General features: G+C 41.5%; 1 protein-coding gene across 1 annotated transcript; it reads left to right on the top strand.

Moving 5' to 3' along the window:
* Positions 1 to 64,119: 64,119 nt before the first annotated feature.
* LOC115207539 (contactin-4-like) lies at positions 64,120 to 188,651 on the top strand. Its single transcript, XM_029774695.1, has 23 exons — positions 64,120 to 64,198; positions 138,624 to 138,768; positions 145,085 to 145,211; positions 145,385 to 145,554; positions 146,709 to 146,804; positions 151,235 to 151,438; positions 151,967 to 152,069; positions 153,637 to 153,821; positions 155,361 to 155,503; positions 158,233 to 158,362; positions 158,693 to 158,843; positions 177,034 to 177,161; positions 177,723 to 177,895; positions 180,567 to 180,684; positions 181,074 to 181,232; positions 181,572 to 181,721; positions 182,685 to 182,755; positions 183,741 to 183,975; positions 184,078 to 184,193; positions 184,730 to 184,910; positions 185,474 to 185,586; positions 187,415 to 187,583; positions 187,717 to 188,651. The coding sequence occupies exons 2-23, from the start codon at positions 138,714 to 138,716 to the stop codon at positions 187,800 to 187,802; spliced, it is 3,063 nt and encodes a 1,020-aa protein (XP_029630555.1). The 5' UTR covers positions 64,120 to 64,198; positions 138,624 to 138,713; the 3' UTR covers positions 187,803 to 188,651.
* The last annotated feature ends 85,088 nt before the right edge of the window (positions 188,652 to 273,739 follow it).

Below are 273,739 nucleotides of genomic sequence, written 5' to 3'. Positions count from 1 at the left end.
AACAATTTGGAAACAGTAGAAACTATCAATGTCTGCCAGGGAAGGAGTAATCCTTTTCATCCATTTTGCACGGTCATGGTTTAAATTGTCTTTGGGACTTGAAAGGACTGAAAGTCATTGTTAAATGAAATTACACATATTTTGTTGCTTCATTATTTCCATTTACTTAAATGTAATGTGTTGTTAGAATTGAAGACAGAAACATAATATGTGCCTAACAGGTTGATTTCCAAAGTGAGGCCCTAATTTTATTTAACCTTTATTTAACTAGGCAAGTCAGTTAAGAACAAATTCTTATTTACAATGACGGTCTACCTGGACGACGCTGGGCCAATTGTGCTCCGCCCTATGGGACTCCCAATCACGGCCAGATGTGATGCAGCCTATCATTTCATTTTTTCTGCAAGTAAAATGACCTCTCTCTCACTCTGTCTTAGCAAGAGTTAGTTACAGCCCATATTCATATAAAGTAAGGAAATCCAGTGCTGTGAGCTCTAAAGAGGTGATTCATTACCAAAAATGGTAATGCCTAGGCAGGCCTGTGACTCACTCAAAGCTCTGATGCAGCTGAGGCATCGAAGGGAATGATCTCAACATATCGCACTTATGCTGCAAAGGAATTGGTCCCCAGGTCTCATGGAGCTGTTAGCAACTCACTTTGTATGAGTCCTTCATTCATCAACAAAATGTTCCCTGTGAGCAGCAACAACAACACAAAATATAGAGCAAAACTTTTATTCCCTGGCCTATTTTTTGCATACATTCTGCTGCAGGCACTGCTGGACATTTCAGGAAACACATTATGAACTGGAGGCGGTTAGAGCTTGCCCCAGTCGATCTAAAATGCATTTGGCCTGGTCTTCTCTTACTCTGCTCTTCTGAATGATATGTAGAAATATACGATTATATATGACCCAATGTGGCTTAGTTGTTAAAGAAAGGTGCTTGCAATGTCAGGGTTGTGGGTTTGGTTCCCGCCATATGAAAATGTATGGACATCCTCCTATAAGTTGCATTGGATAAAACCGCCTGCTAAATAGTATATTATTGATGTATCATTTACATTACATTTAAGTCATTTAGCAGACGCTCTTATCCAGAGCGACTTACAAATTGGTGTATTCACCTTATGATATCCAGTGGAACAACCACTTTACAATAGTGCATCTAAATCTTTTAAAGGGGGGGGGGGGGTTAGAAGGATTACTTTATCCTATCCCAGGTATTCCTTAAAGATAGTATACTGTCATCACACTTAAAGTATGTACTGCAATATCATAAATCAACCTTTTTGGCCTATGGCTGGATTTACAGAGTCTATAGAAAGTCGACACCCCCTTGGATTTCTTCACATTTTACCCCCCCGGGTAAGACTCATGAAGAACTTTGCACACCTGTGTTGTGCAATATTTGGCCATTATTCTTTTCAAAGGTTAAGGTGTTGCAGATCATGACTAGACTGCAGTATTGAAATCTTGCCATGCATTTTCAAGCAGATTTTAGTATATATACATATATATAAACTCAGCAAAAAAAATAAACATCCTCTCACTGTCAACTGTTGATTTTCAGCAAACTTAACATGTGTAAATATTTGTATGAACATAACAAAATTCAACAACTGAGACATAAACTGAACAAGTTCCACAGACATGTGACTAACAGAAATAGAATAATGTGTCCCTGAACAAAGGGGGGTATTGGAGTGGCCATCGCAAAGGTATTGGAGTGGCCATCACAAAGCCCTGACCTCAATCCCATATAAACATTTGTGGGCAGAACTGAAAAAGCGTGTGCGAGCAAGGAGTCCTACAAACCTGATTCAGTTACACCAGCTCTCTCAGGAGGAATGGGCCAAAGTTCACCCAACGTATTGTGGGAAGCTTGTGGAAGGCTACCCGACATGTTTGACCCAAGTTAAACAATTTCAAGGCAATGCTACCAAATACTAATTGAGTGTATGTAAACTTCTGACTCACTGGGAATGTGATGAAAGAAATAAAAGCTGAAATAAATCATTATCTCTACTATTATTCTGACATTTCAAATTCTTAAAATAAAGTGGTGATCCTAACTGACCTAAGTCAGGGAATTTTTACTAGGATTAAATGTCAGGAATTGTGAAAAACTGAGTTGAAATGTATTTGGCTAAGGTGTATGTAAACTTCAGAATTGTAATTTTTTGTCATTGATCTACACAAAATATTCCATAATGTCAAAGTGAAAAGAACATTTAAATATATATAGACCACACTATCTACCAAAAGAGTTCACATCTATATTATTCGTAGCCGTCTATTTACCACCATAAACCGATGCTGGCACTAAGACCACACTCAACGAGCTGTATAAAGCCATAAGCAAACAAGAAAATGCTCATCCAGAAGCGGCGCTCCTAGTGGCCGGGGACTTTAATGCAAGCAAACTTAAATCCTTTTTACCAAATTTTTACCAGCATGTCATATGTGCAACTCTCCACACACAGCAACGCATACAAAGTTCTCCCTCGCCCCCCGTTTGTCAAATCTGATCATAATTATATCCTCCTGATTCCTGCTTACAAGCAAAAACTAAAGCAGGAAGTACCAGTGGCTCAATAAATACGGAAGTTGTCAGATGACGCGGATGCTACGATACAGGACTGTTTTGCTAGCACAGACTGGAATATGTTCCAAGATTCATCCAATGGAATTAAGGAGTATACCACCTCAGTCACCGGCTTCATCAATAAGTGCATTGACGACGTCATCCCCACAGTGACAGTACATACATTTCCAAACCAGAAGCCATGGATTACAGGCAACATCCATGGATTACAGGCAACATCCAGCTCTAGCTAAAGGCTAGAGCTGCCACTTCCAAGGAGCGGGACACTAATCCGGACACTTATAAGAAATCCTGCTATGCCCAGAGACAAACCCTCAAACAGGCAAAGCATCAATACAGGACTAAGATTGAATCCTACTACACCGGCTCTGACGCTCGTCAGATATAGCAGGGCTTGAAAGCTATTACGGACTACAAAGGGAAACCCAGCCACGAGCTGCCCAGTGACGCGAGCCTACCAGACGAGCTAAATGCCTTTCATGCTCGCTTTGAAGCATGCATGATACCAACATGTTTCAAGCAGACCACCATAGTCCCTGTGCCCAAGAACACTAAGGTAACCTGCCTAAATTACCTCCGACCCATAGAACTCACGCCTGTAGCCATAAAGTGCTTTGAAAGGCTGGTCATGGCTCAAATCAACACCACTATCCCAGGAACCTTAGACCCACTCCAATTTGCATACCATCCCAACAGATGATGCAATATCTATTGTACTCCACACTGCCTATTCCCACCTGGACTGCCTATTCCACACTGCCTATTCCCACCATACCCTACATTACTCATCTCATATGTATATACTGTACTCTATACCATCTACTGCATCTTGTCTATGCCGTTCGGCCATCGCTCATCCATATATTTATATGTACATATTCTTATTCATTCCTTTACACTTGTGTGTAAAAGGTAGTTGTTGTGAAATTGTTAGATTACTTGTTTGATATTACTGCCTGGTCGGAACTAGAAGCACAAGCATTTCGTTACACTCGCACTAACATCTGCTAACCATGTGTATGTGACTATACAATTTGATTTCATTTGATTTGGACAAAAGGAACACCTATGTGAGAATGCTATTAATTGACTGCAGCTCAGCGTTCAACAGTGCCCTCAAAGCTCATCACCCTGGGACTAAACACCTCCCTCTGCAACTGGATCCTGGACTTGCTGATGGGCCGCCCCCAGGTGGTAAGGGTAGGTAACAACACATCCGCCACGCTGATCCTCAAAAAAGGGGCCCCTCGGGGGTGCATGCTCAGTCCCCTCCTGTACACAACTCCAACACCATCATTAAGGTTGCTGATGACACAACAGTGGTAGGCCTGATCACTGACAATGATGAGACAGCCTATGGGGAGGAGGTCAGAGACCTGACACTGCTGCTACTCACTGTTTATTATCTATGCATAGTCACTTTCCAAATTACCTCGACTAACCTGCACCCCCGCACATTGACTCGGTACTGGTACCCCCTGTATATAGCCTCGTCATTGTTATGTACATTTCTTGTTACTTTTTCATTGATTACATTTTTTTTAACTTTAGTTTATTTAGTAAATATTTGATTTTATCTATTTCTTGAACTGCACTGTTGGTTAAGTGCTTGTAAGTAAGCATTTCAATGTTAGGTCTACACCTGTTGTATTCAGCGCATTTGACAAATACAATTTGATTTGATTTGATTTGAGGTATCTGCGTTTCTGACCAATTATCTTCAGACCAGATGCATGTACTCTTACCGACAGACTTTGCAGAAGCATTTGTGATGCAGTGATGCTGAGGTTAATGATGATTACAGAGACATCTCGCATGTCTGGTACTGGCTGTTGATGGTGTGAAATTCAGGGGCGGATTGGCCATCTGGCATTTCAGGCAGCTGGTCCATTTTTACCACAGTGGGCCTGTCTAACTTGGGGGTTTTGTGCAAAATTATAATTATCTGTCTAATACTGGGGGTTTCAAGGAAACAAAATGGGTCAGTGTGGAGGGGTCAAGTAAAACAATTGTCCGGTGTGGGGGCCTCAAGGAATTAAATGGTCCGGTGTGTTAGAAATGCCAGGGCCGATTTCTGATCACAGTCCACCCCTGGAGCAATCCAAACTGTTGTAGAACTAGTGGCTTTTTCAGTGAAACAGTTATTTGAAGTTGTAACGTCAAGAGTATTTTCCTCATAGCTTTAAGTGCTAGGACTAGGACATCTTCCCAGTATTTCCGGAGAAGGCGTGAAAAGGCCAACCCCAGACTGACGTATCTGGCACAGACAGATGCTGTACTGTGACTCTGGTAGCACGGACTTGGGAATTTAAGCTACGGAGGAACACATGGCAGGGCAAAGGTAAGCAGGTCCCCTTGGGGGGCAGACAGATGGGGGTATATGACACATCTGAGATGACTCTGGGCCTGCTCTGGAAACGGCCCAACACTGTCAGGTCAGAGCACTGTAGCAGAGGTTTCTGCAGTTCAGACTGGGGCGACTCAATGTTTGACCCGGAATCTCCGTTCTTCTCGGGCCAAGTCTCCACATATCCTCTACTGTACGTGCCTCAGTTTCTGTCTGTCTGTCTGTCAGTGTGTGTGTGTTTGTGTGTGTGGTCTCATGGGCATCACAGTGTCTGCCCTCTAGGCAGTGCTACAGTATGGCCTTCTCTACTAGAGAGCAGGTTGCCTTAGCTTGTATAATCCATGGGTTTCATGAAACATGTGAAATAAATAAACAGAAATATTAACATTCTACACAGACCTCCCCTTATCACAAATGGGCAACTGGATGCATGCTTCGAAGTGTATTTGCATATTTTACTCTCTTTGTTATTAATACACAATGCAATAGGGAAAATAAATTCCAAACCCATTTACAACTCATGCCTTTCTGTCTCTATGAAAGGCTTATGGATAATATCACCTGGAATAATTACTAATTTACAATGGTCAAAAATTCAGATACACACCCAATCAGGAATACGAATGACAGATACTACTGTCAATGAACATACTGGAAAGTATATGCAGGAAAGGGGGAATCTAAGAACTGGCCAAAGCATAAATGGAATCAAAGAAATGGAATTTAAGGTGCTACTGTATTATGTATTGATATGCTGATGAGGGCATTAAACAGCTTCTCGTTATTGCCCTAATGGTGCTCTGTAAATCCCTGCCCTGGGTCTTTAGAAATAGGATTATTACTTGTGCCAGAGTGCCTTACAGATGGGGAAATTCCCACTGGTTTTTAAATGCAGAAATATTCTCGTCATTCAAGTAAAAAACTACACCATGTCTGCCTAACTTTATGAGCAAAAACAATGTTTGTGTTTTCTGGCTGAAACATGTATTACAACTTCAAGATACAACAAAGGGAGCTGGCCAAGTAAAGTTGAAATACTATTATTGAGATAAATATAGCTAATTTAGCAAAAATGGTCCCTGGTTTATTGAACAACAAATCAATTGTGTCTGCTCTCAGAGGATCAAGTTATATTTTTTCGAGATTTTAGCGATGTTGATCAAATATTCTAAATGTTGAAAAGCATTGACTGGTCTTACAAATGCTTCCAAGTATAATGATGTTGACAAATGTCAATATAATGTATAGAGAAACAAACTAAAACACATTTTAGATTTCTGGAAAAAAACTGAACTCATTGATTGAATGAGACTTTCACTTTTACCAACAAGTCGTGTACAGTGTCTCAATTGTATTACACAGTTCATAAGAACTTTATCTGCAAGGAGCCTAAACTAAGATGTTTACTGCTATATCTTGTGTGAGGAGACGTAGCTCTGCCCTTGGCTTTTCAGAAGACCTATATAATGACTTAATGACTTGAGTGGACAGAGCCTCCACCTCACCCTGGCTTCTGGCTTCTAGCTTCTGGCTCACAGCTGGCGAGGAGACCGCAAGAGGAGTGGTTCTCTGTCATCCAATCAGGTGAGGAGGCCGTTATCTGCTGTGTGCTGGGCTGTTTAGCCAGCCACCTGCACAGGGCTCCCCACCAGGGGCTGTAGACAACGCCGGAGGAGCAGAGGCTCTCACACATTCTGAACACATTTTTCACACCAGTTACTCCAGGATAAGCTGTAAGCCAAAGTCCTACCATACCAATTTCAAAAGCCCTCACACTTAAGAGGATCAGCTTCAGAGCACTACAATCAAGGCAATTCTGCGCTCAATTGCTTTGACCTTCAGGGGTAAAAGAAGGTGAGTAAACTGTGGGAAAAAAATTGCCTGGCACAATAATTGTATTATTGTGTAATCAACAATTATGGACAATAGGCATTGGCAGTATATACCGTATACCGGGGTATTTTGAAATACCAATGTTATGATTTTCAATACCGTCCCCCTTCCCCCAGATTTTTTTTTATCATGAGGCTGTCACATGGTATGTTTGTTAACAAAGAGCACATGGAGCAAACAGAAGTTTTGTGATGTGACGATCACTGTTGAGCAGCACAAGAGAGGTGATCAAGATACACTTGAAATTCACTACAAAATGTTTGCCAGCTAAATATCTTATATCGTATATATCTTATAAGATAACTATTGTATCTAAAATGTGCCAAATACATTTTCTCCAGCTCAGGGCTCCAGCTATGCATTTGGTTTGCTAACTTTCTGGCTATAGGTGGCTGGCTTGCAATATCAAACTTCTTGGTTAATGCAGAGACAATCAATGAGTAGCCTTTTGAGATAATTTGTATAACTATGTAACCTTCTGAGCTAGGTTGTCTGTCTTTGAATAATAATTCCTGGGTTTTGAGCCTTGGGCTGCCTTGCTTTGTGGCAGTGAGCAGAGTGCGCATTCAACAATCAAATCAAATTTATTTATAAATCCCTTCTTACATCAGCTGATGTCACAAAGTGCTGTACAGAAACCCAGCCTAAAACCCCAAACAGCAAGCAATGCAGTTGTAGAAGCACAGTGGCTAGGAAAAACTCCCTAGAAAGGCCAGAACCTAGGAAGAAACCTAGAGAGGAACCAGGCTATGAGGGGTGGCCAGTCCTCTTCTGGCTGTGCCGGGTGGAGATTATAACAGAACCTGGCCAAGATGTTCAAATGTTCATAGATGACCAGAAGGGTCAAATAATAATAATCACAGTGGTTGTAGAGGGTGCAATAGGTCAGCACCTCAGGAGTAAATGTCAGCACGACCAGGTGGACTGGGGACAGCAAGGAGTCATTAGGCCAGGTAGTCCTGAGGCATGGTCCTAGGGCTCAGGTCCTCAGAGAGAAAGAAAGAAAGTGAGAGAATTAGAGAGAGCATACTTAAATTCACATAGGACACCGGATAAGACAGGATAAATACTCCAGACATAACAGACTGACCCTAGCCCCCCGCACAAACTATTGCAGTATAAATACTGGAGGCTGAGACAGGAGGGGTCGGGAGCCACTGTGGCCCCGTCTGACGATACCCCCAGACATGGCCAGGATATAACCTCACCCACTTTGCCAAAGCACAGACCCCACACCACTAGAGGGATATCTTCAACCATAAACTTACTATCCTGAGACAAGGCCGAGTATAGCCCACAAAGATCTCCCACATGGCATAAACAAAAGGAGGGGCACCAACCCGGACAGGAAGATCACGTCAGTGATGCACCTCTCATAGGGACGGCATGGAAGAGCACCAGTAAGCCAGTGACTCAGCCTCTGTAATAGGGTTAGAGGCAGAGAATCCCAGTGGAGAGGAGTTCCAGTGGAGGAACTGGCCAGGCAGAGACAGCAAGGGTGGTTCATTGCTCCAGTGCCTTCCGTTCACCTTCGCACTCCTGGGCCAGACTACACTCAATCATAGGACCTATTGAAGAGATGAGACTTCAATAAAGACTTACAGGTCAAGACCGAGTTTAGGTCTCTCACATGGATAGGCAGACCATTCCAAAAAATGGAGCTCTATAGGAGAAAGCCCTGCCTCCAGCTGTTTGCTTAGAGATTCTAGGGACAGTAAGGAGGCCTGCATCTTGTGACCATAGTGTTCGTGTAGGTATGTACGGCAGGATCAAATCGGAAAGATAGGTAGGATCAAGCCCATGTAATGCTTTGTAGGTTAGCAGTAAAACCTTAAAATATGCCCTAGCCTTAACAGGAAGCCAGTGTAGAGAGGCTAGCACTGGAGTAATATGATCAAATATTTTGGTTCTAGTCAAGATTCTAGCAGCTGTGTTTAGCACTAATTGAAGATTTTTTTGTGCTTTATCCGGCTAGCCAGAAAGTAGAGCACTGCAGTAGTCTAACCTGTTGGGGATAGGGGGCAGTATTTGCACGGCCGGATAAAAAACGTACCCGATTTAATCTGGTTACTACTCCTGCCCAGTAACTAGAATATGCATATAATTGTTTGATTTAGATAGAAAACACCCTAAAGTTTCTAAAACTGTTTGAATGGTGTCTGTGAGTATAACAGAACTCATTTGGCAGGCCAAAACCTGAGAAGATTCCAAACAGGAAGCGCTCTCTCTGACCATTTCATGGCCTTCTTGATCATCTCTAACCAAAACAGGGGATCTCTGGCATGACGTGACATTTTCTAACGCTCCCATAGGCTCTCAGAAGGCGCCAGAAAGATGAATGGTGGCTTTGCAGGCCACGGCTGAAAAACATTAGCGCATTTTGTAAGTGGTCGATCTGAGGACAATGAGACTGGAGGCGCGTGCATGAGCCGACACCATGTTTACTTTCTCTCTCTTTGAACGAAAACAACGACTCCCGGTCGGAATATTATCGCTTTTTTACGAGAAAAATAGCATAATAATGTATTTTAAACAGCGGTTGACATGCTTCGAAGTACGGTAATGGAATATTTAGAATTTTTTTGTCATGAAACGCGTCGGGCGCGTCACCCTTGTTTACCCTTCGGATAGTGTCTTGAACGCACGAACAAAACGCCACTATTTGGATATAACTATGGATTATTTTGAACCAAACCAACATTTGTTATTGAAGTAGAAGTCCTGGGAGTGCATTCTGACGAAGAACAGCAAAGGTAATCAAACTTTTCTAATAGTAAATCGGAGTTCTGTATCTATGATTCTTAAAATAATTGTTATGTTTTTTGTGAATGTTTATCGTGAGTAATTAGGTAAATTCACCGGAAGTGTTCGGTGGGAATGCTAGTCACATGCTAGTCACATGCTAATGTAAAAAGCTGGTTTTTGATATAAATATGAACTTGATTGAACAAAACATGCATGTATTGTATAACATAATGTCCTAGGATTGTCATCTGATGAAGATCATCAAAGGTTAGTGCTGCATTTAGCTGTGGTTTGGGTTTATGTGACATTATATGCTAGCTTGAAAAATGGGTGTCTGATTATTTCTGGCTGGGTACTCTGCTGACATAATCTAATGTTTTGCTTTCGTTGTAAAGCCTTTTTGAAATCGGACAGTGTGGTTAGATTAACGAGAGTCTTGTCTTTACAATGGTGTAAAATAGTCATATGTTTGAGAAATTGAAGTAATAGCATTTCTAAGGTATTTGAATATCGCGCCACGGGATTACACTGGCTGTTGAGTAGGTGGGCCCAGAGAGGCTAACCTAGATGAAACAGTCTTGATATGTTCGTCAAAAGAGAGATCAGGGTCCAGAGTAACGCCGAGGTGATTCAGTTTTATTTGAGACGACTGTGCAACCATCAAGATTAATTGTCAGATTCAACAGAAGATCTCTTTGTTTCTTGGGACCTAGAACTAGCATCTCTGTTTTGTTCGAGTTTAAAAGTAGAACATTTGCCAACATCCACTTCCTTATGTCTGAAACACAGGCATTCAGGGAAGGGGCTTTTTGGGGCTTCACCATGTTTCATCGAAATGTACAGCTGTGTGTAGCCCGCATAGAAGTGAAAGTTAACATTATGTTTCCGAATGACATCACCAAGAGGTAAAATATATAGTGAAAACAATATTGGTCCTAAAACGGAGCCTTGAGGTACACCAACATTTACAGTTGATTTGTAGTTGACCATCTACAGAGACGAACTTATATCTTTCCAACAGATAATATCTAAACCAGGCCAGAACTTGTTGACCATTTTGGGTTTCCAATCTCTCCAAAAGAATGTGGTGATCGATGGTTTCAAAAGCAGCACTAAGGTCTATGAGCATGAGGACAGATGCAGAGCCTTGGTCTGACCCCATTAAACGGTAATTTAACACCTTCACAAGTGCAGTCTCAGTGCTATGATGGGGTCTAAAACCAGACTGTAGCGTTTCGTATACATTGTTTGTCTTCAGGAAGGCAGTGAGTTGCTGTGCTTTTTCTAAAATGTTTGAGAGGAAAGGGAATTTTGATATAGGCCGATAGTTTTTTATATTTTCTGGGTCAAGGTTTGGCTTTTTCAAGAGAGGCTTTATTGCTGCAACTTTTAGTGAGTTTGGTACACATCCAGTGGATAGAGAGCCATTTATTATGTTCAACACAGGAGGGCCATGCACAGGAAGCAGCTCTTTCAGTAGCTTAGTTGGAATAGGGTCCAGTGTGCAGCTTGAAGCTTTAGAGGCCATGATTATTTTGATAAATGTGTCAAGAGATATAGTATTAAAAAACTTGAGTGTCTCCCTTGATCCTAGGTCCTGGCAGTGTTGTGCAGACTCAGGACAACTGAGCTTTGGAGAAATACGCAGATTTAAAGAGGAGTCCGTAATTTGCTTTCTAATGATCATGATCTTTTCATCAAAGAAGTTCAAGAATTTATACTGAAGTGAAAGCCATCCTTATTAGGGTTACCACAGTTCCCTGTGGGTTTAAGCCTTGATCTGCCATGGCTGCACACTATTATTCTGTTTCCAGGTTACTGCAGGTTTCCTGTGAGTTTGATGCTGGTCAATGCCATGCAGCGCACGTGTGCGCTTTACAAAGTCACAACAGGGGTTCTGTTGTTTTGGACTTGCGGTTCCTTGTATGAGTTCTGATATTTCATGCTTGCAAGGTAAGTATTGTTCTTGGAACCGTGGGGCCAGTGCACATAGTGACGTTGCAGCAAGTTCTGGTTCCCTATATGGGGCTCTGACAGTTCAGGCCTCATGAGGCTCTGACAGTTCAGGCTTCTAGTGTAAGTATTAGGAGAAAGGGTGGCTTCTGTAAGCCCTTTTGGAGCCGGTGGAACCTGTGTGTGCTTGGGCTGCGGTGGGCCTCCTAGTTTGGTACCCTCTGAGCCGGTTTGAGGCGTGATTGTATGTACCCATAGCATGTTATACCGAGTGACCAACTGAAAGGGAACGTACAGTTATGAATATAACTACTGTTCCCTGAAGGAGTGAACAAGGTACAACATATTTTGGCCACATGCCATCTGGGACCTTGGGCTCGCTGAAGAGGGGTACTGAATTGAGTAAATGGATGCAAGCCCCAGTATTATAGCCAGGAAGGCGGGTCTTCACCAGGTTGGCTCAGCATCCAGTGGTCCGTTGGGCGTGATTTCAGGTTTCTTCAGGTGAACAGGATTGTTCATTGACTCCCCCATAATATGTTATACCTCGTTCCCTCTTTCAGGGAACAGTAGTTATATTCATAACTGTAAGTTACACTGTAGCATTATACAGAGATCAGCTCTGCACTGGCAAAGTACAGGTAACTGCCAAAATAATGGAAACACCAACCTAAAGCGTCGTAATAGGGCCACCACGAGTTGCCAGAACAGCTTCAATGCGCCTTGGCATACATTCTACAAGTGTCTGTAACTCTATTGGAGGGATGTGACCCGATTCATCCATGTTGTTTTGTTGATTGTGGTGTAAAACGCTGTCTCAGGCGTCGCTCCAGAATCTCCCAAAAGTGTTCAATTGGGTTGAGATCTGGTGACTGAGAGCCATGGCATATGGTTTACATTGTTTTCATGCTCATCAAACGATTCTCAGACCACTGTGGATGGTGGCATTGTCATCCTGGAAGTGACCACTACCATCAGGACAGAAATTATTCACCCTAGGTTGAAGGTGTTCACTCAGAATGGCTGTGTATTTGTTGGCGTTTACCTTGCCCTCTAAGGTGTTGAGTGGTCCTAAACCATGCCAGGAAAATGCCAGAACATTACATACTCAAATGTTTCCTTTATTTTGGCAGTTATCTGTACATTCAACTACAAGCAGAACCAGACTGGAATACACTGACCTGTGTGAAAGTTGTTTACCACAATCACCCCCTCATTGACATTGATCTTCTCTTCATGAGAGGAGATGAAACTAGCTGGCTGCTGATGCTTATCTGATCTCAGACCGGATTATCATTTTTTATATATAATTGACTTGGATCCTGCTGCGAATGTTATTTTACCCCAGAGATGGAGTATTGCATCTCACTGCTTTACCTCAGTCCCTGATTTAATTCAATTTTTTTTCATAATTAATAACTTTTAGAGGCTTGTGGGCTATTTGTTATAACAACACTTTGCACTACCTACAACTTCATTTAGTGGCTTCAGACCATTTGGAATAGACCACAACATGATATTTAATGAGTGCATACGTTCAAGAAAAAAAGCAAAATTAAAGTAATATTTCATTATTTATAGGCCACCTCTGAACAGGTAATTCTGGGAAACATGGACACAGAACATGAATTAACTTTGTTTAAAATATGTTTTCCTACAGTTTTCACTGCATTATCCAATACCCAAAGAAAAATAAATCATTCAATAACTCTCCAGTGACTGACAGTAACCAGCTCAATATGCTTCCATCTCTGACACAATATTTACCTTCCTGATCCAACCATCGAGCAAGGGCCACAGTGATAACTGATTTAAGTAGAGGACCACTATGCAAAATTATACTGAACAAAAATATAAACGCAACATGCAACAATTTCTAAGATTTTACTTAGTTACAGTTCATATGAGGAAATCAGTCAAATGAAATAACTTAATTAGGCCCTGGTCTATGGATTTCACATGACTGGGAATACAGATATGCATCTGTTGGTCACAGGTACCTTAAAGAAATGGGCCTCAGGATCTCGTCAGGGTATTTCTGTGCATTCAAATTGCCATTGATAAAATGCAATTGTGTTCGTTGTCCGTAGCTTATGCCTGCCCATAGCATAACACCACCGTCACCATGGGGCACTCTGTTCACAACGTTGACATCAGCAAACTGCTCCCTCTGCAACTGGCTCCTGGACTTCCTGACTGGCCGCCCCGAGGTGGTAAGGGTAGGCAACAACACATCTGCCACGCTCATCCTCAACACTGGGGCCCCTCAAGGGTGTGTGCTTAGTCCCCTCCTGTACTCCCCATTCACCCAAAATAGCGTGGCCAAGCACAACTCCAACACCATCATTAAGTTTGCTGAAAACACAACAAAACACAACCGACAACGATGAGACAGCCTATAGGGAGGAGATCAGAGACCTGGCAGTGTGGTGCCAGGACAACAGCCTCTCCCTCAATGCGAGCAAGACAAAGGAGATGATCATGGACTATAGGAAAAGGAGGGCCGAACAGGCCCCCATTAAGATCGACGTGGCTGAAGTGGAGCGGGTCGAGAGTTTCAAGTTCCACATCACCAACGAACTATCATGGTCCAAACACACCAAGACAGTTGTGAAGAGGGCACGACAACACCTTTTCCCCCTCGGGAGACTGAAAAGATTTGGCATGGGTCCCCAGATCCTCAAAAAGTTCTACAGCTGCACCATCGAGAGCATCCTGACCGGTAGCATCACAGCCTGTTATGGCAACTGCTCTGCATCTGACCATAAGGCGCTACAGAGGGTAGTGCGTACCGCCCAGAATATCACTGGTGCCAAGCTTCCTGACATCCAGGACCTACATACTAGGCGGTGTCAGAGGAAAGTCCAAAAAATTGTCAAACACTCCAGTCACCCAAGTCATAGACTGTTCTCTCTGATACAGCATGTCAAGCAGTACTTCAGTCTAGGACCAAAAGGCTCCTTAACAGCTTCTACCCCCAAGCCATAAGACTGCTGAACTATTAATCAAATGGCCACCCAGACTATTTACATTGACCCCCCCCCCCTTTGTTTTTACACTGCTGCTTTTCAGTGTTTATTATCTATGCATAGTTACTTTACAAATTACCTCGACTAACCTCTACCCCCTGCACATTGACTAGGTACCAGTACCCCCTGTATGAGGGATGCCAGGGTTGTGGGTTCGATTCCCACGGGGGACCAGTACGGGGGAAAAAAATTGTATGAAATGTATGCATTCACTACTGTAAGTCGCTCTGGATAAGAGCGTCTGCTAAATGACTAAAATGTAAAATGTGTATAGCCTCGTTATTGTTCTGTCATTTTCTTGTGTTACTTTTTTAAATGTTTTCTTTTATAATAAAAAAAAATCACTTTATTTTATTTAGTAAATATTTTCTTAACTCAGCTTCTTGATATGCCACACCTGTCAGGTGGAGGGATTATCTTGGCAAAGGAGAAATGCTCATAAACATGGGTGTAAACAAATTTGGGCACAACATTTGAGATTTTATTTCAGCTCATGAAACATTTTACATGTTGCGTTTATAGTTTTGTTCAGTATAGAGTCAATGCACAAACAGCAACTACTTATGAACTAAGGGCTTCCATGTCTGTGGACACCTATGAACAGATTATCTAATCTCATTATATTATAGAATTTGTTGCAGTCACATGGTGGATAATGGTTCATGTAAGACAGCTTGCTTGGTTATATTTTGAGGGGTTGTCTAGTTAAGTGATTGATTGATTGATTTATAAATACTGGATCAGTGGTGTGTTTCACTTCCTGAATCTGTGATTAGTGTGATGTTTAAACAGAAGTGACAGGTCACTATCCTGGCAATGAACGTAAAACATAAAAAAGCCATTTGGCATTGGGTCTTTTTGGCATCCTAAAAACAGTTCTTCAATTAATAAAGCTCAATGCTATTAAGACAATAATTATGTTCTACATTTAGGCCTACTTGAATGCCTTGACGTATTCCTTTCAGCTCCGAGTGGAGGAAATGGACTCAACACTGCATCTCCAGCTAACTCTGTTATGGGTGATTTTCTGGACAATCCACTGGGCACAGACTTCGATTCATAGTCTATTCCACATGGAAGCAACATTGATTCAACCAGTGTGTGCAATGTGGGTACATTCCAGGTGTTTCCTGCCTTCTTCCTTTCTGTAAGATAATTTCTTACACCTGTAACTACATTAGTTTCACTGAACAAAAACATAAATGCAACATGTAAAGTGTTGGTCCTATGTTTCATGAGCTGAAATAAAAGATTCCGGAAAGTTTCCAAACGCACAAAAAGCTTATTTCTCTCAAATTCTAAGCACAAATTTGTTTACATCTCTGTTAGTGAGCATTTCTCATTTGCCAAGATAATCCATCCACCTGACAGGTGTGGCATATCAAGAAGCTGATTAAAGAGCATGATCATTGGGGACAATAAAAGGCCAATCTAAAATGTGCAGTTTGGTCACACAACACAATGCCACAGATGTCTCAAGTTTTGAGGGAGCATGCAATTGGCATGCTGACTGCAGGAACGTCCACAAGAGCTGTTGCCAGATCATTTAATGTTAATTTCTTTACCATAAGCCGCCTAAACGTGATTTTTAGAGAATTTGGCAGTACTTCCAACCGGCCTCACAATCGCAGACCATGTGTATGGCGTCGTGTGAGGGGGTGAGCAGTTTGCTGATGTCGACGTTGTGAACAGAGTGCCCCATGGTATTGGTGGGTTTATGGTAGAGGCAGGAATAAGCTACAGACAACGACCACAATTGCATTTTATCAATGGCAATTTGAATGCACAGATATACCGTGATGAGATCCTGAGGCCCATTGTTAAGCCATTCATCCACCGCCATCACCTAATGTTTCAGCATAATAATGCACGGCCCCATGTCGCAAGGGATCGGTACAAATTCCTTAAGCTAAAAATGTCCCACTTCTTCCATGGCCTGCATACTCACCAGAAATGCCAACCATTGAGCATGTTTGAGATTCTCTGGATCACGTTATCAGTCGGTACAGCCACCTGGTTTCATCACGCATCGCTCCGACAGAAACAAACATCTCTCTGGTAAGAAGAAGGGCGGGGGTGTATTCCTTATGATTAACGAGTCGTGGTGTGATCATAACAACATACAGGAACTCAAGTCCTTTTGTTCACCTGATCTAGAATTCCTTACAATCAAATGCCGACCGCATTATCTACCAAGAGAATTCTCTTTGATTATAATCACAGTCGTGTACATCCTCCCCAAGCAGACACCTCGGCGGCCCTGAAAGAACTTCATTGGACTCTATGTAAACTGGAAACCACATATCCTGAGGCTGCATTTATTGTAGCTGGGGATTTTAACAAGGCTAATCTGAAAACAAGACACCCTAAATTTTATGAGCATATCAAATGCGCAACCCGGGCTGGAAAATTTCAGGATCATTGTTACTCTAACTTCCGCGACGCTGAGAAAGCTCTCCCTCGCCCTCCTTTTGGCAAATATGACCACGACTCCATTTTGTTGCTCCCAGCCTATAGACAGAAAATAAAACAGGAAACGCCCATGCTTAGGTCTGTTCAACGCTGGTACAACCAATCTGATTCCATGCTTCAAGATTGCTTCGATCACGCGGACTGGGATATGTTCCGGATAGCATCGAACAACAACATTGATGAATACGCTGATTCGGTGAGCGAGTTTATTAGCAAGTGCATCGGTGATGTTGTACCCACAGCGACAATTAAAACCTTCCCCAACCAGAAACTGTGGATTGATGGCAGCATTGGCGCAAAACTGAAAGCGCAAACCTCCGCTTTTAATCAGGGCAAGGCAACCGGAAACATGACCGGATACAAACAGTGTAGCTATTCCCTCCGCAAGGCAATCAAACAAGCTAAGCGTCAGTATAGAGACAAAGTAGAGTCGCAATTCAACAGCTCAGACACGAGCGGTATGTGACAGGGTCTACAGTCAATCACGGACTACAAAAAGAAAACCAGCCCCGTCGGGGACCCCGATGTCTTGCTCCCAGACAAACTAAACAACTTCTTTGCTCGCTTTGAGGACAATACAGTGCCACTGACACGGCCCGCTACCAAAACCTGTGGACTCCCCTTCACTGCAGCCAACGTGAGTAAAACATTTAAATGTGTTAACCCTTGTGAGGCTGCCGGCTTTGACGGCATCCCTAGCAGCGTCCTCAGAGCATGCGCAGACCAGCTGGCTGGTGTGTTTACAGACATATTCAATCAATCTCTATCCCAGTCTGCTGTTCCCACATGCTTCAAGAGGGCCACCATTGTTCCTGTTCCCATGAAAGCTAAGGTAACTAAGCTAAACGACTAGCGCTCCGTAGCACTCACTTCCTTCATCATGAAGTGCTTTGAGAGACTAGTCAAGGATCATATCACCTCCACCCTACCTGAATACCTATGTAAGAATGCTGTTCATTGACTACAGCTCAGCATTTAACACCACAGTACCCTCCAAACTCGTCATTAAGCTCGAGACCCTGGGTCTCGACCCCACCCTGTGCAACTGGGTCCTGGACTTCCTGACGGGCCGCCCCCAGGTGGTGAGGGTTGGTAACAACATCTTCACCACGCTGATCCTCAACACTGGGGCCCCACAAGGGTGCATTCTCAGCCCTCTCCTGTACTCCTTGTTCACCCATGACTGCGTGGCCATGCACACCTCCAACTCAATCATCAAGTTTGCAGATGACACTACAGTGGTAGGCTTGATTACCAACAACAACGAGACGGCATACAGGGAGGAGATGAGGGCCTTCAGAGTGTGGTGTCAGGAAAATAACCTCACACTCAACGTCAACAAAACAAAGGAGATGATCGTGGACTTCAGGAAACAGCAGAGAGAGCACCCCCATATCCACATCGTTGGGACAGTAGTGGAGAAGGTGGAAAGTTTTAAGTTCTTCGGCGTACACATCACGGACAAACTGAAAAGGTCCACCCACGGACAGCGTGGTGAAGAAGGTGCAACAGCGTCACCAAGATCACTCACAAACTTTTACAGATGCACAATCAAGAGCATCCTCTCGGGCTGTATCACCGGCTGGTAAGGCAACTGCTCCGCCCACAACCACAAGGCTCTCCAAAGGGTAGTGAGGTCTGCACAATGCATCACCGGGGGCAAACTACCTGCCCTCCAGGACACCTACACCACCCGATGTCACAGGAAGGCCAAAAAGATCATCAAGGACAACAACAACCCGAGCCACTGCCTGTTCATCCCGCTATCATCCAGAAGGCGAGGTCAGTACAGGTGCATCAAAGCTGGGACCTCGAGACGGAAAAACAGCTTCTATCTCAAGGCCATCAGACTGTTAAACAGCCATCACTAACATTGAGTGGCTGCTGCCAACATACTGACTCAAATCTCTAGCCACTTTAATAATTAAACATTTATTACATCCGATTTATCACTAGTCACTTTAAACAATGCCACTTTATATAATGTTTACATACCCTACGTTACTCATCTCATATGTATATACTGTACTCTATACCATCTACTGCATCTTGCCTATGCCATTCGGCCATTGCTCATCCATATACACGTCCCGTGTGGCTCAGTTGATAGAGCCTGGTGTTTGCAACGCCAGGGTTGTGGGTTCGATTCCCACGGGGGACCACTACGGAGAAAAAAAATGTATGAAATGTATGCATTCACTACTGTAAGTTGCTCTGGATAAGAGCGTCTGCTAAATGACGTAAATGTAAATATGTACATATTCTTATTCATTCCTTTACACTTGTGTGTTTAAGGTAGTTGTTGTGAAATTGTTAGATTACTTGTTAGATATTACTGCATGGTCAGAACTAGAAGCACAAGCATTTCACTACACTCGCACTAACATCTGCTAACCATGTGTATGTGACCAATAAAATTTGATTTGATTTGATCAATGTGCATGACTGTGTGTTCCAGTACCCGTTAATATCCAGCAACTTCGCACAGCCATTGAAGAGGAGTGGGACAACATTCCACAGGCCACAATCAACAGCCTGATCAACTCTATGCGAAAGAGATGTGTCGTGCTCCATGAGGCAAATGGTGGTCACACCAGACACTGACTGGTTTTCTGATCCAAGCCCCTACCTTTTTTAAAAAGGAATCTGTGACCAACAGATGCATATCTGTATTCCCAGTCATGTGAAATCCATAGTTTAGGGCCTAATGAATGAATTTAAATTGACTGATTTCCTTGTATTAGCTGTAACTCAGTAAAATATCTGAAATTTTTGCATGTTGCGTTTATATTTTTGTTCATTATAATTAATTAGGGGATGATTGGCCCAATTCATTTCAGATTGTGTGATGTTTGTGGATGTCTGCACCCTACAGAAAGTTATACAGTCCATAGGAGGGGTGGTCTTGTTTTGCTTAGACTCATGCCGTGATGCAGCTTATTGGAGTTGTTTGGGTATGGTTTTAAGAGCCAGACACCCCAGACACCTGCTTTTTACTGAGTGGATGGAAAACAAAAATAAAACAGGGATATATACAAAAGGTATTTCTGGTCTAGCCAGCCATTGTTTCATCAACAAAATATATCTGATATCATGTTGACATGGTAACCAATCATAAGATTTGCTCCTTTGTCTTTCATTTCCCTGACCTGTCTCCATTTCCTTTTATTGGCTTCACGAGTTTACTAATGGAACGCTTCTCTTTACAAAAGTGCATCATGGCCCCACTACAATACTCTATTACTGTGCTGCTGATTGTTCACAAGTTCAGACCAACTAGACACAGGTGTCATGCATTTATTTTCTTGAAATTTGTTCAGAATTTGCAATTGTATCCTTGTTAAATTTGAGTATTCTGATTGAGGCAATAATAAACGATACATAGCCCTGCTTCATCTGAATGCAAATTATATATTTGGTCTGTGGACAGATGGAAGAATGGGAATATGGGTCATTGTTAATGCAGGATTTTAATGACTAAGAAACATGCCTACTCTTTACGTTATTGGGATATCTCAATAATTCCATTCTTGTTCTCTTCTAATTTTAGCGAACAGTTGGTTAGCAGCTTCAGGCTTGATGAATGGGAGAGCACGTTGGCTTGTAGGTGTTGCTGCATCGAAACAGTGACAAATGGCTCAGGGCCTAGTGAATACAAAACGTAGTTAACAAAGCTGGCGCTGCCCGCCACTGCATCAAACAGACATCTTCCTACTGTATATACAGTACTACTCACTTCCACATCATTCATCTTATTCATGAGCTGATGAAACTGTTGGAAGCATACAGCAAGGAAGACATGGTGGTGTACTGTAGGTAGGCATCCTACTGTAGCTCATTGCTGCCTGCTAGGTCCTCATTTGTCACAAAGGGATTATACACTTTCGACACAGCTGTTCAGTCTGCCACAAACTGACATTGTACCACTACTACATAATGTCAAGCAAAGCAAACAATATAATACTTAATTAATTAACTCAAAATTCTAGTTTACTTTAATTATCAATAATGTGGCAGAAATGATCATCCTGAATGGGGTCAGCTACAGCAAAGAGGACTATGTGGAGTGTTCATGGCACACTGGATATAATAATGAGCCAAACTACAATAATACACTAACTATCACTAAGAAGAACACATCATTGTGAAGATAATTGCATCATTGCCTCAAGATAGGACTAAAACATTGTTTTTATAAAGCCTCTATTAAGATTAATGTTAACGAAGAGGGTATTCACCAGATAATCATTGCCTGCAGGTTGTGTGCAATAAGGTTAATTAGAATCCTCCTTCAGAATGAAATATAACAATAAATTACATCTGCAATGGAAAGAACATATCCATGTGTTATTCTCAATACAAAAAAATGACTCATTTCTACCAGTAATCATGTCCACCCTTTTTTTGTAAAAATGTATAAACAATGTTTGGTTACAATTCAAATACTGTCAGAAGGGACCCAGGTTTGGTTCACATGTAAACTTTCATGGTAAGCTTTCCAAGCAAAATTGTTCTAGCGCAATTGTTCAAAAAAAATGGTTTTGGCCGTGTTACCCGAGATCGTGACATGAACACAGTCAAAACACGCAGGCTGAAACAGGAAACAAATATAGGACTGTGGTTTAGCACCCAGATAGATCCATTCCGTTTGATAGATTCAAGGAGAGAGAACAGACATGCACAGCTAGTTTAGGACTTAACCTTTCAACCTATCTTTTGCATACTGAATTCATTTATTCTGGATATCAAGACTGCAGAGGTTTTATGGATAAATGGAATACATGCAGTGGGACATGGACAGCTCGACATTAGGACACTCCCAACGTATGAAAACGTTTGACAAAGTTTGTTACAATCCCCTTAAAGTGATGCTCCAGAGATTTCTATCATTTCAGTCAGTAGTTTTGAAAGTGCTCACGAGCCAAAAACGGGTCCGTGAAAATTGCAATAGGGTCTGGCTTCAGCAGATACCTTCTCACACCACAGACGCTGTGAGACATATGTGATGGGTCAGGATGCCAGATAGGATAGTGTGTTACTGCCACCAACAGCACGGGTGGTGAAATTATATTTAGAATTAGACGTACTAGCTAGCTGGTGTGTACTAGCTAGCTAGTGTGTACTATGTTGCACATGCAACTAGCTGCACATGCAACAGTGGTTAACATAATGCCCTGGACCAGAGCTAGTTCACCGACTGGTATGTGCTTAGTACACCAACGCCCTGGAACAAAGCTACTGACTCACACGATACACTAGACAGGCAAACGTCTACAGGTTGAGCGCGCACATACCATTTGAGATGCATACCATGTGAGATGCACATGCATGCCCTTTGCGGTATGCAGACCATATGGTGTCAGCGTGCATAATCTGCAGCTGAATGCTTCTCAAAAATTGTGTACGATTGTGTACTACACCATCCATTTCATATGATACGTTAGATTCTGCAATAAAACAAAACAATTGTACAATGTGTTATGAATTTGTAAGTGCTTAAGATCCCAGACTGCATCTTTAAGTAGCAAGTATCCTATACAATGCTTTTGTATGATGAGAGAGGATTAAACTTCATGGGCTGGTGGCCTTCTGGCTATGCCTTGTTTCTCTCCTGCTGGTTACACTTACAGTATGGATCCAGTGGGGTACTGTGAAGTATATCCCCAGTATCATGCTGTAATAATTAATGGATTTGTTTTTGATAAACTAAATATGTAGGCTACATTTCATAATGTTCTATACTGTACTGTACATAGCAACTAGAGGCTTCTTTTACAGAATTGTTTCAGCAGTCTCAGAGTCACAAGATACTATTTAACTGAGAAACCTCTCATTTATGTATGCTGTTTGATATGCAGTACAATACTAAATTAAGTGGTGTGGCTCTTAAGTGTAAATTATTATCAATATGGAGCTAGGAAATTAAACAGAGCTTGGAAATGTTGTTTTATTGAAATGCATAAATTTTAGGTACATGAAACTTTATAAAACAAGATAGTTTCGATCATGCAGTTTCAGGTTTACCAAAAAACTATTACTGTATGAAGAGCTCATTATTTCTTAGTGTAGTCATGGCTACAGCCTAGTGAATCTTTACAATGAACTTCATTGGCAGTTTACAGCGAGAGTAAAAAAAAAGAGAGACTTGAATCAAGTGAACAAAGTTCGATGATAGCATCGTGACCTTGACTGAGACAACTGTTGAACAAAGCCACGTAAAAAGTGAATGAAACAAACAATGCCTTGTAAAAATCCCAGCTACTATTTAAAAAATGTTATTGTTCCCAAGGGTGGCATATTTATTTTTTCTTATCTAGGCACGTTGAAGGCTGTCACTGAGGAGAACAGTGCAGCACAGCACTCAAGGATGTATTTGGGATTCAACGGCCTCCTGAGGTGAAGTCCTTACTTGGTATTGAACAGTCCAGTAACCATGAGTTGTGTTTGAGGCTATCCTCAAATCTCAAATGCTTTCTATTGTAAGGTTTCACTTTATAAGAGCTATAGCAGCTTCCCCCTAGTATCTCTATGGATATCAATGCACCCCTCTCTCAACAGTAAGTGTCTGTTCGTTGTGATGCACAAGCATGGCTTTACCAAAGATGTCAGAAGGTCTCTGGGAACCTTTGACAGCTGTTTTTTTTACGCAGAAAAGGGAAGTCAAAGACCGGGTTATTTCATACTTTCATGCAACTGAAAGAGGAGAGAAGGGAAACTATAAACAATTTGTCTACGCAGTTATCTTCATATGTTTACTATCACATGAATTTAGGGTTGCTGCCAATTTCCCTCAGCTTTCATAAATTGCACATTTTCTGCAATGTCACATTAAGTACATGTCATGGCCTGGATCGCTGTTATTGTCATCAGCAAAGTGCAAAAGTATAATTCAGGTAACCATTTCTATAATAGTTTCTAGTGGACATGGTGAAATCTGTTGATGTGTCCTTGAACAACTTAACCCTAACTTGCTCCAGGTGTGCTGTACTACTATGGCTGACCCTGAAAAATAAAAACTAATTTCACTGCACCTATCTGGTGTGTGAGAATAACAGGGTCACACTTTGGCATCAATCTACAGGAGCTACTACTTTATGTGGAAATGTATTTGAGTTTTAAGAAGTTCTTCGCCGAGACTTTCATAATGGCAAATGGGTAGTGTTGTGGTTGGTCTTTAGTTCCAGGGGTGGGACGTAAAGAACCCTGTGACGATGATTTCCCACAGCGATGCACTTTGTCTGCATTTGATAGGTTTTGATTTGACTGTCTCAAGTACAACCTTGACAAGGAAATACATCATTTTATTTGTAAGATTATTATTTTCAATCTACAGAGATTCATGTTTTGACCACTGTCACACTGTCATTCACAATTCTGAACAGTGTATCATGAAGGACTCCAGGCATTTTTAGTTTTCAAACCATACCCTAACCCTTACCTAAACCTAAGCTAGGGGAATGGTCCAACTCAATGTTTGCTGTTTTCCTCTAAAATTGCCCAGTATGTGACACACAAGTTCTGTCTTTGAATAGAAAGGTATGACAGTTTACAGACAAGGGTTCTGGTATAATTTTGTCACATGGTAAAATCAATGTGGCTAAGGCTAACCATTACCTGACACAGCAATATCTCAGTGCAAATGGCAAAGGGAAAACATCAAAGGGACAACCTTTTGAAGAACAAACAAACAAGACCACTAACTGACAAAGGAGAATTTGAACATTGCATTTCAAATTATGTGAAAAGGCCTCAGGCAAGGACAATCTGAACATGTTTCATTTAATGCCAACCTTGAGTAAGCATCAGGAACTCCTCTTATAACAGCACAGAGAAGTACAATAGGGGAGGCTTGATTACATTTACAATCAGCACAATGACAAAATAAAAGGTGACTAATCACATTGGCACTTTTACATTAATAGCCTATTCTACCAGGTTTTAAATGTATACATGTTATGGAAGTTAACAATGAAATATGCTAGCATTGTTGAATTGTGTGAGAGAGAATTCACTTTTAATCTTTTATATTCATCACTGAAAACTGTCACGTCTGCTCCCGCTCTCCCTCTCTGGGCACTCGAGGGCACCAGGCTGCCCATCATTACGTACACCTGTCACCATCACTACGTGCATCAGCACCCATTGGATTCACCTGGACTCCTTCACCTTGTTGATTGCCCCTCTATATCTGTTTGTTCCTCAGTTTTGTTCCCTGTGTCAGCATTATTGTCACCATGTCATTTTGTTCCCCCCATCCAGATGCTGTTTGTGTTTTGTTTGAGGTCCGTTTTCCATTAAAATGTTCACTCCCTGTACTTGCTTCTCGTCTCCAGCTTTGGCCCTTACAGAATGCTGACGCCATAATGCGAAGCATCAGGGAGTTAGTGTTTTTCATTTTTGGTAGTGACGTTGGGTCTGGGTGCCGCCGCCAATGGAACCGGGGGTGCCTCAGCTGGCTCATTGGGCTTCCACGCCTTAGCTGGCTTGAGAGATTTCCTTGCCTCGGTTGGATCGGCAGGCTCCCATCCCACGTCATGCCTCGGCCGGCTCGTCAGGCTCCCACGCCTCAGCGGGAAGGTCAGGATTTCACGCCTCAGCGGGATCGTCAGGCTCCCACGCTTCAGCCGGATCGTGAGGCTCCCACGCCTCAGCCGGATCGTCAGGCTCCCACGCCTCAGCCGGATCGTCAGGCTCCCACGCCTCAGCCGGATCGTCAGGCTCCCACGCCTCAGCCGGATCGTCAGGCTCCCACGCCTCAGCCGGATCGTCAGGCTCCCACGCCTCAGCCGGATCGTCAGGCTTCTACGCCTCAGCCGGCTTGTCCAGCGCCCATGCCTCGGCCGGCCAGTCAAGCTCGCCCAGGTGGGATGCCAGGTGGCGCCCCTAAAGGAGGGGGGGGGGGGTAATGTCACGCCTGCTCCCTCGCTCCCTCTCTGGCTGCCCATCATTACGCACACCTGTCACCATCATTATGCACATCAGCGCTCATTGGACTCACCTGGACTCCTTCACTTTGTTGATTGCCCTTCTATATCTGTATGTTCCTCAGTTTGTTTCCCCATGTCAGCATTATTGTCATCATGTCGTTTTGTTCCCCCCATCCAGACGCTGTTCTTGTTTTGTTTGATGTCTGTTCTGCATTAAATGTTCACTCCCTGTACTTGCTTCTCGTCTCCAGCGTCGGCCCTTACAGAAAACAGTTTAATTCAATAACCAAGTTTTCCGAGAAAGAGTATTTTTAGCTTGAAATGGAAAGACTCCCATATATACAGAATATATTTACTTTACCTCACAAACACAGTTCCATAATTGACTTCTATGTCCAACACAGCAGAACAAATAGGGCCACTTAATGTGGATTTGGTCATTATTCCATGCAAGAAAATAACTGAACAGAAACACTAAGCAGTTAACATCGCAATAAACACATTTAAAGCATCATTAGCGTCCTCATTATTGTGGACCTGCACAACTTATATCAAAATACTGCAATCCATCGTCCCTTGGGTTTTTCAATGGACTACATGTCCACATCAGCTCTACACAAATTAGTCATAAGGTGGTGTATGAAATCTTTTCAATGTGTCATTCACTTTATTTTACACATTAATTAACAAACATTAATTTAACACAGCATCAAGACCAAATCCAAAGCGGTACTGTACAAATAAATGTAGTCATACTGCCGTGTCTTTCTCTGACTTGGTTATGTGTTTAAATCACATTTTAGCCTTATTTTTTCTCAAAAGTTGGCCCCCAAGCAAAAATGTTTTGTTTGACTAATTTGGCAACTACATTTATGTCATCTTCATGAACGCCTGCTAACCTTTAAAATTCCACTTGGACAGATGCTCATTGATGATTCAGCATAGAGGCCCCTTTAAACAGACTATCATTCCCCCTTCATCTGTTTTGGTTGCTGGTCCTTGAATTCCTAGCATCGGCAGGAGACTGGTCTCAGGCAGTGACAGCAGGACTGGTGGGCCATTCGGCAATGATGGAAATGAATGAGACATGCATTGGTAATGAGATTACAAAGCTGGTTACCAGGTACATGCTGTCACAGCCTTACCTCCACTGCGGAGAGCTGGGACACACCTGTGAACCTCAGCTAACACTCACCACAGCGCCAGCATTTATGGTGGAGACATGGCAGGTGTGTGATCTCATTTGTGTCGCTCAGGTCTGTGGTGCTCCCTGACGCATCAGGTTTATGGCTGGGAATTACATTTTTTGCAGCTGTTTTGATATCTCTACGGGCTTATCATGGGAAGCACAAGCAAAGTCGAGAAATGGATGACAATCAATCTTACTTAATGAACAAGAACTTCAAATATTAGTAATAAAATTATAAATTTTCTATTCATTTTTGTGACATTGTATGAAAATGTATTTCGACAGTACATTGTAATTGCAACATGAGATATAAATGAAGTAAGATGAGTAATTAATTTGATAGCATTTACAGAAGAGGACGTATGTAGGCTGACGTATAGCAGCTTTTCTGCAATGTAAAGGTTCTCAGGTTGTTATTGCTGAATTGGACTTGTCATCCAGGACACTCCTCCCAATATGCTTTCACTTATGTGCACTCAGAGATTGATAGACATTGTCATTTACTACTAAAGTTAAGACACCCTCATGTGTAAAATATGTGCTATAATTGCAATCACATTGGAGAAATCTATCTATCTTTTGTTTTTACTTTTTGCAACTTTAGAATATTAGGCATGTATACTGAACAAAAATATAAACGTAACATGCAACAATTTCATTGATTTTACGAAGTTACAGTTCATATGACGAAATCAGTCAATTGAAATAAATTCATTAGGCCCTAATCTATGGATTTCACAGGACTGGGAATACAGATATGCATCTGCTGGTCAAAGGTAACTTTAAAAAAAAATCACAATGGGCCTCACGAGCTTGTCAATGTATTTTTGTGCATTCAAATAGCCATCTATAAATGCAATTGTGTTCTTTGTCAATAGTTTATGCCTGCACATACCATAACACCACCATCACCATGGGGCATCAGCAAACAACTCACCCACAGGACGCCATTTAAGTGGTCTGCGGTTGTGATGGATGTACTGACGAATTCTCTAAAACGACATTGGAGGTTGCTTATGGTAGAGAACTGGAAATTCACTTCTCTGGCAACAGCTTTGGTGGACATTCCTACAGTCAACATGTCAATTGCACACTTCCTCAAAACTTAAGACATCAAATCGAATCAGATTGTATGCAGGTGCGGACCTTACAGTGAAATGCTTACTTACAAGCACTTAACCAATAATGCAGTTGGAAGGAAAATACCTAAAAAAAAGTAAGAGATAAAAGTAATAAATAATTAAAGAGCAGCAGTAAAATAACTATATACAGGGGGTACCAGTACAGAGTCAATCTTTGGGTGCACCGGTGTCGAGGTAATTGAGGCAATATGTACATGTAGGGAGAGTTATTAAAGTGACGATGCATAGATAATAACAGAGGGTAGCAGCTGCATAGAGGGTAGGGTGTGGGGGGGCAATGCAAATAGTCTGGGTAGCTATTTGATTAGATGTTGAGGAGTCTTATGGCTTGGGGGTAGAAGCTGTTTAGAAGCCTCTTGGACCTAGACTTGGCACTCTAGTACCACTTGCCGTGTGGTAGCAGTGAGAACAGTCTATGACTAGGGTGGCTGGAGTCTGACAATTTTTAGGGCCTTCCTCTAACACCGCCTGGTATAGAGATCCTGGATGGCAAGAAGCTTGGCCCCGATGATGTACTGGGCCGTATGCACTACCCTCTGTAGTGCTTTGCGGTCAGAGACCGAGCAGTTGTCATACCAGGCAGTGATGCAACCCGTCAGGATGCTCTCGATGGTGCAGCTGTAAAACCTTTTGAGGATCTGAGGACCCATGCCAAATCTTTTCAGTCTCCTGAGGGAGAATAGGTTTTGTTGAGCCCTCTTCACAACTGTCTTGGTGTGCGTGGACCATGTTAGTTTGTTGGTGATGTGGACGCCAAGGAACTTGAAGCTCTCAACCTGCTCCACTACAGCCCCATCGATGAGAATGGGGCTTGCTCAGTCCTCCTTTTACTGTTATCCACAATCAACTCCTTTGTCTTGATCAGGTTGAGGGAGAGGTTGTTGTCCTTGCACCACACGGTCAGGTCTCTGACCTCCTCCGTATAGGCTGTCTCATCGTTGTCGGTGATCAGGCCTACCACTGTTGTGTCATCGGCAAACTTAATGATGGTGTTGGAGTCGTGCATGGCTGTGCAGTCATGAGTGAACAGGGAGTACAAGAGCACACCTGAGGGCCTGCTGTGTTGAGGATCAGCGTGGCGGATGTGTTGTTCCCTACCCTTACCACCTGGGGGCGGCCCATCAGGAAGTCCAGGATCCAGTTGCAGAGGGAGGTGTTTAGTTCCACGGTCCTTACCTTAGTGATGAGCTTTGAGGTCGCTATAGTGTTGAACTCTGAGCTGTAGTCAATGAATAGCCATTCTCACATAGGTGTCCCTTTCGTCCAGATGTGAAAGGGCAGTGTGGAGTGCAATAGAGATTGCCTCATCTGTGGATTTGTTGGGGCGGTATGCAAATTGGAGTGGGTCTCAGGTTTCTGGGATAATGGTGTTGATGTGAGCCATGACATGAGTGCTACGGGTAGGTAGTCATTCAGGCAGGTTACCTGTTGGTTACATGTTGGTATTACAGACTCAGACAGGGAGCAGTTGAGAATGTCAGTGAAGACACTTGCCAGTTGGTCAGCGCATACTCGGAGTACACGTCCTGGTAGTCCGTCTGGCCCTGTGGCCTTGTGAATGTTTAAAGGTCTTACTCACATAGGCTGCGGAGAGTGGGATCACACAGCTGATGCTCTCATGCATGTTTCAGTGTTGCTTGCCTCGAAGCGAGCATAGAAGTTATTTAGCTCGTCTGGTAGGCTCGTGTCACTGGGAAGCTCTCGGCTGTGCTTCCCTTTGTAGTCTGTAATAGTTTGCAAGCTCTGCCACATCCAATGAGCGTCAGAGCCGGTGTAGTACGATTCGATCTAAGTCCTGTATTGACACTTTGCCTGTTTGATGGTTCGTCTGAGGGCATAGCGGGATATCTTATAAACTTCCGGGTTAGAGTCTCTCTCCTTGAGAGCGACAGCTCTACCCTTTAGCTCAGTGCGAATGTTGCCTGTAATCCATGGCTTTTGGTTGGGGTATGTACGTTCAGTCACTGTGGGGACGACGTCATCGATGCAATTATTGATGAAGCCAGTGACTGATGTGTTGTACTCCTCAATGCCAACGGAAGAATCCCAGAACATATTCCAGTCTGTGCTAGCAAAACAGTCCTGTAGTTTAGCATCTGCTTCATCTGACCACTTTTTTATTGACCAAGTCACTGGTGCTTCCTGCTTTAATTTTCGCTTGTAAGCAGGAATGAGGAGGATAGAATTATGGTCAGGGCGAGGGAGAACTTTGTACGCATCTCTGTGTGTGGAGTAAAGGTGGTATAGAGTTTTTTTCCCCCTCTGGTTGCATATTTAAAATGCTGATAGAAATTAGGTAAAACTGATTTATGTTTCCCTGCATTAATCTTAGGGCTAGGTGGGACACCTGTCGACAACTTCCAGTGAAATTGGAGGGCACGCAATTCAAATAAATAATCATACAAATTATGGATACTAAACATTTTAGGTACATACAAGTGTCTTATATCGGTTAAAAGCTTAAAGTTTTGTTCATCTAACTGCATTGTCCGATTTACAATAGGATTTACAGCGAAAGCATGCCATGCGATTGTTTGAGGACGGCGCCCCACATCAAAGTATTTTTCAACCAGCACAGGCTTCATAAAATCACAAATAGAGATTAAATATTCACTTACTTTTTGAAAATCTTCCTCTGATTTGCAATCCAAAGGGTCCCAGCTACAACGTGTATGGTCGTTTTGTTCTTTATATCCCAAAAAGTCAGTTTAGTTGGCGCCATCGATTTGAGTAATCTACTTGTTCAACATGCAGAGAAAGGAATCCAATAACCAACCGCTAAACTTTGTTAAAACAAGTCAAAATGTGTTTCTATGAAATCTTCAGGTACCCTAAAATGTAACTCAACTATAATATTTCATATGGAAAGAAGTATGTTCAATTAAAAAGCAAAATTATCAGGTGCGCGTCCTCCTTGTCGCACACGCACAGACTGATTTCCAACTCTGACTCCCAGTACTAAAACTCAAAATTCTTCCTCGTTTGGGAAGAAACAAGCCTGAAACCTTGAACAAAGACTGTTGACATGTAGTGTAAGCCGTAGGAATTGCAATCTGGGAGATGGATTTGGATATCACCCTATACGTTCCATTGGAAGAGCATGGGCTCTCAACAAAAAAAATTGCTGGTTGGTTTTCCTTTGAAATTTCTCCTACCATATCAATTGCGTTAGTCTCATACATTATTTTAACATTTCCACAAATGGCAAAGTGTTTTCTATCCAATGGTACTAATTATATGCAGATATGCGTATATCTCACTGGTCACCCCAAAGCCAATTCTTCTTTCGGCCGCCTCTCCTTCCAGTTCTCTGCTGCCAATGAATGGAACGAACTGCAAAAATCACTAAAGCTGGAGACTCTTACCTCCTTCACTAGCTTTAAGCACCAGCTGTCAGAGCAGCTCACAGATCACTGCACCTGCACATAGCTCATCTGTAAATAGCCCATCCAATCTACCTCATCCCCATACTGTATTTATCTTGCTCCTTTGCACCCCAGTATTTCTACTTGCACATTCATCTTCTGCACATTCTACCATTCCAGTGTTTAATTGCTATATTGTAAGTACTTCGCCACCACAGCCTATTCTTTGCCTTACATCTCTTATCCTACCTCATTTTCACATGCTGTATATAGATTTTTCTACTGTATTATTGATTGTAGGTTTGTTTATTCCATGTGTAACTGTGTTGTTGTATGTGTCTAACTGTTTTGCTTTATCTTGGCCAGGTCACAGTTGCAAATGAGAACTTGTTCTCAACTAGCCTACCTGGTTAAATAAAGGTGAAATAAAAATAAAATAAATAAAAAATATCCTGGCTTCTGGGCCTGAGTAACAGGCAGTTTACTTTGGGCACGTCAGTCAGACAGGAAGTGGAGAAAAATATACCCTAGCCTGAAGAAGATTTATTTTAAAGTCCCCGGCCACTAGGAGCACCGCCTCTGGATGAGCATTTTCCTGTTTGCTTACGGCGGTATACAGCTCATTGAGTGCGGTTTTAGTGCCAGCATCGGTCTGTGGTGGTATGTAGAGAGCTACGAAAAATACAGATGAAAACTCTAGGTAGATAGTGTGGTCTATAGCTTATCATGAGATACACTACCTCAGGCAAACAAAACCTTGAGACTTCCTTAGATATCGTGCACCAGCTGTTTACAAATATACATAGGCCGCCACCCCCTGTCTTACCAGAGGCTGCTGTTCTATCCTGCCGATAGAGTGTATAACCCGTCAGCTGTATGTTATTAATATTGTTGTTCAGCCACGACTCGGTGAAACATAAGATATTACAGTTTTTAATGTCACGTTGGTAAGATATATACGTGCTCTTAGTTCATCCCATTTATTTTCCAGTGATTGAACGTTGGCTAACATTACGGATAGCAAGCGCAGATTAGCCACTCGTCGCCTGATCCTCACAAGGCTCCCCGATCTCCTTCTGCGAAATCTCAGTTTCTTTCTCCTGCGAATGATGGGGATGAGGGCCTGTTTGGGTATTTGGAGTATATCCTTGTGAGGGCAAAAACAACAACTGTGCATTCTCCTGCTTTGCTTGTCAGCTTTGTCTGTCACTAGGACCTTAAGGGCCTGATAAAAAATGAATGAGCAGTGCTTGCACTGTAAATAACTGCTGGGAATGCACTGTGGGTTATTTGAAATGTCAAACCTATTGTCATGCTTTGATTATCTATGTATCTGCGTTGAGCCTGGATCATGAATCTCTGCAATCTGGTCGCTGACTTATTAAGCAAACTGCCATTTACAAATCTATTGGCCAGTCCCCTTGAGTCAAGGAGAAAGAGGTTATTATTATGTGCAGGATAAAGTACTCACACAATATGATGCAATTCTGATGCAGTAATTATTTGTCTGACTCTAGAATTGATTGCATCAAGGCAGCACTGTCTGGTAGTTGTCTCAGTGGGCTTGGTTCTGGCTGCCTTTTTCTACCAAATCCCACACAAGATGGACATCTAACCTCTTCTTATCCCAATCTGTTGTTCCCACTTCCTTTAAGATGTCCACCGTTGGTCCTGTACCCAAGCAAGCTAAGGTAATTTAACTAAATTACTATCGCCTCGTTGCCCTTACCTCTGTCATCATTGTGACGGAGAAGTCCGTCACTGGCCGCAGGCAGCATTTGGTACTTTAACGCACACACACATTCATCACTCCTCCCTGCTCCGTTAATAATGTGGTCAACACACAAGTTAACGTCCCTATCTTAGTACATATATTTTACACTTACCTCCCATCAGTAACCGGTTATGGTTTAAAGAGTATATAGATAAGCATTCATGTTTAATGTAAGCAATGGTTACTATACTTATCAATGTTATGGATGAGCGCGTTGTTTGTTTGGTTCTGTTCCCCTCTCTCCATCTCGGTAGCTTCCGGGTATGCTGGATAAGGACCCGAGCTAAGGGAATGGGCTGACTTTGTAGTGCCTGTCCCAAATGGCTCATTAATGTAAATGGGCATATTGAAAGACTATGTCAGTAGTGATGTAATTTTGTAAATGTTATATTGGTATATTGTTTCATAAAAAGCGTGTTGCAATGTATATACTTTAGTATGTTTACTTAAATGGAAAATGTAGGTTTTAATAGGTAATTGCTTAATTAATTAGTGTTAATTGATCTGAGGGGAGGGGCTACCCCTACAAAAGGAGCCTCTCTTTCAGTTCATGAAGAGGCATTTTGGAATGAGCTTTGGATGGGCAGCATTGTTTTTAGTTGTCCCATAAGGGAAATGTTTGATGGCTGTACTGTTGTTTTTGTTCCGGAATCACTATGTAAATAAACACCCTTGCACAGAATAACTTTTGTGGCTCCGCCATCTTTTTATTTTGATAGAGGTTAGGTTTAGCCTTCCAGTTTAGCCTTCTGGCCTACTCTACGTGACAATCATGAAGTGCTTTGAAAGGCTAATCAAGGAACATATCACCTCCACCTTGCCAGACACCCTAGACCCACTACAATTTGCATACCGCCCTAACAGATCCAAGGACGACGCAATCGCTGTTGCACTGTACACCACCCTATCCCACCTGGACAAGAGGAATACATATGAGAAGGCTGTTCATCGACTACAGCTCTGCATATTGGTATTTGGTATTTTATTAGGATCCCCATTAGCTGTTGCAAAAGTAGCAGTTACTCTTCCTGGGGTCCACACAAAACATGAAACATGACATAATACAGAACATTAACAGACAAGAACAGCTCAAGGACAGAACTACATCAATTAAAACATATATTAAAAAAGCCACAAGTAGCCTACATATCAATACCAATATACACACACAAACTATCTAGGTCAAATAGGGGAGAGGCGTTGGGCCGTCATGTGTTGCTTTATCTGTTGTTTTTAAACAAGATTTTCTGTAAATTTGAGCAATATGAGATGAAACATAGTTCCATGCAATAATGGCTCTATACAATACTGTACGCTTTCTTGAATTTGTTCTGGATTTGGGGACTGTAAAAAGACCCCTGGTAGCATGTCTGGTGGGGTGAGTGTATGTGTCAGAGCTGTGTGTAAGTTGACTACGCAAACAATTTGGGATTTATCAACACATTAACCTGTTGGGGCTAGGGGGCAGTATTTGCACGGGCGGATAAAAAACGTACCCGATTTAAACTGGTTACTACTCTTGCCCAGAAACGAGAATATGCATATTATTAGTAGATTTGGATAGACAACACTCTAAAGTTTCTAAAACTGTTTGAATGGTGTCTGTGAGTATAACAGAACTCATATGGCAGGCCAACACCTGAGAAGATTCCATACAGGAAGTGCCCTGTGTGACAATTTATTGTCCTTCTTTAGCCTCACATATGAGTTATGTTATATCCAAATCTACTAATATTATGCATATTCTCATTTCTGGGCAAGAGTAGTAACCAGTTTAAATTGGGTACGTTTTTTATCCGGCCGTGAAAATACTGCCCCCTAGCCCCAACAGGTTAATGCCAGTGGCAGGTCATTGGTAAAAATATAAAAGAGTAGAGGGCCTACAGAGCTGCCCTGCGGTACACCACACTTTAAATGTTTGACATTAGAGAAGCTTCCATTAAAGAAAACCCTTTGAGTTATATTAGATAGATAGCTCTGAATTCATGATATGGCAGAGGATGAAAAGTCATTACCCATACGTTCTTTCAACAGGTTATGGCCAATCAAAAGCTGCACTGAAATCTAACAGTACAGATCCCACAACCTTCTTTTTATCAATTTCTTTCAATCAATCATCCATCATTTGTGTCAGTGCAGTACATGTTGAGTGCCCCTCTCTAGAAGCATGCTAAAAGTCTGTTAATTTGTTTACAGAGAAATAGCATGTGCTGTTAGTTAAACGGATTTAAGTTTCCCTGCATTAAAGTCCCCGGCTATTAGGAGCACTGCCTCTGGGTGAGCGTTTTCTTGTTTGCTTATGGCGGAATACAGCTCATTCAATAATGTCTTAGTGCAAGCCTCAGTCTGTGGTGAAATGTAAACAGCTACGAAAAATACAGATGAAAACTCTAGGTAGATAGTGTGGTCTATAGCTTATCATGAGATACTCTACCTCAGGCGAGCAAAACCTCGAGACTTCCTTAGATATCGGGCACCAGCTGTTATTTACAAAAACACATAGTCCGCCACCCCTTGTCGTACCAGACGCTGCTGGTCTATCCTGCCGGTATAGCGTTTAACCTCTCTGGACTGTCCCACCTACTCAACAGCCAGTTGAATCCCGTGGCGCGATATTCAAATACCTTAGAAATGCTATTACTTCAATTTCTCAAACATATGACTATTTTACAGCATTTTAAAGACAAGACTCTCGTTAATCTAACCACACTGTCCGATTTCAAAAAGGCTTTACAACGAAAGCAAAACACTAGATTGTCAGCAGAGTACCCAGCCAGAAATAATCAGACACCCATTTTTCAAGCTAGCATATAATGTCACATAAACCCAAACCACAGCTAAATGCAGCACTAACCTTTGATGATCTTCATCAGATGACAATCTTAGGACATTATGTTATACAATACATGCATGTCTGTTCAATCAAGTTCATATTTATATCAAAAACCAGCTTTTTACATTAGCAGGTGACTAGCATGTGACTAGCATTCCCACCGAACACTTCCGGTGAATTTACTAAATTACTCACGATAAACGTTCACAAAAAACATAATTATTTTAAGAATTATAGATACAGAACTCCTCTATGCACTCGATATGTCCGATTTTAAAATAGCTTTTCGGTGAAAGCACATTTTGCAATATTCTAAGTAGATAGCCCGGCATCACAGGGCTAGCTATTTAGACACCCAGCAAGTTTAGCATTCACCAAAGTCAGATTTACTATAAGAAAAATGTTATTACCTTTGCTGTCTTCGTCAGAATGCACTCCCAGGACTTCTACTTCAATAACAAATGTCGGTTTGGTCCCAAATAATCCATAGTTATGTTCAAACAGCGGCGTTTTGTTCGTGTGTTCAAGACACTATCCGAAGGGTAAATAAGGGTTACGGGCATTGCGCATTTCGTGACAAAAAAATTCTAAATATTCCATTTCCGTACTTCGAAGCATGTCAACCGCTGTTTAAAATACATTTTTATTCAACTTTTCTCGTAAAAAAGCGATAATATTCCGACCGGCAAAGCCTGTTTACATTCAACGAGAGAGAAAGTAAAAGCATGCTATCCCCTCATGCACGAGCCTCGTCTAATGGCCCTCTGATAGAGCACTTGCCAAACGCGCTAGTGTGTTTCAGCCTGGGCCTTGAATTACGTCATTCAGCTTTTTCCCGGGTTCTGAGAGCCTATGGGAGCCGTAGGAAGTGTCACGTTACAGCAAAGATCTTCAGTCTTCAATAAAAAGAGCCAAGATGGACAACAACTTGTCAGACAGGCCACTTCCTGGTCAGAATCTTCTCAGGTTTTTGCCTGCCATATGAGTTCTGTTATACTCACAGACACCATTCAAACAGTTTTAGAAACTTTAGGGTGTTTTCTATCCAAAGCTATATAATTATATGCATATTCTAGTTACTGGGCAGGAGTAGTAACCAGATTAAATCGGGTACGTTTTTTATCCGGCCGTGTAAATACTGCCCCCTATCCCCAACAGGTTAACCAGCCAGCTGTATGTTGATAGTGTCGTCATTCAGCCACGACTCCGTGAAGCACAAGATTTTACCGTTTTGAATGTCCCGTTGGTAGTTTCATCGATTTTATTCTCCAAAGATTGCACGGTTGCTAGCAGAATGGAAGGAAGTGGGGGTTTATTCGATCGCCTATGAATTCTCAGAAGGCAGCCGGCCCTCGGGCCTTATTTTCTCCGCCTCCTCTTCACGCAAATCACAGGGATCTGGGCCTGTTCCCGAGAAAGCAGTATATCATTCGTGTTGGGCTCGTCAGACTCGTTAAAGGAAAAAATGATTTGGCCGTAAGAGACGGTAGCGGCAACATTATGTACAGAAAAAGTAAAAAAATTAATTAAACAACGCAAACAAACAAACATAAAACACAATCGGTTGGGGACACGTAGAACGTCAGCCTTCTTTTCCGGCACCATTGGGGACACGGTGAATGTCAGCCTTTTTCTCTGGCGCCATTTTACATTTCTAAGGCTACATATATTAATATGGGCTATTTTCAGCCCTTTCCTGGGTAGTTTATTAGAGATAGACATAACATGGAAAAGAGCAAACAAAGCAAGAGAAAAAAAATATACATTCAGCACTCCATTAGTCTGTGTGTGTGTGTGTGTGTGTGTGTGTGTGTGTGTGTGTGTGTGCGTGCGCACTGCGGGGTTGCAGCTACAAACCCATAGGCTTGGCTCTGTCATCCCATCCAGGCTTCTGGGAGGGTGGACAATGAACCTATCATAGCGGATGTAAGCAATATCCCCACACGCTCTGGCAGCTTTCATGGCTGGGATAATTTCTTCTCTTTTCTGGTGCACAGCTTCAGGGTAGTCCTCCTTGAGGAAGATATACGTTCCTCTCAAGTTCTTGGCTCTTTCCAGAACAGCTACCTTGTCCTTGAACCTCAGGAACTTGACCACTATTGGTCTGGGCCTGTCACCTGGGCCAGTGGTGGGTTTTCCAGTCCTGTGGGCCCGCTCCACCTCCATCTTCCGGTGATCCATCTTCAATTTCTCAGAGATCAATTCTCTCACTTTGTCATCAGACTCAGTTCAGGTCTCATGTGCGTATTCTGAAATTCCATCCACAACCATGTTGTTCCGTCTTCAACACCTTAGTGCCCTCCAAGCTTGTCCATAAGCTCAGGGCCTTGGTTCTGAACTTCTCCCTGTGCAACTAGGTCATCAAGTTCCTGAAGGGCCTACCCCAGGCGGTGATGATAGGCAACAACTCCTCTGCCACGTTGACCCTTGACACGGGGGCCCCTCAGGTGTGTGTGCTCAGCTCCCTCCTGTAATACCTGTTCACCCATGACTGTGTGGCATCGACAGGGCCGCAGTGGAGAGAGTCAGAAGCTTGAAATTCCATGGCGTGCACATAACTGAGGACCAGAAATGACCTGGTATGGCAACTGCATCGCCATCAAGCTCCAACAGTACAGTAACATATAACAATACAAACACATTTTTAAAAGAATGGAATTTAGAAATATTAGGACCAGCAATGTCGGAGTCCGGAGTATATTTATTATATATGCAGTACCAGTCAAAAGTTTGGACACACCCACTCAAGGTTTTTTTTTTTTTCACTATTTTCTACATTGTAGAATAATAGTGAAGACATAAACTATGAAATAACACACAGGGAATCATGTAGTAACCAAAAAAGTGTTAAACAAATCAAAATAGATTTTAGATTATACAAAGTATAATTTGCCTTGATGACAGCTTTGCACACTCTTGGCATTCTCTCAACCAGCCTTGAAGGTGTTCCCACATATGTTGGGCACTTGTTGGCTGCTTTCCTTCCCTCTGCGGTCCAAATCATCTCAAACCATCTCAATTGGGTTGAGGTCGGGTGAGTGGGTGGAGGCCAGGTCATCTGATGCAGCACTCCATCACGCTCCATCTTGGTCAAATAGCCCTTTCACAGGCTGGAGGTGTTGGGTCAGTGTCCTGTTGAAAAACAAATGGTCCTACAAAGCGCAAAACAGATGGGATGGCATATCGCTGCAGAATGCTGTGGTAGCCATGCTGTTTAAGTGTGCCTTGAATTCTAAGTAAATCAATGACAGTGTCACCAGCAAAGCAGCCCCACACATTCACATCTCCTCCTCCATGCTTCATGGTGGGAACCACACATGCAGAGATCATCCGTTCACCTACTCTGTGTCTCACAAAGACATGGCGGTTGGAACTCAAATTTGGACTCGTCAGACCAAAGGACAGATTTCCACCGTTCTAATGTCCATTGCTCATGTTATTTGGCCCAAGGAAGACATGCACTTGGTATTTTACCAAATAGGGCTATCTTCTGTATACCACCCTTACAGTGTCACAACACAACTGATTGGCTCAAACGCATTCCACAAATTAACTTTTAACATGGCACACCTGTTAATTGAAATGTATTCTAAGTGACTACCTCATGAAGCTGGTTGAGAGAATGCCAAGAGTGTGCAAAGCTGTCATCAAGGCAAAGGGTGGCTACTTTGAAGAATCTCAAATATAAAATATATTTTGATTTGTTTTAACACTTTTTTGGTTACTACATGATTCCATATGTGTTATTTCATAGTTTTCACATCTTCACTATTATTCTATAATGTAGAAAATAGTACAAATAAAGTCAAAACCCTTGAGTGAGTAGGTGTGTCCAAAGTTCTGACTGGTACTGTACATACAGTGCATTCGGAAAGTATTCAGACACGTTTTGTTACGTTACAGCTTTATTCTAAAATTGCTTAAATCTTTTTCCCCCTCATCAATCTACACACAATACCACATCATGACAAAGAACAAACAAGTTTTTAGACATTTTTGCAAATGTACACTGCTCCAAAAAATAAAGGGAACACTAAAATAACACATCCTAGATCTGAATGAATGAAATAATCTTATTAAATACTTTTTTCTTTACATAGTTGAATGTGCTGACAACAAAATCACACAAAAATAATCAATGGAAATCCAATTTATCAACCCATGGAGGTCTGGATTTGGAGTCACACTCAAAATTAAAGTGGACAACCACACTACAGGCTGATCCAACTTTGATGTAATGTCCTTAAAACAAGTCAAAATGAGGCTCAGTAGTGTGTGTGGCCTCCACGTGCCTGTATGACCTCCCTACAACGCCTGGGCATGCTCCTGATGAGTTGGCGGATGGTCTCCTGAGGGATCTCCTCCCAGACCTGGACTAAAGCATCCACCAACTCCTGGACAGTCTGTGGTGCAACGTGGCATTGGTGGATGGAGCGAGACATGATGTCCCAGATGTGCTCAATTGGATTCAGGTCTGGGGAACGGGCGGGCCAGTCCATAGCATCAATGCCTTCCTCTTGCAGGAACTGTTGACACACTCCAGCCACATGAGGTCTAGCATTGTCTTGCATTAGGAGGAACCCAGGGCCAACCGCACCAGCATATGGTCTCACAAGGGGTCTGAGGATCTCATCTCGGTACCTAATGGCAGTCAGGCTACCTCTGGCGAGCACATGGATGGCTGTGCGGCCCCCCCAAAGAAATGCCACCCCACACCATGACTGACCCACCGCCAAACCGGTCATGCTGGAGGATGTTGCAGGCAGCAGAATGTTCTCCACGGCGTCTCCAGACTCTGTCATGTCTGTCACATGTGCTCAGTGTGAACCTGCTTTCACCTGTGAAGAGCACAGGGCGCCAGTGGCGAATTTGCCAATCTTGGTGTTCTCTGGCAAATGCCAAACGTCCTGCACGGTGTTGGGCTGTAAGCACAACCCCCACCTGTGGACGTCGGGCCCTCATACCACCCTCATGGAGTCTGTTTCTGACCATTTGAGCAGACACATGCACATTTGTGGCGTGCTGGAGGTCATTTTGCAGGGCTCTGCCAGTGCTCCTCCTGCTCCTCCTTGCACAAAGGCGGAGGTAGTGGTCCTGCTGCTGGGTTGTTGCCCTCCTACGGCCTCCTCCACGTCTCCTGATGTACTGGCCTGTCTCCTGGTAGCGCCTCCATGCTCTGGACACTACGCTGACAGACACAGCAAACCTTCTTGCCACAGCTCGCATTGATGTGCCATCCTGGATGAGCTGCACTACCTGAGCCACTTGTGTGGGTTGTAGACTCCGTCTCATGCTACCACTAGAGTGAAAGCACCGCCAGCATTCAAACGTGACCAAAACATCAGCCAGAAAGCATAGGAACTGAGAAGTGGTCTGTGGTCACCACCTGCAGAACCACTCCTTTATTGGGGGTGTCTTGCTAATTGCCTATAATTTCCACCTGTTGTCTATTCCATTTGCACAACAGCATGTGAAATGTATTGTCAATCAGTGTTGCTTTCTAAGTGGACAGTTTGATTTCACAGACGTGTGATTGACATGGAGTTACATTGTGTTGTTTAAGTGTTCCCTTTATTTTTTTATATATAAAAAAACAGTATTCAAAGTATTCAGACCCTTTGCTATGAGACTCGAAATAGAGCTCAGGGGCATCCTGTTTCCTGTTTCCATTGATCATCATAGAAATGTTTCTACTTATTGATTGGAGTTCACCTTTGGTAAATTCAATTGATTGGACATGATTTTGAAAGGCACACCCCTATCTATATAAGGCCCCACAGTTGAGAGTGCATGTCAGAGCAAAAACCAAGCCATGAGGTGGAAGGAATTGTCCTCAGAGCTCCGAGACAAGATTGTGTCGAGGGACAGATCTGGGGAAGGGTACCAAAAAATGTCTGCAGCATTGAAGGTCCCCAAGAACACAATGGCCTACATCATTCTTAAATGGTTAGAAGTTTGTAACCACTAAGACTCTTCCTAGAGGTGGCTGCCTGGCCAAACAGAGCAATCAGGGGAGAAGGGCCTTGGTCAGGGAGGTGACCAAGAACCCGATGGTTACTGTGACAGAGCTGCAGAGTTCCTCTGCTGAGATGGGAGAACTTTCCAGAAGGACAACCATCTCTGCAGCTCTCCACCGTTCAGGCCTTTATGCTGGAGTGGACAGACGGAAGCCATTCCTTTGTAAAATCAACATGACAGCCGCTTGTAGTTTGCCTAAAGCCACCTAAAGGACTCTCAGAACTCGAGAAACAAGATGTTCTACTCTGATGGGGATGTTTATATATGTGTGTGTGATGGGATGTATAGACATTATGGACAGTATGTGGATAGAATATGTAGTATATCTGAAGAATACGTGGATAGAATAGTATATATACAGTATATACATGTGAAATGGGTAAAACAGTATGTAAACATTATCAGTGACCATTGTTACATGTGTATGTACATAGGGCAGCAGCCTCTAAGATGGAGGGATGAGTAACCGGGTGGTAGCTGGCTGGTGACAGTGACTAAGTTCAGGGCAGAGTGCTGGGTGGAGGCCGGCTAGTGATGGCTATTTAACAATCTGATGGCCTTGAGATAAACTTAGTTTTTCAGTCTCTCGGTACCAGCTTTGATGCACCTGTACTAACCTCGCCTTCTGAATGATATCGAGGTGAACAGGCACTTGCTCAGGTGGCTGAGTTCATTGATGATCTTCTTGGCCTTCCTGTGACACCGGGTTCTGTAGATGTCCTAGAAGGGCAGGCAGTGTGCTCCCAGTGATGCGTTGGGCTGACCGCACTACCCTATGGAGAGCCCTGCGGTTGCCGACGGTGCAGTTGCCGTGCCAGGCAGTGATACAGCCCAACAGGATGCTCTCAATGGTGCATCTGTAAAAGTTTGTGAGGGTCTTAGGGGCCAAGACGATTTTCTTCCACCTCCTGAGTTTGAAGAGGCGCTTTTGCATGTCAAACGCTGTTTAAAATCAATTTTTATGCTATTTTTCTCGTAAAATAGCGATAATATTCCAACCGGGCGATGTTGTATTCATTCAAAGGCTGAAAGAAAAAAATTGAGAATTCTCATGAACACGCATCTCCAGTGTCACTGTCCCCAGGCTGACCACTCACAAATTCTCCTGCTGTTCTTCGCCCAGAGACAGCAGACACCCCATTCCACTTTCTGGCGCCTTCTGAGAGCCAATGGAAGCCTTAGAAAATGTCACGTTACAGCAGAGATGCTGTATTTTTGATAGAGATGCAACAGAAGGACAACAAAATGTCAGACAGGGCACTTCCTGTATGGAATCTTCTCAGGTTTTGGCCTGCCATATGAGTTCTGTTATACTCACAGACACCATTCAAACAGTTTTAGAAACTTTAGAGTGTTTTCTATCCAAATCTACTAATTATGCATATTCTCATTTCTGGGCAAGAGTAGTAACCAGTTTAAATCGGGTACGTTTTTTATCCGGCCGTGCAAATACTGCCCCCTAGCCCCAACAGGTTATGGGAACGGTGTCCCTAATCCGGGACAGTTGGTGCTCAATATGCGATAATGTGACTAGAAAACGTTGTAAACAACAGCCAACTTTCCGGGACATAGACATGTCTTATATGGGCAGAAAACTTAAATTCTTGTTAATCGAACTACAGTGTCCAATTTACAATAGCTATTATAAAAAAAGACCATGCTATTGTTTGAGGATAGTACATAACAACAACCATGGCAACTGGTTTCATACATTCACATCTGAAGATATATAATGTACTTACATTCAGTAATCTTGCTCTCACTGTGTATGTATAGACTGTATTCTCCACATAGCTCATCCTAACATATCTACTGTACTGTACTACTGTACATACCATTGTCTTTCAAAATGACATACACACCACCTATTTATATCCTGGATTGTGACATGTTCACTTTGATATAGAGTTGAAGTCAGAAGTTTACATACACCTTAGCCAAATATATTTAAACTCAGTTTCACAATTCCTGACATTTAATCCTTGTAAAAATGCCCTGTTTTAGGTCAGTTAGGATCACCACTTTATTTTAAGAATGTGAAATGTCAGAATAATAGTAGAGAGAATGATTTATTTCAGCTTTTATTTCTTTCATCACATTCCCAGTGGGTCAGAAGTTTACATACACTCAATTAGTATTTGGTAGCATTGCCTTTAAATTGTTTAACTTGGGTCAAACGTTTCAGGTAGCCTTCCACAAGCTTCCCACAATAAGTTGGGTGAATTTTGGCCCATTCCTCCTGACAGAGCTGGTGTAACTGAGTCAGGTTTGTAGGCCTCCTTGCTTGCACTCGCTTTTTCAGTTCTACCCACAAACTTTCTATAGGATTGAGGTCAGGGCTTTGTGATGGCCACTCCAATACCTTGACTTTTGTTGTCCTTAAGGCATTTTGCCACAACTTTGGAAGTATGCTTGGGGTCGTTGCCCATTTGGAAGACCCATTTGCGACCAAGCTTTAACTTCCTGACTGATGTCTTGAGATGTTGCTTCAATATATCCACATAATTTTGTTTCCTAATGATGCAAATCTGTTTTGTGAAGTGGACCAGTCCCTCCTGCAGCAAAGCACCCCCACAACATGATGCTGCCACCCCCGTGCATCACGGTTGGGATGGTGTTCTTCGGCTTGCAAGCCCTCCCCTTTTTCCTCCGAACATAACGACAGACATTATGGCCAAACAGTTCTATTTTTGTTTCATCAGACCAGAGGACATTTCTCCAAAAAGTACAATCTTTGTCCCCATGTGCAGTTGCAAACCATAGTCTGGCTTTTTTATGACGGTTTTGGAGCAGTGGCTTCTTCCTTGCTGAGCGGCCTTTCAGGTTACGTCAATATTGGACTCGTTTTACTATGGATAAAGATACTTTTGTACCCGTTTCCTCAAGCATCTTCACATGGTCCTTTGCTGTTGTTCTCGGATTGATTTGCACTTTTCACACCAAAGTATGTTCATCTCTATGAGACAGAACGTGTCTCCTTCCTGAGCGGTATGACGGCTGCGTGGTCCATGGTGTTTAAAATTGTGTACTCTTGTTTGTAAAGATGAACGTGGTACTTTCAGGCATTTGGAACTTGCTCCCAAGAATAAACCAGACTTGTGGAGGCCTACACTTCTTTTTCTGAGGTCTTGGCTGATTTCTTTTGATTTTCCCATGATGTCAAGCAAAGACGCACTGAGTTTGAAGGTAGGCCTTGAAATACATCCACAGGTACACCTCCAATTGACTCAAATGATGTCAATTAGCCTATCAGAAGCTCCTAAAGCCATGTCATCATTTTCTGGAATTTTCCAAGCTGTTTAAAGGCACAATCAATTTAGAGTATTAAACTTATGACCCACTGGAATTATGATACAATGAATTAGAAGTGAAAAAATCTGTCTGTTAACAATTGTTGGAAAAATGACTTGTGTCATGCACAAAGTAGATGTCCTAACCGACTTGCCAAAACTGTAGTTTGTTAACAAGTAATTTGTGGAGTGGTTGAAAAACAAGTTTTAATGACTCCAACCTAAGTGTATGTAAACTTCCGACTTGAACTGTACTCTAGATTGTTAATTGGACTCGTTCTGTAATTTTTTCACTCCTTGTTTAAATTATTTGTGTATTCGTATTGTATTTGCAAGACATTCTACTGCACTGTTGGAGCTGTTAACATAAGTATTTCACTGCTGTAACACCTGCAAATCTGTGTATGTGAATAATAAACTTTGATTTGACATACATCGTGGCTTATTTAGCATTAGCAGTGAATGTTTCTTGTAGGGTTCAATACATGTAATCACTACGATGAAAAGGCAATGTATAAGGATAAATTATTGTCTGAAAACAAATACTTTTAGCATATCTAAAGAGGATATCGACATTATTTTATTGATGACGTGCTATTAAAGGCCTTAAACTATAGGGAGCAGGTTACATCAAGACAACCACTACTTCCTTTGCCAAAGTTAAGCAATAGTCCAGCCAATGTGGAGCCCTCCTAAAGGCAAACAAATGGCTTAAATATGCTGCCATCAATCAATATGCCACTCCTCATTAGGTTTATTCTGGATATATCCTGAAACAAGCTCAACCTCTGGTCTTTCTAATTATGCTTCTAGGTGCTGTTATCAGGCTGCTGCCCAGTGAATAATTGATTCAGGTAAATTGGGCCGCTGTAACTTGAAAATCCTGCTGGTCTCTCTGTCAGACCCTCTATATCTGACTGAAAGTCTATTTTTTGCTCCATATACATTTTTCATATGAAGCCATTTGTCCTTGGGGAACAAATGTCATCTCAAGACTGGATACACATTGCCTTGACCATCAGAGTTCTCACCTAGCTGTCCCCATAGCTTTCACATTATAGTTCCTGGAAACCGTACCGTTGAGACAAAAACTTTAATCTTCTCTAACTTTCTGCACAGTGACATATGCATGCTGCTGCGTAATGATCAATTATCTTTGTAATGACCTTATGAACTTTTACTACACTTAAAACCTGTTAGGGACAGACGTTCCGCTAGCGGAACGCCTCACCAATATCCAATGGTAGAGCGTGGCGCGAAATACAAATACCTTAAAAATGCTATAACTTCAATTTCTCAAACATATGACTATTTTACAACATTTTAAAGACAAGACTCTCGTTAATCTAACCACATTGTCCGATTTCAAAAAGGCTTTACAGCGAAAGCCAAACATTAGATTATGTCAGGAGAGTACCCTGCCAAAAATAATCACACAGCCATTTTCAAAGCAAGCATATATGTCACAAAAACCAAAACCACAGCTAAATGCAGCACTATCCTTTGATGATCTTCATCAGATGACACTCCTAGGACATTATGTTATACAATACATGCATGTTTTGTTAAATCAAGTTCCTATTTATATCAAAAACCAGCTTTTTACATTAGCATGTGATGTTCAGAACTAGCATACCCACCGCAAACTTCCGGTGAATTTACTAAATTACTCACGATAAACGTTTACAAAAAAACATAACAATTATTTAAAGAATTATAGATACAGAACTCCTTTATGCAATCGCAGTGTCAGATTTTAAAATAGCTTTCGGCGAAAGCACATTTTGCAATATTCTGAGTAGATAGCCCGGCCATCACGGCTAGCTAATTTGACACCCACCAAGTTTGGTGCTCACTAAACTCAGAATTACTATAAGAAAAATTGGATTAGCTTTCCTGTTCTTCGTCAGAATACACTCCCAGGACTTGTCCTTCAACAACAAATGTTGTTTTGGTTGGAAATAATCCATAGTTATATTGAAATAGCTCCGTTTTGTTCGTGCGTTGAGGTCACTATCCGAAGGGTGACGCGCGGGCGCATTTTGTGACAAAAAATGTCAAAATATTCCATTACCGTACTTCGAAGCATGTCAAACGCTGTTTAAAATCAAGTTTTATGCTATTTTTCGCGTAAAATAGCGATAATATTACCACCGGGCGACGTTATATTCATTCTTAGACTGAAAGAAAAACATGGAGTCGTCTCGTGCACGCGCACTCCAGTGTCATTGTTCCCTGCCTGACCACTCACAAAAACTCCTGCTGTTTTTTGCCCAGAGACTGCAGAGACGTCATTCCACTTTCTGGCGCCTTCTGAGAGCCAAGGGAAGCCTTAGAAAATGTCACGTTACAGCAGAGATGCTGTATTTTTGATAGAGATGCCCTAGAAGGAGAACAAATTGTCAGACAGGGCACTTCCTGTATGGAATCTTCTCAGGTTTTGGCCTGCCATATGAGTTCTGTTATACTCACAGACACCATTCAAACAGTTTTAGAAACTTTAGAATGTTTTCCATCCAAATCTACTAATTATATGCATATTCTAAATCGGGTACGTTTTTTATCCGGCCGTGAAAATACTGCCCCCTATCCCAAACAGGTTAAGCACAATTGAAGTCAGAAGTTTACATACACCTTAGCCAAATATATTTAAACTCAGTTTCACAATTCCTGACATTTAATCCTTGTAAAAATGCCCTGTTTTAGGTCAGTTAGGATCACCACTTTATTTTAAGAATGTGAAATGTCAGAATAATAGTAGAGAGAATGATTTATTTCAGCTTTTATTTCTTTCATCACATTCCCAGTGGGTCAGAAGTTTACATACACTCAATTAGTATTTGGTAGCATTGCCTTTAAATTGTTTAACTTGGGTCAAACGTTTCAGGTAGCCTTCCACAAGCTTCCCACAATAAGTTGGGTGAATGTTGGCCCATTCCTCCTGACAGAGCTGGTGTAACTGAGTCAGGTTTGTAGGCCTCCTTGCTTGCACTCGCTTTTTCAGTTCTACCCACAAACTTTTTATAGGATTGAGGTCGGGGCTTTGTGATGGCCAATCCAATACCTTGACTTTTGTTGTCCTTAAGCCATTTTGCCACAACTTTAGAAGCATGCTTGGGGTCGTTGCCTACTTGGAAGACCCATTTGCGACCAAGCTTTAACTTCCTGACTGATGTCTTGAGATGTTGCTTCAATTTATCCACATAATTTTGTTTCCTCATGATGCCATCTATTTTGTGAAGTGGACCAGTCCCTCCTGCAGCAAAGCACCCCCACAACATGATGCTGCCACCCCCGTGCTTCACGGTTGGGAGGTTGTTCTTTGACTTGCAAGCTTCCCCCTTTTTCCTCCGAACATAACAATGGTCATTATGGCCAAACAGTTCTATTTTTGTTTCATCAGACCAGAGGACATTTCTCCAAAAAGTACAATCTTTGTCCCCATGTGCAGTTGCAACTGTAGTCTGTCTGGCAGTTTTGGAGCAGTGGCTTCTTCCTTGCTGAGCGGCCTTTCAGGTTACGTCAATATAGGACTCGTTTTACTGTGGATATTGATACTTTTGTACCGGTTTCCTCCAGCATCTTCACAAGGTCCTTTGCTGTTGTTATCGGATTGATTTGCACTTTTCCATTTTTTTTTTAGGTCTTGGCTGATTTCTTTTTTTTCCTAACCGACTTGCCAAAACTATGTTTGTTAACAAGAAATTTGTGGAGTGGTCGAAAAATGAGTTTTAATGACTCCAACCTAAGTGTATGTAAACTTCCAACTTCAACTGTATATTATTCCCCACAAAATGTGTTTAGTTATGTTCCGTGAGAGGTGATAGACATCAACCAAACCACCTCCACTACACTTGACCCCACTTTGACCTCTTTCTCTCCACTACAACCCCAGCAGCTGATAGACATGAACTGTGTGATACGGTGTCTTAGCACCAATGTGATAAACCAGATATCGAACATTGGTCAAACTTTTGCCAAACCAAATGTTTTACGTGAGCAGGCACTACAGTTTAAACGGAGAGTTCTTCTCAGCCACTCAAACTGAGGATCATTCCAGATGGCCATGTCCTTTAGGAGTCTGCCTCTACTCAATAATGGAGAGAGTTAGCTCATATTCCCTTGAATCAGTGTTGGGATAATTTCAGGCTGAGCATCGGTCTTCCCCCTCTGTCATGCTGGGAGTTCTGGCTATGTAGAAAGATAATGAAAAAAGCAGCCTTGGAACCTGGCAATTTGAATGGGGACGCCCATTCTATATATTCTATTTCTTTGTGTCCTCTATGTCTCTTCTCTTTCTCCACCCACGTTTCATCACAGGATCAGACGAGGGAAGTGAGCCGCCTCGGCCTCTCAAATGCATGCCACAGATCTGTTGACACGGAAACCCAATTGTGCCTCCAGGATACAAATCAAGTGCACCATGGGGAATGATTATGGTTCATTTAAAGCATGTCTGCTTATTGCAGCCTGTGTACCATTTTTTGGTGTGTAGAGTAGAAACAATGTTTAATTCATTCAACATCCATTATTTCCAAATGCCTTTCCTTTTTTAGATGTGTCTGGTGTACTTTAACTCAACCCCCAATGTGAGTAATTCTTATGCAAATGTTGGTAGCTACTAGCTACTTGATGAAGTCAACATTACACGACAACTCATATCAGCATTTCAAAGGAATCCGGTGGGATAGTAGTTGACTATGTTACAGTTACAATGTATTGTTATGTATGAATGTGTTCATTTGTGTTGTTTTCTATGTCTAAGAGGATGTATATTCCTGCTACACAGGAGACCCTCAACCACCACTATGGTCAAACCAGAATGGCTTTAACCCATTAGCCTAACTACTCACTTTCAAGGAAACTTTACCACTGTCAATGACTTACAGACAGAACCTGTTATCCAAGCATCATTACCCACACGGGAATTATAACTTTAATGGAGCTGAAGGTGGACTTTGTTATCTTCTCATTGCAAGCTTGAGTGTGGCTCTCCGTAATAGAGTGGGGGGCAGGCACGAAGCAAACTCTGATGAAATCAACCTCGTCCAGTGATCCCTATCTGGCCAGGGACCGATGCCTCCTGGAGACTCAGGGGTGGTGAGAGCACAACACTAGACACTCTTAGCAGGATAGCGTTTCATGAAAAATGATGCATCATTTATCACTTTTAAAACTAGAGCACACATGGCAAATTCTCCGAAAGGTGAGGACCTGAGATTATGTCTCTGTTGACATTGGCTCGATCAGGTCAATATTCAGATGATGCTGAAATGGCCATGTCAATTAAAATCAGTATATGTAGAACATTTTATATAAAAACTATTCAGAAATGTGAACTTGGTTATGATCTACAGCAGGTATTCTAAAACTGGGGGTACACACAATGCCGTCGGGGGTACGCCAAATAAAAATGTAATTCACATTTAAAAAATTGTAAAAAACATATAAAAAAATAATAATAATAATCTTCACCTTTTCAAAGAGTCCATTTATATTTTCCAACAGGGCTATACATTTGGGTGAGTTTTTTGTCGCCTGAGCATCCTCATTTCACTGCCAAAAATTAAATTAAACCATCTAGTGTTCAGCGAAATAACAACACAATGTCAAATACAGGTAGCCTAGTCAAATAATTAACATCCAATCACATTAACGGTCCGTATGTAGCCAAACGTAACTGCTGCTCATTCAGTTTGCTCGAAAATGGATAAATGGTTAAAAATAAGTAAGGACCGCATCCATAGAGACACATACCAGCTCTACTAGTAGTACTGCTCCTACGAGCAGTACTGCACCTGTCGACAACACAAGTTGTTCTGCTTCCACGAGCATATCCAATGCTATCATCAGTAAATCTAAATGTGTTGTTTACCCAGCTAGCATGTACACTGACAGTTGTGAATCTGATGCAGCCAAAGAGCTACTGCCCCCTTACACGGGAAGCACCGAACAACAGTCAGGGACGTTGGACCATCGAAGAGGTGCAAATATGATGAGAACTACATTGATTTGGGGTTCACTTATATTGGGAGTAGTGCCTTTCCTCAGCCACTGTGTGCAAAAGTACTATCTCACAACTCGATGAAACCTTCACTCTTGCGCAGACATTTAGAAACCAAAATATGCCAATTCGAAAAATATGCCACGGAAGTTTTTTGAGCGAGAATTAAGATGACGTTCGAGTATTAAGACATGTACAAAAGCAACAGATACCATTTATAAGAAGGGCCTAGAAGAGTCTTGTATAGTGAGCTACCGAGTGGCTAGTACAGGCAAGCCCCATACTATTGTGGAGGACTTAATTATTCCTGCAGCCGCAGATATGGCTGGGACAATGCTGGGGGGAAAGGCCCAAAAAACTATACAGACAATGTCTTCATCAATCAAAACTGTTTCACGACGCATCAGTGACATGGCAGGAGATGTTTTGAAACAATTACTTCTCTGCATACAAGCCAGTGAATTGGCAACCAGGACAACAGGAGAGGATATTTTTAAAGTACTGGACAGCTTTGTGACATCAAATGGACTTTGGAGGTCAAGATGTGTTGGTATCTGTGCTGATGGCGCAAAAGCCTAGACAGAGAGAAGTAGGAGTGATAACACGTGTGCAAGGAGTTGCTCCTGACACCACTTGGGCACACTGCAGCATCCACCGAGAGGCTCTTGCTGCCAAAGGAATGCCTGACAGCTTGAAATACGTTTTGGACACTAAAGTGAAATTGGTTAACTTTGTTAAAGCAAAGCCGCTGAACTCTCGTGTATTTTCTGCTTTTACAACATACTGGTTAATAAGGGGAAAAGTGTTGGTTATCAAGGGGCAAAGTATTGACAGGTTTTTTTAATTGAGAGATGAGCTTAAAGTTTTCTTTACTGACCATCATTTTCACTTGTCTGACCGCTTGCATGATGATGAGTTTCTCACATGACTGGCCTATCTGGTTGATGTTTTTTCTCACCTGAATGATCTGAATCTAGGATTACAGGGACTCTCCACAACTATATTCAATGTGCGGGACAAAATTGAGGCTATGATTAAGAAGTTGGAGTTCTTCTCTGTCTGCATTAACAAGGACAACACACAAGTCTTTCCATCATTGCATGATTTTTTGTGTGCAAATGAACTCAATGTCAAATGTGATATAAGCAAAGCACCTGAGTGAGATGGGTGCGCAACTACGCAGGTACTTTCCCGAATGAGACATACAGCTGGATTCATTATCCCTTTCATGCCCTGCCTCCAGTCCTCTTCCCGATACCTGAACAAGAGAGCCTCATCGAAATTGTAACAAGCGGGTCTGTGAAAATTTAATCAGAAGAAAGAATGTTTCTGAAACATAATAACACACCACTAATGCTTAAGGCCACAAAAGAAGCCCTGGCAAACCACATTTACAGTCTTTCTTTTCTCAATCATGGGAAATCATCAACAGCCATTACAATAAGAGAAACTAAAGCAAATGTATACGAGTAGGGGTAATCAAATCTTGTTAAGCAGCTTTCAGGGTTGGTATAGCTGTTTAGGTATTGGGTATAACTAAGATTATCTCACATAGTTTGTAAAATTTGACTGATGAGGTGGCAGAGATAGGGCAGCTGTGTGTGAAAGAGAGGCAGGGCAGCTGTGTGTGAAAGAGAGGCAGATCAGTGTATCTGTGTGTGTGAGGCTCAGTCTCCATGGGTTTCATCTGCCTGAGACGTGCTTCTCTGGTCCCTTGTGAAGCAATTTGTTGAGGCAGCTCATAAATTACACAGCTAGTCCGGGGTGTCATTTATTAGAGACAGGTCAGGTCCTGATTTAAAGGTCTGAATATAAAAAGCATCTCTCTGATTTGTCTTTTTCCATTGAACAGTGACTGTCTTCGCAGAGTGTAGTTTTGCCATTAATCATTATTCACAGCCACCGAAAACAGATAAACTTTGAGTAGCGTTTGAAAACTGTTTACCTCTTAAGAATGGAGAATACGGTCCAGTAAAAGTGTATAATCTTCGAAAAAACTTGAAAATTAAGAAACTATGAGGAGCAGATTCATATTAAAAGGGACATAAAAAATGTCCCTTTTAAAATAGCTGATCAACCTTAAGATCAGTTAGAACTTATGTTGATTCTATCTGATGATACAATTTGCCATTTTTACATTGAATATTATGCTCGAAATTAAAAGGACCATTGTTGTATAATATGTTCCAATGTTCTATGAGTAGAACATTGGAATGTAAGCTTATAAATTGCATATTGGAGGTTTCATCTGACTCAAGAGGAAATACATATCAGCTTAATAGTGGTCATGGGGCTTGTGGCTTAGTTGCATTAAACTACTTCCTCTTTAGGTAGGCTTAATTATTCATATTGCAGTTGCGTTTTCAATCTACTGTTCTCTATGTCATCTGATAGGTTGATTAAGGTCATGTTGCCAATGAGCTGAACCAGTCATGTTGGGGACATGCAAGGTGACGACAATGAGCTGAACCAGTCATGATGAGGACATGCAAGGTGACAACAATGAGCTGAACCAGCCATGATGAGGACATGCAAGTTGATGACAATGAGCTGAACCAGCCATGATGAGGACATGCAAGGTGACGACAATGAGCTGAACCAGCCATGATGAGGACGTGCAAGGTGACGACAATGAGCTGAACCAGCCATGATGAGGACGTGCAAGGTGACGACAATGAGCTGAACCAGCCATGATGAGGACGTGCAAGGTGACGACAATGAGCTGAACCAGCCATGATGAGGACATGCAAGGTGACGACAGCAAATTTCTTGAGTTGTGAATCACATGCAGCTGGTGGCACCTTAATTGGGGAGGATAGGCTCATAGTAATGGCTGGAATGGAATAAATGTAATGGTATCCAACACATGGTTTCCATTTGTTTGATGCCATTCCATTTACTCCATTCCAGACATTATTATGAGCCGTCCTCCCCTCAGCAGCCTCCTGTGTTGTGAATGTGTTGAAAGCCCCACATGATCACAGGAGACATGAAGGTCATTCTCTTTGGCAGGTTTGTAAGATACTGCCCTTTCAGGTGCACAAGATTAATATCATTACTGAGAGCAATTTTTTAATCTCTCAGCAGGTTGTCAGGTCAACATCCAGTTTTGGTTGACATTTAGGTTGTCAACGAAGGTGGAATTCAACATGAAATAACCAAACTTTGGTATGTTATAAACCTCTTGCAAATTCAACCTACTGGCCATTTTGAAGTAATGGGATTACATTGATGAAGTAAATATAAAAAAAGGAGGAAACCAATTTTTGCCCGCAAGGTAGCCAGTTGCCACAGGACAACACAATACCACAATGAGGACTCTAATTGATTGAATTAAATAATTATGAATTAATAATGATGCCTTGCCCTCAATTTTTGAGAATCTTCCTGTACATTTTTAGAAATGTGTCAAAGTGAGGAGAATAAATACATATTATCTGTAATACCCTTCTAGCTTCTTGATATAATGCATTAGTCACACAAAAATCTGTGAGTTCTTCTCTTTTTATCATTGATGACTAAGACATGCTTTTAAAAATCCCCAGCATCCTCAGGGAAAATGTGTCGTGTGTGTTTGTGTGTGCCTGTATGTTTGTGTGTTGACGTTACAGGTTTTGGTTTTTCCATTTATGTTTTGAGGTTGGACTTTTAGCACGTTAGAACGCAGCGATTGGTGTCACCTCGTTAGTCAGTATGTGTTAAACCTGTGCTGGCTTGTCCAACTCGTTAGTCGGAGGGTGTTCCACCTGTGCTGGCCTAGGTGATATTTAAGAGTGGCTGGCCTAGTGCTTCAGTTGTCTTGAGAGATGTGGAGGGTCAACACCTTTAGTTGGCGCTCCCTACTTTGATTTAGAGACAACAATTATTCATCCTATTTTCCGTGTTTTTGTTTTGCTCCACTTTTTGGTTTGCTTCCTGTCTTTAAGTTTGGTGTGGGTTTTTATTTTGTTTGCTTGTTCTTGGGCAAATTTAGTGGGCGTTCATGGTGGGTGTCTTTTATGTCGTCGTTGTTTTTAGACAACTTTCAGTGGACAACCCCATGAGTGTCTTTCAGAAACCCCCCTAAAAACTACCTGTTTTGGTTGTTAGTGAATCTCAAATCAAACTTTATTTGTCACATGCGCCAAATTCACCATACTGTGAAATGCTTACTTACAAGCCCTTAACCAAATAAACTAAAGTAAAAAATAATAAAAGCGAACACAATAAAATAATAACGAGGCTATAAATGGGGCGGTAGGTAGCCTAGTGGTTAGTGTTGGACTAGTAAACGAAAGGTTACAAGTTCGAATCCCAGAGCTGACAAGGTAAAATCTGTCCTTCTGCCCCTGAACAAGGCAGTTAACCCACTGTTCCTAGGCCTTCATTGAAAATAAAAATTTGTTCTTAATGACTTGTCTAGTAAAATAAAGGTGTAAAAAAAAAAGTGTGTGTGTATATATGTATGTGTGTGTATGTATATATATATATATATATATTACGGGGTACCGGTACCGAGTCAATGTGCGCGGTTACAGGTTAGTTGAGGTAATTTGTACATGTAGGGGTAAAGTGACTATGCATAGATAATAAACAGTGAGTAGCAGCAGTGCAGTGTATAAACAAATATGGGGGGGGGTCAATGTAAATAGTCCGGATGGCCATTTGATTAATTGTTCAGCAGTCTTATGAATCTGTTAGTTCCCCTTTCTGTTTGTGACAATGTTTTGTTTTCTTGCTGGGGAATGTAACAGTTAAATTGGTCAGAGAGTGATGATTCTGTACTGGGAGTTAACTTGCATGTTTTTTTCTGGAAATTAGAGTTACAGTATAGAAAAATGTTTTTTACTCTAACACAAGGTTTGGGACAGTCTATTGTAAAGGCAAAAGCATAGCTACTACTCTAGACATTTTAAAATAGAAATCTGGCAGAGTCCTTTGAGTTGTAAATAAGAGAATGAATGTGAGTAGGATGGTCAACAGTCATATTTCAATTAGTCTGGGTTTGAACAGTGTTGAAAAAAGTATTCAATTGAGTAAAAGTAAAGATACCTTCATAGAAAATGATTCGTGAAAGTCACACAGTAAAATAATATTTGAGTAAAAGTCTTAAAATATTTTGTTTTAAATATACTTGAGTATCAAAAGTAAATGTAATTGCTAAAATATACTTAAATATTAAAAGTAAAAGTGTACATAATTTCAAAGTCCTTATATTAAGCAAACCAGACGGCACAATTGTCTTGTTTTTTTATTTACAGAGAACCAGGGGCATACTCCAACACCAGACACTTACAAACCAAGCATTTGTGTTTAGTGAGTATGCCAGATCAGAGGCAGTAGGGATTATCAGGTATGTTCTCTTGATAAATGTGTGAATTTAACAATTTTCCTGTCCTCTAAGCATTAAAAATTTAAAGAGTATTTGTGGGTGTCAGGGAAAATGTATGGAATAAAAAGTACATTATTTTATTTAGGAATGTAGTAAAGTAAAATTTGTCAAAAGTATAAATAGTAAAGTACAGATACCCCAAAATGACTTAGGTAAAAATACTTTTAAGTACTACTTAAGTACACCACTTGGGTTGAATTTTCATCTGCAGTCAACTGCAATGGCTCCGACCTAGGACAATTGTGTTCATATTTTGTTAACTCATACCTAAATAATGTTGTTGACTCATTCTACACTCACATTTGTGGCCAAAGCATAAATTGGAGAAGACACCTAAAAAACCCAACCTCAAGCTTCTATGTCAAACAGACTGTTTCAGAAATGCTTGCTATTTCCTTATAGAGAATGTCATCCTCCTGAGGAGGATGGGCAGGCCAATCAGCGGTGAATATTTTTAATGACCGGTATACGCCCATACCATTCTGTTGGGGTACGCCAACATCAATTCCAACACAGAAAAGCTGCTTTTTAGCATACTTAATTACATTTTTTTTGGAAGGAAAACTATTTCACTCAAATTGTAATTAATTATAGGTCATATTTCATAGAAATCAAACAGTTGATTTATTGGCACATATAAACAGCAAAAACATGAAAATATCTTTCGGCTCTGGTGAAGAAAACAATCAGTATTAGAGAATAACACTTTTTCTGTTGAGAGATGTGTGTGTGTGTGTGTGTGTGTGTGTGTGTGTGTGTGTGTGTATTTTTTTTTAAGAAAGCCAATACCATACATTGGCAGGGGAGTAAAACAGTAGGCGTGGCCAAAGAACCATAATGAGGCAACACTGGCTTGACTGAGTGAATTTAAGTCACTTTCTCATTCTATCTATTGGAACCATATAATATTACAGAGCTATTCAACCCTCGTCCAGGTTGTTCAATATCAGGAAGTTTATAATATAACACTTTGTGTCCCTCTGGATTTTTTGCAATAATTACATGAAATTAATACCTTAATTATGTAAAATCTTCTGATAATTGTGGGCATGTAGTTTATATTCCTGTGTCCCCAGCACATTCTCTCCCGATGATGAAACTGAGATCTACCCTTGCCACATCCTTTCTAATCTGGTCAGTGGGTTTTCACTAGGGAGCTGGGAGTATTGATATGCTAACAGGACAACATGAGATACCTTCGAGGGGACTTCTTTTTACGTGAATACCCCAGAGTTATTATCAATTATGTTAACAACTTCACTGTCTTTTCATACTACCTTGTTTGTAAAGGACCTTGGGCAGAAATCAGATGGTAACCCATTGCTTGTTATTGTAAGATTGGAGGAAAGAGAAAGAGAATGATTTCGTATGAGTCAAATGTCTTGGGATTTTTTTAAGGGATTCTATCTCTACCTCAATAAGAAAATAATTGCATTAACAAGTGAAAAACTTTAAAATGTGAACTGAGGAAGTGTCACTAATAGGCTAGTTGGCAAGATAGTATGGAACAGCTAGCTCTCATTGTATGTCTGTTAGAATAGATGTCTGGTGTCAACACCCGCCCATCTAGATGTGAGAAGGTTTGTGTATTTTCTGTAGAGAAGCTACTTATCCATCATTTATGACATTCCTGGGAGTGTGTAAACTAAAAAAAATATTACCATATCATTTTTATATGTTCTGTATAGTTATGTACTTGAAAATGTATCAATTGACCAATTCAGCACATTTGGGCAGACTTCATACAACATTTTGAACAGTAATGCAATGGTTCATTGGATCAGTCTAAAACTTTGCACATGCACTGCTGCCATCTAGTGGCCAAAATCCAAATTGTGCCTAGACTCCAAAGTGATAATGGCCTTTCTCTTGCATTTCAAAGATGATTATTTTTTTAAACGCATGTTTTTTCTTTGTATTATCTTTTACTAGATCTAATGTGTAATTCTCCTACATTGATTTCACATTTCCACAAACTTCAAAGTGTTTCCTTTCAAATGGTATCAAGAATATGCATATCCTTGCTTCAGGTCCTGAGTTACAGGCAGTTAGATTTGGGTATGTCATTTTAGGCGAAAATTGAAAAAAGGGTCCAATCCCATAACCTATATTTAATAAGGCAAATCACTTAGCAAATTTTTATTTAGAATGACGGCCTACCCAAGCCAAACCCGGACGATGCTTGGCCAATTGTGCTCCTCCCTATGGGACTCCCAATCACGGCCGGTTGTGACACAGCCTGGAATCGAACCAGGGTCTATAGTGAAGCCTCTAGCACTGAGATGCAGTGCCTTAGACCGCTGCGCCACTCAGGACCCCCCTACCCACTTGGTAGATGGGTAAAAAAATAATAATAAAGCAGACAAAGAATATCCATTTGAGCATATTGAAGTTATTAATTACACTTTTGATGATGTATTAATACACCCAGTCACTACAAAGATACGGCGTCCTTCCTACAGTAACTCAGTTGCCGGAGAGGAAGGAAACCGCTCAGAGATTTCACCATGAAGCAAATGGTGGCAGTTAAAGAGTTTAACTTTTCATGTTCAAAATTGTGCCCTCTCCTCAAACAATAGCATGATATTATTTCACTGTAATAGCTACTGTAAATTGGACAGTGCAGTTAGATTAACAAGAATTTAAGCTTTCTGACAATATCAGATATGTCTATGTCCTGGGAAATTTCCTTGTTACTTACAACCTCATGCTAATCACATTAGCCTACGTTAGCTCAACCGTCCCATGGAAGGGACACCGATCTCAAAGAAGTTTAAGGCTGTGATAGGAGAAAACTGAGGATGGATCAACAACATTGTAGTTACTCCACAATACTAACCTAAATTACAGAGTGAAAAGAAGGACACCTGTACATAATTAAAAATAATCCAAAACATGAATCTTGTTTGCAACAAGGCAGTAAAGTAATACTGCAAAAGAAAAACGTTTTGTTGAGAATACAAAGTGTTATGTTTGGTGCAAATCCAATGTAACACATTACTGAGTACCACTCTCCATATTTATAAGCACTGTGGTGGCTGCATCATGTTATGGGTATGCTTGTAATTGGTAAGGACTGGGGATGAAAATAAACTGAATGGAGTTAAACACAGCCAAAATTCTAGAGGAAAGCCTGTTTCAGTCTGCTTTTCACCAGACACTGTGAGATGAATTCACCTTTCAGCAGGACAATAACTGAAAACACAAAATCTACACTGGAGTTGCATACCAAGAAGGCAAGGAATGTTCCTGAGTGGCTGAGTTACAGTTTTGACTTAAATCTGCTTGAAAATCTATGGCAAGACCTGAAAATGGTTGTATAGCAATGATCAACAACCAATTTGACAGAGCGTGAAGAATTCTGAAAAGAATAATAGGTAAATGTGGCACAATCCAGGTGTGGAAAGCTCTTAGAGACTTACAGTACCCAGAAAGACTCACCGTTGTAATCGCTGCCAAAGATTATTCTAACATGTATTGACTCAGGGGATTGAATATTTATGTAATCAAGATATACTGTATTAGTGTTTTTATTTATATTTATATATATATATATATATATATATATATATATATTTTTTTTTTTTTACAAATGTTATAATTTTTCTTTCACTTTGACATTAGCGTATTTTGTGTAGATTGTTCCAGAGAGAACCAGAGTTCATCACCCCTTGACTCCTGGTGTGGGGATGGGTAGTGGGGTGAGCTGCTTGAGAGTTCTTTGAGATGGTGAAGTCACCAGCAAGGGACTTCCTAACATAGGCTTCCTTAAGTATTGTTACAGATAGAGAATTGTCCAATGCAGGTCCGTGGAGAACTCTACTCGGGGGGCTTCAGGGATGTGTCTGTGGGTTTCATTCCCAGGTCAAATAAATAAAACTCACAGACTAAAACAACATGTATTCTCTTTTCTAATTTACTGTAATTAGATACCATAATCTAATGTTGTCTCTGTACCCCCCCCCCCCCTTCCTATATTTAGAAGCTGGTCTCTACCAATGGACCTGCTGGGCCAGCACCTACAGCTCCGCAAGCACCTGCATCTGTGGCTGCTGTTCAGATTCCTCCATTGAGGACTGCATTGAACTTGCATTGAAATTTTGTCAAACTATTTTGTCCTCAACTACTATGGCTCTGCTGCCATGATAGAACACTGATTCAGATAATATTTTTGACAAGTGACATGTTTTCCTCCTCTGTTCATTGTGACCAATAGGGTTTTCTCTCTTTTGCAATTCCATAAGCAAAGGTTTTAGGGGCTATTGTGTCTGCAGCAAGACCAAACCTTAACTTGGCAAGGAAGCCTGCTTAGGTAAATAAAATACTAGCTAACATGTCAAAAGCTTGGTTTGTAATGATCTGTTTTTATAACGGTATAACCTTCAATAATCTTAATGCAATTACACATTTTTTACAGACTCAAGATGCTTGTATCCCAACCAAGTTGTCTACAGCCTCTGTGAGTTCCCCCACCCATGCTATGGCCCCTGTAAGTGCTCCCACCCTTGCAAGGGCGTCTGTGAGTGCCCCAATCCCTGCACCACTGTCTGTAAGAGGCACTTTACCTACAGCACTACATCATGCACTGTTGTTTCTTTTGATTTTCCCATGATGTCAAGCAAAGAGGCACTGAGTTTGAAGGTAGGCCTTGAAATACATCCACAGGTACACCTCCAATTGACTCAAATGATGTCAATTAGCCTATCAGGAGCTTCTAAAGCCATGACATAATTTTCTGGAATTTCCAAGCTGTTTAAAGGCACAGTCAACTTAGTGTATGTAAACTTCTGACTTCAACTGTGTATAGTACCACTCAAAAGTTTGGACACCTACTCATTCAAGAGTTTCACTTTATTTGTACTATTTTCTACATTGTAGAATAAGAGTGAAGACAAACGATGAAATAAGACATATGGAATCATGTAGTAACCAAAAAGTGTTAAACAAATCAAAATATATTTTAGATTCTTCAAAGTAGCCACACTTTGCATTGACAGCTTTGCACACTCTTGACATTCTCTCAACTAGCTTCATGAGGAATGCTTTTCCAACAGTCTTGATGGAGTTCCCACATATGCTGAGCACTTGTTGGCTGCTTTTCATTCACTCTGTGGTCCAACTCATCCCAAACCATCTCAATTGAGTTGAGATCGGGTGATTGTGGAGGCCAGGTCATCTGATGCAGCACTCCATCACTCTCCTCCTTAGCCCGTACACAGCCTGGAGGTGTGTTGGGTCATTGTCCTGTTAAAACAAATGATAGTCCCACTAAGCGCAAACCAGATAGGATGGCGTATCGCTGCAGAATTCTGTGGTAGGCATGCTGGTTAAGTGTGCCTTGAATTCTAAATAAATCCCTGACAGTGTCACCAGCAAAGCACCATCACACCTCCTCCTCCATGCTTCACGGTGGGAACTACACATGCGGAGATCATCCATTCACCTACTCTGCGTCTCAGAAAGACAGTGATTGGAACCAAAAATCTCAAATTTGGACTCATCAGACCAAAGGACAGATTTCTACCAGTCTAATGTCAATTGCTCGTGTTTCTTGGCCCAAGCAAGCCTTTTATTATTGGTGTCCTTAAGTAGTGGATTCTTTGCAGCAAGGCCTGATTCACGCAGTCTCCTCTGAACAGTTGATGTTGATGTGTCTGTTACTTGAACTCTGCAAAGCATTTATTTGGGCTGCAATTTCTGAGGCTGGTAACTTTAATGAACTTATCCTCTGCAGCAGAGGTATCTCTGGGTCTTCCTTTCCTGTGGCGGTCCTCATGAGATCCAGTTTCATGATAGTGCTTGATGGTTTTTTTAACTGCTCTTGAAGAAACTTTCAAAGTAATGATGGACTGTCATTTCTCTTTGCTTATTTGAGCTGTTCTTGCCATAATATGGACTTGGTCTTTTACCAAATAGGGTTATCTTCTGTATACCACCCCTACCTTGTCACAACACAACTGATTGGCTCAAATGCATTATGAAGGAAATAAATTCCACAAATGAACCTTCAAGGCACACCTGTTAATTGAAATGTATTCCAGGTGACTAACTCATGAAGCTGGTTGAGAGAATGCCAAGTGTGTGCAAAGCTGTCATCAAGGCAAAGGGTGGCTACTTTGAAGAGTCTAAAATCAAAAATATATTTGAACTTGTTTAACACTTTTGGTTACTACATGATTCCATAGCTGTGTTCGAATACCCATACTATATACCATATATTTAATGAGTATATCAAATTTTATTGGTCACATACACATGGTTAGTGGATGTTAAAGCGAGATGCTTGTGCATCTAGTTCTGACAGTGCAGTAATATTTAACAAGTAATCTAACAATTTCCCAACAACTACCTAATACACAAAAATCTAAAGGGGTGAACACAGAGACAACACAGAGACAACATCTAATTACTACATACTATTAGTTAATTTTAGTATACTATAAACAAACAGTATGCTTTCAGTTGAGCGTACTAGCTCTTCGCCTGTCTACCGGATGCTGATGCTCCCACTACAGTCCAACCTGCTTCCTCCAGTGCCAAATCTGTTACCAGTACCTGCCTGGAAATGTCTAACGCCAACACCGTCATTTTCACGCTAATGAAGACCTTTAAAGTAGCCTACCTACTTACATGTTGAAACGGCAGTCACATATTATGTTACTGTAAAGTAATGATTTACACTTTGAGCAGACAGATTTTTTGGCACTTGACCAGTCTTATTAAAGTAAAGTAGCTTTATGTTTTGACTCTTTGTGGCCTGTCCAATATTCTCCTATGTGTTGTACAATTGTTCACTTGGAAATAAGAAACAACTACTGTATGGTTACATAAAATAGGTGTAGGCCTACTATAGCCTACTGTAGTTTAGTCATTCAGTAAAAAAAATGGCAACAATTTATTTGTCCCAAATCCTGAAGGATTAAACCTCAAATAGATTGGTTTAGTCTAATTCACTTGCATATTCAATAGTCTATCCTGAGATAAATAGGCTAGACATAACCTACTATGCATGAGAACAACCATATTTGATACATATGGTGATTTATGCGGGGGAGGGGTCTATGGTGTGGCGTTTTTGTGCTGCCAAAATCTACACTGGGAGGAACAGTTTGGACATCAAGCGGTTCTGTATCAAAAGCGATTTGAGATTCCTGTGTTCCGGACGTCTTCACAGTCCTCTTGGTTTTGAAGAACCTCTCCTTTTGCCTGCAGCAACCTGCCCTGTCTTCTCTGTTGAAGGTAAGGTTCCATGAAAGTTATTGTGCCACGTAGTCTACTGTGTGTTAAATCTATGAATGGGGAATGTTTATTCGGTGGCGAATACGTCCAGTCCACTTATAATTTGACTAAACGCATAGCAGCAGGTATAACTAGTAGGCTACCTAGTTGAACCACAGCTGGTTGATTTGCGCATTTTCACGAAAAGCCTTAGATTTCCAGTGTTTTGAACACCAGTCAATGCTTTCTCTCCCGGTTACATGAATATAAAGTTCATACTTATTTAGTCTGTGGCGAAATTTCGTGCGGTTCATTTTAATCTACACTTAAGTAAATGCTTTGAAATTGCATTTCAAAGCACATTTTCGCTAGACTACATTCAAAAGGGAAGGCTATTCTTTGTAGTTTTGTCATTGCACTATATAGCAAGCAATACCGCTTTCTAATTGATCTTCTCCCTGCCTCATACCTTCACATTTTGTGCACTAATGCTTTACGAAGCTCTTGTTGGAAGACGCAGCAAACGACAGGTTTTTGTTTTAACTTACATCACACAGGTAGGTAGCCTAGTTGCCTGGCCTAGTTAAATAAAGGTAATAAAAAAAAGGTTGGTTCACGTTCTGAATTTCACCCAGCCTTTTAACATATTTCGTATTCTCTTTCTGGGCTCCCGGGAGTTGTTAGGTGTAGCCTAATTGCTGAACAAGTATGTATGTTTTACATATCCATAGAGAAGTGCACTCCTTCCCACTAAAGTCCCTGTCTCTGATGTTCTGTATTTGTGCCTAGACAAACTAGGGTAGTGTGCAGAAAAATACTGTTCTGGCTTTGCATACAGGCTGTTTGGGCAATGTATCCAGGTTACCGTGTGCATACACACCTGCAGTAGGCTAATATAATACGTGATGGGAGCCAAATGAATGCTAACCAGTGTATTGCCCTCAATATGTTTGTTTTAAATGGAATTGGAAGACATAATTTTCAGATTTTCAAAAAGGATTTAGCTGCTACACGGTCCTAAAGCAGAATATAAAAATCTGGTTGAAACAAGCACACTAGTGCTTGCGCTGTCTGTGGTGCTGATTTGAGCTCATGTCTCTCTGTGTGTGTGTGTGCGTGCGTGTGCGACAGGCAGTGCTCGTGTGTGTCTGTTATGGACATGTATTGCCTTAAACTTGGACTTTGGACAACAGGACAATTCTTATTAACTAGACCCAAGTCTGCAGTCATCATTTCTAGGAAAGCTATGGAATCCTACCTTCTGAAATGATTATCATGAAGTTCAAACTTTACAGGAAGGTAAAGCATAATGTATAATTAGCTGTTTTCTTTCAAATGTAACTCAAAAGATTTATTCCATGATAACACTCTTCTGTCACTTAGTTTGTCGAAACAATGATTAATATACCACTTTGTGGGTTAATTTCTCAAGCAGTGACTTAATAAAACTGGCACGTCTCTGCAGCTCTGTCGATTAGCCTCAGGAGGGCCATCTAGAGAATACATATGGGCCGTTGGGCTCCCTCAGTTTCTCATGCCCACCTGACAGACTGGCAGTGGCTCACTACGGCCTGACTATTCAGCCTGCTCTCACCGAATTGCAACAGATGTCAAATCACTCCGTCTCCCACCATCCATAGGAAATTAATTAGAACATTAAAATAAGTGATGCATTTGGTCATTGTTCTGGAGAAGAAAATATTGGCCTGGCTGCTTCTCGCTGACAAATGTATGCATATTATAGACAAATGATCAGCATGGCAATATGAAGTGCTGCACTGACAGACAGTGTCAATTGTTACACTGACCAATAGACAGCCTCAATTGCTGCACTGACCGACAGCCTCAATGTATTTCATATACATGCATACGTATGGGGTGTAATTGTTGGTGTATAACTATCTCACCAATGCTACTGTCACTGAGTAGTCTTATTACTTGAGTAGACATGGAAGTTATATGAGGTATCATGCATTATACACATGTTCCCCGTGTTGGGATATGAACTTGCATGGCAGTGAGCTCAGTGCAGGCCAGGGCAGGTAGCTAGCTGAGGCCTAATCTTCACTGAGGTGATAGAGGGAGATAACAGTGATAGATGGAGCGGGTGGTGTGGTTTAACATCCTGAGCTCAGTGTTGTCTCCTGGGGTCAGGCCTGTGATATTATAGTGGCAGTTCAGCCAGCTTCATTCTCCCTCTGCCTGGCATCTTGGTCATGTTAATAGCTGCCGGTGTGTATGAGCCAGGCTGGTTCTGTATTCACGGCCTCAGATGCCGTCTGTCAGTCCTTCGCACACTTCAAGTGAAATGCTTCCCTGGCCATCCGCCAGCCAGCAGCCAGATGTTATTGTGACGTGAAGGGGCTACATTTTCAGTGATGTCTTCAGGTAGTCCAATTTTTGGAAAGTTCAGCACTAGAAAATACAGAGGAAAGCGAGCAAAGGTGCATTCCAGAGTTTTTCTTTATTTTTACTATTTTCTACATTGTAGAATAATAGTGAATACATAAACTATGAAATAACACATATGGAATCATGTAGTAACCAAAAAAGTGTTAAACAAATCAGAATACATTTTTTTATATATTTGAGATTCTTCAAAGTAGCTACCCTTTGACTTGATGACAGCTTTGCACAATCTTGGCATTCTCTCAACCAGCTTCATGAGGTAGTCATTTCAATTAACAGATGTGTCTTAAGTTCATTTGTGGAATTTCTTTCCTTCTTAATGCGTTTGAACCAATCAGTTGTGTTGTGACAAGGTAGGGGTGGCATAGAGAAGGAAGCCCTATATGGTAAAAGATCAAGTCCATATTATGGCAATAACAGCTCAAATAGGCAAAGAGAAATGACAGTCCATCATTACTTTAATACATGAAGGTCAGTCAATCCGGAATATTTCAAGAACTTAGAAAGTTTCAAGTGCAGTCAAAAAACCGCTATGATGAAACTGGATCTCATGAGGACCACCACAGGAAAGGAAGACCCAGAGTTACCTCTGCTGCAGAGGATAAGTTCATTAAAGTTACCAGCCATAGAAATTGCAGCCCAAATAAATGCTTCAGAGTTCAAGTAACAGACACATCTCAACATCAACCGTTCATAAGAGACTGCGTGAATCAGGCCTTCATGGTCGAATTCCTGTAAAGAAACCACTACTAAAAGACACCAGTAATAAGAAGAGACTTGCTAGGGCAAAGAAACACGTGCAATGGACATTAGACTGGTGGAAATCTGTCCTTTGGTCTGATGAGTCCAAATTTGAGATTTTTGGTTCCAACCGCCGTGTCTTTGTGAGATGCAAAGTAGGTGAACGGATGGTCTCTGCATGTGTGGTTCCCACCGTGAAGCATGGAGGAGGTGTGATGTGTGGGGATGCTTTCCTGGTGACACTGTCAGTGATTTTATTTAGACTTCAACCCACACTTAACCTCTCTAGGGCAGGTGGCACCAAATCGTCCCACCTACGTAACAGCCAGTTGAATCCTGTGGCGCGATTTTCAAATACCTTAGAAATGCTATTACTTCAATTTCTCAAACATATGACTATTTTACAGCTATTTAAAGACAAGACTCTCGTTAATCTAACCACACTGTCCGATTTCAAAAAGGCTTTACAACGAAAGCAAAACATTAGATTATGTCAGCAGAGTACCCAGCCAGAAATAATCAGACACCCATTTTTCAAGCTAGCATATAATGTCACAAAAACCCAGAAGACAGCTAAATGCAGCACTAACCTTTGATGATCTTCATCAGATGACACACCTAGGACATTATGTTATACAATACATGCATGTTTTGTTCAATCAAGTTCATATTTATATCAAAAACCAGCTTTTTACATTAGCATGTGACGTTCAGAACTAGCATACTAGCATAATTTACTAACAAATTACTCACGATAAACGTTCACAAAAAGCATATCAATTATTTTAAGAATTATAGATACAGAACTCCTCTATGCACTCGATATGTCCGATTTTAAAATAGCTTTTTGGTGAAAGCACATTTTGCAATATTCTAAGTACATAGCCCAGCCATCACGGGCTAGCTATTTAGACACCCAGCAAGTTTAGCCTTCACCAAAATCAGATTTACTATAACAAAAATGTTATTACCTTTCCTGTTCTTCGTCAGAATGCACTCCCAGGACTTCTACTTCAATAACAAAAGTTGGTTTGGTCCCGAATAATCCATCGTTATATCCAAACAGCGGCGTTTTGTTCGTGCGTTCACGACACTATCCGAAATGGTAAATAAGGGTCACGAGCATGGCGCATTTCGTGACAAAAAAATTCTAAATATTCCATTAACGTACTTCGAAGCATGTCAACCGCTGTTTAAAATCAATTTTTATGCAATTTATCTCGTAAAAAAGCGATAATATTCCGACCGGGAATATGCGTTTAGCTAAATAGAGGGGAAAAAAGAAAGACGGGGGCGACCAGTGCACGCGCCTAATGCCCATTGTCTACTGATCGGCCACTTGACAAAGGCGATAATGTGTTTCAGCCTGGGGCTGGAATGACGACATTCAGCTTTTTCCCGGGCTCTGAGAGCCTATGGGAGCCGTGGCTCTCACGTTACCGCAGAGATCCTTTGTTTTGGAAAGAGATGTCAAAGAAAGCCAATAAATGGTCAGACAGGCCACTTCCTGTAAAGGAATCTCTCAGGTTTTTGCCTGCCATATGAGTTCTGTTATACTCACAGACACCATTCAAACAGTTTATAAACTTGAGGGTGTTTTCTATCCATATCTAATAAGTATATGCATATTCTAGTTACTGGGTAGGAGTAGTAACCAGATTATATCGGATACGTTTTTTATCCGGCCGTGTAAATACTGCCCCCTAGCCCTAACAGGTTAACCAGCATGGCTACCACATTCTGCAGTGATACGCCATCCCATCTGGTTTGTGCTTAGTGGGACGATAATTTGTTTTTCAACAGGATATTGACCCAAAACACACCTTCAAGCTGTGTAAGGGCTATTTGACCAAGAAGGAGAGTGATGGAGTGCTGCATCAGATGACCTGGCCTCCACAATCACCCAACCTTTTCTGGATTGACTGACCTTCATGTATTAAAGTAATGATGGACTGTTTGTCTTAGCTTATTTGAGCTGTTCTATTCATAATATGGACTTGGTATTTTACCAAATAAGGATGTCTTCTGTATACCACCCCTACCTTGTCACAACACAACTGATTGGCTCAAACGCATTCCAGAAATTAACTTTTTGTCACGCCCTGACCTTAGAGATTTTATTTATTCTCCATGTTTGGTTAGGTCAGGGTGTGACTCGGGTGGGAATATCTGTTTTCTATTTCTTTGTTTTTGACCCGAGTGTGGTTCCCAATCAGAGGCAGCTGTCTATCGTTGTCTCTGATTGGGAATCATACTTAGGCAGCCTGTTTTCCACCTGAGTTTTGTGGGAGGTTATTTTCTGTTTAGTATTTCTGTTACCTGACAGAACTGTTGGCTTTTCATTTTGTTACTTTGTTCGAGTGTTTTTTGATAAATACAAATCATGAACACTTTCCACGCTGCGCTTTGGTCCACTCATTCCGACGAGAGCCGTTACACTTTTAACATGGCACACCTGTTAATTGAAATGTATTCCAAGCTTGTTGACTGAATGCCAAGATTGTGCAAAGCTGTCAAGGCAAAGGGTGGCTACTTTGAAGAATCCCAATTGTAAAATATATTTTGATTTGTTTAACACCTTTTTGGTTACTACATGATTCCATATGTATTATTTCATAGTTTTAATATCTCCACTATTATTCTACAACGTAGAAAATAGTAAAAAATAAAGAAAAACCCTTGAATGAGTAGGTGTGTCCAAACCTTTGACTGGAACTGTACATTATTTTTTTTATTTTTTCTCTAAATAAACTTTGAATTTAATCTAAGTAATTTATGGCTTGTAAAGTCGTACCTAGGCTAAATATAAGCTGTCTACAATCATAAGATCCACTGAAATTATTTTATCAAAATAGTTTAATCTGAAATTTTTGCACTATGCACACATTTTTTCAAGTCTGTCTATGAAAATGCTATTTAAAAAAAAAAGAATTACCCAGCACCATGCACAATGCACATCCACTAATAATGACCAACTTCTTGCAGCAGACATTATAGAAAATTAACACGTCTCCTAAACAATCTCTGAAGCACAAGCCCATGTGCTATTGAGTAGCCAGTTAGTCTTTGTTTGAAGTCTAGCCAACTTAAATGTATTTGCTTGCTAACAAGGTAGAACAGTTTAAGCTTGCGATATCTTTTTTTTTGCAGGCTGTGTCTCAATTACTGCTTCTGCCGATAACGCCCTTCCGCATCTTCGGTGAAAGGTGGCAGAGCTAGAGCAGTGTTTGTAGACCATGAGACATCCCGGAAATCGGTCTTCTCACGAAAACGTCTGTCGTGTCACCAACATGATGGTGTTCCCTGTTTTGCTATAGGACATCCACAAGCCTCACAAGACTTCTGAAGTCGGTACAGCCTCTTCTGCCAACTTATGTCGGTAACGTCTGAGTGGTTTGGCCTGGGAAATAATGACCCATCTGTGGAAAGCTGAGACTGTCACGGACATGTTGGTGTTCTCCACAAGCCTCACAAGACTCATCTGAAGGTCTCCACTTCCAGTTTAAAAATGGAATGGAAGTGTATATATTGAGTTAGTTTAGTGTCTAAAGTAAGGGGATAAATAAGATCAGTAACAACATTTTTTTTACACTTATCTCTTTTAAGAACACTCTTCCTTTAGATTCCTTTTGACTATCTGTTCCATGTAGTGAATGTTATTCAATGTGTTTCTATTGGCTAATAGCAGTAATGCCAAATTCAATGCTGAATCCAATCAATTATTATGATTATAATTTTTTTTTTTTATTCCTTAAGGGGTCTTAAAATTCCAAATCAAATAGTTAAATAATCATTGGCATGACCATCTTAAAACAATTCCAGATGTTAGCTTAGGCCCTGTCTTAGACAGGGTTTAGACTATAGGGTTAGCTGTTATTAATACACCCTCCTGTCTATCTCCAACTGTTTGAACATCATAGCCTGAACATCATAGCCTGTTCACCTTATTTATATGTTGAAATCAAGTGGCCTACTTGGATAAGAAGAGGCTTACTTCTCAGAATGAGAACAAGTTGCAATTCCTCATGTAATTGCGTCTTTTTATGCTCATTGCACATTTTATAAAACAGACTAGACAGCTCACACATAACAGTATGTGGCTAAAATGCTGGTAGCGGTACATGGTACCGCAAGGCTGTGCACAACAAACTGAGCATTAGTTTTCCACAGTCATGTTCATTGATTCTCCTGTTTTTAGTAGGGTCTGCTCTGTTCAACATTTTGGGAATTGACCGATTCTGTTGGACCAAACCTCAAATGCAAATAGAGACTTGAACTTCTTCCTCTGACAATGAGCAGCTTATCTTTTGACTTTGTTATTGAGAATGGCAGGGGGAGGGGCTTGGTGTCTTTGTGGGTGTGAAGATGCACCGTGCACACAGCACAGATGGAGCGAAGGAGATGAGACCAAAAAGACATAAAATAAGATTTTTATTTTTATTAACTAGATTCTTTGAATATCTAATTATTTCAAAATACCGCCCAGTGCTAGTTGCATGAAGTATCCTTCTGATCAAGAACACCTACATCTAATATTGCCTTGAAATTATACTCAGATTTGTCCCCATCCCCATACTTCTACAGTACCAATGGGTTTATTATATATTTTAGATTTATCAAAAATAGACATTATCAATACACTGAACAAAAATATTAATACAACATGTAAAGTGTTGGTCCTATGATTTCATGAGCTGAAGTAAAAGATCCCAGAAATGTTCCATACACACACAAATATTTCTCTAAAATGTGCAAAAATATGTTTACATCCCTGTTGGTGAGCATTTCTCCTTTGTCAAGATAATCCATCCATCCCTGACAGGTGTGGTATATCCAGAAGCTGATTCAACAGCATGATCATTATACAGGTGCACTGTGCTGTGGACAATAAAAGGCCAATCTAAAATGTGCAGTTTGGTCACACAACACAATGCCACAGATGTCTCAAGTTTTGAGGAAGCATGCAATTGTCATTCTCACTGCAGCAATGGCCACCAGAACTGTTGCCAGAAAATGTAATGTTAATTTCTCTACCATAAGCCGCCTCAACGTCATTTTAGAGAATTTTGCAGTATGTCCAACCGTTTGCTGATGTCAATGTTGTGCCCTGTGGTGGTGGGATTATGGTATGGACAGGCATAAGCTGTGGACAATGAATGAAATTGCATTTTATCGATGGCAATTTGAATGCACAGAGATACCGTGACGAGATCCATGTTTCAGCATGATAATGCATGGCCCCATGTCGCAAGGATGTGTACATAATTCCTGCAAGCTGAAAATGTTCTTCCATGGCCTGCATACTCACCAGACATGTCACCCATTAAGCATGTTTGGGATGCTCTGGATCGACGTGTACGACAGCGTGTTCCAGTTCCCTCCAATATCCAGCAACTTCGTACCGCCATTTACGAGGAGTGTGACAACATTCCACAGGCCACAATCAACAGCCTGATCAACTCTATGCGAAGGAAATGTGTGGCCCTGCATGAGGCAAATGGTGGTCACACCAGATACTGACTGGTATTATGATCCACGCCCCTACCTTATTTTTCTAAGGTATCTGTGACGAACAGATACTGTATTCCCAGTCATGTGAAATCCATAGATCAGGGCCTAATGAAATTATTTAAATTTACTGATTTCCTTATGAACTGTAACTTAGTAAAATCTTTGAAATTGTTGGTTTATTTTTGTTCAGTGCCTTCGGAAAGTATTCAGACCCCTTGACTTTTTCAACTTTTTGTTACGTTGCAGCCTTATCCTAAAATTGATTCAATTGTTTTTTCCCTCAATCTACACACAATACCCCATAATGACCAATCCAAAACAGTTTTTTTTAAATGTTTTGCAAATTTATTAAAAAAAAGTGAAATATAACACATTTACACAAGTATTCAGACCCTTTACTTAGTACTTTGTTGAAGCACCTTTGGCAACGATTACAGCCTCGAATCTTCTTGGGTATGACGCTACAAGTTTGGCACACCTGTACTTGGGGAGTTTCTCCCATTTATTCTTTGCAGATCCTCTCAAGCTCTGTCAGGTTGGATGGAGAGCATCGCTGCACAGCGATTTTTCAGGCCTCTGCAGAGATGTTCGATCAGGTTCAAGTCAAAGCTTTGGCTGGACCACTCAAGGACATTCAGAGACTTGTCCTGAAGCCACTCTAGCGTGGTCTTGGCTGTGTTCTTAAGGTCGTTATGCTAGGGGTGTTATCCTGTTGGAGGGTGAACTTTCACCCTAGTCTGAGATCCTGAGTGCTCTGACACAGGTTTCCATCAATGATCTCTCTGTACTTTGCTCTGTTCATTTTTCCCTCGATCCTGATTAGCCCCTCTGTCCCTGCCACTGAAAAATATCCCCACAGTATGATGCTGTCACCACCATGCTTCATTGTAGGGATGGTGCCAGGTTTTCTCTGGACATTTTGCTTGGCATTCAGGCCAAGGAGTTCAATCTTGGTTTCATCAGACCAGATAATCTTGTTTCTCATGGTCTGAGAGTCTTTAGGTGCCTTCTGGAAAACTTCAAGCAGGCTGTCGTGCCTTTTACTGTAACGGCCGTCGAAGGGAGTAGACCAAGGCGCAGCGTGTTGAGTGCTCATCATAAACTTTTAATAGAACACTTTAAACAAAACAAGAACACCAACGACAGCCAAACAGTTCTGTCAGGAACATGAACTAAACAGAAAGTAACCACCCACAAAACGCAAAGGAAAACAGGCTGCCTAAGTGTGGCTCCCAATCAGAGACAACGATATACAGCTGTCCCTGATTGAGAACCATACCCGGCAAAAAACAAAGAAATACAAAACATAGAAAAAAGGACATAGAATGCCCACCCTACTTACACCCTGGCCTAACCAAAATAGAGAACAAAAACCTCTCTTTGGCCAGGGCGTGACATTTATTAAGGAGTCGCTTCCGTCTGGCTACTCTACCATAAAGGCCTGATTTGATGGAGCGCTGCGGAGATGGTTGTCCTTCTGGAAGGTTCTCCACAGAAACCTAGAGAGCTCTGTCAGTGACCATCAGGTTTTTGGTCACCTCCCTGACCAAAGCTCTTCTCCCCCGATTGCTCAGTTTGGCCGGCAGCCAGCTTTAGGAAGAGTCTTGGTGGTTCCAAACTACTACCATTTAAGAATGATGGAGGCCACTGTGTTCTTGGGGACCTTCAGAAAGCTGTAGATATTTTTTTGGTACTCTTCCCCAGATCTGTGCCTCAACAAAAATCCTGTCTCAGAGCTCTACAGACAATTCCTTCCACCTCATGGCTTGGTTTTTGCTCTGACATGCACTGTCAACTGTGGGACCTTATATAGACAGATGTTTGCCTTTCCAATCAAGTTGTAGAAACATCTCAAGGATGATCAATGGAAACAGGATGCTCCTGAGATAAATTAAGTCTCATAGCAAAGGGTCTGAATACTTATGTATATAATGTATTTCTGTGCTTTATTTCTAATACATTCATAAACATTTCTTGCAACCTTTTTTGTCTTTGTCATTTTTTGTCTTTGTCATTATGGGGAATTGTGCGTAGATTAATAATCTTTTTCTTTCATCCATTTTAGAATAAGGCTGTAATGTATCAAAATGTGGAAAAAGTCAAGCGGTCTGAATACTTTCCGAATGCGCTGTATATTTTCACTTGACGAATCCTTCTCCAATGGATTGTAGTATGCCTAATATCTTGTGTGAGGATACTTGAAGGAGCAGGGAGAGGACATGTGGTAGGTCTGCTTGAGACCAGGCACAGTAAGCAGCACAGACTGGTGACCACCTCTTGATGGAGGCTGATCTATATGACAGGACCCTCTGTAGCAGCACCAGAAATAAATGACAATCTTTAAAAACTGCCCTTAACATTTCACACCAAGTTATTAGAACTTACTGAATAACCTTTCAGAGTGATGAAAGAATGTGATGAGTGGTCTCCATTTCAGTGAATCGTCCTTTATCTGAAACTGAAGAAAGATTGACGTCGTCTCCTGACACCCGAGGTGATGCAGAGGCTGGGGCAGCGACGTTTTAATTGTTGATGTCGAGGCAAACAGCTATTTCTGTAAAGTCAATAGGTGGGTCCGAGACATGCATTGTCCACACCTAAATTAGATTTTTAATTTGCTATTCTCAGCAGAATTTTTACCTTTCAGTCTTCCTCCATTTAATACTCATTGGCAGCAGAGGGGCATAAATAAATCAGAGCCCTCACTTTCAGTGCTTTGAGGGAATGGAATTATCACATACTGTACCATTCTGAACTGGGAAGTACTTTCATATTTTTCCTTCTTCCCTTCAAACACACCCCAGACCCTATAAGCAGGGTTTCCCAATCTCGGTCCTGGGCCCCCCTCTGGGTGCATGTTTTCAAATAATCAAAGCTTGATGATAAGTTGGTTATTTGAATCAGCTGTGTAGTGTTAGGGCAAAAAACTAAATGTGCACCCAGCGGAGACCCCAGGACCAAGTTTGGAAAACCTGCTATAACGTACTGCCTAAAAATTGTATAATTGGGATTTCGTTTATGTGGAATTCATGAATAATTCATGTATGTTTTTTGTTTTCTACAGTAATACTGTCACTATCAACTATTTATCAGAACCTGACTGTGAACCCATGAGCCATTGTGTAATAGGTTTGAACAAATATTTATGTATATTGGCTGCCACCACTGTGGTCACTCCTGGTTGTAAGCTTCTTAGCAATATGCCGTCATATATTTCCAACGAGATCGATAGATTAGATTATGCTCTCATGAGATTCATTTTGATTAATGGTGTTTGTTGTGCTTGGAATGGTTACAGTTACATATGTTGTTGCAGGATACTGCCACCACACTAATATTTGTATGACATTTCCAGCTCTAGATTATCGAGTACCACTTAGGAAGTTTTACGTTATCAACCCTAATATCAGTGCAACAGCGTTAGGATACATAACAAGGTTTAACTCAAACCATCCTCAAACAGGACACAATAATACTTTGAAGTAAATTACATCCCGTTTTAAAGTGAAAGTACAGATACACTGTATAAATCCAACATCTGCTCAATTCTGTAGTATGCAGTGGAGAAGTTGGAGAATTTACAAGGAGATATTGAGCAGACTCGGGGGTTTATGGGGAAAGATGCCTGAGGATAATACCCTGGGAATAAGGTGGGAGCTGAGCTTAGCTACATCTTAACAGATCTTCTGACGCACAGGCATCAGTAACACGTTGGTGTTAGAGGAGGAGGAGGTGCACAACACTGTGTTGTCAACACAGTGAGGATAGGCTAGCTACTGTATATAGCCACCTGCACCAGCCTGATAGAGGGCCTGTCAAGTGGGCCTGTCATGCAAGACTGATACTTCACAAACCCTCGCAAATTATATTTATAACAGTAGCAATTTCCAGGTAATCATCACAATGGAAATTCAAAACATGTCGTGGAGAGAATTTGTCTTCAAAAAGTATGAAGTATAAGTTTCAGTTATGCGGGGGTAGTGACTTGGGATGAAGTACAGTCTTTTAGACTTTGCCGTTCAGAGGAACGTCTCAGAGGATTCAATACTTAGGCCTAACCTGAAAATTGAGTTTTGTTCACTCAAGACAGTCAGATCAGGACTGAATAATCAGATGGTATTTGGAGCTTGTTCATGAAGCCATTGTGTTTTGTGATAGCATCTTCCAGTAGCATAGTGTGGATGGCAAAAACCGAGAACATTTTTGTGTTCCTATTTTCTGTTCTAATGACTAATCTATTTCATAGACCTGCATTCAGACACATTATGTTATGGGTAATGTTCACAAATGCATATGTACTGTACAAACAGTACCAGTCAAAAGTTTGGACACTCAATCAAATTTATTTAAAGCCCTTTTTTACATCAGCCCATGTCAAAGTGTTGACACCTACTCATTCAAGGGTTTTTATTTATTTGACTATTTTCTACATTTTAGAATACTAGTGAAGACGTCAACTATGAAATGACACATATGGAATCATGTAGTAACCAAAAAAAGTGATAAACAAATCAAAATATATTTGAGATTCTTCAAAGTAGCCACCCTTTGCCTTGATAACAGCTTTGCACACTCTTGGCTTTCTCTCAACCAGCTTCATGAGGTAGTCACCTGGAATGCGTTTCAATTAACAGGTGTGCGTTAAGTTAATTTGTGGAATTTCTTTCCTTCTAATGCGTTTGAGCCAATCAGTTGTGTTGTGACAAGGTAGGGGTGGAGTACAGAAGATAGCCCTATTTGGTAAAAGACCAAGTCCATATTATGACAAGAACAGCTCAAATAAGCAAAGCAAATCGACAGTCCATCATTATTTTAAGACATGAAGGTCAGTCAATACGAAAAATATCAAGAACTTTGAAAGAGTCTTCAAGTGCAGTCGCAAAAACTTTCAAGCACTATGATGAAACTGGATCTCATGAGGACCGCCAAAGGAAAAGAAGACTCAGAGTTTCTTCTGCTGCAGAGGATAAGTTCATTAGAGTTTACTGCACCTCAGATTGTAGCCCAAATAAATGCTTCACAGAGTTCAAGTAACAGACACATCTCAACATCAACCGTTCAGAAGAGACTACATTTAATCAGGCTTTCATGGTCGAATTGCTGCAAAGAAACCACTACTAAAGGACACCAATAATAAGAAGAGACTTGCTTGGGCCAAGAAACACGAGCAATGGCCATTAGACATATCGAAATCTGTCCTTTGGTCTGAGTCCAAATTTGAGGTTTTTGGTTCCGACCACTGTCTTTGTGAGAAGCAGAGTAGGTGAACGGATGATCTTTGCATGTGTAGTTCCCACTGTGAAGCATGGAAGAGGTATGATGGTGTGGGGATCCTTTGCTGGTGACACTGTCTGTGATTTTATTTAGAATTCAAGGCACACTTAACCAGCATTCTGCAGCGATACACCATCCCATCTGATTTGCGCTTATTGGGACTATGACCCACAACACACCTCCAGCCTGTGTAAGGGCTATTAGACCAAGAAGGAGAGTGATGGAGTGTGCATCAGATGGCCTGGCCTTCACAATCACCCGACCTCAACCCAATTAAGATGGTTTGGGATGAATTGAAGCGCAGAGTGAAGGAAAAGCAGCCAACAAGTGCTCAGCATATGTGGGAACTCCTTCAAGACTGTTGGAAAGGCATTCCTTATGAAACTGGTTGAGAAATGCTAAGAGTGTTTAAAGCTGTCATTAAGGCAATGCGTGGCTACTTTGAAGAATCTCAACTATTAAATATATTTTGAATTGTTTAACACTTCTTTAGCTAATACATAATTCCATATGTGTTATTTGATAGTTTAGATGTCTTCACTATTATTCTAAAATGTAGAAAATAGTCAAAATAAAGAAACCCTTGAATGAGAAGGTGTGTCCTAACTTTTGACTGGTGCTGTTTGTATGTTGCGCGAATAACCATTTTTATTAGCATTTAATCAGAAATAACTTAAATTCCATAGCCCACACTACCTCCCATTCAGTTTTGCATATTCTTCTTCATCTTTGAAATCTTACCTCCTGTCAGTAACTTCAACATCCACATGCAGTAGAGGGATTTCAGAGGCTTCTTTGAGCACAGTAAGGATGCTCTTATTTCAGTGGGACGTGCAGAATTTAAAATTCACTAGAAATCGTTATTTTCTGTATCGTCTCAGGGTTTGCCACTTGCATTATCCCTAGAATATCCCAGTAGCAGTTAAATGTGTGGTTGTGTTGTGTTGCTCTCTGTATTGCTGCATTGTAATACATGTGAGTGCCACACCATTGCCTCATAAATGTTTCAATACACTATTTCTGGCCGTGTGCCTCCAGTTGCTAGAACATGAAATGTACTGTTATGTGAATTTCTAGTGTGGCTGTGCTTGTGAAGAGAGTATCTGACAAGCCCTGACCTCTGCATACATGCACTGTACTGCTAGCACACACATTACAAGAAACCTCTATTCCACTACTCTCCCCACTCACCAATACACATTCAGAACAGGCAGGTTGTTAATTTACCTGAAGCACTTCCATTATGCCACATCTCAAAATAATATATGGTGTGAGTTTGATGGTTGGCAAAAGTAGGAGTCTCTTTCAGTCTTTATTCTTTATGGAACTGTATGTTCGTATGCAGGCTTTCAGTATTCTCTCAGTAAGAGAAAATAGTGTACGTTATGTTGCTTGGTACATAGTGTCATGACAACATGTGGTGTTATAATGAACAGGTAGTAATGTACGAACTCGAGCTTTACGATGATTAATCATTTTGTCAATGATCATGTACTGTATACCTGAATATGCTTCAGGCTCATATACCTGCTTTTTTAAGAGGAACCTATTAACTATGACAGGCCACAATGCAAGTCATGGAGAGGGGCGGAAATGTATGCGTGTTCTTTCATGTCTGGGTTAATTCGCATAACCTTTTTGTAATGCAATTTTATTCTGTGGATGTATTAACATCACATTAACTGGGAATGTATTGTCAGTGCAGTTCCACGTGGATGTAATTGAGAGATCCCATAGGACCTTGTTGGGAAATTGCAAGTCTTATATTAATACAGTAATATCTCCATCTACCTCCACAAATGGTCTAGAATTACAGCCTTAAAATTTAGCACCTCTCTCTGAGTGGATGATGCATATTCTGCCAGTGCATTAGATAGTCGGGTGGAATACATATAGATTCCATACACACCACTGCCATTTGTACCTACCTGATATTAATTCAAATGTGAATAACTATGGTGTTCAACCAAAAACATAACTTTCGACCAATGCCTAAAAATAACATGTTGTGTAGATAATTCTCTAAGAAAACCAATGGTCCAAACCTAATTTCTCTAACATAATCCCTTTTAGGATGGTCAAAATTAGGGCGACTAAATCAGTGGAGGCCAGAGAAAAAAACGGGTCAAAAATCTGGAAAATAGCATTGCATCAGCTAGGCTGGATGCTGTGAAAGAATTAAGTCTACCGGACAGGCTTACCATTGAACTCATAATTATTTTCAAATCTGGAGGATATAAAGGTAAGACGGATATCATATTTTCACATTTTAGTATACGCTGTTCATATTAATACGAAGTTCCTGTTCTTTTTCGAAGACTTCTCACAAAAACAAGCATAACTCTGTGAAATGTCAACAGAGCACTGAGCGTACCCCAAGCTTTTTATTTTCAAATCCTTTTACATGTCATTCAGCTCGTGTCTTGCTCATTTTACAAAACATTACATTCTCAAAAGTTTCAATGAGAAAGCTGCACCACTCTGTCAAAAGAGCTCGGTGGTTTAAAATTATCGGATGTAGTACGTTACGAAATCCATAATGGTAATGATACTGGATGTTAGAGAAAGACCCCACTGAACGATTCAGAACATGAAGAATCATATTTGTCATGGTAAAATGTATTTTATAACATAAGGAAGTGAAATGTCATCACCAAAGTGCATTTTCCACTCTGGACACCCTGAAATAATAACCTTTACTGTAACAGACTGGATTGCCGAGCAACGTGGTTGCATCCCATATTTCATATATTTTGAAGTCTATTAATATTCGCTTTCAAACATGAGCAGTGTGTGTAACAAACTTAAATATATTAGGACAATGAATGATGTGACAAACATAATGAGAGTTTCCTTGCTGTTTGGCAGCATTTCCACCAGTCCTGTTCACGAGAAACTACAGCACAACATAAATACAGAGGCAGTGCAGGCTGCAGCATGATTCATGCACTGCACACTTAATGGATTTGCAATGAACCAATCTTCTGATGAGCTGCTTACACTTGCAATAAACAAGCACATGCCTGCCTCCAGTCTAGTGCCTCTCTCCCAGTCTTTTTTATCTTGGAATTTGAAAACCAAACAACTAGGTCCATGCATGTTAACAAGTCATCAAGAGAGATGATGGCTTTGGGTCTGTGACAGGCTCAGTCCACTGTGTAGCTACAACTATCTGGGGCAGGCTGTGCGGGTCAAAGGCCTATTTGTCTATGGCTGTGTGTCTGACCCTGTAGCTTGGCTCGGCTGATTTTGTCTGCTTGTGTCACTGTCTGTCATTCTGTCTTATGCCCTGTGCCATTTCACTCTGGCTTTGTGAGGCTGCGCCTGCTCTTCCATCAACAGAACTCACCGTTAGTCAACTCTATATTTCTAGGACAACATACTTCCTCACGCAGTGAAAATTAACTCCTGACATCTGTGATTATTCTAAACCTTTAAACTGTATTTTCCCATTACACTTACTGGCCTGTGATATATCTAACTTTAACTTGGCCCTTTTTACTTTCTCTGGATTGTTTATGTTTGTGTCTGTCTGGAAAAGTCTCTTTGCAACGATTCATCAATGTCTCCCCAAATATGGGGGCAATATAAGGAAGGCTTTAATCAATCTCTCTATGAATGCCAGGCCTAACGGATTAAGACCACTGCCATCCCACAACCACACCACTGATCTTGCATTGTGATTTCATTACTCACAGAAAGGCTCTCATACTTTCTACCAAAAACTAAATTGTTTAACTGAAATAGCCATTTTCTTTATTTGCCCTCCTAATAGAATACAGTTCCTGAAGATACAGAGGTAACACTGTTGATCTACAATCCTGCCATACCTATCTCAGCCAGCATAGATCATTACCTGACCTTACGCAGGTGGGACGCTGGAAACCACTTAGATGACATTCTCCATGAAAAGGGGGATTCAGATGTCTCACTTTGTCATTATGATTAGACTTCTGGTAACACTTCCTTTTAAGGAATCCTTATTACAGTGTAATTCTTCTCAGCTGCATCTGATTCATTACCAACTGTGAGGAAGGTTGGGATCCCTTGCAGATGAGCTGGGTGTCTGGAAGATTATAGCCTATGCACAATAGGCTCTAATTATTTAACCATGAATGTGCACTGTTCAAAAAGATATCTCCAGTCAATGTTGTTGTTGTTAGAAGTTTCCCCAAAATAAAGTGCACCATCTGCCATAGCTGTTTTCTTTCTCAGAAGAGTAGTGCACTGGGTTTTTAATAATAGTCTTGTATTAACGTACCGATATAGCCGTCTGCAACGCTACCCCCCTCGGAAAAATTTGCAGCACCCAAAACTACTTCCATTTGGTTTAACATTGTTGAGCTTACGAAAACAGATCTAATAGGAGTGTCATCCCAGATGAGGACAAGCAATTCGCTACACCCGCAGTAACATCTGCTGAATATGTGTATGTGACCAATAAAATGTGATTTGAATTAGACACTATTTTAAAGCATACTACAGTACATACAATGTTTGCCTAAGTACAATGTAATTACTAGTTATTACAAAAGATTTAGCTATGGCTAGGGGGCAGTATTTTCACGGCCGGATAAAAAACGTACCCGATTTAATCTGATTATTACTCCTGCCCAGAAACTAGGATATGCATATAATTTGGATAGAAAACACTCCAAAGTTTCTAAAACTGTTTGAATGGTGTCTGTGAGTATAACAGAACTCATTTGGCAGGCCAAAACCTGAGAAGATTCCAAACAGGAAGCGCCCTCTCTGACCATTTCTTGCCCTCCTTGATCATCTCTAACCAAAACAGGGGATCTCTGGCATGACGTGACACTTCCTACGGCTCCCATAGGCTCTCAGAACCTGTGAAAAAGCTGAATGACGTAATTCCAGGCCCTGGCTGAAAAGCATTAGCGCATTTGCTAAGTGGTCTCTCAGCGGACAATGGGACTCAGGCTCGTGCACGAGACGACCCCATGTTTTTATTCTTTCGTCTTTGAACGGATACAACGACTCCCGGTCGGAATATTATCGCTTTTTTACGAGAAAGCGGTTGACATGCTTCAAAGTACAGTAATGGAATATTTAGAATTTTTTTTGTCACGAAATGCGTCGTGCTCGTAACCCTTCTTTACCATTCGGATAGTGTCTTGAACGCACAAACAAAACGGCGCTATTTGGATATAACTATGGATTATTTTGAACCAAACCAACATTTGTTATTGAAGTAGAAGTCCTGGGAGTGCATTCTTACGAAGACAGCAAAGGTAATAACATTTTTCTTTTAGTAAATCTGACTTTGGTCAGGGCTAAACTTGGTGGGTGTCTAAATAGGCTAGCCCGTGATGGCTGGGCTATCTAGTCAGAATATTGCAAAATGTGCTTTCACCGAAAAGCTATTTTAAAATCGGACATGGTGATTGCATAAAGAAGTTCTGTATCTATAATTCTTAAAATAATTGTTATATTTTTTGTGAACGTTTATCGTGAGTAATTTAGTAAATTCACCGGAAGTTTTCGGTGGGTATGCTAGTTCTGAACGTCACATGCTAATGTAAAAAAGCTGTTTTTTTATATAAATATGAACTTGATTGAACAAAACATGCATGCATTGTATAACATAATGTCCTAGGGTTGTCATCTGATGAAGATCATCAAAGGTTAGTACTGCATTTAGCTGTGGTTTTGTTTTTTGTGACATTATATGCTAGCTTGAAAAATGGGTGTCTGATTATTTCTGGCTGGGTACTCTGCTGACATAATCTAATGTTTTGCTTTCGCTGTAAAGCCTTTTTGAAATCGGACAGTGTGGTTAGATAAAGGAGAGTCTTGTCTTTAAAATGGTGTAAAATAGTCATATGTTTGAAAAATGGAAGTTTTCGGATTTTAGAGGAGTTTGTATTTCGCGCCACGCCCATCATTGGATATTGGAGCAGGTATTCCGCTAGCGGAACGTCTCTAGATGTAAGAGGTTAAAATGAAGTATCTTGAGGGGTACTTACATGTAACTAATGTGTACTTATACATTACATTACCCATCTTGACAACCTGGCCATAATTTAAGTTACTATTTGTTACACAGAATTTAGCTAGTTAAAATGAAGTGCATCTTGAGGGGTACTTACTTGAGGGGTACTTACTTGTGATATTAGTGTACCTACAAAGTACGTTACACATCCTGACAATCTAATTGGCAGCTTCTGAAAGCGCCATCCAAGCAGCAAATAAACACACTAGTACACCACAGAGTACATGTAATATCTGCATAAGTAATTGCTAGGTGTTACACAGAATTTAGCTAGTTAAAAATGAAGTTCATATTGAGGAGTACTTACTTGTAATTAGAGTGTACCTACAAAGTATATTATCCATTCTGACAATCTAATCATCAGCTTCTGAAAGCACCCTTCCAGGTGATAAATAAACACTCGTACAACAGTGTACATTACATGTAATATCCGCATAAATACAAAGTTACTAGGTGTTACACAGGATTGAACAATTTATATATAATTACTTCGGCTTACCACTCATTACCAAGTGAAAATACCTACAAAACAATAGAGCATCTACTTTAGTCAACTTTATTGCAACATGTAAAAATAACTTACATTTTGTACAAAATAAGTATTTTATTGTTACATTAATCATTTGATTAATTAGAATAAACAAAGATATAAAAATAGCTATTCTAGTGGTGACTCAAATCTGTTGCCAATGGAATGGTGAGTAGACAATCCCGTTTTTCTAAATTAGCTGTCTTTTTCTTGTTTTTAATGTTACAAGTCAAATCAAAATCAAATAAAATGTTATTAGTAAGAATGTAAATCTGTTACCAGCAAGTAACATTGAAAATCTGTCTTTGTCTTCATATGCTACTTTCTTGTAAGCATTTTTCCATCCTGGTGTCTGAGACCTTGTTGAAATTTCTGGTAGAGAAGAAGAATGACAATTTAGCTATCATTAGACACTGCAGTATGTTACACAATTCTAGTTATCATCATCATGCTTTCTTATAACCCAAGAAAGACCAATGGGAAGCTAGTGAGTCGAGTGGCCAGAACAAGCAAGGGGGTGGGCAGAGCCAAGCATGAGCTAGCAAGATCCTACTGGCACGTTATGGCATGTATTTGCATATTTCCAAAAGGGAACGCCTAGTCTGTGAAGTGCACATGTGCAATAACTCAATTCGCCTTTGCACTCAACATCGCAACGTTTTATTATTTTTTTGGCAAAGGGAGTCTACTCTCTACAAAATATTGTAGTTTTGTATTGAGATCAAATGTTTCATTGATGAGAAAATCATCAGAATGTTAGCCCAGTTCCATCTCACTCCATACTGCTGGCCACTGAGCTTCCTCTCCCCACCATATTTGTCGATGAGAGGCATCTCCAACCGGATGCGTCACATGTTCGATCTGTGCGAACAGTAATATGTTAGCTAGCTAGTGTTTAGCTACATTGAAAAGGAATGAATGTTACTCTTAGTGTGTGTTGACACACGTAGCTAGCTAACGTTAACATGCTGGGTGTTCTCCGTTTGCATCACTTTCATTGCTGGACTTTTATTAGTAAGGCAAACTGTAAATTCCATAACGTCAGTGCCGAAAAGCAAATTGGAGAAAGGCTTTAAATTCTACGTGTTGTCCTATTTAACCAATTACATAGGTAAGTATACTGAACATTATTAGCCAACTAGCTAAACTAGTTAAAAGAAAATATCACAAGTTCTCAGTTGGCTTACACATATTATGGGATTTGTGCAAGCTGAAATATGGCGTGTTGGTATGCTTTCGGCAGTGGTGTAAACTAAAGTACCGGTCCTTAAAGATGCACACCGGGATCTTAAGCACAACAAATTTGTAACATATAGTACGAATTTGATTCGGAACATTTCATATGAATTGCACAAATAAAAAATAAAAAATAATTGCAGGACATAACATCACACGAAATGGATGATGTAGTACACAAAAAACGGGGACCACTTTTGGCTCATGAGCACCACTTTGAAAACTGCTGGCTGAAATTATACAAAAGTTTGAGAGTGCATCTTTAAGTAAAAATAATTTAAAGTACTACTTAAGTCGTTTTTTTTGTGGTATCTGTACTTTACTACTTTTACTTTTCCTCCACTACAGTTCTCAATAAATGTGTAAATAGTGTTGGAGTGTGCCCCTGGCTATCCATTATATTTTGTATATTATTTTTATTGTACCATCTAGTTTGCTTACTATAAGGAATGTGACATTTACACTTCTACTTTGGATACTTAAATATATTTAAAACAACACTTTTATACTTTTACTCAAGGAGTATTTTACTGGGTGACTTCATTCATTTTCTACTTTTACTCAAGTATGACAATTTCATAATTTTTCCACCACTGGCTATCGGTACACAATAATTACAAGTAAGTACCCCTAAAGATACACAAGATTTGGCTAGTTATAATGAAGTGTAACACCTTGTAATTGCATTGTACTTATGCAGATATTACTTGTACTCTGTGGTGTACTTGTGTATTTATTCTACCACTTGGATCTCGCTTCCACAAGCTTTAAATTAAGGGCCAGGTTGTTAGGATAGGTACTGTATAAGTACACATTAATTACAAGTAAGTACTCAACATACACTTCATTTTAATTTGCTAAACCCTGTGTAACTAGTTATTACATTGTACTTATGCAAATATTACATGTGCTTTGAAATAGTGTCTTATTCCTCATCTGGGATGACACTCGTATTAAATCTGTATTTTTAAGCTCAACCAAGTTAACCCAGGTGGCACACTTTATTTTGGGGCAAGTGTTAGCAACAACGTTTACTGGCAATTTTATATTTGAACAGTACACATTCATGGTTAAGTAACTAGAGCCTATTGAGCATAGGCTATAATGTCTCAGACACCCAACGCATCCACAAGGGATCCCAACCTTAGTCACAGTTGTGAATGAATCGGATGCAGCTTAGAAAAAGTGAAACAAGTTGGTGAATTCAGTGGAAACCTGCCCATTTTATAAGACGTATCGTTACAAGCATTCGTTGTTACACTTCTGGAATTACAGACCGCAATTACAACCAGGTACATCTAATAAGGATCCCTTAAAAGGAAGTGTTACCAAACATCTTATGGTCCTATGTTTTCTGCTCTGATTTGACTAGATTTGGGGATATTGTCAGTTAGATGCTGTGTGGGGGCTGGGTTGTTGCAGTGATGGCTCTGGTGTCTCTGGCCTGTGTTACAGGATGGATGGACTATCAGTACAAGGTCCTGGAGAAATGTAGACACCGTGCCATGGGGGATAGAGAGGAGATAATTCATTTTCAGCATCACCTCACCCAGGATGATCTCATTACTTTGTGCTAGTGGACAGTCCCAGTGATGAGAGAGCACTCTCTGGCTCCATGCCACTACCCTGAGAGACATGTCCTATGATGAGAGACATGACACACTGATGTTTGTGTCCAATGCCCAACCTATAGTACCGAGATGTCTTATAGGAAATATATTGCATATATGCTCACAATCACCTCTCAGCTGATGACATGCAGGTACGGGATATACTAACTGTGCTTCGATGTGAGCTGTAGATACCTTTCCCAGATGTTCATATTTTTCCCCCTGGTGAACAGATAGTCACGGAACACATGACATGCAGTATGTGTGGTATGCAGAAAGACTGTATAGAAAAGAGTGCTTTCCAAGAGCACCCATTCTTGTCCTACATTTTCTTAACATGGCCAGTTTACAGGTACATGGTATTGTTTTTGTTAGGATGACTAGAAAATGCCTCCTGGGTGGATGTTGAATGAGGGTCGTTTATGCCGACCGAGCCTGTAACAGCCTTTGACGCAATGTCTCCCTCATCTCCCCTGTCCACTGAAATATGTATCACTTTACAACACCATGGGTTCAGGGATCTCAGTAATAATCCATACTTTGTCACTTTTATAAGCACAAATACACCGATTTTTTTTTTTCTCCATTGACATTGTTATTTTTATTTTTTTCATGTCCCCACATTTGTGTCTAAACATTCATTATGTGTTTTATGATGCACATATAATGCTCATGAGCAAAAATGTTTGGCTCTTACTGTGCATCAACAGTTGTCTATAAAAAACCAATGCTTCTCTCCCTGCTATTATTTACATAATACTGCAACCTTTCATAATACTGGTGCTTTTAAAGCCATTAGTTAACATTTCTCCTCTAGAAAGTTACAGCACTAGTGTTTATGGTCAAAGTATGATAGTTTGTTAGCCTACCAGTTATGATACTCACCCTCTCTCCAATAATCAAAGTTGAATTAAAATAGGAATTATTAACATATTCATAACTCATACAGTATGCTATCATATGTTATTCCTTGGTGTTAATCACATACAGTTATTAATTATAAATTGGGATTTTGTAAACTAAGAGATTTGAAATGTTGCTTAAATCATTGAAGTTTATATCAATCACACTTGACCCACCTGTGCCTGCTTGTCATTCTGCATTATGTAATATATTAAACCAGGGAGGCTATTTGAGTGGGAAGCAACATATAGCAAATTAAAGATGTGGGCCTATATGGTGTTTTTATGAGGACTCCTCTGTCTTCAGACCCATTCCAATACATTTCTCATTCAAAAATAATGTGAGCTTAACCATGATTGTAGCTATTAACCTCAGTCATTGAGACATCTTTAAACTGGTTAGTCCCCAATTACTCGAATGCAACATACAATAGATAGTACTTCATTTCTGAGTAGCCTTAACACTAGAATGGCCAAGGGGATCATTTTGACCCAATGTTAATTAAAAGTCGTGCCCCCGTCCGTCCTTGACTTTACCTAAATAAGTCTATTTAACACACTTATGATGTTAGAATTTCGATATCACTAACATAAGTTGTGTTATAAACAGTTAACAGGTCATTTACAGTATTTTCACAAACCGCCAAAGTGACTTTTTCAAATCATCCTAGTGTCACATGCATCTAAGAAGTTTCAATTTCTATATAGTATCAGAAAGAGCAGATTCTGATGTTTCTAAAACACTTACCATTGCCAAACTTGAATTAAAGAAATGAGCTCTATTTCAAATATCACTTTTTCCAGCAAAAATCACTGTTCTATACGCTCCACACTTGAGCAAACGGCAACAGCCTACAGTAACAAACTTATTAAAATCTATGTGATCTGATCTAGTGTCCACACAGTCAGTCAAGTTCAGAGCACTTTGTTGGCCCCCGGCAAGCCGTATTGTAATATTACCCAAGGCCTTCTTAAACACAACCAAATTATAATTTTTATGATAGTATACATGAAATATTTTTATTAGACTGTTAAATTGAGTCAATTACTCCTCATTGTCCTGAAGGGGGGTCCAGAGAGAAGCCGGGCTTTTCTAGTGTTAAATAGCCCACTCAACATCTCCACATTTGCGTTGCTTCATAAGGGAGAGGATGCTTAAGCGCTGTATCTGAATCCTCTTTACTCATCCAGGACCTGCACCCAGAAGCTCTTGTATCCATAACATTTTTAGCCCTAAATTATTATTTTATTTATTTAACATTTGAATCATTAACCTTAGTTGCTCTGGATAAGATAATATGTTAAGTGCCTTGCTTAAGGGCACAGACAGCTTTTTTAGCTAGTTGGCTTGGGGATTCGAACCACAGAACTTTCGGTTACTAACTGAACAATCTAAACCACTAGGCTACCTGCCACCCATTCCTGCTTCAAGTTTTGACATCAGCTTGCAGGATATAAGTACAGTTACTATATTTATTTTTATATAACTTGACTTTGAGAGCTGGTTCTGGTCAGTGCGTCACCCTGGTGTTTTCTCATGAGTAGGCATCGTAAGATACATTAGGGATTGAATGACAGTAAGTCCTAGTATGTGATGGATGATGGTTATTATAAGACAAGAGGATTGTGGCTTTTATTGTACAGTACTTGTTTGAACAAACCTTAGCACTGTCTGCTCGTGAATTACTGTTGTTAGTAGTTCAGTCTTAGATACAGCCTACAGGCTTTTAATGCTTAAAATTCAGTGTCTGTAAGTGATCCTCTGTCTTTGCATTTTTCTTGTGAGAGCAAGTCATTCCACAGTTCCACCTAGATCACCAGTTCATGTTGTGCTTCACTTAAGTGCCTAAAGAATGGTGACTTTGTCAGGGCTGACCTTGATTCCTGTAGTGCTTCCTGTCCTGATGGTGATGACATGCATTCCTCTGACATGGCTTTTGATTCCAGCTCTATGAAGTGACATAGAGGGGAAGGGACTGCTGTTGTCACAACACTGTCCTGTCCTCCGTGTGGGAGAGATGGTCTCCCATGGACTGGGCTGTGGCATTGGTGCCAGTGGTCTTCAGCTCCTCTTCCAGCTGGACAGACTCCTCGCGGTCTTATTGTGGGCAGATCCCTAGTCTGGGTTTAAGACTGAGCACAGGAGTATAACCTCCTGAGTGTTGGGTAAATAGAAGCAGTGTATCTGGTGATGGCAGAGACAACGTTGGGTTATACCCTATCAGCGGCTGACTGGCTGTGTGTGCTGGATGGAACTCCAGGAGCTGGCCCTCCATTAATCATATTCAAATCAGCAGCATCCCACTGAATGGCTCCCCTTTCCCTAAGCTCCTCACTATCTTAATATGGACAGATGAAGTCACAGTTCTTTTGAATATTCCAAAACCATTCAAATGATAGTTCTATCATTCATTCATCATTATTCTCCATCACTACTACATGTGTAATCAGTATGTTGACAAACAATGCATCACATTTCAACTAAGAACAATTATTATTTTGCTACAGGCTGGAATATGTAATATCACATTGGAAGATAATGTTTTATATTAACATATGCTCAAGCAAACCACTGATCATGAATTGTTTTATTATACAGTTGAAGTCAGAAGTTTACAACCACTTAGGTTGGAGTCATTAAAACTTGTTTTTCAACCACTATAGTTAACAAACTATAGTTTTGGCAAGTCGGTTAGGACATCTACTTTGTGCATGACACAAGGAATTTTTCCAATAATTGTTTACAGACAGATTATTTCACGTATAATTCACTGTATCAGAAGTTTACATACATTAAGTTGACTGTGCCTTTAAACAGCTTGGAAAATTCCAGAAAATGATGTCATGGCTTTAGAACCTCCACCAGTCAGGTTCATCCTTTGGGAGCAATTTCCAAACGCCTGAAGGTACCACGTTCATCTGTAAAAACAATAGTACGCAAGTATAAACACCACGGGACCACGCAGCCGTCATACCGCTCAGGAAGGAGACACGTTCTGTCTCCTAGAGATTAACGTATTTTGGAGCGAAAAATTCAAATCAATCCCAGAACAACAGCAACGGACCTTGTGAAGATGCTGGAGGAAACGGGTACAAAGTATCTATATCCACATAACCTGAATGGAAGCTCGGCAAGGTAGAAGCCACTGCTCCAAAACCGCTATAAAAAAGCCAGAATACGGTTTGCAACTGCACATGGGGACAAAGATTTAGCTTTTTGGAGAAATGTCCTCTGGTCTGATGAAACAAAAATAAAACTGTTTGGCCATAATGACCATCGTTATGTTTGGAGGAAAAAGGGGGAGGCTTGCAAGCCAAAGAACACTATCCCAACCGTGAAGTACGAGGATGGCAGCATCATGTTGTTGGGGTGCTTTGCTGCAGAGGGACTAGTGCACTAAACAAAATAGATGGCATCATGGGGAAGCAAAATTATTTGGATATACTGAAGATGATATATTAAATATACTTTTGTTCTGACATTTCACATTCTTAAAAAAAAGTGGTGATCCTAACTGACCTATAACAGGGAATTTTTACTTGGACTAAATGTCAGGAATAAATGTATTTGGCTAAGGTGTATGTAAACTTCCGATTTAACTGTATGATTATCAGCTTTATTTTAATTTGAACCCTGATTTCACAAAGCTCAACTCATTCCAAATGGCAGGTGCTCTTAAATAGCTTATTTTCTGGTGGAAATATGCTACATATTTAGATATGACTATCTCAAATGTCCAGACAGTAGAACTATCACTTTTTTTCTTGCAGAAGGAATACTGAAAGTTGTGAGTATTTATATAGATATAACTTTCATCATTGCTTTCAAAGCCTGGCATGTCTCATACGAATTTGTCCCATCTACAACTCAGTCTGTTTGTTTGAATGATACTGGTTCCAAGGAACACTGAGCATAAAGTGGGGTATCTTTTACTTGGTTTTGAAAGCAAATCATTTTTATTTATTTTGAGATGCATATATGAATTTTGGCTACTTCTACAATAATTTATGGACCCCCTTTTTTTGTATTTTTTTCTTTTCTCCCCAATTCCATGGTATCCAATTGGTAGTTAGTCTTGTCCCATCGCTGCAACTCCGGGACGGACTCGGGAGAGGTGAAGGTCGAGAGCTGTGCAGCCAAGCTTCTTGACACAATGCCCGGAAGCCAGCCACACCAATGTGTCAGAGTAAACACCGTACACCTGGCTACCGTGTCAGTGTGCATGTGCCCGGCCGCCACAGGAGTCGCTAGAGCGCAATGGGACAAGGACAAACCCTCCCCTAACCAGTAATAGGGGTTATTGGTTATTGTAGTTTGGTCAGGACGTGGCAGGGGGTATTTGTTTTATGTGGTTCGGGGTGTGTGTTTATGTAGAGGGGTGTTTGATTTATGTATTCTGGGATTTTGGTCTATGTTCTATGTTAGTGTATTTCTATGTTCCGTCTAGTCATTCTATTTCTATGTTTAGGTATTGGGATTGGGGCCTTCAATTGGAGGCAGCAGCTGTTTATCGTTGCCTCTGATTGAAGGTCCAATAAGTAGGAGTGTGTTTGTTATGGGAATTGTGGGAGGTTGTTCTTTGCACTGCTGTGTTTAGCCTGCAAGACTGTTAGTTTGTTTGTTTATTGTTTTGTTTATTTAAGTGTTCAAAATAAAAGTGAAAATGAGCACTCAACCCGCTGCGCCTTGGTCCATTCACTACGACGAACGTGACATAAATATATATCTGTCCTCTAAGAGATCAGCCAGCCATTAGTACTGTGAGGAGTGAATTCATATTGCTTTAAATAAAAGGTCAAATTCAATCACAGAATGTATCCAAGGTTAGGTCTTCTTGAGGTATGATTCCAGTGGTCCAATTTGAGACATGCACACAAGCAAGTTTCTACAGTCTCCTGCCTGCGGAGAGAGGATATCATAGAGGGCTCTACATTACTTTATGAAAAGCTTTGTGGTTTGATTGAAACAAATAGAAAAGTGATCTGAGCTAGTGTCCACACAGTTGAGTTCAGAGCACTTAGGCTGCCCCCCCCCCCCCACCCGCAAGCCACCATTGAACTGACTGAAGGTGACTGCTGCTCTGTGCTGAAAGCTCAAAGTAGCAGGCAACCCAGGGCAGGGGTATTTATAGAGTCAGTGGCAGTCTGCAGGATGATTGAATAAACAGAAGTGGTAAATAATAAAGCTTTTATTGCAACCAGGCACACAAACTAGAACGGTGCTGCTGCTGCTGTAGGACCCAGACTAAAAGCTGGCGTTTTCACCCCCCGCAGGGCATTCAACCTTCTCAAAAGTCAAACCAGGGATGGGTGTTTACTCAGGAGCCTGTTAAATTCTCTGGATGTCCGGGGGTTTTGTTCAGTGACAGAGTTGTACCATTGAGCAGACATATTAATAATTAATTTTCATATAGTAATTCAAATGTTCCTTTATACATATTCAGCTAGTTTATATCCAGACATAAACATCAGAGAATGTTTCATTTCTCAAATGTCCAACTTTGTATAATGAATTAAAGATGTATTTTATTTGACAGAGTACACAGTTAAAAGGGAATACTAAAATACAATTTTAAAGAGACAGGAAATGTCTTGGGGATTAATATTTGATGTTGATTAGGGTTTAGATGAGTTATTTTATCTAGTCATGATAGCATTTTTGTTTTGTTTTGACATTGTCTTATGAAAAGTATAAACCCAAAGTGGGAAGCAAGTCCGTCAAGTGAAACCACCTTTTCCCTTGTGGTGTTTTTTGATGTGATGTTTATATACTGGTAGATTTGACAAATGCATTAATAATGGTCACATGTTTTGTAAAACATATTTAATGCCGTGCCTTCAGAAAGTATTCATACCCGTTGACTTATTCCACATTTTGTTGTTACAGCCTGAATTCAAAATGGATTAAATAGATGTATACGTTAGATTAAACACGTACACACAAGACAAAGTGAAAACATGTTTTTATTTAAATAATTATTGAAAATGAAATACAGATATCTCATTTTCATAAGTATTCACACCCCTTAGTCAATTATATGTAGAAGGACCTTTTGTGGCGATTACAGCTTTGAGTCATCGTGGGTGCTTTGCACTTCTGGATTTGGGGATTTTCTCCCATTCTTCCTTGCAGATTTTCTGTTAAATTAGATGGAGAGCGGCGATGAACAGCAATCTTCAAGTCTTTCTACAGATTTTCAATGGGATGCAAGTCTGGGCTTTAGCTGAGCCAGTCAAGGACTTTCACATTCTTGTTCTGATCCATTCCAGCATTGCTTTGGTTGTATGCTTGGGGTCATTGTCCTGTTGGAATATAAATCTTTGCCCCAGTCTGCCATTTGCGTTCTCGTCAGGGATTTGCAAATATTTGGCTCCATTCATTGTTCCCTCTATCCTTACCAGTCTCCCAGTCCTTGCTGAAAGGCATTCCCATAGCATGATGCTGCCACCACCATGCTTCATGATAGGGATAGTGTTAGATGGGTGATGAGCTGTGCCTGGTTTTCTCCAGACACTGTGCTTTGCATTCAGGCCAAAGTGTAAAATTTTTGGCTGGACAGACCACAGAATATTTTGCCTTGTGCTCTGAGTCTTTCACGTGCCTTTTTGCAAACTCCAGGCATTCTGTCATGTGCCTTTTCTCAGGAGTGGCTTCCGTCTGGCCACTCTCCCATAAAGCCCAGATTGGTGAAGTCCTGTAAAGACTGTTTTCCTTCTGGTAGGTTCTCCCATCTCAGCCAATGAACTCTGTAGCTCTGTCAGATGGGTCATTCGGTTCTTGGTCACCTCCTTGACCGAGGTACTTCTTGTCTGTTTTGTCAGACGGTCAGCTCTAGGCACAGTCTGGGTAGTTCCATATTTTTTTCCATACCACAATATGGAGACTACAGTGCTCTTGGAATCTTTCAACACTCTAGAAATTGTTTTATACCCTTCCCCAGATAGGTCTCGATGGACTGTTCCTTGGACTTTGTCCTTACAGGGCACTTCGGGAACGTGATTCCCATCACAATTACAACATGCTTTATCTGACTCTTCAACTACGACATATTTATTCCTTCGGCAAACTTTTTTATAATTGTAACACTGCAGTGGCTTCTGTACATACGGTCTCACCGCATGTCTCATCGCATATCTCACATACCCTAGTTTTAAATGAGTCGGGAGAACCACTTCATCAAAAGACAGTAAAACCAATAGGCGTTGCTCCTTCTTTCCGTCCATCATTCGATTCAAGTGGCATGCGTCTACCATTCCTGGAATGTTATCCCTAAATCACACAGACAATATATCCAATGAGAGACCAGTGATGACACCTTTAACCGGTGCCCTACTCTCAAAATCATAGCTTTCCACATCAAACGTCAACATCTTGTAGACCTACAGAACTTTCTCCTGCGCTTTTGACACACACAAAATCAACACATCATACCACTCCTGGTCACTCTGACTGATTCCACTTTACCCAATTTGTCCTTCACCATCTTCGAGACTGCAAATGGGGCACCCAAAAAAACATCCTTGCTCGTGAATTGCACTCCAACCATAAACTGCTGTTCATATCCAACTTAATCCCTTTTTACTCCCCACACCATCATCCGCTCATTCTCACCAACTGTGTATTCGTGCCAAGAAAATCGCACAATGCTTCTGCCATTGCTTCTCGCTAGCCAGCAATTTGTCTCTCCAGACCAATCCGCGAGCCTCTGACATGCACTGTCAACTGTGGGAACTTTTTTAGACAGGTATGTTTCTTATTAAATCATGTCAAAACAATTGAATTGGCCACAGCTGGACTCCAAGTTGTAGTGACATCTCAAGGATGATTAAAGGAAATTAGATGCACCTGAGCTCAATTTGGAGTGTCATAGCAACGGTGTGTGAATACTTTGTAAATTAAATATTTCTGTATTTAATTTTCTATAAATTTGCAAACATTTCTACAAATATGTTTTCCCTTTCTCATTATGGGGTATTGTGTGTAGAAAAAATAAATGTAATCAATTTTGAATTCAGGGTGTAACACAAAAAAAGTCAAGGGGTATAAATACTTTCTGAAGGCACTGTATCTATGGCAATGCAAGTATTTTTAGAGTTTGAAAACGTCTGTATCCTCATCTTCTCTTGGGTGAAATGGAAAAGGGCAGCCATCCAAATCTATCAGTAGTTTGTGGTGCGTCTTTGTTGGATGGATTTAAAATCAAGCTGTTTATCTACAGAACATTCTTTCACATTGGTCCAGCAATCTCTTCGGAGGTAAGTTGGCATTTGCCTCTTCTTTCAGGCTACACACCTGTCATCTGACAGGTTGATGCTCAAAGATGTTGAGGGGTTAAAAGATCTCCAGTTAAAACAAGCTGCTCATGCCCTCACAGCAAAGATCAGGAAACATTCAAGACCTGTCGACTCCATCAAAACCAATTACGCAGTCTGGCTGTAGCAGTTTAGGAGTTTCAAAGAATCTAGCTACCCTTGCATGTATTCAAGTGTCAGCTTGTAAACAATTCATACCGATAAACACACATTAGAATAGAGACCCCAAATTATCTCTGTGGGAGAATGAGGACTAAGATGTTAGTCTGTTGCTAGTGCTAACTAAGGTTATGCATTATCCAGTGATTAAAGCATTATATCCATCACTGTTGACTCAATCGGCATTTTAGTTTTTTATTCAGATACATTTTTTTGTAATTGTTCAATGCTTTTCTCATTGCTTAACTTAAGGAGCACTGTGGAGAGTGTCATGAATGGTTTTCCTTTCTCTGTAGTACATGGTCTTGATCTGGCTGGGGGAGGAAGAGTTTTCCGACAACTTAATACTTGTTCACGTGCTTAAAAAATACATCGCTCCATCCTTGAAATACCACACTATTCTATATGTCAAATTGAGATTCATGGAAAAGGAAAGTTGTGAGAAAAGTCAGACACAGCCCAGACAAGATTACCAAACTGTTGACAGTTTAGCAGCTGAACTCATGTCTTTTTTTTAAACACCGCAACCACATTGAAATTAACTCACAGTGTGAGATAATCTGTAGTTATTACAGCTTTTCATGGTACCACTCTGAAGTTTAGGGGCTCTGTAGAATTTCACCTGACACAGAAATACACCCATAGTGTTTCGTTTTTGCTGACTTGCAGCCTAATGTTGAAAATAATAATTTGTTAGGTGGCATCTAGGGAAGATTCAAATGTGGGGTTAGCATGGCAATTGTTATTTTATCTGAATAAGTGTTGCATCTTCCTGTGATTGTAGGCTTGGGAAATTGTCTAATTGATATTCAGGCACATTGTGAACAGGATTACTATTCAACGGTTTAGCGTTCTTGTTCCACCTCCTGTCAGACATAGTGGGACATGCTTTTGATTGGCATCCCTTTTACTATGAACATTTTAGCTCTTGTTCTGCATTTCAGCTGTTCCATTCCAATGAGCTCTGCCTCAACTAATTGGCCTTAGTGTGAAAGCTCAAATTGTTCAGCAGGTTCTAACAGGCTAGGCAAACCACTGACTGGTACAGCTGCATGCCTACTGTTTTAAAAATTAAGGTTGGGTGGTATGCAGAATTTCATACCGTCGTACTGTTTCTGTACCATACTGGGGTATACGGTATTACCGGAAGTGCACACAAGGGGCAGTATTTCCCACAAATGTGTTTTATAAGAATATTCCTTTTTTTTTCTTTTTTTTTTGTTGCACAAAACAATTAAGGCAACAGGGAACTTGATCCAGGACGGAACTGAATGTCTCTGATGTAACTAGGGCTGCAAAGGGTCTGACATTTTCTGGAAATTGAAGCACTGGAAATTTGGGAATTTTGCTTATATTCATCAAAAATGTTAGCTTATAACAGTGAACCTTTTTTTGTGAGATACACAAGGCAATTCTACGTCTTGTGGCATATTTTGGTTAAGCTATTGTCACGTTCGTCGTACTGATGGGACCAAGGCGCAGCGGGAATGTGAATACTCATCTTTTATTTAGAAGAAAACCAAAACAAACACTTGAACAAAACAACGACGAGAAAGCAGTCCTGTGAAGGACACAGCTACACTCGGAACAACTACCCACCAAAACCCATGAAAAAAACCCCTACTAAATAGGACCATCAATTAGAGGCAACGAGAAACAGCTGCCTCCAATTGAAGGTCAAACCAATAAACTAAGCATAGAAATAGATCAACTAGACACAGACATAGAAATAGACTAACATGGAACATTGCCCAACAAACCCTGAAACACATTAAACAAACACCCCCTGCCACGTCCTGACCAAACTACAATAACAAATAACCCCTTTTACTGGTCAGGACGTGACAACTATCCCCAATTCAATGGAATTGCAACCTTCTGCATGCACAGTGCATTCTTCCATCCCATGTGTAGCTGATTCTCAAGATCTTGCACACTAATGAGATGCTATTGAGCCTACCCTACTACACAGTCTGAGCCAAGGACTACATGCTTTCTGGTAAGTTTGATTACAATACTGGGTGGGGTGAATATATTGTATATGACATATGTTATTTTTTGTTAACTAGTAAAAATAGCCTACAGCAAAGTGTGCTTTAAATCATTTCTAACTTATTAACAATTTCTGATAGTGAGTTTTTGCTACCATGTGGGTTTTAGCTTGCTTGAGCCTGCTAACTGAGGAGTGTTAATTCACCTGTTTCCATACATGTTTCATTTTAAAACATTTGTCTTACAAAGGAGTTGTTTAATCTAGCTGCTTAACTATTTATCTGTACATGGAATTATATTTGTTTGTTTTTTACAAATAAAATGTTAATCTTTACAGGAAAATACCACGCAATTTCACTGCAGCTATTGTAGAAGGAAAAGCTGTGTACATTTACAAATACTGTGCTAAATCATGTGAAGAATGCAACAAATATGCAGAATCATCTGGCCAAGTGCATAAAGTTCCCTCAGTGCTCACAACAAGCAACCTCTACTTCTATTCGAGGTGAAAATGATGATTCAGACACCTTATTGATAGCAACAGCTCATGGTCCTCCTGGAATAAGATTTTTTTTTACTCAATGGAGGAACGCAGTCAGAGAAATGCTGATGAATGTCTTGCTCGAGCTGTGTATGCAACCTCTGATGCTCACAGGCAATGTGTATTGGAAGAGATTTCTGAATGTTCTTCATCCAGCATACACCCCTCCAACCAGACATGCTTTGTCTACTCATTTGCTGGATGCAGAGCTCAACAGAGTTCAAGTGAAGGTCAAGCAAATCATAGAGAAAGCAGACTGTATTGCAATCATCTCTGATGGGTGGTCAAATGTTCGTGGGCAAGGAATATTATTAACTACATCTCCACCCCTCAACCAATATTCTACAAGAGCACAGACACAAGGGACAACAGACACACCGGTCTATGCCTTCGGCTCATCTGCTATGTAGTCATCAATGACCTTGGACCACAGAAGGTATTTGCACTGGTGACAGACGATGCTGCAAACATGAAGGCTGCTTGGTCTAAAGTGGAGGAGTCCTACCCTCACATCACACCCATTGGCTGGCTGTGCTGCTCATGCACCGAATCTACTCCTCAAGGACATTATGGCACTGAAAACAATGGATACACTCTACAAGAGAGCCAAGAAAATGGTTAGGTATGTGACGGATCATCAAGTTATAGTAGCAATCTACCTCACCAAGCAAAGTGAGAGTAAGAGCACCACATTGAAGCTGCCCAGCAACACCTGTTGAGGTGATGATGTCATGTTTGACAGTCTCCTGGAGGGGAAGGCGTCTTTCCAAGAAATGGCAAGATCACAGTCTGCCGATATGGACAGCCCCATCAAGCGGATCCTCCTGGATGATGCTTTTTTGGAGAGAGTGGTAAGCAGTCTGAAACTCCTGAAACCTATAGCAGTAGCCATTGCACGGATTGAGGGAGACAATGCCACCCTGTCGGATGTTCAGAAGAAATCGGTACTGCCCTTCCCACTTCACTGTTGCTCCAAGCAGAGGAAACTGCAGTTCTGAAATACATAAAAAAGCGTGAAGACTTCTGCCTGAAGCCCATACAAGCCGCAGCGTACATGTTGGACCCCAAGTATGCTGGCAAGAGCATCTTGTCTGGTGCAGAGATCAACAAGGCCTATGGTGTCATCACTACCGTGTCTTGCCACCTTGGCCTGGATGAGGGCAAGGTTCTTGGCAGTCTGGCGAAGTACACTTCCAAGCAAGGGCTTTGGGATGGAGATGCAATATGGCAGTCGTGTCTACATATCTCATCAGCCACCTGGTGGAAGGAACTTTGTGGATCTGAGGCTCTTTCCCCTGTTGACTCCAAATCCCACCGACATCAGCCGCCTCAGAGCACAACTGGTCCTTGTTTGGGAACAACACACACCAAAGCTCGCAACAGGCTGACCAATACAAGGGTTGAAAAATTGGCAGCCATTGGGCAATTTTGAGGCATTTTGAGCGTGACAACGATCCATCCTCAACAAGGTTGGAAAGTGACAGTGAAGATGAGGCCTCAGAGTCTGTTCAAAAGGAGGACATTGAGGAGGTCCAGGGAGAAGACATGGAAGCCTGAGAGGAAGACAATCAAAGCTTTAGTTTCTAGACTATCATTTTAAAGATGTATATTGAAAACGTTTTTGGCAGATGCGATGGATCTTTGGGGATCATTCAATACTCCCTTTTGTTGTTCAGTGAAATCATCCCATGTGAAGAGTCAACTCAATTAAAGTTCAATTCGTAACTAAATAGTTATTTTTATTTCTATTGAAAGGATTTAATCATTTGCAATTGTCTACTTATGATATGGTAAAAGGTTATGTTTCTGTCTCCATATGATATGGTAAATATATCCAACGCAAAAAACATCTACATTTAAATGGTATTAATATTAATTTGCATATATTCCAGTTAATTCCCATATATTCCCGTTAATTCCCACGGAAAGTTTTCACCTCTGAATATTCCCAAAAATGTGCAACCCTAGATGTAACCAAGAAGCTTGATCTTGACATCGAGCCACTTCGTTGAAGTCGGAAGTTTACATACACCTTAACCAAATACATTTAAACTCAGTTTTTCACAATTCCTTACATTTAATCCTAGTAAAAATTCCCTGTTTTAGGTCAGTTAGGATCACCACTTTATTTTAGGAATGTGAAATGTCAGAATAATAGTAGAGTGATTTATTTATTTCAGCTTTTATTTCTTTCATCACATTCCCAGTGGGTCAGAAGTTTACATACACTCAATTAGTATTTGGTAGCATTGCCTTTAAATTGTTTAACTCGAGTCAAACGTTTCAGGTAGCCTTCCACAAGCTTCCCACAATAAGTTGGGTGAATTCTGGCCCATTCCTCCTGACAGAGCTGGTGCAACTGAGTCAGGTTTGTAGGCCTCCTTGCTTGCACACACTTTTTCAGTTCTGCACACACTTTTTCAATGGGATTGAGGTCAGGGCTTTGTGATGGCCACTCCAATACATTGACTTTGCTGTCCTTAGCCGTTTTGCCACAGCTTTGGAAGTATGCTTGGCGTCGTTGTCCATTTGGAAGACCCATTTGTGACCAAGCCTTAATTTCCTGACTGATGTCTTGAGATGTTGCTTCAGAATATCCACATTTTCCTGCCTCATGATGCCATCTGTTTTGTGAAGTGCACCCGTCCCCCCTGCAGCAAAGCACCCCCACAACATGATGCTGCCACCTTCGTGCTTCACGGTTTGGATGGTGTTCTTCTCTTTAGCAAATCAAATGCATAGATGGAGCCCTGAGCTGGATATAATTTATTTGACACATCTTAGATTTCTTATAGTTATACTTAACTTGTAGTTATAATTAGTGGTGTAGCATGCACCCCTGCAGCCCCCGCGAGGCTGTGGTGCCCCCTCCCCCCAATTTAAGAATAATATATACTCAGTGTACATGTTCCCGGGCGCCGAAGACGTCGATTAAGGCAGCCCCCCGCACCTCTCTGATTCAGAGGGGTTGGGTTAAATGAATGCCTACACATTTCAGTTGACTATGAGAGGGAAACTATACTTTACTTGGATTGAGAAAGATTATTTGGCTCTTAAAGGCATGTGTGTGTGTGTGTGTGTGTGTGTGTGTGTGTGTGTGTGTGTGTGTGTGTGTGTGTGTGTGTGTGTGTGTGTGTGTGTGTGTGTGTGTGTGTGTGTGTGTGTGTGTGTGTGTTTGTATATATGTATGTGTATGTTATATATTATGTGTATGTGTGTTACATATGTATATATGTATGTATGTGTGTGTGTGTGTATATATATATATATATATATGTGTGTGTATATATGTGTGTGTGTATATATATATATATATATATAGGCCTCTAAAACCCTGGGCCTGTTAGAATGAATAGTGTCAATCTTATTGCCACTTCAATGTGGGGGGGGGGGGGGTCTTCCTTGGGGGTCCGGGTAAGGATATAGCTAAAAGTTGTTATTTATTATTTAACCTTTATTTAACTAGGCAAGTCAGTTAAGAACAAATTCTTATTTACAATGATTGCCTACACCGGCCAAACCCGGACAATGCTGGGCCAATTGTGCGCTGCCCTACTGGACTCCCAATCATGGCCGGTTGTCATACAGCCTGGAATCAAACCAGGGTGTCTGTAGTGACACCTCTAGCACTGAGATGCAGTGCCTTAGATTGCTGCGCCGATCGGGAGCCCCGAGTAGCCTTGTAGTAAAAGTACAGTCGTGGCCAAAGGTTTTGAGAATGACACAAATATTAATTTTCACAAAGTCTACTGCCTCAGTTTGTATGATGGTAATTTGCATATACTCCAGAATGTTATGAAGAGTGCTCAGATGAATTGCATTTAATTGCAAAGTCCCTTTTTGCCATGCAAATGAACTGAATCCCAAAAAAACATTTCCACTGCATTTCAGCCCTGACACAAAAGGACCAGCTGACATCCTGTCAGTTTTCCTCACGTTAACACAGGTGTGAGTGTTGACGAGGACAAGGCTGGAGATCACTCTGTCATGCTGATTGAGTTCGAATAACAGACTGGAAGCTTCAAAAGGAGGGTGGTGCTTGGAATCATTGTTCTTCCTCTGTCAACCATGGTTACCTGCAAGGAAACACGTGCCGTCATTGTTTTGCACAAAAAGGACTTCACAGGCAAGGATATTGCTGCCAGTAAGATTGCACCTCAGTCAACCATTTATTGGATCATCAAGAACTTCAAGAAAGAGCAGTTCAATTGTTGTAAAGAAGGCTTCAGGACGCCCAAGAAAGTCCAGCAAGCGCCAGGACCTTCTCCTAAAGTTGATTCAGTGGCGGGATCGGGGCACCACCAGTACAGAGCTTGCTCAGGAATGGCAGCAGGCAGGTGTGAGTGCATCTGTATGCACAGTGAGGCGAAGCCTTTTGGAGGATGGCCTGGTGTCAAGAAGGGCAGCAAAGAAGCCACTTCTCTCCAGGAAAAACATCAGGGACAGACTGATATTGTGCAAAAGGTACAGAGATTGGACTGCTGAGGACTGGGGAAAAGTCATGTTCTCTGATGAATCCCCTTTCCGATTGTTTGGGGCATCCGATAAAAAGCTTGTCCGGAGAAGACAAGGTGAGCTCTACCATCAGTCCTGTGTCATTCCAACAGTAAAGCATCCTGAGACCATTCATGTGTGGGGTTGCTTCTCAGCCAAGGGAGTGGGCTCACTCACAATTTTGCCTAAGAACACAGCCATGAATAAAGAATGGTACCAACACATCCTCCAAGAGCAACATCTCCCAACCACCCAGGAACAGTTTGGTGACGAACAATGCCTTTTCCAGCATGATGGAGCACCTTGCCATAAGGCAAAAGGGATAACTAAGTGGCTCTGGGAACAAAACATCTATTTTGGGTCCATGGCCAGGAAACTCCCCAGACCTTAATCCCATTGAGAACTTGTGGTCAATCCTCAAGAAGCGGGTAGACAAACAAAACCCCACAAATTGTGACAAACTCCAAGCATTGATTATGCAAGAATGGGCTGCCATCAGTCAGGATGTGGCCCAGAAGTTAATTGACAGCATGCCAGGGCGGATTGCAGAGGTCTTGAAAAAGAAGGGTCAACACTGCAGGTATTGACTCTTTACATCAACTTCATGTAATTGTTAATAAAAGCCTGTGACACTTATGAAAAGCATGTAATTATACTTCAGTATTCCATAGTAACATCTGACAAAAATATCTAAAGACACTGAAGCAGCAAACAATGTGGAAATTAATATTTGTGTCAATCTCAAAACTTTTGGTCACGATTGTAGTATCCTATTATATATTACATCTACAAATAGTGGAGGTTTGGTCTAAATAACACAAAAGTTAATCCACTGTTCCAAGTTCCTGTTCTCTCACTACAATTTCACTTCAATTCACTTTGAGTCGCAGGGAACTGTTCTGGTGTGATCATTTCTGGGTTCATTACAGTTTGTCACTGGCAGCAGACATCATGTTCAATGCCTTAATGCTTTGCATACTAATCCTCAGGCCTAGTGATCGAGTCTCCAAGCAAAAGCAGCCCAGCCTGATGTGGTCAAACCCAGGAGCACTGAGCCTCATGGTTCAACAGCACCTAACCAGGGCCGTGTCCGAAATTGCACCCTATTCCCTATATAGTCCACTGCTTTTACCCAGAGAATTGGGAGCCATTTCAGACACAACCCAGGGTTTTGTGTCAGTCCCCTACTACCCCATCCAAGCAGCCTTTTCCTCGGAAATGTCAGACATGTAAGGTTATCTATCTGCTGTCATAAATGCTCCCGCTGAACTGCACAGAAGCGAGGCTCTTGATGTAATTTGTTGGCTTGATCAAACAAGACAGGCTTGAAATAAGGTGTAGTGGGGGTTGTGGTGGTCAATTTGTGATCCATCCTCAGAAATGAAAATGTGATGACACCAAGGGTGAAACATGTTAGAGCTGTGATTAGTTATGTCATATGGAAATTCTATTTTGTATATGGCATGATTTACTGAAGGAAACTAGATTAGTCCAATACAGTAGCACAGGCTCGCTGTATGATAAATTAGACGAGTCCCTTTAAAATAGACACCTGCCCGCCATGTTGCTAATTGTTGTTAATTATATTTCTGATGGCAAGTTTGCCATCTATTAAAGTGACATGAGAAGGAGAGACTTTCTCTGAAAACACATGTTCCACGGTGCTAAAGCACAGAGAGAAGTGCAAATGGGCCTTGTGGACTGCTGACTGCAGCAACACCATCTCCCCCCTGTTGATGCAAGATAGTGCCACTGAAATTAGGAATGGGCCTGTTTTATTGGGGCGATATAGTGAGGAATATGTGGAGGCCACCAGTGTGAAGGACTCAGCACTCTGAGTTGTGGAAGGCCTGTGCTGTGCACTGCCGCAGGCTTCAAATGGACTTAGTCAGACTAAACCTCGTCTTAATTGATGGTAATGAGATCAAAGTTACAGGACTTAAGTGCGGATAAAGGGCGAAGCTGTGATGATTTAGGCACAGTGGAGTTCAGGGGAGAGGCCCAGAGGAGCGGCAAACATTAGGCTTTGAGTGGCTGGCATGCTCTCTTAGCCACTGAGACAATCCATTCTGTCCCCTCAGCCACACACACACAAACTGCATGCTCTCAACAACAACATGGTAGAACCATCAACTTCACAGGTTCACTCTAGCCATCGAAACCAGCTTTAGCCCATTGCAGTTGGTCTGCCTCAAAGGGGTTTTCAGTGTTTGCTTTTGAATAACGATTTAGCATTAACTAATACTATTCAGAATACATTTTTTTGTGAACTTCTGAGCTTTGTATGGCCAGTGACATGTTTGCCACATCTTTCTGTTTGTTATACGGTTTTATAAAATGGCAAGTTTGGATCCTGGATGCTTATTGGTTGATAGCCGCTATTTATTCACAATAATTAACACAATGCCATAATGCTATAATTACATTTCAAGTATCATAAACTTAATCTCCCCCGGGAAAAAAATGTCTAGACATTATTTCCCCATGCTTCCTGCTTAGGATTTGGTTTGGTAGAGTGGGGGTTAATATAAGCCTCGCTGTGTGCCTATCCAACCTGTGCAACATGTTGCAGTATTTGTTTTGCGATCTCCACTGTGCCATTCATACTGTATGAACTCGATGAGACCGACAGCTTCTCTGATCCAGGCAAATGAATTTCTTACGATCATTGTTATGTTATTTATCCGCATTCTAAGCTAGATGACTGTTTAGCTAGCACAGACTGGAATATATTTCTGGAGTTTACCACATCGGTCACCGGCTTCATTAATAAGTGAATCGCTGATGTTGTGACCGTACGTACATATCCCAATCAGAAGCCAAGGAGTACAGTAAACATCTACACTGAGCTAAAGGCTAGAGCTGCCACTTTCAAGGAGCGGGACACAAATCCGGACACTAAAAAGAAATCCCGCTACACCCTCCGACAAACCAAACAGGCAAAGCGTCAATTCAGGACCAAGATCGAATCCTACTACACCAGCTATGACACTCTTCGGATGTGGCAGACGAGATAAATACCTTCTATGCATGCTTCAAGGCTAGCAACACTGAACCATGCATGAGAGCACCAGCTGTTTCAGACGACTGTGTGATCACGCTCTCCATAGCCGATGTGGGTAAGACCTTTTAAACAAGTTAACATTCACAGACTGATTACCAGGATGCATACTCAGAGCATGCGCTGACCAGCAGACAAGTGATACACTGACATTTTCAACCTCTCTCTGACCCAGTCTGTAATACCTACATGTTTCAAGCAGACCACCCTGTGCCCAAGAATACCAAGGTAACCTGTCTAAATGACTATCGCCGCATAGCACTCACATCTGTAGCCATGAAATGCTTTGAAAGGCTGGTCATGGCTCACATCAACACCATCATCCCAGACACCCTGGACCCACTGCAATTGGCATTCCGCCCCAACAGATAACAGGTCAAGAGCTTCAAGTTCTTCAGTTACCACATCACTAACGAATGATCATGGTCCACACACACACCAACACAGTCGTCAAGAAGGCACAACAATGCCGCTTCTCCCTCAGGAGGCTGAAAAGATTCGGCATGGGCCCTCAGATCCTCAAAAAGTTCTACAGCTGCACCATCGAGAGCATCTTGACAAACCATGTAGCGGGCTGTTTTAAACTAATCCCGGCTCGCTAATAATTTGTTTGATAACAAACCATGTTCAGTAATGTTACCTAGCTAGATAACAACCTGGTAACTTGACAGTAGGTCTAGGCAAATTTGATTGGCACAGGAAGAAAGGAAAAGGGTCTGCTACTCATGAGATGTGCTTCAAAGCAAGGATTCATGTAGGCCTAATGTAAGCCTAAACTATATAAAAACTATATTTCTTTCTGTTCCTTAAATCAAATTTGGTGTCTAACGTTTTAAGTTTAATGTCCGCCACAGCTGGAGTGGTGCAGGAAAATAACTTTGGCGACAACGTCAACAAAACGAAGGACCTGACCTGATCGGGAGACAGCAGAGGGAGCACACCCCCATCCACCTTGACGTGACCGCAGTGGAGAAGGTTAAAAACTTTAAGTTTACTCTGCGTAAATATCACTGACAATCTGAAATGGTGCACCCACACAGACAGTGTGGTGAAGAAGGCGCAACAGCACCTCTTCAACCACAGGAGCCTGAAGGAATTCAGCTTGGCCCCTAAGACCCTCATAAACTTTACAGATGCACCATTGAGAGCATCCTGTTAGGGTGTATCACCGCCAGGTACGGCAACTGCAATGTCCGCAACCACAGGGCTCTCCAGAGGGTGGTGTGGTCTACCCAACGCTTCACCGGGGGCTCACTGCCTGCCCTCCAGGACATCTACAGCACCCGGTGTCACAGGAAGGCCAATAAAATCATCAAGGACCTCAGCTACCTGAGCCACAGCCTGTTCACCCCACTACCATCCAGAAGGCGAGGTTAGTACAGCTGCATCAAAGCTGGGACCGAGAGACTGAAAAACAGCTTCTATCTCAAGGTCGTCAGACTGTTAAATAGTAACCACTAGCCGCCCTCCACCTAGTACCCTGCCCTGAACTTTAGTCAATCACTAGCCGGCTACCACCCGTTTACTCTACCATGCACCTTTGAGGCTTCTGCCCTATGTACATAGTCACGGAACACTGGTCACTTCAATAATGTTTGCATACTGTTTTACCCACTTAATGTGTATATACTGTAATCTAGCCAAGGCCTATCCAATTTAACTATTGCTGTACATACAGTATACTATTTTTCAGATATGCTACATATTCCATCCATATACTGTCCATATTGTCTATACAACCATCACACACACACACACATACTGTATATACAGTTGCAGTCGGAAGTTTACATACACTTAGGTTGGAGTCATTAAAACTCGTTTTACAACCACTCCACAAATTTCTTGTTAACAAACTGTAGTTTTGGCAAGTCGGTTAGGACATCTACTTTGAGCATGACACAAGTAATTTTTCCAACAATTGTTAACAGACAGATTATTTCACTTATAACTCACTGTATCACAATTCCAGTGGGTCAGAAGTTTACATACACCAAGTTGACTGCGCCTTTAAACAGCTTGGAAATTCCATAAAACAATGTCATGGCCTTAGAAGCGTCTGATAGGCTAATATACATAATTTGAGTCAATTGGAGGTGTACCTGTGGACGTTTTTCAAGGCTTACCTTCAAACTCAGTGCCTCTTTGCTTGACATCATGGGAAAATCACAAGAAATCAGCCAAGACCTCAGAATTTGTTTTTAGACTTCCGAAAGTCTGGTTCATCCTTGGGAGCAATTTCTAAATGCCTGAAGGTACCATGTTCATCTGTACAAACAATATTACGCAAGTATAAACAGCATGGGACCACGTAGCCATCATACTGCTCAGGAAAGAGACACTTTCTGTCTCCTAGAGATTAACTTACTTTGGTGTGAAAAGTGCAAATCAATCCCAGGACAACAGCAAAGGACCTTGTGAAGATGCTGGAGGAAACAGGTACAAAAGTATGTATATCCACAGTAAAACGAGTCCTATATCGACATAACCTGAAAGGCCGCTCAGCAAGGAAGAAGCCACGCTCCAAAACTGCTATAAAAAAGCCAACTACACATGGGGACAAAGATGGTACTTTTTGGAGAAATGTCCTCTGGTCTGATGAAACTAAAATAGAGCTGTTTGGTCAAAATGACCGTCGTCATGTTTGGAGGAAAAAGGGGAAGGCTTGCAAGCCGAAGAACACCATCCCAACCGTGAAATACGGGGGTGGCAGCATCATATTGTGGGTGTGCTTTGCTGCACAAAATAGATGGCATCATGAGGAAGGAAAATTATGTGTATATATTGAAGCAACATCTCAAGACATCAGTCAGGAAGTTAAAGCTTGGTCACAAATGGGTCTTCCAAATGGACAATGACCCCAAGCATACTTCCAAAGTTGTGGCAAAATGGCTTAAGGACAGCAAAGTCAAGGTATTGGAGTGGCCATCACAAAGCCCTGACCTGAATCCTATAAAAAATGTGTGGACAGAACTGAAAAAGCGTGTGCGAGCAAGGAGGCCTACAAAATTGACTCAGTTACAGCAGTTCTGTCAGGAGGGATGGGCCAAAATTCACCCAACTTATTGTGGGAAGCTTGTGGAAGGCTACACAAAAGGTTTGATCCAAGTTAAACAATTTAAAGGTAATGCTACCAAATACTAATTGAGTGTATGTTAACATCTGACCCACTTGGAATGTGAAGAAATAAATAAAAGCTGAAATAAATCATTCTCTCAACTATTATCCTGACATTTCACATTCTTAAAATAAAGTGGTGATCCTAACTGACCTAAGACAGGGAATTTGTACTATGATTACATGTCAGGAATTGTGAAAAACTGAGTTTAAATGTATTTGGCTAAGGTGTATGTAAACTTCCGACTTCAACTGTATACACCGGACACCAACATTGCTCATCCTAATATTTCTTAATTCCATTCTTTTACTTTTAAGATTTGTAGTTATTGTTGTGTATTATTAGATATTACTGTACTGTTGGAGCTTGGAACAGAAGCATTTCACTGTATCCGCTAAATATGTATGTGACCAATACAATTAATGATCTGATTAGATTTTTATTTGTGTGTGTGTGTGTTTATGAGAGAGAGGGAGACAGAGAGTGCGTGAGGAAGGGAGGGAGAGTGTGTGTCTGTGTTAACTGAAGAGTGAAGAAGGTTTCATGCTGTGTTTTCCCCTTACTGCCACAATGACATACATATCATTATGCATGCACAGTGCCCTTCAGAAACTATTCATACCCATTGACTTATTCCATAATTTGTTGAATTCAAAATGGATTATACATTTTCTTTCCGACCCGTCTACACACAATACCCCATGCATTTTTTTTATTTAAGGAAATGTATTGAAAATGAAACACAGAAATATCTAATTGACATAAGTATTCACACCCCTGTGTCAATACATGTTAAAATCACCTTTGGCAGCGATAACAGCTGTGAGTCTTTCTGGGTAAGTCTCTAAGAGCTTTGAACACCTTGATTGTACAGTATTTGCACAATATAATTTTTTCAATTCTTAAAATGCTGTTGCGTTGGTTGTTGACCTTTGTTAGACTTGCCATAGATTTAAACCGATAAAGTCAGAACTGTAACTAGGCCACTCAGGAACATTCAATTTTGTCTTGGTAATTAACTCAAGTGTATATGTGGTCTTGTGTTTTAGGATTTTGTCCTGCTTGAACGGTGAATATGTCTCACACTGTCTGTTGGAAAGCAGACTGGACCAGGTTTTCCTCTAGGATTTTCCCTGTGCTTAGCTCTATTCAGTTTCTTTTTATCATAAAAAAAATCCCTAGTCCTTATCGATGACAAATCAAATGTTATTTGTCACATTCGCTGAATACAACAGGTGTAGACCTTAAATTGAAGTGCTTACTTACAAGCCCTTAAGCAACAATATTTTAAGAAAAAAAAAGATAAGTAAACATTTTTTTAAATAAAAGTAAAAAATAATTAAATGGCAGCAGTAAAATAACAATAGCGAGGCTATATACAGGGCGTACCAGTACAGAGTCAATGTGCAGTGGCACCGGTTAGTAAAGGATAGAACATGATGCAGCCTATAACATAATGCAGCCATTATCATTCTTGAAGATATTAAGATAAGTTGGATTGTCACCAAACATAACGCTTTGTATTCAGGACATAACGTTAATTTCTTTGCCACAGTTTTGCACTTTTACTTTAGTGCCTTATTGCAAACAAGATGCATGTTTTGGAATATTTGTATTCTGTACAGGCGTCGTTATTTTCACTCTGTCATTTAGGTTAGTATTGTGGAGTAATTACAATGTTATTGATCCGTCCTCCGTTTTCTCCTATCACAGCCATTAAACTCTAACTGTTTTAAAGTGGAACACATCAGCGTTTTAACTACTTTGCAGATATGAAGCAAACAGACAATCATAATATCAGTAAAAAATATACAATTCCCAGTTTATACTTCAAAACCAACTTTATAAGATGTTTTAAAAATATGTTCTATTTGACCAAAAATTCCATGACGGACAGTAAGGCATTGTTGGCAGAATAGATGGATGCAGTTCAATGCATGATTAATATTTCACCAATACGTTTCTTGGTAGTCCAAAAAATATTGCTATCAGATTGTAAATCACAGCTGGCCTGGTACGTTGTTTGCTGCCTCGAGTCATTCAGGATTTTTCAGTTTCAGTGACTCAATATTTTGAACAAAAACCGATGACTGTACGACGGCTGGGAATGTCAATACAATAGAACTAGCAAGGGCAGTGATCACAAGTCAGTCATAACATGGCTAATGTATTGAAAATGAAATACACCAAGTTTGCAGACGACACAACAGTCGTAGGCCTGACCACCGACAATGATGAGACAGCCTATAGGGAGGAGGTCAGAGACCTGACCGTGTGGTGCCAGGACAACAACCTCTCCCTCAACGTGATCAAGACAAAGGAGATGATTGTGGACTACAGGAAAAGGAGAACTGAGCATTCCCCCATTTTGATCGATGGGGCTGTAGTGGAGCAGGTTGAGAGCTTCAAGTTCCTTGGTGTCCACATCACCAACAAACGATCATGGTCCAAACACACCAACACAGCCGTGAAGAGGGCACGACAAAGCCTATTCCCCCTCAGGAGACTGAAAAGATTTGGCATGGGTCCTCAGATCCACAAAAAGTTCTACAGCTGCATCATCGAGAGCATCCTGACTGGTTGCATCACTGCCTGGTATGGCATCTGCTCGGCCTTCGACCACAAGGCACTACAGAGGGTAGTGCGTATGGCCCATGACATCACTGTGGCCAAGCTTCCTGCCATCTAGGACCTCTATACCAGTCGGTGTCAAATGCCCTAAAAATTGTCAGACTCCAGCCACCCTAGTCATAGAATTGTCTCTCTGCTACCACACGGCAAGCAGTACTGGAGTGCCAAGTCTAGGTCCAAAAGACTTCATAACAGTTTCTACCCCCAAGCCATAAGACTCCTGAACAGCTAATCAAATGGCTATTTAATTAGCTGGTCATGGGTGCACCTCAGCCACGCTCAAGGTTCTAAACGATATCATGACCGCCATCAATAAGAAACATTACTGTGCAGCCGTAGTCATCGACCTGGCCAAGGCTTTCGACTCTGTCAATCACCACATTCTTATCAGATTCACAACCTTGGTTTCTCAAATGACTGCCCCACCTAGTTCACCAACTACTTCTCAGATAGAGTTCAGTGTGTCAAATCGGAGGGCCTGTTGTCGGGACCTCTGGCAGTCTCTTTGGGGGTACCACAGGGTTACATTTTCGGGCGACTCTTGTCTCTGTATATATCAACGATGTCGCTCTTGCTGCTGGTGATTCCCTGATCCACCTCTACGCAGACCACACCTATCTGTATACATCTGGGCCTTCTTTGGACACTGTGTTAACAAACCTCCAAACGAGCTTCAATGCCATACAACACTCCTTCCGTGGCCTCCAACTGCTCTTAAATGATAGTAAAACTAAATGCATGCTCTACAACCAATTGCTACCCGCCCGCCCAACTAGCATCACTACTCTGGACGGTTCTGACTTAGAGTATGTGGACAACTACAAATACCTAAGTGGCTGGCTAGACTGTAAACTCTCCTTCCAGACTAATATTAAACATCTCCAAACCAAAATTAAATCTACAATCGGCTTCCTATTTCACAACAAAGCCTCCTTCACTCACACTGTCAAACATACCCTCGTAAATCTGACTATCCTACCGATCCTCGACTTCAGCGACGTCATTTACAAAATGGCCTCCAACACTCTACTCAGCAAACCGGATACAGTCTATCACAGTGCCATCCGTTTTGTCACCAAAGCCCCATATACTACCCACCACTGCAACCTGTACGCTCTCGTTGGCTGGCCTTTGCTCCATACTCGTCGCCAAACCCACTGGCTCCAGGTCATCTACAAGTTTTTGTTAGGTAAAGCCCCACCTTATCTCAACTCACTGGTCACCATAGCAGCACCCACCCGTAGCACGCGCTCCAGCAGGTATATCTCACTGGTCACCCCCAAAGCCAACACCTCATTTGGCAGCAGAGAACTGGAAGGAAAGGTGGCCAATGACTGGAACGAACTGCAAAAATCACTGAAGCTCGAGACTCATATCTCCCTCACTAGCTTTAAGCACCGATCACTGCACCTGTACATAGCCCATCTGTAAATAGCCCATCCAACTACCTCATCCCCATACTGTATTTATTTATTTATCTTGCTCCTTTGCACCCCAGTATCTCTACTTGCACATTCGTCTTCTGCACAGCTATCACTCCAGTGTTTAATTGGTATATTGTAATTACTTCGCCACCATGGTCTATTTATTGCCTTACCTCCCTTATCTTACCTGGTTAAATAAAGGTGAAATAAAAAAATTGCCCCCCCCCCTATTTTACGCTGCTGCTACTCTCTGTTTATTATCTATGCATAGTCACTTTAACTCTACCTACCAGTATATATTACCTCAATTACCTCGGCTAACCGGTGCCCCCGCACATTGACTCTGTGCCGGTACCCCCTGTATATAGCCTCCCTATTGTTAATTAAAGAGCAACAGTAAAACGTATCTATTTTTTTACTTAACACTTATTTTTTCTTAACTGCATTGTTTAAGGGCTTGTAATGTGACGCATGTGACAAATAAAATCAGATTTTGTTTAATAGGCTAGCGCACATGTCAAACACAAGCGCACGTATCAAACACAAGGCCCACAGGCCGAATAGGGGACACAAGCGAGTATATGTCACGGCTGTCTAGGACCAGTGGAGATGTGGAATCAGGAGCAGGAGACAGAGGGCCGGAGCAACTGTGTTTTAATAATAATAATTTCAAACGCAATAGCCGTAGGGCACAAGGCGCGTGGCGAAGTCCGCCAGGGGAAAACACATTCCCAAAATAAGCGCACTGAAAAAAATTGCACAGGGCGCAGCCCGGCAATATAATGGACAATAATAGCGAAAGAACAGCTTACACTCGCAACTGTCCTGAGTGGACAATAAACAATCCCGCACGAGAACCCCAACTGAAAATACACACAAAATAACCCCCCACTAATGACAAACACAAAACAGGTGCGGGATAGACAGACAAAATCAAAAGACACAGAAACAACGATCGGTGGCAGCTAATAGGCCGGCGACGACGACCGCCGAGCGCCGCCCGACCGAGGAGGGGCGCCACCTTCGTTAGATACTGTGACAGTACCCCTCCCCTGGAGCCGCGCGCCGACGCCGGCCTCGGGGACGGCCCGGAGGGCGAGGCTCCGGCCGATCCGGACGGCGACGGTGGAATTCTTGTAGCATAGGTGGATCTAGAATGTCCGCCGCCGGAACCCAGCACCTCTCCTCCGGACCGTACCCCTCCCAGTCCACGAGGTACTGCAGGCCCCCTACCCGACGTCGGGAGTCCAGGTTGACTTGGACTGTGTATGCCGGGGCCCCCCGATGTCCAGGGGGGGCGGGGGGACCTCCAGCACCTCACCGTCCTGCAGTGGACCAGCTACCACCGGCCTGAGGAGAGACACATGAAACGAGGGGTTAATGCGGTAATATGAAGGGAGTTGTAACCTGTAACACACCTCGTGCCCGATGTCCTCGGGCACCCCATAGTGCCGGAAGACATGGGTGAACAGGGCCTCCGCGGTCTGCAGGGCCGTAGGAAGACCGGGCAAAGGGAGCAGACGGCAGGACTTAGAGAAACTGTCCACAACGACCAGGATCGCCGTATTCCCCTGGGACGGCGGGAGATCCGTGAGGAAATCCACCGAGAGGTGAGACCAAGGCCGCTGTGGAACGGGGAGGGGCTGTAATTTCCCTCGAGGCAGGTGCCTAGGAGCCTTGCACTGAGCGCATACCGAACAGGAAGAGACATAACGCCGAACATCCTCAGCCAAGGTGGACCACCAGTACCTTCCCTTCAGGCCCCGCACTGTCCGTTCCACCCCAGGATGACCCGAGGAGGGTAGAGTGTGGGACCATCGGATCAGGCGATCGCGAACACCAAGCGAAACGTATTTCAGGCCCACGGGACACTGCGGTGGAGTGGGTTCTGACCGACCCGCCCGCTCGATGTCCGCATCCACCTCCCATACCACCGGTGCCACCAGACAGGAGGCGGGAAGTATGGGAGTAGGATCGATGGTCCGCTCCTCGGTGTCGTAGAGACGTGACAGTGCGTCAGCCTTCCGGTTCCGGGAACCTGGAATGTACGAGAGGGTAAAGTGAAACCTCGTAAAAAACATGGCCCACCTTGCCTGACGGGGATTAAGCCTCCTCGCAGCCCGAATATATTCCAGGTTACGGTGGTCGGTCCAGATAAGAAAAGGGTGACGTGCCCCCTCAAGCCAATGTCTCCACACCGTCAAAGCCCTGACCACGGCTAACAACTCCCGGTCCCCCACATCATAGTTGTTCTCCGCCGGGCTCAGCTTCTTAGAAAAGAAGGCACATGGGCGGAGCTTCGGAGGAACGCCCGAGCGCTGCGATAGCACAGCTCCTACCCCAGCCTCGGACGCGTCCACCTCCACTATGAATGGCAAAGAGGGGTCCGGATGCGCCAGGACAGGTGCGTTGGTGAACAGAACCTTCAGACGATGGAAGGCTCTGTGCGCCTCTGCTGACCATCGTAGCCGCACCGGCCCCCCCTTCATCAGTGAGGTAATGGGAGCCGCCACCTGGCCAAAACCCCGGATAAACCTCCGATAATAATTAGCGAACCCCAAGAACCGTTGCACCTCCTTCACAGTGGTTGGGGTTGGCCAATTACGCACAGCCGTCACGCGGTCACACTCCACCTCCACCCCCGAGGTGGAAATGCAATATCCTAGAAATGAGACGGCTCGTTTGGAGAACTCACATTTCTCAGCCTTGACGTATAGGTTATGCTCCAGCAGCCGCCCAAGCACTTTACGCACCAGGGACACATGCTCGGCGCGTGTGGCGGAGCAAATCAAGATGTCATCGATGTACACCACCACACCCTGCCCGAGCATGTCCCGAAGGACCTCGTCCACAAAGGATTGGAAGACAGCGGGAGCGTTCTTTAACCCATACGGCATGACGAGGTACTCATAATGGCCCGATGTGGTACTAAATGCGGTTTTCCACTCGTCTCCATCTCGGATACGCACCAGGTTATACGCGCTCCTGAGATCTAGTTTCGTGAAGAAGCGCGCCCCGTGAAATGACTCCACTGCTGTAGCAATGAGAGGTAGCGGGTAGCTGAAACCCACTGTGATAGCATTTAGACCTCTATAGTCAATGCACGGGCGCAGACCTCCCTCCTTCTTCTTCATGAAAAAAAAGCTAGAGGAGACGGGGGACTTAGATGGCCGAATGTATCCCTGTCTCAAGGACTCAGTGACGTATGTATCCATAGCCACTGTCTCCTCCTGAGACAGAGGATACACGTGACTCCTAGGAAGAACCGCGTCGGCCTGGAGGTTTATCGCACAATCCCCTCGTCGATGGGGGGTAATAGAGTCGCCTTCGTCTTACTGAAGGCGATAGCCAAATCGGCATACTCTGAGGGAATGTGCACGGTGGAGACTTGGTCTGGACTCTCCACCGTAGTCGCACCGATGGAAACTCCTACGCACCTACCTGAGCACTCCCTCGACCACCCCGTAAGAGCCCTCTGCCTCCACGAAATCTGAGGGTTGTGTGTGGCTAGCCAGGGGATTCCCAGTACCACCGGAAACGCTGGGGAGTCAATGAGGAACAGGCTGATACGCTCCTCATGACCCCCCCACGTCTGCATAACCAGTGGCACTGTGACCTCCCCTACTTGGCCTGACCCTAGCGGTCGACTATCTAGGGCGTGCACGGGGAAGGGGTGGTCCAGCTGAACCAGGGGAATCCCTAACCTCTTCGCTAACCCACGGTCCATAAAACTCCCAGCTGCACCTGAATCGACTAGTGCCTTATACTGGAAGTGAGGGGAAAAATCAGGAAAACAAATGGAGGTGTACATGTGGTCGACAGAGGGCTCTGGGTGTGGCTGGTGCAGACTCACCTGGGGGGTCGAAGTAGTGCTCTGCCTGCCCTCCGAACTCCCGGGGGGACCTCTCCAGCACCGGTCCACAGTGTGTCCTCTGCGCCCACAGCGGGTGCAGGAGAGACCCCCCCCTCCGGTCCTCCTCGACGCAGCCCCCCCTATCTCCATGGGCTGTGGAGCGGGAGGACTGGGAGGCGGAACGAACAGGCCCCGACTGGAACGTCCCTGGGAAGCCAGCAGGTTGTCCAGTCTAATGGACAAATCCACCAGTTGGTCTAAGGTGGAGGCATTGTCCCTACAGGCCAGCTCCCGGCGGACGTCCTCGCGAAGGCTACACCTATAGTGGTCTATCAAGGCCCGCTCGTTCCACCCCAATCCAGCGGCGAGAGTCCGGAATTCCAGGGCGAAATCCTGAGCGCCCCTCGTCTCCTGTCTCAAATGGAATAGCCGCTCACCCGCCGCCCTGCCCTCCGGGGGATGATCGAAAACCGCCCGGAAGCGGCGGGTGAACTCAGGGTAGTCGCCCCGAGCCGAGTCTGGGCCATCCCAGACCGCATTGGCCCATTCCAGGGCTCGACCCGTGAGACACGATACGAGGACGCTCACCCTCTCTTCGTCGGAGGGGGGAGGGCAGACGGTCGCCATGTATAGTTCCAATTGGAGCAAGAACCCCTTGCACCCAGCGGCCGTCCCATAGAACTCCCGGGGAGGAGTAATCCGGATACCGCCGGCGCCCGCTTCAGGGGGTGTGTGTAGAGGCGCAGGGTGAGGGACCGGAGCTGGTCCAGCTGGGGAAGCACCTCTCTCCCAGTTCTCCAACCGGGCCAACACCTGGTCCATGGCCGAGCCTAGGCGGTGGAGGAGGCTGGCGTTTTGAGAGACCTGCTCAGCCATGGATGGCGCTTCTGCTCCTGCTGACTCCATAGTGGTGCGGGATTCTGTCACGGCTGTCTAGGACCAGTGGAGATGTGCAATCAGAAGCAGGATCAGAGGGCCGGAGCAACTGTGTTTTAATAATAATAATTTCAAAAGCAATAGCCGTAGGGCACAGGGCGCGTGGCGAAGTCCGCCAGGGGAAAACACATTCCCAAAATAAGCGCACTGAAAAAAAAAGCACAGGGCGCAGCCCGGCAATATAATGGACAATAATAGTGAAAGAACAGCTTACACTTGCAACTGTCCTGAGTGGACAATAAACAATCCCGCACGAGAACCCCAACTGAAAATACACACAAAATAACCCCCCACTAATGACAAACACAAAACAGGTGCGGGATAGACAGACAAAATCAAAAGACACAGAAACAACGATCTGTGGCAGTTAATAGGCCGGCGACGACGACCGCCGAGCGCCGCCCGACCGAGGAGGGGCGCCACCTTCGTTAGGTACTGTGACAGTATAAATGAGTCAACTGTTGCGTCACCTACTTCATGAAATTACAGCCTGATGCCATAGCATAGATGAATTCACCTTCAATTGCACTGATTTTGTGTCTCCCGCTTACTGTGTGCAGCGGAGGGAAAGTGTAGAGACGCATGCCGCAGTTGTGCTAGGCTATTAAAATGTTGCAGTCTGGCTTTGGTTTTTAAAGCTTGACAATGAATAACCAAAAAACACAACCTGCAACAAAACACTGTGCAAAGGAGAAACATTTAGCCCTATTACAGCAACATTTGAGCAGGAGCCTTGGCTGGCTACTCAACTACAAGACATGTTGAGTGCCCAATACAGCAATGCTGCATTCAACCGCACATGTGATACATGCAGTGCAAAATTTGTATTTTTATGAAAGGAGCTTTTACTGATATATGCTGCGCTACTCTGTTTATCATGTATCCTGATGCCTAGTCACCTTACCCCTATACATATCTAACCCTACCACTCCAGTATCCCTGCACATTGTAAACATGGTATTGTCAAATTGACCCTGTATATAGTTTACTTTCTTGTGTTCTTCTTATTTCTATTTCTCATGTGTTTTTGTTCTACTTTACTTTATTTTGTAGTACTACTGATATTGAATACTGCGTTGTTGGGAAAGACCTTGCAAGAAAGGCATTTCTCTGTACTTGTGTACGTGACAACTGCATTTGCATTATGCAGTATGAAAATAAAATAAGTGAAAATGTATGCACTCTGTCACGACTGTAAGTCTCTGGATAAGTGTCAACTAAACTACAATAAAAAAAGCTTTTGTATTCAGTAGTCCCTTCACATTTCTATCTCACTGTGACGTAGTAATGGCTTTGCCCCGCACATGCTGTAACAACACTTTAGTGATGGCATTTTTTATGTTCTATACTTTCTCCATGCTTTTAGGTAACATTATCCTAACAGCAAAATTAAAAATAGGTTTTAAGCCCCCTGCATGTCATGGTGAAGAACCTGCACTTCAGCCATTAAATCTGAAATCCTTTTCAAAACACTTTGTGGTTGGAATACGTTTGGTTGTTAAAAGTAACACAATGGACCTCCTTGTTCACAGAACACTTGAACACTGAATACATCTTCCACCGACAGCTGAAGCTATTTTAATGGTAACTTTGTGATAACTTAATTACTGGGGGATTAACAAATATGAATAATTTCAGACTTGAAAAAGAGCACTTCCACTTCATACCCTGCAAACATGTGTTTTGAATCTTTATGACAATGGTGTGAATAATGTCAAATTTATCAAGTTTGACATCTTACAATAGGTTAAAAAACACACTCCTAATTATCACTCGGTCTCCCTTATTTCATGTGTGTAAAATAGTGTCAGGCAGAGGGTAAAAGTCAATGGTGATAAGGGTAGATATGCCTGAAAAAATCCTCTCTTCACTGAGCTAGATTCCAAATGGAGTTGGAGAACTAGTTTTAATGGGCTTTATGTCTCTGGGGCTGTGTGGTACCAGATGTCTCTAGCTGAGGGAGACAGCCTAATTAAGACCTCTGAGATTGGGGTCCCAGAGAGTTTAGGGTGCATGGGCAGACAAGGGCGCAGCAGCCATGGTATCACTGGAACAAGTAGGCTACCCTTGAGGGGGGAAAAATATTGAAAAAAGACATGCAGTATTTAGCAGCTGTATTACATGTTCAAATGTGGTAGTGATTTCAATGACTTTTAAATAATCTGCATTATTATTTCATGCTTGAGGAGGTTGTGGAGTTTTTTTCCATTAAAACTCTTGACCTTCAATCTGTGATTTACATTTTTTTTTTAATCAAAATATACAGTAGCTTTAATCAGTCAACTCACCGTTTGACTCCATCTTGTTGTATGGCTGTGCCCTTTTGATCTTACCTTATAGATTATCTTGTAGCTTAATTCACTGGTTAACACTGAGATGCGGATATATCTTGATTTTTGAAATGCATAAAATGTTTGTATGATTACGTTCTCCCATCTAAATTTTGTATGTTTTGTATATATTTAAATATATTTTCAACCTTCCGGCAACCCGCCTCACCCAATGTAATACAGATCTGCTATTTTTATAGCCAGAACCTCCATCAGAAGTTAGCCATCAGAGGTTAACCAGCTAATTATCTACTAGCTATTTAGTCATTGTTAGCCACTGCTAGCGGCCTTTACCTTTAGCACAGACACCAGCCGCTTTTAGCCTGGATAATACTTGCCAGCCTGCACAGCGCGTTATCAACCTTGTGCATATCGGACTGTTTTTCTCCACTAAAACACCAGATTCCTACCTTAAGCCCTGGACCATTACTCCTGATCATCACAGCTAGCTAGCTGCCACCGAGTGGCCCAGCCCTGAAGCTAGCCTTGAGCCAGGCCCATCTCTCGGCCTGCTCAGTGAACCCTATGATCACTACACAGCTGATGCCTCCCGGACTCTTCACTAACACGACTAGAATCCACTACACCACCAGATTCTTGCCATAAGCTCTGGACCTTTGCATCGGTTCATCGCTGCTAGCTAGCTGCTACCGAGTGGCTATAGTGGCTAACACCCTTGTCCCAAAGCTAGCACCAGTTAGCCGCGAGCCAGGTGCATCTCCCGGCTAGCAAACTAAGTTACTCCAGCTACAATACCTCTTTTGCCAACTGGCCTGGACCCTTTGTCGACACGGAGCCCTGCCTTTCCATCACGACTGGTCTGCCGACGTAATTCCATCTGTTGTGCCCTCAACCGGCCTTTGCCGGACATTGGAGCAGACGCTTCTACTAGCCACGGCCTGCTAACTTTCTCCCGCTTGCCAGCGTAGTAACGACTACCTAGCGGCTTCCCTGTGTCATCTATTGCTGTTCACTGGACCCTATGGTCACTTGGCTACATAGCTGATGCCTGCTGGACTGTTCATTAATCACGGTACTCCATTTTGTTTATTTTGTTTATCTTTCGGCGCCAGCCTCGAACACAGGCCCTGTGTGTAGTTATTCATTCATCGCCATTTTACCTGTTGTTGTCTTAGCTGATGTTGTCTTAGCTAGCTCTCCCAATCAACACTTGTGATTGCTTTATGCCTCGCTTTATGTCTCTCTCTAATGTCAATATGCCTTGTATACTGTTGTTTAGCATAGTTATAATTGTTTTAGTTCACTGCGGAGCCCCTAGTCCCACTCAACATGCCTCAGATACCTCTTTTGTTCCACCCCCCCACACATGCGGTGACCTCACCCAGCATAACTAGTGTGGCCAGAGATGCAACCTCTCTCATCGTCACTCAATGCCGAGGTTTACCTTCACTGTACCCGCCCCATACCATACCCCTGTTTGCCCATTATTCCCTGAATCTATCCTACCACGCCCAGAAATCTGCTCCTTTTATTCTCTGTCCCCAACACAGTAGACAACCAGCTTTGATAGCCTTTAGCCTCCTCCTCTGTTCATCGGGTGATGTGGAGGTTAACCCAGGCCCTGTGTGTCCCCAGGCGCTCTCATTTGTTGACTTCTGTAACCATTAAAGCCTTGGTTTCATGCATGTTAACATCAGAAGCCTCCTCCCTAAGTTTGTTTTACTCAGTGCTTTAGCACACTTCGCCAACACTGTCCTTGCCGTGTCTGAATCCTGGCTTAGGAAGGCCACCAAAAATTCGGAGATTTCCATACCCAACTGCAACATTTTCCATCAAGATAGAACTGCCAAAGGGGGAGGAGTTAGCCTGCAAAGTTCTGTCATATTTTCCAGGTCTATGCCCAAACAGTTCGAGCTTCTAATTTAAAAAATGAATCTCTCCAGAAATAAGTCTCTCACTGTTGCCACCTGTTATAGACCCCCCTCAGCTCCCAGCTGTGCCCTGGACACGATATGTGAATTGATTGCCCCCCATCAATCTTCAGAGTCCGTTCTGTTAGGTGACCTAAACTGGGATATGCTTAACACCCCGGCAGTCCTACAATCTAAGATAGATGCCCTCAATCTCAAACAAATTATCAAGGAACCCACCAGGTACAACCCTAAATCCGTAAACATGTGCACTTGCCCTCCAAATACACCTCTGCTGTTTTCAATGAGGATCTCAGCGATCACTGCCTCATTGACTGCATCCGCTATGGGTCCGCGGTCAAACTACCACCCCTCATCACTGTCAAATGCTCCCTAAAACACTTCTGCGAGCAGGCTTTTCTGATCGACCTGGCCCGGGTATCCTGGAAGGATATTGACCTCATCCCGTCAGTAGAGGATGCCTGGTCGTTCTTTAAAAGTAATTTCCTCACCATCTTGAATAAGCATACCCCTTTCAAAAAATGTAGAACTAAGAACAGATATAGCCCTTGGTTCACTCCAGACCTGACTGCCCTTGGCCAGCACAAAAACATCCTGTGGCGGACTGCACTAGCATCGAACAGTCCCCGCGATATGCAACTTTCAGGGAAGTCAGGATTCAATACACAGTCAGTTAGGAAAGCAAAGGCTAGCTTTTTCAAACAAAAATGTACATCCTGTAGCTCCAACTCCAAAACTTTTTGGGACACTGTAAAGTCTATGGAGAGTAAGAGCACCTCCTCCCAGCTTCCCAATGCACGGAGGCTAGGAAACACTGTCACCACCGATAAATCCACGATTTATCCATCGAGAATTTTAAGAAGCATTTCTCTACGGCTGGCCATGCTTTCCTCCTGGCTACCCCAACCCCGGCCTACAGCTCTGCACCCCCCGCAGCTACTTGGCTAAGCCTCCCCAGCTTCTCCTTCACCCAAATCCAGATAGCAGATGTTCTGAAAGAGCTGCAAAACCTGGACCGTACAAATCAGCTGGGCTAGACAATCTGGACCCTCTCTAAAATTGCAACCCCTATTACCAGTCTGTTCAACCTCTCTTCGTATCGTCCGAGATCCCTAAAGATTGGAAAGCTGCCGCGGTCATCCCTCTCTTCAAAGGGGGTCGACACTCTAGACGCGAACTGTTACAGACCTATATCCATCCTGCCCTGCCTTTCTGAAGTCTTCGAAAGCCAAGTTAACAAACGGATCACTGACAATTTCGAATCCCACGTACCTTCTCCGCTGTGCAATCCGGTTTCTGAGCTGGTCACGGGTGCACCTCAGCCACGCTCAAGGTCCTAAACGATATCATAACCACCATCGATTAAAGACAGTACTGTGCAGCCGTCTTCATGGACCTGGCCAAGGCTTTCGAATTTGTCAATCACTGTATTCTTATCGGCAGATTCAACAGCCTTGGTTTCTCAAATGACTGCCTCACCTAGTTCACCAACTACTTCTCAGATAGAGTTCAGTGTGTCAAATCGGAGGGCCTGTTGTCCGGACCTCTGGCAGTCTCTTTGGGGGTACCACAGGGTTCAATTTTCGGACGACTCTTTTCTCTGTATATATCAACGATGTCGCTCTTGCTGCTGGTGATTCCCTGATCCACCTCTACGCAGACCACACCATTCTGTATACATCGGGGCCTTCTTTGGACACTGTTAACAAACCTCCAAACGAGCTTCAATGCCATACAACACTCCTTCCGTGGCTTCCAACTGCTCTTAAATGCTAGTAAAACTAAATGCATGCTTTTCAACCGATTGCTGCCCGCACCCGCCCGCCCAACTAGCATCACTACTCTGGATGGTTCTGACTTAGAGTATGTGGGCAACTACAAATACCTAAGTGGCTAGCTAGACTGTAAACTCTCCTTCCAGACTAATATTAAACATTTCCAATCCGAAATGTTATCTAGAATTGGCTTCCTATTTCACAACAAAGCCTCCTTCACTCACACTGCCAAACATACCCTCATAAATCTGACTATCCTACCGATCCTCCACTTCGGCGATGTCATTTTCAAAATGGCCTCCAACACTGTACTCAGCAAACCGGATACAGTCTATCACAGTGCCATCCGTTTTGTCACCAAAGCCCAATATACTACCCACCACTGCAACCTGCATGCTCTCGTTGGCAGGCCCTCGCTACATATTCGTCGCCAGACCCACTGGCTCCAGGTCATCTATAAGTCTTTGCTAGGTAAAGCTACGCGTTATCTCAGCTCACTGGTCACCATAACAACACCCACCCGTAGCACGCGCTCCAGCAGGTATATCTCACTGGTCATCCCCAAAGCCAAGACCTCATTTGGCCGCCTTTCCTTCCAGTTCTCTGCTGCCAATGACTGGAACGAATTGCAAAAATCGCTGAAGTTGGAGACATATATCTCCCTCACTAACTTTAAGCATCAGCTATCTGAGCAGCTTACCGATCACTGCAGCTTTGTACAGTTCATCTGTAAATAGCCCATCCAACTACCTACCTCATCCCCATATTGTTTTAATTTACTTTTTTGCTCTTTTGCACACCAGTATTTCTACTTGCACATCTATCATTCCAGTGTTAATTTGTTAAATTGTAATTACTTCGCTACTATGTCCTGTTTATTGCCTTACCTCCTCAGGCCATTTGCACACGCTGTATATAGACTTTTTCTATTGTGTTTTTGACTGAACGTTTGTTTATTCCATGTGTAACTCTGTTGTTTTGTGTCGCACTGCTTTGCTTTATCTTGGCCAGGTCGCAGTTGTAAATGAGAACTTGTGAGAGTTCCTGGCCTACCTGGTTAAATAAAGGTGAAATTAAAAAATAAATGAAAAACAGCACTTTCCTTTTAGATGTGGGGGTCCTGGACATTACAATAAAATATGCATTAAAACAAATCTCTTCACATTACCATTGATCGTTTCTATGGTGATGTGAGTAGATGGTGTAAGTCTATAGGTGTTTCAGTCAGTGGTGACCCGTGTTTTGAGCCCCACCTGTTTAGCTAAAATACAATTTTGGAGGGCTGTTTTTCATATCTTGGCATTAATACGTGTCACATAACATTTTTTTGTTTAAATTACTTAAAAATGAGTTAATACAGCCGCATACAAACATGGTCTCTTTTTTGCTTTCTTGAGTAAAATACAGGTGTTTCAACCTAGCTCAGTGCTTTCTGTGGTGAAGGGGCAGCCAGCAGAAAATACAGAGCATAGCGGTTGGTAATCTTCTCTTGTTGCGCCGTGATTGCTCAGTGTTCTGTCACCACAAAATCTACAGGGAGAGCTAGAAAGTTCAAACCCCTTGGATGCTGCCATAGATTTACATTAGAAGTGCCAATCCAAGGCTCAAGGTCATTGGCCACAGATAAAATTACATTACATCACATATCTATCGTAGCTTTGATTGGACTGAACATCATACTTTCAAAATCATCATGAATCAAGTTGACAATCTACTGGCAAATCCTTTTCAATCCTTGTCATATGAAGAGAAATTATAAAACGTATCTGTGCTCATCGGCTATTGGACAACAAGTTGGAAATCGCAAATTCAACAATTAGTGGTTTGGAAGGAATCAGTGGCTAACTGCAAGTGTTGCAAAGCAATCATTATTTAGCTTCCCCTGCCTGCTATTTGGTGGAGAGGGTGTGTCATCCAAGTCCAAGTTTAAGAGTCTCTTTTCCAAGCTTAAAAGGATAAACATTCACACGCAACATCATAGGCCATAAAAAGTTGAATACATTGGCCATGCTGTCAATCCAGCATGACTTCTGCTGCGTTTAAAATATCTGGAAATCTCAAACTTCAGTGAGTTCAAGAGGACTGGGAACTCAAAAATAAAGAGCTCTGACTGGGAAAATACATTTTGAACATTCATCCAACTCGGGACATCGGTCCTATTTTTAGAGCTCCGAACTGAAGATCACTGACGTCATGATTCGACCAGAGTTCCCAGTTGTCTTGAAAGCACCATAAATCCAGAGAATGCCAGACTTTGATGAAGTTTTATGACAAAATTTGCCCACAAGAAGGAACGTCGCGCCACAGCACAATGGTGAGTCCAAATAATGTCTTGTATCCTGCTGCACAAATGATTTATGCCAGGGAGATATGTATACTGTAGCTAAGAAAGTAATACTAAGTGTATGTTGTAAGCTGTTAGTAGCACATGTGCCTCACCCTAATAATTTGGTCCCTTTTCCCCTCATAACTTTGCCTACTGTTCTGACTTGGTGGTGCCGATGTCATCATTGAATATTTTAAGAGGTTATATTGTCTGCTTCTATGCCCCCTTTATTTATCCTATGGTTCTGACTTAGTGTACAGGGAGAATACGGTACGAATGGCCCATGTTCTGAATTCTGTTGCTGTACATTTCAAAAGTGCTGAACAAATAGTTATATTGATTACATCTGTCTTAGCTCGCTCATTAATGTCTTAATCGAAATTACGGATTGCCTCTTATCCGCTCATCGTTCCCTTATGCCATAGTTTGTACATCTCAATTCTCAGTAGAAACCATATATCAGCTATGTTTTTTAAAAAGGCAGTAAATGAGGCTGTATTAACTGTTTTGCTGCCAGACAAGGCTTCATGGTGCTGGAAAGAAAGCTCTGCTGTTGGGACAGCTTTATATAGGCCTTAACAGTTTGTGAGCATCGTTTTTCACTGTTATAGTGCAATTAATGTATGGTTTAGTGTTGTGGGGTGGCTTTGCTGGCATGCGTCAACATTTTTGGGGTTGGAGTTTGCCCCACCAAGATTTACATGCTAAAATCGGCACTGGTTTCAGATGCCTTTTTAATTCCAATGAAATCGTATCTTCAGGTTTTTACAGGGGCTGCATAGACTGTGAAATGAGGGACACTTCTCCTCAGCAAGGCTGTTCTGAGGATCTCTACCACAAAATGCCATACGTTTGCCATACGTTTTTTATATTGTAACTCTGTTGTGTGGTCTCTTCAACTCAAGCTGCTTTTCTGTTTGATGTCCTTCACTGCCAACCTCAGATTCCACCTTCTACTTTACCATCTCTTCTATTCTTATGGATATAGGGGGAATAATCAGAGCGGCATTGACCTGTTTTGTTGGGTGTGTATACTCTGTCAGAGCCCGTGTCAAGGAGAGCGGTCACAGTTCATGCCTAATCTTTAGCAGAATTAATCACTCTGTGACCTAGCAGAGATGATGGACTCCCTTTCCTTTCTCTGAAATACCACTGCTGTCTCCCACATTGTGCAGCTGAATGACAGCTGCCATTCCCCGGTGGGACCCACAACCAGGCTGTGTTGACAGAACTCTGTTGCAGCTCTGATGATATATGGTGATGATGCGTATCAGCAGTTTGTGATTTGAATAATTGTTTTTTTCTCAGCAGATATTCTCAAAGGGGTGTATTATTTGACTCAGGGCAAAGTATTATTTACAGAAACATATATTTCACCTGACAAAACGAATAAAATGGTTCCACCGACATAGATGAGCATTGCTGTTAGATTTCTCTTGATCTTGACTTCACCTTTTCATATCAGTTTGGAATTGCTCCTAATGTCCCTTCGCCCTACTGTAAGAGCTATTTCCTATCTGGTTAGCTGGTGAATGGGGCTGCAGCTCCCTTGCCGGCAAATACATCACTAGTATAAGAAGTGATCAATTGGAGAGGAAAGGGCTGATACAACACCGTTGAATATTTCGGGGCCTGTAATTTGATTCAATGAATTATTCATGGGTGGCCCTGTAATGAATGTAAAAAGAGTTTCCCTATCATTCATAATCTCCGGGGCTGCAGTAATGTGACTCCCTTGCTTTGGGCACTTAGTGTCGTTTCCAAAAGCCTGCTGCTGGATACCTGAGCATGTAAGGAAGGGGTGGAACTAGAGACATTTTTTGGAATGCTGAAAGAGAGGCTTCAAATGTTAACACCTTATATACAATGGCTGAGGATTATAGAAAATATAGGAAAAACCCTGTGCTCAGGGTGAGGATTTTTGATAAAGAATAGAATAAGATGTTGGATATGATAAGGATATGTCTGAATAGATGGATATCTGAGTTTATCTGTCTGGTTTTATACAATCTGCTACTGAGACAAGGCTGTGTTCCATTTCACATCATTAACGTACTGTAAAACCAGCACAGATCACAAAGACTAGCAACAATTCACCAGGTAATTTTTTTATTTTATATTGGCGGCAGGTAGCCTAGTGGTTAAGAGTGTCGGGCCGGTAACCGAAAGGTAGCTGCTTCAAATCCCTTAACCAACTAGGTGAAAAATCTGTTGATATGCCCTTGAGCAAAGCACATAACCCTAATTGCTTCTGTAAGTCGCTCTGGATAAGAGCGTCTGCTAAATGACTCAAATGTAAAACGTAGCTGTTGATGAGAAAGTGTCAAGAATAAAAGTTCAATCTAGGAATTCATACTCTCCTTCAAACTTTTCATTGTGCTAAAGATATGCCTATGTGTGCTCATTATCACCTAACTTGAGTCACTGAGTAAGATGTAGTAGGCTACAACATATGCAAGAAAACAAGCTGTGAAAAACGGTGTGTGTCGTAAGCAACTCACTGGAAACAATGGCATGAACCCGATTACCTGCATTTGACTTGCGCTGTCAACCCTTAAAATAGAAAAGCCATTAGTCTAGAGAAGCATGACACCACACTCCAACACTCCTCTTAGCTCAACGGGGAGCGGAATATATATATATATATATATATATGATTGGTTATGGGTGGTGTTATATTGCACACAACTGGGAACAGCGTTCCATATCCATTCACTATTGGAACAAGAGAGTGGCAGGATTATGCATAGTAATCAGTAATAAAGAATTGCCTTGTATTGTTCCCCTCATTACTCTCCTATTGGACACAGCCATTCAGGTAGAATGAGATGTTGAATATCACTTCTGCTGCTTATATTTATTGGGCTTTTTCCTGTTAGAAATATAATTCTCTCTCTGGAGATAATGATTAAGTAGTAAAAGTCGTCTTAAGTTATCTTTTCTTATTATTATTGAGTCTTGGTCCTTTTCACTGAATATGAAATTGCCTAGCAAACAAACACGGACACTAGTTTTGTATGAAATACAGCTCTTAAATAATATGTTGGATTACATTTAGCCGTTTCAACAGCAACTTGCTCAGTGATCCTTTCTAAGACTCTTGTTGTGAAATTGCTAGTAGTTTGCTTCTCTGCCTTTTCTCTGATATTGTGCTGTAGAGTATGCAGAGTGCTTTTTATTAAGGCCACTGCAAGCGGGGCTCTATCCACCTGCAGAAACAATCTGTCTTTCTGTGTTAGCTTTGCTGGTGTCTGTCATGCTGGAAACCAAATTACAATGAGTAAATGGCCTCTGTATTGCAAGCACAGGAATTCAGGTCATTGTGATTGGTGTGTGTGTATCACACCAATGCCTCTTAGAAATGGTGATACCCTATGAAGTAGCTACCACTTTTACAAAACATTTTTATAGCGTTATACCACGACACAACATTGTAGAAAAGTTAAAAGCAGTGAATTTATTGGCCAGTATTTAACTTATTAATATTTAGCACTGTATATTCTTACCAAGTTTATTATTTTACTCTGAGTCAATAATGCATATTTCCAGGCAAAATACACAAACTCTATCAAACAAACTATGATCTGGGGTCGATCAGATGGGTCAAACTTGTAGTATTTTTATTTTTTTTTACAACTTTATCACTGTTTGACATCCAGTCATCCTTTTTCTTCAGGAATTCAAGGACAATCATTGAATCCTGCCGTGGTGGACTGCTGCCATCACTGTTGCCATAATTGTGCAGAGCCTTGAAGAAGGAATGTTCCCTGTGATCAGGGCTGTACACTGTGTTACGGACTGATAGCAGCAGCAAGGCACAGTGTCTCTCACTCACTCACTCACTCACTCACTCACTCACTCACTCACTCACTCACCAAAGGAAGAGGCTGATTGTGTCTCAGCTCCTGGTGAAGTATAGAGCTCTCTCCAGTTACTCTACGAGTACTCAATCAGTGGGAAACATGGTTGTCAGTGGAGTTGGTGATTTATTGCTTAGTGTAAATGAGTACGACTTTGGGTGTTATTTCAGGTACAGGAGCTGTGGCTACTGTAATCCCATTTTCTATGTGATGTGTCTACTGTACAGTGTGTGGGTGTGCATGTTTGCGCGTTTATACCCACTTTACATTTAGCAATACTGGGCTGTAAATTTTCAACATACAGCAACTGGCGCTGTCCATGGTGCTGATCTGTGTTACATTATTGGTGAGGGCACTTATCGTCTTATCACCGTGTCTGCCTTTCAAGCTCTGTAAGGACTAGTAGGAATTGTTTACTTTCAATTGTGTGCATGACTACTGTCCAGATAATCAGAATCTTACTATGTTCTTCCTCTTATACCACACACTGTCGGGAGAAGCTCTCTTCACCTCCATGACAACAACCATTTTTCTAATAACAGGATCATTATTTACTTTACTTACCATTTTACGCCGTGACGTTTCATAACCCATAAGTCTTTATTTGATTTATTGGATAGTGGTTTAAGCATATGAGTGAATTACTGGGTTACTGTATACTGTAAAGATGAATCTGTGGGTTAATTTGAGGTCCATCTATTTATATAAACGATTTCTCTTTAGAGCTATCTTCACTCCGTCCTTCACTCTTCGTTGCCTGTTGACTCTGTGAACTCACTGTAGTGTTCCTGTGAATACTGAAAAACAAGATGGGATGTAAGTAGATTTTACTCGTCAATATTCTCCTCTCCTCTAACTAGCAACATGTTCACCCATTAGCCGGTGGATGTTGATTGACATCTAGCCACCATAGTGCTGCCTAGCTCCCCCTCCCCCATGCCTGGATATGGGTCGACAGTAACCTGAGATCAAGGAGATTACAGGAATGTTTTGGAAAGGTGAGCTATGATATGATTAGGATATAAATGGAAGTGGATGGACAAGATTTAATTCAGTCTGTACCACCGGTATAATATTTCATAGCAATAATTAAGGTCTGTCCATTGCAACACTGGAGATTCTTAGGCTCCCTTTCCCCCTTCCTCTCCCCTCCTTGACGTTGCAATTTCACAGAGAAATGGTGTAGTCCAGCCTGGTCCAGATGCTCTATGCCATGATTAACCCTAACAAAATGAGGCTTTTGAAACCCAGGGTGTGTGATTCTGTATACTGGTGTTATTAAAAGGGATACGCTCGAAAAACATGACTTAATTATCTCTGGCTAGGCTGCTGATGTACATTTTCAGTGGTCACGTGTTTATCTCAGTACTCAGGAACTAATGAAGTGGAACACTGCTCACCAGAGTTCAACTGCGTCCTCCTCTCATTTCCACCTAGTTTACATATCCCACTAGGGGATGCTGCTCATCAGTAATGAACATTAAACCAGCCAATGCATCAGACTAGAATCCAGCCGTGTCGATACCCATACCTCATTGAATCATTTCTTTCCAGCTAGCTATCTTAATCTCGGAGGCCATTGAGGGAGAAGAGGCTCATTATCTATGCCACAGTGTTATTAGGGATTATCCCTGACAGATAGTTTCCCTTGCAGGCACCATTAACTCGGATTCATCCCACTTGGTATTTCCAACACCTGCGACCACCTTCCGCTGGGCACAATAATTATTACAGTTGTATATAAATTAATCATGGGGTTCATGAGCAACATTTTTTTTTTTTTTTGGACTGTGACCAAGAAACACATCCTCCCCAAAGATTCCCAGGACCTAAGCATCATTAAAACAGAGCTGCGCTATCTGACAGAGGAACAGCGCCAGCTCTCTGTCGTACATTACGCTTACGGGACTCTAGTCTCTGCATCTTGACGCTGAGCATAATCATAGCTGCGATCCATGAGGCAAATGCATACAGTTCCATGAGTTTGACTTTGAGCGCCAGGGGGAGAGGACGTGCTACAGTGAGGAGACAAAAGAAAGTTGATCAGCTTGAAAATGAAACTGGACAGCTGACAAGAGCGAACATAAATTAGCATCGATCATCTGGCAGAGCAGGGACACTAATGACTTTAGGCTTCAGGGCCTTGTTAGACAACCTCAGAAATGGGCTGCAATGGTTTACCTTCCCTCACAATCCCATAAATAGCTATAATTCCTCAGTGAGCCTAGTCACAATAGGAATGGCTAGATTTAATGCCACTACTCCTCTACTACACAATTCATATCCATGTACAGTAACACGTTTGGCTGGATCCTAAAGTGCTTTACTGTGTGTTTGGGTTTAAATCAACTCATCCATTAACATGTGCACCACCTGTCTGGGTGATGCAGAGAAAAGAGCACCAGAATGATCACTACTGGATGCAGCAGTTCTTGGAGTTGGAAAATGTGAGGAGTCATTCCAGCCTGTTCTAAACTGAGGGATGATTGGATAGCCAAAATATTATGATCAGGGATTTAGTCATGATACAGTATTTAAGGCCCTGACTCTACATCATTACAGTAGGATATACTTGGAACAAAAGGAAGAGTGACCCCTCTTGGCCAATGTACATCACTACTGTCAGTGAATTCGTTGCACCTTATCTCACTCAGACAATTTTTGGCAAGCTTGTCTGAATTTAGATCACATTGATTGTGAATGACTCACCACAGTAACTAGCATGTATAATTTATTGATTACAAATAGGCGTTTTGGGTAGTTGGCTGGAAAATATTCCTGGCAGGTTGAGTTAAACATTTCACACAAACTTAATATAACATAAAATTGTACATATACTCCCACCAAAGACTGGAGATTGATGGTATTGCAGACTGATGGTATTGCAGACTGATGGTACTGCAATGGATAGGGGGAAAAGTCAGTACATTTAGTTCAAATGGATCAAATGTGAGTTCCTTCTATTGTTAGATGTATACTGTTTCAGAGTCAGTTTTTCCTACATGTGACAGATACATGATCCCTGTAACTCGAAGGGAAGTCATCATCAACCAAATGTCCTGTTATTGACTTAAAGTATTCCTCCATAGTTGATTGAGACCAATGGCAAGACTTTGGGCAGAATGACAAACAAAAAAGCAGGAGGTTAAACAATGGAAACCAAATCAATGGAGATGGCTGAAAAGTCCCTCTGAATAGAAGATAAAGAACCTAATAAATCTCATCTAATTTAATCTCTCCTCATCCCTTCTGAGATCTGCTCAACGTGAGCAAGACAAAGAATCTGATAGTGAATTACAGGAAAAGGAGGGCTGAGCATGCCCCCATTCACATCAACAGGGCTGTAGTTGAGCAGGTTCCTTGGTGTCCACATCACTAAGGACTTATCATGGTCCAAACACACCAACAAAGTTGTGAAGGGGGCTCGACAATGCCTATTCCCCCCTCAGGAGGCTGAAAAGATTTGGCATGGGACCTCAGATCCTCAAAAGGTTCTACACCTGCACTATCGAGAGCATCCTGACGGATTGCATCACTGCTTGGTATGGCAACTGCTCAGCATCCGATCGCAAGGCACTACAAAGGGTAGTACGTACGGCCCAGTACATCACTGGGGCCGAGCTTCCTTCCGTCCATCACCTCCATACCAGGTGGTGTCAGAGTATGGCCCTAAAAATTGTCAAAGACTCTAGCTACCCAAGTCATAGACTTTTCTCTCTGCTACCGCATGGCAAGCAGTACCATAAGATTGCTGAACAGTTAGTCAAATGGCCATCCGGATTATTTGCATCGACCACCTTATTTTATTACTATTTATATAATTTTTTGCACAGGCTCGATGTACGTGCACTGGAATCTAACCGCACACTCACACATACTACACTGACACTCCAACACACACACACACGCCAATACACACACACACACACACACACACACACACACACACACACACGCACGGACACACACACAAAACACACATGCATATTGACCCCACACACACACACACATATACACCACATGACCAAAAGTATGTAAACACCTGCTCGTCGAACATCTCATTCCAAAATCATGTGCATTAATATGGAGTTGGTCCCCCCTTTGCTGTTATAATGGCCTACACTCTTCTTGGAAGGTTTTCCAATAGATGTTGGAAAATTACTGCAGGGACCTGCTTCCATTCAGCCACAAGAGTTTCAGTGAGGTCGGCACTGATGTTGGGCGATTAGGCCTGGCTCGCAGTCGGCGTTCCAATTCATCCCAAAGGTGTTCGATGGGGTTGAGGTCAGGGCTCTGTGCAGGCCAGTCAAGTTCTTCCACACCGATCTTGACAAACCATTTCTGTATGGCCCTTGCTTTTTGCACAGGGGCATTGTCATGATGAAAAAGGAAGGGGCCTTCCCCAAACTGTTGCCACAATGTTGGAAGCACAGAATCATCTAGAATGTCATTGTCTGCTGTAGTGTTAAGATATCCCTTCACTGGAACTAAGGGGCCTAGCCCGAACCATGAAATACAGCCACAGACCATTATTCCTCCTCCAACAAACTTTACAGTTGGCACTATACATTGGAGCAGGTAGCGTTCTCCTGGCATCTGCCAAACCAATATTTGTCTGTCAGACTGCCAGATGGTAAAGCGTGATTCATCACTCCAGAGGACACGTTTCCACTGCCCCAGAGTCCAACGGCGGTGACCTTTACACCACTCCAGCCGACGCTTGGCATTGCACATGGTGATCTTAGGCTTGTGTGCGCCTTCTCCGCTATGGAAACCCATTTCTTGAAGCTCCCGATTTAACATTTATTGTGCTGACGTTGCTTCCGGAGGCAGTTTGGAACTTGGTAGTGAGTTTTGCAACCGAGGACAGACGATTGTTATGCGTAATGCGCTTCAGCACTCGGCGGTCCCGTTGCTCCTAGACGTTTCCACTTCACAATAACAGCACTTACAGTTGACCAGGGCAGCTCTAGCAGGGCAGAAATTTTACAAACTGACTTGTTGGAAAGGTGTCATCATATTACGGTGCCACGTTCAAAGTCACTGAGCTCTTCAGTAAGGCCATTCTACTGCCAATGTTTGTCTATGGAGATTGCATGGCTGTGTGCTTGATTTTATACACCTGTCAGCAATGGGTGTGGCTGAAATAGCCAAATCCAGTAATTTGAAGGGGTGCCCACATATTTTTCAATATATAGTGTATATTCACATTCCTTCACACTCTTCACATATGCTGCTGCTACTTTTTGTTTATAATCTACTGTATGCCTAGTCACTTTACCCCAACCTACATGTCCATATTACCTCAATTACCTTGACTAATCCATACCCCTGATCTTTGACTTGGTACCGCTTGTATATAGCCTTGTTATTGTTTTTTATAGTGTTTTATAGAGTTTATTTAGAAAATGTTTCCTACTTTTTTTCAACTTTGCATTGTTGTTCAAAGGAAAACTCCACCCAAAACAATAGTTTGGTATTTGTTTTATTAGTCCATTATTGACATAGTCCCAAAAGGTTTTTCTTGTCAGCAATCAAGTTTTCAAGATAATGTAACTTTCAAAATACAGAAATCATACCCGTATGATGCATTTTGCATCATATGATGCTGCATTTTGCATCATATGGTGATGATCTCTGTATGATTTCTGTACTTGTAACAATGGTCTTGTAAGTAAGCATTTAACGGTAAGGTATACCTGTTGTATTCGGCGCACGTCACAAATAAAATGCGATTTGATTATATTATATATTATTTCGGAAATATACTGCACCAAATCACATTTTATTGGTCGCATAAACATATTTAGCAAATGTTATTGCGGGTGTAGCGAAATGCTTGTGCTCCTAGCTCCAATAGTCCAGTAATATCTAACTAAAATAACCAAGTTCAACCTAGCTAATTTCCGATTCATTGGAATTTGTTTGACTACAGATAGCAAAACTGTAGTTAAATGCCATGATACTCCCCCACTTAACATATTGCTTGACTAGTTGGGCCTAAGCTTGCTGTACAAAATTAAAACCCATTCAGTCTGTCTACTAACAGGCTCTCAAAGTGCTTGATAGGAAGCCCAATAGCCATCAACACTGTTACATCTTCAGAAACCACGAGCTTCTGAGTTGGGAAAATCTTGTGCAATACACTGAAGAATGTCTTGTATTCAAGATCCTGAATGGCCTGCATCCCCCTCCACTTAGTACATTTGTTAAACAGAAAACCCAAACCCATGGTAGCAGATCCACAAGGCCTGCCATGAGAGGTGACTGTATAGTTCCCTTAAGGAAAAGCAGGCAATCTTCTTTCTCTGTGAGAGCTTCCCATGTCACACCGCCATCAGACACACACAACTGCACCACCTATCACATCTTCACAAAAAACATAAAGACATGGCCAAAGGCCAATCAGATTTGTGAACCTAGCTGTGTATTGCAGCTCTCCATGTTGTCTGTAGCTTGTGAGGTGTGGAAACTCTTTGTTTCTTTTATGTATTATTGTTTTCTTTCTGTCTGCGTGCTACGTGTTGCTTGTCCTATGTTGCTCTGCATGTGCTCACTGCTCATTGTTTGTCTGCATTGTTATTGTTATTGTAATTGTTTTTAATAACCTGCCCAGGGACTGCGATTGAAAGTTAGCCGGCTGGCTAAAACCGGCAATTTTACTGAAATGTTTGTGCACTGTTCCTATAAAAATTAACTCAATCTCAATATTACAATAACAATATTCATTCAAACGTCTCCCATTAGGCCTATTAATACTCCGGTAAATAAATACCTGATACCGGCACAATATAATGACTTTATGTTATTGATACCTGACCCTCTGTCTGGAACTGCTTAGAGCCTGTAAATGTAATGTGTATAGCAGCAAGACTTTGCTTTTAGAATTCACAGCAGTAACAGTTCCCTCATGATTCATAGAGGATATCTTCTCTGTCTGTGTCTGCTCTGTTTTGAAGTAGAATGAATGCCTTTCCACTATGTGGATTGCTTTCTCTAGTTCTCTCAATAGAGGGCAGTTTAATTTAATATGTCTCACCACGCTGTCTTATTCCCTGCCCTTTAAAAGTCTCACATCGAACGCCTCCCCGGCACATCCTTTTCACTGATATATGGGGAGAGAAATGCATGCAGATCTGTATATGCTTCACATTATTTTCAGTGTAAAGGTGTTGAACCAACAATAGTTTGAGAGAAATCTAAACATTGCCTTTGGCAGGGGAGCTGTGCTGCTCATCGGTTGCTGCTGTAAGCCTTGAATCTTTTTTCTCGCTCCCTTGACTTGTGCTCCTGGGAGATATTGTAGCAGCAGAATGTATACACCAAATATCAGCTCCCATGGATAAGCTGCTAGCTGCCCCTCAGGCACAGGGTCTTGGCTCTGCTTATTAGATGAATGAATTGTTAATGGCTCACTGATTTTCCTCAAGTTCCAGTTCCGTTTTTCAACAGGCTCAGTGTATATTGCAAAAGGATTGTTGCCGCATTGCCCATTTCCTCTTTTCTCCTTCCACAGCTAAAAGGAGCCGAGTTTACACAGGAAATATTCTACTCTCACTGGCAATTGGATGGGAGAAAAGAAAATCTTTGACCTTGGAAATTGAAGATGTTGTTGCCATGGGAACTGTTAATCCTTCTGTCATTCAAGGACTGCCTTGCTGGTAAGATGGCCCCCAAGTCGCCGTTGATACCACACCTGATCTGCACACTCATCTCTTGCATGTCTGTTTTATCCTTTCCTTCTCTTCAAAAAGTATCATGCCATTCTCACCCAGGATGCATGCTGTTAGATGTTTACCACTGGTATTATTATTGTAAGTATGTATGTATATGTATGTATGTATATTTATTTATTTTATTATTTTCCCCTAACCCTAACAAGCCTCCCCTAATTGAAGTAACTAATGGACAACAACACTTAGGCTTCTACTTCCAGCTTATACATACTATATATATTTTACAGACACAGTATATTTTACATTAGTTATCTTAGGTTTGTTTTTAGTCCAATCCCTCAACCCATCTATCTCTGAAGACCATCCAGTTTTGATTTCAATTTGCCATATATTTTTTCTACTGTGCTGTTGTGTTTCAAAAAAGTTCTGAACCTTCCTATTCTCAAAGTTTCTACAGATTGTAAATTAAAGATAAACATTTTTGCTAATAGTATTGTTATATAATTGATTGATTGACTATGACTTTTTAAATCACTCAATAGTGCTATCTGCAGAGTTAGCTCCAGGTAAATTCTTCAGCCATTCCTGAACCTGCAACCAAAAACAAGCTAGATATGCACAGTACCAAAACAAATGATCTAATGATTCTGTCTCTTCGCAGCAAAATCTGCAGAGCTGGGATGGTTGTTGCCTCCATATATATTACATTATATTGGTTGCAAGAATTTTGTATAATTTAAATAAAAAAATTTAGAATCCGGCGTTGTTTTGTGTGTCAGTTCATAAACCATGTGCCATGGAATCGGTACATCAAAAATCTCTTCCCAACTACTATGCAATCTGTATGGCACAGCTGTCCATTGTTTAGTCCTTAAATCAAACTGGTTTACTTTTTTTTTTTATCACAATTTTCTTTAACCAATTTTGGCCTTTAGTACAGGGCCGACAGACAAGTTCCTTACTTTCTCCTCCTTCCACTTGCCTTTTCCATTTTTGCGGTAATGCTGCAATTAGTTAGTTGTAATTTTGGATAGAGCAGATATTTCCATATTTGTGTTAGCTGCATGTGTGACAACTCCACCAGTCCTTTATATGATATAATTTGAAAAGATTATACCGTTTCTAAACATTGGTTAAATTTTTTATTTTTTTTAATCTTGTGTCAAACTTGAAGTGAAAGTTGTAGAGTTTGTGATTAACTCACAATGGTTTCAATGCTGCTAATCTATGTTGTATTTCTCATTCTTCATGTCATATGTCTCACTTTATACTGGTACTGTATCTCCTTGTACAATGGGATTAACACTTCCTTATCCTTCTATATCTCGCCCTCTGCCAAAACACTGAACACACAACTGTAAGATCCCAATTGCTAACCTGAATTCCTTTTCCATACACCTGAGTGACCTGGTAAAGGCAGAGCTCTGGAGTTTCAATAGAGCCGAGTATCTCCCACACAGTTATGTCATAATACTGTTATCGTATTATGATCTGTCTACAGAAATAAGAGGGGTTTGAAGTTAACAGGCCTTTCTGACAGATATAAATGGAAGTCAAGCCGAATGTTTACAAGTCATCAGACAAATGTATTTCCATTTATACAGTGTATGGAGCAGGTGGCCATCGTGGTGTTTTCTATTCTTCCATCTCCATTGATTTAGCATTTTGTCTTAAGTCAGCACTTTCTCAGGGACACCTATGGATCTAGGCAGCCTGGAGAGGGAAACAGAGAATGAGGAGGAGGTAACAGAATGAGGAGGAGTTAACAGAATGAGGAGAGGGGTGACGGAATGTGGAGGAGGGGGTGACGGAATGTGAAGAAGTCAAAGTTTATATATTTTCCCCATCATTGAGCTTGCATTTACATACATGCATTTATAATTGATATTCAGTGTGCATGTTTAGTTTGAGGAGGGTGACTGCAAGCCAGGGTGACTTCTCTCAAACTTACATGAAGCTCTTCCCAGGTCGAATAGCCCAGCTATTAAAGGTTCATTGATTTATTTCATTTAAAGCACATCGGGAAATGAAGCACCTCCCTTGGAGGCTGGTAAAAGAAAGGAGGCCCTCACCTTAGGCAATGCTTCTCCCCCAAACTCTCATTAGGGTGATGATGCGGGAGGGACTACTTCTCTTTGTCCTAGTCGTCAAGGTTAGAGACCATATGAAATAAAAATAAAAAAAACAGGTGATTTTCAAAGGGGACATAAAAAAAATGTGACTGTAGCTGTGAAAAGCCACCAGGATAGTGTAACCTACTGTATGTCTCTACACCAGAATACTGTAGCCTACTGTATGTCTCTACACCAGGATACTGTAGCCTACTGTATGTCTCAACAACAGGATACTGTAGCCTACTATATGTCTCTACACCAGGATACTGTAGCCTACTGTACGTCTCAACAACAGGATTCTGTAGCCTACTATATGTCTCTACACCAGGATAGTGTAACCTACTGTATGTCTCTACACCAGGATACTGTAGCCTACTGTATGTCTCTACACCGGGATACTGTAGCCTACTGTATGTCTCAACAACAGGATACTGTAGTCTACTGTATGTCTCTACACCAGGATACTGTAGCCTACTGTATGTCTCTACACCAGGATACTGTAGTCTACTGTATGTCTCTACACCAGGATACTGTAGCCTACTGTATGTCTCAACAACAGGATACTGTAGCCTACTGTATGTCTCTACACCAGGATACTGTAGCCTACTGTATGTCTCTACACCAGGATACTGTAGCCTACTGTATGTCTCTACACCAGGATACTGTAGCCTACTGTATGTCTCAACAACAGGATACTGTAGCCTACTATATGTCTCTACACCAGGATACTGTAGCCTACTATATGTCTCTACACCAGGATACTGTAGCCTACTATATGTCTCTACACCAGGATAGTGTAACCTACTGTATGTCTCTACACCAGGATATTGTAGCCTACTGTATGTCTCTACACCGGGATACTGTAGCCTACTGTATGTCTCAACAACAGGATACTGTAGCCTACTATATGTCTCTACACCAGGATACTGTAGCCTACTGTATGTCTCTACACCAGAATACTGTAGCCTACTGTATGTCTCTACACCAGGATACTGTAGCCTACTGTATGTCTCAACAACAGGATACTGTAGCCTACTATATGTCTCTACACCAGGATACTGTAGCCTACTGTACGTCTCAACAACAGGATTCTGTAGCCTACTATATGTCTCTACACCAGGATAGTGTAACCTACTGTATGTCTCTACACCAGGATACTGTAGCCTACTGTATGTCTCTACACCGGGATACTGTAGCCTACTGTATGTCTCAACAACAGGATACTGTAGTCTACTGTATGTCTCTACACCAGGATACTGTAGCCTACTGTATGTCTCTACACCAGGATACTGTAGTCTACTGTATGTCTCTACACCAGGATACTGTAGCCTACTGTATGTCTCAACAACAGGATACTGTAGCCTACTGTATGTCTCTACACCAGGATACTGTAGCCTACTGTATGTCTCTACACCAGGATACTGTAGCCTACTGTATGTCTCTACACCAGGATACTGTAGCCTACTGTATGTCTCAACAACAGGATACTGTAGCCTACTATATGTCTCTACACCAGGATACTGTAGCCTACTATATGTCTCTACACCAGGATACTGTAGCCTACTATATGTCTCTACACCAGGATAGTGTAACCTACTGTATGTCTCTACACCAGGATATTGTAGCCTACTGTATGTCTCTACACCGGGATACTGTAGCCTACTGTATGTCTCAACAACAGGATACTGTAGTCTACTGTATGTCTCTACACCAGGATACTGTAGCCTACTGTATGTCTCTACACCAGGATACTGTAGCCTACTGTATGTCTCTACACCGGGATACTGTAGCCTACTGTATGTCTCAACAACAGGATACTGTAGCCTACTGTATGTCTCTACACCGGGATACTGTAGCCTACTATATGTCCCTACACCAGGATACTGTAGCCTACTGTATGTCTCTACACCGGGATACTGTAGCCTACTATATGTCTCTACACCGGGATACTGTAGCCTTCTGTATGTCTCATCACCAGGATATTGTAGCCTACTATGTTTTAACACCAGAATACTTTAGCCTACTATATGTCTCATCACCAGGATACTGTAGCCTTCTGTATGTCTCTACACCAGGATACTGTAGCTTTCTGTATGTCTCTACACCGGGATACTGTAGCCTACTATATGTCTCATCACCAGGATACTGTAGCCTACTGTATGTCTCTACACCAGGATACTGTAGCCTTCTGTATGTCTCTACACCGGGATACTGTAGCCTTCTGTATGTCTCTACACCAGGATACTGTAGCCTTCTGTATGTCTCTACACCAGGATACTGTAGCCTACTGTATGTCTCTACACCAGGATAGTGTAGCCTACTGTATGTCTCATCACCAGGATACTGTAGCCTTCTGTATGTCTCTACACCGGGATACTGTAGCCTACTATATGTCTCTACACCGGGATACTGTAGCCTTCTGTATGTCTCTACACCAGGATACTGTAGCCTACTGTATGTCTCATAACCAGGATACTGTAGCCTACTATATGTCTCTACACCAGGATACTGTAGCCTACTGTATGTCTCTACACCGAGATACTGTAGCCTACTGTATGTCTCTACACCAGGATACTGTAGCCTACTGTATGTCTCTACACCGGGATACTGTAGCCTACTATATGTCCCTACACCAGGATACTGTAGCCTACTGTATGTCTCTACACCGGGATACTGTAGCCTACTATATGTCTCTACACCGGGATACTGTAGCCTTCTGTATGTCTCATCACCAGGATAGTGTAGCGTTCTGTATGTCTCTACACCAGGATACTGTAGCTTGCTGTATGTCTCTACACCAGGATACTGTAGCCTTCTGTATGTCTCTACACCAGGATACTGTAGCCTACTGTATGTCTCTACACCAGGATACTGTAGCCTACTATATGTCTCTACACCAGGATACTGTAGCCTACTGTATGTCTCTACACCGGGATACTGTAGGCTACTGTATGTCTCTACACCGAGATACTGTAGCCTTCTGTATGTTTCTACACCAGGATACTGTAGCCTTCTGTATGTCTCTACACCAGGATACTGTAGCCTTCTGTATGTCTCTACACCAGGATACTGTAGCCTACTGTATGTCTCATAACCAGGATACTGTAGCCTACTATATGTCTCTACACTGGGATACTGTAGCCTTCTGTATGTCTCATCACCAGGATAGTGTAGCCTACTATGTTTTTACACCAGAATACTGTAGCCTACTGTATGTCTCATAACCAGGATACTGTAGCCTACTGTATGTCTCTACACCGGGATACTGTAGCCTTCTGTATGTCTCTACACCGGGATACTGTAGCCTTCTGTATGTCTCTACACCAGGATACTGTAGCCTACTGTATGTCTCTACATAGGGATACTGTAGCCTTCTGTATGTCTCATCACCAGGATACTGTAGCCTACTGTATGTCTCTACACCGGGATACTGCAGCCTTCTGTATGTCTCTACACCGGGATACTGTAGCCTACTATATGTCCCTACACCAGGATACTGTAGCCTACTATATGTCCCTACACCGGGATACTCTAGCCTTCTGTGTGTCTCTACACCAGGATACTGTAGCCTTCTGTATGTCTCTACACCAGGATACTGTAGCCTTGTGTATGTCTCATCACCAGGATACTGTAGCCTACTGTATGAATAGTGAAGACCGTTAGTTCTGTTGGAAGGAACTTTACCCATTGTGGGAATGATAGCTACATTTCAGTGGAGTTAATTAGATTAACATGGGATAATTACTCTGTTGAATTGGTATGTTGGCTACAGCTTACCAAAACAACAGACCTGACTGAGCTGCCATGCGTGCCATGGGTATGCCAACAACAGACTGCACGTTGGTTAGAATTCAAATGGAAAGAAGGAAAACACTAGGATATGTCAGTGTCTTCTGTAAACTGAAGAGTCATAATATGCATGCAGAGCTACAGGGCGTAGAGAATGTAATCAGTTAATTGGCCTCTTGTGTCAGTGTAGTATTTGTCCTCGCTCATGTCAACACTGTGGGCTATACTTGTTGCCTAAGACTACTGTATGTATAATGAAACAATTTGGCACATAATTGGGTATAGGTTCATACAACTTATCATTTGGCCTCAGTAATTCTCTTCGGTATTGCTTTTACCATTCAGGCATAGTTGTCAACAGCAAGGTAAAACTAAAACAGTTGTGCTCTTTCACTCAGAGAGAAACACCCGCCATGGACCCGTCTTCAGTCAAGAACCAAGTGACAGCATTTTCCCCTTGAGCTTTGAGGACAACAAGGTGTTCATCAATTGTAAAGCAAAGGGAAACCCAGCCCCATACTATAAGTAGGTGTTTGTCCCTTTAACTTTTCATACCTTTCCTCTTTTTCCCCTCTATCTTCAACTGAGAAGACTGTTTTATCCTTTTGGTGTATATTGTCTCCATTTTCTAAACAACTCCATCAGTTCTATAGAAATATGATAGGGATGAATAATTGTGTTTGTGTGTTGCTCTACAGATGGAAGGTTGATGGGAGAGAGATTGACATGGATTTGAACTACAACCTGGTTGAAGGAAACCTGTTGATCAATAACCCCCATGCAACACATCATGGAGGGGTTTACCAGTGTATCGCTACCAATACCTTTGGAACCATTGTCAGCAAGGAGGCCAAGGTGCAGTTTGCATGTGAGTACATCTAGTCCTGTATCTAATACAAACAACAATTCAAGTGAATTTTTACACCACTACTCCTTCTTAGACACATTCTGTTTCTCATCGAATGAAGGTGCCATTTGCTGTGATTTGACATACAACTGAGTACAGCATAAGCAAATCATTCAGGTTACAAACACAAAAAGTGTTTTTCCTCTCATTCTGTGGTTTAATTTGAAAAGAGACATTATTGGGGATAATTGCCATGTTGACATGCACTAAGCCTGCAGCTCCATGAGTGATTAGTGTAAGTCTGAATCGTAGCATGGTTTTAACACTGGCTTAATGTTACACCCTGAGGATCACATCATCTGGAGCATTTCAACAACAGAAGGATACTTTTTTCTTCCTCTCACTCAAATGCACTGTTGAAATTCACTCCCTCTATAGCTTGTGAAAGATAAAGATCATTTTAGACTAAAGTTATCCTAAAAACCCATCAACATATTCACATCTCCGGAGATGATACTAAGAGTAACCCAGTTATAAAAGTCCACCGAGATGATCTTCCTTGCTGATTGATTGCTTGTTTATCCAATCTTTAATTGGTAGACCTGGTTGGCTGTTCATGTGTCAGTAGAACATTGATTTATATTGTTTCACTTTACAACGCAGGTTTACTGCCAGTCTTAGCTAATTAACCAATCTAACCCATTACATTAGGGAAATTATAACCAATCTCAGGTGGTAGGAGGTTGTTATATTCATGCAGGTAGGGGGTTCATACTTGATCTTTTCATTTAAATGGTGATAAGCCTTGGATGAGATGAGTTATGACTTTATTATTCTTGATATTTGCCTGTCCCCTCTTGGGATTTGGATGATATTTTCAAAGGTTTGTGGTCCCTAGTGCTGTTTGTTTTTCCTTATAAGGCAGCAGCATTTAATGAAAAGTGAAAGTGATCTGTAAATCCAGTTTAGAGGAAGGTATTTACGCCTCTCCCTGTTCACACGTCACTGTTGGTATTAGCAGGGAACTAAAGTGGATGAGGTATAATAAAACTGCATAGAGAGGAAAATGGTCTTCAAAATGAAAATGCCCTCCAGAATATCACTGCACTGTAGAGGCTGTTGTACTATAGAAGTCTGAAACTAATCAAAGCCCTTTTGTCTTTGCCTCCTCACAGATCTACAGAATTTCAGCAGAAAGCCCAGGAACACAGTGTCAGTGAGAGAAGGCCAGGCAGTGGTGCTACTGTGTGGCCCTCCACCCCATAATGGAGGTACTATAATGCTTTGTAACCTCAAAGCTCACAGACTCTATGCTGCTTCACTCTGTCACACCCTGCACATCTTATTGTTCCTCACTGTCATACCCACTATCTTTCCCCGACACTGTTAAACCTTTTTGTTCTCATATCCTACTATTTCTTCTCACTGCTCTTAGTCTTTCAGTCTTTTCATATCCTGTTTCCTCTCTCTTCCTCTCCTGTGGGACTGGCTATTATTATCATTTCTACTGGACTGTAGCAGCACCACTCCTCTTGGTGAACGCTCCCCAAACTCATACCTTCACATCCATAGTTCATACCCTCACACGTCATGGCCTCAAGCTGACTTTCCCCCATGTGAGCCGCGACCATCTGTAAAGCCTCTGGTGCTCCACTTCCTAGCGGCAGGTTTTTTCAGTGTAGCCTGAGTAAATGTGGGTAATAAAGGCTCCTGGTGGCTGGTGTGTCCGGGGAGGGGGGCGTTATCCTGTGGCACAGCTGTGAGTCTGCTCCGTGTCTGTGTGGTGCTGATTAGCAGACTCTCAAAGTGTCCCGCAATCCCGCAGCCATTCCGCGCCACCAGTACACTTTCACACCAGTGCACCAGCATTTCCCCACTCTGTTTCTAAATGAATCAATGGCCACAAGGGATTCGAACTATACCGTTTTGCAATTTGCCCTCCTTTTCCCAAAATGCCTTCATCTCTTTATTTGACATTTTCAAGCTTTTTTTTCCAGATAGACCATTGTCACACATTTTATTGGATTTTGTAACACAGTGCTGCTGTCTTCAGGTGGATTTGAAAGGAAGTCCTGTGTGGCTCAGTAGGTAGCGCATGGTGCTTGCAACACCAGGGTTGTGTGTTCAATTCCCACTGGGGGCCAGTATGGAAATGTATGCACTCCTTGCTGTAAGTTGCTTTCGATAAGTGCGTTTGCTAAACGAATCAACGCTTCAATTGGAAAACAATGCTGTGGATTTTAGATTGATGGATTCTAGGTACTTACTCCTAAACTTGGGATAGGTTTAATTATCAGGTATCCTATTGAAATATTGAGTGCTTAGGTTTAGAGGGTCTACACCAGAAGTGAATGGTTATCTGTAGGAGGAAGGTATATAGTCGGTGCAATTAAGCTTGGAATGTGTTGAGTGCAAAGAAAGCCATCACATGTGGCAGGCATTGATAAGAGGAGTGAGCACTTTGGGGAAGAGGTCAGGTCAGATGAAGTGAAGAAGAACAGATATCACTAAGGTTCTGTCTAGCAACAGAGATGCATCTGCTGTTCAGATGTGTAGGAGGAGACTCGGCCTAGGAGGAAGGGTGCAGCTCTATTGATCCTCTGGGAAGAATAAACTTGGTTAATCTTTCATAGTGTCCGTTAGGTTCTAATTCTCAGAGTAAAAACTTAACAACATCCAAGCAAACATGTTTTATTGTTTTCTGCCATACAGTGAGGGAAAAAAAGTATTTGATCCCCTGCTGATTTTGTACGTTTGCCCACTGACAAAGAAATGATCAGTCTATAATTTTAATGGTAGGTTTATTTGAACAGTGAGAGACAGAATAACAACAAAAAAATCCAGAAAAACGCATGTCAAAAATGTTATAAATTGATTTGCATTTTAATGAGGGAAATAAGTATTTGACCCCTCTGCAAAACATGACTTAGTACTTGGTGGCAAAACCCTTGTTGGCAATCACTGAGGTCAGACGTTTCTTGTAGTGGGCCACCAGGTTTGCACACATCTCAGGAGGGATTTTGTCCCACTCCTCTTTGCAGATCTTCTCCAAGTCATTAAGGTTTCGAGGCTGACGTTTGGCAACTCGAACCTTGAGCTCCCTCCACAGATTTTCTATGGGATTAAGGTCTGGAGACTGGCTAGGCCACTCCAGGACCTTAATGTGCTTCTTCTTGAGCCACTCCTTTATTGGCTTGGCCGTGTGTTATGGGTCATTGTCATGCTGGAATACCCATCCACGACCCATTTTCAATGCCCTGGCTGAGGGAAGGAAATTCTCACCCAAGATTTGACGGTACATGGCCCTGTCCATCGTCCCTTTGATGCGGTGAAGTTGTCCTGTCCCCTTAGCAGAAAAACACCCCCAAAGCATAATGTTTCCACCTCCATGTTTGACGGTGGGGATGGTGTTCTTGGGGTCATAGGCAGCATTCCTCCTCCTCCAAACACGGCGAGTTGCGTTGATGCCAAAGAGCTTCATTTTGGTCTCATCTGACCACAACACTTTCACCCAGTTGTCCTCTGAATCATTCAGATGTTCAATGGCAAACTTCAGACGGGCATGTATATGTGCTTTCTTGAACAGGGGGACCTTGCGGGCACTGCAGGATTTCAGTCCTTCACGGCGTAGTGTGTTACCAATTGTTTTCTTGGTGACTATGGTCCCAGCTGCCTTGAGATCATTGACAAGATCCTCCCGTGTAGTTCTGGGCTGATTCCTCACCGTTCTCATGATCATTGCAACTCCACGAGGTGAGATCTTGCATGGAGCCCCAGGCCGAGGGAGATTGACAGTTCTTTTGTGTTTCTTCCATTTGCGAATAATCGCACCAAGCTGCTTGGCGATGGTCTTGTAGCCCATTCCAGCCTTGTGTAGGTCTACAATCTTGTCCCTGATATCCTTGGAGAGCTCTTTGGTCTTGGCCATGGTGGAGAGTTTGGAATCTGATTGATTGATTGCTTCTGTGGACAGGTGTCTTTTATACAGGTAACAAGCTGAGATTAGGAGCACTCCCTTTAAGAGTGTGCTCCTAATCTAAGCTTGTTACCTGTATAAAAGACACCTGGGAGCCAGAAATCTTTCTGATTGAGAGCGGGTCTAATACTTATTTCCCTCATTAAAATGCAAATCAATTTATAACATTTTTGACATGCGTTTTTCTTGATTTTTTTGTTGTTATTCTGTCTCTCACTGTTCAAATAAACGTTCAAATAAACGTACAAAATCAGCAGGGGATCAAATACTTTTTTCCCTCACTGTAAGTTGCAGTAATGTCAAACCAAATGAATGCTAGTTAATGCTTGTACAGAAATACATTTACCTATATACATAGAAAGAATACATGTCATTTGATGCAACTTTGATCAATCAGTGTTATGTGGTCTAAAACGGTCTGTGTTCAGTATTATGTGGTCTATAATGGTCTGTGTTCAGAGTTAAATTCTGTCCGAGAACATAAGATTATGTGCCTGCAAGTCATCTGTTGTTGTGAGACCACAACCCATAAGCTGAGGATTTTAATTCACTGTTTCCCAGAAGGAAGCAATGGTATGTTTCACTGTCCAGTCAAAAGACTGACTGCAGGATGTAATGTGTTTCTGATCACAGAGGGGCTTTAATACCCCAGCCCATCCTACCCTCCCTGTCCCTCACACCTCTAATAACAAGCTCTTAATTTCACATTCATTTCTTCAGATCCCGCTGCTACATGCCGCCTCTCCTCCTCTCTCCTCCTCTATGTCTCTCTCCTCCTCTCTCCTCCTCTCTCTGTCTGTCTCTCTGTTTCTCTGTTTCTCAGTCTCTCTCTCTGTGTCTCTCTCTGTCTCTCTCGCTCTCTCCTCCTCACTCCTCCTCTCTCTGTCTCTCTCTCTCTGTCTCTGTCTCTCTGTCTCTGTCTCTCTGTCTCTCTCTGTCTCTCTCTGTCTCTGTCTCTCTGTCTCTGTCTCTCTCTCTGTCTCTGTCTCTCTCTGTGTCTCTCTCTCTCTCTCTCTCTCTCTCTGTGTGTCTCTCTCTCTCTCTCTCTCTCTCTCTGTCTCTCTCTCTCTCTGTCTCTCTCTCTCTGTCTCTCTCTCTGTCTCTGTCTGTCTGTCTGTCTGTCTGTCTGTCTGTCTGTCTGTCTGTCTGTCTGTCTGTCTGTCTGTCTGTCTGTCTGTCTCTCTGTCTCTCTGTCTGTCTCTGTCTGTCTCTCTGTCTGTCTCTCGCTGTCTCTCTCTGTCTGTCTCTCATCTCTCTCTCTCTCGCGATAATGTTTTTCAACTGACCCCTTAATTCTGACCACTAAATACTGACCCTTAATATGTGAGGCTAACTGAACATGTAATTCAATAGCGTATCCAAATCTCTGCTTACTCTCTGGGATGCTTAGAGATGTGAAAAGGGCAAGGTTCAGCCATGTTAAGCATAACAATTTGAAGGATGCATTATTGAATTATGAACTGTTTGCACATATCTGGCATGGGAATATCTGGCACCTCACACTAAGTGCAATATTTCATTGAATGTATATTGAAAACTGTACTCAGCTACTGTGTCTCCACCTTTTTTATAGCTACAGTACAGGTACAAGAATTTAACCTGATCTCTTGTCTATTCTTAGTTTCACCACACTGGCAGATTTTGGAATGTCATTGGAACATGTATCTCTTCCTTTGTCAATACCCACAATCCTATGCGGTTGCTGTCTGTGCTCTTCCTCTGCAGAGATCAAATACTCATGGGTTTTCAACAGACGCCCAAGTTTCCTGCTGCAGGATACCCGTCGCTTCGTCTCCCAGAGGACAGGCAACCTGTACATCGCCAAAGTGGAGGCCTCCGATGTGGGGAACTACACGTGTGTGGTGAGGAACATGATGACCAACGCCACCGTTTACAGCTCGCCCACCCCCGTGGAGCTGCGCAGGGACGGTAAGCATGCTCCACTGGCTCCTGCTCATCCTGCACGCTGAACTTGCCTCTGTCATTGCGGGGAGTGAAAGCTAAGGAGATAAAATCAGTCGTCTGTTTGTTTTTCTGCTGCTCAGGAGTGGGTTGGGCAGTATTCATGCTCTACAGAGCTGTGGGTCTGAAACTCTCTCTCTCTCTGCATGAAAATAAATGTTTAAACATTTACATATGCAGAGTGCAGAGACATACACACATACATACATATATACATGCATGCATGCACATGCACACAAACTTCTGCACAAGGAGATTCACCTCAACCTCATTACTGCTGATTATACAGTGTGTGCCACTTAAGATTTGAGCTGGAGCAGAGATGTTATCCAAAGTCATACAACCCCTGAACAAAGTATTGCTCTAAAGCATATCAACATGCAGGCTTGCCCTCTACCATCCTGTCCTGTGCCACAGGTCTTGCATTTAATTAGAATTATAGAACACAATGTTCACTTCGTTTGAATGAATGTGATTTTCTTTCACCTCACACAGCTGTAATGGCAGAGTATGAGCCAAAGATCGAAGTTCAGTTCCCGGAAAGTCTTCATGTCACCAAAGGATCATCAGTGAAACTGGAATGCTTCGCCTTAGGAAAGTAGGTCTCAACTGGGATCATTATCTAGAACACTGTAGCAGCATCACGTAGTCTGCATATGGAATTTAATATTCTGAGAATGTACTCTGTTAGTCATGGCCAGAGATGGCACACATCTCCCATGGCGCACACCACTGTTAGATACTGTTGTTACTGAAAGTATACACACCCCTTGCACAGTCTTCACATTTTTCTGCCTTAAAATGACATCTAAAAATGAATAAAAATGGATTGTTTTCCCTATTGATCAACACAACCTGCTCCACATTTTCAAAGTGAATGAAAATTATCGAAACCTTTAGACATTACTAAGAAATACAAAATGAGGATGTCTTGATTGCGCATGTCTTCACACCCCGGACTTAATACTTGGTGGAAATACCTTTGGCAGCCATTACAGCTGTGAATCATTTTGAATAAGATTACCAACCTGGCACAACTTATCCATTGTTTTTGTCAAAATTGCTCAAGCTCAGTAAATTTGGTTGGATCATTGATGGACAGCAATATTTGAAACTTATCGGTGATTTCTTAAGCAGATATAAGTCAGGACAGAGACTGGACCATTCAGGAACACTCAACACCTCTTAGAAAGCCATTCTGGTGTGTTTTTGGCATTACAATTTGTGTAATTGGCCCACAGAAAAATACAACTCTATCCCAGGGTTAGGTTTTCAAAAGACTGTGGCAGGTTTTCCTCAACAGTTTTACCAGGGCTTTGCTGCTTACATATTTATTTTGATCCTAACAAATTCCCCAGTGAGCATCAGGTGTTGAGTGTTTCTGAGTGGTCTAGTCTCAGGCCTGATTTAAATCTGCTTGAAAATCAGAGACACAATTTTAATATTGCTGTCTATCAATGATTCCCAACCAAATGTACTGAACATGAGCAATTTTTACAAAAACAATGGACATGCAGTATATTCCCCTAAGAGTTGTGAAATTAGAATATTATTTCAAATGATTCACAGCTGCCAAAGGTGTCTCCACCAAGTATTAACTCTGGGGTTAGGGTTAGGGTTAGGGTTAGAGTTAGGGTTAGGGTTAGAGTTAGGGTTAGGGTTAGGGGTTAGAGTTAGGGTTAGGGTTAGGGGTTAGGGTTAGGGTTAGAGTTAGGGTTAGGGTTAGGGTTAGTTGCCAAAGGGTTAGGGTTAGGGTTAGGGTTAGAGTTAGGGTTAGGGTTAGGGTTAGGGTTAGGGGTTAGGGTTAGGGTTAGAGTTAGGGTTAGGGTTAGGGTTAGTTGCCAAAGGTGTCTCCACCAAGTATTAACTCTGGGGTGTGAAGACATCAAGATATTTCATTCTTTTTAATTATTAATAATTTGGAAAATGTTCTATATCTTTCTTTCACTTTGAAAATGTGGAATAGGTTGTATAGATCTGTAGGGAAAACATCTAATATAATCCCTTTTTAAATTTGACTGTAAAGCAGCAAAATGTGAAGACTGTGCAAGTGGTGGGTAGACTTTCACTAGGCACTGTATCTATGTCTGGCAGCTAATGTCTTAATACTAAGTGTCAGTATCAAGCATGTGGCTGTGGTGACCTTTACTACCTGACCTCTCCAGCCCAGTGCCTGCCATCACATGGAGGAGAACAGATGGGAATCCCCTCCCTGGCAAGATGAAAATCAACCATTCCAACGGGGTCCTGGAAATACCATATTTCAGACCGGAGGATGCTGGTGCATATGAGTGTGTTGCAGAGAACTCCAGGGGAAAAAACATCGCCAAAGGGCAACTCATATTCCAGAGTATGATCGCTCACAATGTATATAAATTAACAGTTGTATGTTGCTTTTGTGATATGTGATAATGAATTGAACTGTACAGAAGGTAATGAACAGTCCAAATCATGTTTTTCATGAAATTGGATGATATTTGGATGAAACCAGATCAAAGTATGATGACCAAAGTATGAAAAATGACTTTTGCTTCTACATTGATAAAGTTTGATCATAAAGTTACTGGACCCCACCCCCCTGTCAAACACTTGGATTCAGGAGGGATTATTAAGGGGATACGGTAACATGACCTTAACCCTCTCATTTTAATACAGCAATGGTAAGATGATATTCTCGTACCTAATTTAAATAAGTACCGCCTTGTAACCAACATCGGAGAAGGCGTGTTTACAGTGGAGCGTGGTTATATATAGCTAGATAGCTACTCTACTGATGTCAAAATTTGACCGTAGGGTGTCAGCAAATCTAATTAAAAGTTTACCCTATTCATCTATGACAAACATGTGTCCCCTTTCGTCTGTGTCTGGTGTTAGCGAGTTACTGGCTTGCTAGGTCTTCAGCCAGCATGAAACAAATGGGGGGAGGGTAGTTCAAAACTCCGACTCAGTTTTCAAGTCAACACATCCATCAGCGCTGCCGCAAACCACATCACAAGAGACAAAAGGGAGATGTATAAAACATTTTTGACATCATTGATGCAATTTCGATGTTGTTTGACTTGCTTTGTGTATCACCAAATTAGTTTGCGATTATTTTGCTGCAACACTGCATTCAAGTTGCTTGACATAGGCGTTTCGAAGAGCTGTCGTCCTCAAGGAGAAATCATGAATATAAGCTCCCTGCCCACTCAGCCTGTCTGTCTTTTCAAACTTCCTGGTAGTTAGCCATGAGAGAGAAAAAATGAATCTCAAATATTGATCATTTCTAAACAAAACAAATACTATGGGGATATTTTAGTCACTCAAAATTCTATTTTACATGGGAATCAGAATGACATTTCTGGACCTTTCACTTTATTTCCCATCCTTGTAGCTGCTTCTTAATATAATAATACATCGATTAAAAGCAATAAGTTGTTTTCAACTTTAAATTCTTAACATGAAATATAACTAATAATAACTAACACATTGTTTGAATGCTAATGATTTTATCTGTCCACTGTTTAGCTAAGCAAGTCTAATTAAAATATCTGGTCCATAAATTATGGTCATAAGTCAGGCCTGGAAAACCTTTTGCTCACTCTATGAAACAGCATTATAAAGACAGGATAATCTGGAATTAATGTGTACCAATTAACCTTTATGTTTAGTCATTCTGAAGAGGCTAAGTCGTTGTCTTGCCAACTTGAACACTGCCACAACCCAGTTGGTCCTTAGAGAAAAATTCAAATTGCATCCCAAGCTTAGGGCAGCTTTCAGCTCTACCATACAGCTATTCTTTGTGCCATTCATTTTTGAAGGATTTAGGCCAATAAAGACCAGTTTTGCATTAGAACTGTCAATATAGATGCTGACATTTTGAAACTAAATTGTGATATTTATTCTCCAGATGTTGAACATCTGCACTGGGTCCAGACGTTAAAAGATGCTCATATGGCTATTGAGGCTAATCTTCAGTGGGAGTGTAGGGCGAGCGGTAAACCTAAACCCGTGTACAGATGGCTGAAGAATGGGGAGCCCCTGGTGTTGGAGGTGAGAATGACTACAGAATTTGAATGTGTAATTGTGTAATCCCATTAAGAACTAGTCTAAACATCTTAAGACCCCTTTTTATCTCAGATCAAAGACATGAGATCAAACATTAAGCCAATTTTTATTTCAAAAGTCTACCCATCAAAGTTTGCTGCAAAGGTCACACACAATCATCAGAGATATTACAATCATCAGAGATATTACAGGGCATAAAAAACTGATACACGCAGGAAACTTTTGAGTGTGAAAAACCGAGCAGCCTTGTAGTTCTTAACACAAACTGGTGCGCCTGGCACCTGCTACCATACTCTATTCAAAGGCACTTAAATATTGTCTTGCCCATTCACCCTCTGAAAGGCACACATACACAATCCATGTCTAAATTTTCTCAATTGTTTAAAAATCCTTCTTTAACCTGTCTCCACCCTTTCATCTACACTGATTTAAGTGGATTTAACACGTGACATCGATAGAGGATCATAGCATTCACCTGGTCATTCTATGTTAATGTTTTCTATACTCAGTGTGCAGTACCAGTCAAACTCAAACGTTTGGGCACTTATACTCATTCAAGGGTTTTTCTTTATTTTTACTAGTTTCTACATTGTAGAGTAACAGTGAAGACATGATGTAGTAACCAAAAAAGTGTTAAACAAATCAAAATAGATTTGAGTTGGGAGATTCTTCAAAGTAGCCACCCTTTGCCTTGATGACAGCTTTGCGCACTCTAGGTATTCTCTCAACCAGCATCATGAGGTAGTCACCTGGAATGCATTTCAATTAACAGGTGTTTCTTATTAATTTGTGTAATTTCTTTTCTTCTTAATGCGTTTGAGCCAATCAGTTGTGTTGTAACAAGGTAGGGGTGGTATACAGAAGAGAGCCCTATTTGGTAAAAGCTCAAATAAGCAAAGAGAAACGACAGTCCATCATTACTTTAAGGAAAATTTCAAGAACTTTCAAGCGCTGTGATGAAACTGGCTCTCATGATAACTGCCACAGGAAAGGTACACCCAGAGTTACCTCTGCTGCAGAGGATAAGTTCATTGGTCAACAGCCTCAGAAATTGCAGCCCAAATAAATGCTTAATGGAGTTCACGTAACAGACACATCTCATCATCAACTGTTCAGAGAAGGCTGCACGAATCAGGCCTTCATGGTTGAATTGCTGCAAAGAAACCACTACTAAAGGACACCAATAAGAAGAAGAGACTTGCTTGAGCCAAGAAACACGAGCAATGGACATTAGACCGGTGTAAATCTGTCCTTTGGTCTGAGTCCAAATTTGACATTTTTGTTCCAACCACTGTGTCTTTGTGAGATGTGGAGTAGGTGAACATATGATCTCTGCATGTGTGGTTCCCTGTGTTCCATGTGTACGCTTAGTGGGACTATAATTTGTTTTTCAACAGGCCATTGTCCCAAAACACACCTCCAGGCTGTGTACGGGCTATTTGACCAAGGAGAGTGATGGAGTGCTGCATCAGATACCTGGGGCCAGATTCACAAACCTTAAGGAAAAAATGGCAGTTAAGAAGAAATTTCTTCTTAACTATAAACTTAAGAAGAAAGTTAAGCTAAGTTGCTATTCCTCCAAAAGGTTATTGGAAATTCTCTTGCGTTATTTCTTATGTTTCTCCTTAAGCAAAAAGTTAAGAAGAAATTAGATTCTTGAAAATTAAGTTATTGGAAATGTTCTTTAAATTCCAAGATAGCTAAACCCTTGTCTTAAACTCAGGACAGTGAGAGAAAAAGCTCATGAAAGCAATTGAACATGTTTAATTTGTACAAACTTCATCTGAAAGTTTCAGTATTTATTGTTTTAGAATAGTAATCTCAGTTGGAAATTTGCTACCATGATTGCCATTGCTAGCTAGATAGCTAGCTAAATTGGTTGCCTAGCAACAAAGATCTTAAGAAGATACGTAGGAAGATATTTGAGGAGTTTGTAAGAAAATCATTAAATCTTAAGAAATTGTTGAGGAATTGCACTTACGAATTATCTTATGAACTTCTTATTTTTTTATTAAGCAGCTTCTTAAGTTTTTGCGTAAGAATTGTTTTGTGAGTCTGGGCCCTGGCCACCACAATCACCTGACCTCAACCCAATTTAGATTGTTTGGGATGAGTTGCACCGCAGAATGAAGGAAAAGCAGCCAACACGTGCTCAGCATATGTGTGGAACTCCTTCAAGACTATTGGAAAAGCATTCCAGGTGAAGCTGGTTGAGAGAATGCTAAGAGTGTGTCAAGGCAAAGGGGGGCTACTTTGAAGAATCTTTAACACTTTTTTGCTTACTACATGATTTCATATGTGTCATTTCATAGTTTTGATGTCTTCACTATTATTCTACAATGTAGAAAATGGTAAAAATAAAGAAAACCCTTGAGTGAGTCGGTGTCCAAACTTTTGACTGGTACTGTATATTTAAGCAACACGGCCCGAGGAGGTATGGTATATGGTGCCTGGACACAGCCCTTAGCCATGGTATATTGGCGATATATCGGCGATATATCACAAATCCCCGAAGTGCCTTATTGCTATTATAAACCGGCTACCAATGTAATTTTAGCACTAAAAATAAGTTTTGTCATACCCATGCTATACCACGGCTGTCAGCCAATCAGCATTCAGTGCTTGAACCGCTCAGTTTATAATTGGAGTTTTATCACACGTCACACATCCTATACTGAGATGTGTTATTGAGGGTGTATCTCTCTTGTTACCAGGACAGGATACTTGTAGAAGGTGGACGATTGGCCGTATCCAGGATCAACCTGTTGGACTCTGGGATGTACCAGTGCCTGGCAGAGAATGAACATGGAGCCATCTATGCCAGCGCTGAGCTCAAGGTTGTAGGTAAGTATGTCTGGATGACTCTAGTCTGAAGTATTTGTTTTGTCTTCTTTTAAAAAGCTGAAGCCAGAGACACAGCAAGGTCAAGACATGTACTAACGCTGTCAGTAGAAATTAACAGAAAGTGAATATCAGCTGAGCCATGGTTTTTAGCCACATTTACATAATTACTTGATAAAGAAAGTCAGCCAGTGGTTTTTCATGAAATTACATTTTTATAATTGACTGTGATGGGTTTGGCTGATGCATACATACGGTAGCTAGCTGCTGTGCCACTGCCTCGTCAAAGAGAACAGAATGGTTTGAACAGGGTTTGTTCTGTTCCCCATGCAGCCTCTGCACCCGACTTCTCCAAGAGTCTTGTGAAGAAGTCCATGCTGATCCAGAGAGGGGGGGAGGTGATAATGGAGTGCCGTCCCCATGCGTCCCCTAGGGCCTCCATTTCCTGGCGGAGAGGGGGAGAGTTTCTGAAGGACAGCAAGAGGTACAGTCGCAGTCGCAATAGGATCGTTCCATGAAATTAAGTGCCTTTTTGTATTTTAGGTAGAAATTTTGCACCAATATTGAATTTTAAAACCCAGTTAAAAAGTCATTTCTGAAGATAAATCACATGAAATAAATAGTGATTCATTTATGTCTGTCCCTCATTTTAAGGTCAACCCTGTTACGTGAACTGAACTCTCGTTTTAATATGTTTAAACTATTCCTTTTTTAATTTAAAATTGTTTTGTTTAAGAAACATTGAACAGTCATTGAGTAAAATGCAGGTGAGCTGGTTCTACAATTTCTTTGCCATTTTCTGGTGTTTTGTGGTGGAAAACTGAGCGTGTCGAGCATAACACAACATCAACCCTGTTGCCCATAGATAGACAGCTAGAAATGTTTTACAATTGCATTTTTGGTCAAGCTTGCATTCAATTGCATCTCCCTGTTGCACACAACAGTCTTCCATCCCCCTGTCACAGGGGAATTTATGGCTGATTTTGGAAGAAATCGTCAACCCTGTTACGATCAACCCTGTTACTTTATTTGGCACTTAATAGGCACTTACTATAGTATTTTTCTCAAAAGGCACCGAATTGGTGGAATGACCCAATAACAGTACCCATCGCTGCTCATGCCATTGATGGCTCGTGTATAAGGGCCCTTCTCCTGGGAACTTGCTAGTCTCTTGGGCTCAATGCTGTTTATGTCTCTAATCAAGGGGACGATGATGTGGTGAGGGGGCTTTTTGCTAACATTCTCTCTTTTGCTTGTAGTTCAATAGAGATGTCCAGGACCTTGCCAGCGGTCTGTATACCTCTGTATTCAGGGATGTTCTATACAACACCTTCACAGTTATGGTAGGGACTTTCATGTTCATTATGATGACCTTGGTCTTTCAAGCTTGTATTCAGCCATGGCTATAAATGATTCCTTGTAACCTCTCATGCAAGCCTCACAGCCTCACAGCTTCACAGCTGACAAGTTCAGTTGAGGTACTAGTCTTAGCACAGAAGGTCTGTGGGGACAGTGGAACTGCTGCATAACCATGCTGCAGCTACACTAAACTATAGTGAATTACTGTACTGCAGTCCTTTGAGAGAAAGACTCTGCCAAGAGCATGCTGTGGACCAAGAGCTGGAGAATAACATATCCAGTATACTACCGCCCTCTCTCTCTGTCTGTCTCTCTCTGTCTGTCTCTCTCTCTCTGTCTCTCTCTGTCTCTCTCTCTGTCTCTCTGTGTCCGTGAGAGAGAGCAAAAACAAACTATGTGAACCCTTTGGAATTACCTGGATTTCTGCATAAATTGGTCATCAAATTTGATCTGATCTTCACAACAATAGACAAACAGTGTGCTTAAAACTAATAACACACAAAGTATTGTATTTTTCTTGTCTATATTGAATAGATCATTTAAACATTCACAGTGTAGGTTGGAAAAAGTATGTGAACCCCTAGGCTAATGACTTCTCCAAAAGCTAATTGGAGTCAGGAGTCAGCTAACCTGGAGTCCAATTAATGAAACGAGATTGGAGATGTCGTTTAGCGCTGCCTTGCCCTATAAAAAACACTCACAAAATTTGAGTTTGCTATTCACAAGAAGCATTTCCTGTTGTGAACCATGCCTCGAACAAAAGATCTCAGAAGACAATTGTTGACTTGCATTATGCTGGAAAGGGTTACAAAAGTATCTCTAAAAGCCTTGATGTTCATCAGTCCACGATAAGACATTGTCTATAAATGGAGGAAGTTCAGCACTGTTGCTACTGCAGTCCACAAAAAACTTTGCTACACGTCTGAAGTTTGAAACAGTGCACCTGGATGTTCCACAGCGCTACTGGCAAAATATTCTGTGGACAGATGAAACTACAATTGAGTTGTTTGGAAGGAACACACAACACTATGTGTGGAGAATAGAAGGCACAGCACACCAACATCAAAACCTCATCCCAACTGTAAAGAATGGTGGAGGGAGCATCATGGTTTGGGGCTGCTTTGCTGCCTCGGGGCCTGGACAGCTTGCTATCATCGACGGAAAAATGAATTCCCAAGTTGATCAAGACATTTTGCAGGAGAATGTTAGGCTATATGTCTGCCACTTGAAGCTCAACAGAAGTTGGGTGATGCAACAGGACAACTACCCAAAACACAGAAGTAAATCAACAACAGAATGGCTTCAACAGAAGCAAATATGCCTTCTGGAGTGGCCCAGTCAGAGTCCAGACCTCAACCCAATTGAGATGCTGTGGCATGACCTCAAGAGAACAGACATCCCAAGAATATTGCTGAACTGAAACAGTTGTATAAAGAGGAATGGTCCAAAATTCCTCCTGGCCGTTGTGCAGGTCTGATCCGCAACTACAGAAAACATTTGGTTGAGGTTATTAAATCCAAGGGTTCATGTACTTTTTCCACCCTGCACTGTGAATGTTTACACGGTGTGTTCAATAAAGACATGAAAACGTAAAATGTGTGTGGTGTTAGTTTAAGCAGACTTTGTTCGTCTATTGTTGTGACCTAAATGAAAATCAGATCAAATTTCATGACCAAATTATGCAGAAATCTGGGTATTTCCAAAGGGTTCACATACTTTTCCTTGCCACTATACTTTACATTACTCAGCCTAAACATCAGCGCCACAGGTAACTTCCACAAAGCTGTGAACGATCTGAGAGACCAGGCAAGAAGGGCCTTCTATGCCATCAAAAGGAACATAAAATTCGACATACCAATTAGGATCTGGCTAAAAATACTTGAATCAGTTATAGAATCCATTGCCCTTTATGGTTGTGAGGTCTGGATTCTGCTCACCAACCAAGGTGGCAACCACAAAATGGGACAAACACCAAATTGAGATTCTGCATGCAGAAAATATCCTCTGTGTACAACGTAAAACATCAAATAATGCATGCAGAGCAGAATTAGGCCGATAACCGTTAATTATCAAAATCCAGAAAGGAGCCGTTAAATTCTACAACTACCAAAAAGGAAGTGATTCCCAAATCTTCCATAACAAAGCCATCACCTACAGAGAAATGAACCTGGAGAAGAGCCCCCTAAGCCCCCTGTTCACAAACACAGACCCCACAGAACCCCAGAACAGCAACACAATTAGACCCAATCAAATCTTGAGAAAACAAAAATAGAATTACTTGACACATTGGAAAGAATTTTCAAAAAAACAGAGCAAACAAGAATGCTATTTGGCCCTAAACAGAGGGTACACAGTGGCAGAATACCTGACTACTGTGACTGACCCAAAATTAAGAAAGTCTTTGACTACAGTGAGGGAAAAAAGTATTTGATCCCCTGCTGATTTTGTACGTTTGCCCACTGACAAAGAAATGATCAGTCTATAATTTTAATGGTAGGTTTATTTGAACAGTGAGAGACAGAATAACAACAAAAAAATCCAGAAAAATTCATGTCAAAAATGTTATGAAATGATTTGCATTTTAATGAGGGAAATAAGTATTTGACACCTCTGCAAAACATGACTTAGTACTTGGTGGCAAAACCCTTGTTGGCAATCACGGAGGTCAGATGTTTCTTGTAGTGGGCCACCAGGTGTGCACACATCTCAGGAGGGATTTTGTCCCACTCCTCTTTGCAGATCTTCTCCAAGTCATTAAGTTTTCGAGGCTGACGTTTGGCAACTCGAACCTTGAGCTCCCTCCATAGATTTTCTATGGGATTAAGGTCTGGAGACTGGCTAGGCCACTCTAGGACCTTAATGTGCTTCTTCTTGAGCCACTCCTTTGTTGCCTTGGCCGTGTGTTTTGGGTCATTGTCATGCTGGAATACCCATCCACGACCCATTTTCAATGCCCTGGCTGAGGGAAGGAGGTTCTCACCCAAGATTTGACGGTACATGGCCCCATCCATCGTCCCTTTGATGCGGTGAAGTTGTCCTGTCCCCTTAGCAGAAAAACACCCCCAAAGCATAATGTTTCCACCTCCATGTTTGACGGTGGGGATGGTGTTCTTGGGGTCATAGGTAGCATTCCTCCTCCTCCAAACACGGCGAGTTGAGCTGATGCCAAAGAGCTCCATTTTGGTCTCATCTGACCACAACACTTTCACCCAGTTGTCCTCTGAATCATTCAGATGTTCATTGGCAAACTGCAGACGGGCATGTATATGTGCTTTCTTGAGCAGAGGGACCTTGCGGGCGCTGCAGGATTTCAGTCCTTCATGGCGTAGTGTGTTACCAATTGTTTTCTTGGTGACTATGGTCCCAGCTGCCTTGAGATCATTGACAAGATCCTCCCGTGTAGTTCTGGGCTGATTCCTCACCGTTCTCATGATCATTGCAACTCCACGAGGTGAGATCTTGCATGGAGCCCCAGGCCGAGGGAGATTGACAGTTCTTTTGGGTTTCTTCCATTTGCGAATAATCACACCAACTATTGTCACCTTCTCACCAAGCTGCTTGGCGATGGTCTTGTAGCCCATTCCAGCCTTGCGTAGGTCTACAATCTTGTCCCTGACATCCTTGGAGAGCTCTTTGGTCTTGGCCATGGTGGAGAGTTTGGAATCTGATTGATTGATTGCTTCTGTGGAAAGGTGTCTTTTATACAGGTAACAAACTGAGATTAGGAGCACTCCCTTTAAGAGTGTGCTCCTAATCTCAGTTCGTTACCTGTATAAAAGACACCTGGGAGCCAGAAATCTTTCTGATTGAGAGGGGGTCAAATACTTATTTCCCTCATTAAAATGCAAATCATTTTATAACATTTTTGACATGCGTTTTTCTGGATTTTTTTGTTGTTATTCTGTCTCTCACTGTTCAAATAAACCTACCATTAAAATTATAGACTGATCATTTCTTTGTCAGTGGGCAAACGTACAAAATCAGCAAGGGATCAAATACTTTTTTCCCTCACTGTATGTACAGATTCAGTGAGCAGCATAGTCTTGCTATTGAGAAAGGCTGCCGAAGGCAGACCTGGCTCTCAATAGAAGAGACTATGTGCACGCTGCCCACAAAATTAGGTGGAAACTGAGCTGCACTTCCCAACCTTCTGCCAAATGTGTGACCATATTAGAGACACAGATTTCCCTCAGATTACACAGACCCACAAAGAATTTGAAAACAAATCCAATTTTGATAAACTGACATATCTATTGGGGATATACCACAGTTTGCAATCACAGCAGAAATATTTGTGACCTATTGCCACAAGAAAAGGGCAACCTGTGAAGAACAAACACCATTTGTAAATACAACCTATATTTATGTTCCATTTTGTACTTTAACTATTTGCACATCATTACATACATGAAGGGACGTCGCGTGCGCCATCCGTATGGTTAGTGAGAAAGTCCATGTTGCAAATGTACCCTCCCTTACTAGACGTCCGACCACGTCCGATAAATCCGCGGACGGCGTCGGGCCGCTCGCGGGGGCCGGATCTTCCAGGAAGTCATCGAACGGAGTCTCTCGGACCTTCGGTTTCCGTTTAATTAAATTTTCAAATTTTGGTCATTTCCTTGCAGTCCCGGATTATTCCACGAGAGGGCGTATGGAATCATATTGCAAATGTAACATATATCACCAATCGCGACACGGCTTTTTCTCCTAAACGGAAGATAATTCGAAGACGAAACTCGGTCTGCGTGGGTTTGGCATAATGGGCAGTTGGCCCCGAACAGGATGGAGTCGAGGCCTCGACGCTTTTCGAGTTAAGGCTATTTTTCTGGGATTGAAAGTCAAAGAGGAAAATAGAGTGCTGATTTGACCGCTTCACATCAAACTACATGAGCCTACGGTGTCAGGAGAAAAGGAACCATGCATTTACCAATGTTCATTTCAGAGAAATTGTACAATGACACATTGGTGATATTCAACAACAATAGGTTTTTTTTTCAAAAAAGTTACATATCCAGTTGCAGCGTGTTCAGATGAGTCCGTTAAGGCAGGTTTCGGAGCTCTGCGAGATTTCTGTGATTTTCTGTGATTTTCTGAAACAACACACACTTGTTCAACCCTCTGTAAATAAGTCAGTTCTTAAGAGAAACACTTAAAACTCAATATTCTATAAGAGCCTAACGTTCAGATTCCTGTGTCAACCAGAAATGCCTTATAATGGTGTCATAGGGGCTGTTTTGAAGGGTTAAAAAGGTCAGATCTTTCCACAACTTCATATGTGTGACTAGGCAACCCTCATGAACTGTAAATCAGTCATTTATCCCATCAGATGTCAAAGAAAAGCTCTCTCAAACACACACACAGAGAGGACGGAGTGACACAGTGCGGTTCTTAAAGACACAAAGAGCCTGCAATGGCATTACCATTATCTCTAGGCTGAGACGAGTTCAATGAGATGCCCCGCTTGACCGTAGCTTGCTCGGTATGAGCGCAGCGACCGTGAGAAAACTAGGCCCAAAATGAGGCCTGCACCAATATGTCAAGTGCTTATGGGTGACAGTGAGAGAACCATTAGGGTTAGAAGCACAATTCAACCTCAGGAGCGTTCCTGAGGTCCTCCCGATCTGTGCAAGCCTAACCTTGACCCTGTGGCATTAACCCTTCACAGTGAAAAGAAGGTGTTTAGATCAAACTGTGTGCAATGACTTCTCTCCCCATAGGAATACATTGACAATTCTCCTAAATTCAACCTGAAGTCTATGTGGGTTATGAATGCCTTATGAACCTGTATTCTATAACAATCCATCAGGCTACTGTGAGGTCTACCTGTGTCGATTCTAAGGTTCCTGGAGCAACCGGAAAATGTTAAAATCACCCTAGAGCTATTGTCATATAAGCAACCTGCAGATAGTGAAAATCACGCAACTCAACCATCTGTCATTCAGTCAATTCTTAAGGTAGAGACTTCATATTCAGGATTCTGTTTATGTCTAACCCAAAGACAACGTGTGTTGAGTAAGAGCTTCCTGTGACAACCGGAAGTGGTTAAAAACAGCCAAGAGCTATTGTCATATAACCTGCACATACTGAAAATCACGCAACTCAACCCTATGTCATCCAGCCAATTCTTTAGGTAGAGACTTCATATTGAGGATTCTGTATATGCCTACCCCAAAGACAACGTGTGTCTATTCTTTTTGCAAAAAAAACAAAAACACACACACACAATTTGGCCATAGGGACATAGTGTGGGGCTTAGAGTCTTATACCGCCTTCAATAGTTACTTTCGTTCAAACGATTCAAGAACCGTCAGACCTAGAGCTCCGAAATTTTAGAAACCTGTTCTAGAGCTCAAGTCGATAGTGCACGGTGATTTATGGGGCTCTAGAAGGTTCTCTGACCGAGAAACCGCCTCGTACATTTGCAATATTTTCAATTCATTTTGAATATCACGGACATGGCGACATGTAGAAATGTCCCAGAGTCGCAAGACTAGGTGCATTGAAACCGGCTCGGCCCATAGAGACGGACCCCAATATCTCTGTCCAATAGCTCATTCAGGGACCCCGTAGTAACGCCCTGAAAAAGTGGATTTTCAGCACCAATTAGGCCATTGCTCGGGCACCGAATGACCTATCGAGCCGAAACTTCGGATTCGGGGTCGCCTCACATAGGCCTACACATAATGTCAGAGCTGGACCCGCAGCTATAACGTAACTATGTGTTTTAGGTTTTTTTATGGTTAAAATTGAAAGCACTGTGAATTATGGGCCTTCTCTGACATATGTGATAGTTGGCTTCTATACGAGTTGGAAAAAGTGGATTTGGTGTCAGATGCTATCAGTTTGGTGTCAGATTGACATCTAATTGACTGATGGACGCTGACTGCTGGGTGACAAGCAATGGAGAGGAACCACAGTCACTGCCCGGCCATCCCGAGTTCATCGGGCCAGTCAATTATGCATTTCTGCAGGATTTTTGAGCATGCCTAAATTTGTAATGCTAAATGCCCATTAAATCATGTTGCAAACGTAACGCGCTATATTGCAAACGTAACGTGCGTTTGCAATATGATTCAACAGCAGAAAATATCACCAAAGTTGACATGATGAAATCAACACAATGAGCGACAGAGAGGAACCACAGTCACTGCCCGGCCATCCCGAGTTCATCAGGCCAGTCAATTATGCATTTCTGCAGTATTTTTGAGCATGCCTAAATTTGTGATGCTAAATGCCCATTAAATCATATTGCAAACGTAACGCGCTATATTGCAAACGTAACGTGCGTTTGCAATATGACTCAACAGCAAAAAATATCACCAATGTTGACATGATGAAATCAACACAATGAGCGATAGAGAGGAACCACAGTCACTGCCCGGCCATCCCCAGTTCATCGGGACAGTCAATTTTGCATATCTTTAGTGTTTTTGAGCATGCCAAATTCGTGATGTTGAGGCCCATTGAATCATATTGCAAATGTGCATCCGTGCACATGGTGACCCGAAATGGGTTACCAGGAGTAATTTTTTAGAAGGGTTTTAAATGCCTTTAGGGTGGTGCAAGGGGTGCACGGTTGGGTAGGGAGCACCTTCCATCAGTGCCCATCCAGTATAAGGCGCCCCTAGTCATTTTGGACATTTTTCAAAAAATCGCTAAAAAACGACAATCCCACTTCTCTCATGTCACCATCAAGTCATGGAGAGGAACCACAGTCACTGCCCGGCCATTCCCAGTTCATCGGGACAGTCAATTTTGCATATCTTTAGTGTTTTTGAGCATGCCAAATTCGTGATGTTGAGGCCCATTGAATCATATTGCAAATGCGCATCCGTGCACATGGTGACCCGAAATGGGTTACCAGGAGTAATTTTTTAGAATGGTTTTAAATGCCTTTAGGGTGGTGCAAGGGGTGCACGGTTGGGTAGGGAGCACCTTCCATCAGTGCCCATCCAGTATGGGGCGCCCTTAGTCATTTTGAACATTTTTCAAAAAAAAATCGCTAAAAAACTACAATCCCACTTGTCTCATGTCACCATCAAGCCATGGAGAGGAACCACAGTCACTGCCCAGCCATCACCAGTTCATCGGGACAGTTAATTTTGCCTTTCTGCAGTGTTTTTGAGCATGCCAAATTCGTGATGTTGAGGCCCATTGAATCATATTGCAAATGCGCATCAGTGCACATGGTGACCCGAAATGGGTTACCAGGAGTAATTTTTTAGAAGGCTTTTAAATGCCTTTAGGGTGGTGCAAGGGGTCCACGGTTGGGTAGGGAGAACCTTCCATCAGTGCCCATCCAGTATGGGGCGCACCAAGTCATTTTGGACATTTTTCAAAAAAATCGCTAAAAAACGACAATCCCACTTGTCTAATGTCACCATCAAGCCATGGAGAGGAACCACAGTCACTGCCCGGCCATCACCAGTTCATCGGGACAGTTAATTTTGCATTTCTGCAGTGTTTTTGAGCATGCCAAATTCGTGATGTTGAGGCCCATTGAATCATATTGCAAATGCGCATCAGTGCACATGGTGACCCGAAATGGGTTACCAGGAGTAATTTTTTAGAAGGGTTTTAAATGCCTTTAGGGTGGTGCAAGGGGTCTACGGTTGGGTAGGGAGCACCTTCCATCAGTGCCCATCCAGTATGGGGCGCACCTAGTCATTTTGGACATTTTTCAAAAAATCACAAAAAAAACTCACCATCAAGCCATGGAGAGGAACCACAGTCACTGCACGGCCATCCCCAGTTCATCGGGACAGTCAATTATGTATTTCTGCAGTGGTTTTGAGCATGCCAAAGTTGTGATGCTAAATGCCCAATGAATCATATTGCAAATGCGCATCCGTGTATTTGTAATATGATTCAACAGCAAAAAATATCACCAAAGTTGACATGATGAAATCAACACAACGAGCGATGGAGAAGAACCACAGTCACTGCACGGCCATCCCCAGTTCATCGGGACAGTCAATTATGCATTTCTGTAGTGGTTTTGAGCATGCCACATTTGTGATGCTAAATGCCCATTGAATCATATTGCAAACGTAACACGCAATATTGCAAATGTAACGCGCATTTGCAACATGATTCAACAGCAAAAAATATCACCAAAGTTGACATGATGAAATCAACACAACGAGCGATGGAGAGGAACCACAGTCACTGCACGGCCATCCCCAGTTCATCGGGACAGTCAATTATGCATTTCTGCAGTGGTTTTGAGCATGCCAAAGTTGTGATGCTAAATGCCAATTGAATCATATTGCAAATGCGCATCCGTGTATTTGCAATATGATTCAACAGCAAAAAATATCAGCAAAGGTGACATGATGAAATCAACACAACGAGCGATGGAGAGGAACCAGGAGCGTTCCTGAGGTCCTCCCGATCTGTGCAAGCCAACCTTGACCCTGTGGCATTAACCCTTCACAGTGAAAAGAAGGTGTTTAGATCAAACTGTGTGCAATGACTTCTCTCCCCATAGGAACACATAGACTATTCTCCAAAATTCAACCTGAAGCCTATGTGGGTTATGAATGCCTTATGAACCTGTCTTCTACAACAATCCATCAGGCTACTGTGAGGTCTACCTGTGTCGATTCTAAGGTTCCTGTGACAACTGGAAGTGGTTAAAAACACCCAAGAGCTATCGTCATATAACCTGCACATAGTGAAAATCACGCAACTCAACCATCTGTTACTCAGTCAATTCTTAAGGTAGAGACTTCTTATTCAGGATTCTGTTTATATGTACCCCAAAGACAACGTGTGTGAAGCAAGAGCTTCCTGTGACAACCGGAAGTGGTTAAAATCACCCAAGAGCTATCGTCATATAACCTGCACATAGTGAAAATCACGCAACTCAACCATCTGTTACTCAGTCAATTCTTAAGGTAGAGACTTCTTATTCAGGATTCTGTTTATATGTACCCCAAAGACAACGTGTGTGAAGCAAGAGCTTCCTGTGACAACCGGAAGTGGTTAAAATCACCCAAGAGCTATTGTCATATTACGTGCGCATAGTGAAAATCACGCAACTCAACCATCTGTTTCTCAGTCAATTCTTAAGGTAGAGACTTCTTATTCAGGATTCTGTTTATGTCTACCCCAAAGACAACGTGTGTGAAGCAACAGCTTCCTGTGACAACCGGAAGTGGTTAAAAACACCCAAGAGCTATTGTCATATTACGTGCGCATAGTGAAAATCACGCAACTCAACCATCTGTTTCTCAGTCAATTCTGAAGGTAGAGACTTCTTATTCAGGATTCCGTTTATGTCTACCCCAAAGACAACGTGTGTGAAGCAAGAGCTTCCTGTGACAACCGGAAGTGGTTTAAAATAGCCTAGAGCTATTGTCATATTGCCACCTGCAGATAGTGAAAATCACGCAACTCAACCATCTGTTATTCAGTCAATTCTTAAGGTAGAGACTTCTTATTCAGGATTCTGTTTATGTCTACCCCAAAGACAACGTGTGTGAAGCAAGAGCTTCCTGTGACAACCGGAAGTGGTTAAAATCACCCAAGAGCTATTGTCATATTACGTGCGCATAGTGAAATTCACGCAACTCAACCATCTGTTTCTCAGTCAATTCTTAAGGTAGAGACTTCTTATTCAGGATTCTGTTTATGTCTACCCCAAAGACAACGTGTGTGAAGCAAGAGCTTCCTGTGACAACCGGAAGTGGTTAAAAACACCCAAGAGCTATTGTCATATTACGTGCGCATAGTGAAAATCACGCAACTCAACCATCTGTTTCTCAGTCAATTCTGAAGGTAGAGACTTCTTATTCAGGATTCCGTTTATGTCTACCCCAAAGACAACGTGTGTGAAGCAAGAGCTTCCTGTGACAACCGGAAGTGGTTTAAAATAGCCTAGAGCTATTGTCATATTGCCACCTGCAGATAGTGAAAATCACGCAACTCAACCATCTGTTATTCAGTCAATTCTTAAGGTAGAGACTTCTTATTCAGGATTCTGTTTATGTCTACCCCAAAGACAACGTGTGTGAAGCAAGAGCTTCCTGTGACAACCGGAAGTGGTTAAAATCACCCAAGAGCTATTGTCATATTACGTGAGCATAGTGAAATTCACGCAACTCAACCATCTGTTTCTCAGTCAATTCTTAAGGTAGAGACTTCTTATTCAGGATTCTGTTTATGTCTACCCCAAAGACAACGTGTGTGAAGCAAGAGCTTCCTGTGACAACCGGAAGTGGTTAAAAACACCCAAGAGCTATTGTCATATTACGTGCGCATAGTGAAAATCACGCAACTCAACCATCTGTTTCTCAGTCAATTCTGAAGGTAGAGACTTCTTATTCAGGATTCTGTTTATGTCTACCCCAAAGACAACGTGTGTGAAGCAAGAGCTTCCTGTGACAACCGGAAGTGGTTAAAAACACCCAAGAGCTATTGTCATATTGCCACCTGCAGATAGTGAAAATCACGCAACTCAACCATCTGTTACTCAGTCAATTCTTAAGGTAGAGACTTCATATTCAGGATTCTGTATATGCCTACCCCAAAGACAACGTGTGTCTATTCTTTTTGCAAAAAAAACAAAAACACACACACACAATTTGGCCATAGGTACATAGTGTGGGGCTTAGAGGCTTATACCGCCTTCAATAGTTACTTTTGTTCAAACGATTCAAGAACCGTCAGACCTAGAGCTCCGAAATTTTAGAAACCTGTTCTAGAGCTCAAGTCGATAGTGCACGGTGATTTATGGGGCTCTAGAAGGTTCTCTGACCGAGAAACCGCCTCGTACATTTGCAATATTTTCAATTCATTTTGAATATCACGGACATGGCGACATGTAGAAATGTCCCAGAGTCGCAAGACTAGGTGCATTGAAACCGCCTTGGCCCATAGAGACGGACCCCAATGTCTCTGTCCGATAGCTCATTCAGGGACCCCGTAGTAACGCCCTGAAAAAGTGGATTTTCAGCACCAATTAGGCCATTGCTCGGGCACCGAATGACCTATCGAGCCGAAACTTCGGATTCGGGGTCGCCTCACATAGGCCTACACATAATGTCAGAGCTGGACCCGCAGCTATAACGTAACTATGTGTTTTAGGTTTTTTTATGGTTAAAATTGAAAGCACTGTGAATTATGGGCCTTCTCTGACATATGTGATAGTTGGCTTCTATACGAGTTGGAAAAAGTGGATTTGGTGTCAGATGCTATCAGTTTGGTGTCAAAATGACATCTAATTGACTGATGGACGCTGACTGCTGGGTGACGAGCAATGGAGAGGAACCACAGTCACTGCCCGGCCATCCCGAGTTCATCGAGCCAGTCAATAATGCATTTCTGCAGTATTTTTGAGCATGCCTAAATTTGTGATGCTAAATGCCCATTGAATCATATTGCAAACGTAACGCGCAATATTGCAAATGTAACGCGCATTTGCAAGATGATTCAACAGCAAAAAATATCACCAAAGTTGACATGATGAAATCAACACAACGAGCGATGGAGAGGAACCACAGTCACTGCACGGCCATCCCGAGATCATCGGGCCAGTCAATTATGCATTCTGAGCATGTCAAATTCGTTAAAAATGTTAAAAGCAACAGAGTCCCACTTCTCCCTCATCATACATGACAAGTAGACCATCTGCGTTGATTGATGGCTCAACTTAGGGATATATATCATTTGGGCAGTATAAATGCCATTTGGACCATGGTTCACTGACTTTTGGGTTTGGAAACCGACTTCCTATGATCGTACATGGCAAACGGACAAACATACTGATTTGGCACATTCAATACTTTCATACATGTATAATTGACAAAAAAAGAATTGGACATTTCATTTGCACATTTCTAATGGCATTTGGCAAAAAATATAAATTTGTCACTTTTGACTTCCTATGAAATCATATTCCAAATGCACAAATCATATGCCTTATGCACAAGCAAATATGTCACTTTTGACTTCCTATGAAATCATATTCCAAATGCACAAAACATATGCCTTATGCACAAGCAAAAACAACCCAAAAAATTATGTCAATAAAATATGTCAAAAGTATGTCCATACAGCTCTTATACATGTGTAATTGACATAAAAATCAAAAAAAATTCGAAAAACGGTCCAGAAACCACTTTTTTAGGGTTGAAAAGTTTTCAAAAAATATGTCATTTTTTCAAAATTTGACACTTGGGACTTGAATTGTGTTACATTTGCAATATGAAAATTCACTGCGGAGAGCTCTAGCTATCTTTTGGATATTTGCTGTAATTTGGCACTTGCAATACTTCCACAAGTGACCAAAAAAAGCATTGGATATGTCATTTTGCAAAAAAAATGAAAAAAAAAATGTCACTTTTTTCCAATGAAATCATATTCAAAATGCACAAATCATATGCCTTGCGCACAAGCAAAAGCAACCCAAAAAACGACATCAATAAAAAACGTCAGAAGCATGTTCATACAGCTCTTATACATGTGTAATTGACATAACAATCGAAAAAAATTCGAAAAACGGTCCAGAAACCACTTTTTTACAAGATGCTAAGTTTTCAAAAAAAATATCATTTTATCAAAATCTGAGACTTGGGTAAGAATTGGGTATCATTTGCTGTATGAAAAACCAAGGTGGAGCACGCTCGCCATCTAAAGGAAATTTGGGGTGTTACAATTGGCAATTGCCATCGGAAAATTGCCATATGATTGGCCCGGAGATGGGCCGCTTTGGGTGGTTTTTGCAATCGTGTGTATGATTCGTGCTATGCCAATATGTTGCCATGTTATTTTGTCCAAATCAGGGGGGTAATCCCTTACAACACTGTATATAGACATAATGACATTTTAAATGTATTTTCTTTTGGAACTTTTGTGTAATGTTTTCTGTTAATATTGTATTGTTTATTTCACTTTTGTTCATTTATCTATTTCACTTGCTTTGGTAATGGAAACATATGTTTCCCATGCCATTGAAGCCCCTTAAATTAGAGAGCGCTCACCAGCAGCATAATGTTTAGTGTACTCCTCCCACACGCCCTCTAATTCTGCATCTTTAATTGGTGTAGTGCAGTTGAGTCGGATGGAGTGTGAAGAGGAGCCTTTGTGATACTGCTGCTTTTGGGCTGTGGCCTGAGTCGATATGTGCTGCCACATTTCCATAGTCTTTCCGTAACTCAGTGGACGTGCCTCAACATGTGAGCAGAGCGATTGATTAGTTATCATATTCCTTTGGCGGTCATGGGGAAAAAGAGAAAGAAGTGATTATGCAGGCTGTGCGTCTGGATGAGAATAGAAAATGCACAGCGTGGAACAGCGTTTCTTTCTTAAAGCAGATAGTTCTTTACGTTTTTATTTGTTTTGCAGCTCATTGCCCCTCAGGCCATGTTTTCAGCACGCCTCCATCACTCAATGTTTGATATTTTTGTCAATAGATCTGCCCAAAGCACCCTATGTCAGACATGGTCTCAGCTCAGCCTGAGTGAATACATATTTTTAAGAGCTGCAGTGAAATTGTTTGATTTCTGAGCTTGCAGTTCACAGCTTTTGTTTTTGATTTGCTGGAACAGAGCGTCACGATAGCTAGGAGTTCATAGCATTGTTTATGCATGTTTACATTTGTTACATTTTGTTATATTTTAAAATAAAGTACAAGCATTAAAAACCCAATGTTTGTGGAATTTGGCAAACAATGAATAGAAACGACTTCATTGTTATGAGGTTACTTTTGTTATGTTGTATAAAGTAAACCACTTTTTAATCTAGATTGTGATGTGGAAGTTTTACAAACAATGGTGAAAATGTTGCAAATAAACAATTGATGTCTGAAGTTTACATAACCTTAGGCTGGACTCATTAAAATACATTTTTCAACCACTCCACAAATTTCTTGTTAACAAACTATAGTTTTGGCAAGTCGCTTAAGACATCTCATTTGTGCGTGACACAAGTTGTTTTTCCAACAATTGTTTACAGACAGATTATTTCACTTATAATTCACTGTATCACAATTCCAGTGGGTCAGAAGTTTACATACACTAAGTTGACTATGCCTTTAAACAGCTTGGAAAATTCCAGAAAATGATGTCATGGCTTTAGAAGCTTCTGATAGCTTCTGAGAGTCAATTGGAGGTGTACCTGTGTTGTGTTTCAAGGCCTACCTTCAAACTCAGTGCCTCTTTGCTTGACATCATGGGAAAATCAAAAGAAATCAGCCCTCCACAAGTCTAGTTCATCCTTGGGAGCAATTTCCAAACGCCTGAAGGTACCACGTTCATCTGTACAAACAATAGTACGCAAGTATAAACACCATGGGACCACGCAACCGTCATACCGCTCAGGATGGAGACGCGTTCTGTCTCCTAGAGATGAACGTACTTTGGTGCGAAAAGTGCAAATCAATCGCAGTACAACAGCAAAGGACCTTGCTGGAGGAAACAGGTACAAATGTATCTATATCCACAGTAAAACGAGTCCTATATCGACATAACCTGAAAGGCCGCTCAGCAAGGAAGAAGCCACTGCTCCAAAACCGCCATAAAAGCCAGACTACAGTTTGCAACTGCAAAATAGAACTGTTTGGCCATAATGACCATTGTCATGTTTGGAGGAAAAAGGGGGAGGCTTGCAATCCGAAGAACACCATCCCAACCATGAAGCACGGGGGTGGCAGCATCATGTTGTGGGAGTGCTTTGCTGCAGGAGGGACTAGTGCACTTCACAAAATAGATGGCATCATGAGGGAGGAAAATTATGTGGATATATTGAAGCAATATCTCAAGACATCAGTCAGGAAGGTAAGCTTGGTTGCAAATGGGTCTTCCAAATGGACAATGACCCCAAGCATACTTCCAAAGTTGTGGCAAAATGGCTTAAGGACGACAACAGTCAAGGTATTGGAGTGGCCATGACAAAGCCCTGACCTCAATCCTGTAGAAAATGTGTGGGCAGAACTGAAAAAGCGTGTGCGAGCAAGGGGGCCTACAAACCTACACCAGCTCTGTCAGGAGGATTGGGACAAAATTCACCCAATCTATTGTGGGAAGCTTGTGGAAGGCTACCTGAAACATTTGACCCAAGTTAAACAATTTAAAGGCAATGCTACCAAATACTAATTGAGTGTATGTAAACTTCTGACCCACTGGAAATGTGAGGAAAGAAATAAAAGCTGAAATAAATCATTCTCTCTACTCTTATTCTGACATTTCACATTCTTAAAATAAAATGGTGATCCTATCTGACCTAAGACATGGAATTTTTACTAGGATTAAATGTCAGGAATTGTGAAAAACTGAGTTTCAATGTATTTGGCTAAGGTGTATGTAAACTTCCGACTTCAACTGTACCTTTGACTGTTGCTTTGCACCTCAGAACTGTACAGTATTGTACAAGTCTGAATGAGTATACAGTATCCTTTATGAGTATACTTTCCGACTTCAACTGCATGTAGTCTACAATCGTCCCTGATTAGTATTTCAGTAATGTGCCTTTTTCAAAATTGTTGCTAGAGTTTCCTCGGTATCTCACTGTGTCCAGACAGCCAGCTACAAGTGAGATGGCTCTTTAGTCATATCTGCTTTCATTACCTTTTGGAAATGGCTTTTAGTGTGTCGATAGGATCTCACACGTTGTATAATTACAAGGCCGCAGGTAAAGATTCCAATTTGGAGTGAATCATCTCTCTCTGTTGTTCTGCTCTCTTCTCCTTCCCCTGTCCTCATTGGCCTTAGTGTCCCACTGTGTATTCTATTAAAATGCACATTTAATCTTTTGTGCTTTCAATAGCATGTCGACCCAACAGCAAATCTGTTCTGCTTCAACTAAGATAATTGCTCTGTTCTGAAATGTGCAAATGTGCTTGTAGAGAATTCAGTCTTCCAGACAATTCAGTTTTTAATTCATGAAATACTTGTCATTCAAACAATAACATGGATGTAGGCTATTTTAAGCAATAAGGCCCGAGGGGATGTGGTATATGGCCAATATACCACGGCTAATGACTGTTCATAGGCACGACGCAACTCTTGTATATTGGCCATATATCACAAACCCTTGAGGTGCCTTATTGCTATTATAAACTAGTTACCAACGTAATTAGAGCAGTAAAAATAAATGTTTTGTCATAACCATGGTATAGGGTCTGATATTCCACAGCTTTCAGCCAAGCAGCATTCAGGGTCTCGAACCACCCAGTTTATAATCAAGATGAAGCCACAAGTGTTGATGTATTTGTATGCTAATCATCATTTAGAATCCCTATATAACCCAGTCAGTGCTATCAAATCATTATTGATCCTGATGACAACAGTTGTCTGTTCCTTCATTTTTGTCAGACGGACTATTATGGAGGATGGAACTCTCCGTATCAGCAACATCAGCGAATCAGACGGAGGGAGGTACACCTGTGTGGCCAGGAACCCCTTTGGGACATCAAGCAGTACTGGTACTCTGGTGGTGAAAGGTACTTTTCCGGACACAGGTTTCACTACCTTTTAAGCAGATGGTTTAAACCTGTGTTTAGAGGGGGAAATACTAAGCCAAGCATGAAATTGATAATGAAATATATAGTTGTTTTATGTTCCTGCTGGTTTGACAGAAACATAACTCATCATCCTTGGTTTTGTCAGCTGTGAGTTATTGGTCACACAGCAGCGGGGAGAAAATCCCTGGCATCTAGAGTAGTGAGGAGAGAGATGTTATGTTCTGCCCAAGTCAGACAATTCATGTTGATTTAAAAAAAGAGCTGCTGTTTAAATTTGTTGATTTGACTGTTTTAATAACTGATGGTTGTAAATGGAGTATTAATTTGACACCATCATTGCATTATGTTGAATTATTCAGTCTCAAGACTATATCAATAAAACATTTTTTTTTTCTCCAAACATGTTAATTGGATTGAAAGGAATAAGCATTTCATTTAAAACATCTTGTCAACATGAACAAGACATTTTTCCAGCAGCAGGCCAGCACGGCTCCAGTAACACATGATCCTGTGTGTTTGTTTTTCTGTGTTGTCAAACAGAGCCAACCAAGATAACGGTTCCACCGCTGAGTGTGGATGCCACTGTGGGACAGAGCATCGTGTTGCCATGTGAAGTGTCCCGAGACTCCTCCCTGGATCCCACCTTTAAGTGGTTCTTCAACGGCAAACTCATTGATTTTAACAAACAGGACCACTTTGAGATGATAGGAGGGGTATGTACCTACACTGCCTTCAGAAAGTATTCAGACTCCTTGAATTTTTCCCCATATCAATCTACACACAATAATGACAAAACCAAAATGTATTTTTAATTTTTTTTGCTTATAGGAATATTACAGCCGGGACTTGAACCCAATTGAACATCTCTGGAGAGACCTAAAAATAGCTGTGCAGCAACGCTCCCCATCCAACCTGACATTTACTTAAGTATTCAGACCCTTTACTCAGTACTTTGTTGAAGCACCTTTGGCAGCGATTACAGCCTCAAGTCTACTTGGGTATGACGCTACAAGCTTGGCACACATCTGTTTGGGGAGTTTCTCCCATTCTTCTCTGTGGATCCTCTTAAGCTCTGTCGGGTTGGATAGGGAGCGTTGCTGCACGGCTATTTTCAGGTCTCTCCAGAGATGTTCGATCAGGTTCAAGTCCGGGCTTTGGCTGGGCCACTCAAGGACTTTCAGAGACTTGTCCCGAAGCCACTCCTGTGTTTTCTTGGCTGTGTGCTTAGGGCCGTTGTCCTGTTGGAAGGTGAACCTTCGCCCCAGTCTGAGGTACTGAGCACTCTGGAGCAGGTTTTCATCAAGGATCTCTCTGTACATTGCTCCGTTCATCTTTGCCTCGATCCTGACTAGTTTTCCCTGCCGCTGAAAAACATCCCCACAGCATGCTTCACCGTAGGGATGGTGCCAGGTTTCCTCCAGATGTGATGCTTGGCATTCAGGCCACAGTGTTCAATCATCAGACCAGAGAATCTTGTTTTTCATGGTCTGATAGTCTTTAGGTGCTTTTGGCAAACTCCAAGTGAGCTGTCATTCGCCTTTTACTGAGGAGTTGCTTCCGTCTGTCTACTGTACTATAAAGGCCTGATTGGTGGAGTCCTGCAGAGATGGTTGTTCATCTGGAAGGTTCTCCCATCTCCACAGAGGAACTCTAGAGCTTTGTCAGAGTGACCATTAGGTTCTTGGTCACTTCCCTGACCAAGGCCCTTCTCCCCCGATTGCTCAGTTTGGCCAGGCAGACAGTTCTAGGAAGAGTCTTGCTGGTTCCAAACTTCTTCCATTTAAGAATGATGGAGGCCACTGTGTTCTTGGGGACCTTCAATGCTGCAGAAATGTTTTGGTACCCTTCCCCAGATCTGTGCCTTGACACAATCCTGTCTCTGAGCTCTACGGACAATTCCTTCGACCTTATGGCTTGGTTTTTGCTCTGACAAGCACTGTCAACTGTGGGACCTTATATAGACAGGTGTGTGCCTCTCCAAATCATGTCCAATCAATTGAATTTACCACAGGTGGACTCCAATCATTGTAGAAACATCTCAAGGATGATCAATGGAAACAGGATGCACCTGAGCTCATTTTTGAGACTCATAGCAAAGGGTCTAAATACTTTTGTAAATAAGGTATTACTGTTTTTTTGTTTTTAATACATTTGCAACAAATTATGAACCTGTTTTCGCTTCGTCATTATGGGGTATTGTGTGTAGATTGATGAGGAAATGGTTTTATTTAATCAATTTTAGAATGAGGCTGTAGCGTAACAAAATGTGAAAAAAGTCAAGTGGTCTGAGTACTTTCCGAAGGCACTGTATATCAATGTTTCCCGACCCTGGTCCTCCAGTACCCCCAACTGTACACGTTGTTGTAGCCCTGGGCAAACACACCTCACTCAGCTCATTGAGGGTTTGATGATTAGTTGACAAGTTGAATCAGGTGTGTTTTTCCAGGGTTACAATAAAAATGTGTACTGTTGGGGGTACTAGAAGACCATGGTCGGGAAACTCTGACCTGTACTGTACAGGAGACAGACTATACACAGGCGTCTCTGCTCATGTCTGTGTACTGGAACAGTCCACCTACATGTCAAACAAGACTAGGGCATTTAACATGGAGGCCTGGCCAGGTAAAACTTGTAGCGAGAGATGAAAACTCCCAGCCTGTAGCTGATCTTAGGAGTAAACCACATGATACTCGGCAGGTAGCCTAGTGGCTAGAGTGTTGGACTACTAACCGAAAGGTTGCAAATTCAAGTCCCTGGGCTGACAAGGTAAAAATCTGTCGTTCTGCTCCTGAACAAGGCAGTTAACCCACTGTTCCTAGGCTGTCATTGAAAATAAGAATTTGTTCTTAATTGACTTGCCTAGTTAAATAATGGTAAACTACAAAATAAAAAAATACTCCTGTGAACAAGGAAAGGGAAATGGAAAGGGGGATACCTAGTCAGTTGTACAGCTGAATGCATTCAACTGAAATGTTTCTTCCACATTTAACCCAACCCCTCTGAATCAGAGAGCACAAATCTGTCTGATTACAGGATGTATCCTCTGGTCGGCTGTGCACACAAAGACCCTGCACTAAAATGGCCTGTATAACACTGACATTTTCACTGCCAGCATCATTTAGCAGAGCTCTTAAAGTTCAGGAAGTTGTTTGTTTAACACGAGTGTTAGAACCAGTGTCACTCCAGTGTTCCTACCTACTCTTTTCTCTCTCTAAAGACCTAGCCTGGCCTAGTTCTTCCTGCTACTGCCATAGCGTACAGAGAGTTGAAACGTTATCAGAATGATTATTGGAACACAACATGAAAAATTGTTATTGAATGACTGTATTTGGAATTACTAGTATTGTTGTGAAATTACACTTTTTCCTGTTCTATTGTCATCAGGAATCAGCTGGTGATCTGATGGTCAGGAATATTCAGCTAAAGCATTCTGGGAAGTATGTGTGCATGGTTCACACCGTGGTGGACAGTGTCTCAGCAGCAGCCGACCTCATTGTCAGAGGTACGCATGCATTTCCTCACTGTGATGCTACTTTGTATTTCTGACATGCTGTAGCAATCATCTAAAGAGGTATTAGAAAACCTCAGACATTATCACACTCTATTCATTCTCTTTACTTCAGCCAACTATTCTCGGTGACATTCATTCAGTGTTAAATAATGACTACAGGATCATCTCTAAATCAATACATTAATTTTCCACTTCTCCTTCCTTTTTGAGTAATTTTGTATTTCCCCTCATCAATTGAAGGATCTTTAGCTCCGCTGGGTGAAATATATTAAATGTCTTTCTCTTTTGACTGCCTTGCATGAAACTGGTTTAACCCTGCCATCCTTTTTTGGCTGACACAATAGAGCTCTTTGACAGTGGTTGTCTCCCTGTTCTGTCAGGACCACCCGGTGCCCCAGAGGGCCTCATGGTGGGGGAGATCACTGACTCCAGTGCCCAGCTTTCCTGGGGGTCTGGGCCAGACAACCACAGCCCTGTCACCACATACACCATCCAGGCCAGGACCCCCTTCTCCATCGGCTGGCAGGCCGTCAGGACAGGTAGCTACAATACCAGCCAATCCATTTGTTTAGACACTACAGCGTTTATGAACGTGTTTTCTACAGGACATTATATTCAGAGAATGTTTCTGTCATAGAGATATATAATTTGGTGGTTTCTGTACAGTGATAATATTGTGAGAAGAGTCAGCTTTGGGGATGATGTGAACAGGAGTATTGCTTTCTTTTTACTCCTTCGTTATCTCGGGGGCCTTGGATAAGTTATATTGACTGAATTGTATCACAGGCAGTCTTTGATAACATGGATGCTTTCTGAAATGTGATTTGTTGATGGATGAGAATCAATATGTATTTAAATTCTAAATTCTTTAATCCTAGTTCCTGATTCTGTGCCTGGACAGATGTTTCATGCAACGGTGATAGATTTGAACCCCTGGGTGGATTATGAATTCAGGGTGGTGGCTATCAACAATGTGGGTGTTGGAGAGCCCAGCATGCAATCCAAGCAGATTCGAACGAAAGCAGCAGGTACTTTTTAATTCCTTTCTGTCCTCTCGTGGTGAATCTAACTGTCTGTTTAGTGTAACTTGTATTGAGTGTTCTGTTCTTCCCCTGATAGATTTCACCATGTAGATCCCACAGTCACTTTTATCGTGCCTTTCTCATCGCTAATTATGTGTAATGAAGACAGAATCAGCTTTGTTCCAATCGACAGACACCGAGACAGGTGTTAATGATTTACCTAATAGGCAAAGAAAGTGAGAGAATTTGTTCATGTGTTTAAATGACACAGCCTTGTGGATATTGACACTTTTGATACTTTTGCTCATCAGATTAGAACCTGACCGAGCAGGATGCATCATACCCTTTAAGCATTTAGATGCTGTGTACATCAGCACTCAGGAAAACCTAACATGATTCATTCATGTCAGCAGTATCAACAGGAACCGTGTGAAATACCCACGCATGCCATCAGGCAATGACTTAAAAGTGTCTATTTTGAGCGGGTTAGCAGAGTGTGTCCGGCTGGCTCACTGAATCACAAGAGAGGAGAACACATGGAGGTGACACACTGTATTAACAGCAGGTGTGTGTGTGTGTGTGTGTGTGTGTGTGTGTGTGTGTGTGTGTGTGTGTGTGTGTGTGTGTGTGTGTGTGTGTGTGTGTGTGTGTGTGTGTGTGTAGGTGTGTGTAGGTGTGTGTGTAGGTGTGTGTGTAGGTGTGTGTGTGTGTAGGTGTGTAACCTTTATTTAACTAGGCAAGTATGCACAGACGCATGTGCCAGTATCAACCCAAATGTAATTGGATTAAAAAAAACAAGCCTTGCTTTGTGAATTTAGGAAACCGTATTGCGATTAGGGGCACTATGATAGTGATATCAAGGCTTCTGTATGGTTTTGGAGTAGTAAGGATTCAAATATGCCTTTACTCCCCCCTCTGAAGGAATACACACCCTTATATTAGACACTGTTGTTGTTTCTGTCCATCCAGTTCCTGAAGTAGCACCGGGTAATGTGAGTGGAGGAGGAGGTAGCCGAGGAGAACTGGTTATCCAATGGGAGGTAAGCTTGCTGATCAGATTTATTAGAATATGTCTTCATTGTGACGGCTGTTTTCAAATCACTCTTCTGACATGAATGGGGTTTGACAGAATTCTCTACGGCAATGTGACTTCAATTAAATGGGTTTTAATTAAAACAAGAGCTGTCTTGCCTAGATATTTGCCTCCTCCAAACGGCTCCCCTGGTGTGTAAATCAAAATGCAAGATGCAGCGATGGTGGAAATTGTATGTGCATAAATCTAGGATGATGTCTCAGAATGGGTGTTTCTGTGGCTCTCTTAAAGTGATTTGGCTTATCATGCAGAATGGTTTAGGAAGTGTGTATAGCTTTGGATATAAAGGTAACTGCCAAAATAAAGGAAGCCCCTTGGCATTAACTCTACAAGTGTCGGGTATATATTGGAGGGATGCGACACCATTCTTACACGAGAAATTGCATCATTTGATGTTTTGTTGATGACGGTGGAAAACACTGTCTCAGGCGCCTCTCCAGATCTCCCATAAGTTGTTCAATTGGGTAAAGAGATGGTGACTGAGACACACACACACACACACACACACACACACACACACACACACACACACACACACACACACACACACACACACACACACACACACACACACACACACACACACACACACACACACACACACACACTCTTCACTGAGATCTCTTCTAGCCATGGTAGCCAAAATAATGGACAACTGGGCATGACCTTAAGCATGCTGGGATGTTTTAATTGCTTAATTAACTCAGGAACCACACCTGTGTGGAAGCACCTTCTTTCAAAATACTTTGTGTGCCTCATTAACTCAGGTGTTTCCTTTATTTTGGCAGGTGCATGTATTATCTTGTTAATGTTGTTGTATTTGGCTATTCAGAATTTGACTTTTCCAGTTGATATAGTCATTTGATATTCAGTTCACAACCAATGGGGAAAAATTCTACAATTTATGCTGTCAAAATATCTTTGTCTCTTAGCCGATACCAGAGGAACTACAGAATGGAGAGGAATTTGGATATATTGTGGCTTTTCGTTCTCTTGGTACAACCACGTGGAAACAGACTGTGCTGGCTTCACCTGATGCATCAAGATATACCTTCAGGAACGACAGCATCCCTCCCCTCTCCCAATTTGAGGTGAAAGTTGGAGTCTACAACAAGGAAGGAGAAGGCCCGTCTAGCCATGTGGTTGTAGTGTATTCTGCAGAGGAAGGTTAGTTCCTTTGACTATTGGTCAAGTTGTTGATGAAATGGAAAGTTTGGGTTAGTTTGACTTGAATGTTTACTATTCTTGGTGTCATCTTTTCATGTTTAGAGCCCTCTGTACCTCCGTCCAGAGTGTTGGCCCGGACGCTATCAGCCTCTGAAATCGAGGTGTACTGGGAACCCATCCCCCAGACAGCCAGCAGTGGGAAGATCATTGGATATGAGGTATGAAAAATATCCCAACATTCATGATGCTGGTAGAGAGCAGAAAACAACATGATAGATATTATCCTCAGTATGATTGACTCTGCAATGGGTTGGCATGCATTTAAATAGAACTGCCAGTGGCAAAAACATGACATTTCCCCTACACTGAAAAATTGCTTGGGATATGGGTAGATTTCTCACCATCTAATCTGGAGAATGAAGAGGTCTGTCCAAGTGACCCCTATACCCTGGCTGCTACCCTGCCTGAGTAGTGTTCTATAAATCACCACTCACAAGTGTGAACATCATATGTCAATTTCCTCCACAACAAACATCGTCCCTCATGATGGAACACCCTGAGGATCTTACCCGTTCTTCCCTTAGTATAGCCCAAGACTGGCTGGCTATAGGGAAGGCCCAGGTTAACTTGACCTTCATTGTTCACTCACAGCCCCTGTACATCAGGTCCAGAATGAAATCAGCGAACAACAGTGCTGGACGTGTTTCTAATGCTACCAGGAGGTCTGGGATAACCTTCATGTCTTTGGTTCCAGGTGCTTTGTTGGGAGGAGGGGGTGCAGGAGAGTGATGCTGAGATGGTGAAGGTCACGGACACTGTGGCCCTTCTCTCTGGACTCATGGGAAGTACGTTGTATCTGATCTCAGTCAGGGCACAGAACAGCGCTGGAGCAGGGCCTTCTAGCCCTGCGGTCAATGTCACCACCAAGAAACCACGTGAGTTTTTTTCTGAGATGGGACAGCTGTCACATGCAATTTGAGCATTTCTCTCTTTACAAGTCCGCTTTCACGTTCATGAAGCCTGCAAATCCCGCAGAGGTTTACATTAATGGAATTGTGGTAAAATGCAGCAGGATACAATACAACTTCAATGACTTTAGAGCCTCTGTGAATCCTCTACATCAACAGCACTGCTGAGACGAAGCACAGTCATCTGTGTATAGTCTTGATTGCGTGTTGACTGCAGACTAATGGATGGAATTGGATTATCTTATACCTACAACATGAATTAGCAGGGCCCTCTTTTAAAAAAATTACAAAAATCTGTGACAAGATGCTGTTTGTCTTGATGACTCATGGAGAGGAGGCATGTTTATGAGCTTATCAGAGTTAGAGGCAATCATTCAGCCACTAATCTTGTTCCCTTCTAGTTGAGATTTCCTTCATACAGCAGCAATATGGGGATGGTTAAAGTGAGAAAGTAATTTAGGAGTTATTTCAGCTATTGACGGAATTTTACGTGACTAACTCGAGTTGCTATATGATTGCATATCTTTCAGCACCAAGTCAACCTCCAGGGAATATTGAGTGGAACTTGACCAACTCCAAGATCTTTTTAAAGTGGGAGCATGTCAAGGCAATGGGAAATGAGTCTGAGGTGACAGGATACAAGGTGAGTGTTGTCAGTTGAATAGCAGAATCTTTGAAAACTAGGAAACAAATGCAGTTTCTTGGCTAACCTCAGCAGCTATGCTCTCTATAAATGACTCCCTGGTCGCAGTGGACATATAAACCTCAGCACTTTCAGTATCACATATGGATTGTCTCTGTCTGGCCGTACAAAATTAAAAAGTCTGTTCCCAGTGATATGACCCAAAACAAACCTGTTTCTCCATTGTGCTAGTTTTGCACTGAGTAGGTTGATTGAACGTCTGCAACATTTCAATATGTGAACACGCAAAATGTGACCTTGTTGATGGCTGTTGATACATTCAGTGAAGATTCCTGCCTCTCGATCTCTCTGAATGCCACAGTAGTAAAAAGACCTGCTATGTTTGAACTTGCGTAACAGGAAGCGTTTCATGTCATCCTGGGTATCTGATCTCTTGGAGCATTCAGCAGAGGATTATGACTCAGAAAAGGTTCTGCTTTCTTTTAAAGTATACATTTTCCAATTGACTGATCGGATGTGGCTCAGAAATTTGAGAGAGAAGGTGAGGAAGCAGCTGGGAGCCTGTGAAGCTCCACATTCAGACACCAGCCTTCGCTGAGCGCCACATGGGGGCCATACCAGCCTCCACGGAACGCCACAGGGAGACACCAGCCTCCACGGCGCACCACAGGGGGACACCAGCCTCCACAGAGCGCCACAGGGCGACGCCAGGCTCCACAGAGCGCCACAGGGCGACGCCAGCCTCCACAGAGCGCCACAGGGCGACGCCAGCCTCCACAGGGGGACGCCAGCCTCCGCAGAGCGCCACAGGGGGACGCCAGCCTCCGCAGAGCGCCACAGGGGGACGCCAGCCTCCGCAGAGCGCCACAGGGGGACGCCAGCCTCCGCAGAGCGCCACATAGGGGGGACGCCAGCCTCCGCAGAGTGCCACATAGGGGGGGACACCAGCCTCCGCTGAGCGCCACATAGGGGGGACGCCAGCCTCCACTGAGCGCCACATGGGGGCCACGCCAGCCTCCGCTGAGCGCCACAGGGGTCCACCCCCTCCACTGAGCACCACAGGGGGCCACACTAGCACCTCACAATATAATTTCAAATTCATGGCATCCTCTGGAAAGAGCCTGCATAAAAAATACAATACATTTCTTAAAACTATTTGGCTGATCAAGAAAATACTATTTCTTTTTTTGAAGAGTTTGGCTTTCTCTGAGAAGCATTTTTTCTTTCTTCAAAGAAACAGTACAGAGGCATTATCCATAAATCAGTAATTTCTCTTTAAGGTCAAACGAATTGCGTCGCTTAAATCAGTATTGTTGACATCAGATACTCTCCATGATATTCCCTCTCCCGTCTCAAGGTTTTTGTATTTATTATGGATCCGCATTAGTTTCTGCCAAGGCAGCAGCTACTCTTCCTGGGGTTTATTATGGATCCCCATTAGTTCCTGCCAAGACAGCAGCTACTCTTCCTGGGGTCCAGCAAAATAAGGCAGTTTAAATTTTTTTTTTAAACATTACAATACGTTCACACCCTCAGGCCCCTACTCCACCACTACCACGTATCTACAGTACTAAATCCGTGTGTGTGTGTGTGTGTGTGTGTGTGTGTGTGTGTGCTTGTGCGTGCATGCGTGCGTATGTTTGTGTTGCTTCACAGTCCCCGCTGTTTCATAAGGTGTTTTTTTCATTTTTTTAAAATCAAATTTTACTGCTTGCATCAGTTACTTGAGGTGGAATAGAGTTCCATGTAGTCATGGCTCTATGTGATAGTCTGTTCTGGACTTGGACTGTGAAGAGACCTCTTGTGGCATGTCTTGTGGGGTGTGCAGGTGGTGTACCGTCAGAACTGGCTTGGAAAGAGCAGCGTGGTGGAGACCAACAGGACCAGCGTGGAGCTGCAAGTCCCCTCTGGCGACGACTACCTCATTGAGATCAAAGTCTTGAGTGGTGGAGGTGATGGCAGCAGCAGTGGCCCCATCAGGATACCAAAGATGTCCAGTAAGAGATGACTGTTTTTGTCTTTCACCATTCACAGGATGAACTTTTGGGTTTCCAAAGTGCCTTAAACAAATATCTGTCTCATAACTGAGTCACCCAGGTATGCTTGTTAATGTGTCTTTGTCTTTTTCAGGTCTTAACTCAAAGGGCCATTTCAGCTCAGCTCCAATGAACATTTGTGTAGTTATGTTTTTTATACTTTCAAGGTTAACTTTGTAACTTAAAAATGCCTTTTATGAACTCTAACTTTAAGAGTCATCTACTCAGCAAAATATGTGGCAGATTCTAACAAAATGTTATTTTATGTGTAGCATTCACTTCTCAAGAATGTGAAATCAACAGCTTACTATTTAGAGTATTCAATGCAGCTGTGAAATCAACAGCTTACTATTTAGAGTATTCAATGCAGCTGCATTGCCTTATAATTGTATGCATTTTTGTATTAATTTGTCAACCAAGCTTTTGAGTGTTTGATTTCACTAGATTTTATGCAGAAAGGATAGGCTTTACATATGAGAAGATTGTTCTAATGTTTGACAATCTACATGAGCCTGGCCTATTTGTGCCTCCTCCCTGTGTTCTGTGTGCTCTGTTTATTTGTTATTGTACAGTAAAGGTTCTGTTAGGATGACTCAACTGTTGAAACCACCATGGTTCACTCAGAGGTTGTCCTTTCATTTCTTCACGAAGCACAGTTACTGTATATGTTCTGTCTGGCCGCCGTCAATATTCCGAAAATTCTGTGAAAAAGAATCTGTGGTATTTGGACGTTCTTGAGGTTTTACATATTCTATCATCAACATGTAACAGTATCATCATGGTCAATATGACCATCACAGACATATTGGATCAATATACACAACTTGTTGATAGCTGGGGAAGATTTATAACATTTTCCATTCATTTAACTCTTTCTCCATTTTCAATTGTTTGGTAATCAAGATATTTCAAGTTGTGCTTGATGGCTTATTTTTTTGTTTATTTACCATACATGTGATATAGATGTTGCATAAGCCTTTTAATACTATTGTATTAACAAACGAAATGTATCTCTGTGAGATGTTAATGAGACTGAATAAAATGTTTCACATTGAAATGTCTATTTAAAATGTGTTTTCATTTTAGATGTCTGTACCGTTTTGAAAGTGCCAGGGAGAATGACAGCCATCATTTACAGGAGTCAGTGTGACATCCTTCTGCATTAATGGTTACCATTAAGTTACCATGAACAGCATTGACAGTATGGCTGCTGTGCTTTCCCTCATCCAGGTTTTATTTTTGAACGTGATCAACATCTAAGTGAATACTTTGGTCCTTGACTAGCAAAAATGAACAAATCCAACTCTTACAGTATAGTGTCAGTCCATGCATGCAATTTGGATTGTTTCAATCAGAATTGAGTAACCTGAATTTGATTTGATGCCCTGCAACTGCCAGAGGACACTGACCCGACTAATGAAAATTGGCAGTTACACCCACAAACATTGTCCAGTGCTTTACAGAGTCTTAACAAGTCATGATTATATACATGTATAGTGTATTTTAGGGTAAGGGTTAATTGTGCTATGTCTATGGAGAATATCACAACCTTTCTAACAAGAGAAAATAATGTCTCCCTTCATGCCACCCCAGGGTGGTATTTGTAAGCAGCTCAATACTGCTGAATGTATGGGTAGTGTGTGGATGTACCTTCCCCACATGAAACCAATCAATATGTGAATCGTAGGCTTCAGATCTATATGGTTGCCTGGAGACGATCCCTTCAAAGCCTTTTGCATACTGATTGTTAATTATCAATAGCTCATGAATACAGAAATTACAGATTATTTTCCAGATAGTTGTAGATTACTTGTGAGAAAGGAAAATCAAACTTTGAAATGCTCATGTATGAACTCTATTGAACACTGTACTACTATGATATGATTGAAGCAGGTTGACTTTGTCATGAATCTTGCTCTGGAGGCAGAACTGAGCGATTTCCGATAGATGGGCCAGCTGCAAAGTCAAAATTGCCTATATTGTAAAGATTCATAAAAACAAAAAAGCTGCCTCCAGAACAACATTCATGACGAAAAACACTAACCTACATGATTGAAGGCTCGCCACATTTTTTTCAGACAGAACAAAGATTATCTCCGAAAACAAATGGATTTGCAGCAGGCAATTAGAATGGCAAATACACAGGTAATAGGAATAGCGGGTGTCATAGAGAATCCACAGATCCATTTTGAATCAGGCTAAATATTGATGAATTGTTTCTTTCTGCCAAATCAATTTATCATGTATACATGATATTGGAACGCTGATATCTGATATTGTTGTATTTCCTTCTTACTATGTTACACGTCAACATTACCAGCGACAAATTGACCTGCTCACACACAGGATATACTTCATAGTGTGCCAGGTAACGTTTTAGATATATAATTTACTGACCTAAATATATACTATTTTTACAAAGCACTGTGTATCACATGACAGACGACATTTCCAAGAAGAGGCGTGACATGAAGACTGTGTGACGTCTATGCCATAGCAGAGTACTGTAAGTGTATTCCAGCCAGCCACACATAGGAATAATCTTGTCATGTTGGCTGACAGCTAAGTGTCTGGACATGGACATTAATCTCCTGATACCTGCTCTAACTCTGAGGAGAACCCAGGGATTTCATAGCCGACTGCAGGCTGTCTGAAAACAGAAGCAGGTGTATTGTAGGAATGAAAGTAGATCCAGTGTACTAAACTGGTTAAATAAAGGTGCAATGTCCTATATGTCACTTTATGTTGCACAAGGTGTCTCATATAAAGCACAGAGAACTAAGGTCTCTTTTAACAGATTATTTTTCATTACATCAAAATATCGATCATGAACTGTGATTTAATATTAAAGATGCCTTATTGTGATTATTCATTATTCGTAGCCTGAGAGGGACATACACATTTTTGAAGGTACAGGCAGCATTGTATTTCTCACAGTAACATTAACTGTGAAGAGATATGATCTAGACCTCCAGGTGGAGTTATATTCCTCACTCTGACAGAGTTGAAGTATATCAGTGTCATCTTTACTGTCATATTTGAGAGAATAAGTCTGATGTAAGTGGATTGAGGCGAGAGAGGAATGATATACAGGTAACAGTGAATGGGGAAAGTAGACATTTTCAATATACCAATAATTCCCATCAATCAATCACACAATAAATATTTATCACTCCATTACTTACGTTAATACATCAAAAAATGATCTAGATTAATAATATATAGTTTTATAAGGAACTGCATGTTGTCAGATTATATAACAATTATGATCTGTGACATTTGTGATTTCTGCACCATGTTCTACTGGCCTTCACAGCCCAGTCATGCTCCCCCCACCATCCACTGTCAGTCTTAAATCATACACACAGCAGTCTTATGCTTGACAATACTTAAATAGATGTCAGATAGAGATCAGTTCATTCAAGTAGGGACAGAATAGACAGCCCCTCCTAAGGCCATGTAATGGATCTTATGCAGCAGAGCCAGAGAACATTTGGCCCAGATTTCCCACAGAGGTGGTGAAAGGTCAATGCATACACACAAAGGAGGGTCAAGGTTTAAAGGAACTCCTTGGAATTGCAGTAATGTCGGTGATAGAATGAGTTTGTCGAGGTTCAAATAAAAAATGTGCGTGTTGAAAAATACATTTTGAATTGTCGAGGTGTGTTGAATATCGAAATCAGTGATTAAAGGCCCAGTACAGTAAAGAAAATGTTATTACCTGTGTTTTAAAAATACACTGAGTGTACAAAATATTAGGAACACCTTCCTAATATTGAGTTGCACCCTATTTCGCCCTCAGAACAGCCTCAATTCGACGGGGCAAAAACTACAAGGTGCCAAAAGCGTTCCACAGGTATGGTGACCCATGTTTAATCCAATGCTTCCCATAGTTGTGTCAAGTTGGCTGGATGTCCTTTGGGTGGTAGACCACTCTTGATACACACGGGAAACTGTTGAGCGGGAAAAACCCAGCAGCTTTGCAGTTTTTGACACACTCAAACCGGTGCGCCTGGCTCCTACTACCATACCCCGTTCAAAGGCACTTAAATATTTTGTCTTGCCCATTCACACTCTGAATGGCACACATACACAATCCATATCTCGATTGCCCATCTGTAAACAGCCCATCTATCTACCTACCTCATCCCCATACTGTATTTATTTATTTATCTTGCGCCTTTGCACCCCAGTATCTCTACTTGCACATTCATCTTCTGCACATCTACCATTCCAGTGTTTAATTGCTATATTGTAATTACTTCGCCACCATGGCCTATTTATTGCCTTAACTTACCTCATTTGCACTCACTGTATATAGACTTTTTGTTTTCTTTTGGTATCTGTATTATTGACTGTATGTTTTGTTTATTCTATGTGTAATTCTGTGTTGTTGTATGTTTCGAATTGCTATGCTTTATCTTGGCCAGGTCACAGTTGCAAATGAGAACTTGTTCTCAACTAAGCTATGATCCCTCCCCTTCATCTGCACTGATTGAAGTGGATTTAACAAGTGACATCAATAAGGAGGGATCATAGCTTTCACCTGGATTCACCTGGTTAGTCTATGTCATGGAAAGAGCAGGTGTACCTAATGTTTTGAACACTAAGTGTATATTTCCATACTGTGATGTTGGAATAATACTGTGAAATTATGATAATGCCCTTTAGTGTAAGAGCTGCCTGAAATTTCAGCCTGTTTTGGTGAGATGGAGTTTTGGCATTTTAATTTAAAACAATCACAGTAAGGTACATAATTCTTACCCAGAAATGATTTGATATTGAGATAAAAACGGTTGCATTGGACCATTAATAAAGCAATTAATCTCTTTTAGAATTATGTAAATAACCAAGACTTGACCTCAAGTCGAAACGTAACATCTGCAAGTATTTTCTTCAGGTTCAAAAAGATGCTGGGCCCAGAGTTCTAAGATCCAGGTTAAAGCACTCAATCTGCAAAGTAGCACCTTGAGCTACTTGGCCTGCAAATTCACATGAATAGTCAAGGTGCCGTACTGATAAAGCTGGTCTCAGGACTGGGAGCTATGACAGAGACATAATCTTCATTTTAAACAGGATTAGTACTCAAAGGGAAAGCATCACCTTACTGACAGCGAGATCAAATGTTTTAAGTGTGTCAGACACTATATGTGGACTTAGCATGCTCAGTTCAGGACAATGTATACTGTACTGTATGTTTGTATTGGATGTACTGTATGTCTATGTGTCTATGTGTAACAGTGTAGGTTCCGTCCCTCTCTTCGCCCCAACCCGGGCTCGAACCAGGGACCCTTGCACACATCAACAACTGACACCCACCGAAGCACCGTTACCCATCGCGCCACAAGAGCCACGGCCCTTGCAACGCAAGGGGAAACCCTACTTCAAGTCTCAGAGAGAGTGACGTCACCGATTGAAACGCTATTAGCGCGCACCACCGCTAACTAACTAGCCATTTCACATCGGTTACACTCACCCCCCCTTTGACCTCCTCCTTTTCTGCAACCCGGGCTCGAACCAGGGACCCTTGCACACATCAACAACTGACACCCACCAAAGCACCGTTACCCATCGCGCCACAAGAGCCACTGCCCTTGCAACGCAAGGGGAAACCCTACTTCAAGTCTCAGAGAGAGTGACGTCACCGAATGAAACGCTATTAGCGCGCACCACCGCTAACTAACTAGCCATTTCACATGGGTTACATATGGGTGTATGTGTGTGCAGTACCAAATCAACTTAGAGTTATCACAAATAGAGGAATGTGGAGCCATTGGCAGAATGGGAGGTGTGCATATTTTCAAGTCAATCTGTAAGGTCAACTCTGTAGGGTTGATAGATTGAGATTTTGATAGTTCCATGCCTGCATTCTGATTCTGCTCTCTATCCGTACTTTAGCTAAAAAAGTATTATACTAGTGTTTTTTACTTTGTAAGGCTCAGAGAAAAGCATGAATAATAATCACATATTAAGTAACCTTAGAAAAATGTAGTTGTTGAAACAGGTGTCTTTACATTCTATTTTAAGATCGTGTTTAATCATCTTTTTTTTCTTCACAGACACAGAATGTGGACAGGTGTAGAATGTTCATGCAACACTGTTACAGATAGCAGACAGAAGAGAAGGTTACTCCATATTATAAAGCAATGCTTTTCATATCAACGGGATACTGCATAAAACAATACAGACAGTAATAATGAGAATCGTATCAAGGGCTTTTTACATACAGTAGACCGTAGTAGATTTGCATAGAGGTGCATAGATGTTTTTATTTTTTTTGCAAGAGCTGGATAGATTTGTATTACTAATACGCTGTATAACAGATTGGTATGTGATATCCCGGGATCCTTGGGAGATCCATACGCCATTGAAGTTGACATTTAAAATGGTTAAGGTTAGGTTTAGGTAAGGGTTATGGTTAAGGTAGGGACGTCACAAGGATCCCGGATAGCACTGAGCCCTAACAGATTACTGAGTGGAGCTAATGTCTGTTTTTGTAATGTGTAGAAACAGTGTGTAATTACACCAAGCCTCAAAGAGGTACAGAGAATGTCTCTACTGTACATATAAACCCAGTGGACATTTATGGTATAGCACAATGGAATATTTGGTTTACATAGCTAGAGATATTGCATGCAAAGGTCTTCTCAGGTCTAAAAAGTTGGATCCGGACCTGAAACAGACCCGACGATAACCAGACATAGACCCGACAGGTACCCTCACGGGTCCGGATCTAGACCAGACCCGATTGGACTCGAGTGACAAAATGTTATATTTATCAGCCAAGTTGCTCTTATGGTTAATGAATATGTCTTTATGTTGGCAAGGCCTTCTATAAGTCAATAAATTTACCTTATTAGAGTAACATAAATATGCTATAAGCTGTACAGAGCCGTGGTCGGGTCCACTTGAGACTATCAGCTGTAGTTACATAGACCTGAGACCCAATGACAATCAAACAGGACCCGACCCGGACCCGAGGGAAAAGTAGGAATTTTGGTCCAGGACCCGCTTGGATCCCAGGTCAGATCTCAGGTATTCAGTTAGGGTGGACCCATGAAGACCTCTAATTGCATAATGGTTGACATGGAATGCATCCCTGGAGGTAGCTTTTGTGTGCCATATCAGATATGACCATAAAGGGATTACTTCTATTTAATGCCCATCACCAGAACTTAAGCATATTTTATTTTACTTCATCATGGCTAATACATAAGAACATGTATATATTAGAAGGAAAAAAAAGTGATTTGGATCAACATGGTTAGTCTTTTGGAAACTACAACTGTTGCCTTGACAAGGAGAGAACTCCATACAAAAAAACTAGCTAAACTAGAAATGATGTCCTAAACATTTATAAGTCTATTCTTGGTGTTCTGAAAGCATCCCATTTGGAGTTGAGCCTGTTGGGATCAAATCCAGGGCCACTTGACATTTGCAGTAATTAAAATATGGTAAACTGATAGGAGTGCAAATATCAGTCATGGTTAATTTCAAGCCACCTTTTTTACTCTGGGTGTAACATCTACCTTTGTAATGTGGTGCTCCACAGCAACTTGGTGCTCCACAGAAATTTTAAGTTGAGGAGGAGACTGTGCTAAAATGGATTTCATAACTAACTACAATTCTAAATCATATTACAATGCACCTTGTCATGCTTCAGACATATGTTCCTGTCTTACACGAGGATAAGTACATGAGTTTTGGAAACTAACATCACTCAAAGTCTACTTTTAAGTCATTAACATTTTTCCAAAACTTCAATTTCGTTTGAGTTTAAGCTGGCTGCTCTGTAAGAGGGAAACTCAGACTTAAATATGTAAAGTAATTGGTATAACCAGAGCTCGACTCATGGATTGTAACTAATCCCTTTTTCATGGAAATCTCATAAGAACCTGTATCATTCAAAAAATTGATGATTTACTTCTGGGAGCTCATTGACTTAATATTGGCCAAAGACAGCCTTCCTGATTACAGGAGTCATTTTGGCCTAGGTACGTAGTTGTGTTGTCTATCTGTGTATATTCCACTTAGAGTCCTAGACAAGCGCTATATAAGTCCCATGTATTATTATTATCATTATTATTATTATGTTGTATCCTACAGTAGAGGGTACTATATGTGGGGTCATGGGTCACTGGTCACATGCTGGCAAAGGTGATTCTGTCATATTCGTGAATGTAGGTGGCAGGGAATTCAGGCGCAGGAGAAACCGAATAGGTTAAATATGGAGTATTTAATAAAAAACAAATTCCATAACCAAAGTACAAAATAAACTGGGTAAAGAATACCCGTTGCACACCGAAACACAAAATCAACGTAACATAACATACAAACAATCACCGACAAGGACATGAGGGGAAACAGAGGGTTAAATACACAAGTAATTAATGGGATTGGAAACAGGTATGATGGAAGACAAGACAAAACCAATGGATAATGAAAAACTGATCAATGATGGCTAGAAGACCGGCGACATCGACCGACGAGCACCACCCGTGCAAGGAGGGGCATCTACTTCGGCAGAAGTCGTGACATGACCAGGAAGTAGAGCTGCTCAAGTATGGTGGATGAATGAAGATGTCTTACTCAGGCAGTTAATAGTTGGAAAAAATGGACAAGGTTCCGTTCTGTGTAAGTGGGCATTCCCTCTCTCGCGTGAGCATGCTTTTCCGAGTGAGACCGATGGATCTGGTCTACTTATTGTCCCCTCCACGCTCTCCCCACCTGCTCCGACCAGAAAAAAATGACCAGTGAGATGTCAATAAGTAGACCAGAGTGGCTGCACCCAGACCCGAAAGTGGGGTGTCTTTGCTTTCTCTACCGTCTCAGGTATGGCAAGCATACCAAAGATGGTGGATTATAACTTGATACTCAAAGATTAATTAACAGTTCATTTAATAAACCTAAACCCGCTTTTCGTTTATTGACAAGTCATCTGACATTAGTAAGGCCTAGGCTATGCATTCATTTAACTCACTGCTGAGGATCAAGTCTGGTGACCAATACAACTAATTGACCAAGGGTGGAATGTTAAAATGAAGATAAATAATAAAATTTCTAGCCAGAGCAGAAATTAGAAATTACCATGGGATGATTTTCAATGACTGAAACACAACTCATGCATTTTTATCACTCCTGTACTTTACAATGCAATTGACATGTTACAGTAGTGTATTATTGGCCATAGCACCATAGGCAATATTGAACACAGTATGCACAATGGGTGTTCCAGTTCAAAGAAAGCATGTGCTAATATGCAGCTGCATCAATTTAGTGTCTCCAAAAGTGACTTATTTCTAAGCTATAAAACCGAAGAAAAAAACATGCCCTGAAAAAAACATCTTAAAGTTAGAATTCTTAGTTGTTACATCCATCTTTTGACTTTTAATGATATATCCATTGATTCTTGAAGTATTGGACTTGGCTCATGTGCTTAGTTAAACTGTCGTACCCCATCAGAGCCCAAACAAACACTGTATAGCCTCAAAAGATGGTTAAAACTTTTTTTTTTATCACGGATCGTCAGTCTTGCATCCATAGCTCTGTCTGTGAATTTAAGAGTGTTACATTTCTAAAGGCCCCTCCGGGGTGTACGCTTTGTTATTGTCTCAATTAAGGTCTTCAGCTTTAATGAGGATTTGTGACTTCCAAAATCACTTGTTCCTATAGTGTTATTATCTTACTTTTGACCACATCTGACGTGGCATTGCAAAAAAAAAAAAAACCTCTATTCATGGCTCATATGTAAATTTGTATTTTCTCTTCAGAGTTTAGTCCCATACTGCAAGGAAAAATTACTTAAATCCATAATGAATCTGATTGTCTGAACATCCCTGTTTTATTTGAGTAAAGTTGCGCTGACATATATTTTCTGTTATTGCTGAGGTGTAGGCTGTGAGACATGTTAGAAAGTGACAATGTTTGGACCTGAGCTGAGATCTAAAGAAGGGATAAAGTGGTATGATGGACAGAAGATTGGCTGAGAATTAAAAAAGCAATGAGCCCTCTCCGAACACCACAGGACAGCTGACAGGCAGCCTGTAAAGCGCTCTCTCCCCAGGTCCACATGGAAGGCCACTAGTGAGCTTGGACTGATACATTTGGAAAATAAAGACTGATAAATATCTTTCCAGTGACGTACGGTGAGGTTGGTGGCTGGGTAAGCACCGGCTATTATCAAAGCCAGATTTACCCACAAAGTAAATCTTGATGAAGCTCAAGTTCACCATACCAAAGATAGCTCCAACAACCAGAGTGACATAGGCTAACTGAAGTTGACAAACAATTTTCACCAAATGTAAATATCAATGTAGCCAAGATACACAAGCTATTGTCTCTAATGGCAGCATATTTCATATCATCTGACAAAATCACACACTGCTCAGCAGTAGTGGAAAAAGTACCCAATTGTCATAATTGAGTAAGAGTAAAGATACCTTAATAGAAAATGACTAAAGTAAAAGTGACACAGTAAAATACTACTTGAGTAAAAGTCTAAAAGTATTTGGTTTTAAATATACTTAAGTATCAAAAGTCACTGTAATTACTGAAATATACTTTTAAAAGTAAAAGCATAGATCATTTCCAATTCCTTATATTAAGCAAACCAAATGGCACCATTTTCTTGCTTTTTATTTATTTACGGATAGCCAGGGGCACAATCCAACAATCAGGCATCCTTTAAAAATGAACAAAGCATTAGTGTTTAGTGCATCAGATCAGAGGCAGTAGAGATGGCCAGGGATGCCCTCATGATAAATGCATGAATTGGACCATTTTCCTGTCCTGCTAAGCATTCAAAATGTAACTAGTACTTTTGGGTGTCAGGGAAAATGTATGGAGTAAAAAGTACCTTATTTCTTTAGGAATGTAGTGAAGTAAAAGTAAAGGTTGTCAGAAATATAAATAGTAAAGAAAAGTACAGATACCCCAAAAAACAATTTAAGTAGTACTTTAAAGTATTTTTACTTAAGTACTTTACACCACTGCTGCTCAGGTCAGCCATAGACTGATGTTGCATCCACAGTTACAACTGATAGGTGGCATTAAAATACCAATATATCGACACATTTAATCAGAATAATTCACAGAGCAAACTCCATAGCCTTTCACAATGGATTTACAATTCTTCCAATGCGCGGCGTGCGCAAAGACACACACACACACGCACAATAATATTAAGTGAAATATTATTACACACACATATATAATAAATAAATAAATAAGGTTCTGAAAAATGCATTTAAAAATCTCAAGAAAGTGTCTAATCAAAATGAAATTGTAGCTTGATAAATCAAATGTATTCAATGGGATGTTGTCTATTCTCTGAAAAAACATTAAGAAATGCTACAAAACAGTCAAATACATTTTCAATGATTTGAATGGATGGGGATATTGGGGAGGAAGACATGCATACCCTGGTGTCTTTCCTGAGGTTTCATGCCATTTTTGTAACTTTTCAGATTCTTAGAAGGAAAACCACCAGAATCATTGCTAAAAAAAACATTAGATAAATAATATTTGTCTTATAAACTCAGCAAAAAAAGAAACGTCCTCTCACTGTCAACTGCATTTATGTTCAGCAAACTTAACGTGTAAATATTTTTATGAACATAACAAGATTCGACAACTGAGACATAAACTGAACAAGTTCGATAGACATAAATGGAATAACAAAGGGGGGGTCAAAATCAAAGTAACAGTCAGAATCTGGTGTGGCCACCAGCTGCATTAAGTACTAAACCGCACTCTTCCACCAAGGCACCTGAACAAAGGGGGGGTCAAAATCTAAGTAACAGTCAGAATCTGGTGTGGCCACCAGCTGCATTAAGTACTAAACCGCACTCTTCCACCAAGGCACCTGCAAGTTCCCAGACATTTCTGGGGGGAATGGCCCTAGCCCTCACCCTCCGATCCAACAGGTCCCAGACGTGCTCAATGGGATTGAGATCCGGGCTCTTCACTGGCCATGGCAGAACACTGACATTCCTGTCTTGAAGGAAATCATGCACAGAACGAGCAGTATGGCTGGTGGCATTGTCATGCTGGAGGGTCATGTCAGGATGAGCCTGCAGGAAGGGTACCATATGATGGAGGAGGATGTCTTCTCTGTAACGCACAGTGTTGAGATTGCCAGCAATGACAACAAGCTCAGTCCGATGATGCTGTGACACACCGCCCCAGACCATGACGGACCCTCCACCTCCAAATTGATCCCGCTCCAGAGTACAGACCTCGGTGTAACGCTCATTCCTTCGGCGATAAACACGAATCCGACCATCACCCCTGGTGAGACAAAACTGCGACTCGTCAGTGAAGAGCACTTTTTGCCAGTCCTGTCTGGTCTAGCGACGGTGGGTTTGTGCCCATAGGCGACGTTGTTGCCGGTGATGTCTGGTGAGGACCTGCCTTACAACAGGCCTACAAACCCTCAGTCCAGCCTCTCTCAGCCTATTGCGGACAGTCTGAGCACTGTTGGAGGGATTGTGCATTCCTGGTGTAACTCGGGCAGTTGTTGTTCCGCAGGTATGATGTTCGGATGTACCGATCCTGTGCAGGTGTTGTTACACGTGGTCTGCTGTCCATCCTGTCTCCCTGTAGCGCTGTCTTAGGCGTCTCACAGTACGGACATTGCAATTTATTGCCCTGGCCACATCTGCAGTCCTCATGCCTCCTTGCAGCATGCCTAAGGCACCTTCACGCAGGGACCTGGGCATTTTTCTTTTTGTGTTTTTCAGTCAGTAGAAAGGCCTCTTTCGTGTCCAGTTTTCAAAACTGTGACCTTAATTGCCTACCGTCTGTAAGCTGTCAGTGTCTTAACGACCGTTCCACGGGTGCATGTTAATTAATTGTTCATTGAACAAGCATGGGAAACAGTGTTTAAACCCTTTACAATGAATATCTGTGAAGTTATTTGCATTTTTACGAATTATCTTTGAAAGACAGGGTCCTGAAAAAGGGACTTTTTTTTGTTGCTGAGTTTATGTAATTGTATTTTTTATCTGACTTTTCATGACTTTTTTTTATAGATTATCACAGGGTAAGCACTGCCTACCCTGCCAACCCTGACAGTACATCATTGCATCATTCCCAGACAGTGACTTGTGTGTGCGAGACCTTGCTAGCTAGAAAAACAGTTTTCACATGGTGTGCTTTAGTATGGCATTATTCTAAAGGTATAATTGTATCTTGTGCAATTAATATTTGCTTAATATTTGTTTAAACTAATAGAGGTGACTATTAGTCACCCATTAGAAACAAATCATATGAAAAATGTGGAACGTGTGAATTCTGCCTGTGAAGAAACTCTGATTGTGTGGTAGAGAAAAATAATTGGGTCAGGGCCTTCGAAATATCAGTCTGTAGAGAGATCGGTCTTTTGATTTCAGTCCCTACTCGGAGGCATGCAAATGAAAGAGGTATGACATTTTAATCAACACACATGTAATTCAATTTGGATCAAGATGTTTCAGACGTGAACATGATGTTGCTATGATTTCTATTTCATTTTTGTTACTTGACACTGAAGGTGTGCTTTTATCTCACATGAACAGACATATGAACACATAGGTCAGCATAAAAAATCTATTTTAAGTCATTGAACTTGAGCCAAATCAACCTGTTTTGTGTTCTCCCAGCATAATTTATTACAGTAGAAATTCAGTTCACTGACAGTATTCTCTCACAAAACATGACATTCCATAGTTTCAGGGATTTGATTTTCATCTAATTATGTCAGGATCAAACAATGGCAGTGTTGATCGACATGTCTCTGATGAGATCAAAAGTATCCGATTGGAGTTTATGACCCAGGTGGATCATAGTGTCATGATGTTATATTGACTTCTACCATGTTTGCCTTTGTCATCCGTTCTGACATTTTGAGTCTAAAGCCAGACAGCTGCATAGCCATCTTTAGCTATCCAGAAAAAGTGGACAAATTGCAGAAAAATATTGGCTATTACAACAGCTGCTCATTTTATTTGGTTTAACACTTAAGATTCGAAGCCCTGATGATGATGGGAAAAAAAGGGCTTTACTGATATTATTTCATGAGAGTCATCTTTTCATAGAGGGGTCATAATAGTTTGACCCCTCTTTGCAAACCGTTCGGACGCTACAGATGATTTTGTGAGAAGACTGATTTTCGGGATGTCTCATGGTCTGACAAAACTGCTCTAGCTCTGTCGCCTTTCACAGCAGATGCGACATAGGTGGATGCGGTGGATTGAGACGCATACAATACAAATATATCTCTAGCTTAAACTGCTAGATTTTTATGGCCATTTTTGTATTATGCTAATTCGATTTCTGCGTGGGAGCGGACATCGACCTTAGGCGGTTGAGAAAAACAATGAAGAGGGTCGATCCAGACTCAATTTCATGCAAATTCTTACAATTGTGTTGATCAGACCTTTGCCAAAAATAATCATATACAATCTAATTGCAGTAGATACACACATCTCTCCACTTGTCATTTAAAGGCAATTTTCTCTTCTTCAATTGAGCTTCAGTCCATCACCATTTGAGCAATCTGCAAGAACAACAACGTTTCCTCATATGTTCTCCTCTGTCAAACATCCTCTTGACTTTCAGTCCATTAATGCATGTCTGCCATTAACCCTGGGCTTTCTCCACACTGCCATGTGCATCAGGAGTGTCCTCTCGTCTCTCCTATAAATTATTGATCAGGAACTGTGAGGTTATCATGTCCAGCCATTTGAAGTAACCCATTGTGTACATTCATTTAGTCTATGTTAATACCGTTTAGTAGTACTGTAGTCGAGTAGAAGAATCAACGTAAACAGTATCAGAGCTCAAAAGAGGTCAATATTCTACCGGTGAAAATTGGATTTGTGCAAGTAAATGGTCATAAAACAGAGTATTTTGGAGAGTTCAGTACTTGTGTCCCTTTCTTTCTAAAGTGTGGCTATGTATCTGTAGGAAGGCCATGTACAGCACATTCTCTATCATGAACCAAACAGTCTAATGGTGAGGGGATTAATCTGTCATTTCCTGAGACCTAAGGAAAACTGCTGAGGCCCTTAATGACAAACTCAGCTAAAGTATTCTGTGGCTGTGACAAAACCATGCAAGGCTGATTAAAGTAATCATGTTATTATAACAAAACGGATAAGAGGTCTGTAAGTCCTTGATGATAGCAAACATTATCTCTTGGGAGCACCTGGCTACTCTTTAAAAGAACAAGGCAAGTGGGTTCAAATCAGCCGTTATTGAATGTCTGGTTTCTTGAAAACCAGATGGTTTCCTGGGAAATCAATGTTTAGTGAACAATATGTACCCAGATTCATACAGATTATAGCTACTGTCTGACAATAAAGCATGCTTTCTTAAAGCTATTCTTCAAGTAATTCTTCATTAAACCATCCTGTATTTGCTGTCATTGCTTGATTATGGGACTATTGAACTACAGATGTCCATTGCTGACAGAATGCACGAGAGGCTAGAGTACACGTGATTTACTTGTTTGGCCTGGAATTAGGTTGTTTTGTTTAATCCCCAAAAAACAGTTATTGTGCTCATGAATATGACTCACAAATATGAATATCAGAAGGGTGATTGCTTAGTATGAATACCAGCAGGGTGATTAGTTAGTATGAATACCAGCAGGGTGATTAGTTAGTATGAATGCCAGTAGGGTGATTAGTTAGTATGAATACCAGCAGGGTGATTAGTTTATATGAATACCAGCAGGGTGATTAGTTAGTATTAATACCAGCAGGTTGATTAGTTTATATGAATACCAGCAGGGTGATTAGTTTATATGAATACCAGCAGGGTGATTAGTTAGTATTAATACCAGCAGGGTGATTACTTGTCACGTCCTGACCAGTAATAGGGGTTATTGGTTATTGTAGTTTAGTCAGGACGTGACAGGGGGTATTTGTTTTATATGGTTCGGGGTGTGTGTGTACTTAGAGGGGTGTTGTATTTATGTGTTCCGGGGTTTTTGGTTTATGTTCTTGTTTTGTATTCTAGGTTGTCTATGTTGTGTATTTCTTTGTTTGCCTGGTGTGGCTCTCAATCAGGAACAGCTGTACATCGTTGTTTCTGATTGAGAGTCATACTTAAGGAGCTTGTTTTCCACCTGTCCCTTTGTGGGTAGTTGTCTTTGCACTGCTGTTAGTTTAGCCTGCAAAACTGTCATTCTGTCGCTCCTTTGTTTTCTTTGTTTTTTTTCGTGTTCACGTTTAAATAAAATAATGATGAGCACGCAACCCACTGCACCTTGGCCTCTACATTACGACTACCGTGACATTACTTAGTATGAATACCAGCAGGGTGATTAGTTACTATGAATATCAGCAGGGTGATTAGTTACTATGAATACCAGCAGGGTGATTAGTTAACATGAATACCAGCAGGGTGATTAGTTAGTATGAATACCAGCAGGTTGATTAGTTACTATGAATACCAGCAGGGTGATTAGTTACTATGAATACCAGCAGGGTGATAAGTTACTATGAATACCAGCAGGGTGATTAGTTACTATGAATATCAGCAGGGTGATTAGTTAACATGAATACCAGCAGGGTGATTAGTTAGTATGAATATCAGCAGGGTGATTAGTTAACATGAATACCAGCAGGGTGATTAGTTAACATGAATACCAGCAGGGTGATTAGTTAACATGAATACCAGCAGGGTGATTAGTTAGTATGAATACCAGCAGGGTGATAAGTTACTATGAATATCAGCAGGGTGATTAGTTAGTATGAATACCAGCAGGGTGATTAGTTTATATGAATACCAGCAGGGTGATTAGTTAGTATGAATATCAGCAGGGTGATTAGTTAGTATGAATACCAGCAGGGTGATTAGTTACTATGAATACCAGCAGGGTGATAAGTTACTATGAATACCAGCAGGGTGATTAGTTAGTATGAATACCAGCAGGGTGATAAGTTACTATGAATATCAGCAGGGTGATTAGTTAGTATGAATACCAGCAGGGTGATTAGTTTATATGAATACCAGCAGGGTGTTTAGTTAGTATGAATATCAGCAGGGTGATTAGTTAGTATGAATACCAGCAGAGTGATTAGTTAGTATTAATACCAGCAGGGTGATTAGTTAGTATTAATACCAGCAGGGTGATTAGTTAATATGAATACCAGCAGGGTGATTAGTTAGTATGAATACCAGCAGGGTGATTAGTTAGTATGAATATCAGCAGGGTGATTAGTTAATATGAATACCAGCAGGGTGATTAGTTAGTATTAATACCAGCAGGGTGATTAGTTAGAATTAATACCAGCAGGGTGATTAGTTAGTATTAATACCAGCAGGATGGTTAGTTAGTATGAATACCAGCAGGGTGATTAGTTAGTATGAATACCAGCAGGGTGATTAGTTAGTATTAATACCAACAGGGTGATTAGTTAGTATTAATACCAGCAGGGTGATTAGTTAACATGGTTTGCTCTTAAGATGGAAAAAAGACACCAGTCTATATCAATATTCAATCAAGGATAACTGTCATTACATCCAAAATGTTGGATGTTTGTTATTCTGAAAATCTACCGTATATTGAACAACACTAATATGACACAATGTACCAGTTGAAGTCGGAAGTTTACATACACTTATGTTGGAATCATTAAAACTTGGTTTTTCAACCACTCCACAAATCTCTTAGATTATTGATATTACATGGTTACAAGATGATGCTAACCTATATAGCCTAGCCTATTGTTCTTAGCACAGCACCCGGTTTATTGCAACTTGTGATTTCCCAGTAAAGTTATTTTGAAATCTGGCAATACAGTAGCATTTACGAAATGTTAAACTATAATTATTTGAATGACAATATTATAATTTAGCAATGTTTTCGAATAGTAATTTTGAAAATTGTAACGTTGTTCACCGGAAGCATTTCAGAGAAGAAAAAAATCTGAATTTCACCGCTACTGTAAAATGCTGTTTTTGGATATAAATATGAACTTGATGGAACAAAAAATGCATGTATTGTATAACATAATGTCCTAGGAGTGTCATCTGATGGAGATTGTCAAAGGGTGTGCATAATTTTAGCTGGTTTCTGCTTTTGGTGACGCCTGACCTTGAATTGAAAATGGATGTTTGTACTTTTGTGGCTATGTACTGTCCTAACATAATCTAACTTTATGCTTTTGCCGTAAAGCCTCTTTGAAAATCGAACAATGTGGTTAGATTAAGGAGATGTTTATCTTTTAAATGGTGTAAAATAGTTGATTGTTTGAGAAATTGAAATTATTAGATTTTTGATGTTTTGAATTTCCAGCCTTGCTAGCAATCCCGTCTCAGGGTTCATTGCTAACCCGTAGCCCCAACAGGTTTTAACAAACTATAGTTTTGGCAAGTTGGTTAGGACATCTACTTCGTGCATGACACAAGTAATTTTTCCACCGATTGTTAACAGACAGATTATTTCACTTATAATTACCTGTATCACAATTCCAGTGGGTCAGAAGTTTACATACAGTAAGTTGACTGTGCCGTTAAACAGCTTGTAAAATTCCAGAAAATTATGTAATGGCTTTAGAAGCTTCTGATAGGTTAATTGACATAATTTGAGTCAATTGGGGGTGTACCTGTGGATGTATTTCAAGGCCAACCTTCAAACTCAGTGCCTCTGCTTGACATCAATGGAAAATCAAAAGAAATCAGCGAAGACCTCAGAAAAAGAAATGGTAGACCTCCACAAGTCTGGTTCATCCCTGGGAGCAATTTCCAAACTCCTGAAGGTACCACGTTCATCTGTACAAACAATAGTACGCAAGTATAAACACCATGGGACCACACAGCCGTCATACCGCTCAGGAAGGAGACGCATTCTGTCTCCTAGAGATGAAAATACTTTTGTGTGAAAAGTGCAAATCAATCCTAGAACAACAACAAAGGACCTTGTGGAGATGCTGGAGGAAACAGGTACAAAAGTATTTATATCCACAGTAAAAGGAGTCCTATTTTGACATAACCTGAAAGGCTGCTCAGCAAGGAAGAAACCACTGCTCCAAAACCGCCATAAAAAAGTCAGACTACAGTTTTCAACTGCACATGGGGACAAAGATCATACTTTTTGGAAAAATGTCCTCTGGTCTAATGAAACAAAAATGGAACTGTTTGGCCATAATGACCCCTGTTATGTTTGGAGGAAAAAGGGGGAGGTTTGCAAGCCGAAGAACACCATCCCAACCGTGAAGCACGGGGGTGGCAGCATCATGTTTTGGGGTGCTTTGCTGCAGGAGGGACTGGTGCTCTTCACAAAATAGATGTAATCACGAGGAACAAAAATTATGTGGATATATTGAAGCAACACCTCAAGACATCAGTCAGGAACTTTAAGCTTGGGCGCAAATGGGTCTTCCAAATGAACAATGGCCCCAAGCATACTTCCAAAGTTGTGGCAAAATGGCTTATGGTCAACAAAGTCAAGGTATTGGAGTGGCCATCACAAAGCCCTGACCTCAATCCTATAGAAAATGTGTGGGCAGAACTGAAAAAGCGTGTTTGAGCATGGAGCCCTACAAACCTGACTCAGTTACACCAGCTCTGTCAGGAAGAATGGGCCAGAATTCACCCAATTTATTGTGGGAAGCTTGTGGAAGGCTACCCGAAACGTTTGACCCAAGTTAAACAATTTAAAGGCAATGCTACCAAATACTAATTGAGTGCATGTAAACTTCTGACCCACTGGGAATGTGATGAAAGAAATAAAAGCTGAAATAAATCATTCTCTCTACTATTATTCTGACATTTCACATTCTTAAAATAAAGTGCTAATCCTAGCTGACCTAAGACAGGTAATGTTTCCGATGTTTAAATTTCAGGGATTGTGAAAAACTGAGTTTAAATGTATGTAAACTTCCGACTTCAACAGTATAATTATTGACATGACTATGTGCCCCTCAGCTTCCAAAGCTAAAGCATCGCTGAGAATGAGTCTGTGTAGTTTTAAACTTGATATTTTTGTAACATGAAGAAACTATTTTAAAATGTTCGAGCGGTCCTACAAGGATAAATGGAACTAACTATTAAATGGAGGGAAAAAGGAGAACGATTGAATAGGTGTTGGTTATTGGTATGCCAACCATAGATATCACCCCCTGCAAAGTACGAAGCCCGACCTTCCACTGGGAATGAGGTGTTTAAGAACCATAATGCATTTCACCATGGAACAGTTCATTATACGTTTCAATGTTCACCAATTATCCTTTCCCAAATTACAGTTTGGCATGAACCACAACACAGAGCTCTCAAACGCACACATGAAACATTAAAAACGAATCTACAAATACAAGGACAAACAAGTAAGCATTCATATTTCTTTAGCTTAACTTTTGCGTTAATTCTGAAACAGGATTACTTGTTAGTTTTAATTTCATTTAATTTTAATCAACAAATGCAAAAATGGAAATAGTATCAGTCTGTATCAATTGCTCCCTTGCTGATGTTATTACCATAGTTGTTTCCCAGAGCCGTGTGCTGTTCTAGTTAGAGCTTAGTGTTAGCTAGCTAACATTGACCATGATTGGTTAGCTCCCAGCACTGTGGCATTGTTGGCACTGTTTATTGTTTAACTAGCTGGCTCATTAGCTAATGTTACATGATGTGTGTACAGCACCCGTTCACTATGGCCGGTGTCAGTAAACGTCTGCAAAAACGTGTACTGAAATTGTTGCCAGCAGAGCTGGTTGGGCTGTTTTCATGTTATCCAGAGGTAAACAAATCATCGGCCAGAGCATCAAGTGTGCTCTTTGCGAGCGAAACGAGATGGTTGGAGCTACAGCTTAGGATGAGGGTGTGAACAATGCTGAATGGGTGTAGAAAACGAAGGGCTCTTCACTAGATAGCAAAACATTCAAAGGCGATGTTCTCAAAAGTGAGTTTACAAGTGGATCAACTTTCAAAGCAGAATTACTTTCCCATTGTTCCTCAAATGCAGTGTATGATATACCATTTTGTAGCTCTGAGTCTCTACTTTTATATAATGTAAAAAACACAATTTATAATTTTGCTACATAAGACCGAATCCAGGTGGTGAGTCACATATAGTGTGGAGCAGCAAACAAAAAAAATCAAATAAATCAATATGCGCGACCTCAAACTATCCTACATTTAATTTTAGTTTTTATCGGTGATCAACAATCAAAGTAACTGAGAACATTGCTGAAATTACAAAAACATGTAGTCCCTTTGTGATGACTGTACTCTTCTCTTACTGTTCTGACCTTAACAAGAGAAGCTTAACCATTTTGTCAGAGACATCTGCCAAGAGACTGTGGCTAAATCCTAGCCTTTGTGCAGAGAGGGCTATTTAAACTGGTCTTCAGGGATGCAGCAACCAACCATATGGTGAAAATAAACGAGTGAATTTACCCATAAAGGTGAGGGAGGCATGGATCTGTTATGAGCTGCTTCCATTAGCCTCCATGAACTCTGAAGGTGAAGAGGAACAGTGTAGTAGGAGCGAAACCGACAGCACGTTCACTGCAGCTTTAATTGAGGAAAGCAGGTGTGCTAAGGATCAGTGTGTCATGCAGCAGCTTAGTGATAATAACAATATTTTTTCAAGCACTTCTCATTACGAACTTATTCTCACAGTGCTCTACATAAAGAGTGAGACATTAACAGGTTACAAAAGGCTAGCCTGTAAAAAGAAGACTATTTTACACTATGAAGACAAGAAGCAGTAAAAGTTGGTTTTGATGCTTGTATAATGTTCGAGGCAAGGAAGGGGCCCAAGTCTATGGGGGTTTGGAAGAACATTGAGTGATACATTTTAAGGCAAAAAACAAGATTCATGATACATTTCACCTATTGTCACAATGCAGGTCATACCATTATACACATATATTGGGTGCTCACAAATGATAATACAATTGGATGATTACGTTATATCACTTAAAATGTAATTCTGAAATGAGAATATTTGTAATTATAGACGTAAAGACAATTTTTTGGCTTACTCCTTTGAGAGAATTGAGTAATTGAGTAGAACCCGCCAAGAGATGAATGACGTGTGGTTGGCAACTTGGTAATTAGTCCTTATTATTGCTGGCAAGAGGGAAATAGTACATGACAGTGTGTAAACACAGATCTGATTTGATGTAATGATCCCAGTTTTCCCAAATCACAGTAAACTCTCTGAAGAACAGTATGCTCATTTGTTCCAATTTTTCCTGTGCTCCTGCGGGCAAAGTCTGGTTCCAAGGAAAATTGTGTCTAATGGACTGTGTGCCCCCGTGGAATGACCTCCATTAATATAGCCATCCTCAATGTCTGTACAGTGGTTGACCCTTGGTGATCACAAACAGTAGAAAATCTGCTGCATGTCTTGTTTTCTCCTTATTTTAGGGAGACATTTATATGAAAATCTCAGATGTTCTTTGCTGTTGTTTTCCATTGCTTCCTGGTCTTCAGTTGTTTAACTGCCTGTCTAAATATAGAGACACACAAGTCAGGTAGACAAATAGCTGTCGCATTTCAGATACATCTTTTAATTTAGCCACTAATTAGAGCACTAAAAACAAAGTTGTTTTTACATGATAATTATTTTGTTTCACTGGTGTGTTGCTGGACAGGACTCAAATATACACTAAGTATACAAAACATTAAGAACACCTGCTCTTTCCATGACATAGACTGACTAGGTGAATCCAGGTGAACGCTATGATCTCTTATTGATGTCACTTCTTAAATCCACTTCAATCTGTGTAGAGGAAGAGGACGAGACAGGTTTAAAAAGGAATTTTAAGCCTTGAGACAATTGAGACGTGTATGTGTGCCATTCAGAGGGTGAATGGGCAAGACAAAATATTTAAATGCCTTTTAACGGGGTATGGTAGTAGGTGACAGGCACACCGTTTTGAGTGTGTCAAGAACAGCAACGCTGTGGGAAGGTGTTCCTAATGCTTGGTATACTCAGTTTATATTATCACTGCACAAGAGGAATGTTGTTATTGGTGTAGAAAACCGTTCACTGGTTTTGATTGAATAGGGCTCCGGGACGTATTCTAAATTGCCTTGAGGAGAATATTATAAACTATTTTGTGTTGCTGATCTGGAAGGGCTGCTGCATGACACTATTGTACATGTTACTATGAATTATCCGAATAATGTTTGCATTGTTTGATAGAGAACTTATCTCATCCAAGAGGTCACTTTGAGACTTGGCTCATGGTTTAACCAACCTGGCGCAGGGACTGGACTAAGAGGTGTAACCGCCATTTTGAAATCCTTCATATGGATAACTAGGCTGGAAAGGACAGCTATTTCCTGAAATACTCCTTAAAAAGGGAGGCAGTTGCCAGTTCAGAAGCTGAGAGAACTACACAAAACCAGACTGCCTGAAGCCTCAATGCATCATTGGGCCATTAGTGCGGACAGTGTTGTTTGCGTGTGTGTGTGTGTGTGTGTGTGTGTGTGTGTGTGTGTGTGTGTGTGTGTGTGTGTGTGTGCGCGCGAGTGCGTGTGTGTGTCATCATGGTTGATTGAAAATGGAATAAAAGTGAGTGTTATACTTTCTTATATTTTATTGACATGTGTTCCTCAGAGGCATCCGTCTCCAGAGAGTGACATCCCAGGGGTCAGGAGAGCCATATTGCCAGACTTGATGATGATAGATGATGCCAATGGGACATGCTTACCCCATGGATCAAATATAAAGGAATGTGACACTGAAAAATGGCTTGACCGAAAAGTGTCATTTGATTGTATAGTTCTGGATTAGTCTCATCATCTCACACAGAGAACTGCATGACGGTTCTTACATCACTGCACTTCCTGCCTTCCATGAAAATAGGATAGAGCACGCAGCACTGAGATTCTAAATATCGAAAATAGTATTTCATGTCCCATTAACTTGCAAAGACATTGGGGCATTAATAGGCTATTATTATGGAGTACTCTGAGTGCATTCCTTTTTGCACTATGCGATTACTGTGGGCTTTGATTTCTCCATTCTTCCTTAAACCCCTGTTATTTGAATGCAGCTGGCTTCTTAAATTAAAAACAATTTGGACCCTTTTTGTGATATATTAGTGACACCAATACAAAAATTGTCTTACTTGTTGGGTTACAGTTAGAAGCATTTGCGTTTGACAATCTTCCTCTGGGCTACAGAAGAGCAGTCATCTGGGAAGCCAGGAAATGCTGTTGAAGCATCGCTGAGCAAATACATCCAACCAAGTCACAGCTATTTTGTTCAAGGAAATACAATCTGCAGTCCATTGACAAATCAGAGAAAAGGGTTGGGTAAAATTGGATTTGTGATGCCAGCAATGTCTCTTTATAGTCCAATTTATTTACATATAAATAGTTTATAGGAGCGCTAGACAGGCATCACCCACAGTAGTCACATCTCAGTGTAGTCCTCCATGTACAGTACGTCTTCTAGGATTTAGTTGAGCCTGTCAGCAGGCTGGAGTAGTTGGAGCCTGGAATCCAATATTCATACGGAGAGACAGCCTTGTTACTGTAAGTTTACTTATGATTTTGAAACCTAGCAGACATCTATGTTTCAAGAATCTACCTGGCCAAACCAAATATTAGTTGACGGCAGTAGCATCCAGCCCATTCCAGGGCCAACATGTGCACATCTTGTATTTACCTTAGAGTCATCAATAGCTAATTCCTCACTAAACTAATGTGCAGCTAATGCTATTTGACAGATGTGTCTTGCAGAATTTCTAAACTTGAAATATTCCAATAGAATATGTTTTTTGGTCAATGCACTTACCTTTGATTTTATTCCAGGATGTCTCATTAAGACCATGGTGGTATAATATGTCAGTAGATGTCTTTAATCAGACCTTTTCAGTTGAATGTCCTGTAGTCCTTCGTAGTGTAGAAGGAGGATAGTGGGATTGTGGTGGCCCTATTGCATTGGAAACATGGCAGCAGGTTGCTGGTGGGTTAAGAAGCAGCTCTGTCAACAGCAGCACCAGTCCCCTTCAAGCATCACAGCTCAATCCACGAACCCAGCGGACACATTTTTCACACAGATATACAGCTCTGTATGTGCTGTAATGCCTCATGGATGTGGGCCTGCTGTTTGGAACATCTAATAGATTCAACAACAGGAGAATATATGGAATAATTTGTCCCCCCAAAAATATTGCTGAATGTATCATTCGCTACATGAGTATTATACATGTGCGTATTAAGTTGGCGATTTTCATTTTTCATGCAAAACGGGAGCTCTACATTTATAGGGGGTGCATGCAATTGTGTTCATTATGTCACAGTGATACAGTGTGTGACTGCTCCTCTGGAATTCTTCAGGGTGGCTGTTTTATCAGGGCTTCTCTGCAGACAGCCCCATGGAGAGAACCATCATTTGGGCTTGTGACTATCAGAGCCTATTGTCAGAGAGATCTGACTCGCGCCCATTGAGCCATCAAGCCCTCACAGCCTGAGTGTCTGTTGCATTATCGGCGATGCAAGGGCGTAGAGAAACAGGAGGTAAATCCTGGAGCGTGGCTCTCTGAAAAAATATGTTTCATGCAATGTGCTGTCTGGACATATTGTGCCATTTGTATACACCTAACCACTACGGTTTGTGTCTTGCTGCTGTGTTAATACTGAGGCTTGTATTTATTTGCCCATTGATTGCATTTAGTGCTGTTTTGAGCAATGTATACCATTTACCTTGAAGAATATCTCGTGGGTGTTGTCTGCTCCTCTCCATGTCTGTGTATGAGAGGTGGATGGGAGGTGGTAGAGCGCATGTCTGAATGAGAGACTAGGGCAGGGAGGTTTATAAATAAAATTGACAGCAGGCACCTTGCTGAACCATGACTGGAATGTTTAAAGGGTGGCAGCGCGTTTGTGGGAGGCCAGGGAAATCTCTAGCTCAAAGGCATGGCCGAGCATAGTGCCTCGTCACTGGGTAAGAATATAGAAAGGGTGGTCTCTTTAGAGGGGTTTGCATAATTTTTGCAGTACACGTCTAGGGTGGGGGAAGAGGAAGAAAACAATGGCGTCATACAAGCGTGATACCAGAGAGTTGTTCCAAACTGTGTTACCTGAAGCCAAAGGCCACCTTTCGCAGACATGTCCTGGCTGAATTGTCAAAGACCCCAGTCACGCAAGTCATAGACTACTCTCTCTGCTACCGCATAGCAGGCTGTTCCGGAGCGCCGAGTTTAGGTCCAAAAGGCTCCTTAACAGCTTCTACCCCCAAGCCATAAGACTGCTGAACAATTAATCAAATGCCCCCTCCCCCCTTTGTTTTTGCACTGCTGCTACTCTCTATTTATTATCTATGCAGAGTCACTTTACCTCTACCTACATGTACAAATTACCTCAACTAACCTGTAGCCCTGCACATTGACTTTTTACCGGTATCCCCTGTATATAGCCTCGTTATTGTTATTTTATTGTGTTACTTGTTATTTAATTTTTTAGTTTAGCAAATATTTTCCAAACTTTATTTCTTGAACTGCATTGTTTGTTAAGGGCTTGTAAAGTTAGCATTTCACAGTAAGGTCTACACCTGCTGTATTTGGCACACTTGACAAAAAATAATTGTTGTTGATTTGATTGATTTGGACAGAAAGCAATGTCACTGTTCTCAATTTGACAAAGATTACAAATCTTTTCAGTTTCCCTTTTTTTATTTCTGTTTCATGACTGATAACCGTATCTCAAGCAAATGACAGTAGTGTCAAAGATTCTTGATGTACTGTACAGTAAGAGTGAGGAAAATTACCTTGGGTCAATCAATACTTATCAAATTCTGTTATCACCTTGAGACCCCATATGACATGTTTGTGTGTCTGTTTGATCAAGTGCAGAGGGAATCTGCTAGTGGTGCACATTTCACCTCTGCTCTGTAACTAGCTTTAAAGAGCTGACATGGCTGCCTGCTGCATATTCCCCTCTCTCTCTCACACGAACACAAACCTACAGTATGTAGAAATGGCTCCAGGGAGATACAGCCTTGCTGGCTCTTGGCTGTGATAAATCTCAACACATTAGGAATTTAACCTTTGTTTTTGAACTTGAGCCTTGGCCTAGCTGTCCCTGTAGTGACATCTCTAGGGTAATGGAGTCGAGCCATCCATCAGATATAGGCTTCACCTATATTAAAGATTACGTACATTCAGCCCTGCCCTACTGTTCTGTGAACAAACGTATAATAAAATTATGTCATTGAGAGGGAAGAATCACTTGGAGCACAACATCAAACGTAGATAGAATTGCTTGCACCATCCATGAAACCAGCATGAATTATCATCACAGCATATTCAATTCTTATCCTTCACATGCATTTTTTTGTGCCCTCTGATATCATTGAACTAACAACTTCTGAGAACACAGCACCCTCTTAGCGTGACAGCATATTTTATCATCTAATTCCAAGGTACAACACAAAAGGTTTTCACACTTGTTTGATACCTAAGCTGCTTCAGTGAAGCAGGAAAAGGCACTGTACTGTATTTTTCAATGCATGCATTGCTGTGTATCTCTTAATTTTCCTACTTTACAAGAACTCCACGTTACAGTAGGGCACTTAACCCCCTCAGTGTTTTACATAACTGCAGCTAGAGATGTTGTGGTAAGTGTGCCTTCATGGAACAGAATGCTTGTGCTTGTGGCTTAATGGGTGAAATGTTATTATTGTTCATAATTTTATAATTAGTAAACATTATTTCATAAAAACCATATGAAAACATGTTTCTATGTCAAATGGTTTTGTTATAAATTTCAGTCTTTTGTTATGTACACTACTGTTCAAAAGTTTGGGATCACTTAGAAATGTCTTGTTTTTGAAAGAAAGGCACATTTTTTGTCCATTTAAAATAACATCATATTGATCAGAAATACAGTGTAGACATTGTTAATGTTGAAAATGACTATTGTAGTGGGATACGGCTGATAATAAAATAAAAAAATATCTACATAGGTGTACAGAGGCCTATTGTCAGCAACCATCACTCCTGTGTTCCAAAGGCACGTTGTGTTAGCTAATCCAAGTTTATCACTTTAAAAGGCTAATTGATCATTACAAAAACCCTTTTGCAATTATGTTAGCACAGCTGAAAACGTTGTCCTGATTAAATAAGCAATAAAAAACTGTCCTTCTTTAGACTAGTTGAGCATCTGGAGCATCAGCATTTGTGGTTTCGATTACAGGCTCAAAATGGACAGAAACAAAGAACTTTCTTCTGAAACTTATCAGTTTATTTTTGTTCTGAGAAATTAAGGCTATTCCATGCGAGAAATTGCCAAGAAACTGAAGATCTCGTACAACGCTGTGCACTACTCCCTTCTCAGAACAGCACAAACTGGCTCTAACCAGAATAGAAAGAGGAGTGGGAGGCCCCAGTGCACAACTGAGCAAAATTGAACTAATGTACATGGTACAGATGTTTTCTTTTTTAAGCCTATAACCATGTGTGTGAGGTGTATACTTTTGTTCCAAAGTAGAATTGTTTAGATCTGTGTGACCCTGATTCACAGTAGCCCACTACAGTAAAAGGTTAAAACAACTCTCCGCTCCTTAGATAAAATAACATATTCTGAGAAATAAAGTCATGTCTCAATTTCTCACTGGTTGAGGCCTCCACAGCCTTCCTCTCCTGCTTCCTCAGGGGACCCACCACCCCTGTCCCTGAGTTTCAAGTCATGTCTCAATTTCTCAACGGTTGAGGACTCCACAGCCTGCCTCTCTCCTGCTTCCTCGGGGGGACCCACCATCCCTGTCCCTATGTCTCCAGAGGTTGACATAGACCTGCTCATTGCACATTTCCTCTCCCCATCTCAGCCTCTCCCGGGCTTACTGTCAACTGATTAGTACATAGCATCATAGCCCACTTATTATTACATTCTGCCAGCTACAGGGACACGCTCCAATAAGTTCTCAGTAGGAAATGGGGGATTCTTTTGCATTTTAACAACCTACAGTACTGTTAGTTTTTAAGATTGCTTTTGTGAGGAAGGAAATGGACACTAGAATTACAAAGGAAAGGAAATATGAGCTTTATGTATTTGCATAGATACATTTTTTTTGCATAAAGGACAAAAAAGGCTAAAAGTATGAATCACAGACATTAGGTAATGTATTTGATTGACATGACGCAGTACCATGAAAGGTATATCCTTTCATTTAAAAAGGTAACTTTATCCATGTTTCCTTGTCATAATAGATGATGGGGACTCTGGTAGCAATCCTAAAGCCCTTTCTGTTTTAACACGGTCAATAACTTAGACAACTGCTTTGTTACCTCAGGGCAATATCAACTCAATTGAGAAGGCACAGTGGATGGATATCTATTGAATTAGTTCCCCACCACACCAGAGCAATTAATGACCAAAGTACAAAAAATACAAGGAGGAACTGAACTGACCTGAGTGTACAGGTGAATTAAAAAGCACTCATATCTCCTGGTTCATTTTCCACTTACCCAGTCTTGGGATTATGGAATAAGGTGTGACTTGGTTTGATTCGATAACATCAGTATAAATGTCAATGGAGAGGTACTCTAATGATTTCCACACAATAGCAGCATATCTCCAGGGACCCGATTAGGTTAGAGGAACGCATACTCACCAGGTAGTCCACTTGCACTGGCCGTAATGAGTGTAAGCTACACAGGGTATTTGAATGTCAACTCATTATGAATGTCAAGGCATTTTAAAGTAAAACATCAGGGAAGAGCTGTGAACTACGGATGCCGTTTCACAGGCTAGACATGAATATTTCCGTTGCATGTTCCCGTGTCAAAATCTGACAAGTGAAGATGATATGTCACTTCCTCCTGCCAATTTGAGCAGATATGTCTATAATAGCATCCTAGTGTGCTTTATTTGTAAGGATGTTAAAAACGTCTGATTTTAGGTGAATGAAATGTCAGCCCCAATATAGCAGGAAGGTATTTAAATTTATAAAACTAGGTAGGCCTAATAACACCACTAGTGAACTGTCAGGTACTGAAGGCATATGTTTATTTTAATGTTCAAATGTTTCTTAGAAATATTCTGATGGGTTAACATCGACTACCTCAGATTACCTATTAATAACTATATTTCTAGCTGGTGTTGTTGAAGAGTGTAAACAAATGTAACCAGATTAGAAATATCTACATCCGTTGAATTGTCAGATTAGTATTGAGTCAATGGGCTCTAGGCCAATGACTAGTTACATACACCAGCTAACCTAATACCTTTTTCACCTATGATTGTTCTTTAGCTCAAATAAAGTACAGTGGGCCAGGCAGCACCTGCCTGCATGCTGTCTCTTCCAGTGGAGCTCCTTTGACAGGCTCTGGCTCATTGACTGTCAGACAGTGTATTGTCAGGAGCATCATTATGAATCCTCTCCTCTGCCCTGACAAGTCCTCCATCATGAGGCTTTAGCCTCGGTTTTCGGGCAGGGATGTGCCCCTGTCGTCTCGGCCTAATCTCACAGGCAATCTACAGTTCGGCCAGCCTCATGTCACTGTTGTATTGACCTGTTATTAGCCTCGCTACTCTTTTAGGGAGCGTGCAAAGGCACCTTGGGCAATCCGACAGCTCAGTGGCCTGAGCTTCATTTTGGTGCTAATGCAGATAATACAGCTGCCAGCAGGACTGGATCCTGGTCCTCAGAAAGAGATGAGGGTTAAGGTAGGCCACCCTGTGGCCCCAACCTCTCCATTTGAGAATTCTACATTAGCCAATCCCCTTCAAACTCCATTCTAGTATAGCCAGGTGACATTAGTGTCTTCCTTGTCTCTTCCATGCTTAGGATATCCCTGACATCGTGTTTGACTGTGGCTTGAATCTGCTGAGATATTGTAAATGCAGCATGTAGAAACAGCAATTGCAAGCTAAATGACGATTGAATACATTTATTTTGATGATAGAATTTCTCTGTCGCTTATCCTATATGTACTATTGGGACCAGCCGAGTTTAAGGTGTTTACATTTCTGTGTTTGCATGTGTGTTTGCCAGTGGAAGCGGGGGGACTAATATGAATGCATGTTTGTATTTCAACTGTAGAAATCATGACACTTTACCAATTGAAAACTTTCCAAATAAGCTATAAAAGTACAGTAAATTATCATGTTGTTTCTGGCATACATGCTTCCTCACATACATTTTCAATTAGTGTCCAAGCTGATAACATGCCAAAACATGAATTAAAAAAATATTTATATTTTCAGCCTATGATGCTTTTGCCCTTTTGTCTTTGTTCCTAGGCAGAATAATTGCATATACTTAATTAACCTAATTACATATTACTAACAGGCCTAAGAAGAATATTTAGATACAATTTTACATCTGTGTTGTGTTAATTCAAGCCACGTTGACCTTTATATAACCTTATCCAAAAGCTATTGCGCACAGCTCATATAAGCCTGTTACATCAGCGATTCAAAGTTGGCCTTAGTGGGAGTGACCATAGAATTCTATTGGAATGACCTTACTGAGTAAAGAATTTATCATAAAATGTTATCGAATCCCACGACTGCGAGGCGTGGCTCTGTGCTTGTGGTGTGCTAGCGAATGGGGTGAGGTGTTGTGGGAGATGATTGGTTTGTAGATTAAGCCGATTAGGCCGATGCCTATGTGCTGTGAGTTTCTCCTGGTCTTTCTGTATTGATTAACTTGAAGGCCAAGTTTGACATGTTGGTCCACCAGACTCTTTGCGCATTTGGGAGGAAGTGTCTGGGAACACAATGTCTTCTCAGTTGGTCCATTAAAGTTGAACTGACAGCATTTTAGCAACATTCAAATCTGTTCATATACACCTCCAGGAAGAATATGACACCTTTTTTTAAATGTTCTGACAAGCGAATGCTTAGATTTGGTCATTTTCACATCTTCATAAACTCAGAATGTTTGGGAATGACATTTGTAAGGCATTTGTGAAAATGTATAGCAATATAGAGTGCAAAAGAGGCCGTGCGTTTGGATAATTAAAACATTAAATTTTTTACATTGAACCTTTATTTAACTAGGCAAGTCAGTTCAGAACAAATTCTTATTTTCAATGACGAACCCATATCAATTGTGCGCCGCCCGATGGGACTCCCAATAACGGCTTGATGTGATACAGCCTGGATTCGAACCAGGAACTGTAGTGACACTCAGGAGCCCAATTTATAGACACTGCAGTGAATAAAACCTAATAAAAACATATGTCTTGTCGTGGACCAGAGTCTACGCCGACAGGTGCACCATAGCCAATCAGAGCTACAGTAGTGCAATATGCAAATAAGCGGGTATGCCATCATTCACTTTGAACTGGTCTGTCTGTTTACAGGCAGTAGCAACAGCGCGACTTTAGATCATTAGAACGCATTCGCCAAAAGCCACCTGAATGGATTTCTGGAAATATGTAAATACTGTACCATGGGAGTCCTCTTACATTTTGGAAACTTCACTATTGATCAAACAGCCATGAAAAGGTAGGCTCTAGCTCGCTCAGTTGCCTATGCACATCAACAAAAACAAGATCAACAACTAATGCTAGACAGAACGAGATGAGCAAAAAATCTAAGAAGGGAACATTATTAGATAAATCCTCTCAAACTTTTTCAGCTAATTGGCAGTCCAAATTGCACTGATAAACGATGGGGCATAGTAGCCTGCTCGTCCTTACACAGCTTGCCTGCCAATGCATGCCTGTCCCAACAAATATATTACAACTGAATGGGAATTTGCCTGCCTTCCCACCCATTTGATCAATGACAAATGCATTTGATTGATAACTAAGAGATTTGCTAACTGTGGATAACAGTTGTTCAGCATAGCTAGTTAGCTAGCAAAGGGATTCACATGTCTTGCTAGCTATCCAAATGACAGCTGCATCTCTAGCTGTAGCCACTGAAAAACAATGAGGGGAAAAAAGTTGGTTACTCACCCACTCTTCCAATGACTTGACATCCTCCCAGAAGCTAGCTAGTTACAGTTGAGGTCGGAAGTTAACATACACTTAGGTTGGAGTCATTAAAACTAATTTTTCAACCACTCCACAAATTCCTTGTTAACAAACTATAGTTTTGGCAAGTCGGTTAGGAAATCTACTTTGTGCATGACACAAGTAATTTTTCCCAAAATTTTTTACAGACAGATTATTTCACTTATAATTCACTGTATCACAATTCCAGTGGGTCAGAAGTTTACATACACTAAGTTTACTGTGCAATTAAACAGCTTGGAAAATTCCAGAAAATGATGTCATGGCTTTAGAAGCTTCTGATAGGCTAATTGACATAATTTGAGTTAATTGGAGGTGTACCTGTGGATGTATTTCAAGGCCAACCTTCAGCTCAGTGCCTCTTTGCTTGACATCATGGGAAAATCAAAAGAAATCAGCCAAGACCTCATTGTAGACCTCCACAAGTCTGGTTCATCCTTGGAAGCCATTTCCAAATGCCTGAAGGTACCACGTTCATCTGTACAAACAATAGTACACTAGTATAAACACCATGAGACCATGCAGCCGTCATACCGCTTAGGATGGAGACGCATTCTGTCTCCTAGAGATGAATGTACTTTGGTGTGAGAAGTGCAAATCAATCCCAGAACAACAGCAAAGGACCTTGTGAAGATGCTAGAGGAAACTTGGTACAAAAGTACCTATATCCACAGTAAAACGAGTCCAATATCGACATAACCTGAAAGGCTGCTCAGCAAGGAAGAAGCCACTGCTCCAAAACCGCCATAAAAAGCCAGACTACGGTTTGCAACTGCACATGGGGACAAAGATCATAATTTTTGGAGAAATATCCTCTGGTCTGATGAAACAAAAATAGAACTGTTTGGCCATAATGACCATCATTATGTTTGGAGGAAAAAGGGGGAGGCTTGCAAGCCGAAGAACACCATCCCAACCGTGAAGCACGGGGGTGGCAGCATCATGTTGTGGGGGGGTTTTGCTGCAGGAGGGACTGGTGCACTTCACAAAATAGATAGCATCATGAGGAAGCAAAATTATGGGGATATATTGAAGTAAAATCTCAAGACATCAGTCAGGAAGTTAAAGCTTGGTCACAAATGGGTCTTCCAAATTGACAATGACCCCAAGCATACTTCCAAAGTTGTGGCAAAATGGCTTAAGGACAACAAAGTCAAGGTATTGGAGTGACCATCACAAAGCCCTGACCTCAATCCTGTAGAAAATGTGTGGGCAGAACTGAAAAGGTGTGTGCGAGCAAGGGGACCTACAAACCTGACTCAGTTACACCAGCTCTGTCAGGAGGAATGGGCCAGAATTCACCCAACTTATTGTGGGAAGCTTGTGGAAGGCTACCTGAAACATTTGACCCAAGTTAAACAATTTAAAGGCAATGCTACCAAATACTAATTGAGTGTATGTAAACATCTGACCCAGTGGGAATGTGATGAAAGAAATAAAAGCTGAAATAAATCATTCTCTCTACTATTATTCTGACATTTCACATTCTTAAAATAAAGTGGTGATCCTAACTGACCTAAGACAGGGAATTGTTACTAGGATTAAATGTAAGGAATTGTGAAAAACTGAGTTTAAATGTATTTGGCTAAGGTGTATGTAATCTTCCAACTTCAACTGTAGCTAACGTTAGGCTCCGTGTTTTTAGCTTGATAAATAAATAGCTACATTACAGCCCAGAGGTGTCAAACTCAAGCAGCTCACAGGCCATAATGAAAAAACACAGCAAATTGATTTTACAAAAAGAAATGTGCACCTCCAGCCCAAACTGCCATTGTTTTATTTGAAAAATATGGCTCTTTATAATGTCCACTAATATGTACATAGGATGCTGTATGTAGCATTTTAACATATTAAAACAAAAGCAGCCTTTGGCGCTCTGCTTGCAGATGTACATAATATGCTGCAACCCTAAACCAAAAAGTATTTAATAACTTCAAGTAACAAATCTTGAGCTATAGGTTGTTGTAACATTGAAACTTAAAATGTGTACTTATTTTGCACTGCTTGTATCACATGTGCGGTAAATTTAGCATTGCTGTATGGGGCACTCAAAATGTCTTGTAGTTGAGTATTCAGCCAAGGTTACTGCTCAAATGTTGCAGTAATAGGCTTACATGTTTCTCTTTTGCATGTTGTTTTGTTCCAGGTTTTGTTTTTTGGTTATTCATTGTCGAGCTTTACAAACCAAAGCCAGACTGCAACATTTTAGTAGCCTAAGAACACATTTATGCTTGATCCAAAAATGTGGTCAGAGGCACGGTATGGATGGTGTGACGCTCTGTAGGCACGCAAAGGCCAAATTGAGCTCTGTACTGCATTGCCATGCACCTCTCGAAATGTTGTAACAATTCTGAGAGCTCTTTATTGCTCCACATTGACATGATCGTTCTTTTTAATTTGATTTATTTCACCTTTATTTAAACAGGGAGTCACCTTGAGACTATAAGAGAGCCCTGTATGCATTACAATAAGACCTGAATAATCTAACATACACATATGTGTATAAAACAATATAATTCAGCACACAATAACAAAATAATAATACTTAATAAAATCAATCACATTCAACTACATATAGGTCCTCAATCAATAATTTAAACTGCCTGAGCACATGTAACTGCAGTGAACTCTACAGATTGTTCCACAAATTATGGGCAAAAAAACTAAACGCAGATTTTCCTAAATCTGTGGAGACTGAAGGGATCTAGTGTTATCCATTCCTGGGAACGATTTGGTAACTTATGATTCTTAACTTAATTCATGAAGATACAAGGGAGTTTCTGTCAGATTGCTTTGTAAAGAAATAAAAGAGAATGCAGCTCTCTTCTAACAGACAGAGAGGTCCATCCCACATTTCTATACAGACTACAATGATGAGTCCTAAAATTGTCCCTTGTGATAAAACATATTGCGGAATGGTAGACTGTGTCCAAGGGTTTAAAAACGGAGGTTGCCGTATGCATGTTAACAATATCACCAAAATCCAATACAGGGAGAAGTGATATTTGAACAATCTTTCTCCTATTTTAAAATCTGAGGGAAGATTTATTTAGACATAAGAAAAAACTATCTTGGATCTTAGCTTCTTATTCAGATTTTCTATATGCATTATGAAGGACAGCTTGTCATCAATCCAGACACCCAGGTACTTATATTGAGAAACATGCTCAATTTGGGCATCATTTGTAGCAGAAATATGCAGGTCCTCAGGGTCAACATTTTGTGACCTAGAGAACAGCATGAGCTTGGTTTTACTTGTATTTAACACTAATTTAAGATCTGTAAGTGATTTCTGAATTGAATCAAAGTCATGCTGAACTTCATGAATGGCCTGCTGCACCGAGGTGGCACAAAACTGTGCCATCTGCATAGAGATGAATGTTACAAGTATTAACAGTGTTTCCAATGTCATTAAAAGGTGAACAATAATGGACCCAAAATCAAACCCTGAGGAGCATCTTTTTCATTCTCAAGAAATTCAGATTCAACCCCATCTGTCAAGATGGCCTGAGTTCTGTTGCTAAGATAATTCTGATACCATTAACAGGTTGTATATCGCAGGCCTATTCTTGATAACTTCTTCAGAAAAACAGAATGATCAACAGTGTCGAACGCCTTTGACAGGTCAATAAACAAGGCAGCACAGTTCTTTTTAGCATTCAAGGCATTGACAACTAGTGTGATTGCTATAATAGTGCTATGCCCTGACCTAAACCCTGATTGGTTTATAGTAAAATGACATTTATCAGATAAAAAGGAACAAAGTTGTACATTAACCAAGAATTCAAGAATCTTAGCTAAACAATGTAGTCTTGAAATGGGACAATAGTTGTCAAAATCATTTGTATACCCACCCTTATGGAGTGGCAGCACATATGCTGATTTCCATGCTTTTGGAATATTTCCTGATAGCAATGCTAAATAAAAATGTGGACTACTGATAAAGGGAGCTGCACACTTAAGCAGACCAGGCTCCAAATGATCAGCCCCTGTGGAATTTCCTTAAGCAGACCAGGCTCCAAATGATCAGCCCCTGTGGAATTTCCTTAAGCAGACCAGGCTCCAAATGATCAGCCCCTGTGGAATTTCCTTAAGCAGACCAGGCTCCAAATGATCAGCCCCTGTGGAATTTCCTTAAGCAGACCAGGCTCCAAATGATCAGCCCCTGTGGAATTTCCTTAAGCAGACCAGGCTCCAAATGATCAGCCCCTGTGGAATTTCCTTAAGCAGACCAGGCTCCAAATGATCAGCCCCTGTGGAATTTCCTTAAGCAGACCAGGCTCCAAATGATCAGCCCCTGTGGAATTTCCTTAAGCAGACCAGGCTCCAAATGATCAGCCCCTGTGGAATTTCCTTAAGCAGACCAGGCTCCAAATGATCAGCCCCTGTGGAATTTCCTTTGGGTTTAATGTTAGCAAAGCATCCAGGACTTCCAAAAAGAAAACTCCTGACCAGCATTTTCAGTATCATTCAATAGATTTTCACCATCAACATCCAAACTATTATTTTCAAGAGTTGGCTTTGAAATACATTTAAATATATAGCCCGCTGAGATAAAATGGTGTTTACATGGATTAATGATAATGATTTTGTCAGTAATAGGGCCAGAATCAAAATCAATTTATTGGCGGAGAGAAGAGGAGACACAACACTTCAGTGACGTAGCAGCTTTCCAAAACTTTGCTGGGTTCCCTGTACATTCAGATATGATTTTGCTTTTTTAACTAGTTTTACACACATATTTCTCAATCGCCTGAAAGACTGCAAGTCTGGGCCCGAATCTGTGAATCTAGCTTTGGCCCAGTCAGCATCTTTGTTGTTGCATCTTTCTTCAGATAGCTCTGGACTGAACCAAGGGAAATACCTATTTTTAATTCTCCGTTTTTTAAAGGGTGCATGTTTATCTACAGTACAATTGAAAACATTTGAGAAGTTGTTCAGATAAAACTCTGGATCAGGTATAGATGCAATACAATCACAGTCACCAAAATAAAGGTTAAAATAAATTATGTTTGAAGGTAGATGAGGGCGGGAGGTCCTGTATAAACACAAACTTACTTGAGGACTTCCTTCACAACAGCTCCGTGCTGCTTGGCGAAAAAGTATGAATGCCCTGACTTCTGCAGCGCATTTAACTAGGACTGTGGCATGTCTGTACACTTTCCCGCCGCTGCACGCTGTAAACGGGACACAAGAAAGAAGCCTACTGAAGTTGAATTCACTGATGCCAGTGCATCAGGCTGTAATTTCATAAAGTAGATGACTCAACTGTTGACTCTTTTATACTCGATTGTGACTTGGAGTGCAGCGCATCGCGGGCGGTATGGTAGTGGGCAAAAATGTATTTACAACCCAAATCATTGCTCGGGCCAGACAAAATGTGTCACGCTTTGTGTTTGACACTTGCGCTAGCATACTAGCCACGTCATGACTGATTTGTGATCCTTGCCCTTGCTAATTTGATTGTACTGACATTCCCAGCCTTAGTTACAGTCCTCCGTTTTTGTTCAAAATATTGAGTCGCTGAAACTGAAACAGTGTATCCGAAATGGGTGGAGGCAGCAAACAATGTACCAGGCCAGCTGTGATTTACAATAACAATATGCGTTGGACTCGCTAGAAATGTAATGGTGAATTATATTAATCATTCATTGAACTGCATCCATCTTCTGCCGAACAATGCCTTACTGTAAATCATGGGATTTTGAGTCAAATAGAACCCATGTTTAATACCTCTTATAAAGTTGGTTTTGTAACATAAACTGGGAATTTGATATTTTTTACTGATATTATGATTGTCTGTATGTTTCATGTCTGCAAAGTAGCTAAAACGCAGTCAGTTCCATATTAAACAAAACAATTAAACCAAAATACCACATTAATAGACTTTAGACACTGAACAGAAAGATTTTCTATAACATTTTCACACTGTCAAATATACACTGTGTACAAAACATTAAGAACACCTGCTCTTTCCATGACAGACTGACCAAGTGATTCCAGGTGAAACCTATGATCCTTTATTGATGTCATTTGTTAACTCCACGTCAATCAGTGTAGATGAAAGGAAGGAGACAGGTCAAAGAAGGATTTTTAAGCCTTGAGACAGTTGAGACATGGATTGTGTATGCGTGCCATTCAAAGGGTAAATGGGCTAGACAAAAGATTTTGGTGCCTTTGAACGGGGTATGGTAATAGGTTCCAGGCGCACTGGTTTGTGTCACAGACTGCAACGCTGATAGGTTTTTTCATGCTCAACACTTTCTCATGTGTCAATAATGGTCCACCACCCAAAGGACATCCAGCCAACTTGACACAACTGTGGGAAACATTGGAGTCAACATGGGCCAGCATCCCTGTGGAACGCTTTCGACACCTTGTACAAGTTGACTGGATGTCAACTAACAAGAGTTAGTTGACTGGATAAATAACATCTGGCAATCCATTGTACAATTGCAAATGGCGGCTTTGGGCTTCTGTCTCTTTACATTTCATTTAGAGGGAGGCAATGCTAATGTTTATTTACCTTCTTTCCAACTATGCTAGTTACAACAAGCTGCAGAATGACTCTACGAATGCCCTAACAGGACCACAATAGTTACTTCAAAAGTGCTAAGAAAAGCCCAATTATTCTTTCATCTGCTGTGTTGATAACCAGGCACTAGCCAGCCAGGCTAATAGACCACCATTTTTAGTAGCCCAGGTCCAAAATCTGTGCCATATGATATTTGAAGAGACAAAATCTTTTAGTCTGAAAAGTACTAGCCTCAGGCTGGTGGGATTAATTTCTATCCCTGTTCGTCCCCCCCATAGTGGGCATGCCCCACTGGCTAGAAAGGATGCAGGTGTGTTCTTATTTGTGATCTCCCCAATCTGTTTCATAAAAGTACAATACCAACTGCATCTAAATTACAGGTATACAAGACAAACAACAAATTGTGTCAAATGGATGGTTTCTTCAATATATTTTTAACAATTCGTTCAAGCTGTGTGAATGCCAAGTGTAATTGTAGTTCTGATAATGAGATGCTAACTCTCAAGCAAAGAGCAAACAGTGTAAGAAAAGCCATGCCTTTCATTAAAGATAACATGACCATGTTGACTTTGTTCTTCCCGTTTCTCTATGTGAACTAGATTTTCTTTGTTTTTGAGATGTGGACCATTTCTGTGCTAAGGTGAACCTGACACTCTTGAAATAAAAACATCTCTAGAGGCTCCAGAACCCTGAAACTCAACTCTGGACCTCGAAGCCAGATCGACTGCTTTTTCATTCTTCCCCTCTAATCAAGGACTGATTTAGACCTGGGACACCAGGTGTGTGGAATGAATTATCAGGTAGAACAGAAAACCAGCAGACTCTGGACCTCGTAGGGTAAGAATTGAATACCCCTGCAATAGAAGACCAGCATCTTATCTGCCAAAGTGTGTTTGATGGGATCTGAAGAAACATAAGGAGATAATACTGCTAGGGTCAGGTATGGGTGCAGCGTAATGGATTGGATTTATAAAGCGCTTATACAAGTACTCAAAGTACTTTACACTGACTGTAAGAAAACAGTGTATTGGAATCTTTTCATTAGGGTCTGGTAGAGAAAACACATTCTGTAATTATTTTAACACTTGTTTAACAAATCATACCCTTCCACGTTATTTGTAACAGTTGTTCATTTAATACTCAGTTATTCAAACACAGAGTTGTATTCTCAGAATGGCTCACTAAGGGTATGATGGTGTGAACCTTCTTAATGAAAATAAGTGCATACAGTACATAAACATATTCATTTCAGGTGAATTTTATTCAAATGGGCAGATGTCATCAACTTTATATCTTTATATCATTATGCGGTGCACAGGAGAAATGCTTAAAAGTAACTATGAATCCAATCCCATATTGATTTCAATAATGGCTTAATAAATCACACCAATGCTTTGTAGACCCATACAAAATGGGCTACTGCTATTTGATTTCAAATTTGAAGGTCTAAGTGGCAGTATTGGAAATATTTTGAAAACGGATTGATGTCACAGTTTTTTTTTATTTAAAGTGCATTTAAACAATACTCAATGCTCTTTCCAATAACAGAAATATATGCATATTTTTTTATTAAAAAACGAAAACAACAAACAACAAAGAAATCAAAAACAAAGAAACAGAAGCCATTCAGACAGTACATTGATGCAAAAAGAGTACAGGGATTATACAAAAACATTAGGGAATCCAGTAGGGCACGAGTGACAGGAGGAACGTATTTTTTTTATACCCACATGGCACTAATGGACACTGAAATGCATCGGTATGGATGGCTAACATAAAAAATTAACAATTACACGCAATTTATATTACACATTGGAGTGGATGGAGAATGAATGGATTCTGGAGTATGGTAGCTTGATTGCAGAAGTTTCAAGTTGTACGTATGTACGGGATACACATGGTATTCACCGTCCAACGAAATGCTTGCTTCCAGTTTCCTTCTTGACAATGCAACAACAATAAGAAATAATAAAAGATAAGAATACAAAAATAAAGTAAATGGATCAGTAGAATAGGTGGGTGGTCATTCAGGTGGGTGGGTCAGTGGGATCCTGAGCCGGGTGGATGGGGGAGTCACGGGCTTGTGGCTCCTGGACGTCTAAGCGGGGAATGGCGAGAGGAGGGAATAGTGAATTATACTGCCAAAACTACAGTAGATTGCGCACTGTTCAGGCATTATTAGAGTGGTGAAGTTATGGGAGGGCTTGTAATTTTATTTCCATGGCAATTTCGAACCGTCCTCTAGGGTCAATGCGAATGCCTTTTTTCTCGTAGACCGTGACCTACGGCTCCAAACATCGTGGGTTCAATCCAACCCAGTGCTAGGCACTGTTTTTTTTAATCGAAATGTTTCTGTTTTAACCCTAACCCAAAGATTAGTCCTAACCTTAACCAGTCTGAATTAATGCCTAAATGTGACCCCAATGCCTAAAATTTTACCAAAATCTCTGAATTAATTCTTCTGGGGGGCCGGAACTGATTGAATCGGCCCGGAATCAGGGGTTGGACTCGGCCCGGAATCAAAATGAATGACTACCCAGAATCGGCCCAAGTACATCGGGCCGTTTTTGTCTACCGGAATTCAGGCAACTTTGCCTGCATCTTACCAGAATCCCCCCAGAAGCAGCCTGATGCAAATTTCAATACATTTATACAAAATTACCCAATTTAGTAATTTTAAATATTGCTATTATACATATAAATGTAAATGATCTGTTACCATCCACAAAAAAAATATTTTGTGTTGTAATTAACGCCATACACCTGGTGACCGTGTCCGCGTGCATGCGCCTGGCCCGCAACAGGAGTTGTTACAGCACGATGGAACAAGGACATCCCGGCCGGCCAAACCCTCCCCTAACTCGGTAGACGGTGGCCCAGTTGTGTGTTGCCTATATGGGTCTCACGGTCACAGCCGGCACAGGTCTCGAACCAGCGTCTGTAGCAACGCAGTTTACACTGTGATGCAGTGTCTTAGACCGCTGCGCCACTTGGGAGGCTCCATCCACAAAGTTTTTCATGATTATCAATTGCCTTTCACAAAGTATCAAAATACTACTTAAACAGGACTCTTAAAGAATTTTATTTAAACGCTAATTGTATTTTTTAATCACAGAAAATATGAGAAAATGTGGGAAAATAAATAAATAATGAAATGTTATTTACATAAAGCAGCCCGTGTAATCATCTGCCAGAGAGTAGCCCCAATCGGCCCGAGCCCCAAGTAATACATTTGGGCCAGATAACTCACACTGGAATCGTCCCGAGCTCAATCCCCGCATCCTAGCCATAAGTAATAATGTCGAAGGCGGCCCAGAATCGACTCACATGACGTCGGCCGAGCTGACTCTCAGCCGAGTGCCCCGACTCTCAGCCGGAATCGGCCTAGATCCACTGTGCTAGCTGGGGAGGAAGAGAGAGGCCCAAGTCGGCGGAAAGCATTTCAAGTTAATTTATGGAATAAGAGTTTATATGCAGTTTCACGCCCGGTTTGAGGTGGGGATGTCTGCTTTACCAGGTATATGGAGCTGACTCCAACACAAAATGTTTTTTTGTGGATGGGTTCAAGTTTCCCTCCAGCAGGAGTCGTTCTTTCGTTATTTCAACAACCAAGCAAGGAATTTTTGTATGGAGGTCAAAGAGAGTGTCGAATTTGGTCAACAAAAACATTTATGGCTTATTTGCGATGTGAGGTTTATTTGATTGAATAGAAGTTTCGTAATGCTTAAGTTGTTATGAGTGTACTGATTTAAGTAGTACACATGCGGTGGCAACTTTAGCATGTAAATCTTGGTGGGGCAAATTCAAGACATTTTTGGACTCACCTTGTTGTGCTGTGCTCGAACAGGAAGGTGGCGCGGCGGTCCTTCTTGTGGGTACATTTGGTGATCAAACTTTGTCATCAAAGTCTTGCATTCTCTGGATTTATGGTGCTTTCAAGACAACTGGGAACTCTGAAAAAAACAAGGTTGAATCATGACGTCAGTGATCTTCAGGTCGGAGCTCTAGAAAGAGGCTGAGTTCCCGACTTGGAATTCCAAGTTGGATGACCGTTCAAAACGTGTTTTCCCAGTCGGAGCTTGTTTTTTCTGAGTTCCCAATTGTCTTGAACTCACTGAAGTCTGAGATTTACCAGTTTTGAGTTTCCAGTTTTTTGAATGCGGCAGAGCTGCCTTATTCAAGAAAGCAAAAAAGAGACCATGTTTGTATGCTGCTTTATTGTTATTTTGGGGCTCCCGATTTTCCAATGTATTCAACCTTTTCTGGCCAGTGGTGTATTGCGAGTGAATGTTTATCATTTTACGTTTGGAAAAGAGACCCTTAAACCCAGATTTGGACCACACACCGTCTCCACTGAATAGCAGGCTAGGGATTTTTTTGCAAAGCTTGAAGTTAGCCACTGATTCCGTCCAATGAATTTGCAATTAATGTTTATGTCCAATGACCGATGAGCACCGATACGTTTTATCTAGATTGTCAACTTGATTCATGATTATGACTGCTTGTCTAGCTTGCTAGCTAAGATTTTGAAAGTATGATGTTCAGTCTAATCAAAGCTAGGGTAAAATGTGATTTCATGTCATTTTATCTGTGGCCAATGACCTTGAGCCTTCTTGGATGGGCACTTCTAATATAATCTATGGCAGCACCCAAGAGGCTTGAATTGTCTAGCTCTCCTTGCAGATTTTGCGATGACGTAGTGTCCCCATGAGTGACAGAACACTGAATTAATCACGGCGCAACTAGAGAACATAATCAAACCCTAAGCTCTGTATTTTCCACTGGCTGCCCCACCACCACAGAAAACACTGAGCTAGGTTGAAACACCTGCATTTTGGAGCTACCTTACTCAAGAAAGCAAAAAAGAGACCATGTTTGTATGCAGCTTTATTATTATTATATTGGTGCTCCCGAGTGGCGCAGCGGTCTGAGGCACTGCATCTCAGTGCTAGAAGCATCACTACAGACCCTGGTTTGATTCCAGGCTGTATCACAACTGGTCATTATTGGGAGTCCCGTAGGGAGGTGCACAATTGGCCCAGCGTCGTCCTGGTTAGGGTTTGGCCAGGGTAGGCCATCATTGTAAATAATAATTTGTTCTTAACTGACTTGCCTAGTTAAATAAACTGCAAACTGATATGTGACACATATTAATGCCAAAATAAAATGCAAAACAGGGAACAAAATTATATATATATTTTTAGCTAAACAAGTGGGGATCTAAACAGGTGGCTCTACCCCACCTGCCATGAATGACGGGTCGCCACTGGACACGTGATATCCTGGCAACTTTGAGAAAAAACTGTTTATATCGGAGTTGTCTCGAATTGGCTATGCATATTCATGTCATGTGTCTGGTAGCATAGCGTCTCTCTCCATTGAATACCGGCGGTTGACGTCCACAACCCTCATCAAATAAAAAAATATTACAATGAGATGTATCCACCAATCCAAAGAAAGGATAGGCGGGAGCTAGACAGCCTGCCGTTCCGCTTTGTGGACAACGACTAACATTGTTACGGCAGGGAGATGTGTATCTTGTCAGTATATCCATAATCTTTGCCTAAAAGGTTAGTATATACAGTTGAGGTTAGTATAGGTTTCACTTTTGCTCAGTTTGACCACAGATAGAACAATGAGCCAGATATTTCACCAGATTTATAAATGTGAAGCATCTGGTTGGCGTTTCTACTCATTACCAAATATGGGATGAGAGGAAGCCCAGTGGCCAGCAATGGGAGAAGATGGAGTGAGATGGCCAACATTCTGCAAATTTTCTCCTCAATTAAACATTTGATCTCCATACAGTTTTCTGTTTCTAAAACTAGAATCTGTAACAGAGTGGACAGCATTTTGTGACTTTAGCCTTTGACAAAGTTGTAAAAAATTACTTTGTTTATGAGTGCAATGGCGAATTGAGTTATTGTGCACAAGCACTTCACAGAGTAGGCTTTCCTTAACGGAAATATGCAAATAAATGCTAGAACGCACCAATAAAATCTCACTAGCTCGTGCTTGGCTCTGCCAACCATGATTCATTTTCTCCCATTGGAAATGACAGGCTGTGGTCTATATTGGGTTAGTTATATAAATCTTTGGTTTGACTGACATCTACTCTAACAGACAGCAACACATACTACGTAATTAAAATGGCAACACACTCCGTCATCTACAGACGACAATACACCCCATAATTAAAAGGGCAACACACTCTGTAATTTATGGTGCTTGCAGTTATGACAATTCTCTCCGTTTGTCTTAGAGGTTGTGTTGGAATTATAAAGGTAAAAACAAAACCCAAAATGAAAACCACCTTGAGCAACCAACAAGATGAAAATCTACCAATATTTATTTCATAACTTCTAAATAGAATGATATACACGTTCTGAAACTGCGCAAAAGTTTTACACATTCATTCAAATGGGAATAGAGTGACATGATTTTAGCCAGAGGGTTCTTTCTATGAACAAATATTACATCATGTAACACGGACAATGGTATTACCATGAATATTAAATATTGATTATGGTGCTATAATAAGCATGTACTGTAGTCATAGTGTCTGGAGGAAGTTTAAATATTAATTCCAGGAAGATGCACTTCAGGGATCTCCCGTTAAGCTTAGAGAGCAAAGCCAAGAATCTCTGAGCCTTTGCTGATGTCAAATAGATGAATGAACCGTAGTGACTGTCAAAGTAATCATTCTGTTGTTCATTAAAATTGTTACTGTGCTATGCAGTAATTTGTATTAAAGTATTTTAAACTAACTCATCGATTGACCGTTTTGAAAACATAAAGGTACTGACACACTAGCAGTCCTATGGTAGGCTATTTAAAGCTGAGCAATTAAAATATTGTCGGTGAGCTGTATGCTATGACAGTGTAAATGTTCTGATGAGTGCTTAATATCAAGGATAGAAATTGAGGACGTTACAGTTCATTTCAGTTCTGGCAGTATTTAATCTTGCAAACTTCATATGCCCTTTAATCAACAAGGTTTAGTTTAATAGTCCTGATGTCTGTCAAATCAATCTGTAACATTTTATTAGGGAAGTTAGAGTGTTGCATCTTCACCAGATTAATTTTGATCAAGGAGCAATTTCCCTCTAGATTGAATGCCAATCAATAAGCACAAAGCTGCAGATTGTTATTGATCTTCCTAATGGTTTCAGTGGACATATTTTTTATTGAACAGAGACCCCAATTCAATCTAAAGTTCGTCTTGATGATATGAAAGGATTTATCTAATTAAATCTGTCTTTAATTTATTTATTGATAATTTATTTATTCATTCATTCATTCATTCATGGATGCTTGCCTGGTTCTGGCTGTGTTTTCATTACAGGCAGTATGAAAGCTATACAGTAACACTTTCACAAATAAAAGTATAATCCTATGAAAATAACAGCTAGTGTTTTTATTATTACTCTCACACTTCTTTCATGCTTAACATGAATAATAAAATGGCAACAGCTGATTTGTAATGGTAGGGAAGCCTGCATAGCTGGAACTGTGGACCAGGCTGTGAGCTGACCTGGTAAGAGGGGTGGGGGGTAGGAGGGGAGGTTGGGTGGGGGGGTGCATTGACGATTGTCAGTGATGCAGCGAGCCACTGGCTTCAAGATGCGCCACACCATTGGACACTAGATGCCAAGACCATGCTGCTGCTCCCCTCCAACATATTCAATATAAGATAAGAGCCTATCTCCACACAGCAGATACACAGGTAATTTAACCTACATGGTGGAAGGTAAAAAGATTTCTTGTCTGATGCAGTTAATTGAATATCAGTGAGGAGAGCAAAATGTAGATTCTGTGTTTCCATACAAGTGCTGCATGTGTAAAATGTAGACCTCTTGTATTTCCTTTCTGAACCATTACAATGCATAAAAAATGTCCATTAGCATGACTAATATGCCTTATAGACAGCTAGACTTCCCTGTTATACTATATTTGTGACCTTAAGATGTCCATCCACTTATCGCTGACCAAGAGCATTTAGCATTGAAGCGCTCTGTGAGTGATGCATTTAATGAACCTGAACACTTACTGAATTAGATGCAGGCCTTTTTTGTCCACATTAAATTCCCTCTTGGGTTGTGAAACAACAGAATAATTTCCTGAGCTGGCTGGAAATATCCAGAGGTTCAATGCTAACCACTCCGCAAACTTAGGGGTCAGAACTCTATCACATGCCGTACCTATGTTGCTGCACACAATGTGGAGGCCAGATTATAATATGTTTTTAGTTATTATTTATTGTCATACTATATGCACCGGATAGTGTAGGTCGACAGATTTTTCACCTTGACGGCTCAAGTATTCAAACCAGAAACCTTTCGGTTACTGGCCCAACGTTCTAACCACTAGGCTGCCTGCAGCCTGGTTTTACCAGTAATCCAAAGCCATTTTATAAAAAGGAAATGATGTAACATTTATATTAGCTCTTTAGCTCAAAAGCCCAGAGGAATGCTTGAAGACAAAAAGCTCTGAGTTGTACAAACAAGTCAATTGGATTAAGATCCATCTGTGCTTTAAATAGGAAAAATGAAAAATAACAACATAAATGCCAAGTAGAGTGCAGATGGTGGAATGAAGCGAATGGTACCTATATAGGAAGAAGGAGCATATCTTGTACATTGCCTCTTTAAATGAAGCGTGCTTTTACAGTGAACTCTGAACATTTCTACTTGCAGATATTTCCTGCTAACCTTTAATACTGAATTTAGCATGTTATTTGGGCATTATTGCACTCCACACTGCCATTTCCCACCTGGACAAAAGGAACACCTATGTGAGAATGCTAATCATTGACTACGGCTCAGCGTTCAACACCATAGTGTCCTCAAAGCTCATCAATAAGCTAAGGACCCTGGGACTAAACACCTCCCTCTGCAACTGGATCCTGGACTTCCTGACAGGCCGCCCCCAGGTGGTAAGGGTAGGTAACAACACATCCGCCACGCTGATCCTCAACACTGGGGCCCATCAGGGGTGCGTGCTCAGTCCCCTCCTGTACTCCCTGTTCACTCATGACTGACCGGCCAGGCACCACTCCAACACCATTATTAAGTTTGCCAATGACACAACAGTGGTAGGCCTGATAACTGACAACAACAAAACAGCCTATAGGGAGGTCAGAGACCTGATCGTGTGGTGCCAGGACAAGAACCTCTCCCTCAAAGTGATCAAGAGAAAGGACATGATTGTGGACTACAGGACAAAGAGGACCGAGCACGCCCTAATTCTCATCGATGGGGCTGCAGTGGAGCAGGTTGAGAGCTTCAAGGTCCTTGGTGTCCACATCACCAACAAACTAACATGGTCCAAGCACTCCAAGACAGTCGTGAAGAGGGCACAACAAAACCTATTCCCCCTCAGGAGACTGAAAAGATTTGGCATTGGTCCTCAGATCCTCAAAAGGTTCTACAGCTGCACCATCGAGAGTATCCTGACCAGTTGCATCACTGCCTGGTATGGCAACTGCTCGGCCTCAGAACGCAAGGCACTACAGAGGGTAGTGCGAATGGCCCAGTACATCACTGGGGCCAAGCTTCCTGCCATCTAGGATCTCTATACCAGGCGGTGTCAGAGGAAGGCCCTAAAAATTGTCAAAGACTCCAGCCACCCTAGTCATAGGCTGTTCTCTCTGCTACCACATGGCAAGTGGTACCGTAGTGCCAAGTCTAGGTCCAAGAGGCTTCTAAACAGCTTCTACCCCAAGCCATAAGACTCCTGAACACCTAATGAAATGGCTCCCCAGACTATTTGCATTGCCCCCCCCCCTTTACACTGCTGCTTCTCGTTGTTGTTATCATCTATGCATATTCACTTTAATAACTCCTACATCTACATATTACCTCAAATAACTGGTGCCCCCGCACATTGACCCTGTACCGGTACCCCCTGTACATAGTCTCGCTACTGTTATTTAACTGCTGCTCTATAATTACTTGTTACTTTTATTTCTTATTCTTATCCATATTTTTTAAAACTGCATTGTAGGTTAGGGGCTCGTAACTAAGCATTTCACTGTGAGGTCTACACCTGTTGTATTTAGCGCATGTGACTAATACAATTTGATTTGATTTAATACCTGTCACGTATTAATACAATGTCATTTTTTAAATATTTGAGTTAATAAAGCCGCATACAAACATGGTCTCTTTTTTGCTTTCTTGAGTAAGGTAGCTCCAAAATGCAGCTGTTTCAACCTAGCTCAGTGCTTTCTGTGGTGGTGGGGCAGGCAGAGGAAAATACGGAGTGTAGGGGTAGGTAATGTTCTCTAGTTGTGCCGTGATTGGCTCAGTGTTCTGTCACTCATGGGGACACTAAGTCATTGCAAAATCTACCGGGTGTCACACCCTGATCTGTTTCACCTGTCCTTGTGATTGTCTCCACCCCCTCCAGGTGTCGCCCATCTTCCCCATTATTCCCTATGTATTTAGGCACAAGGAATTGCTTCGTGGCCTTGTGGAGGGGATCCAAACATTGGTTGAATACCATGACCGGGCATTGGACAGTTTGCTGGCGCAATTCCATTGTTTGTCTGGGAGGCCACCTACCACGGTGGTAACCCCACAGCGACTCAGCTGCTAGCAGCGGCGTCTCATCAGTCACGCTCCCATCTCGGGAGCCCCGCTTACCACCTCCGGAACGCTTCAATGGAGACCCGGGCAACTGTTGGGCGTTCCTAGCTCATTGTGCCCTCGTCTTTGAGCTTTAGCCATCCTCCTTCCCCTCAGATTGATCCAAGAATGTCAAGCCGGATGCACTGTCCTGCCGCTATAGCGCCACGGGTACCACCCCGGAGCCTGAGACCATCCTTCCCACCTCGTGCCTGGTGAGAGGTGCTGGGTCCCCATAAGGGACGTCCTGGACCCAGGCCTCATCATGGATTTTCAACGCCGACACCCTGGTCAACCAGGTATGCGCCCAGTTAGGACGACAGAAGGCGGCCCTGGGGGGATACTGTCAAACCCTATTCTGTTTCATCTGTCCTTGTGATTCTCTCCATCCCCCTTGTCTGTTGCCAGTTCATCTTGTTTGTCAAGTCAATCAATGTTTTTGTTATCAGCTCCTGCTTTTTCCAGTCGTTCCTTTTTCTCACCCTCCTGGTTTTGACCCTTGCCTGTCCCAACTCTGAGCCCGCCTGCCTGACCACTCTGCCTGACCCTGTTGGGTCTGCCGACCTGTACCGTTGCCCCACCTCTGGTTTACTGACCCCTGCCTGCCTTAACCTGTCTATTGCCTATTCCTGTTGGAATATTAAACCATTGTCAATTCGACGTGACTGTTTCTGGGTCTTACCTTGATTCCTGATACAGGGTGAGCTAGAAAATTCAAGCTACTTGGACCCTGCCATAGATTTACATGAGAAGTTCCCATCCAAGAAGGCTCAAGGTCATTGGCCACAGATAAAATTACGTCAAATCACGTTGTACTGTAGCTTTGATTGGACTGATCACATCCTACTTTCAAAATCTTAGCTAGCAAGCTAGACAAGCAGGAATCAATTTGGCAATCCTTTTAAATCAAATTTTATTGGTCACATACATTAGTAGATGTTATTGCGGGTGTAGCGAAATGCTTGTGCTTCTAGCTCAGCACCACGCAGTAATATCTAACAAATTACACAACATATATTCAACACACACAAATCTAAGTAGGAATAAATTAAGCCTATATACACTGCTCAAAAAAATAAAGGGTACACTTAAACAACACAATGTAACTCCAAGTCAATCACACTTCTGTGAAATCAAACTGTCCACTTAGGAAGCAACACTGATTGACAATAAATTTCACATGCTGTTGTGCAAATGGAATAGACAACAGGTGGAAATTATAGGCAATTAGCAAGACACCCCCAATAAAGGAGTGGTTCTGCAGGTGGTAACCACTGACCACTTCTCAGTTCCTATCCTTCCTGGCTGATGTTTTGGTCACTTTTGAATGCTGGCGGTGCTTTCACTCTAGTGGTAGCATGAGACTGAGTCTACAACCCACACAAGTGGCTCAGGTAGTGCAGCTCATCCAGGATGGCACATCAATGTGAGCTGTGGCAAGAAGGTTTGCTGTGTCTGTCAGCATAGTGTCCAGAGCATGGAGGCGCTACCAGGAGACAGGCCAGTACATCAGGAGATGTGGAGGAGGCCGTAGGAGGGCAACAACCCAGCAGCAGGACCGCTACCTCCGCCATTGTGCAAGGAGGAGCAGGAGGAGCACTGCCAGAGCCCTGCAAACTGACCTCCAGCAGGCCACAAATGTGCATGTGTCTGCTCAAACGGTCAGAAACAGACTCCATGAGGGTGGTATGAGGGCCCGATGTCCACAGGTGGGGGCTGTGCTTACCGCCCAACACCGTGCAGGACGTTTGGCATTTGCCAGAGAACACCAAGATTGGCAAATTCGCCACTGGTGCCCTGTGCTCTTCACAGATGAAGCAGGTTCACACTGAGCACATGTGACAGACGTGACAGAGTCTGGAGACGCCGTGGAGAACGTTCTGCTGCCTGCAACATCCTCCAGCATGACCGGTTTGGTGGTGGGTCAGTCATGGTGTGGGGTGGCATTTCTTTGGGGGGCCGCACAGCCCTCCATGTGCTCACCAGAGGTAGCCTGACTGCCATTAGGTACCGAGATGAGATCCTCAGACCCCTTGTGAGACCATATGCTGGTGCGGTTGGCCCTGGGTTCCTCCTAATGCAAAACAATGCTAGACCTCATGTGGCTGGAGTGTGTCAGCAGTTCCTGCAAGAGGAAGGCATTGATGCTATGGACTGGCCCGCCCGTTCCCCAGACATGAATCCAATTGAGCACATCTGGGACATCATGTCTCGCTCCATCCACCAACGCCACGTTGCACCACAGACTGTCCAGGAGTTGGCGGATGCTTTAGTCCAGGCCTGGGAGGAGATCCCTCAGGAGACCATCCGCCACCTCATCCGCCACCTCATTAAGGACATTACATCAAAGTTGGATCAGCCTGCAGTGTGGTTTTCCACTTTAATTTTGAGTGTGACTCCAAATCCAGACCTCCATGGTTTGATAAATTGGATTTCCATTGATTATTTTTGTGTGATTTTGTTGTCAGCACATTCAACTATGTAAAGAAAAAAGTATTTAATAAGATTATTTCTTTCATTCAGATCTAGGATGTGTTATTTTAGTGTTCCCTTTATTTTTTTGAGCAGTATATATACATATGGACGAGCAATGTCAGAGCGGAACGGACTATGGTACAGAATAGTATATAAAAACTGCATATACATAGGAGATGAGTAATGCAAGATTTGTAAGCATTATTAAGTGACTAATATAACGTAGAATAGTATATAATACAGTATATACATATGAGATGAGTAATGCCAGATATGTAAACATTATTAAAGTGACTAGTGATCCATTTATTAAAGTGGCCAATGATTTCGATTCTGTATATAGGCAGCAGCCTCTCTGTGTTAGTGATGGCTGTTTAACAGTCTGATGGCCTTGAGATAGAAGCTGTTTTTAGGTCTCTCGGTCCCAGCTTTGATGCACCTGTACTAACCTAGCCTTCTGGATGATAGCGGGGTGAACAGGCAGTGGCTCGGGTGGATGATGTCCTTGATGATCTTTTTGGCCTTCCTGTGACATCGGTGTTGTAGGTGTCCTGGATGGCAGGTAGTTTGCCCCGGTAATGCGTTGGGCAGAATGCACCACCCTCTGGAGAGCCTTGCAGTTATGGGTGTTGCAGTTGCCATACCAGGCGGTGATACAGCCCAACAGGATGCTTTCAGTTGTGCATTTGTACATTTTGTGAGGGTTTTAGGTGACAAGCCAAATTTCTTCAGCCTCCTGAGGTTGAAGAGACTCTGTTGCGCCTTCACCACACTGTCTGTGTGGGTGGTCCATTTCAGTTTGTCAGTGATGTGTACGCCAAGAAACTTGAAACTTTCCACCTTCTCCACTGCGGTCCCGTCTATGTAGATAGGGGGTGCACCCTCTGCTGTTTCCTGAAGTCCACGATCATCTCCTTTGTTTTGTTGACGTTGAGGGAGAAATTATTTTCCAGGCACCACACTCCCAGAGCCCTCACCTCCTCCCTGTAGGCTGTTTCGTCATCGTTAATAATCAAGCCAACTACCGTTGTGTCTGCGAACTTGATGATTGAGTTGGAGGCGTGCTTGGCCACGCAGTCATGGGTGAACAGGGAGTACAGGAGGGGGCTGAGCATGCACCGTTATGGGGCCCCAGTGTTGAAGATCAGTGGATTAGAGGTGATGTTTCCTGCCTTCACCACCTGGGGGTGGCCCGTCAGCAAGTCCAGGACAGAGTTGCACAGGGCAGGGTTCAGACCCAGGGCCTTGAGCTTAGTGATGAGCTTGGACAGTTCTATGTTGAATGCTGAGCTATAATCAATGAACAGCATTCTTACATAGGTATTCCTCTTGTCCAAATAGGATAGAGCAGTGTGCAGAGTGATGGTGATTGCATCGTCTGTGGATCTATTGGGGCGGTAAGCAAATTGAAGTGGGTCTAGGGTAGCAGGTACAGTAGAGGTGATATGATCTTTGTTTAGTCTCTCAAAGCACTTCATGATGACATAGGTGAGTGCTACGGGGCGATAGTCATTAAGTTCAGTAACCTTTGCCTTCTTGGGAACAGGAACAATGGTGGCCATCTTGAAGCATGTGGGGACAGCAGACTGGGATAGGGGAACACGGAGAAGGAGAGCCCATAGTCCTTGTTAGCAGGCTGCGTCGGTGGCACTGTGTTATTCTCATAGCTTGCGAAGAATGTGTTTAGCCTGTCCGGAAGCAAGACGTCGGTCTCGGTGACATGGCTCGTTTTCCTTTTGTAGTCTGTAGTCTCTGCCACATACGTCTCATGTCTGAGCCGTTGAATTGCAGCTCCACTTTATCTCTATACTGACGTTTAGCTTGGTTGATTTCCTTGCGGAGTGAATAAATGCACTGTTTATATTCTGCCATGTTACCAGTCGGTTCGCTCTATCAGTTTTGCGCGAATGCAACCATCTATTAACGGTTTCTGGTTAGGGTAGGTTTTAATAGTCACAGTGGGTACTACATCTCCAATACACTTCCTTGTGAACCCAGTCACCGTATCCGTGTATGCGAAAAATATATAGATATAACGTATGGGTATTCATTGGCCATTGGACATAAACACTACACAACAAGTTGGAAATTGCAAATTCAATAATGAGTGGTTTGGAAGGAATCAATGGCTAACTTCAAGTGTTGCAAAGCAATCACTAGCCTGCTATTCAGTGGGGAGGGTGTGTGGTCCAAGTCTGGGTTTAAGGGTCTCTTTTCCAAGTTTAAAATAATAAACATTCACATGCAAAACCATAGGCCAGAAAAGGTTGAATACATTGACCATGCTGTCAATCCAGCATGACTTCTGCAGCGTTCAAAACAACTGGAAACTCAGAACTGGGAAATCTCAGACTTCAGTGAGTCCAAGACAACTGGAAACTCTGGGGGAAAAAAACGAGGTCCAACTGGCAAAATACGTTTTGAACAGTCATCCAATTCAGAATTCCAAGTTGGGAACTAGGTCCTCTTTCTACAGCTCTGACCTGAAGATCACTGACGTTATGATTCAGCCTTTTTTGTTTTTCAGAGTTCCAGAGAATGCCAGACTTCGATGACAAAGTCTGATGACAACATTTACCCACAAGAAGGACCACCGCGCCACCTTCCTGTTCAAGTGAGCACAGCACAAGGTGAGTCCAAAAAATGTTTTGTATGCTGCTTCATAAAGGATGTAATATGCCAGGGAGATATGTATACTGTGGCTAAGAAAGAAATACTAGGTGTATGTTGTGTAGTAAGCTGTTAGTAGCCCATGTGCCTCACCCTAATAAGTTGGTCCCTTTTCCCCTCATAACTTAGCCTACTTTTCTGACTTGGTGGTGCACATGTAGCCTATAGCCTGTTTTAGAGAAATGTCATCATTGAATATTGGAAGAGATTTCATTGTCTGCTTATATGCTCCCTTTATTTATCCTACGACTCTGACTTGGTGTTCAGGGTGAATACTATAAGAACAGCCCATGGTCTGAATTCTATCGCTGTACATTTCAAAAGTGCTGACCAAATAGTTATACTGACTACGTCCGTCTTAGCTCGCTCATTAATGTCTTAATCGAAATGACGGATTGACTCTTATCCGCTCATCGTTCCCTTATGTCATAGTTTGTACACCTCAATTGTCAGTAGAAACCACATTTGTTAAAGCAAGTCAGCCATATCAGCTATGTTTTTTTAAAGGCAGTAAATGAGGCTGAATGAACTATTTCGCTGCCAGACAAGGCTCAGCTGATAGCCAGGTATAACGGTGGATTCACTCCATGGTGCTGAAAAGAAAGCTCTGCTGTTGGGACAGCTTTATGTAGGGCCTAACAATTGGTGGGCACTGTTTGTCACCGTTATAGTGCAATTCATGTATTATTTAGTGTTATGTTGTGTAGTGTCTTTGCTGGCATGCATCTAAAAACAATTGGGGAGTTTGCCCCACCAAGATGTACAGTTAAAGTCAGAAGTTTACATACACTTAGGTTGGAGTCATTAAAACTCATTTTTCAACCACTCCACACATTGTTTTTAAGAAACTATAGCTTTGGCGAGTTGGTTAGGACATCTACTTTGTGCATGACACAAGTAATTTTTCCAACAATAGTTTACAGACAGATTATTTCACTTTATAATTCATTGTATGACAATTCCAGTGGGTCAGAAATGTACATACACTAAGTTGACTGTGCCTTTAAACAGCATGGAAAATTCCAGAAAATTATGTCATGGCTTTAGAAGCTTCTGATAAGCTAGTTGACATGATTTGAGTCAACTGGAGGTGTACCTGTGAATGTATTTCAAGGCCAACCTTCAAACACAGTGCCTCTTTGCTTGACATCATGGGAAAATCAAAAGAAATCAGCCAAGACCTCAGAAAAAGAATTGTAGGCCTCCACAAGTCTGGTTCATCCTTGGGAGCAATTTCCAAACGCTTGAAGGTACCACGTTCATCTGCACAAACAATAGTTCGCAAGTATATAATGACCAACGTTATGTTTGGAGGAAAAAGGGGGAGGCTTGCAAGCCGAAGAACACCTTCCCAACCGTGAAGCACGGGGGTGGCAGCATCATGTTGTGGGGTGCTTTGCTGCAGGATGGACTGGTGCACTTCACAAAATAGATGACATCATGAGGAAGCAAAATTATGTGGATATATTGAAGCAACATCTCAAGACATCAGTCAGGAAGTTAAAGCTTGGTCGCAAATGGGTCTCGCAAATGGACAATGACCCCAAGCATACTTCCAAATTTCTGGCAAAATGGCTTAAGGACAACAAAGTCAAGGTATTGGTGTGGCCATCACAAAGCACTGACCTCAATCCTATAGAACATTTGTGGGCAGAACTGAAAAGTGTGTGCGAGCAAGGAGGCCTACAAACCTGACTCAGTTATACCAGCTCTGTCAGGAGGAATGGGCCAAAATTCACCCAACTTATTGTGGGAAGCTTGTGGAAGGGCTACCTAAAACGTTTGACCCAAGTTAAACAATTTAAAGGCAATGCTACCAAATACTTATTCAGTGTATGTAAACATCTGACCAACTGGGAATGTCATGAAAGAAATAAAAGATGAAATAAATAATTCTCTATACTATTATTCTGACATTTCACATTCTTAAAATAGAGTCCGAGCTGACCTAAGACAGGGACTTTTTACTAGGATTAAATGTCAGGAATTGTGAAACTGAGTTTAAATGTATTTGGCTAAGGTGTATGTTAACTTCCGACTTCAACTGTACGTGCTAAAATGGCCACTGGTCTTCTCCTTTGCTATATCACAAACCAATGCATGATTGGAAACAGACCACAAACTCTCAATGTTTTTATTTTTAGGTGATCAACAGTCCTGGTCTGCCTCCACACTGCACATCCACCAAGAGGGCCTACCTCACAACAATGAATAATTGGTAAGTACTGCATTGATTGTGCATTCTATTCCTGCACACCCATTTGAATTGGTTATTACTTAGCAATCTTTTACTACCTCTTTAGCCTAGCTAGCACTTATAGATCAGTGTTTTTTCACACATTGCAAAAACACATTTTGATAGAAACATCACCATTCCAAAGGGATTCTCAGGTCAAATAGGATAAATGTCCTATCATATATTTTGGCTCATGGAGCCTTGTGCAGTCAGATCCAAATTGCATTAATATGACTGTTCTGTAGGCTCTGACTGATATCCGACAGAAATGGACACCTACCCGAAAATGACGTCTGACACTGGAGAGAGGAAACTGGGTTGACAGCACCTGCTGCTGTAGGAATGAGGCGATAAGATGGGGGAAGGGAGGAATGTGAATCTCATCAGATTAGTGGAAAGAGATAACCTTCAAGTAGAACTGACATAGACTCCATTTAAATCTCAGCTGTCACGTCTCCCTCTGAGGGACACGTTTAGGGAATCCAGAACTGTGAAGACAGCACAAACACAGCTCAGCTCATAGACTGTTATGCTTTCTTATCTTGTTTCCTATTATGTATTGATTTAGCATTATATGATACAGATATAATACAATCTATGAAAATGCATTTATTGCATATGTGTTGTCAGTGTTAGCTGAATGGCCAATAAATATCTAAATTATATAACCTGAGGGTCATACTTATCATCTTACATTTGAAACATTTTGTTGAAATGTCAATCATCCGTGATTCCTCAGAACATCATATGTTGCATGGATACAGAACGGCTTGCATTCACTCAACAATTGACTGATAGGACCAGTGTTATTGTCTGTTACAGACTTGAGGGGGTCCAATCCGGCCTGCGGTGGTTTAAGTCAATAGAAATTATAATGGACGTACTGTACATTCATTCCGTTTCTTGACTGTGTCCAGTGCACTAATAATCACAGAAATGAAAGCTAGACTCTCAGGGAGCATAGAATTTTTTTATTTTTTTTACATTTTGAAGATGAGGAAATATAACACATTTTCAGTGCAGCCCTCCAGACCTTGTTGAAGACCGAATGCGGCCCCTGGATCAAAATGAGTTTGACACCCCTGCCTTAGTGTGTAGGATTTGTACATTAAATTGCCTCCATGGAACAGCCCCTGGCAACCACAAGTTAAATGGGCCTTGATGACCACTTGTCATGGCTGATAAGTTTAAAACTGGGAGCCATCTCCGTGTAAGCATTTTGAGGGTCTTTGAAAACCCCTGTGTTGCCACAGAGAGGATGAGTGCTCACTATACTATCCTCCCGTTCATCACAGAATGGTCCAATCTTACAAATTAAGCACAAAGGTAAAAAGGTCCACAAAGACAAGAGAAAAACACATCCTTTAACTACTATACATTCATAATCAAATATTGTTTACTTGAAATTTGGGACACAGTACTGTTATATAGATTTCTGTAGCAATACCGTACTAGTATTTGACATACTGTAATCTCCTGACTGATTCAAGTGGAAGTTGTTTTCTGTCAAGCTGAGATGTGTAAATGTCAAAACTGAAAGCATGAGAGGTGCTGTTGCTCCTAGGTGAGATTCTGTCCCATACCAGAAATGTTTGCCCTGCTTTCCCGCAGACTATCTTTGGCAGTGAGTGTACATTCTGTGGAGCTGTCCACTGAGTGAGAGTGGTGATTGGTGTGCCAAATAATTTGCAAAAAGGCCATTTTGCTCACCATGCTTGACAGGAAGGGAGAATGAAGGACTAGAATCTTCTCTGTGGTGCCTGGCCTAAGCGGCAATCTGGGGACCAGCTTGTGTAGTTTCCTGAGGTGAAATACATTGGCAGCACGTGCATTCTCAGATACAGCTATCACAAAAAAAATAGTACTTTTTTTGGAGAATTTACATTGAAATCCCTTTAAATACATTCTTATGACAACCCTCTTAAGTATTTTCCTACTCTACCTTTTTAGAACGAATGTCAATTGAGATATGCCTTGGACGTTCTTGATAACCTGTCTTAAAGTTGTGATATGACAGCACTAATGCAAATGTCTTTTAAAGTTCTGAACTCTTTAATGGCAGTGGCATTACCCATATATGGGCTAACCAAGATATGTTTCATCTTTTTCCACAAAGGCAGAAAAAGTGTTATTCACTCCTAAGGAAAGTGATATCATATCATCCATCTTTACTTTGCTCTTCATCCCCTAACCACAGTATCCTCCAGCTCATTATAAGGTTAAGTTAAAAGGAGCATCCTCTTAGAACATGAAAATCAGGTGGAAAATTCAGCTCCCGTGAGCACCAATAACATGATGTAGGGTTCATTCATGCATGTTGACTGTCACAATGCACTCTGTACCTGGGACTTGATGATCCCGTAAACCAATCATATCCAGTAATGACCATTTCTCAAGGATTTCCGGCCACAATGTTTTACAGTGCCAAGACGATAAATGTACTCTATGCAAAGAATATACACTATATATATATATATATATATATCTTTTTGGTGATTCAAACATACATTATATACACCAATGCGCGTCTTATATGATAACACATAAAATGCCAACCATATTATCTCCCCAAAATAATTCTCATCAGTGATTGTCACAGCCATGTATATCCCCCCACAAGCCGATACCACAACAGCACTCAAGAAACTTCACTGGACTCTATGCAAACTGGATTCCATATATCCTGAGGCTGCATTTATTGTAGCTGGGGATTTTACCAAAGCAAATTTGAGAACAAGGCTAACTAAATTCTACCAGCATATTGATTGTAGCACTCGTGCAGGCAATACACTGGATCACTGCTACTCTAACTTCTGTGATGCATACAAGGCCCTCCCTTCGGCATTTTCGACCACAACTCCATTTTGCTACTACCGTCCTATAGGCAGTAACTCAAACAGGATGTGCCCATGACAATAACTATTCAACGCTGGTCTGACCAGTCGGAATCCACACTTCAAGATTGTTTTGATCACACAGACTGGGAAATGATCCAGGCAGCCTCAGAGAATAACATTGATTTATATGCTGGTTCGGTGAGTTTATAAGGAAGTGCATTGGAGATGTTGTACCCACTGTGACTATTAAAACCTACCCTAGTCTGCTGTCCCCACATGCATCAAGATGGCCACCATTGTTCCTGTACCCAAGAAGGCAAAGATAACTGAACTAAATGACTATTGCCCCGCAGTACTCACTTCTGTCATCATGAAGTGCTTTGAGAGACCAGTCAAGGATCATATCACCTCCACCTTACCTGCCACCCTAGACCCACTTCAATTTGCATACCACCCCAATAGGTCCACAGACGATGCAATCACCATCACACTGCCTTATTCCATCTGGACAAGAGGAATACCTATGTAAGAATGCTGTTTGTTGACTACAGCTCATCATTCAACACCATATGGGCCACCCCCAGCTGGTGAAAGTAGGAAACATCTCCACCTTGCTGATAATCAACGCTGGGGCGTCACAAGGGTGCGTGCTCAGCCCCCTTCTGTACTCCCTGTTCACCCATAACTGCGTGGTCATGCATGCTTCCAACTCAATCATCAAGTTTACAGATGACATAACAGTAGTGGGCTTGATTACCAACAATGACAAGACAGCCTACACGGAGGAGGTGAGGGCACTCGGAGTGTGGTGTCAGGAAAACAACCTCTCATTCAACGTCAATAATACAAAGGAAATGATCGTGGACTTCAGGAAACAGCAGAGGGAGCACCCCCCTATCCACATCAACAGAACAGTAGTGGAGAAGGTGGAAAGTTTTAAGTTCCTCGGCATACACGTCACGGACACTGAAATGGTACACTCACACAGACAGTGTGGTGAAGGCGGCGCAACAGCGCCTCTTCAACCTCAGGAGGCTGAAGAAATTTGGCTTGGCATCTAAAACCCTCACACACTTTTACAGCACAATTGAGATTATCCTGTCGAGCTGTATCACTGCCTGGTATGGCAACTGTACCACCTACAACTGCAAGGCTCTCCAGAGGGTGGTGCGGTCTGCACAACGCATTACCGGGGGCAAACTACCTGCCCTCCAGGACACCTACAGCACCCAATGTCACAGGAAGGCCAAAAAGATCATCAAGGACAACAACCACCCGAGCCACTACCTGTTCACTAACATCCAGAAGGCAAGGTCAGTACAGGTGCATCAAAGCTGGGACCGAGAGACCTAAAAACAGCTTCTATCTCAAGGCCATCAGACTGTTAAACAGCCATCACTACCACAGAGAGGCTGCTGCCTATATACAGAATCAAAATCATTGGCCACTTTAATAAATGGATCACTAGTCACTTTAATAATGCCGCTCTAATGTTTACATATCTTACATACTCATCTCATATGTATATACTGTCTTTTATACCATCTATTGCATATTGCCTATGCCACTCGGTCATCGCTCATCCATATATTTATATGTACATATTCTTATTCCATCCCTTTAGAAATGTGTTTATTAGGTAGTTGTTGTGGAATTGTTAGATTACTTGTTAGATATTAAAGCACTGTCAGAACTAGAAGCACAAGCATTTCGCTACAGTCGCATTAACATCTGCTAACCATGTATATGTCACCAATAAAATTTGATTTGATTTGAGAAGGGAAGGGAAGGTTCTCTTTGAGCTGGCGTGCTGCTTATCTAACACTAACAGCTCATTGTCAGAGGTCCTGTGCTCCGAGGCATCTGCATTGCCATAATACCTCCTCTGAGGGATTAGGAAAACACGTCCCATTAAAACGTTTTAATTTTAATGACATCAGGGACAATATGTGCAGCCTATGAATTTGATATGATAATAACCAACATACAATCATTGTTAAAAAGCTCAAATGGAATTAGAAACATGAAACAACATATTCAGAAGTACTGAAGGTGAGGTGATTATCATTACAAAAAATGTATTCCTTCATTTTCATCAGTATCATTTCTCATTTCACTGTTTGTCCATTATCATAAACATGTTCCTTTGAAAGCTGGTACATTATGTAATGACTGTGTAAACAGCCCAGTCTATAAGAACCATGAGGAGGCCCAAGGAGAAGTTCATTTCATAACTTATTAAACAGTACTAAATGGACTTACTACACATGCTGTTTTCAGCCCAGCACTACAATAGGTTTACATTAGGTCCTATTCTGCTATTTATCTATTGTTTTTTAAGACAGTTTATACAAATGTTCAAAAACAAAAGTGGGAATCATGAGCATATCAAATCCAATAGCCCTCCAAGCCAATGTTTGACAAATGACTAAAAATGCCTTGGAGATCAACATTGGTCGATCCCCAAGGCATTTCTAGTCGATCGCTAAACATTTCTGTAAAACAGAACATCGATAAAGCGTTGCGTTTTTTTATGGCAGTAGGTTCACCGAATTAAGCTGCCCTGCGTGACAGGTAAGCAAATGTTCCAATTTGGAATAATTTCATGTGCCTGAAGGTACAAGTCTGCCTTCCACTGGCCAATTGGATTGTTCAGATTTATCTGCAGTAACGTAGCATTTGTAAAAAAAAAAAAAAATTAAAAAGCAACAGCAAAGTTGATACTGTGAGATTTCAAAACTTGTAAAACCATGGCTAGAAAGAGACTGTCAGCAAAGATCTGCTGTTTTTATGAGTGAGTTAATGTTTAAGTTCTTACTCAGCACTTTCAACACTTTTTATTCAACACTTGTATACGCCATAAAATATGAATTATTCCTTCTTCCACTCACACTACAACCAGCACTGCAGCTGTACTGAATGAGTAGGAAAGTGTATCGATAGGATTGTTTTGTTATAATTAGCGGCTTGAGTCTTTTTTAATATCAAGGAATTTTTCACTTTCTCTGTTCATAGGAGTAACAATATACATTTTTGCATGAGGAAGAAAATGCAGTGTGACTCAAGTTTTGCTGGAAGACGGTATCCCTTTTTGGTCAGTGTCGGTGAAGAAAAGGAAGAGAGTAGGGACGGTGAGAGGCGGACCCTCAGCCTGCTGCTCTCTCCCTCCGCTGAGACTGACCATATGTATACTGACCAAGTATACATACACTCAATTAATATTTGGTAGCATTGCCTTTAAATTGTTTAACTTGGGTCAAATGTTTTGAGTAGCCTTCCACAAGCAGGCAACATCAGCCCAGTAAAATAAAAATAGAAAGCAAATTATTTAAATGTATGCCCACTCAGATGTGCCTCACAAGTAATACAACAACTGATCTTTTACTGGTGTGATCATATAGGTAACCTAAAATGTTTAAATATAATTTTAAAAATGTTCCAAACAACAATGCATTGGCAGGGAAACTCAAGCAAAGCCAATATGCGGTAATAGTGTATTAGGTCTTTGGCTTACTGCACAAACCTCATTGCTACAGTACTGTTTTTAATAGGTTAATGTTGCACAGGCTTACATTTTAAAGCCATGTTCAAACAATATCTGAGCTGTAGATCTCAACTTACATTTTGTCTCAAAGGGATCTTGACTCAGAAAAGGTTCGTGACCACTGCTCCAGGCAGAAGCCTAATTAAAGCTGATACTGTAAATCTAGCACTACTTGGCTTTTGATTTCAGGAAGACTCTTGTAGAGATGCAAAACAACTATTATGAACTTGGTATAATGAAGACAAAAATTCAAGTACATCCTTAGCCGTAATAATGTCTCTTAAGAGTTCTTTAGAGTATACTTTATTAAAAAATGAAGCCTTGGATAATTGTATTACAGAGAACATTCCAAAGTCAAGAACCATTTTTATTTTATAAGAGACTGTATACGCATTCAGACTTGTACAATACTGTACAGTTCTGAGGTGCAAAGCAACAGCCAAAGGTACAGTTGAAGTCAGAAGTTTACCTACAACTTAGCCAAATACATTTACACTCCGTTTTTCAATAATTCCTGACATTTAATCCTAGTAAACATTCCCTGTCTTAGGTCAGTTAGGATCACCACTTTATGTCAGAATAATAGTAGAGAGAATGATTTATTTCAGCTTTTATTTCTTTCATCACATTCCCAGTGGGTCAGAAGTATACATACACTCAATTAGTATTTGGTAGCATTGCCTTTAAATTGTTTAACTTGGGTCAAATGTTTTGAGTAGCCTTCCACAAGCTTCCCACAATAAGTTGGGTGAATTTCAGCCCATTCCTCCTGACAGAGCTGGTGTAACAGAGTCAGGTTTGTAGGCCTCCTTGCTCGCACATGCTTTTTCAGTTCTGCCACAAATTTTCTATAGGATTGAGGTCAGGGCTTTGTGATGGCCACTCCAATACCTTGACTTTGTTGTCCTTAAGCCATTAACTTCCTGACTGATGTCTTGAGATGTTGCTTCAAAATATCCACATAATTTTGCTTGCTCATGATGCCATCTATTTTGTGAAGTCCACCAGTCCCTCCTGCAGCAAAGCAAACCCACAACATGATGCTGCCACCCCCGTGCTTCACAATTGGGATGGTGTTCTTTGAAGGAAAAAGGGGGAGGCTTGCAAGCCAAACATGAAGATGGTCATTATGGCCAAACAGTTCTATTTTTGTTTCATTAGACCAGAGGACATTTCTCCAAAAAGTACGATCTTTGTCCCCATGTGCAGTTGCAAACCGGAGCCTGGCTCTGGGATTGATTTGCATTTTTCACACCAAAGTACGTTAATCTCTAGGAGACAGAATGCGTCTCCTTCCTGAGTGGTATGATGGCTGCGTGGTCCCATGGTGTTAATACTTGCGTACTATTGTTTGTACAGATGAACGTGGTACCTTCAGGCATTTGGAAATTGCTCCCAAGGATGAGCCAGACTTGTGGAGGTCTACAATATTTTTTCCTGATTTCTTTCGATTTTCCCATGATGTTAAGCAAAGAGTTTGAAGGTAGGCCTTGAAATACATCCACATGTACACCTCCAATTGACTCAAATGATGTCAATTAGCCTATCAGAAGCTTCTAAAGCCATGACATAATTATCAGGAATTTTCCAAGCTGTTTAAAGGCACAGTCAACTTAATGTATGTAAACTTCTGACCCACTGGAATTGTGATATAGTGAATTATAAGTGAAATAATCTGTCTGTAAACAATTGTTGGAAAAATTACTTGTCGGTTAGGACTTTGTGCATGACACTTGCCAAAACTATAGTTTGTTAACAAGAAATGTGTGGAGTGGTTGAAAAACAAGCTTTGATGACTCCAACGTAAGTGTATGTAAACTTCCAACTTCAACTGTATATATAAAAAAAAAAATGTTTTGCTATGTAAGTACTGTGTAAAAAAGTGCCATGAATGTTGTGTGTGTGTGTGTGTGTAGAATGCGCATACTATAGCAAAAAATAAAAAGCTGTAAAAACAAATGCATTTTTGTCCTCCGAAGAGGGGGGTGATGGATGGGCCAATATTTTTTATTTTAATTACATTTTTGTATAAATAAGGATGTTTATATTGACAGGTTAGATTTCCAAACAATGGATGTTCTGTTAAAATTTCTCTAAATGTCTGCACCAGTGTTTTTGTGTGTCTTGAGTGCAACTAACACCACTTAGAAAAGTACAGGGAAAGGTAGTAGTTTCTACCCCTGGTTAAAAATAGATTTTGTACACTTAAGAACACCTTCCTAACATTGCCCTCAGAACAGCCTCAATTCAAAAGGGCATGGAATCTACAAGGGGTCGAAAGTGTTCGACAGGGATGCTGGCCCATGTTGACTCCAATGCTTCCCACAGTAGTGTCAAGTTGGCTGGATGCCCTTTGGGTGGTGGACCATTCTTGATACATACAGGAAACTGTTAAGCATGAAAAACCCAGCAGCGTTGCAGTTCTTGACACAAAGTATTGTGCCTGGCACCTACTACAATACCCCGTTCAAAGGCACTTTAATCTTTTGTCTTGCCAATTCAACCTATGAATGGCACACATACACAATCCATGTCTCAATTGTCTCAAGGCTTAAAAAGTATTCTTTAACCTGTCTCCTCCCCTTCATCTATACAGGTTGAAGTGGATTTAATAAGTAACATCAATATGGGATCACAGCTTTCACCTGGATTCACCTGGTCATGGAAAGAGGTGTCCTTAATGTTTTGTATACTCAGTGCATATTCTAATGTATCCACATAAGTGGAGGCTCCTCGGAGGAGGAAGGGGAGGACCATCCTCAGTGAATTTCAGAAAAATGAAAATAAAGGTATGCTTTTTAGATAAATCTATACTAAAGATATTCACATCTCAAAATAATGGATTAAAACACTGTTTTGCAATGAAGGTCTACAGTAGCCTCAGCAGCACTCTGTAGGGTAGCACCATGGTGTAGCGGGAAGACAGCTAGTTTCCCTCCTCTCTGTACATTGACTTCAATACAAAACTTAGGAGGCTTGTGGTTTTCACCCCCTTCTATAGACTTACACAGTAATTATGAGAACTTCCGGAGGACATCCTCCAACCAATCAGAGCTCTTGCAGCATGAACTGACATGTTGTCCACCCAATCAAAGGATCAGAGAATGGATCTCGTACTGAAAGCACAAGCTACAGCTAGCTAGCATTGCAATGCATAAATGTGGTGAGTAGTTGACTCAAAGAGAGAGAAAGACAATATTTAAACAGTTTCTTCTTTTTTTACTTACTTAGCTAGCGAATGCAGCTAGCTAGTTTAGCCTACTCAAACACCCAGCTCAAACAGAGAGGGATGCTATGTTAGCTAGCTGTCTATGGCTATTCAACACTGGAACTATTCCAAGTCAAGGTAAGCTTTTGGTTGTATTAGTTTATTGCCACCGGGGTACGCCGGCGTAACTGCTAAACTGCTTGCTGCACACTGTACTCCATGATTGTAGCGGGTTTACTAATGTGTTAATTCTAGTAGCTATGTTGAATTTGATATTAATATGGTGACAATGATGTAGGCTGTGTGTAGCAGTTAGCAGTTACGATATGTTCTAGGTGATTTATAATAAACTGGTCTTAAATACATTTAAAACTAAAAGCATTGTATTTGGTTGAAAACATTCTCTAAGACCAAAAATGTAGCTGGAGTTGAACAAGCTAAACTCCTAGGTATTACATTGGCTGGTAAATTTTCATGGTCAAGTCATATTGACAAAGTTGTTGTGAAGATGAGGAGGGGTATGTCTGTTATAAAAAGATGTTCTGTGTTTTTAACACAAAAATCCACTGTACTACAGTAGTTGTCCAGGCTCTTGATTACTGTCCAATAATATGATCAAGTGAAGCAAGTAAAGACCTAGCAAAGCTGCAGTTGGCTCAAAGGAGAGCAGTACGCCTTTCCCTTAACTGCACATACAAACAAAGATCAACAGCATGCCAGTCTTTCCTGGTTGAGAGTTGATGAGAGATTAACTGCTTCTCTTCTAGTTTTTATGAGAAATACTGTAATGAATATTCCAGATTGTCTGCATAATCAAATAATATTCAGCTCAGACACCCATACCTGCCCCATAAGACATTCCACAAGGAGTCTCTTCACAGTCTCCAAGTTCAAAACGAATTCACGGGAGTATTACAGTATTATACAGAGCCATGATGGCATGGAACTCCCTTCCATCTCCAATTACTCAAGCAAACAGCAAAAAAACCTTTAACAAAAAGTTTAAACAATATATCATGGAATGGCGGGGACTGAGGGAACACACAAACATGTGTCCCCTCACAGTCCCCACTTCACACAGACAAACACATTTTTGTTGTTGTATTGTTTGTACTATTATTATCTTTTTGGTTGTTGTTGTATTGTTTGTGTATCTTTGTATTTTAATTTTGTGTGTGTAACATATACGCTGGGAGTCGGAAAGCAAGTGCAGGTGGTGAGCTTAATAATAAACAGAACATAGACCAATATAAGTAACACGAGTCGCATATAGTCATGAAACACATAGTCAATAGTGCCTGGGGAACGGATCTAAGTAGGTGACATAAATAGGGGAGGTAATCAGTGAAGTGATGGAGTCCAGGTGTGCCTAATGATGAAGTGCAGGTGTGCATGATGATGAATGCCAGGTGCGCGTAATGATGAATACCAGGAGCAGTGGTTAGTAAACCGGCAAAGTCGAAAACTGGAGGGGAGAAGCAGGAGTAGACCTGACAGTGTGTCTGTCCTTGTCTATCAGTGTATCAGTGTTTTGTTACTTGTCGTGTTTTTTGTGGACTGGGGTTCCGAATGCACCAATAGTCATCCATTTATTAGGAATAAAAGCTGTTATAAAGTGTTACATGTAGTAAGACAATAAGTATTCAGGCTTAGTCTGTTCCTCAGTGAATACTAAATGTTGTTTTATCAAACTTATCTTTTAAGCAAATGCTAAATAATAGCCTTTAAAACAATGCCTTCAATAAGATGCTGGAAATGAAAAGGTGATACTCTGAGATGTTTTGATATGTGTAGATATGTGTTTGAAATGGTCCATTTGGACTCCCACTCAGTCTGGAAATAAGTCCCAGCTAGAAAAGTGGTGGATAGTGGCAATCAAACAGTAACAATTCCATAACATTCATAAAGACTACTCACAGCAAGTGTTTCGGTAGATTTTATTCAAAGATACAGTATAATCGACATTCAGTTCGGTTCACTATGCAGGGGTGAGTAAAATAGACTTTACATTCTGTCACATTGTCTGTCCTTGACATTTGGGGAAAGTGTTTGAGAAGTGTTTCTTTATCATCTCAGATTTGTTTGTGACTCGTTCCATAGTTTCAGTTTCCATTGACCATTATATCGAACATGATTCAGCCCAATATAATCCCTACATAGCTCCTACGTAGCATACAACATAGCCCCTAAGTAGTGTACAGAAATCAATACACTTGAGGAGAGGTTTTAGGGCCTTTATCTTTGGCGGATGATGATTTGGCCCTATGAATAATTAATTGGCAGAAAGCCATGTCTGCTGGTGAGCCGTGAGGGTTGGAATAACAGCTTTGGTCATTTCCATGTAAAAGGACCCATGAGCACCAACATGTGAAGTTTATAGGAGCATGTCAAATTTGGTGTCAAAATGAAAGCTAAGAGTCTCTATTTTGGGGAAATGGCATAGATATGTTTTCAATCATTTTCCATCGTAGCAATTAGGAATTGGCAAAGGCTGGGATTTCTGGTCACACAGATGGAAAAGGGGTCTTAAAACTATCAACTAGAACAAGTCTTAAAATGTATTAGAAATACAGCAAAACACAATAAAGGCCCCTGACAACTAATATAAACATTTACATTTAGTTTTACAGAAATGATTTGCCTTCTGTAAGTTTAAGAAATGTTCTAATTTCTCTCCCTCATGAGGGAGGATTATGAAAGTTCACAGAAGTAATGAGTAAAGGTATTAGTTACCAATTAGGTATAGTGTTTTCACGGATAACAATTAAAACACGTGATTAATACACATCACTCTGTTACCAAATCAGTAACAGAGTGACCAAAAAAATACAGTCCATTCAGAAAGTATTCAGACCCCTTGACTTTTTCCACATTTTGTTACATTGCAGCCTTATTCTATAATTGATTTAATAGTTTTTTCCCCTCATCAATCTACACACAGCACCCCATAATGACAAAGCAAAAAATATCACATTTACATAACTATTCAGACCCTTTACTCAGTACTTTGTTGAAGCACCTTTAGAAGCGATTACAGCCTAGAGTCTTCTTGGGTATGACGCTACAAGCTTGGCACACCTGTATTTGGGGAGTTTCTCCCATTCTTCTCTGCAGGTCCTCTCAATCTCTGTCAGGTTGGATGGGGAGTGTCGCTGCACAGCTATTTTCAGGTCTCTCCAGGTCTCTCCAGAAATGTTCGATCGGGTTCAAGTCCGGGCTCTGGCTGGGCCACTGAAGGACATTCAGAGACTAGTCCCAAAGCCACTCCTGCATTGTCTTGGCTGTGTGCTTAGGGACGTTGTCCTGTTGGAAGGTGAACCTTCGCCCCAGTCTGAGGTCCTGAGCGCTCTGGAGCAGGTTTTCATCAAGGGTCTCTCTGTACTTTGCTTAGTTCCTCTTTGCCTCGATCCTGACTAGTCTCCCACTCCCTAGCACTGAAAGACATCCCCACAGCATGATGCTGCCACCACCATGCTTCACCGTAGGGATGGTGCCAGGCTTCCTCCAGATGTGACGCTTGACATTCAGGCCAAAGAGAGATTAGACCAAAGACTCTTGTTTCTCATGGTCTGAGAGTCTTTAGGCACCTTTTGGCAAACTCCAAGCTGGCTGTCATGTAACTTTTACTGAGGAGTGGATTCTATCTGGCCACTCTACCATAAAGGTCTTATTGGTGGAGTGCTTCAGAGATGGTTGTCCTTCTGGAAGGTTCTCCCATCTCCACAGAGGAACTCATCAGGTTCTTGGTCACCTCCCTGACCAAGGCCCTTCTCCCCCGATTGCTCAGTTTGGCCGGGCGGCCACCTCTACGAAGAGTCTTGGGGGTTCCAAACTATGTTCTTGGGGACCTTCAATGCAGCAGAAATGTTTTGGTACCCTTTTCCAGATCTGTGCCTCGACACAATCCTGTCTCTGAGTTATATGGACAATTCCTTCGACCTCAGGGCTTGGTTTTTGCTCTGACATGCACTGCCAACTGTGGGACCTTATATAGACAGGTGTGTGTCTTTCCAACTCATGTCTAATCAAATGAATTTACCACAGGTGGACTCCAATCAAATTCTAGAAACATCTCATGGATCATCAATGGAAACAGGGTGCACCTGAGCTCAATTTCAAGTCTCATAGCAAAGGGTCTGAATATTTATGTAAATAAGGTATTTCTGTTTTTTATTTTTAATACATTTGCAAAAAAAATTTTTTACTGTTTTCGCTTTGTCATTATGGGGTATTGTATGTAGATTGCATTCTTTATTTTATTTATTTAATACATCTTTGAATAAGCCTGTAATGTAACAAAATGTGTAAAAAGTCAAGGGGCATGAACACTTTCCGAAGACACTGTTAGTAACAGAATGACTGAAATTGAATTGGGCGCAATGGGTAATCATTTCTTCCATCCATCCTACATAGTGTCGTATCTTTGGCTATGCCGGATTAAGTGATATGACATGCTAACCTATAAAATTCTTTCTCTGTAATTAATATTACCTGATTAAGCTAATCATGTAAATGTAATTAACTAGAAAGTCGGGGCACCACGGAAGAACGCTTATAGAGACGTTATCGTCCGAATAAACTCTTAAAATACTTAGTAATATTTTACATCGATAGCAGTCAATATTAACCCTTATCTTATTTTCAGTCTCATAATGAAAGTTGTAAATTCTTGGCTATCTTCATGAACCCTGGCTAACAAGTTGAATCAGCAATACAAAATTGGGTTTAATTATTTATTTACTAAATACCTAAACTAATCACACAGAATTACAAATACACAGAATACAAAGGATGTCATACAGAAAACGTCCCTGGTGGACGGAACCTGTATGAAAGCTGGTTACACAAAGGAAAGGGGGTTGGGCTTGAATGAAAGAGCGGGAAGACTTAGGAACAAACAAACAGCAGCTATGCTATCGTAAACACATTATCTTATGCATTACTAAATTACCGCCCATTTGGAAAAGGAAAATGCAATAAATATTTACTCTGAGCTGCGCTTCGGTATATTGGTCGTAGATGTTGGCCGGGTTGGCCAACAGATCTTCCTGTCCTCGGAAGAATGTCTCTGGTGGTAAATTGGATACGTGGTGGTATCTTCGTCTGTCTGTTAGACTGGATCCGTCGTCCGTCCTTTCCTAGCCCCCGTCTACAGCGGCCGCTGCTGACTCAACGGCTAGGAAGTATCACTTCTGTAGTGAATAAGCTCAAAGTTCATACCATTCGCCACCAAAGCTCACGCCGAGGTTGGCTTAGTTCTGTACTTGACGTGTGTCCTTCTAACGTAGAGGCTGCAGACCTCACGTACTGGAACAACGTGGTTATCTTTTCGTCAAAGGCTTATATAGTGGAAGGATGTGTTTCATCGTTTATAACCCCTGTCTCTTCACAGGGGTGGGCCACTGATCAAGCAGGGCACTTTCCTTATGGAAACCCAATTATCTCATTTGGAAGCTAAAATTACATTTAATCTCCTAACAAACAATTTCAATATCAAACATTTCAATTGCATAACAATTCCATGTGACTCTGATAACTAGAGGGTGTATACTTTCCCAGGTACAGTTTATGTCGTCCTGTCATCAGTCATAATGTCTCAGATGACAACCGAACTGACATACATACTCATTACGTTCCCAAGCATATTTCCAACTGGTTTTATTACCAAAATATGGTTCCTTTTCCCCATTCGTTTGATGTTCCCAGACTCTCTATATTTAACACAGGCTATTCAAGTCCTTCAGTAGGGTCAGAGAGGGGAAGGGAGAAAGGTATTTATGGGGGGGGTCATAAACCTTACCCACAGGCCAACGTCATGACAATAGTCAGCCAAGGGCTGCTGCTGTTGTGGTGTATGTGGGATCAAATTATATCAAAAAGGGTAAATCAGAGATAATGAAAGAGAATTTTATTGAGCTGACCAACACCCTGAAAGGCTCTGATAAGCAGACGTTTATCTTTGGTCCAGTGCTGTGGTTGTGTTGAGGCTGCGAAAGGTTCAGCAGGTTCTTAGCTCTTCATATCTGGCTTAAAGACTAGTGCCACTCTGTTGGCATAACTTTTATTGATAATTTCAACACTTTTTGGAAACAGAAGATGCTCTTCAGAGATGATGGACTCCACCCAAATCATCTAGGAGACTGGAACCTCTCACATTTCAAGGCAACGTTAAGATATTGACTCAGAGACAGACCAAGCCCCACTCAGGTAATACCTCCCATCCTTTCTAAGCGTTATCATAGTACTGTTGTCCATACTGCCAGGGGTGTTGTCAGTTGTTATCTTGTACCCATTCTTTTGAACTTCACTCATAGATCTGCTATTGTTAGCTCAAAAGAGAAGCCCATGGTGGTCTGCTCACCCAGTGCTCAAATGTGAATCCCATAAACTTGAATACCCCCTCAGTTTTCAAAGCACGTAGAGGGCTTGGGCTGTGCACGATAGCAACCAAAGCCCATGTAAGTCAGTTTATAACATTCAATCATTGGTTACTCTGAGAGTTCCCCATATTGACATTCGCTGCGGCCTAATGCTCTATGGGGCTAACCTTGGAAAAGTAATTCCAATTTCTACTCCTTCCTCTGTTACTAATAGGGATAGACCAAATGGTGCAGTTCTATGCAATCTTATAGCCATACCAACTATATCAATATCAACCAGCAGACAGGGCCTGAAACCGCCTATTGCATGTAGCTTGTTTGAGTTGGAAACTCCATGTGACTTTAAAAATTGTAAAGGACTTGTGTTGATAGATCTGAACATTGAGCATTTACTTCCTAAACTGGATTACATCAAGATCTGGGCTATGCAAACAAATCCAGACATTCTGGTATTGATCGAAACTTGGATCTCTGGGGACAATCTGGACTCTGATATTAATATTGTGGGTTATAATGTGTTCAGAGCTGACAGACAGGGTAGAGGTTGTGGAGTGGCCATTCTTATTAAAAATAATGTCTCTCTCGCTTTACTGAAAACCATTTAACATGCCAAAATGTTTTATCTAATTTCTTTAAGTCTTTGTCTGGGGAAAAATGTATCCATAACTGTTATAAGGGTTTACAGTCTTCCCTCGGCTAACCTTTGCACAATCAAATCAAATCAAATTTTATTTGTCACACGTGCCGAATACAACATGTGTAGACCTTACTGTGAAATGCTTAATTACGAGCCGTTAACCAACAATGCAGATTTAAGAAAATAGAGTTAAGAAAATATGTACAAAAAAAAGTAACACATTAAAATAACAATAATGAGGCTATATACAAGGGGTACCGGTACCGAGTCAATGTGCGGGGATATTTGAGGTAATTTGTACATGTAGGTCGGGGTGAAGTGACTATGCATAGAAAATAAACAGCGAGTAGCAGCAGTGTAAAAATAAAGTTGGGGGGGTGTCAATGCAAATAGTCTGTCTGGGTGGCCATTTGATTAATTGTTCAGCAGTCTTATGGCTTGGGGGTAGAAACTGTTAAGGAGCCCTTTGGACCTAGACTTGGAGCTCCGGTACCGATTGCCATGCATAAGCAGAGAGAACAGTCTATGACTTGTGTGACTGGAATCCTTGACAATTTTAGTATATTATATACAGTTGAAGTCGGAAGTTTACATACACTTAGGTTGGAGTCATTAAAACTAGTTTTTCAACCACTCCACAAATCTTTTGTTAACAAACTATAGTTTTGGCAAGTCGGTTAGGACATCTGCTTTGTGCATGACACAAGTAATTTTTCCAACAATTCTTTACAGACAGATTATTTCACTTATAATTCACTGTGTCACAATTCCAGTGGGTCAGAAGTTTACATACACTAAGTTGACTGAGCCTTTAAACAGCTTGCAAAATTCAGAAAAATTATGTCATGGCTTTAGAAGCTTCTGATAGGCTAAATTACATAATTTGAGTCAATTGGGGGTGTGCGTATCTCAGCATAACATGGTGCTTGCTCGATCACTCGCCCCCCACAGTAAGCACGGGGAGTTGGCTCAGGTCTCCAACCTGACTCTGCCAAACTCCCCGTGTGCCCCTCCCCCCATTTTTTGGGGGGGGGGGCTGCCTCTTGTGCTTGCCTTGTTGCCGGGCTAGTTCCTCCTCTCGTCACCGCTCTGCTCTCGCTGCCTCCACCTGTTCCCATGGGAGGCGATCCCATCCAGCCTGGAATTCCTCCCATGACCAGGATCCCTTGCCGTCCAGAACTTCCTCCCAGGTCCATTCCTTTCCACGCTGCTTGGTCCTTTTGTGGTGGGTTATTCTGTTTCGGTTGTCGAAAGGAGCAGACCAAAGTGCAGTGTGGTTGTAGTTCCACATTTTATTAAATCCGTGAAACTTTGCAAAACATAAATAACTGAATTGACAAAAACAACAAACCATGACGCAGAGAGAAACAAACACTACTCAAAATATAATAACCCACAAAACCCCTACTTAAATATGATCTCCAATTAGAGACAACGAGGACCAGCTGCCTCCAATTGGAGATCAACCCCCCCAAAAAATAGAAATAGAAAAACTAGAACTTTAACATAGAAATACAAAACATAGAAAAACACAAAACACCCTCCTGTCACGCCCTGACCTACTCTACCATAGAAAATAACCTCTTACTATGGTCAGGATGTGACACCTTGCGAGCATTGCGAGCAGGAATGGGCCAAAATTCACCCAACTTATTGTGGGAAGCTTGTGGAAGGCTACCCAAAACGTTTGACCCAAGTTAAACCATTTAAAGACAATGCTACCAAATACTGATTGAGTGTATGTAAACTTCTGACCCACTGGGAATGTGATGAAAGAAACAAAAGCTGAAATAAATAATTCTCTTCACTATTATTCTGACATTTCACATTCTTAAAATAAAGTGGTGATCCTAACTGACCTAAGACAGGGAATTTTTACTAGGAATAAATGTCAGGAATTGTGAAAAACTGAGTTTAAATGTATTTGGCTAGGGCGTATGTAAACTTCCGACTTCAACTGTAGCTAATGTTAGGCTCCGTGTTTTTAGCTTGATAAATAAATAGCTACATTAATAGATACGCTAGCCCAGAGGTGTCAAACTCAAGCAGCTCATAGGGCATATTGAAAAAACACAGCAAATTCGCGGGCCAGACATTGCCAATTTCATTTTACAAAAAAATGTGCATCTCCAACCCAAACTGCCATTGTTTTATTTGAAAAATATGGCCCTTTATAATGTCCACTAATATGTCCATAGGATGATGTATATAGCATTTTTAACATATTAAAACAAACTCAGCCTTTGCTGGACTGTTGCAGATGTGCATAATATGCTTCGACCCTAAACCAAAAAGTATTTAATAACTTAAAATAACAAATCTGGATAAGGTGTATGTAAACTTCTGACTTCAACTGTACAGTACCAGTCAAAAGTTTGGACACACCTGCTCATTCAAGGGTTTTTCTTTATTTTTACTGTTTTCTACATTGTAGAATAGTAGTGAAGACGTGAAAACAATGAAATAACACATATGTAATCATGTCGTAACCAAAAAAGTGTATTTTAGATTCTTCATAGTATCCAGCTTTGCACACTCCTGGCATTATCTCAACCAGCTTCACCTAGAATACTTTTCCAACAGTCTTGAAGGGGTTCGCATGTATGCTGGCTGCTTTTCCTTCACTCTGCGGTCCAACTTATCCCAAACCATCTCAATTGGTTTGAGGTCGGGTGATTGTGGAGGCAGGTCACCTGATGCAGCTCTCCATCACCCTCCTTTTTGGTCAAACAGCCCTTACACAGCCTGGAGGTGTGTTGGGTCATTGTCCTGTTGAAAAACAAATGATAGTCCCACTAAGCGCAAACCAGATGAGAGAGCGTATCGCTGCAGAATAATGTGGTAGCAATGCTGGTTAAGTGTGTCTTGAATTCTAAATAAATCACTGACAGTTTCACCAGCAAACACCCCTACACCATCACACCTCCTCCTCGCCTCACGGTGGGAATCACACATGCAGAGATAATCCGTTCACCTACTCTGGGTCTTTCAAAGACACAGAGGTTGGAACCAAAAATCTCAAATTTGGACTCATCAGACCAAAGGACAGATTTCCACCGGTCTAATGTCCAATGCACGTGTTTCTTGGCCCAAGCAAGGCTCTTCTCTTATTAGTGTCCTTTAGTACTTGTTTCTTTGCAGCAATTCCACCATGAAGGCCTGATTCATGCAGTCTACTCTAAACAGTTGATGTTGAGATGTGTCTGTTACTTGAACTCTGTGAAGCATTTATTTGGGCTGCAATTTCTGAGGCTGGTAACGCTAATGAACATATCATCTGGGTCTTCCTTTCCTGTGGCGGTCCTCATGAGAGCCAGTTCCATCATAGCGCTTGATGGTTTTTGCGACTGCACTTGAAGAAACCTTCAAATTCTTGAAATTTTCTGGATTGACTGACATTCATGTCTTGAAGTAAAGATGGACTGTCATTTATTTTTGCTTATTTAAGCTGTTCTTGCCATAACATGTACTTGGTCTTTTACCAAATAGGGATATCTTCTGTATACCAACCCTACATTGTCACAACACAACTGATTGGCTCAAACACATTGACAAGGAAAGAAATTCCACAAATTAACTTTTAACAAGCACCTATTAATTAAAATGAATTCCAGGTGACTACCTAATGAAGCTGGTTGAGAGAATGCCAAGAGTGTGCAAAGCTGTCATCAAGGCAAAGAGTGGCTACGTTGAAGAATCTCAAATATAAAATATATTTTGATTTGTTTAAAAAAAATGTGGTTACTACATGATTCCATGTGTTATTTCATCGTTTGATGTCTTCACTATTATTCTACAATATAGAAAATAATAAAAATAATGAAAAACCCTGGAATGAGTAGGGGAGTCCAAACTTTAACTGGTACTGTATACCGTAAATTCCAGACTATAAGCCGCAACTTTTTTCCCAGCTTTGACCTCGCGGCTTAAACAATGACGTGGCTAATATATGGATTTTTCCCGCTTTCAATTTTTTTTTCTCCAAAAAAACACATTCTGTGACGTGCTCAGTTTTTGGGCAGCATGAAGCTTTCATTAGACCAATGAAATTGCAAAAAGACAACTAAAGCTTACTGCAAATGTTTTATTTTTTGTTACAAGCCGTGTTTAGTTAAAGCCTATTTATTTTTGTTACAAGCCGTGTTTCGTTAAAGCCTGTGTAAAGTTCATTTGTTTCAATGTACCGGTAGGCACCTGCGGCTTATAGACATGTGCGGCTTATTTATGTTCATAATAATATTTTTTTAATTCAGTGGGTGCGGCTTATATTCAGGTGCGCTTAATAGTCCGGAAATTACGGTATACAAAATTATTGTGACAAGTGACAAGCTACACGCTGTTTATCCATACAGTGCTCAGCATCCTTAGCTAGCTAGCTAAAATGTCATCCCTGTATTTGTCAGTAAAGATAACTAGCTTGCTACAACAAGCTACATCAGCTGAGAAATCACAGGTGACCAATGTACTTGCCCATTGTTTTGTTTTTACTGATTTTTCACTGTCTATCAGAGTATGTGTCTGTTTGTGTCTGCCCCAGTACCCGTGTTTAATAGCGAATGAGTCATGCTCATTTTGGCCAAAACACTTTCAGACTCGAATGATCACTATCGAACACGTCATCAAGTGGTCACTCGATAAAGGGCTTAGGGGCCAAGGGTTCCATTTGAGATTCAGCCTTTGACTGCAGTAGATAGAACGTCATTGCCACCTAGCTGTCATGCGCATTAGGACCACCATATGCAATTGTGCATTGTGAATTCACATGGAATTGTATGAATGTTAAAGGAAAACCAATACAAAAATCTGTTTTTCACATTCCTACTAGAGTATAGTTCAGTACATTCGAGTACAGTAGAGCACAGATGAGTAGAGTAAAGTATAATTAATTATTCTCTACTCTACTGGAATGTACTGTACTATACTGAACTGTACTCTACTCAACTTTTGTTTTCTTTACTGTACTGTGCTCTACTGTACTGTACTTTACTATGCTATACTGTACTGTGTTGTACGGTACTGTGATATAGACCATACCACTCAAAGACAGTCCAAGCTAAATTATTTGCTAAAAAGCTATTTTTTGTTTCTTTTAGACCATATTAATTGAAAACAATCACAGTAAGGTACTTAAACTCAACAAAAATATAAATGCAACATACAACAATTTCAAAGATTTTAAGGAAATCAGTCAATTGAAATAAATGTATTAAATCAAATCAAATCAAAGTTTATTATTCAAATACACATATTTAGCAGATGTTATTGCAGGTGTAGCGAAATGCTTGTGTTCCTAGCTCCAACAGTGTAGTAGTATCTAAAAACAACTCACAACAATACACATACATCTAAAAGTAAAAGAATGGAATTAAGAAATATATAAATGTTAGAGCAATGTCGTAGTGGCTTTGACTAAAATACAATAGAATAGAATACAGTATATATGAGATGAGTAAAGCAGTATGTAAACATTATTTAAACATGGATTTCACATGACTGAGAATACAGATACGCATCTGTTGGTAACAGACGCCTTTAAAAAAAAGTATGGGTGAGGATCAGAAAACCAGTGTGTCTGGTGTGACCACCATTTGCCTCATGCAAATGGAATAATCTCCTTCGCATAGAGTTGCTCAGGCTGTTGATTAGAGCCTGTGGAATGTTGTCCCACTCCTCTTCAATGGCTGTGTGAAGTTGTTGCATATTGGCGGGAACTGCAACACGCTGTTGTACATGTCGATCCAGAGCATCCCAAACATGTTCAATGGGTGGTGACATGTTTGGTGAGTATGCAGGCTATGGAAGAACTGGGACATATTCAGCTTCCAGGAATTGTGCACAGATCCTTGAGACATGGGGCTGTGCATTATCATGCTGAAACATGAGGTGATCGAGGAGGATGAATGGCACGACAATGGGCCTCAGGATCTCGTCACGGTATTTCTGTGCATTCAAATTGCCATCGATGAAATGCAATTGTGTTCACTGTCTGTCGGTTATGCCTGCCCATACTATAACCCCACTGCCACCATGGGGCACTCTGTTCACAATGTTGACATCAGCAAACCGCTCTCCCAAATACCAGCAGGTAGAGGCAGGTACCCTAGTGGTTAGAGCGTTGGGCCAGTAACTGAAAGGTTGCTAGATCAAATCCCTGAGCTGACAAGGTAAAAATCTGTTGTTCTGCCCCTGAACAAGGCAGTTAACCCACTGTTCCTAGGCTGTTGTTGTAAATAACAATTTGTTCTTAACTGACTTGCCTAGTTAAATTTTTTTTTAAAATTAAAACATCATACACATGGTCTGTGGTTTAGAGGCTGGTTGGACATACTGGCAAATTCTCTAAAACGACATTGGAGGCAGTTTATGGTAGAGAAACATTAAATTATCTGGCAACAGCTGTAACGGTTGTCGTCGGGAATAGAGGACCAAAACGCAACAGGAATGTGGATGCTCATCTTGATATTTATTTTAAATAAAGAGAACACCAAAACAACAAAACGAAGAACGCACGAACAACAAAACAGTCTTGTCAGGCTCACACAGGCAAAACAAGAAACAATCTCCCACCAACACTTAACCAAACACATACCCATATATAGGACTCTCAATCAGAGGCAACTAGAAAACACCTGCCTCCAATTGAGAGTCCAACCCCAATAAACTAGACATAGAAATACAAAAGAATAGAGACCACATAGAAATACAAACCTAGAACATAACCCCAAATACCCGGAACTAACTAAACCAACACCCTACTAAATAAATCACCACCCCGAATCACATAAACAAAATACCCTCTGCCACGTCCTGACCAAACTAAAATAACAAATAACCCTTATACTGGTCAGGATGTGACAACAGCTCTGGTGGGCAGTCTGCATGCTAATTGCATTCTCCCTCAAAACTTGAGACATCTGTGGCATTGTGTTGTGTCCCACAAACACTTAACCAAACACATGACGTGACAGTACCCCCCCCTAAAGGTGCAGACCCCGGATGCACCTCATAAATAAAAAAAAATAAAAAAAACAGCAACAACAACAAAAAATCCCCCCAAACTAAAGGGAGGGAAGGGAGGGTGGCTGCCGTCACCGACGGCACTGTGCTACACCCCCCCCTCCCCAATCCACCTATACAGGAAGTGGTTCTGGCTCCGGCCTACTGTCCTCCAGAATGCAGACAGACTTGCTCAGTTTCGGGCCGTAGGCAGACCCATCGTTCCGGATCGTAGGCAGACCTCTTCCGTTCCACACTGTAGGCAGACTCATTTGATACACAGTTAATCATATTTAGTTCCGGATCATCAACAGACTTACTCAGTTCCGGGTTGCTGATAGACTCCCTTGGTTCCGGGTCATAGGCAGACTCACCCGGTTCTGGGTCACAGGCAGGCTCCTTCGGTTCCGGGTCACAGGCAGACTCACCCGGTTCTGGGTCGCAGGCAGACCCCTTCGGTTCCGGGTCGCAGGCAGACTACCTCGGTTCCGGGTCGCAGGCAGACTCCCTCGGTTCCGGGTCGCAGGCAGACTCCCTCGGTTCCGGGTCGTAGGCAGTCTCCCTCAGTTCCGGACTAGACACTGTTGCCGGATACTCTGGACTGCACACTGGTGCCGGATACTCTGGACTGCACACTGGTGCCGGATACTCTGGACTGCACACTGGTGCCGGATACTCTGGACTGCACACTGTTGCCGGATACTCTGGACTGCACACTGTTGCCGGATACTCTGGACTGCACACTATTGCCGAACTCTCGAGGCTGGGCTGACGCACTGGGAGCCTGATGCGTGGTACTGGTACTGGATGTGCCAGTCTGGGGACACGCACCTCAGGGCTAGTGCGGGGAGCGGGAACAGGCCGAGTCTGACTGGGTTGACGCACTGGAAGCCTGATGCGTGGTGCTGGTACTGGAGGTATCAGCCTGGGAACACGCACCTCAGGGCTAGTGCGGGGAGCGGGAACAGGCCGAGTCGGACTGGGTTGACGCACTGGAAGCCTGATGCGTGGTGCTGGTACTGGAGGTATCAGCCTGAGAACACGCACCTCAGGGCTAGTGCGGGGAGCGGGAACAGGACGAGTCGGACTGGGCTGACGCACTGGACCGTAGAGGCGTACTGGCGGTCTCGAGCGCAGAACTGGCATCGCTCTTACTGGCTGGATGCCCACTTGCCCCAGGCAAATGCGGGGCGCTGCTACTGCGCGTACTGGCCTAAAAATACTTGGCCTCGCTACAGTACCCATTACCCTGAATCACGGGACCTGTCCAGTCACTGGTTGCCCAAAAAAGGTACGGGGATTTGGCCTGGGGCTCACTCCTCGCCCAGCCAAACTACCCGTGTGCCCCCTCAAAAAAAAATCTTTGGGCTGCCTCTCGGGTTCCCTTAAATCCTCCACAGCCCTGGAAATGCCTCTCCTCAACTCTGCCCATGTCTCCTTTTCCTGACAGTCCATATCATATTTCCATCGCTCCCTTCTCCGCTGCTTGGTCCTATTGTGGTGGGATATTCTGTAACGGTTGTCATCGGGAATAGAGGACCAAAACGCAGCAGGAATGTGGATGCTCATCTTGATATTTATTTTAAATAAAGAGAACACCAAAACAACAAAACGAAGAACGCACGAACAACAAAACAGTCTTGTCAGGCTCACACAGGCAAAACAAGAAACAATCTCCCACCAACACTTAACCAAACACATACCCATATATAGGACTCTCAATCAGAGGCAACTAGAAAACACCTGCCTCCAATTGAGAGTCCAACCCCAATAAACTAGACATAGAAATACAAAAGAATAGAGACCACATAGAAATACAAACCTAGAACATAACCCCAAATACCCGGAACTAACTAAACCAACACCCTACTAAATAAATCACCACCCCGAATCACATAAACAAAATACCCTCTGCCACGTCCTGACCAAACTAAAATAACAAATAACCCTTATACTGGTCAGGATGTGACAACAGCTCTGGTGGGCAGTCTGCATGCTAATTGCATTCTCCCTCAAAACTTGAGACATCTGTGGCATTGTGTTGTGTGACAAAATGGCACATTTTAGAGTGGCCTTTTATTGTCCCCAGCACAAGGTGCACCTGTGTAATGATCATGCTGTATAATCTGCTTCTTGCTATGCCGCACCTATCAGGTGGATGGATTACCTTGGCAAAGGAGAAATGCTCACTAACAGAGATGTTAACAAATTTGTGCACAATATTTGCGAGAAATAAGCTTTTGTGCGTATAAAATTGTCTGGGATCTTTTATTTCAGCTCATAATACATCGGACCAACACTTTACATGTTTCGTAAACATTTTTTCCCAGTGTAGATTTGTTTAAGATTACCAATAATCAGTCTGTGTGACCCTGATTTAGCCCACTGCAGTAAACGGTTTAACAGAGTTTTTGGAAAACATGGTCAGATAAAAAACTGAGGGAGATTTCCCTGTCATTCTGTTACCAAACTTTGCATCTGCACTGTTCCTCAAGTAAATGTGTTTTAGTCAAATGTTCAGTGGCAATTGATAAAAGTAGACATCTGCATATAGGTTTATGGATAGTTAAACTTTGCAATCAATGGTCTCAACATCCCTCTGTTATGGTTGAATTGCCTCTACCATATCACTCTTAATCTTAGAAGCTGCTGTAATGCAATTCCTAACATTTAGCACTTAATGCATGGCATGTCTGTGAGGGAACATGATCTAAGACCATTAGCAGCATTTTGTGCTGAGGCTGAACAGGCATTTCCCCTCTTATCAGTCCCACTGAGTAGACTGAGAAAGCAGAAAACCAGGGTAGATGTTGGAACGGACTGGAGTTTGCATTTTGGACAGGGAAACTGTCAGGCTAAGTCTTTTAGTCTCTTTAGTGAGTTAACTATATCTAGCTTGTATCCCCACAAAAATGCACTGTATGATGCTGTGTGGTTAGCATGATAGACAAACAAAGTGTTGTCTTTTCCCAGACAATCCTGTATGATGCTGTGTGGTTAGCACAATGGACATAAAGTGTTGAGTCTTTTCCCAGACAATCCAATGTCAAAGTTGTGACAGATGATAGTTAGGGTTCATCAGCATTGATTAAGACACGTGTTAGCATTGATTGTGACACGTGTTCGATTAGTAAGTATACTTTCGACATGGTCATGAAACAAAAGACTGCATGCTCTCACTATAATTTATTGAAATTATGAAGTGACTGTTAATTCATTCATATTAGCATCTGTCATTTGATATTGTCTGGGGTCAGCCCATAAATAAATGGACCAATCCAAGGGGCCTAAGAAGAGCTTTCACTGACTGTCTTTGTTGAATAAGCAAATAAGGCTTACAAAACAAACACTTATGTAGATGCCAACTGAATTTTACCAGTGGTTTTCCATTTATGATCAAGTACTTCTTTCAAAGCAGATGAAGTCACTTTGAGGTTCTGAGTTCAGCAATCACAAAGTCCTCTTTAATTCTATTTACCCATGGAAACACAGTGTACTAGAATGTGTCCACCATTGGAAAGTATAAGCCTACAATTATTTCAATATTTACAAGTACAGGAAAATCTGAATAGAGATTGCATATCCAGTACGTTTGAACTCATCAATCAGCCGTGGCTGAATTGACTGCCTTGCATTGGATTTAGAGCAACAATAGCAAAACACAATATCACAGACATAAGATAATGCAGGTATCATTCATTATACTATATATATAACCTTTATTTAACTAGGCAAGTCAGTTAAGAACAACTTCTTATTTACAATGACAGCCTACCCTAGTCAAACCCTAACCTGGACGATGCTGGGCCAATTGTGCACCGCCCTATGGGACTCCCAATCACGGCCAGTTGTGATACAGCCTGGAATTGAACCAGGGTCTGTAGTGACGCCTCTAGCACTGTGATGCAGTGCCTTAGTCCACTGGGCCACTCGGGAGCCCTATTATAGGAGCTTTAACTTCCAAAGGGACATCCATATGTACAATTAAATGGTATTTTCAAATGAGTTTCTGTCAAAAACGGCTTGTCTATAAACCTACTTCAGATTACAACAGAGGTACTAATTCACTTTAAAAGATATGATCTCAACAGGCATGAATCACATCTAGTTTTTGACATTTTGTGATAAAAAAAAGAAGAATTTAAATTATGAGACTAAGTGGAGAATGCTAGTTAGCATTTTTACTTTTAACATTAAATTAGTTTGTTTTTATATAAAAACAAGTTTTAATTCCCTTTCATTCTCAGTTCTAATTTACATAATATGCATTTTCTAAATCAGTATATATATATATAAAAAGAAGATAGAAGTGCACTAGGGTAAATTAAGAAATTGTATGAATTACTCTGTAATAAATATTCAACAAACTGCAATCCAATTAACTGTCCAGATCTATTTTAGTTCTCCAAATGTCTACCCTTATCATGAAGAAGGCTATACTGTAAACACACCAGAACACACACAAACAAACAATGACGTACACTCTTAAAAGCTTCTGTTTATTTCACTCTCAAAAGCACTCTCAAGTTTGTTGGAATTGATCAGAAGACCTGACTTTTATCTGACCAGATTATTCTTGAGGATGTAAAGCATATGTCATGGTGTGCAATGGTATACAGACGTAGGATCTTAATTTGAGCCTGTTTGCTACAGCAGGAAAATAATCATGTGGCAGCTATGAATATGAATTATTATGTGGATTATAATTAGTGGCTATTTTTGTAGGGGTTGATAATATTTTTTTGTGTGCAAATCAAGTCTGAAATGTCAGTGTGGAAATTACAAACTTTAGAAGATTGATAAAATTAAGATCCTGTATCAGGTAATGAATGATATGATGGTATGGTGTGGTATAGTATGATATGGTTATTTCCGTGGTAGTGGCAATCCAACTCTGACGACCTCAATGAGGAATTTCCCTGAAGACTGATTACAAAGGTTCTGCATATGCCCAATTACTTTTTAATGAAGCCGAGTGGTGCACAGACAAATAATGCACTCCTATTTTGCTGCTGTCTGCCTGTTCAACTGTGTATTGCTTGTTCATCAGTGG

This window comes from Salmo trutta, chromosome 14 (assembly GCF_901001165.1).
Source record: "Salmo trutta chromosome 14, fSalTru1.1, whole genome shotgun sequence".
NCBI classification, from domain to species: domain Eukaryota; kingdom Metazoa; phylum Chordata; class Actinopteri; order Salmoniformes; family Salmonidae; genus Salmo; species Salmo trutta.
The sequence above is the reverse complement of the archived record's forward strand: the minus strand, read 5'-3'. Positions and strand labels throughout refer to the sequence as shown.

Excerpts from the sequence above, each read along its gene's own strand:
- LOC115207539 (XM_029774695.1), top strand. The coding sequence starts at position 138,714 with ATGTTGTTGCCATGGGAACTGTTAATCCTTCTGTCATTCAAGGACTGC. Across the intron at positions 138,769-145,084 it reads ATTCAAGGACTGCCTTGCTG|AGAGAAACACCCGCCATGGA; the intron begins GTAAGATGGCCC and ends TCTTTCACTCAG. Across the intron at positions 177,896-180,566 it reads ACTTTGAGATGATAGGAGGG|GAATCAGCTGGTGATCTGAT; the intron begins GTATGTACCTAC and ends TATTGTCATCAG.